The sequence below is a fragment of the Lactuca serriola genome, chromosome 3 (assembly GCF_051521515.1).
Source record: "Lactuca serriola cultivar US96UC23 chromosome 3, Lser_US96UC23_V15, whole genome shotgun sequence".
NCBI classification, from domain to species: domain Eukaryota; kingdom Viridiplantae; phylum Streptophyta; class Magnoliopsida; order Asterales; family Asteraceae; genus Lactuca; species Lactuca serriola.
In genome coordinates, this window is record NC_136410.1 from 88,798,766 (window position 1) to 89,087,123 (window position 288,358).

The 288,358-nt window shown below is 38.4% G+C and overlaps 1 non-coding gene across 1 annotated transcript; it reads right to left on the bottom strand.

Moving 5' to 3' along the window:
* Positions 1-238,173: 238,173 nt before the first annotated feature.
* LOC145096648 (small nucleolar RNA R71) lies at positions 238,174-238,280 on the bottom strand. The gene has a single exon (XR_013704021.1). It is a non-coding gene; the product is annotated as a small nucleolar RNA R71 (small nucleolar RNA).
* Positions 238,281-288,358: the final 50,078 nt, after the last annotated feature.

The following is a 288,358-nucleotide window of genomic DNA, read 5'->3' on the forward strand; positions in this document are numbered from 1 at the left end:
GTGCCTTCACTAAGAAAATAACACTCATGTCCTGACAACTATAGACCATGTCTCGAATGGTGGTCTAGAAAAACCACTCGTATTGGCTTAAGATCTTAACCTTTATGTATATTCCAACATATAATCCCTGACAAGAATCCGGACAGGGTACACACACCTAAGTCTAGGTTGCTACACCATTATCCCACTAGTAAGTGTATTCCCGTTTTAATGAATATATTATTAATTCATTATTCAAATATTACATTACAAGCCTTCCTAAGTGATCATGCTCTATTTGTGTTCTTATTAAATGGGATTTACTTCTAAACTCATCATCATGTAAACATGCATCAATCATAACAAGTCAATCCTTTTACATCATTATATAATCATGTTCATATCATCATTTCATCACTAGAACATATCATATCACTATAATGCAAGTTCCTAACTATCATACACACATATATCTAGAAAATAACAACATACATACATCGCACACACAATAAACACACATCACTCTTTCGATTATGGACCAATCAAACCCGTCACACAAAATTATTAAATCCAAACTCTACCATGAAAACATCCTAAACTTACCATCATAGAAAGGAGTCATCATTTCCAGCAAACATATAATACAATATTTTGGTACATGCATCCAACACAACCTAGGTACCATTCCAACCATTCTAGGACGCATAATTCCATGAAAAGTACTAGAATCACAACAAGGATTGACTCACCTCTTTTCCAAGATGGGCGGAGTTAAGAACTGGGGAGAAAGACCTTCCAACAAGTAATTCAACACCCCAAAAAGATTACAAAAAGACTGGATTAGAAATAGAGCACAAAATGAAAATAGTTATGCTCAAACAAAAAATGTGTTACAGCCTAGGTACCATTCCACCCATAGGTGTGTCACTAACTCATAATCAAGGCTTGTTCAATACGAATTAACCAGCACAACCCATCCCTACTAGGTCGATCACCAAACCAAAAGGCAAGTACCTCAGTTACTACTAACATGACCGACTCGACCCAATGCAGTAAGTGAGGTGCAACTCTCACGCGTAACATTGCCTTCTGACATGCTATGTTCGCTTCTTTGATGTTGCAAGTACATGTACATGTGCTGTTGTTCAATAGGGTACTTATTTGCTATCCCCTATCACTAGGACTTTCCACCTGAACGTCATACTTGATCTAGTGCCTTCACTAAGAAAATAACACTCATGTCCTGACAACTATAGACCATGTCTCGAATGGTGATCTAGAAAAACCTCTCGTATTGGCTTAAGATCTTAACCTTTATGTATATTCCATCATATAATCCCTGACAAGAATCCGGACAGGGTACACACACCTAAGTCTAGGTTGCTACACCATTATCCCACTAGTAAGTGTATTCCCGTTTTAATGAATATATTATTAATTCATTATTCAAATATTACATTACAAGCCTTCCTAAGTGATCATGCTCTATTTGTGTTCTTATTAAATGGGATTTACTTCTAAACTCATCATCATGTAAACATGCATCAATCATAACAAGTCAATCCTTTTACATCATTATATAATCATGTTCATATCATCATTTCATTACTAGAACATATCATATCACTATAATGCATGTTCCTAACTATCATACACACATATATCTAGAAAATAACAACATACATACATTGCACACACAATAAACACACATCACTCTTTCGATTATGGACTAATCAAACCCGTCACACAAAAATATTAAATCCAAACTCTACCATGCAAACATCCTAAACTTACCATCATAGAAAGGAGTCATCATTTCCAGCAAACATATAATACAATATTTTGGTACATGCATCCAACACAACCTAGGTACCATTCCAACCATTCTAGGACGCATAATTCCATGAAAAAGTACTAGAATCACAACAAGGATTGACTCAACTCTTGTCCAAGATGGGCGGAGTTATGAACTGGGGAGAAACACCTTCCAACAAGTAATTCAACACCCCAAAAAGATTACACAAAGACTGGATTAGAAATAGAGCACAAAATGAAAATAGTTCTGCTCAAACAAAAAATGTGTTACAGCCTAGGTACCATTCCACCCATAGGTGTGTCACTAACTCATAATCAAGGCTTGTTCAATACGAATTGACCACCACAACCCATCCCTACTAGGTCGATCACCAAACCAAAAGGCAAGTACCTCAGTTACTACTAACACGACCGACTCGACCCAATGCAGTAAGTGAGGTGCAACTCTCACGCGTAACATTGCCTTCTGACGTGCTATGATCGCTTCTTTGATGTTGCAAGTACATGTACATGTGCTGTTGTTCAATAGGGTACTTATTTGCTATCCCCTATCACTAGGACTTTCCACCTGAACGTCATACTTGATCTAGTGCCTTCACTAAGAAAATAACACTCAAGTGCTGACAACTATAGACCATGTCTCGAATGGTGGTCTAGAAAAACCACTCGTATTGGCTTAAGATCTTAACCTTTATGTATATTCCAACATATAATCCCTGACAAGAATCCGGACAGGGTACACACACCTAAGTCTAGGTTGCTACACCATTATCCCACTAGTAAGATTATTCCCGTTTTACTGAATATATTATTAATTCATCATTCAAATATTACATTACAAGCCTTCCTAAGTGATCATGCTCTATTTGTGTTCTTATTAAATGGGATTTACTTCTAAACTCATCATCATGTAAACATGCATCAACCATAACAAGTCAATCCTTTTACATCATTATATAATCATGTTCATCTCATCATTTCATCACTAGAACATATCATATCGCTATAATGCATTTTCCTAACTATCATACACACATATATCTAGAAAATAACAACATACATACATCGCACACACAATAAACACACATCACTCTTTCGATTATGGACCAATCAAACCCGTCACACAAAAATATTAAATCCAAACTCTACCATGCAAACATCCTAAACTTACCATCATAGAAAGGAGTCATCCTTTCCTGCAAACATATAATACAATATTTTGGTACATGCATCCAACACAACCTAGGTACCATTCCAACCATTCTAGGACGCATAATTCCATGAAAAAGTACTAGAATCACAACAAGGATTGACTTACCTCTTGTCCAAGATGGGCGGAGTTATGAACTGGGGAGAAACACGTTCCAACAAGTAATTCAACACCCCAAAAAGATTACACAAAGACTGGATTAGAAATAGAGCACAAAACGAAAATAGTTCTGCTCAAACAAAAAATGTGTTACAGCCTAGATACCATTCCACCCATAGGTGTGTCACTAACTCATAATCAAGGCTTGTTCAATACGAATTGACCACCACAACCCATCCCTACTAGGTCGATCACCAAACCAAAAGGCAAGTACCTCAGTTACTACTAACACGACCGACTCGACCCAATGCAGTAAGTGAGGTGCAACTCTCACGCGTAACATTGCCTTCTGACGTGCTATGATCGCTTCTTTGATGTTGCAAGTACATGTACATGTGCTGTTGTTCAATAGGGTACTTATTTGCTATCCCCTATCACTAGGACTTTCCACCTGAACGTCATACTTGATCTAGTGCCTTCACTAAGAAAATAACACTCAAGTGCTGACAACTATAGACCATGTCTCGAATGGTGGTCTAGAAAAACCACTCGTATTGGCTTAAGATCTTAACCTTTATGTATATTCCAACATATAATCCCTGACAAGAATCCGGACAGGGTACACACACCTAAGTCTAGGTTGCTACACCATTATCCCACTAGTAAGATTATTCCCGTTTTACTGAATATATTATTAATTCATCATTCAAATATTACATTACAAGCCTTCCTAAGTGATCATGCTCTATTTGTGTTCTTATTAAATGGGATTTACTTCTAAACTCATCATCATGTAAACATGCATCAACCATAACAAGTCAATCCTTTTACATCATTATATAATCATGTTCATCTCATCATTTCATCACTAGAACATATCATATCGCTATAATGCATTTTCCTAACTATCATACACACATATATCTAGAAAATAACAACATACATACATCGCACACACAATAAACACACATCACTCTTTCGATTATGGACCAATCAAACCCGTCACACAAAAATATTAAATCCAAACTCTACCATGCAAACATCCTAAACTTACCATCATAGAAAGGAGTCATCCTTTCCTGCAAACATATAATACAATATTTTGGTACATGCATCCAACACAACCTAGGTACCATTCCAACCATTCTAGGACGCATAATTCCATGAAAAAGTACTAGAATCACAACAAGGATTGACTTACCTCTTGTCCAAGATGGGCGGAGTTATGAACTGGGGAGAAACACGTTCCAACAAGTAATTCAACACCCCAAAAAGATTACACAAAGACTGGATTAGAAATAGAGCACAAAACGAAAATAGTTCTGCTCAAACAAAAAATGTGTTACAGCCTAGGTACCATTCCACCCATAGGTGTGTCACTAACTCATAATCAAGGCTTGTTCAATACGAATTGACCACCACAACCCATCCCTACTAGGTCGATCACCAAACCAAAAGGCAAGTACCTCAGTTACTACTAACATGACCGACTCGACCCAATGCAGTAAGTGAGGTGTAACTCTCACTCGTAACATTGCCTTCTGACGTGCTATGTTCGCTTCTTTGATGTTGCAAGTACAAGTACATGTGTTGTTGTTCAATAGGGTACTTATTTTCTATCCCCTATCACTAGGACTTTCCACCTGAACGTCATACTTGATCTAGTGCCTTCACTAAGAAAATAAAACTCAAGTCCTGACAAGTATAGACCATGTCTCAAATGGTGGTCTAGAAAAACCAGTCGTATTGGCTTAAGATCTTAACCTTTATGTATATTCCAACATATAATCCCTGACAAGAATCCGGACAGGGTACACACACCTAAGTCTAGGTTGCTACACCATTATCCCACTAGTAAGTGTATTCCCGTTTTAATGAATATATTATTAATTCATCATTCAAATATTACATTACAAGCCTTCCTAAGTGATCATGCTCTATTTGTGTTCTTATTAAATGGGATTTACTTCTAAACTCATCATCATGTAAACATGCATCAACCATAACAAGTCAATCCTTTTACATCATTATATAATCATGTTCATCTCATCATTTCATCACTAGAACATATCATATCGCTATAATGCATTTTCCTAACTATCATACACACATATATCTAGAAAATAACAACATACATACATCGCACACACAATAAACACACATCACTCTTTCGATTATGGACCAATCAAACCCGTCACACAAAAATATTAAATCCAAACTCTACCATGCAAACATCCTAAACTTACCATCATAGAAAGGAGTCATCCTTTCCTGCAAACATATAATACAATATTTTGGTACATGCATCCAACACAACCTAGGTACCATTCCAACCATTCTAGGACGCATAATTCCATGAAAAAGTACTAGAATCACAACAAGGATTGACTTACCTCTTGTCCAAGATGGGCGGAGTTATGAACTGGGGAGAAACACGTTCCAACAAGTAATTCAACACCCCAAAAAGATTACACAAAGACTGGATTAGAAATAGAGCACAAAATGAAAATAGTTCTGCTCAAACAAAAAATGTGTTACAGCCTAGGTACCATTCCACCCATAGGTGTGTCACTAACTCATAATCAAGGCTTGTTCAATACGAATTCACCAGCACAACCCATCCCTACTAGGTCGATCACCAAACCAAAAGGCAAGTACCTCAGTTACTACTAACATGACCGACTCGACCCAATGCAGTAAGTGAGGTGTAACTCTCACGCGTAACATTGCCTTCTGACGTGCTATGTTCGCTTCTTTGATGTTGCAAGTACAAGTACATGTGTTGTTGTTCAATAGGGTACTTATTTTCTATCCCCTATCACTAGGACTTTCCACCTGAACGTCATACTTGATCTAGTGCCTTCACTAAGAAAATAAAACTCAAGTCCTGACAAGTATAGACCATGTCTCAAATGGTGGTCTAGAAAAACCAGTCGTATTGGCTTAAGATCTTAACCTTTATGTATATTCCAACATATAATCCCTGACAAGAATCCGGACAGGGTACACACACCTAAGTCTAGGTTGCTACACCATTATCCCACTACTAAGTGTATTCCCGTTTTAATGAATATATTATTAATTCGTCATTCAAATATTACATTACAAGCCTTCCTAAGTGATCATGCTCTATTTGTGTTCTTATTAAATGGGATTTACTTCTAAACTCATCATCATGTAAACATGCATCAATCATAACAAGTCAATCCTTTTACATCATTATATAATCATGTTCATATCATCATTTCATCACTAGAACATATCATATCACTATAATCCATTTTCCTAACTATCATACACACATATATCTAGAAAATAACAACATACATACATCGCACACACAATAAACACACATCACTCTTTCGATTATGGACCAATCAAACCCGTCACACAAAAATATTAAATCCAAACTCTACCATGCAAACATCCTAAACTTACCATCATAGAAAGGAGTCATCATTTCCAGCAAACATATAATACAATATTTTGGTACATGCATCCAACACAACCTAGGTACCATTCCAACCATTCTAGGACGCATAATTCCATGAAAAAGTACTAGAATCACAACAAGGATTGACTCACCTCTTGTCCAAGATGGGCGGAGTTATGAACTGGGGAGAAACACCTTCCAACAAGTAATTCAACACCCCAAAAAGATTACACAAAGACTGGATTAGAAATAGAGCACAAAATGAAAATAGTTCTCCTTAAACAAAAAATGTGTTACAGCGTAGGTACCATTCCACCCATAGGTGTGTCACTAACTCATAATCAAGGCTTGTTCAATATGAATTGACCAGCACAACCCATCCCTACTAGGTCGATCACCAAACCAAAAGGCCAGTACCTCAGTTACTACTAACATGACCAACTCGACCCAATGCAGTAAGTGAGGTGCAACTCTCACGCGTAACATTGCCTTCTGACGTGCTATGTTCACTTCTTTGATGTTTCAAGTACAAGTACATGTGTTGTTGTTCAATAGGGTAATTATTTGTTATCCCCTATCACTAGGACTTTCCACCTGAACGTCATACTTGATCTAGTGCCTTCACTAAGAAAATAACACTCAAGTCCTGACAACTATAGACCATGTCTCGAATGGTGGTCTAGAAAAACCACTCGTATTGGCTTAGGATCTTAACCTTTATGTATATTCCAACATATAATCCCTGACAAGAATCTGGACAGGGTACACACACCTAAGTCTAGGTTGCTACACCATTATCCCACTAGTAAGTGTATTCCCGTTTTAATGAATATATTATTAATTCATCATTCAAATATTACATTACAAGCCTTCCTAAGTGATCATGCTCTATTTGTGTTCTTATTAAATGGGATTTACTTCTAAACTCATCATCATGTAAACATGCATCAATCATAACAAGTCAATCCTTTTACATCATTATATAATCATGTTCATATCATCATTTCGTCACTAGAACATATCATATCACTATAATGCATTTCCCTAACTATCATACACACATATATCTAGAAAATAACAACATACATACATCACACACAATAAACACACATCACTCTTTCGATTATGGACCAATCAAACCCGTCACACAAAAATATTAAATCCAAACTCTACCATGCAAACATCCTAAACTTACCATCATAGAAAGGAGTCATCATTGCCAGCAAACATATAATACAATATTTTGGTACATGCATCCAACACAACCTAGGTACCATTCCAACCATTCTAGGACGCATAATTCCATGAAAAAGTACTAGAATCACAACAAGGATTGACTCACCTCTTGTCCAAGATGGGCGGAGTTATGAACTGGGGAGAAACACCTTCCAACAAGTAATTCAACACCCCAAAAAGATTACACAAAGACTGGATTAGAAATAGAGCACAAAATGAAAATAGTTCTGCTTAAACAAAAAATGTGTTACAGCGTAGGTACCATTCCACCCATAGGTGTGTCACTAACTCATAATCAAGGCTTGTTCAATATGAATTGACCAGCACAACCCATCCCTACTAGGTCGATCACCAAACCAAAAGGCCAGTACCTCAGTTACTACTAACATGACCAACTCGACCCAATGCAGTAAGTGAGGTGCAACTCTCACGCGTAACATTGCCTTCTGACGTGCTATGTTCACTTCTTTGATGTTTCAAGTACAAGTACATGTGTTGTTGTTCAATAGGGTAATTATTTGTTATCCCCTATCACTAGGACTTTCCACCTGAACGTCATACTTGATCTAGTGCCTTCACTAAGAAAATAACACTCAAGTCCTGACAACTATAGACCATGTCTCGAATGGTGGTCTAGAAAAACCACTCGTATTGGCTTAGGATCTTAACCTTTATGTATATTCCAACATATAATCCCTAAAAAGAATCTGGACAGGGTACACACACCTAAGTCTAGGTTGCTACACCATTATCCCACTAGTAAGTGTATTCCCGTTTTAATGAATATATTATTAATTCATCATTCAAATATTACATTACAAGCCTTCCTAAGTGATCATGCTCTATTTGTGTTCTTATTAAATGGGATTTACTTCTAAACTCATCATCATGTAAACATGCATCAATCATAACAAGTCAATCCTTTTACATCATTATATAATCATGTTCATATCATCATTTCGTCACTAGAACATATCATATCACTATAATGCATTTCCCTAACTATCATACACACATATATCTAGAAAATAACAACATACATACATCACACACAATAAACACACATCACTCTTTCGATTATGGACCAATCAAACCCGTCACACAAAAATATTAAATCCAAACTCTACCATGCAAACATCCTAAACTTACCATCATAGAAAGGAGTCATCATTTCCAGCAAACATATAATACAATATTTTGGTACATGCATCCAACACAACCTAGGTACCATTCCAACCATTCTAGGACGCATAATTCCATGAAAAAGTACTAGAATCACAACAAGGATTGACTCACCTCTTGTCCAAGATGGGCGGAGTTATGAACTGGGGAGAAACACCTTCCAACAAGTAATTCAACACCCCAAAAAGATTACACAAAGACTGGATTAGAAATAGAGCACAAAATGAAAATAGTTCTGCTTAAACAAAAAATGTGTTACAGCGTAGGTACCATTCCACCCATAGGTGTGTCACTAACTCATAATCAAGGCTTGTTCAATATGAATTGACCAGCACAACCCATCCCTACTAGGTCGATCACCAAACCAAAAGGCCAGTACCTCAGTTACTACTAACATGACCAACTCGACCCAATGCAGTAAGTGAGGTGCAACTCTCACGCGTAACATTGCCTTCTGACGTGCTATGTTCACTTCTTTGATGTTTCAAGTACAAGTACATGTGTTGTTGTTCAATAGGGTAATTATTTGTTATCCCCTATCACTAGGACTTTCCACCTGAACGTCATACTTGATCTAGTGCCTTCACTAAGAAAATAACACTCAAGTCCTGACAACTATAGACCATGTCTCGAATGGTGGTCTAGAAAAACCACTCGTATTGGCTTAGGATCTTAACCTTTATGTATATTCCAACATATAATCCCTGACAAGAATCTGGATAGGGTACACACACCTAAGTCTAGGTTGCTACACCATTATCCCACTAGTAAGTGTATTCCCGTTTTAATGAATATATTATTAATTCATCATTCAAATATTACATTACAAGCCTTCCTAAGTGATCATGCTCTATTTGTGTTCTTATTAAATGGGATTTACTTCTAAACTCATCATCATGTAAACATGCATCAATCATAACAAGTGAATCCTTTTACATCATTATATAATCATGTTCATATCATCATTTCATCACTAGAACATATCATATCACTATAATGCATTTCCCTAACTATCATACACACATATATCTAGAAAATAACAACATACATACATCACACACAATAAACACACATCACTCTTTCGATTATGGACCAATCAAACCCGTCACACAAAAATATTAAATCCAAACTCTACCATGAAAACATCCTAAACTTACCATTATAGAAAGGAGTCATCATTTCCAGCAAACATATAATACAATATTTTGGTACATGCATCCAACACAACGTAGGTACCATTCCAACCATTCTAGGACGCATAATTCCATGAAAAAGTACTAGAATCACAACAAGGATTGACTCACCTCTTGTCCAAGATGGGCGGAGTTATGAACTGGGGAGAAACACCTTCCAACAAGTAATTCAACACCCCAAAAAGATTACACAAAGACTGGATTAGAAATAGAGCACAAAATGAAAATAGTTCTGCTTAAACAAAAAATGTGTTACAGCGTAGGTACCATTCCACCCATAGGTGTGTCACTAACTCATAATCAAGGCTTGTTCAATATGAATTGACCAGCACAACCCATCCCTACTAGGTCGATCACCAAACCAAAAGGCCAGTACCTCAGTTACTACTAACATGACCAACTCGACCCAATGCAGTAAGTGAGGTGCAACTCTCACGCGTAACATTGCCTTCTGACGTGCTATGTTCACTTCTTTGATGTTTCAAGTACAAGTACATGTGTTGTTGTTCAATAGGGTAATTATTTGTTATCCCCTATCACTAGGACTTTCCACCTGAACGTCATACTTGATCTAGTGCCTTCACTAAGAAAATAACACTCAAGTCCTGACAACTATAGACCATGTCTCGAATGGTGGTCTAGAAAAACCACTCGTATTGGCTTAGGATCTTAACCTTTATGTATATTCCAACATATAATCCCTGACAAGAATCTGGACAGGGTACACACACCTAAGTCTAGGTTGCTACACCATTATCCCACTAGTAAGTGTATTCCCGTTTTAATGAATATATTATTAATTCATCATTCAAATATTACATTACAAGCCTTCCTAAGTGATCATGCTCTATTTGTGTTCTTATTAAATGGGATTTACTTCTAAACTCATCATCATGTAAACATGCATCAATCATAACAAGTCAATCCTTTTACATCATTATATAATCATGTTCATATCATCATTTCATCACTAGAACATATCATATCACTATAATGCATTTCCCTAACTATCATACACACATATATCTAGAAAATAACAACATACATACATCACACACAATAAACACACATCACTCTTTCGATTATGGACCAATCAAACCCGTCACACAAAAATATTAAATCCAAACTCTACCATGAAAACATCCTAAACTTACCATTATAGAAAGGAGTCATCATTTCCAGCAAACATATAATACAATATTTTGGTACATGCATCCAACACAACGTAGGTACCATTCCAACCATTCTAGGACGCATAATTCCATGAAAAAGTACTAGAATCACAACAAGGATTGACTCACCTCTTGTCCAAGATGGGCGGAGTTATGAACTGGGGAGAAACACCTTCCAACAAGTAATTCAACACCCCAAAAAGATTACACAAAGACTGGATTAGAAATAGAGCACAAAATGAAAATAGTTCTGCTTAAACAAAAAATGTGTTACAGCGTAGGTACCATTCCACCCATAGGTGTGTCACTAACTCATAATCAAGGCTTGTTCAATATGAATTGACCAGCACAACCCATCCCTACTAGGTCGATCACCAAACCAAAAGGCCAGTACCTCAGTTACTACTAACATGACCAACTCGACCCAATGCAGTAAGTGAGGTGCAACTCTCACGCGTAACATTGCCTTCTGACGTGCTATGTTCACTTCTTTGATGTTTCAAGTACAAGTACATGTGTTGTTGTTCAATAGGGTAATTATTTGTTATCCCCTATCACTAGGACTTTCCACCTGAACGTCATACTTGATCTAGTGCCTTCACTAAGAAAATAACACTCAAGTCCTGACAACTATAGACCATGTCTCGAATGGTGGTCTAGAAAAACCACTCGTATTGGCTTAGGATCTTAACCTTTATGTATATTCCAACATATAATCCCTGACAAGAATCTGGACAGGGTACACACACCTAAGTCTAGGTTGCTACACCATTATCCCACTAGTAAGTGTATTCCCGTTTTAATGAATATATTATTAATTCATCATTCAAATATTACATTACAAGCCTTCCTAAGTGATCATGCTCTATTTGTGTTCTTATTAAATGGGATTTACTTCTAAACTCATCATCATGTAAACATGCATCAATCATAACAAGTCAATCCTTTTACATCATTATATAATCATGTTCATATCATCATTTCATCACTAGAACATATCATATCACTATAATCCATTTTCCTAACTATCATACACACATATATCTAGAAAATAACAACATACATACATCGCACACACAATAAACACACATCACTCTTTCGATTATGGACCAATCAAACCCGTCACACAAAAATATTAAATCCAAACTCTACCATGCAAACATCCTAAACTTACCATCATAGAAAGGAGTCATCATTTCCAGCAAACATATAATACAATATTTTGGTACATGCATCCAACACAACCTAGGTACCATTCCAACCATTCTAGGACGCATAATTCCATGAAAAAGTACTAGAATCACAACAAGGATTGACTCACCTCTTGTCCAAGATGGGCGGAGTTATGAACTGGGGAGAAACACCTTCCAACAAGTAATTCAACACCCCAAAAAGATTACACAAAGACTGGATTAGAAATAGAGCACAAAATGAAAATAGTTCTGCTTAAACAAAAAATGTGTTACAGCGTAGGTACCATTCCACCCATAGGTGTGTCACTAACTCATAATCAAGGCTTGTTCAATATGAATTGACCAGCACAACCCATCCCTACTAGGTCGATCACCAAACCAAAAGGCCAGTACCTCAGTTACTACTAACATGACCAACTCGACCCAATGCAGTAAGTGAGGTGCAACTCTCACGCGTAACATTGCCTTCTGACGTGCTATGTTCACTTCTTTGATGTTTCAAGTACAAGTACATGTGTTGTTGTTCAATAGGGTAATTATTTGTTATCCCCTATCACTAGGACTTTCCACCTGAACGTCATACTTGATCTAGTGCCTTCACTAAGAAAATAACACTCAAGTCCTGACAACTATAGACCATGTCTCGAATGGTGGTCTAGAAAAACCACTCGTATTGGCTTAGGATCTTAACCTTTATGTATATTCCAACATATAATCCCTGACAAGAATCTGGACAGGGTACACACACCTAAGTCTAGGTTGCTACACCATTATCCCACTAGTAAGTGTATTCCCGTTTTAATGAATATATTATTAATTCATCATTCAAATATTACATTACAAGCCTTCCTAAGTGATCATGCTCTATTTGTGTTCTTATTAAATGGGATTTACTTCTAAACTCATCATCATGTAAACATGCATCAATCATAACAAGTCAATCCTTTTACATCATTATATAATCATGTTCATATCATCATTTCGTCACTAGAACATATCATATCACTATAATGCATTTCCCTAACTATCATACACACATATATCTAGAAAATAACAACATACATACATCACACACAATAAACACACATCACTCTTTCGATTATGGACCAATCAAACCCGTCACACAAAAATATTAAATCCAAACTCTACCATGCAAACATCCTAAACTTACCATCATAGAAAGGAGTCATCATTTCCAGCAAACATATAATACAATATTTTGGTACATGCATCCAACACAACCTAGGTACCATTCCAACCATTCTAGGACGCATAATTCCATGAAAAAGTACTAGAATCACAACAAGGATTGACTCACCTCTTGTCCAAGATGGGCGGAGTTATGAACTGGGGAGAAACACCTTCCAACAAGTAATTCAACACCCCAAAAAGATTACACAAAGACTGGATTAGAAATAGAGCACAAAATGAAAATAGTTCTGCTTAAACAAAAAATGTGTTACAGCGTAGGTACCATTCCACCCATAGGTGTGTCACTAACTCATAATCAAGGCTTGTTCAATATGAATTGACCAGCACAACCCATCCCTACTAGGTCGATCACCAAACCAAAAGGCCAGTACCTCAGTTACTACTAACATGACCAACTCGACCCAATGCAGTAAGTGAGGTGCAACTCTCACGCGTAACATTGCCTTCTGACGTGCTATGTTCACTTCTTTGATGTTTCAAGTACAAGTACATGTGTTGTTGTTCAATAGGGTAATTATTTGTTATCCCCTATCACTAGGACTTTCCACCTGAACGTCATACTTGATCTAGTGCCTTCACTAAGAAAATAACACTCAAGTCCTGACAACTATAGACCATGTCTCGAATGGTGGTCTAGAAAAACCACTCGTATTGGCTTAGGATCTTAACCTTTATGTATATTCCAACATATAATCCCTAAAAAGAATCTGGACAGGGTACACACACCTAAGTCTAGGTTGCTACACCATTATCCCACTAGTAAGTGTATTCCCGTTTTAATGAATATATTATTAATTCATCATTCAAATATTACATTACAAGCCTTCCTAAGTGATCATGCTCTATTTGTGTTCTTATTAAATGGGATTTACTTCTAAACTCATCATCATGTAAACATGCATCAATCATAACAAGTCAATCCTTTTACATCATTATATAATCATGTTCATATCATCATTTCGTCACTAGAACATATCATATCACTATAATGCATTTCCCTAACTATCATACACACATATATCTAGAAAATAACAACATACATACATCACACACAATAAACACACATCACTCTTTCGATTATGGACCAATCAAACCCGTCACACAAAAATATTAAATCCAAACTCTACCATGCAAACATCCTAAACTTACCATCATAGAAAGGAGTCATCATTTCCAGCAAACATATAATACAATATTTTGGTACATGCATCCAACACAACCTAGGTACCATTCCAACCATTCTAGGACGCATAATTCCATGAAAAAGTACTAGAATCACAACAAGGATTGACTCACCTCTTGTCCAAGATGGGCGGAGTTATGAACTGGGGAGAAACACCTTCCAACAAGTAATTCAACACACCAAAAAGATTACACAAAGACTGGATTAGAAATAGAGCACAAAATGAAAATAGTTCTGCTTAAACAAAAAATGTGTTACAGCGTAGGTACCATTCCACCCATAGGTGTGTCACTAACTCATAATCAAGGCTTGTTCAATATGAATTGACCAGCACAACCCATCCCTACTAGGTCGATCACCAAACCAAAAGGCCAGTACCTCAGTTACTACTAACATGACCAACTCGACCCAATGCAGTAAGTGAGGTGCAACTCTCACGCGTAACATTGCCTTCTGACGTGCTATGTTCACTTCTTTGATGTTTCAAGTACAAGTACATGTGTTGTTGTTCAATAGGGTAATTATTTGTTATCCCCTATCACTAGGACTTTCCACCTGAACGTCATACTTGATCTAGTGCCTTCACTAAGAAAATAACACTCAAGTCCTGACAACTATAGACCATGTCTCGAATGGTGGTCTAGAAAAACCACTCGTATTGGCTTAGGATCTTAACCTTTATGTATATTCCAACATATAATCCCTAAAAAGAATCTGGACAGGGTACACACACCTAAGTCTAGGTTGCTACACCATTATCCCACTAGTAAGTGTATTCCCGTTTTAATGAATATATTATTAATTCATCATTCAAATATTACATTACAAGCCTTCCTAAGTGATCATGCTCTATTTGTGTTCTTATTAAATGGGATTTACTTCTAAACTCATCATCATGTAAACATGCATCAATCATAACAAGTCAATCCTTTTACATCATTATATAATCATGTTCATATCATCATTTCGTCACTAGAACATATCATATCACTATAATGCATTTCCCTAACTATCATACACACATATATCTAGAAAATAACAACATACATACATCACACACAATAAACACACATCACTCTTTCGATTATGGACCAATCAAACCCGTCACACAAAAATATTAAATCCAAACTCTACCATGCAAACATCCTAAACTTACCATCATAGAAAGGAGTCATCATTTCCAGCAAACATATAATACAATATTTTGGTACATGCATCCAACACAACCTAGGTACCATTCCAACCATTCTAGGACGCATAATTCCATGAAAAAGTACTAGAATCACAACAAGGATTGACTCACCTCTTGTCCAAGATGGGCGGAGTTATGAACTGGGGAGAAACACCTTCCAACAAGTAATTCAACACCCCAAAAAGATTACACAAAGACTGGATCAGAAATAGAGCACAAAATGAAAATAGTTCTGCTTAAACAAAAAATGCGTTACAGCGTAGGTACCATTCCACCCATAGGTGTGTCACTAACTCATAATCAAGGCTTGTTCAATATGAATTGACCAGCACAACCCATCCCTACTAGGTCGATTACCAAACCAAAAGGCCAGTACCTCAGTTACTACTAACATGACCAACTCGACCCAATGTAGTAAGTGAGGTGCAACTCTCACGCATAACATTGCCTTCTGACGTGCTATGTTCACTTCTTTGATGTTTCAAGTACAAGTACATGTGTTGTTGTTCAATAGGGTAATTATTTGTTATCCCCTATCACTAGGACTTTCCACGTGAACGTCATACTTGATCTAGTGCCTTCACTAAGAAAATAACACTCAAGTCCTGACAACTATAGACCATGTCTCGAATGGTGGTCTAGAAAAACCACTCGTATTGGCTTAGGATCTTAACCTTTATGTATATTCCAACATATAATCCCTGACAAGAATCTGGACAGGGTACACACACCTAAGTCTAGGTTGCTACACCATTATCCCACTAGTAAGTGTATTCCCGTTTTAATGAATATATTATTAATTCATCATTCAAATATTACATTACAAGCCTTCCTAAGTGATCATGCTCTATTTGTGTTCTTATTAAATGGGATTTACTTCTAAACTCATCATCATGTAAACATGCATCAATCATAACAAGTCAATCCTTTTACATCATTATATAATCATGTTCATATCATCATTTCGTCACTAGAACATATCATATCACTATAATGCATTTCCCTAACTATCATACACACATATATCTCGAAAATAACAACATACATACATCACACACAATAAACACACATCACTCTTTCGATTATGGACCAATCAAACCCGTCACACAAAAATATTAAATCCAAACTCTACCATGCAAACATCCTAAACTTACCATCATAGAAAGGAGTCATCATTTCCAACAAACATATAATACAATATTTTGGTACATGCATCCAACACAACCTAGGTACCATTCCAACCATTCTAGGACGCATAATTCCATGAAAAAGTACTAGAATCACAACAAGGATTGACTCACCTCTTGTCCAAGATGGGCGGAGTTATGAACTGGGGAGAAACACCTTCCAACAAGTAATTCAACACCCCAAAAAGATTACACAAAGAATGGATTAGAAATAGAGCACAAAATGAAAATAGTTCTGCTTAAACAAAAAACGTGTTACAGCGTAGGTACCATTCCACCCATAGGTGTGTCACTAACTCATAATCAAGGCTTGTTCAATATGAATTGACCAGCACAACCCATCCCTACTAGGTCGATCACCAAACCAAAAGGCCAGTACCTCAGTTACTACTAACATGACCAACTCGACCCAATGCAGTAAGTGAGGTGCAACTCTCACGCGTAACATTGCCTTCTGACGTGCTATGTTCACTTCTTTGATGTTTCAAGTACAAGTACATGTGTTGTTGTTCAATAGGGTAATTATTTGTTATCCCCTATCACTAGGACTTTCCACCTGAACGTCATACTTGATCTAGTGCCTTCACTAAGAAAATAACACTCAAGTCCTGACAACTATAGACCATGTCTCGAATGGTGGTCTAGAAAAACCACTCGTATTGGCTTAGGATCTTAACCTTTATGTATATTCCAACATATAATCCCTGACAAGAATCTGGACAGGGTACACACACCTAAGTCTAGGTTGCTACACCATTATCCCACTAGTAAGTGTATTCCCGTTTTAATGAATATATTATTAATTCATCATTCAAATATTACATTACAAGCCTTCCTAAGTGATCATGCTCTATTTGTGTTCTTATTAAATGGGATTTACTTCTAAACTCATCATCATGTAAACATGCATCAATCATAACAAGTCAATCCTTTTACATCATTATATAATCATGTTCATATCATCATTTCGTCACTAGAACATATCATATCACTATAATGCATTTCCCTAACTATCATACACACATATATCTAGAAAATAACAACATACATACATCACACACAATAAACACACATCACTCTTTCGATTATGGACCAATCAAACCCGTCACACAAAAATATTAAATCCAAACTCTACCATGCAAACATCCTAAACTTACCATCATAGAAAGGAGTCATCATTTCCAGCAAACATATAATACAATATTTTGGTACATGCATCCAACACAACCTAGGTACCATTCCAACCATTCTAGGACGCATAATTCCATGAAAAAGTACTAGAATCACAACAAGGATTGACTCACCTCTTGTCCAAGATGGGCGGAGTTATGAACTGGGGAGAAACACCTTCCAACAAGTAATTCAACACCCCAAAAAGATTACACAAAGACTGGATTAGAAATAGAGCACAAAATGAAAATAGTTCTGCTTAAACAAAAAATGTGTTACAGCGTAGGTACCATTCCACCCATAGGTGTGTCACTAACTCATAATCAAGGCTTGTTCAATATGAATTGACCAGCACAACCCATCCCTACTAGGTCGATCACCAAACCAAAAGGCCAGTACCTCAGTTACTACTAACATGACCAACTCGACCCAATGCAGTAAGTGAGGTGCAACTCTCACGCGTAACATTGCCTTCTGACGTGCTATGTTCACTTCTTTGATGTTTCAAGTACAAGTACATGTGTTGTTGTTCAATAGGGTAATTATTTGTTATCCCCTATCACTAGGACTTTCCACCTGAACGTCATACTTGATCTAGTGCCTTCACTAAGAAAATAACACTCAAGTCCTGACAACTATAGACCATGTCTCGAATGGTGGTCTAGAAAAACCACTCGTATTGGCTTAGGATCTTAACCTTTATGTATATTCCAACATATAATCCCTAAAAAGAATCTGGACAGGGTACACACACCTAAGTCTAGGTTGCTACACCATTATCCCACTAGTAAGTGTATTCCCGTTTTAATGAATATATTATTAATTCATCATTCAAATATTACATTACAAGCCTTCCTAAGTGATCATGCTCTATTTGTGTTCTTATTAAATGGGATTTACTTCTAAACTCATCATCATGTAAACATGCATCAATCATAACAAGTCAATCCTTTTACATCATTATATAATCATGTTCATATCATCATTTCGTCACTAGAACATATCATATCACTATAATGCATTTCCCTAACTATCATACACACATATATCTAGAAAATAACAACATACATACATCACACACAATAAACACACATCACTCTTTCGATTATGGACCAATCAAACCCGTCACACAAAAATATTAAATCCAAACTCTACCATGCAAACATCCTAAACTTACCATCATAGAAAGGAGTCATCATTTCCAGCAAACATATAATACAATATTTTGGTACATGCATCCAACACAACCTAGGTACCATTCCAACCATTCTAGGATGCATAATTCCATGAAAAAGTACTAGAATCACAACAAGGATTGACTCACCTCTTGTCCAAGATGGGCGGAGTTATGAACTGGGGAGAAACACCTTCCAACAAGTAATTCAACACCCCAAAAAGATTACACAAAGAATGGATTAGAAATAGAGCACAAAATGAAAATAGTTCTGCTTAAACAAAAAACGTGTTACAGCGTAGGTACCATTCCACCCATAGGTGTGTCACTAACTCATAATCAAGGCTTGTTCAATATGAATTGACCAGCATAACCCATCCCTACTAGGTCGATCACCAAACCAAAAGGCCAGTACCTCAGTTACTACTAACATGACCAACTCGACCCAATGCAGTAAGTGAGGTGCAACTCTCACGCGTAACATTGCCTTCTGACGTGCTATGTTCACTTCTTTGATGTTTCAAGTACAAGTACATGTGTTGTTGTTCAATAGGGTAATTATTTGTTATCCCCTATCACTAGGACTTTCCACCTGAACGTCATACTTGATCTAGTGCCTTCACTAAGAAAATAACACTCAAGTCCTGACAACTATAGACCATGTCTCGAATGGTGGTCTAGAAAAACCACTCGTATTGGCTTAGGATCTTAACCTTTATGTATATTCCAACATATAATCCCTGACAAGAATCTGGACAGGGTACACACACCTAAGTCTAGGTTGCTACACCATTATCCCACTAGTAAGTGTATTCCCGTTTTAATGAATATATTATTAATTCATCATTCAAATATTACATTACAAGCCTTCCTAAGTGATCATGCTCTATTTGTGTTCTTATTAAATGGGATTTACTTCTAAACTCATCATCATGTAAACATGCATCAATCATAACAAGTCAATCCTTTTACATCATTATATAATCATGTTCATATCATCATTTTGTCACTAGAACATATCATATCACTATAATGCATTTCCCTAACTATCATACACACATATATCTAGAAAATAACAACATACATACATCACACACAATAAACACACATCACTCTTTCGATTATGGACCAATCAAACCCGTCACACAAAAATATTAAATCCAAACTCTACCATGCAAACATCCTAAACTTACCATCATAGAAAGGAGTCATCATTTCCAGCAAACATATAATACAATATTTTGGTACATGCATCCAACACAACCTAGGTACCATTCCAACCATTCTAGGACGCATAATTCCATGAAAAAGTACTAGAATCACAACAAGGATTGACTCACCTCTTGTCCAAGATGGGCGGAGTTATGAACTGGGGAGAAACACCTTCCAACAAGTAATTCAACACCCCAAAAAGATTACACAAAGACTGGAATAGAAATAGAGCACAAAATGAAAATAGTTCTGCTTAAACAAAAAATGTGTTACAGCGTAGGTACCATTCCACCCATAGGTGTGTCACTAACTCATAATCAAGGCTTGTTCAATATGAATTGACCAGCACAACCCATCCCTACTAGGTCGATCACCAAACCAAAAGCCAGTACCTCAGTTACTACTAACATGACCAACTCGACCCAATGCAGTAAGTGAGGTGCAACTCTCACGCATAACATTGCCTTCTGACGTGCTATGTTCACTTCTTTGATGTTTCAAGTACAAGTACATGTGTTGTTGTTCAATAGGGTAATTATTTGTTATCCCCTATCACTAGGACTTTCCACCTGAACGTCATACTTGATCTAGTGCCTTCACTAAGAAAATAACACTCAAGTCCTGACAACTATAGACCATGTCTCGAATGGTGGTCTAGAAAAACCACTCGTATTGGCTTAGGATCTTAACCTTTATGTATATTCCAACATATAATCCCTGACAAGAATCTGGACAGGGTACACACACCTAAGTCTAGGTTGCTACACCATTATCCCACTAGTAAGTGTATTCCCGTTTTAATGAATATATTATTAATTCATCATTCAAATATTACATTACAAGCCTTCCTAAGTGATCATGCTCTATTTGTGTTCTTATTAAATGGGATTTACTTCTAAACTCATCATCATGTAAACATGCATCAATCATAACAAGTCAATCCTTTTACATCATTATATAATCATGTTCATATCATCATTTCGTCACTAGAACATATCATATCACTATAATGCATTTCCCTAACTATCATACACACATATATCTAGAAAATAACAACATACATACATCACACACAATAAACACACATCACTCTTTCGATTATGGACCAATCAAACCCGTCACACAAAAATATTAAATCCAAACTCTACCATGCAAACATCCTAAACTTACCATCATAGAAAGGAGTCATCATTTCCAACAAACATATAATACAATATTTTGGTACATGCATCCAACACAACCTAGGTACCATTCCAACCATTCTAGGACGCATAATTCCATGAAAAAGTACTAGAATCACAACAAGGATTGACTCACCTCTTGTCCAAGATGGGCGGAGTTATGAACTGGGGAGAAACACCTTCCAACAAGTAATTCAACACCCCAAAAAGATTACACAAAGACTGGATTAGAAATAGAGCACAAAATGAAAATAGGTCTGCTTAAACAAAAAACGTGTTACAGCGTAGGTACCATTCCACCCATAGGTGTGTCACTAACTCATAATCAAGGCTTGTTCAATATGAATTGACCAGCACAACCCATCCCTACTAGGTCGATCACCAAACCAAAAGGCCAGTACCTCAGTTACTACTAACATGACCAACTCGACCCAATGCAGTAAGTGAGGTGCACCTCTCACGCGTAACATTGCCTTCTGACGTGCTATGTTCACTTCTTTGATGTTTCAAGTACAAGTACATGTGTTGTGGTTCAATAGGGTAATTATTTGTTATCCCCTATCACTAGGACTTTCCACCTGAACGTCATACTTGATCTAGTGCCTTCACTAAGAAAATAACACTCAAGTCCTGACAACTATAGACCATGTCTCGAATGGTGGTCTAGAAAAACCACTCGTATTGGCTTAGGATCTTAACCTTTATGTATATTCCAACATATAATCCCTGACAAGAATCTGGACAGGGTACACACACCTAAGTCTAGGTTGCTACACCATTATCCCACTAGTAAGTGTATTCCCGTTTTAATGAATATATTATTAATTCATCATTCAAATATTACATTACAAGCCTTCCTAAGTGATCATGCTCTATTTGTGTTCTTATTAAATGGGATTTACTTCTAAACTCATCATCATGTAAACATGCATCAATCATAACAAGTCAATCCTTTTACATCATTATATAATCATGTTCATATCATCATTTCGTCACTAGAACATATCATATCACTATAATGCATTTCCCTAACTATCATACACACATATATCTCGAAAATAACAACATACATACATCACACACAATAAACACACATCACTCTTTCGATTATGGACCAATCAAACCCGTCACACAAAAATATTAAATCCAAACTCTACCATGCAAACATCCTAAACTTACCATCATAGAAAGGAGTCATCATTTCCAGCAAACATATAATACAATATTTTGGTACATGCATCCAACACAACCTAGGTACCATTCCAACCATTCTAGGACGCATAATTCCATGAAAAAGTACTAGAATCACAACAAGGATTGACTCACCTCTTGTCCAAGATGGGCGGAGTTATGAACTGGGGAGAAACACCTTCCAACAAGTAATTCAACACCCCAAAAAGATTACACAAAGACTGGATTAGAAATAGAGCACAAAATGAAAATAGTTCTGCTTAAACAAAAAACGTGTTACAGCGTAGGTACCATTCCACCCATAGGTGTGTCACTAACTCATAATCAAGGCTTGTTCAATATGAATTGACCAGCACAACCCATCCCTACTAGGTCGATCACCAAACCAAAAGGCCAGTACCTCAGTTACTACTAACATGACCAACTCGACCCAATGCAGTAAGTGAGGTGCAACTCTCACGCGTAACATTGCCTTCTGACGTGCTATGTTCACTTCTTTGATGTTTCAAGTACAAGTACATGTGTTGTTGTTCAATAGGGTAATTATTTGTTATCCCCTATCACTAGGACTTTCCACCTGAACGTCATACTTGATCTAGTGCCTTCACTAAGAAAATAACACTCAAGTCCTGACAACTATAGACCATGTCTCGAATGGTGGTCTAGAAAAACCACTCGTATTGGCTTAGGATCTTAACCTTTATGTATATTCCAACATATAATCCCTGACAAGAATCTGGACAGGGTACACACACCTAAGTCTAGGTTGCTACACCATTATCCCACTAGTAAGTGTATTCCCGTTTTAATGAATATATTATTAATTCATCATTCAAATATTACATTACAAGCCTTCCTAAGTGATCATGCTCTATTTGTGTTCTTATTAAATGGGATTTACTTCTAAACTCATCATCATGTAAACATGCATCAATCATAACAAGTCAATCCTTTTACATCATTATATAATCATGTTCATATCATCATTTCGTCACTAGAACATATCATATCACTATAATGCATTTCCCTAACTATCATACACACATATATCTAGAAAATAACAACATACATACATCACACACAATAAACACACATCACTCTTTCGATTATGGACCAATCAAACCCGTCACACAAAAATATTAAATCCAAACTCTACCATGCAAACATCCCAAACTTACCATCATAGAAAGGAGTCATCATTTCCAGCAAACATATAATACAATATTTTGGTACATGCATCCAACACAACCTAGGTACCATTCCAACCATTCTAGGACGCATAATTCCATGAAAAAGTACTAGAATCACAACAAGGATTGACTCACCTCTTGTCCAAGATGGGCGGAGTTATGAACTGGGGAGAAACACCTTCCAACAAGTAATTCAACACCCCAAAAAGATTACACAAAGACTGGATTAGAAATAGAGCACAAAATGAAAATAGTTCTGCTTAAACAAAAAATGTGTTACAGCGTAGGTACCATTCCACCCATAGGTGTGTCACTAACTCATAATCAAGGCTTGTTCAATATGAATTGACCGGCACAACCCATCCCTACTAGGTCGATCACCAAACCAAAAGGCCAGTACCTCAGTTACTACTAACATGACCAACTCGACCCAATGCAGTAAGTGAGGTGCAACTCTCACGCGTAACATTGCCTTCTGACATGCTATGTTCACTTCTTTGATGTTTCAAGTACAAGTACATGTGTTGTTGTTCAATAGGGTAATTATTTGTTATCCCCTATCACTAGGACTTTCCACCTGAACGTCATACTTGATCTAGTGCCTTCACTAAGAAAATAACACTCAAGTCCTGACAACTATAGACCATGTCTCGAATGGTGGTCTAGAAAAACCACTCGTATTGGCTTAGGATCTTAACCTTTATGTATATTCCAACATATAATCCCTGACAAGAATCTGGACAGGGTACACACACCTAAGTCTAGGTTGCTACACCATTATCCCACTAGTAAGTGTATTCCCGTTTTAATGAATATATTATTAATTCATCATTCAAATATTACATTACAAGCCTTCCTAAGTGATCATGCTCTATTTGTGTTCTTATTAAATGGGATTTACTTCTAAACTCATCATCATGTAAACATGCATCAATCATAACAAGTCAATCCTTTTACATCATTATATAATCATGTTCATATCATCATTTCGTCACTAGAACATATCATATCACTATAATGCATTTCCCTAACTATCATACACACATATATCTAGAAAATAACAACATACATACATCACACACAATAAACACACATCACTCTTTCGATTATGGACCAATCAAACCCGTCACACAAAAATATTAAATCCAAACTCTACCATGCAAACATCCCAAACTTACCATCATAGAAAGGAGTCATCATTTCCAGCAAACATATAATACAATATTTTGGTACATGCATCCAACACAACCTAGGTACCATTCCAACCATTCTAGGACGCATAATTCCATGAAAAAGTACTAGAATCACAACAAGGATTGACTCACCTCTTGTCCAAGATGGGCGGAGTTATGAACTGGGGAGAAACACCTTCCAACAAGTAATTCAACACCCCAAAAAGATTACACAAAGACTGGATTAGAAATAGAGCACAAAATGAAAATAGTTCTGCTTAAACAAAAAATGTGTTACAGCGTAGGTACCATTCCACCCATAGGTGTGTCACTAACTCATAATCAAGGCTTGTTCAATATGAATTGACCGGCACAACCCATCCCTACTAGGTCGATCACCAAACCAAAAGGCCAGTACCTCAGTTACTACTAACATGACCAACTCGACCCAATGCAGTAAGTGAGGTGCAACTCTCACGCGTAACATTGCCTTCTGACGTGCTATGTTCACTTCTTTGATGTTTCAAGTACAAGTACATGTGTTGTTGTTCAATAGGGTAATTATTTGTTATCCCCTATCACTAGGACTTTCCACCTGAACGTCATACTTGATCTAGTGCCTTCACTAAGAAAATAACACTCAAGTCCTGACAACTATAGACCATGTCTCGAATGGTGGTCTAGAAAAACCACTCGTATTGGCTTAGGATCTTAACCTTTATGTATATTCCAACATATAATCCCTGACAAGAATCTGGACAGGGTACACACACCTAAGTCTAGGTTGCTACACCATTATCCCACTAGTAAGTGTATTCCCGTTTTAATGAATATATTATTAATTCATCATTCAAATATTACATTACAAGCCTTCCTAAGTGATCATGCTCTATTTGTGTTCTTATTAAATGGGATTTACTTCTAAACTCATCATCATGTAAACATGCATCAATCATAACAAGTCAATCCTTTTACATCATTATATAATCATGTTCATATCATCATTTCGTCACTAGAACATATCATATCACTATAATGCATTTCCCTAACTATCATACACACATATATCTAGAAAATAACAACATACATACATCACACACAATAAACACACATCACTCTTTCGATTATGGACCAATCAAACCCGTCACACAAAAATATTAAATCCAAACTCTACCATGCAAACATCCCAAACTTACCATCATAGAAAGGAGTCATCATTTCCAGCAAACATATAATACAATATTTTGGTACATGCATCCAACACAACCTAGGTACCATTCCAACCATTCTAGGACGCATAATTCCATGAAAAAGTACTAGAATCACAACAAGGATTGACTCACCTCTTGTCCAAGATGGGCGGAGTTATGAACTGGGGAGAAACACCTTCCAACAAGTAATTCAACACCCCAAAAAGATTACACAAAGACTAGATTAGAAATAGAGCACAAAATGAAAATAGTTCTGCTTAAACAAAAAACGTGTTACAGCGTAGGTACCATTCCACCCATAGGTGTGTCACTAACTCATAATCAAGGCTTGTTCAATATGAATTGACCAGCACAACCCATCCCTACTAGGTCGATCACCAAACCAAAAGGCCAGTACCTCAGTTACTACTAACATGACCAACTCGACCCAATGCAGTAAGTGAGGTGCAACTCTCACGCGTAACATTGCCTTTTGACGTGCTATGTTCACTTCTTTGATGTTTCAAGTACAAGTACATGTGTTGTTGTTCAATAGGGTAATTATTTGTTATCCCCTATCACTAGGACTTTCCACCTGAACGTCATACTTGATCTAGTGCCTTCACTAAGAAAATAACACTCAAGTCCTGACAACTATAGACCATGTCTCGAATGGTGGTCTAGAAAAACCACTCGTATTGGCTTAGGATCTTAACCTTTATGTATATTCCAACATATAATCCCTGACAAGAATCTGGACAGGGTACACACACCTAAGTCTAGGTTGCTACACCATTATCCCACTAGTAAGTGTATTCCCGTTTTAATGAATATATTATTAATTCATCATTCAAATATTACATTACAAGCCTTCCTAAGTGATCATGCTCTATTTGTGTTCTTATTAAATGGGATTTACTTCTAAACTCATCATCATGTAAACATGCATCAATCATAACAAGTCAATCCTTTTACATCATTATATAATCATGTTCATATCATCATTTCGTCACTAGAACATATCATATCACTATAATGCATTTCCCTAACTATCATACACACATATATCTAGAAAATAACAACATACATACATCACACACAATAAACACACATCACTCTTTCGATTATGGACCAATCAAACCCGTCACACAAAAATATTAAATCCAAACTCTACCATGCAAACATCCCAAACTTACCATCATAGAAAGGAGTCATCATTTCCAGCAAACATATAATACAATATTTTGGTACATGCATCCAACACAACCTAGGTACCATTCCAACCATTCTAGGACGCATAATTCCATGAAAAAGTACTAGAATCACAACAAGGATTGACTCACCTCTTGTCCAAGATGGGCGGAGTTATGAACTGGGGAGAAACACCTTCCAACAAGTAATTCAACACCCCAAAAAGATTACACAAAGACTGGATTAGAAATAGAGCACAAAATGAAAATAGTTCTGCTTAAACAAAAAATGTGTTACAGCGTAGGTACCATTCCACCCATAGGTGTGTCACTAACTCATAATCAAGGCTTGTTCAATATGAATTGACCGGCACAACCCATCCCTACTAGGTCGATCACCAAACCAAAAGGCCAGTACCTCAGTTACTACTAACATGACCAACTCGACCCAATGCAGTAAGTGAGGTGCAACTCTCACGCGTAACATTGCCTTCTGACGTGCTATGTTCACTTCTTTGATGTTTCAAGTACAAGTACATGTGTTGTTGTTCAATAGGGTAATTATTTGTTATCCCCTATCACTAGGACTTTCCACCTGAACGTCATACTTGATCTAGTGCCTTCACTAAGAAAATAACACTCAAGTCCTGACAACTATAGACCATGTCTCGAATGGTGGTCTAGAAAAACCACTCGTATTGGCTTAGGATCTTAACCTTTATGTATATTCCAACATATAATCCCTGACAAGAATCTGGACAGGGTACACACACCTAAGTCTAGGTTGCTACACCATTATCCCACTAGTAAGTGTATTCCCGTTTTAATGAATATATTATTAATTCATCATTCAAATATTACATTACAAGCCTTCCTAAGTGATCATGCTCTATTTGTGTTCTTATTAAATGGGATTTACTTCTAAACTCATCATCATGTAAACATGCATCAATCATAACAAGTCAATCCTTTTACATCATTATATAATCATGTTCATATCATCATTTCGTCACTAGAACATATCATATCACTATAATGCATTTCCCTAACTATCATACACACATATATCTAGAAAATAACAACATACATACATCACACACAATAAACACACATCACTCTTTCGATTATGGACCAATCAAACCCGTCACACAAAAATATTAAATCCAAACTCTACCATGCAAACATCCCAAACTTACCATCATAGAAAGGAGTCATCATTTCCAGCAAACATATAATACAATATTTTGGTACATGCATCCAACACAACCTAGGTACCATTCCAACCATTCTAGGACGCATAATTCCATGAAAAAGTACTAGAATCACAACAAGGATTGACTCACCTCTTGTCCAAGATGGGCGGAGTTATGAACTGGGGAGAAACACCTTCCAACAAGTAATTCAACACCCCAAAAAGATTACACAAAGACTAGATTAGAAATAGAGCACAAAATGAAAATAGTTCTGCTTAAACAAAAAACGTGTTACAGCGTAGGTACCATTCCACCCATAGGTGTGTCACTAACTCATAATCAAGGCTTGTTCAATATGAATTGACCAGCACAACCCATCCCTACTAGGTCGATCACCAAACCAAAAGGCCAGTACCTCAGTTACTACTAACATGACCAACTCGACCCAATGCAGTAAGTGAGGTGCAACTCTCACGCGTAACATTGCCTTTTGACGTGCTATGTTCACTTCTTTGATGTTTCAAGTACAAGTACATGTGTTGTTGTTCAATAGGGTAATTATTTGTTATCCCCTATCACTAGGACTTTCCACCTGAACGTCATACTTGATCTAGTGCCTTCACTAAGAAAATAACACTCAAGTCCTGACAACTATAGACCATGTCTCGAATGGTGGTCTAGAAAAACCACTCGTATTGGCTTAGGATCTTAACCTTTATGTATATTCCAACATATAATCCCTGACAAGAATCTGGACAGGGTACACACACCTAAGTCTAGGTTGCTACACCATTATCCCACTAGTAAGTGTATTCCCGTTTTAATGAATATATTATTAATTCATCATTCAAATATTACATTACAAGCCTTCCTAAGTGATCATGCTCTATTTGTGTTCTTATTAAATGGGATTTACTTCTAAACTCATCATCATGTAAACATGCATCAATCATAACAAGTCAATCCTTTTACATCATTATATAATCATGTTCATATCATCATTTCGTCACTAGAACATATCATATCACTATAATGCATTTCCCTAACTATCATACACACATATATCTAGAAAATAAGAACATACATACATCACACACAATAAACACACATCACTCTTTCGATTATGGACCAATCAAACCCGTCACACAAAAATATTAAATCCAAACTCTACCATGCAAACATCCTAAACTTACCATCATAGAAAGGAGTCATCATTTCCAGCAAACATATAATACAATATTTTGGTACATGCATCCAACACAACCTAGGTACCATTCCAACCATTCTAGGACGCATAATTCCATGAAAAAGTACTAGAATCACAACAAGGATTGACTCACCTCTTGTCCAAGATGGGCGGAGTTATGAACTGGGGAGAAACACCTTCCAACAAGTAATTCAACACCCCAAAAAGATTACACAAAGACTGGATTAGAAATAGAGCACAAAATGAAAATAGTTCTGCTTAAACAAAAAATGTGTTACAGCGTAGGTACCATTCCACCCATAGGTGTGTCACTAACTCATAATCAAGGCTTGTTCAATATGAATTGACCGGCACAACCCATCCCTACTAGGTCGATCACCAAACCAAAAGGCCAGTACCTCAGTTACTACTAACATGACCAACTCGACCCAATGCAGTAAGTGAGGTGCAACTCTCACGCGTAACATTGCCTTCTGACGTGCTATGTTCACTTCTTTGATGTTTCAAGTACAAGTACATGTGTTGTTGTTCAATAGGGTAATTATTTGTTATCCCCTATCACTAGGACTTTCCACCTGAACGTCATACTTGATCTAGTGCCTTCACTAAGAAAATAACACTCAAGTCCTGACAACTATAGACCATGTCTCGAATGGTGGTCTAGAAAAACCACTCGTATTGGCTTAGGATCTTAACCTTTATGTATATTCCAACATATAATCCCTGACAAGAATCTGGACAGGGTACACACACCTAAGTCTAGGTTGCTACACCATTATCCCACTAGTAAGTGTATTCCCGTTTTAATGAATATATTATTAATTCATCATTCAAATATTACATTACAAGCCTTCCTAAGTGATCATGCTCTATTTGTGTTCTTATTAAATGGGATTTACTTCTAAACTCATCATCATGTAAACATGCATCAATCATAACAAGTCAATCCTTTTACATCATTATATAATCATGTTCATATCATCATTTCGTCACTAGAACATATCATATCACTATAATGCATTTCCCTAACTATCATACACACATATATCTAGAAAATAACAACATACATACATCACACACAATAAACACACATCACTCTTTCGATTATGGACCAATCAAACCCGTCACACAAAAATATTAAATCCAAACTCTACCATGCAAACATCCTAAACTTACCATCATAGAAAGGAGTCATCATTTCCAGCAAACATATAATATAATATTTTGGTACATGCATCCAACACAACCTAGGTACCATTCCAACCATTCTAGGACGCATAATTCCATGAAAAAGTACTAGAATCACAACAAGGATTGACTCACCTCTTGTCCAAGATGGGCGGAGTTATGAACTGGGGAGAAACACCTTCCAACAAGTAATTCAACACCCCAAAAAGATTACACAAAGACTGGATTAGAAATAGAGCACAAAATGAAAATAGTTCTGCTTAAACAAAAAACGTGTTACAGCGTAGGTACCATTCCACCCATAGGTGTGTCACTAACTCATAATCAAGGCTTGTTCAATATGAATTGACCAGCACAACCCATCCCTACTAGGTCGATCACCAAACCAAAAGGCCAGTACCTCAGTTACTACTAACATGACCAACTCGACCCAATGCAGTAAGTGAGGTGCAACTCTCACGCGTAACATTGCCTTCTGACGTGCTATGTTCACTTCTTTGATGTTTCAAGTACAAGTACATGTGTTGTTGTTCAATAGGGTAATTATTTGTTATCCCCTATCACTAGGACTTTCCACCTGAACGTCATACTTGATCTAGTGCCTTCACTAAGAAAATAACACTCAAGTCCTGACAACTATAGACCATGTCTCGAATGGTGGTCTAGAAAAACCACTCGTATTGGCTTAGGATCTTAACCTTTATGTATATTCCAACATATAATCCCTGACAAGAATCTGGACAGGGTACACACACCTAAGTCTAGGTTGCTACACCATTATCCCACTAGTAAGTGTATTCCCGTTTTAATGAATATATTATTAATTCATCATTCAAATATTACATTACAAGCCTTCCTAAGTGATCATGCTCTATTTGTGTTCTTATTAAATGGGATTTACTTCTAAACTCATCATCATGTAAACATGCATCAATCATAACAAGTCAATCCTTTTACATCATTATATAATCATGTTCATATCATCATTTCGTCACTAGAACATATCATATCACTATAATGCATTTCCCTAACTATCATACACACATATATCTAGAAAATAACAACATACATACATCACACACAATAAACACACATCACTCTTTCGATTATGGACCAATCAAACCCGTCACACAAAAATATTAAATCCAAACTCTACCATGCAAACATCCTAAACTTACCATCATAGAAAGGAGTCATCATTTCCAGCAAACATATAATATAATATTTTGGTACATGCATCCAACACAACCTAGGTACCATTCCAACCATTCTAGGACGCATAATTCCATGAAAAAGTACTAGAATCACAACAAGGATTGACTCACCTCTTGTCCAAGATGGGCGGAGTTATGAACTGGGGAGAAACACCTTCCAACAAGTAATTCAACACCCCAAAAAGATTACACAAAGACTGGATTAGAAATAGAGCACAAAATGAAAATAGTTCTGCTTAAACAAAAAACGTGTTACAGCGTAGGTACCATTCCACCCATAGGTGTGTCACTAACTCATAATCAAGGCTTGTTCAATATGAATTGACCAGCACAACCCATCCCTACTAGGTCGATCACCAAACCAAAAGGCCAGTACCTCAGTTACTACTAACATGACCAACTCGACCCAATGCAGTAAGTGAGGTGCAACTCTCACGCGTAACATTGCCTTCTGACGTGCTATGTTCACTTCTTTGATGTTTCAAGTACAAGTACATGTGTTGTTGTTCAATAGGGTAATTATTTGTTATCCCCTATCACTAGGACTTTCCACCTGAACGTCATACTTGATCTAGTGCCTTCACTAAGAAAATAACACTCAAGTCCTGACAACTATAGACCATGTCTCGAATGGTGGTCTAGAAAAACCACTCGTATTGGCTTAGGATCTTAACCTTTATGTATATTCCAACATATAATCCCTGACAAGAATCTGGACAGGGTACACACACCTAAGTCTAGGTTGCTACACCATTATCCCACTAGTAAGTGTATTCCCGTTTTAATGAATATATTATTAATTCATCATTCAAATATTACATTACAAGCCTTCCTAAGTGATCATGCTCTATTTGTGTTCTTATTAAATGGGATTTACTTCTAAACTCATCATCATGTAAACATGCATCAATCATAACAAGTCAATCCTTTTACATCATTATATAATCATGTTCATATCATCATTTCGTCACTAGAACATATCATATCACTATAATGCATTTCCCTAACTATCATACACACATATATCTAGAAAATAACAACATACATACATCACACACAATAAACACACATCACTCTTTCGATTATGGACCAATCAAACCCGTCACACAAAAATATTAAATCCAAACTCTACCATGCAAACATCCTAAACTTACCATCATAGAAAGGAGTCATCATTTCCAGCAAACATATAATACAATATTTTGGTACATGCATCCAACACAACCTAGGTACCATTCCAACCATTCTAGGACGCATAATTCCATGAAAAAGTACTAGAATCACAACAAGGATTGACTCACCTCTTGTCCAAGATGGGCGGAGTTATGAACTGGGGAGAAACACCTTCCAACAAGTAATTCAACACCCCAAAAAGATTACACAAAGACTGGATTAGAAATAGAGCACAAAATGAAAATAGTTCTGCTTAAACAAAAAATGTGTTACAGCGTAGGTACCATTCCACCCATAGGTGTGTCACTAACTCATAATCAAGGCTTGTTCAATATGAATTGACCAGCACAACCCATCCCTACTAGGTCGATCACCAAACCAAAAGGCCAGTACCTCAGTTACTACTAACATGACCAACTCGACCCAATGCAGTAAGTGAGGTGCAACTCTCACGCGTAACATTGCCTTCTGACGTGCTATGTTCACTTCTTTGATGTTTCAAGTACAAGTACATGTGTTGTTGTTCAATAGGGTAATTATTTGTTATCCCCTATCACTAGGACTTTCCACCTGAACGTCATACTTGATCTAGTGCCTTCACTAAGAAAATAACACTCAAGTCCTGACAACTATAGACCATGTCTCGAATGGTGGTCTAGAAAAACCACTCGTATTGGCTTAGGATCTTAACCTTTATGTATATTCCAACATATAATCCCTGACAAGAATCTGGACAGGGTACACACACCTAAGTCTAGGTTGCTACACCATTATCCCACTAGTAAGTGTATTCCCGTTTTAATGAATATATTATTAATTCATCATTCAAATATTACATTACAAGCATTCCTAAGTGATCATGCTCTATTTGTGTTCTTATTAAATGGGATTTACTTCTAAACTCATCATCATGTAAACATGCATCAATCATAACAAGTCAATCCTTTTACATCATTATATAATCATGTTCATATCATCATTTCGTCACTAGAACATATCATATCACTATAATGCATTTCCCTAACTATCATACACACATATATCTAGAAAATAACAACATACATACATCACACACAATAAACACACATCACTCTTTCGATTATGGACCAATCAAACCCGTCACACAAAAATATTAAATCCAAACTCTACCATGCAAACATCCTAAACTTACCATCATAGAAAGGAGTCATCATTTCCAGCAAACATATAATACAATATTTTGGTACATGCATCCAACACAACCTAGGTACCATTCCAACCATTCTAGGACGCATAATTCCATGAAAAAGTACTAGAATCACAACAAGGATTGACTCACCTCTTGTCCAAGATGGGCGGAGTTATGAACTGGGGAGAAACACCTTCCAACAAGTAATTCAACACCCCAAAAAGATTACACAAAGACTGGATTAGAAATAGAGCACAAAATGAAAATAGTTCTGCTTAAACAAAAAACGTGTTACAGCGTAGGTACCATTCCACCCATAGGTGTGTCACTAACTCATAATCAAGGCTTGTTCAATATGAATTGACCAGCACAACCCATCCCTACTAGGTCGATCACCAAACCAAAAGGCCAGTACCTCAGTTACTACTAACATGACCAACTCGACCCAATGCAGTAAGTGAGGTGCAACTCTCACGCGTAACATTGCCTTCTGACGTGCTATGTTCACTTCTTTGATGTTTCAAGTACAAGTACATGTGTTGTTGTTCAATAGGGTAATTATTTGTTATCCCCTATCACTAGGACTTTCCACCTGAACGTCATACTTGATCTAGTGCCTTCACTAAGAAAATAACACTCAAGTCCTGACAACTATAGACCATGTCTCGAATGGTGGTCTAGAAAAACCACTCGTATTGGCTTAGGATCTTAACCTTTATGTATATTCCAACATATAATCCCTGACAAGAATCTGGACAGGGTACACACACCTAAGTCTAGGTTGCTACACCATTATCCCACTAGTAAGTGTATTCCCGTTTTAATGAATATATTATTAATTCATCATTCAAATATTACATTACAAGCCTTCCTAAGTGATCATGCTCTATTTGTGTTCTTATTAAATGGGATTTACTTCTAAACTCATCATCATGTAAACATGCATCAATCATAACAAGTCAATCCTTTTACATCATTATATAATCATGTTCATATCATCATTTCGTCACTAGAACATATCATATCACTATAATGCATTTCCCTAACTATCATACACACATATATCTAGAAAATAACAACATACATACATCACACACAATAAACACACATCACTCTTTCGATTATGGACCAATCAAACCCATCACACAAAAATATTAAATCCAAACTCTACCATGCAAACATCCTAAACTTACCATCATAGAAAGGAGTCATCATTTCCAGCAAACATATAATACAATATTTTGGTACATGCATCCAACACAACCTAGGTACCATTCCAACCATTCTAGGACGCATAATTCCATGAAAAAGTACTAGAATCACAACAAGGATTGACTCACCTCTTGTCCAAGATGGGCGGAGTTATGAACTGGGGAGAAACACCTTCCAACAAGTAATTCAACACCCCAAAAAGATTACACAAAGACTGGATTAGAAATAGAGCACAAAATGAAAATAGTTCTGCTTAAACAAAAAATGTGTTACAGCGTAGGTACCATTCCACCCATAGGTGTGTCACTAACTCATAATCAAGGCTTGTTCAATATGAATTGACCAGCACAACCCATCCCTACTAGGTCGATCACCAAACCAAAAGGCCAGTACCTCAGTTACTACTAACATGACCAACTCGACCCAATGCAGTAAGTGAGGTGCAACTCTCACGCGTAACATTGCCTTCTGACGTGCTATGTTCACTTCTTTGATGTTTCAAGTACAAGTACATGTGTTGTTGTTCAATAGGGTAATTATTTGTTATCCCCTATCACTAGGACTTTCCACCTGAACGTCATACTTGATCTAGTGCCTTCACTAAGAAAATAACACTCAAGTCCTGACAACTATAGACCATGTCTCGAATGGTGGTCTAGAAAAACCACTCGTATTGGCTTAGGATCTTAACCTTTATGTATATTCCAACATATAATCCCTGACAAGAATCTGGACAGGGTACACACACCTAAGTCTAGGTTGCTACACCATTATCCCACTAGTAAGTGCATTCCCGTTTTAATGAATATATTATTAATTCATCATTCAAATATTACATTACAAGCCTTCCTAAGTGATCATGCTCTATTTGTGTTCTTATTAAATGGGATTTACTTCTAAACTCATCATCATGTAAACATGCATCAATCATAACAAGTCAATCCTTTTACATCATTATATAATCATGTTCATATCATCATTTCGTCACTAGAACATATCATATCACTATAATGCATTTCCCTAACTATCATACACACATATATCTAGAAAATAACAACATACATACATCACACACAATAAACACACATCACTCTTTCGATTATGGACCAATCAAACCCGTCACACAAAAATATTAAATCCAAACTCTACCATGCAAACATCCTAAACTTACCATCATAGAAAGGAGTCATCATTTCCAACAAACATATAATACAATATTTTGGTACATGCATCCAACACAACCTAGGTACCATTCCAACCATTCTAGGACGCATAATTCCATGAAAAAGTACTAGAATCACAACAAGGATTGACTCACCTCTTGTCCAAGATGGGCGGAGTTATGAACTGGGGAGAAACACCTTCCAACAAGTAATTCAACACCCCAAAAAGATTACACAAAGACTGGATTAGAAATAGAGCACAAAATGAAAATAGTTCTGCTTAAACAAAAAATGTGTTACAGCGTAGGTACCATTCCACCCATAGGTGTGTCACTAACTCATAATCAAGGCTTGTTCAATATGAATTGACCAGCACAACCCATCCCTACTAGGTCGATCACCAAACCAAAAGGCCAGTACCTCAGTTACTACTAACATGACCAACTCGACCCAATGCAGTAAGTGAGGTGCAACTCTCACGCGTAACATTGCCTTCTGACGTGCTATGTTCACTTCTTTGATGTTTCAAGTACAAGTACATGTGTTGTTGTTCAATAGGGTAATTATTTGTTATCCCCTATCACTAGGACTTTCCACCTGAACGTCATACTTGATCTAGTGCCTTCACTAAGAAAATAACACTCAAGTCCTGACAACTATAGACCATGTCTCGAATGGTGGTCTAGAAAAACCACTCGTATTGGCTTAGGATCTTAACCTTTATGTATATTCCAACATATAATCCTTGACAAGAATCTGGACAGGGTACACACACCTAAGTCTAGGTTGCTACACCATTATCCCACTAGTAAGTGTATTCCCGTTTTAATGAATATATTATTAATTCATCATTCAAATATTACATTACAAGCCTTCCTAAGTGATCATGCTCTATTTGTGTTCTTATTAAATGGGATTTACTTCTAAACTCATCATCATGTAAACATGCATCAATCATAACAAGTCAATCCTTTTACATCATTATATAATCATGTTCATATCATCATTTCGTCACTAGAACATATCATATCACTATAATGCATTTCCCTAACTATCATACACACATATATCTAGAAAATAACAACATACATACATCACACACAATAAACACACATCACTCTTTCGATTATGGACCAATCAAACCCGTCACACAAAAATATTAAATCCAAACTCTACCATGCAAACATCCTAAACTTACCATCATAGAAAGGAGTCATCATTTCCAGCAAACATATAATACAATATTTTGGTACATGCATCCAACACAACCTAGGTACCATTCCAACCATTCTAGGACGCATAATTCCATGAAAAAGTACTAGAATCACAACAAGGATTGACTCACCTCTTGTCCAAGATGGGCGGAGTTATGAACTGGGGAGAAACACCTTCCAACAAGTAATTCAACACCCCAAAAAGATTACACAAAGACTGGATTAGAAATAGAGCACAAAATGAAAATAGTTCTGCTTAAACAAAAAATGTGTTACAGCGTAGGTACCATTCCACCCATAGGTGTGTCACTAACTCATAATCAAGGCTTGTTCAATATGAATTGACCAGCACAACCCATCCCTACTAGGTCGATCACCAAACCAAAAGGCCAGTACCTCAGTTACTACTAACATGACCAACTCGACCCAATGCAGTAAGTGAGGTGCAACTCTCACGCGTAACATTGCCTTCTGACGTGCTATGTTCACTTCTTTGATGTTTCAAGTACAAGTACATGTGTTGTTGTTCAATAGGGTAATTATTTGTTATCCCCTATCACTAGGACTTTCCACCTGAACGTCATACTTGATCTAGTGCCTTCACTAAGAAAATAACACTCAAGTCCTGACAACTATAGACCATGTCTCGAATGGTGGTCTAGAAAAACCACTCGTATTGGCTTAGGATCTTAACCTTTATGTATATTCCAACATATAATCCCTGACAAGAATCTGGACAGGGTACACACACCTAAGTCTAGGTTGCTACACCATTATCCCACTAGTAAGTGTATTCCCGTTTTAATGAATATATTATTAATTCATCATTCAAATATTACATTACAAGCCTTCCTAAGTGATCATGCTCTATTTGTGTTCTTATTAAATGGGATTTACTTCTAAACTCATCATCATGTAAACATGCATCAATCATAACAAGTCAATCCTTTTACATCATTATATAATCATGTTCATATCATCATTTCGTCACTAGAACATATCATATCACTATAATGCATTTCCCTAACTATCATACACACATATATCTAGAAAATAACAACATACATACATCACACACAATAAACACACATCACTCTTTCGATTATGGACCAATCAAACCCGTCACACAAAAATATTAAATCCAAACTCTACCATGCAAACATCCTAAACTTACCATCATAGAAAGGAGTCATCATTTCCAGCAAACATATAATACAATATTTTGGTACATGCATCCAACACAACCTAGGTACCATTCCAACCATTCTAGGACGCATAATTCCATGAAAAAGTACTAGAATCACAACAAGGATTGACTCACCTCTTGTCCAAGATGGGCGGAGTTATGAACTGGGGAGAAACACCTTCCAACAAGTAATTCAACACCCCAAAAAGATTACACAAAGACTGGATTAGAAATAGAGCACAAAATGAAAATAGTTCTGCTTAAACAAAAAATGTGTTACAGCGTAGGTACCATTCCACCCATAGGTGTGTCACTAACTCATAATCAAGGCTTGTTCAATATGAATTGACCAGCACAACCCATCCCTACTAGGTCGATCACCAAACCAAAAGGCCAGTACCTCAGTTACTACTAACATGACCAACTCGACCCAATGCAGTAAGTGAGGTGCAACTCTCACGCGTAACATTGCCTTCTGACGTGCTATGTTCACTTCTTTGATGTTTCAAGTACAAGTACATGTGTTGTTGTTCAATAGGGTAATTATTTGTTATCCCCTATCACTAGGACTTTCCACCTGAACGTCATACTTGATCTAGTGCCTTCACTAAGAAAATAACACTCAAGTCCTGACAACTATAGACCATGTCTCGAATGGTGGTCTAGAAAAACCACTCGTATTGGCTTAGGATCTTAACCTTTATGTATATTCCAACATATAATCCCTGACAAGAATCTGGACAGGGTACACACACCTAAGTCTAGGTTGCTACACCATTATCCCACTAGTAAGTGCATTCCCGTTTTAATGAATATATTATTAATTCATCATTCAAATATTACATTACAAGCCTTCCTAAGTGATCATGCTCTATTTGTGTTCTTATTAAATGGGATTTACTTCTAAACTCATCATCATGTAAACATGCATCAATCATAACAAGTCAATCCTTTTACATCATTATATAATCATGTTCATATCATAATTTCGTCACTAGAACATATCATATCACTATAATGCATTTCCCTAACTATCATACACACATATATCTAGAAAATAACAACATACATACATCACACACAATAAACACACATCACTCTTTCGATTATGGACCAATCAAACCCGTCACACAAAAATATTAAATCCAAACTCTACCATGCAAACATCCTAAACTTACCATCATAGAAAGGAGTCATCATTTCCAACAAACATATAATACAATATTTTGGTACATGCATCCAACACAACCTAGGTACCATTCCAACCATTCTAGGACGCATAATTCCATGAAAAAGTACTAGAATCACAACAAGGATTGACTCACCTCTTGTCTAAGATTGGCGGAGTTATGAACTGGGGAGAAACACCTTCCAACAAGTAATTCAACACCCCAAAAAGATTACACAAAGACCGGATTAGAAATAGAGCACAAAATGAAAATAGTTCTGCTCAAACAAAAAATGTGTTACAGCCTATGAACTACCACATTACGGCCTTTGTAACAGGTCGTGATTCGGAACCAATCGACTCCCATCACTTCGTCGTGGTGAAGCTGCTAGTTACAATCCAGAAAGCCTATCAACCATTGTAAGGTCACACCTTATGATCTGACGAGTCAAACACATAACATGTTGATCTACCAGGGTCAGCGTCAACGAGTCGACATCGACAACTTAACAAGTTCAATAACGTCAGCAACATAGTTGTTCAATTGTAATCTTTTTTGTATTAGGCAATTATTATAGATAAATATAGAATAGATCAGATCTCGTATCTCTATGATAAGATCAGCTCTTAGTATATATTAGATTAAATCCCGTCAAGCAAGTGATATACATGTATAGATTACTATATATACAAAATTAGGGTAAACTCTAATGTTGTGCTAATATTCGTGGCCTTGTGTCAATTGTCTTGGTGACAAACATGTCTTCTTTGTGAAGACAAAACCTCTTTTCTAGGTGCAATGAAATTTTAGAGAACTTCTATGTTATTTACTTTTTGTTGATTATTTCGTTTAGATTAATTTTGTTTTTCTTGTTTATTCTTGAAGTATATTCTATCAAATACAAACCTTCAATTGGTAGCAATTCCAAATCCTTTGGTCTCAACAAAATTCCTCCCTTCGTTGAACATGACTTCGCCAAGTGGAAAACCAAGGCTGTGGTGGTTCTTGAAACCATTGACTGTGAGATGAAAGTATTGTTGAAAAAGGTCCCCATGTTCCTATGTACCAACCCATGGAAACCAATGCTCCCGTTGGCCCTTTGAAGCAAAAGCCAGCAACAAATTATGACGATGATGAAAAATGACTGCCCAGTCTTGATGTAAAAGCCAGGCCCACTGTTGGAAATTCTCTTTCATACCATGTGTATTATCTCAAACATAAATGTGAATCAGCCCAAGAAATTATGGACACACTGACGGTGGCTTATGAGGCCATTGTGGAAGTCCAGGCTATGACCATCAACAATCTTAATCGAAGATACGAGCATTTCTTTGCTAACCAAGGTAAGTCTCTTACACAAACCTTCAATAGGTTTAATTGTTTGGTTAATGATATGCGCAGGATGGGAATAGTTATGTACTTGTCATAGTTAGTTCTAAAGTTTCTCGATTCTCTTGGGAAGAGCTGGGAACATCATGCTGATGTTCTTAAGAACGGTGAGAAGATCGATTCCATGGATTTGAATTTGTTGTTTGGTAACCTGCGAAATTATGAAAATACCAAAGCTCTTAGTAAGGAAGTCATGAAGGACTTGAGTAAGGAAATGTCTGTGGCCCTGATTTCTCGAAAGGAAACAATAAATCACATAAGCGAATCAGAAAATTCAGATCAGGGTGAACCAAGTGATGAAGATCTCACTGAATCAAGGGAAAGGCTAGTGTTGCACTTATCATCAAGTGTTACGATGAAAGCAGAGAAAATGGGGTGAGAAGTGCTCAATTCAAGGGAAGCAGCTTAGGGAAAGGACCTACTTCAGAGAAGAAAATGTCAGGTAACTACTTTAATTATGGGAGTCCTGATTATTTTGCCAAGGATTGCAAGGAAAAGAAAGAATCCCATAGTCCTAAGGACTATGAAGTCTTGTATAAGAAGTGATGGGTTTTAGCCATAAGAACATCCTATGTGCTCATGCAACCCTAATGCTTGGATCTGCGTTTCTCTATTGTACATGCAATTCATCCAAGACTTTTGTCACACCCCGAAAACCAAAGGCGGAAACATTTCCGGGGTTGACTCCGCGTTGAGTATCAAATCCAGTGTACATAGTAAAGCAGTAATCACAAAACATTACATTACATAATATTGATTACATCTATTTGAAAGTAAAGTTGTACAAGTGTTTTACATATGTAATATGAACATAAGTAAAGACGAGACTTCGGGACACTCCGTCTTCTCCAAAAAGTTGCGGTATACCTGTCTAACACTGACCTGAGAATACAAGCAGTTTGAAAATCAGCATAAAGCTGGTGAGTTCATAAGCGGTTTAGTTTTGAAAAGAACGAGTTTCCTTTACTTTCTGAAATAGTTATTGTTCAAGAAAATCCCATATTTTCTTAAAAAAAATGGTTTAGTTATCTTTTGTTACAATTTCAAAAACGGTTTGTTGTGTTATTCAAGGAAAATCCCATATTTTCCTTATAGTTTTAGTTATTCGTTTGTTACTTTATTCGCTAATGTTTTGTTATGCTATCCAGGAAAATCCCATATTTTCCTATGTGTTGAATTTTCTATTTGATTCTAAGTTCGTTACTAGTTGTTATGTTATCCCAGGAAAATCCCATATTTTCCTATGTGTTGAGTTGTTTGGTTCTTAGGTTTGATTTCAAAGTATTAGTACTTACCATATGTGAAGTATTAGTTAAGTATTCTAAACTCCTAGATATACTACATTCGTATGACTATAACCTACAAACTTAGTTGTATTTTCGTATATTTAGGTTCACTAGAAACGTACATTACAGTATTTTCGATTATTCTGGTGGATTCCAAAAGAGTACATTAGTTGTATTTTCGTATCTCTGTCGACATTCTGAGGCGGATGTAATCGAAACTCAGTAGAGGTCCAGAGGCGTACTTTCGTATTTGGAACTCTGGTGATGTTCAAGGCGTACACTAGCTGTATGTTCGAAGTCTTTCTGTCATCCAAAGGCGTTATTTCGCATTCGTAGTCCTAAGCCTATTCGTATTCGTTCTATCATATTAGTTATATTCGTTATTCGTATTCGTACTTAGTTATATTCGTATTCGCATTCGTTCTATCCTATTAGTTATATTCGTTATTCGTATTCGTACTTAGTTATATTTGTATTCACATTCGTTTTATCCTATTAGTTATATTCGTTATTCGTATTCGTACTTAGTTATAATTAGTATGATTTCTTTTACAAAAGACAATATAATATACAATATTTAAAAGAAATCTGTATTTAATCTGCAGTTCAAAACATCAGTTATCATAATCAAGACATTTAGTAAATAAACCATTAAATTGAAAATCAGTTTAAGTACAAAATATATTTGTACTTTTGCTTGTATCCCCCCCCCCCCTGAAAAACAGTGAAAACAGTGAAAAACACGGAAAAAGGGTAGGGGTATGAACTCACCGGACGTGGAAATGTGTCGATTTCGGATACTAAACGTCGAATCGAGGCCTGATAACACATGAGGTTCCTATGTAATATGAAATGGCATACAAATATATCTAATTAGATTCATAAACTCTAATTAGATATGAAGTCACACTCCAACGAACGAAAACGCCCCAAAACGGGTGTTTGGAGTGACCCGGATGACATCTACGGACGGGAATTGAAGCGAGGGACTTGGAATTTGAGTTTACTCCCCAAGAGTAAACTCCCTAATGAAGTTTACGGCCTAAACACCCATTGCCCATGAGTTTACGGCCGTAAACTCATGGTGGGGTGGTTTATGGTGCTTAAAGGGTCACAAATGGATATTAACACTTGGAAATGCTTGGAATAATTTTACCTAAGGCTTGGAATGAATTAAAATCACCAAATACAACACTTAAGGGAGTTTACGGCCTTGGCATGGGGTCTATGGCCGTAAACTCTCATATCCCCTTGAATAATTGTTTTTAAGGCTCCAAAGTTAATCACATGTGATTCTAAAAATTCCTACAAGCCTAGAAATGAATTTGTGGCACCATTTGACACACTTTTAGGAGTTTACGGCCATGGGGCATGTTCTATGGCCGTAAAATCTCATATGTGAGGTTTTGATGTGTTTAAATCCCTTAAACTATTTTTGGTTGGTTCTATGATTTATTCCAAGGCTTTTGGTGGTGTTGGATGGCTTTCTAATACCTTAGAAGTGAGTTTACACCCTTGTTTAAGGAGTTTACGGCCCAAGCACAAGCCTTGGCCGTAAACTCATACAAACCCTTCAAATTTTATGTTTAAGGTGTTCTAGGTCCATTTCAAATATTCTAAAAGTCATATCTAAGTCTTGTTTGAGCCATGGAAGGGTTTAAGGGCTTAAAAACCCTCTAAATTAGAGTTTACGGCCTAGACACCTTCTAGGGCCGTAAACTCTCAAATAAGGCTCTAAATCATGCTTCAAGGCATTCTAAACTCATTCCATAAAGTCGTTTAGCCATATCTAACATCTAGTTGAGGTTTGGAAGGGTTTTGTTGCTCAAAAACCCCTTAAAAAGGAGTTTACGGCCTAGTATAGTTCTAGGGCCGTAAACACATGATAATGGTCCTAATCCATAGATTATACTCGAATTTGAAGGCTAAAGAGGTTGTATAACATGCTAGGGAAGTTACCTCAAAGATTTGAAGCCTTAAACTTGAGATTTGGACCTTTAATTTTAGTTTGAGGAGAGAGGTTGGGGTGATAGTTGTAGAATGAAGCAAAAGCTTCAAAATGAAGTCTTAGAACACTTTAAATAGTGTTCGGGATTTGGAAACGATGAAATTTTACCCGATACCGGCTTTAGACGGGGCTTTTGGTCGCACCCGGCCAATTTGCCGTTACCCGATATGGTTGATTCTAGAAATGTTCCAATCATTAACATGTGACGTTAGAATGAGTTCTAAGGGTATTAAGACAATTATTAAGTCCTAAAATAAAATATTCAATAATGACTTAATAAAATGCCGAAATCGGAAACGAAATCGGAAACGACGATTGGATGATTGAAACGAGTCGCGAAAAGGGTTACATTTAGGGATATGAATTTCGGGTTGTTACAACTTTAAACCCTAGTTTTAGCATACAATTAATCATATTAACATGTGAAAGGGCTTTTAGATCTTACCTTGATTGTTATGTAGCAATAACAATCTCAAATCCTCCTTGTGATGACTTTAGAAAGCTTAGAGTCACAAGTGTCACTCCTCTAATGGTTCACAAACACCAAGAGCAAGAGGATGAAGAATAAGGAGAGAGGAGGCTGCCCAAGATGTGTGGAAACCCTAGTGGAACTCTTAGCCACGTTTTTGGGGCTTAAGGGTACTATATATACATATAGGCTATTAGGGTTTTCAACTAGGAAACCCTAATCTGACTGCTTAAGCCCTAAGCAGCCCAGGGACCCTTTTAGAATATCCCTTGGACGATTTCTAATGGGTTTCCCCATAGAATTCGTCCAACCTATTATTCCAAGGTGATTCATAGCCCAAATGCAATTATCTTATAATTACAGTTCCAGTCCCTTCAATTTTAATTAATCTCTTTTAGCCACAAAATTAATTATCAATTAATTCTTGACTAATATTAATTAAACAATATGATTTCTCCTTTAATATATTATTCTCATAATATATTAATAAATCATAATTAATCTTCTCTCTCCATAATTCATCCTATCAAGTTGCTTTGGTGAAGGCAACCCTAAAGGACCATGCACCATCGGGTCAACTACATACCAAAATAGTTATGGACTTAGACACTAATCCAACAGTCTCCCACTTGGATAAGTCTAATAACTATTCTGCATATGACTTCAGATCCTGAACTGCAATCGTAGCTTTCAAAAGCCGCTGTCAACTCTGATCTTATCAGATACGCGTCCTTTAGATAAGGGATCATATATTCCTCCATTCTAGATATCGTATAGACTAAAACATGGATTTAAATCATTCTCTCTGTACATGTGTTGTTTCTCGATTTCTGATTTATGACGACTGACAACAGACTACATTTGAACACATCAAATTCGTCTCGACTTGGCCAAGCGCTTAGGGTGTCATAACTAAATCATCGAGGGGCCCACAGATATCGCTTTCATCCTACTTTGGATAAAAGGAACAGAAAAACTTTGATTCAATGCTTGCTTGCACTCACTTACCGAATCACACACAATAATATGTTTTATAACACCATGTTACTGGTGCGTTTACATATTATCAATGTGTAACCAACTCGCAAGATACAACTCGCACATCTCGGTTTCAAGAATATAAGATGTTATCGTCTCACCAATCACTCCTGATAAAATCCATGAAGTGATCCAAGTGAGCGTGGGTTTAATCCAATGCTCAAATCATATTCATAAGCACTCATGAATGTTGCAGCAAAAAATTGCTTATGTCTAATACACTTTAGACAATCCACACACCAATTCACGAAAGTCTTCATTCATACCTACTTCCAACATATGAACGAATGTGGTCCGTTCGAATAATTTGATTGTTCTGAACCAATTTAATTATTTAGGAAGTCAAAACATGCAAAGTGAAGCACAAGAATAATACTAATCCTGTTGGGTCAAAAATATGGTTTATACTTTGCTTTTCTAGGAAAATAAATTTTTATGTAATGTTTTATGTGTTTGCGGTTTGTGTCTATGGCCGTACACGTGTGTACGGCCGCATACCCTGTGTACGGCCGTACACAGGGTGTGCGGCTGTACACATGTGTATGGCTGGAGGTCCATATAAATAGAGGAGTGCATGTGAGTGTACGGTCGGGAAAAAGGTGAGAAGAAGAGAGCATCTTGTAGAGAGAGAAACTAGAGAGAAGAAGTGTGTGTGAGAGAGAATCTATTGTAAGGAGCATCAATCATATTCATTCAATACATCATAGCTTCATCTAAATTCTTCTTCTCCTTCTCTTCTATATTTGATATGACATCATCCAATTGATTGAGATTCCGCACCATCAATTGGATCTGATTGATACACAAGCAATTTTGGGGACTTACAATTGGTATCAGAGCTTGGTTGTATCAATTAATTTTTGTCAGATCTGGAGCTTATTTGATCTTATTTTGAAACGAGAATAGCGTTTTTGGATAGATCTCGCAAAAATAAGGGGGGGGGGGGGTTACTTCTTTGCATTTTTCATAAAAATGAGTTTTTGATCGAGTTTTGGAGCAAAAAAGGGTGAAAAACGTCATTTTTTTCGCGAATCTATTGAAGGTGTGCGGCCCGGTTGAAGGTGTGCTGCTGGTTGAAGGAGTGCGGCTCGGTGTGTGCGGCTCATCAGCCTCGGTGTGCGGCTCAGTGTGTGCGGTTTGGACGTGTGCGGTCTCGTGTACCGTCCAGCTCCATCGCCTCGGTCTCGCATTGTGGCTCGGAGTGTGCGGCTAGGTCTTCGGTTCACGGTCTTGCATCGCGTTCAGCAAGCTTCGCAGCAGCCCTCGTAGCATAGCAGCTTCGCATTAAAAATAATGAAACGGATTGGGGGTGCCGGGGATCGAACATGGGACCTCTAGGTCATTGCCACAGCGCTTTACTAACTCAATTAGCGGACACCTTGGTTCCCTCCTTCGAAATATAATCCATATAGTCCCTCTCGGTTCCAAATTTCGAAAATTGACTCTTTTAACCCAAAAATTCAATTTCTTTTAATTTTAAATTCCTTTTTCAACCAAAAATTTTAATTTTTAATTTTTGACTTTGAATTTTGACTTTTTACTTTAAAATTTGATTTTGACTTTCAAGTTTGACCTTTGACTTTAAACTTTGACTTTCTCGTTTGACTTTTAATTTTTCAAATTTAGCTTTTCGGTTTGACTTTTAAGTTTGACTTTTCAAGTTTGACTTTTGAGTTTGACTTTTTAAATTTGACTTTTAAGGTTGACTTTCTCGGTTTTTAAGTCAAAGGGCAATTAAAAATATAAAATAATAATAATAAAAAAAAAAATAAAAAAAATGAGTTCCACATCAATTCCGGGAAATGAAGTTTTATGTACTCCACCTTGTAAAGCTACGATTAAATTTCTTCGCGGACAAATTGATTTTCTAAAAAGGGAAAATGAAGACCTAAAATATGAAAGATACACCATTAGTAAAGAACAAAAACCGTTAAAAGCTCAATTAGAAACCAAAATCAAGGATTTCCGAAAACTCCAAGAAGATTACAGCAATAAGTGTGAAAATTATGATCACATTAAGAAAAAACTTGCTGCTGTAACTGAAGAACTTGACGCTTTGAAAATTAAGTGTGGAAAAACAGATGTTAGTTTCAAAAATTAGACTGCGTCAAGTAAGACAGTCGAGTCCTTATTTGAAAACCAATTAAAATTCAAAGATAATCAAGACAAGGTTCTAGTGTATGATAGTGTTCCTCCCCCTTTCAATGATAACTACACATCCATCCCTATGACACAAGAAGAAATTGACAATGAGGCACATCTCCAATATGGGAAACATATTGCGGTTGTGCCAGAAAAGGATGAAGTGAACGTTTCTAATGATTATGTTACATGTGCAGGTAAAGTAGCAGAAGATGAGAACAAGGAGAACACCATTGAACAAACCAACATCTCCTTGAACTCTGAATCTGTTGCTTCGAACTCAGTTGCTTCTAATCAACCTGCTGTTGAGAAGTACATGCCACCAAGTCAAGTGAAACAGCCGACCTGTTGCAGCTCTGCGTGTGGGAAAAATAAGAGACAAGGCAAAGATAAGCCACCAGCGGTAGGAAGAAACAACTCCGCAGTGAAGAAAAAGACATGTTTTCACTGTGGAACACCTGGACACATTGCCAGAAATTGTCCTAATCGAGCATACGTTCCCTACTACGCACATGGATGGCAGAATGTGCCAAGAGGGGGACCTTCCAAAAGAAACCCCTCAAGGTCACGTTCAGACCATGATGACCGGAATGCGCAGAAGGCCAAGAATCAAACCCACAAGGCCAAGAATCTGAATCCCAAGGGCAAGAAGGGAATGTCACCCAAGAAGCCAAATCCAAGAGATGCTCCCATGAAGTCAAAATCAAAGTCATCTCAACGGCCGACATCAAGATCAAAAGCTAGTACTGAGCCACCCATCAGAACGAAAAAGAAATGGGTTAAACCCAGCTACAAATGGGTTCCAAAGGCTCACTCTCCCAAATCTACTAACGATTCTAATATTTCTACATCTTCTGTTTGTGATAAGCAGGACATGTCATGGGAGAAAGTAGCATGCATGGATGACAAAGGTCAACCCAGTTTCAAAATGGATTGGGTTCCAAAGACCAAGTGATCCCGCTATGTGTCGGAGCAGCTATGGAGGCATATCATCAGACTTTGGTTTGTTGATAGTGGCTGTTCCTGGCACTTGATAGGGGATATCTCTCAACTGTACAACACTCGGAATTTTGTTTGAGAGTATGTGTCCTTTGCGGGAAGGGAAGAAAGGAAGGGATCACATGACGTTTGTGCTTAATCACATGAAGAATTTTCGGATCTGTTCTGAGATTACGCGTGCTGTTCTTAGACCTTCTGGATGCAAATTCAATCGGTGACTTACGGTTTGAGTTTTCTTCTCTATACTCCTGAGTTTTTCTTAAGCTGATTCGCTTTAAAGACAAATTTTTGTTTTAGGATAGTTTAAATATGCGCATTTACTTTCATTTCTCTCTTATGCACAAATTTAGGGGGAGAAATAAAAACAAAACAAAAATTAGAAAATTTTAAAAATCCAAAAACATTAGAAAATCAGATAATCAAAAAAAAATGTTGGTTATGAAATGTGCTGCTGGTAAATTTTTCCTCGATGTGCGGATTCTGTCCTTAATTCCGGTTGGATGGGGCGACTGGTAAATTCCGATAAATTAGGTCTGTAGAATATCATTTTCTTTCTTTCTGTCTGTTAGTCATATGTTGTCTCCTTTGCGTGACTTCCAATCCGACCTGGTACACAACATATGCAACTCTATTTCTCTGCAGGTTATATATGTGAAAGACTTCTTATCTGTTAGCCATATGATGTCTCCTCTACGCGACTTCTAATCCGACCTGGTACACAGCATATGCAACCTTCTACTTCTCAACCCCTATGAAGTAATAAGTACTAAGTAATAGAATTCTGAATCTATCTTCTCTCTGAATGGTTGTCTGCTCACCCGGTGTAAGGAGTACTCTGGAAGTTCTTGATGGCTGGGGCATATCAGGAAGCAGGAAACACGTTCTAGTACACTTAAAATTGAACACATACAGATTGTCTATATATCTCGCTGCTCAATTTAGGTGGATAACAATATCCCTGGTCGTCGTCAGATGAATGGTCCTTAAGATATAGTATCTAAGAAATTAGGATCATATATAATTTTTAGGAACATAAGTTCACCTGCCTTGTAACAAATAGTATGTCCTAAATTTGTCACAATTTTTCGTGTTTAAGTGGACAACAATACCGACGATCGACCAGACAAAGATGTGAATATGAAAGGTACCGATAAGTGGATAAAGGCTGTCTAAAAACTTTGATCCCAAATCTCTCTTAAAGTTAGATATCATTTTTATTTTTCTTAAATTTGTCATAGTTTCTTCTAATTTAAATATTAGGGGAGAATTAAAAATTAAAAAAAAAATCAAAAAAATTCAAAAATAAAAAAAAATCAAAGAAAAATCAGAAAAATTTAAAAATCCAAAAATAGTGTTATTTCTGTTTTATTTCTTGTTCAGAAAAATCAGAAAATCCAAAAATATTTTTATTTTTGTTTTAATTTTTTTCAGAAAATATCAAAAATCCAAAAATATTTTTTGTGCGCTAATTTTTCTTTTAGTTTTGTTTTGTCTTGAAAAGTGATTTCAAACGTAGATGAGACTTGTGGAGACAGTATCGAGATTTTTGAGCCAAAGCTTCATCCGTGATCATCGAAGAATTTTTATTCGAAGGAGCAAGAAATGAAGATTATTCTTTCAACATTCAATCTGTCAACCCTAGAAGCATGGTGAAGCTGTACTTTAAGATTATGTGACGGATTGCATTGAAGCCTCCTCAATCAATATGCTGCTATCTTGAACCTGCTGAAGTGATCCAGAAGTTTTGTTCTCTCCGTTGTTCTCTCTGAAGATTCTCAAGCTGAAAGCGCTATCTTTCAAGAATCAGTACATCAAGCCTCCTCACCCAATCAATTTGAAGACTAATGCTGAAGCCAAGCTCCCAACGAAGATTAACAAGAAAAGCCAGCTACTTTGTAGGGGGAGTTTGTTGAGCCAATTAGAAAACAAAGTTATAAACCAAAGTTATAAACGAAGATTATACTTTGCTTTTCTAGGAAAATATATTTTTATGTAATGTTGTATGTGTTTGCGGTTTGTGTGTATGGCCGTACACGTGTGTACGGCCGCACACCCTGTGTACGGCCGTACACAAGGTGTGCGGCTATACACATTTGTATGGCTAGAGGTCCATATAAATAGAGGAGTGCATGTGAGTGTACGGTCGGGAAAAAGGTGAGAAGAAGAGAGCATCTTGTAGAGAGAGAAACTAGAGAGAAGAAGTGTGTGTGAGAGAGAATCTATTGTAAGGAGCATCAATCATATTCATTCAATACATCATAGATTCATCTAAATTCTTCTTCTCCTTCTCTTCTATATTTGATCTGACATCATCCAATTGATTGGGATTCCGCACCATCAATTGGATCTGATTGATACACAAGCAATTTTAGGGACTTACAAATCCCATATGGCCCCAAACTCTGGGTATAAATAAAACATTTTATTTAATCACTATATTGATTACTCATTATTTGTTGTTTCGGGTAATCAACTTCTTAGTTGAATTATTACTACACTTGTCCCATGCTCTCAGCATGCACACAATGTTTACCTACGGTCCTTATTTTGTGAAATAGATCAAATGAACACATTTCCAATCATACTCATTTCACAACTCCCAATCCTTATCATAAGTATAAGAATATCACATTCTTGTTACTTATGCTAGATTCTAACATTTTATGCAATGATTCTTTCGTAAAGTCATAACTCAAAATCATCAAGACTTGGCTAATCTCTATCAGAAACAATTCTATAGATATGATGTTTCTCACTCAACGTACATTCCTTTGAACATCCTTCTTGCATAATAGGTTCTAATCTAGATATAGATTCTCAATATCCAACTCCCAATATGGAAACATTTCCATATTTTGCCATACGACAACTTATTCTTAATAGAATCTTATCTATTCATAATAATGTCGATATGGTCCATCCGATACCATACTTCCAACTACTCACAGGCGACCAATCCTCAGCGAACTTTGGATCATCCTTTGATAGTTGTTTAATTATCTTAGTCAAAACCAATTCTTGTCCTTTTTCCCTCTTAATGTGCTTGACATTTGCAAAATTTTGGAATGCTCAAATATTATAGCATTTGCAACTGATCCTATACCCGAAGCGTATGGGACACGATGCATAATGTCTTACATAAATATCTGATACTTTATCAATCTTTTGCCATAATATTTTATGTGTCACGTTTTCATAATTCGAACTATGAAGAGGGATGCCATAATCATAATCAAAATTTTGAGAACACAATATGTATCCTTGACTAAATTTATTAACATTCCACAACCTAAGCCTTTAGATTTTAAATGAAGCATAATATTCTCTCCCTTAAGTATAGCAAAACAACTATTTAATCCTTACGACTTTGCAAAGTATAACTCTTGTTTTCTATAATTAATATTGCTAACTTGCAATACTTGCCTTAATAATCATACAAGCACAATATTTATGCTCCCACTATCATGATGAATATTATCATATAAGCATAACACTTATGCTCCGACTAGCTTTGACATGATAATCCTTTATATAAGCTTCTTAAACTAATACACCTTTGCCTTAGATAGCTCATATGTGTGTCTAAACAATTTAGACTAATTGCCAAATCTCACAATTCGAATTATGGAAAGGGATACCGTAACCATAATCGAATTCGAGAATACAATTTTCACAATCACTCTCTTCTTAAAATCTCTCTTAGCGAAAGCATTTCCTCACAGTCATTCTTATGAAGGAGGGAATCTTATGAAACTTAGATTTTAGTGGTGTATGTGTTCATATCCATGCGAATTTGCCCAAAACCGAAGTTTGCGACAAATCCAAACTCACATGGACCGAACCTTCTCAATCTTGATCTCTTGCCTTATGGTAACATGGCTGCCCACCATGTCTTCCAAGTAGTTAAGCAGCTCACCCTTTCCTATCAATGTACTTTTCATTGATCAAAGTGCTTGCCTTTTATGCGTTCAAATGAGAACTCATAGAACTCACATGCATAATTAACTCAATTGGAACCGCACAGAAACAAGATAGTGTCAACACGATAGGTTGTAAACCTCAACTCGTGTGCTAGTGATGATCGATGAGGTTTATTCTTGATTAGTTCATGAAACCTTTCAAGACTATTAAGACTCCCACTGACTCCTTGACATATAAGAATCTCTTGTCAACAAACATTTCTTGATAAATAAATATTCAAGAGTTAGTGTAGCTTTATCAAAACACTTCACAAAATTGGTCCTAGTTGGTCTTTGTCTTATCCAAGACATCACAACTTTCCACATTTGATGAATTTTATAAACCTTCTTAAGACTTGTCACTCAATGTCACAATCTTAACTCTAAGACTTGGTTTTGGAACGAAGTATGATTGACTTCTTGATTTAACCATTTCTCCAATTCTTAATTCCTCTTCTCAGACATACAATTTCACTAAGACTCACTTAGAGGATCAATTGAGATATGGTTCTTAATCATTAATACCTATCATAAAACATAATTAAAGGTACTCTCCTTCTTTGAATAGAGAAAATTTTATTTTTTTGCCTACTTGATTCTTGTTTATTCGTTCTGCTATTTATTGAAACTCTTTCAATCAACTGAGAATTACACTTAATCTCATAAGTGTAATCATATTTACTTAACCTTAGTAAATCATGACGAATATCTTTGTTACTCTTGTGGTGGACTTGATCAACACACAACCTTGTGTACTCGATCTCCTTGTCCTTCACTAGCCACTTTGTCAACGAATTAGTCTAATTTCCAAATATGAAATTTCTCATTCATCATGCAATCAAGTTGTATGATTCATAGTTTATGTCCAATTGAAACTTGGGCGATGAGAAACTTTCCCTATTTGGTAAATTCTTGACATTTCCAAAAATAACATAATTAAGAAACAAATCCATTATTGCTAATAACAGAAACATTCTAACATCAATTTTTTCATACACGCCACTGCAAGGATAAATATAAAATCAAAATCTATTTTATTGCGGAAAAATTTGTCCTTACAATGCAATTCATTGAAAAACTATGTTAATACATATTTCTTAGCAATCTATTCTAACTCTAAGTAGTAACTCAAGAATCCAATCTTCAAGCAATGTGATCGAAATCCATTTCTTCATGATTAGATTCTGCTCACTTCTTCCCTTAAGTTTCCTTTCTTTTCTTTGATCCTACAAAACATCGAAATGCAATCTTAAGAATCTAGAATAGGAACTTAAAAGAGTTAGTTAATGGAATTTACCTAAAGTAGAGCCATACGTTTTGACTCTCTCATGTCTTAGATCTCTTAGATAATTAGAGCAGCTTCGTCTCCAATGCCCCTTCTCTTGGCAATAAAAGCAAATTTACTCTTTTGGAACAACACATGGAACTACTTCTGACTTTGCCATTCTGTTATGATCAAACTTTTCGATCATGGCATGCCTTTCGTTGCCATTGCCTATATCCATAGAGGTCCGGAAGGCAGATCCACCAATCAACCTTGCTTTTCCAGTGCGCCAAATCATTGCTGATTCAGCAGCAATAAGCATTTAGGTGAGATCGATGAGGGTTACGTCGTGGTTCATCATATAGTACTCTCTTACGAACTCACTATATGAGCCAGGAAGTGACTGAAGAACTCAATCAACAGCCAGCTCCTCACAGACAACAGATCTCAACATTCTTAACCTATCAATGTGTGACTTCATCTCTAGGAAGTGTGCACACACTGACTTTCCTTCTACATGTTTTCTTGCCAAAAGGGCTTGAGTGAGTTTGAACTTTTCAATCTTTTGAACTTTTGGGCTAGGGAGAATAACATGAGGAGGAGGTGGAGGAAGTGAAGCATGATCTCATGTTCCTCAATCGAATCGTGGAATATCGTCTTCATGTGAAAAACTTGTTCCACGGGATTTGGGAAGACCATAGTTGTCATACTTTGACATATATAAAACGGGAGAAAAATTAAATTCAAGTTAGTTGATTGATTGAGTCCTTAATAAATCACCCAAATGAGATATTAAGGCTAGGACCCAACACAATACTCTACAACCTAGAAAAGGGATGCCGTAATCTAGTTTCAGAATAATTGAAGGTAAGTGAATGACGATTCACTAATTTCCACCATGAAAAACGAAAAACAGATTAAGTTCTAAATCTATTGAAAATTCCTAGATCTTTTGAGATTCATTGAACTTTTCAATGGCATGTTTAAATCTCGATATGCCCCTCTAGTTTGTGACTGGGATACCGAGAATCATAAAGCGGGTGTGAATAACCATGCAAACTTACATGGTGCCCCCACATGTTACAATCACCTATTCGACATGCTGGTTAACCACACACACTCCACCGAACTGTGACAAAAATTGAGTCACCCTTTTGCTACATTTGCTTAGAACCATTTAGTGTGCTGGTTAACCACACATGCTCCACTAACGTCTTCACAAGGGCACAAAGTGTAATTTCATGGAATTGCGTCAATTCACTTTTGCCTAAAGTAACTAAGATTGGGAATTTGTGAAACATTTAGTTACTTTTGTACTTCATTATACTTATAATGGAAGGTTTCTGTCCTATCCTACCCGTTCGGCTAACGACCCTTCACTATTCAAGAGTGCGGTGGGTAAGAGTGGATACCCATTCAATCGCCATTGTATAGGCAATTTCCTTAAACACCCTTTATAGACCAGCTTCGTGAATGAGGACTACTAACGGTAAGACTGACTTTCACTCATACATATATATTAGACTTTTAACGTTATATATAGTATAGGGTGTACTTTAAACTTTTAAAATACTAGGTGGTCAAATTTAATAATTATACCATTAATTTAATTAAATTGTAAACCAAAACTTTATGGATTTAATAAATCTCTTTTAATTATACGCTTTAATTAATCAATAAAACCATAAGGGTGTGAATTGAAATTTTTCAAAACAATACTAGGGTTTTAGAATTTAACATTTCTAAATTAAACTTTTAATCAACTTTTAAATTCCAAAACTTGAGGGCAAGTTTTGAAACATTTCAAAACATTAGGGTTTAACTTATTTAAATTTCAAAACAAAAAACTTTTAAGTTCAAATTTAAACTATAAAACCTAAAGGGATTAATTTGAAACTTTTCCAAACTTTATCAAGAATATTCTAGATCACATAATTCAAATAAGGCAATTAACAATTAATTGGTGGTTATCTAATTAGATCTAGTTCAAATTCTTGCAAGATACTGATCAAATAATTCAAATAATTTAACATTTATCAAATAAGGTAACAATTATCTAATTAGATGACCAAAATCTTTTATTTTGACAAAGATAATCATACAGAATCAATAAAATTCAAATTTTATCAATTTTAAACAATTATGGCAATTATCCTAAGTCAAAATAGGTAAAAATCCCGAAAATCCGCTTGTGTGACAGCTAAACTCACCGAGTCCCCTTATGGACTCGCCGAGTTCACCCTACTCGATGAGTCCACATTGGAACTCGACGAGTTTGTCAGGCAGATGGCCAAAAACTCGATCTTGCAACATGAATGAATGTACTAGGCACCAATACAATAGAAACCAATCAAGGCTCTGATACCACTGATGGGTTTTAGCCATAAGAACATCCTATGTGCTCATGCAACCCTAATGCTTGGATCTAGGTTTCTCTATTGTAAATGCAATTCATCCAAGACTTTTAACCCTAGTTCTAGCATACAATTAATCATATGAACATGTAAAAGGGTTTTTAGATCTTACCTTGATTGTTATGTAGCAATAACAATCTCAAATCCTCCTTGTAATGACTTTAGAAAGCTTAGAGTCACAAGTGTCACTCCTCTAATGGTTCACAAACACCAAGAGCAAGAGGATGAAGAATAAGGAGAGAGGTGGCTGCCTAAAACGTGTGGAAACCCTATTGGAACTCTTAGCCACGTTTTTGGGGCTTAAGGGTACTATATATACATGTAGGCTATTAGGGTTTTCAACTAGGAAACCCTAATCTGACTGCTTAAGCCCTAAGCAGCCCATGGACCCTTTTAGAATATCCTTTAGACAATTTCTAATGGGTTTCCCCATAGGATTCGTCCAACCTATTATTCCAAGGTGATCCATAGCCCAAATGCAATTATCTTATAATTACAGTTCCAATCCCTTAAGTTTAAATAATCTCTTTTAGCCACAAAATTAATTATCAACTAATTCTTGACTAACATTAATTAAACAATATGATTTTTCCTTTAATATATTATTCTCATAATATATTAATAAATCATAATTAATCTTCTCTCTCCATAATTCATCCTATCAAGTTGCTTTGGTGAAAGCAACCCAAAAGGACCATACCAAAATAGTTATGGACTTAGACACTAATCGAACAAGAAGTTGGTGGGTCATATAAAGAAAGAAAAAATCTCTCTGCTAAATGCGTTAATCGCAAAATAGGAAAATCATGAAGAATTGGTGGATAAAGATGAGACATTTGAAGATGAGGCACTACAACATTAAGGGTCTCATGGCACTTGTAGATGATTCCCTTGATGGCACATGTGACGCTGATGGTTCTCATGTTGACAATAAATCACATCCTAATCTAGGTCAAACTTTTTAGCTAGACAGTGGAAGCTCTAGACACCTGACCGGTTACAAGTCACTCGTAACAAATTTTACAAAGAAAGATGGTCCAATGGTGACATTTGATGACAATAGTGCAAGATTTGTTTCAGGTGTTGGAACTTTTGATTGTAGAACGATTAAGCTGAAGTATGTTTTCTATGTATAAGGACTCAAAGGCAATTTTATCTCCATCAGTCAACTATTGACGCTAGTTACAAAGTTCTTTTCAACCATCATGAGGGAATAGTGTTTGATGGTGAAAACAAAATCGTGCTTTCTGCTCTTAGGGGGGGAGATATTATATGGTTTGCTTTGTTGATTTTGACGCTGATACTTTATTTTTGTTTTATGGTTTGCAATTTTTAAAACTTTGAACATAAGTTGCTACACTTTTAATTTATATTTTGGTTAGTTTGTATTTAAAAACTATATTTCTTACCAAAGAAGTATACATTGTGAATACAATTTCCTGTTCTATTAACATTTCCTACATGATCTTCTCCTTCAATAATGACCTTCTCTGACTGATCTCTTTAAAAGAATCAACACGTCATCCCTTGAATGCATCACACCCCTTATCGAAGCTAGTTGATGTTGACTCTGCATTTTTTCTTCAGCACCAACAACTCTCACACTATCACTGACGCTCACGCTGATAAGAGCATATAGGTGTAACTGTGCTAAAGGATGTTCTTCTAGACACATATCTATTAAGTATTGAAAAACCAAATTTCAGTTATAATGAGATGATATGAAGTTATGTGACCTAGCGCGACTAATTTCAGTGACACTGTCACTACAACTTCATCCCCTCAAAGATCCAAAGGCACCTTCAAGGAAACATCCATCCCGCTTTCTCTTCCTTCTGGGATTACAATGAAAGGAACCTTCGAGTATTTTCTTAGTGACTCTTATAACTTGAAGGTGACAAAGATTGGATCCCCTCCTTAAATCGTTGGTTACAAATGTAATTTCTCTCTTTGTCTTTTGTGATTTGTGTTATTTGTATGTGATACATTCGATCTTGTTTGTTCTCTTTTATAACTGAAATTTCAAGAGGTGGATATCTTGGAAAATGGAAATACATAAATCGCCATTGCATTCGAAAGATTTGATGGATCAAGTCTTTATCACTTTTTTGAAAAAGTTGCAAATTTTTGTGTTTAAACTATTTCTTGTTTGACTAATTCTTTTGTTTGTACTCTTATATTTATTCTGTACCATTTAAAAAAAGAATCTGATGGTCGCATTTTGAGCATAGTTTGCACATTTTGACACACGATCGTTCCTAGAAGCATGCTACTTTATGTGACTGAACCTCTCTAGGTCTCTCATCAGCGAGTCCATCTACTAAGAATATTGAGTCACCTTTCACGCTGATTGTTTAGCACAGTCTAAGCTCTCAAAATGAGATAGCTTGGTCCAAATAATTTTTTTTATAAAAAAAGGCTTGGGTGTTTATTATCTTTAAGTTAATCATATTTACCTTACTCTGTCCCTGGAAGCATGCTTGTTGTATGCGTCAAGTCTCATGTTCTGCTGAAACATTGAGCATAACCTAATGGATTACCTTGATTACAAAGTCATCAACGTAAGAGATACTTGTTAGGTCCTTAAATGAAAAAGGGTTGTTCATGTCGTTGACCTCCTAGTTCGAGGTAGACATGGTACCGGTATGAATTAACGGTGAATATTTGATTCTAGATTGCAACCTACTTTATGATACAAAAGTTTAAACCACTTCCTATTAGTGAGTTAAACGGTTAATGATTCATGCTGATTTCACCTCAGCGTTACTGAATCAATCCACTCTTTCCCTTATATTCTTCTTTAAAGTTTTACGATTCAGCGTAATGTACCATACACTGGTGAGAGCTTGTCAAATCTGTTTCGATGGGTATATCATTGTCTATGATATATTACACACACCTATCAATTCTTGCTATTTTTCTTATAATAAAAGTGATTTATGATTCAATGTTTGAAACCACACTGATGAGAACTTGAAATACTATGTTAGTGAGTGGTATTTTAAGCACACACTATTATGAGACATCTCAAACTAGTTCTTCTCACTGATTGGTTACATTGATGCTGATGACGTGTCTAAAGTATCTATCTTATCCAAACAGTAACTTTTTAAATGGCGATTAAAGGGTTCATCTTTATCTTGGGATACGAGATTTTTACAATGTATAACTCTTCTCTCATGGTTACATAAGAAACAAGAAATTACTTGGGTATAAATTGGGAATTCACCGCTGTAGAAGGATATGTTGATAGCTCATGGGATCATCGTTCCTATTCCTGTTCTTTCCTCATAAATCATAAATGATGCCCCCATCTATGGATGATCTGTCTATTACTGCAAGGATGAGAAAGTGTATTGAAAGTCCCTATGTGGTTGAATCCTCAGACTCTGAAGAGGATAATTACAATGATGATGCTGGTGATGAAAAAGGTTATAATAATGAGAATTGAGAAGCTGGTAATCAAGAAGGGGTTTATAAAGGAGAATACACAGATAAAGATGACTCAACAGCTGACATAAGAGATTACATCACTCAAAATATGACCTTTCCTTCAAGGATAAACAAACACATACGTTTTTCAATCTCTTCATCATCTTCCTCTACTGATGACACTGAATTTCATGGATCAATCCCTCCTATTGGAGATACTACTGAGCCAATGATCCAAGATGAACCTTCTTCAATACCATCTCCTTCTCCTCAAGCTGATGTTGCTCCTCAAGCTCCAACTTTGAAATTGTTGTGATTTCCCAACTCTCTTTTATTGTACAGTTGACTCAGTCAATGGAAAAAAGATTGACTAAAGTTGAAATGAATCTGGATACACTGAAGAGACTTATGGCCTTGGATGATGAAGAAGATGATGATGATATGGTGGTGGATGATACTCTACCAAACTTTCCGGGTGATAACCCTCCTCCACCGGCTCCTCCACTATCTTATCCTCCTCTAAAAACTCATTCTCCTCCTCCTCACTCTCATCCCCAATCTGATATTGCCAAAAAGGGGGAGAGTTATCAAGAGGCTCCTCAGTGAATACAAATGCAGATGGTTAGTTGTGACACCCCAAAACCGAGAACGGAAAAATACGTTCTGGGGTGGAGGACGTCATGTACAATATCATAACAATGCATAATAGTAAAAACAAGCAACAACATCCATTGCATTAACATAGTAATTGTAATACAAGCGTGTTCTGTACAGTTTGTTAGACACCAAAAAGTATAATCAAAATAAAGAGGAGTCTTGTGTGTGCTCTGTCTTATCAAAAGCTGCATTTGTACCTATCTACTGACGACTTGAGAATACAAGTTATTTTGAAAACGAGTATCAACATAAAGCTGGTGAGTTCATAAGAATTTAGTGTCATTGCTTGTATAAAAGTGTTTTCAATCGTGTAATATGAAAGTTGTTATCAAGTTTGCAAACAGTGTGAATCTCTAGAAAATCCTATATTTTCCAGTAAAAGTAGTCTTCTGCCAAGACTTGGTTACTTGTAGGTTTGATTCTTTGAGTGTGTAAAAGTTTTTCCCAATTAGACTCTCAGTTATAAAAATATAGTTTGGACTTCATTTGTACAAAGTAAATGGGAAGATATTGTATTATTCCAACAGAGTTACTGTCGGCTGAATGGTAAATAAACTGCAGACTCTAGGTAGTGATAAGTATATAATACACCTCGGGGAGTCTACTTTACCTTTAATTCTTAATTTGTTAATTTAGGGATCCGAATATGAATCTATATGTAACCAAGCCGATAGGCGATCGAATGTATAATGACCCTCCAGGTCACACGTAGTGTGGTAACAAGTTATCATCCCTGGGCCTAGTCGGCTCGGACTGTAGCTAGCAATCAGGATGTGAGAGTGTCCGCCCTGTATAGATCTATACACGTAGAGCCCGCTCTCCCTCCAGGAGACTATGGTTACATGGCGAAGGCGTAGTAAAGTGCCGTATAGAAGAATAGTGTATCACATTCTGTTTTAGTATGTTCTCTTGTATTAGTGTATAGTGTACCTCTCGGTATTATGTATTTAGTGTTCTTTTGTATAGTGCATAGTATTCTCCTGTTATAGTACTTAACATGTAGAGACTCATAATAGTGCTAACTATGGTAAGTATCATAGTAATGGTAGTAAAGAGCGGGAAACCTTAAGTATACCTATTATAGTTAAATAGCACGTTGTAGTCTATCTTGGGTACACCAAAGTATTGAACGGAGTGAAGACATTCATATCCAACACAAATACATACAATACACAGATAACAATATACCCTAAGACCCCAATCAAACAAGAATAGGAAATAAGGCGAGCTATCAGTTCTAAGTCCTTCAAGTCTTACTTATATAAATATATTGGTGTAGATATATTTTAGGAACATAAGAAGTTTAAAAGAGTTTGGAAATAGTTTTTATAAAAATTTAATCATGAAAATGAGTTTGAGAAACATTGAAAGCAGTTTTGATGGCAAACACGGTTAAAAGTATAGAAAGCCTTTTTTATTGTAAGTTACAAATCACATGTGATTGATACTATAATTTGTTGGATTCAACTTGTATTTCCCCTCCCTATAAAAGCATTTAAAAACATTTGAAATGTTAATTAAGGGGTATGAACTCATGTGACAACCCAAAAATTTCCACTTCAATAGAAACCAAGTCTGTTGCTGCTAACTTTCAAACTTTTGGGATAAGTTTGAGCAACTCAGGATTTCCACTTAAAGATATATCAGGAGAGAGGTTGCACTTGGGTCTTGTGCAATTCTATTATTCCAAAACTCTATGATATTAGAGTTCTTTCCAGGAATAAAATATTTTCCGGGAATAAAATATTCCGAACCAAATTATTCATTAGTTACAATTCCAACTAGAGAAAAGCCAAATTCTCTCTCAAGGATCTTCGGACTTTTGTTCCGGAAAGTGAGTACTTCTATCTAGTGTTGTTTTAAAGCTTTATATATATGCTTAATACACTAGAAATCATAGGAAAACACCAAGATTTGGGAGTTTACCGCCCAAGAACACCTTGGGGAGTAAACTCCATTTCAAGGGCCAAAGTGTGCCCAATGACCCCTAGATCTTGGAAACCAAACATGGGATAAACCCTGACATGTTTAGGCATCAAAAGCAATTAAAATCAAGGACCAAAAGTGAGTTCATGGCCAAGGAAGTTCTTGGGCCGTGAACTCCATTTTAGTGTGCCAAAATGCCCTAAATGCCTTCCATAGCCCAAGAGACAAGCATAGAACTTTACCTAGATGTGTTTAGGACCCAAAACAACCAAAATATCATCTTCCATAAGTGTTTACAGCCGTAAACACATGAACAAATGGTCTTTGGGCCGTAAACTCAAAATAGATGTGTTTTGATGCCACAAACACTTCCAAGGGCTTATGCATGAATTTAGAATGCTTCTTTATGACCTTTAGGACCCTCATAAGAATATTTGGCCATGAGTTTACGGTTGTAAACTCGTTTGGGCCGTAAACACCCCAAAAGTGACAAAAGATGTGGTCTTTCTCATCCTAGGTTAAAGCTAATGTCCCTAAATCCCCCCCTAGACTTCAAACTTGCACTAACCCATGAGTAACCATGAGTGTACGGCCGTAAACTCCCTTGGGCCGTGAACTCATGGTAGTAAACTCATTTAAGTGCCTTTATACCCTCCTAGGTTGAATCACATGTGATTCCAACACTTGGCTAAGGTGTTTCCTAGTCTCGGAAGGTGTTTCCTAGTCCCAGAAGGTGTTTCCTAGTCCCGGAAGGTGTTTGCTTTCGTATAATTGTTTATAAACACTATATTCATGTCATTATGTGTTGTTAAATATCATTTAGGACTTATTGTGTCTCGGAACTTCATTCGTGGAACTTCTCATCCGTACGCGCATACCCGATTGAATCACCCACATCAGGTGAGTTCATACCCCGTAATGAATCTTTTAACTATTTTAATTGTTTTAAGGGGGGGAATACAAGTTGAACACAATGATAATTGTGTAATTATTTGTTGTTAAACATTCTTTCAAAATGTTACTTATGTTATTTATAAGTTGTTAAAACATTTCCAAACTCTTCTAAAGGTTATGTTACTTTATAGTTATACAAAACTCCATTTTTAAAGTATAAGCATAACTTTGTAGATAAATGAGTCTTTTCAGTATCGGTCCAATTAGAACATTAGTAAAATATTATAGGTATAGTTTAGGAGAATGCTATTCATTACTTCTAGTACAATGAAGCACACCCAGAACAGAACAGAACAGAACATAACAAACAGTAAAGAGAATCAAACAATACCAGAACAGAACATAACAAACAAGTAAATTTGCTATAGCATGACAACACGCAGACAAGATCTAACTTTAATGTGAATTACATGGCTTGCATGGATTTGCTCGGGTCGAGTTTGGTTCCCTCAATCTCCATACATGAGAGCGGGTTAGTAGGGGTTCTAGCTTTCACATTATGACCGTAATAAAACACACATATGTTTTTAGGTTGATAGTACCTCCATATGTCATTATAAACGACATCAGGGTACTTATTTCTCCCATTATTTTCATAAAGTGTCGGTAACACTTGAAGGTTCATCTATTCTCTAATCGAGATAGGTTATAAACTAGGGAGAATGTACTTTATAGTTGACAAAGGAACAGTAGAGTCTTGTTAGAAGACTGCTTTCAAAACAGTAGAGTCTTGGTAGAAGACTGCTTTCAAAATAGTAGAGTCTTGGTAGAAGACTGCTTTCAAAACAGTAGGGTCTTGGTAGAAGACTGCTTTCAAAACAATCGAGTCTTGGTAGAAGGCTACTTTTAAAAGTTAGGACCATGATGCTAACCTTATGATTCCATAATGTATACACTATAGGATACATATATGTTAAGTAGATGCCGACAGCTAATAGGATGTGTGTTCTTCGCTGTACGTCTTGTTCCCGTTGGATGTAGGCTTACACCGAGGTCACCCAATCTATTATCTACCCGAATCTATATATATATATATATATATATATATATTTATGCTTAGTATACATTAAGTCATCATAAGGGTACCAGGTATGGATCAGGTCATAGGACACAGAGTCAACGCATAGTTTTTCTAGTACAAAACTTTCGTTTCAAAGTCAGTACTTTTGGATATACAAAACTAGTGACTTCCCAGTTAAGGGCTTAATCCATTTTATTAAGCCAGTACAATTTTAAAGACTTTAAGTGAGTTAACTCTATAACACCTTAGTTTATACACCATGTTTATATATAAGACTAATATCCGACATCTAATAGGATGTGTGTTCTTCGTTATACGTACTGTTCCCGTTGGATGTGGGTTTACACCGAGGTCACCCAATCTATTATCTACCCGATACCAAATTATATATAGCAGTATAAACAAAGCTATTATAAAAGTAATCACCATAGTCAATATTTTATTATAAGAAATATAGGTTTTCTTAAAAGAAACTCTCCATTAGACATAAAGGAACCATTACAAATAACTCCATGAGTAACAAGTGAATACCCCAAGGTTATATATGACAACGATCTAATAACCAATGGAATATGTGCTATCCGCCTTACTTACTGTACCCCGTAGGGTTGTAGGTTGAGGGCAGATGCGCATAATCGATTGTTTGTTTACTCCAAGTATATATAACTTGTACCCACTTATTACGCATAGAAAGGCTTGTAGTGTCATTTTATTCAAGTCCAATTTTAAGTAGGAAATATATGATTTTTTAGAGGAACAGGCAAACATTACAAAACAACACCTTACAGCTTATAGTACTTTACATATACATTTTAAACCACATTTTTACAGCTTACTCACATCACTAAAATCTTATGAACTCACCAGCTTAATTGCTGATCAACTCTTTCAAATAACTTGTATTCTCAGGAGACTATTAGACAGGTGCTCGTGCTGGGACTTCAGAAGATGGAGCATTATAGCTTCAAGTCCTGTTTTGTTATTTGTTTATGACTTCTATGTTTTGTGAACACATACATTGTAAACACTTTCTTTCTATATGAAATGGTTGTTCATTACTTGCTTACCATATACATATCTCGTGATACTTGACATGACGTCCTCTACCCCCGAACGTTTCCGCCGTTCCGATTTTGGGGTGTGACAACTCACCTGCAGTGAGTAGAGTAGATGGAATGTCGGGTAGGATGCTAGGTGTCAAGTGAGGACTTGAACACGCCCACGAATCCTATGTAACATGTAGTGGCACATGATGGTGTCTAGTTAGTCATTTTATCACCAATTTAGCAAGTAAAGACCCTTTAGTGCATGCAACACTTTGCTACAAATTCAAGGAGTGTTAGGGGTTGCTTCCAAAGAGTGTATGGCCTCACTATGGAGTTCATACTTCAAATGACCATCCTATCATGAGTTTGCGGTTAAGAGACCACTTCCCCCATGAGTTTACGGCCGTAAACTCATGGGAATAGTGAGTTTGTGTATTTAAAGGTCTCTTACATCACTAGGAAGGGTTCTAAGGTCAAAAAAAAGGCTTGAGAAGTGATTAGGGTTCAAAAGGGTAATCCCTTGGAGTTTGCGGTCCTTGGACCACTCCTTGGGAGTTTACGGTTGTAAACACTAGGGTTTACAATCGTAAACCCGTGCCGTAAACTCATGGGAATAGTGAGTTTGTGTATTTAAAGGTCTCTTACATCACTAGGAAGGGTTCTAAGGTCAAAAAAAGGCTTGAGAAGTGATTAGGGTTCAAAAGGGTACTCCCTTGGAGTTTGCGGTCCTTGGACCACTCCTTGGGAGTTTACGGTTGTAAACACTAGGGTTTACAATCGTAAACCCTTGGGCACTTCATTTAATTCTTGTTTTGTGGTCCTAAGCTCAATCATACAAGTTTCTAGTCCATTAAACATGCTAAGGAAGGAGTTAAGGACACCAAAACACCCTTTAAGGTGTCTATGGTTTTGGTGTTTATGGTTTTGGTGTTTATGGTTTTGGGAGGCTTCCCAAACCGTAAACATGTGTTTTTGAGGGTTTTGAGTTTCATTCCATGGATTTAACAAGCACACTAACAAAACCACTAGTTAGAAAGAGTATACTTACTTCTAGGAGGCTTGTAGAGGTGTTTTAGGACCTAAAAACACGAATGTGTTCTTGGTGATTTGAAGATCTAAGTAAATGTCGCAAATTAATGGATGAGAAGATGTAAAAACACTAGATTAAGTGTTTTTATGAAGGAATCTAGGAAGAAAACTTACATTTTGGAGGATTTTGCAAGAAGAATTGATGATACTTGAGAGAAAAGTGTTAGTGTTCTTGAGTGGGCAGTGGTAAAAGTGAGGACAAGGTGTAAACTCATGCTATATGCATGAGTTCATGGGGAGAAGTGTGTTTACGGCCCAAACTCCCGTGTTTGGCTCTAAACACCTAGCTAAGGTGTCGTGTTGTCCGGTTTAGTAGACGTCACTAATTACGTCACTTCTTTTTATTATATCGTTTGACGAAAAATAAAATAAAGCACCGAACGGGTTTAAATCCAACCAAAAATGTATTAAAATATTTTTGACTAATATTTGAAGTGTTTGACTATGGAAATTAGACAAATGAAAATTTCGGGTTGTCACATCATCCCCCCGTTAGAGGGAATTTCGTCCCGAAATTTAGAATTCAAGCAGCTAAGTTATTACAACACAACTAAGCAAAGAGATGAGTATATTTAAGTTTCATTTGATCCTCGCACTCCCAAGTGAACTCTGGTCCTCGCTTGGCATTCCAGCGAACCTTCACAATTGTGATGCAGCTTTGTTTTGTTCGTTTGACCTCTCGGTCCATAATCTCCACAGGTTCTTCCACGAAGTTGAGGCTCTCGTTGATCTCGATCTCATCCAGTGGGATAACGAGAGTCTCTTCGGTTAGGCACTTTTTCAAGTTCGAGACGTGGAAGTTAGGGTGTATGTTACTGAGTTCACGGGGTAGATTGAGTTTGTAAGCTACGGGGCCGATTCTAGCGAGAATCTCGAAAGGCCCTATTCAGCTTCCCACGCTTTCCAAAGCATATCGTGCCTTTCCAGGGTGATACTTTCAAAAGGACTCGGTCTCCCACCTGGAATTCCAAAGGTTTTCTTCGTTTGCCTGCGTAGCTTTTCTATCGATCTCTAGCGGCTTTTAATCGTTTGTGAATCTGTACGATCTACTCGGTCGTTTCTCGGATCATCTCCGGACCTGTGAGAGCACTGTCAGGAACGTGTCCTTTAGCTAACTGAGTGTCACCCACCTCAGCCCAGCACAGAGGGGATCTGCACTTCCGGCCGTAGAGGGCTTCAAATGGAGCTGTCTTGATGCCCGTGTGATAATTGTTGTTGTAAGAAAACTCGACAAGGGTAAGTGGGTATCCCATGCCTTACTGAAGTCTATCACATAGGCTCGTAGCATATCTTCTAGGGTTTGGATAGTCCTCTCACTTTGTTCGTCGGTCTGCGGATGGTAGGCTGTACTCATGTCCAGCCTCGTCCCTAACGCGTTTTGCAGTGATTGCCAAAATCTCGAAGTGAACCTACTATCTCTATCAGAGATAATGGATATAGGGACACCATGCAGTCGTATGATCTCCCTAATGTATGTTCTCGTGAGTTTCTCCATCTTGTCTGTTTTCTTGATAGGCAGGAAGTGTGCGGACCTGGTCAATTTGTCGACGATGACCCATATGGTATCAAGCCCACCTGTTGTCTTGGGTAGCTTCGTTATGAAATCCATAGTGATCCACTCCCACTTCTATTCAGGTATCTCCGGTTGCTATAGTAGACCCGATGGCTTCTGGTATTCGACCTTGACCTTTGCGCAATTAAGGCATTTACTCACGAAGGTAGCGATCTCTGCTTTCATGTTTGGCCACTAGTATGATTTCTTGAGATCCAGATACATCTTATCTGAACCTGGGTGAACGGAATATCGAGTGTTGTGCGCTTTCTTCATGACCAAGTCTCTAAAGCCACCGTGTCGCGGTGTCCAGATTCGGTTCATGAGATATAACGCTTTCTCACCCTTAACTTCTAGGTTGTTATCCATTCAACGCAGGGATTCTCCCGCTACATTTTCAGGTTTTAAGGCTTTGAGCTGAGCCTCCTTAATCTGTGCGGATAGATGCGAATGGATAATCAATGTTAAGGACTTGAACCTTCAACCAGAATATTATTTCCGACTTAAGGTGTCTGCTACTACATTGGCTTTTCCCGAGTGATAACGAATCTCGCAGTCGTAATCATTGAGTAGCTCGACCCACCGTCGTTGTCTCATATTGAGCTCCTTCTGGTTGAGTATGTGTTGGAGGCTTTTGTGCTCAGTGTATATCGTGCTCTTAATACCATATAGGTAGTGTCTCCAGATCTTTAGAGCAAACACAACTGCTCCTAAGTCGAGGTTGTGTGTGGTGTAGTTAATTTCGTGTGTCTTCAGCTGCCTCGAGGCATAGGCGATGACCTTACCTCGTTGCATCAGGACACAACCGAGCCCCTGGTTGGACGCATCGCAGTATACCACAAAATCTTCTGTACCTTCGGGGAGGGATAGTATCGGTGCGGTGCATAAGGCTCGTTTCAGGGTTTGGAATGCCTTCTCCTGTTTCTCTCCCCAGTCAAAGATCATGCCTTTCTGGGTCAATGTGGTAAGGGGTTTCGCGATCCGAGAGAAGTTTTGAATGAATCTGCGATAGTAGCCAGCGAGGCCTAGAAATTGACGAATTTATGTAGGCATGTTCGATGCTGACCAGTTCTCAATAGCTTTAATCTTGGATGGGTCCATGTGGATCCCTTCTTCACTAACCACGTGCCCTAAGAATTCGACCCATCAGATCCAAAATTCGCACATAGTGAACTTCGCGTATAGCCTCACCGATCGTAGGGTTTATAGGACTTGTCGTAGATGATCGCTATGCTACTCCTTACTTCGAGAGTAGACAAGTATGTCATCAATGAAGACGATGACGAACTGATCCAAGTAAGGACGACACACCTATTCATTAAATCCATGAATACTGTGGGCGCATTGGTAAGTCCGAACGGCATTACTACGAATTCATAGTGTTCGTAACGAGTTCAGAAGGCTGTTTTCGGCACATCCTCCTCGAGCACTCGTAACTGGTGATACCCGGACCTAAGATCAATCTTGGAAAAGTAACTCGCCCCTTGCAGTTGGTCAAATAAGTCATCTATACGAGGAAGAGGGTAGCGATTTTTGACCATCAGCTTGTTGAGTTCTCTGTAATCGATGCACATACGGAACGATCCATCCTTCTTCTTTACGAACAAGACCAGTGCTCCGTAATGTGAGATGCTTGGTCTTATGAAGCCCTTGCTGAGCAACTCGTTAAGTTGACCGGACAGTTCCTGCATCTCAACAGGCGCTATACGATAGGGCGATTTGGCTATGGGGGTAGCTCCTGGAATTAAGTCGATTCTAAACTCGACCTGACGTTGCGGAGGTAACCCTGGTAGCACTTCTGGAAAGACGTCGGGGAAGTCACATACTACGGGGAAATCTTTTAGATCTTTCATTTTCTGGCTCCTGTCGACGACGTGCGCAAGGAATGCACGATATTCTTTATGCAAGTACTTCTTGGCTTGTATACTCGAGATGATACAAAGACTCGTACTAAGTTTGTTTCTGTAGAATAACAAGGTTTCGTTATTCGACATATTTAGACGGATTGCTTTGTCGAAACACCGGATATCGGCATGATGGAGACTCAACCAGTCCATGCCCACGATGACATCGAAACTCTTGATCGATACTGGTATAAGGTCGATTGGGAACGAATGATTATCTAGCGTGAGGGTACAACCTATGTAAATTTCATTAGAATTTTCTATCTTTCTGTTAGCCATTTCTACAACAAAGGTTTCTTCTAGTGGTTGCGGGGATTGTTTAAGTAAGTGTTTAAAGTTATTGTTTACGAAACTTCTTTCTACTCCACTATTGAATATGATACAAGCATAAGAGTCATCGAGAAGGAATGTACCTGTGACTACTGTGGGGTCTGCTACTGCTTCATTGTGGCCAATAGCAACTAGTTTCCCTGTTCCTCCCGCATTCCCAGCCTTCGGGCAGTTTTTTTTGAAATGCCCTACTTTGCCACAGCCATAACAGGTCTGGCTTACTCACGACTCGGGGACCTGAGAAATGGGTTTGGGTTGAGATCTGCAAAACCAGGCGGTATGGCCCTTCCGGTCGTAGTTAGTGCATTGCAATTCACGGCAGGGGCCGTTATGATGGAAGGGGCACTTTGGGCACTTGGGCAGGTTTCCAGCATAGGATTTTGCTGGTACAGGGGTAGCAGGAGTAGTGGCAGATTGTTGGTTTTCGGTCCCACCATTTCCTCTTGTTGTCGGATGACTTGATCGGTGCAGTGGCAGCTGCTGTTGTTGTTGAGGGGGTGGAAGGAACTTCATGATCAATCAACCTGTGGGCCAATTCCTTGGCGCTTTCAAAGGTCGTAGGGTGTCATGATAGAACGTTCCCTCGATACGGGGGCACTAAGCCCCAGATGTAACGTTCAATTTTCTTGCTTTCAGAAGGGATCATGTTGGGACATAGGGTTACCAGGTCGCAGAACTTGGCTGTATAAGTCACTATGTCAGTCCCTTTCATCTTGAGGTTCCAGAGCTCCTCCTCGAGTTTCTAAACCTCACCCCTAGGACAGTACTCCCTTCTCAGAAGGTCCTTCAGTGTATCCCAACCCATGGCATTGGCTGTTACCAAAGACATTGAATTGACATAGCCTTTCCACCATGTGAGGGCCCTTTCAGTGAAGCTGACAGCAGCGAACTTGATCTTGCTTTCCTAAGGGCACGAGCACATTTCGAAGACAACTTCAGTTCTTTCGATCCATTGGGACAGAGCAAGGATCCCTCCGGTCCCATTAAAGGATACTGGTTTGTAATTCATGAAATCCTTATAGGTGCACCCCAGCATATGTGCGTGGATTTCACCATGTGTAGAGTTGGTGCCCATTCCGACTCCACTTGCATCGCCAGAATTCATTTGGGCCATCGCAGCAGTCACAGCTACGTTTACATCCGTCTGAAACAGCACCGAATCGAACTGCGGTGGAGGAGGTGGTGGAGGTGGAGTTTGAGTCGCAGGTCTTCTTCTGTTCGGGCGCTTGCGGGGAGGCATCTTTTACTAAATGTTTATAGAGGTGATGACAGTAGTAAGAATCAATTGCATATATGATGAGAGTATTTCATGGACTAAATCGACATAGTCCAACTATCAGATAGAGTCATAGAAACAGAGTAGGTAACTGCCAATTTTACTGGTATTAATGATGTAATATGAGTTCGGGAAAAGTGACCTACCAGTAGGTCTTACATCAAACCATAAGGGAAAATGTTGGCAGTCTAGGAGTCTAGATAAGGTACTTTTGGAGTTAAAAATGTTTAGAGACAAGTGCTCTACCGAGCATAGAAAAGAAAAGGCTATTCCTTAAACAAAAGAGGGAGATAAGTTGACATCTCCTACTGGCAATGGGTATCCCTTGGGCGAACCCTAAGATCAGCCAGTTGGCGCACAACTACTTGAAGATGTTTTTCCTATGCTCTCTGACGCACTCGGAGTTCACTGACATCGGCTCGAGAAGTAGCTAGCTGTTTCTGCAGAGCCTCGTTGGTCCTCCTAGTCCTGTCCATGGCTTCTTCCAGCTGGCGGATACGGACAGTGTTAAGGTTGGAGTTGGCATCAATTTCCACAACTCTGCTGATAGCTGCATGACCTTGCTCGACGTTCCTAGCAATCCTTCGGACCATGACGGGTAGGGCTCGATCAGCCGAACCACCCTCGCTTATGTTGTAAAAGCTTCGGTCTCCGTTGAAAGGTAAGGGCTGACCCTGCTCATCACTCCATCGATCCAAGGTTGTTGCCCACATGGGAGTGGGACCTTGGAATGCTGGAAAAGCCTTCTGTACGGTGATCGTCCAAAAGATGGGCAAGTCAACTCAATCCTCTTATGTATGGTGATCGTCCAAAAGATGGACCTTGTAATGCTGGAAAAGCCTACATAGGATTAGGTGATCATCTTCTGACTCTTCCTCGAGCCATCCTCCAATGCCTTGGTTTGGATAGTACGGATCCTCGGGATGGTGGAAGCCAACCATGCTATCTACGCGAGAATGGGGGAAAGAAGAGTTAATAGACGTACTAATCTAGGATACTTATAAGATGATCGTTGTTAATCGACCTAATACTTGCATAGTGCATACCAATTACACGTAACCGAGACAGGATAGGCCTTTGAATAAGTGATCCTAACTCTAAATCACAACCAAACAAGGAACAAGAAGTAAAGAAAAGATCACAGATTCTAAGTCTATAACTTCTTAATCACATGTAACCGTAGGGTATCCACTTAGCTACTATTTCCCTACTAGTAACGATCCTTTTAGTTTTCACATATGTAAATCACAGAATTGCAGAATACTCCTATAGTATTCTTGTTCTAATGTTCTCGTGGTAGTGTTGGTAAGTTTTTAGACTTGTTGCAACATCACAATCACTCTTAGGCACATGTTAGTCACTCCTAGGAAAATGTAGTTGATCAGGCTACATCCACCCAGATGTGACTATATGTCTCTAAGCCCAATTGTGCTGTTCAACAATCTTAATACTTTTGTTCTATTCTAGTATGATACTGACTCTTTGTATTTATGGATGTGTATATATATACTTAGTTAAATATTTTAGTATTTAAAAAGTATATATTCTTGGTCAGAGTGTTTTAATCCCGAAGTCTTTATAGTTCGTATATCTTTTATGGGTTGATATACTTGATTCACTATAAACAATGTTCTGATACCAATGTGTCACACCCCAAAACCGAGAATGGCGGAATACGTTCTGGGGTGGAGGACGTCATGTACTGTATCATAACAATGCATAATAGTAAAAACAAGCAACAACATCCATTGCATTAATATAGTAATTATATTACAAGCGTGTTTTGTACAGTTTGTTAGACACCAAAAAGTATAATCAAAATAAAGAGGAGTCTTGTGTGTGCTCTGTCTTCTCAAAAGTTGCATCTGTACCTGTCCACTGACGACCTAAGAATACAAGTTATTTTGAAAACGAGTATTAGCATAAAGCTGGCGAGTTCATAAGAATTTAGTGTCATTGCTTGTATAAAACTGTTTTCAATCGTGTAATATGAAAGTTGTTATCAAGTTTGCAAATAGTGTGAATCTCTAGAAAAGCCTATATTTTCCAGTAAAAGTAGTCTTCTGCCAAAACTTGGTTACTTGTGGGTTTGATCCTTTTAGTGTGTAAAAGTTTTTCCCAATTAGACTCTTAATTATAAAAATATAGTTTGGACTTCATTTGTACAAGTAAATGGGAAGATAATGTATTATTCCAGCAGAGTTACTACCGGCTGAATGGTAAATAAACTGCAGACTCTAGGTAGTGATAAGTATATATAATACACCTCGGGGAGTCTACTTTACCTTTAATTCTTAATTTGTTAATTTAGGGATCCGAATGTGAATCTATATGTAACCATGTGGATAGGCGATCGAAAGTATAATGACCCTGCAGGTCACACGTAGTGTGGTAACATGTTATCATCTCTGGGCCTAGTCGGCTCGGACTATAGCTAGCAGTCGGGATGTGAGAGTGTCCGCCCTGTATAGATCTATAGATGTAGAGCCCGCTCTCCCTCCAGGAGACTATGCTTACATTGCGAAGGCGCAATATAGTGCCGTATAGAAGAATGGTGTATCACATTCTGTTTTAGTATTTTCTCTTGTATTAGTGTATATTGTACCTCTCGGTATTATGTATTTAGTGTTCTTTTGTATTGTGCATAGTATTCTCCTGGTGTAGTACTTAACATGTAGAGACTCATAATAGTGCTAACTATGGTAAGTATCATAGTACTGGTAGTAAGGAGCGGGAAACCTTAACTATACCTATTATAGTTAAATAACACGTTGTAGTCTATGTTGGATACACCAAAGTATTGAACGGAGTGAAGACATTCATATCCAACACAAATACATACAATATATAACTAAGAATTCAACGACAGTCGGACAGATAACAATATGCCCTAAGACGCCAATCAAACAAGAACAGGAAATAAGGCGAGCTATCAGTCCTAAGTCCTTCGAGTCTTACTTATATAAATATATTGGTGTAGATATATTTTAGGAACATAAGAAGTTTAAAAGAGTTTGGAAATAGTTTTTATAACAATTTAATCATGAAAATGAGTTTGAAAAACATTGAAAGCGGTTTTGATGGCAAACACGGTTAAAAGTATTGAAATCCTTTTTGATTGTAAGTTACAAATCACATGTGAAAGGTTAAATAAGGGGTATGAACTCACCTGCTGTGAGTGGAGTAGAGGGAATGTCAGGTAGGATGCTACGTGTCAAGTGAGGACTTGAACACGCCCACGAATCCTATGTAACATGTAGTGGCACATGATGGTGTCTAATTAGTCATTTTATCACCAATTTAGCAAGTAAAGGCCCTTTAGTGTATGAAACACTTTGCTACAAGTGCAAGGAGTGTCAGGGTTACTTCTAAAGAGTGTATGGCCTCACTATGGAGTTCACACTTCAAATGACAATCCTATCATGAGTTTGCAGTTGAGAGACCACTTCCCCTATGTGTTTACGGCCGTAAACTCATGGGAATAGTGAGTTTGTGTGTTTAAAGGTCTCTTCCATCACTAGGAAGGGTTCTAAGGTCGAAACAAAGGATTGAGAAGTGATTAGGGTTCAAAAGGGTACTCCCTTGGAGTTTGCGGTCCTCGGACTACTCCTTGGGAGTTTACGGTTGTAAACACTAGGGTTTACGGACGTAAACCCTTGGGCACTTCATTTCATTCGTGTTTTGTGGTCCTAAGCTCAATCATACAAGTTTGTAGTCCATTAAACATGCTAAGGAAGGAGTTAGGGACACCAAAACACCCTTTAAGGAGTTTACGGTTTTGGGAGGCTTCCCAAACCGTAAACATGTGTTTTTGAGGGTTTTGAGTTTCATTCCATGGATTTAACAAGCACACTAACAAAACCACTAGTTAGAAAGAGTATACTTACTTCTAGGAGGCTTGTAGAGGTGTTTTAGGAGATAAAAACAAAAATGTGTTCTTGGAGATTTGAAGATCCTTTGAAGATCTAAGTAAAAATCAGAAATTCATGGATGAGAAGATGTAGAAACACAAGATTAAGTGTTTTTATGAAGGAATCTAGGAAGAAAACTTACATTTTTGGCGGATTTTGCAAGAAGAAGTGATGATACTTGAGAGAAAAGAGTTAGTGTTCTTGAGTAGGGAGTGGTAAAAGTGAGGAGAAGGTGTAAACTCATGCTATATGCATGAGTTCATGGGGAGAAGGGTGTTTACGGCCCAAACTCCCTTGTTTGGCCGTAAACACCTAGCTAAGGTGTCGGGTTGTCTGGTTCAGTACACGTCACTAATTACGTCACTTCTTTTTATTATATCGTTTGACGAAAAATAAATAAAGCACCGAACGGGTTTAAATCCGGCCAAAAATGTGTTAAAATATTTTTGACTAATATTTGAAGTGTTTGATATACAAATGAAAATTTTGAGTTGTCACATTATTGAATCTCAGCCTGAGATGACTGAAAGGAGTGAAGCTAACGCTGGTCCTCTAAAGTTGATTGTTGTTGCTCATATTCCTGATGCTGATACTACAAATGATCAACCCATTCCAGACGTTGGTGACCAATCAGAAACCCATGAAAATGAAGGGTTTCTAGATCTTTGTTTCATGAAACAAGTTGTTGTTTCTGTTGTTCCATTAAACGTTATCTATCCTTGTTCTTTCTTTGAGGGGGAGTTTGCTCAAGAGCTTCATCAAGCAAAAAATAGTGACATTGATTTGGATGATAGTGTCCAGCTTAATCCATGAAAAAGAAAGGCTTCCTTCTCAGGGGAGCTGTTAACTCTGAAGTTCGAAGTTTCTCTGCAGCCGGTGATACATTAGCACCTCCCCAAAAGAAAAGCAAATTCGTTTTTGATCTGAATGAGTTAGCAAAAACATCGAGCTTACGTATCGATGAAGTTAAACAAATAATGGAGGAATACAATGTTGCTATTCGACAGAAGAAAGAAGTCAGAAAGCAAGAACGCTTGTTTGCCAAACTTGTTCAAGAACTTGTTTCTGCTGATAAATACGTTGATGTTCAAAAAACTGATGATCAGGTTAAGAATATTTTCAAAAACAATGTAGAAAGACAACATATTATTTCAAATCTATATGAACGGATTGATAGAAAGAAGTTTGGAGATGTTCTGAATCGAAGAACAAAGCCTAATCCCATCATCAAAGTAAGATGCACCAAGCCATAAAATGAGTCACTAGAAAGAAAACTAAGTATGAATACATTGAAGTTGTGTTTGCTCGTGAGCTAGTCAAATTCAGCTATAAAAAGTGGATGCAAGTTGTTGAAATCATCAACAAGCATAAAATTGTTCATGCTCAAGAAGTGAAGTTGGCAATCCAGCAACTTCTCAACAAAGTGAAGAAACTGAACCTAGTACGATCCGTTAGCCCATGAGCGAGTTCATCTAGATCAGCCTCATCAGGAAGAACAGGTGCTCCCCGACAGTCCAAGAATACTAATTTTCGTCTTCCTTATGGTACCAGATACATCAATACTGAATTACCAAGTCGTGTTGAACCTGTTCGGTACATGTTTATATTGGATTAGTGTCTAAGTCCATAACTATAATTGGTATATACTTGACCCGACCCGTCATGGTCCATTTGGGTTACATGGCATCATGCATTTGGATAGACTAAAATTAGAGAAATAACACTTAAGGTTTATTAATATATTACAAGTTCTAATATATTAATAAGATTATTTAATTAGTATTGATCAAGAATTAATCTTGAAATAATTAAGTGATCAAAAGAAGACTAATTAAATATATGGGTTGATTATGTAAATCATCTATACTTATATAGTGGGCTAATGCTCCATGGATTATCAAGTTGGGCTAAAACCCATAGATGCTCCATGGTGTATTTGAACCCATGGATCCAAGGAAATGGAAAGCCATGACAATTAGGGTTTACCCTAATTGTGACTAATTATATAATGATCTAATTATTGTCAAAATCGGCCACTAAGTCTATGTGTGGAGGGCAAGCCGATTTCATGAAGTGGTGATTTCTCTCTAAGTTATTCCAAGTGCATTTGATGTTGTGTGAACCATTTGAGATGTCACACTTGGGGCACTAGGCTCTCAAGCTACATGGAATCAAGCACCAACAAAGAGGTATGTCATTCTACTAGAATTTATATTATTTGTACTTCATAATATGCTAGTTAGGATAAATACCTTGGAAATTGATATTTGCATGTATAATAGAGACAACATAGATCCAAGGTATTTAGGGTTGCATGTACACCATAGGAGTGTTAGAATGCTTGAAACCCATCAGTGGTATCAGATCCTAGGCTTGCTTTCACTTATACCTAATGCACATTGGCTGAAAATCGAATTTTGGCGCTCTCTGCATAGTAGACTCGCCAAGTCCATGAAGGGACTCGATGAGTCCAAGTGTAAACTCATCCAACTCGCTGAGTTGGTTCGTGCACTGGACGATTTGGTTCGTGCACTCGACGAGATGGAACCCCAAATAGCATATCTTTTAGTTTTGATGTTGGAATTGGTCTAGAATCATTACCTTTGACTGTTTTGGACTTATAAAACCTATTTTTTAAGTGGTAATGATTATGCTAAACCAATTTCAATGCTATAATCAAAGTTTCAAGTTTTATATGTGTTTATGTAATTCTTGAAAAATATTGATTATTAATGTTCATTCTTATTAGTTTTGGTAGATCATAGGAATTATGTGCAAATTGTTTGTTAGTATAAGTCTTGATCTCAATGAAATTGTATGGAGTCCATAACTTGTCCTCAAATTATGGATTACCAAGAGTTTTATGTTTCCTTGATTTATGAGTTAGTTTAGATTAACGAAAAAAAATTGTGTTTTAGTTGTTTTCAATCCAAATTAATCTAGAGTTAGTTCATAAAATATGTTTTTGTAACTTGTATTCAAGTTATATGCAAAGTCATATTTATGAATCTTAAAACTCATAAAAGTGTCATAGGTTACATAAAAAATGAAGAGTCTTTTTCATTAAATAGTATTATGACTCCATAACTTGTCATCAAGTTATGGATATTAAAGAGTCACTTCTTTAAAAGAGGTCATTAAAGAATAAGGAGTTACATAAAATGAAGAGTCTTCACTTTAATGTACATTAAACTCATAAGTTATGAATATGAAATGTTTTGAATAGTTTCAAAACTTGTCCTCAAGTTTTGGAATTTGTAAAGTCACCCCATGTACACTTTAATTCCAAATCCTAGAATTTTAAAAGGTTAAAATTCAAACTTTATGGACTTCATTAAATTAATTAAAGTGTTTAATTAAAAGAGTTAATAATTCCATAAAGACATGGTTTAAGTTTAATTCAATTAATAGTATAGTTTAATTAATAGATTAAACCACCAAGTATTTTAAGTGTTTAAAATACACCCTTATGCTATTATTATAATTTTAATAATATAGATATGCATAAGATAAAGTCAATATTACCATTAGTAGGCCTCATTCACGAAGCCGTTCTATAAGGGAGGTATAAGGTTACTGCCTATAAAATGGTGGTTTAATGGGTGTCCACTCTCACCCACTGCTTCCTTGACTGGTGGAGGGTCGTTAGACGAACGGGTAAGAAAGGACTAAGTAACTAAATACTTATAAATTCCCAATCTTAGTTACCTAGGAAAATCTGAAATAGGTGCTAACCCATGAAATTACACTTTGTACCTTACCAAGTCGTTAGTGGAGCGTGTGTGGTTAACCGACATACTGACAAGGACTAGTAAGAGTGGCAAAGGGTCACTTGGCTTTATTACAGATCGGTGGAGCTGTGTCGTTAACCGGAACATCGATTAGGTGAAAAAGTTAAGGGTACCAAGTCAATTTGCATGGGTTATTCACACCTTGTTTGTGATCCTCGGCATCCCAGTCACAAACTTGAGAGGGCACAATCGAGATTCAAACATGCCATTGAAAGTTCAATGTATCTCAAAGGATCTAGGAGTTTCAAAACCAATTAAAACTTAATTATATTTCATTTTTCATGGTGGAAATTGGTAAATAGTCATTTACCTACCTTCAATTATTTTATAACTTGGATTACGACATCCCTCTTCCAATTATAAATAGGTTGTTGGGTCCTAGCCTTAATATTTCATATTGGGTGTTATATTAAGGACTTTAAATCAACTAACTTGAATTTCTCCCTTATAGATGTCTAGTTTAGACAACTATGGTCTTCCCAAATCTTTAGGAACAGGCTTCCTAATGAAGATGATATCCCAAAAGGCAATCAAGGTGAAAGACTAATCCCTTTATTGAGCACTAATGGGACTGGAAATCATACTTCATTTCCTCCACCTCCTTCAATAATTCTCTCTATCCCAGAAGTTTCAAGACTTGAATAGTTCTAAGTCACTCAATCCCTATTGGCAATAAAAGTCTATATGTGCTTACATCTTAGAGGTTAAGCCACATATTGACAAGCCAGGAGAGTTGGGTGTCAAAGTGTTGAGGAAAGTTGGCTATTGACTAGGTTCTTTAGTCACTTCCTGATAACAGACTATGACATGACCCTTAATGATCTTACATATTTTCTTGATGATGCTGAATCAACAATGATTTGGAGCATTGGTAAAGCAAATTAGATTAGAAGATCTACTTCCAAAACCTATTTGGACATTGATAGTGGTAACATTGAAAGTCCATAAAAACTTTCTCTACCCAATTGAAAGGGATCGGCCATGGTCAATTCGTTTGACCTAATGGTAAAGAGAAAGGCTAAGTCTGTGATAGTCCCATGTACCATTTCCAAAGAGTCCATATGTTTCCTTTTTCCAATGGGAGGGGTATTGGTTGCGAAGCTGCCAAATTTACCTGAAACCTCATAAGGATGGTAAAGTAAAAAGTTTGACTCTACTTTAGTTAAAGTCCGTTATCTACCTCTATTGAGTCTCTTTTGGAGATTTTTAATACATGATGTAATGTAATTACATTTTGGTGTTTTTGAAGAATCAAAGGAAGCTTAAAGAAAAGGTGTGATGATTCTGATCGCATGGTTCGATGATCAGAATTTTGAGCCACTGCATAAGAATTATGAGATATTGCTTAGGAATAGATAACAACAAAGTTTTCATATGAATTTGCATTGTAAGGATAAGTTTTTCTGCAAGTTTTAAAACAAAAGAAAAGTTTTTATTTTATTTATTTTAAGTATCCTTACAAAGGCATTTCTGAAAAATTGTTGTTTATATGTTTCCATTGATAAGCAATATTGGAAAATGAATTTGATTCTTTCGTTTGTGATAGTGTCATAATTTATCAAATGAGGAAAGATTCTCATCACCCAAGTTTCAATTGGATAGAAACTTGGAATCATGCAAGTTGTATTGTGTGATAAATGGGAATTTTCATCTTTGGTAAATTAAGACTAATTCCTTGTTCACATTCGCATGTGAGTCAAGCGAAGGACTAAAGGATCAGGTACATTAGGTTGTGCAATAGTCAGGTCAACCACAAAGGTTGATAAGATTATTCATTATAATTTACTAAAGTTTATTAAATAAGATTATGCTTACAAGTTTAAGTGTAATTCTGAAACATTGGAAAAGTTTCAATGTATGGCAGAATGAATAAGAAGAATCAAAGAAGGCAGAAAGATAAAAGTTTCTCCAATCTGAAGAGATGGGAGAGTACTTGTGTATCTTGTTTTATGATTACCTTAGAGATTATGGAACCATATGACAATTGATCCTCTAAGGACACCTACGTGCATTTGTTTGCCTAAGGAGAAGAATCGTGAATTATTGAATGTGACATCCCCAAAATCTCGGCCAGAAAAGACTGATTTTCATTTATGCTTTTAAAATAATTTTAGAGCAAATCCTTTTGATATGAAAGAGTTGCAGAATTTGTTCCCAAAAACAAAACGTGATAAAATAATATTTACCAAAGCATTTCATAAAGAAATGTATTTTCATTGTATAATCAAAACTCGGGATGTCATGTTCCGATATAGACCATAAAGCATAAACGACAACATTACAAGTCATTAAACAAATATATACATATACAGACTTGTAAAGAAAATAACTTAATGGTTCATCCATCCTATGCCCTTGCGCCACTACCTGTAATACAAATAAATTGAGTGGGTCAGGCTTGGGAGCCTGGTGAGCATATAGGGTTTTCAACCCACAATAAATAATTATATTTAATTCCACCAACCAACAATAACCCAATTACCCATTCCCGTTATTCTCACTTTATGTCCCTAAAACAACTAACACAAGGGACCTAGTCTAAGAATCTTTCATCGGGCCGACAACACATGCTTCGGGGGTTCCTTAGCAATATAAGTCAAATAAGGCAACCATGAGGGGGATGGAGTACAGGGAATGAACACCCAAGTTCATTAACACCAATAGGTTATGAGCCTGCTAGCGTTCCACTAGACTGTCTAGAAAAGTCCGTGGCCGTCATCTAAATTCCGCTAGATGACTGGATCAAAACAACGTCGAGGCCTCTTATCTGTTTATTACACACCAACTATCTACCCATGTTCTACCTGACATATTAGTAGATAAAAATACATATTCTTATACATAGTTTAAAACCTGTATAGCATTTTCATTCAATACATATTCCACATAACAGATGAGACACACCCACATAACACGTATTTCATGGAGAATAGATCAGATCTATGAGATAGAAGAAAGTGAATATACATTCACACATAAAACAACAAAATATACACATAACACGTATTTTATATAAAATACTTCATAATTATGCATTAGAAGAAAGTAACCACACACTCACTTGATCAGAAGATGATCGGACAGCACTACGGCTTGAAAAAGTAGTATTCTTCGGCAGATCTGGAAGATCTTCACAAAAACCGGACTCCTCGTGGGCAGAGCTTTGGCTCGGGAATCTTACTTCTCGAGATCTTCGAGACCTCGGGACTTGCTTCGGGGCTCGGGAATGATACCAGGGCTTCGGGATAATTCTTGCACAAAAAACGATGCAAAAATGCGAGAAAAATGGAAGAAATGAGCAATGAACTCGGTTGCCCTCGAGCTCCTTTTATAGGGGCTGGAACATCGATGTACGCTGGGCGTAATGATGATAAGGTCGTTGACTCCCCAAGGATAATATCGGTTAATATATATTTAAATTAAATATCGAAAATATTTAATAAACTTCAAAAATACATATCTTCCTCATACGAACTCCGTTTTTGACGTTCTTTATATCCCCGCGTAGGTGAGACTACGCTCTACAACTTTCATTTAGACTCTGTTGGCTAATTTTGACTTTATTTTTATTATTTATTTTTAGTAGGCCGGGACAGGAAAACTCCGTTATAAAATCATAACTTCTTCATCCGACGTCCGTTGTCGCCTATCTTTTTATCGTTTTACTACAATTAGTGAGATCTTTGATTCACATTTAGATTGTTTCGGTTAAAAACCGCTCGGTCTCAAATCGAGTATTCGGGCTGCATACCGCTAAGTCGAAACTTCGAAAAATCATAACTTCCTCATACGAAGTAAGATTTGGGCGTTCTTTTTATGCACGCTCTCGGTTTAACGAACTCTACGAATTTTGTTTAGATCACTAAGGCTAAATATCGTTGTAACGTAAATTTCACTTTTTACGTCATTCAGCGTTGCCGGTTTTGTCGCGAAACTTCGACAGGTCATAACTTCTTCGTTATAACTCGGATTTCGGCATTCTTTATATCTTCGGAATCGTTGTTTCAACCTCTAAATCTTTATTCAAAGATATCGGGCTTATCTCATACTTTAATTTTGACGCTTATTTTATTCTTAATTCATTAAATTATAACAATTAAGAAAATAAACACATAATTCACATAATTCACATAATACTCAAATAATGCGCTCTTATTATTTCAAAATGGGTTACAAAGGTTAACCTAAACTATTACATCAACGAAAATGCCTAGCCTGGAAACGCGGGCGTTATAATTCTCTCCCTTTTAGGATGATTCTGTCCCCAGAATCACACATCAACAAACAAATGCGGATAGCGACTCAACATGTCACACTCCGTTTCCCATGTGAGATTTGGCCCATTCGAATGTTTCCAACGAACAACCACTAATTCGACCATCTTGCGTCGAAGCTTCTTAGTCTTTCGGTAAACAATTTCCTCGGGTTGTTCAATTAACCTCTTGTTTTCATCAATTCTCAATTCAGAAATTGGAATTATATCGGGAACTTCTCCCGTGAACTTCCTCAAATAACACACATGAAAAGTGTTATGAATTCCATTCAGTTCTTCGGGTAATTCGAGCTTGTAAGCTTGGTTCCCAACCCTCTGAAGAACTTTAAACGGTCCAATAAACCTTGGACTTAACTTTCCCCTTTTACCAAATCTTATAAGTCCCTTCCACGGCGAGACTTTAAGCAAAACCGAATCTCCAACCTCAAAAGTCATCGGTCTTCGCTTCTTGTCAGCATAGCTCTTTTGATGATCTTGAGCTGCTAACACTCTTTCTCTAATTATTTTCAACTTTTCAGCAGTTTGATGGACCATCTCGGGACCCATAAACTGTTTTTCGCCAGCCTCAAGCCAACAAGACAGCGTACGACACTTCTGTCCGTACAAAGCTTGATAAAGTGCCATCTTTATGCTCGAGTGGAAACTATTATTGTAGGAAAATTCTACCAAAGGTAAATGTTCATCCCAATTACCTAGGAATTCCAGGGTACATGCTCTCAGCATATGTTCAAGTGTTTGTATTGTTCTTTCACTCTGGCCATCAGTCTGCGGATGGTAAGCTGTATGTAAACACAACTTGGTACCCATTTCCTCTTGTAGACTTTTCCAAAACCTTGAGGTGAAACGGCTGTCACGATCCGACACAATCGTTAACGGGACACCGTAAAGCCTCACAATTTCTTTCACATAAGAATTCGCTAGCTTATCCCTAGACCATTTCTCCTTAGCTGCTATGAAATGCGCACTCTTAGTGAATCGATCAACGACCACCCAAATCATGTCGTGACCATTCTTTGTTCGGGGTAGTTTAGTGACAAAATCCATAGCAATGTCTTCCCATTTACCCATAGGCACATGTAAAGGCTCTAAACTTCCAAATGGTTTCTGATGTTGTGTCTTGACTCTCACACAAGTCACATACTCGGCCACATACTTTGCAACATCAAGTTTCATCGTCGGCCACCAGTAGTAGGGTTTCAGGTCCCTATACATTTTAGTGCTACCCGGATGAATCGAGTACATGGTCTTGTGAGCTTCTTCCATCAGAAGATCTCTAATTCCTCCGGACTTAGGTACCCAAATTTGATCTTGGAACACCTTTAGTCTGTGACTGTTTATACCGAACACTAACGTTTTACCCAAACGTTCCGCCTTTCGATCATTCATCTCTAAAGCTTCTTCTTGAGCTTTCTTTATACTCTCCACAATTGTTGAGACAACTTCTATTCTCAACGCTCTTGGCCTCTTCCTTTCAAGATTGACTTTCCGACTGAGAGCATCAGCAACAACATTAGCTTTACCAGGATGGTAAAGTATCTCACAGTCGTAGTCCTTGAGTAACTCTAGCCAACGTCGTTGCCTCATATTTAACTCTTTCTGATTAAAGAGATATTGGTGACTCTTATGATCAGTGAAAAGTTTACACTTCGTGCCATAGAGGTAATGCCTCCATATTTTTAGAGCGAAAACTACCGCTGCCAACTCCAAATCATGAGTCGGGTAATTCTTTTCATGCTTCTTCAGTTGTCGAGACGCATATGCTATCACCTTTTCTCTTTGGGTCAAAACACAAACCAATCAACCCAGATGCATCGCTATATGTCACACCCCAAAACCGGAACGGCGGAAACGTTCTGGGGTGGATGACGTCATGTCAAGTATCACAACACATGCATTATAGTAATCAAAGTACAACAAAACATTGCATTAATAGTAATAGTTTTACATGGTTACATTACAATACATCGAAGAATACAAGTAAATATAAGTAAGTACAGCATGGCACTAAGCTATCTTCATCAACTTCTCCGGGGATGTACCTGTCTAATGCTAACCTGAGAATACAAGTTATTTGAAAAGCGAGTATCAGCATTTTTACAAATGATGGTGAGTTCATAAGTATTTAGTGACATTTATTTAAATAACTTTATAAAGTAGTAGTTTAAGTGTTTACTGTGTATTAGAGTTCTTTCCAGAAAATCCTATATTTTCTTTAATTAAGCAGCCTTCTACCAAGGCTAGTCAGTGTTATGTGGTAGAAAGTAGTTTTCCATAAATTGCTATCATTATCAAAATACTGAATTTGATTATTGAGGAAAGCAACCGACATCAGGGAATAACATATGCCTCAGCAGTGAGGACTGTTGACTAAGGCAAGGAATCATAGACTGCAGGAGAATATCGAACGAACGACACGCCTGGCTCAGTCTAACAGAAAGAGACACAGACCCTAGGCGGTACCAAATGAAAGGTACAACTAGTAAGGTCTAATACAGTGAACACAGACCCCAGGCAGTACCAACTGAATGGTACGTCTAGCAATGTCTAAAACAGAGAATACAGACCGCAGACCGTATCAAATGAAAGATACGTCTTACAAGGTCAAAACAGTGTGACTCTGAAAAATGGGTTACCAGCATACAGTGTAAATTGCTGGCGAAATACCGTTACCCTACGGCCATGAATTATAAGGTAACCTGGGATACTCGTAATCATACTGACTAGAGTACCAGACGCCCTACAAGCGTCTAAAATATGACATTTGTCACCTGTTGGCTTGGTAGGTCGGGACTGTAGCTAGCAGTCTGGGTGCGGGGTTGTCAATCCCATATAGATCTATACACACAATGTCCACTCTCCCTACAGGAGACTCTGGTTACCAACTAGACGACGGAGAAGGCCGTGTCCTGAAGATGCATCCCAAATAGTGGGTAGAGACTTCCAAATAGTGGATAGTGTGTTTCTAATGTAAGTGTAGACTAGAGGTAGAGACTCTTAACTGAACTGACTAGAGCATTCCTGTACGCCCATACTCATATACATAGTATATAACTAATGAACCAAACGACCTTCGGACGGCCATCCGATCCCACCAGACCACATCTCAACGAAGAAAAGGAAATAGGGCGGACGAACCCTCCTAAGTATTTCAATCATTATTTATATGTACCTATACAAGCACATACATACATCTAACTACGACTGAGTGTGTATCAAGTAGAAGTGATTCTTGTGAAGTAGGAGTGTCTAACAAGTGAAGTAGGAGTGGTCGCAAGTGAAGTAAGAGTGTTGAACAAGTATAATCGTATCACGAAGTAGAGTCGACAATAATTGAAGTAAGAGAGTCTATCAGGTATAAGCGACTACAAGTATAAGTGAAATAGAGACAATAACAGGTATAAACGCATCACGAAGTGAAAGCGTTATCGAGTAGGAGTTTAAAATACATGAAAGCGAAGCAACGGTAACTAACAAGTAAAAATATACAACGTGAAATGGAACTTTGATGAAAACCTTGGAAAAACCTTTATACTCAGGAAAACTCGCATTCGGTATTCTTTGGTAAAATAAGTGTGAAAACCTTTAGAATTCTTTGGAACCTTTATAAATCAGTTTAAAATGAATTTAGATAAAACAGTATAAGTAAGAGTTTTGAGACAATTGAAAACCTCTTTGAAAACCATTATAGTGTCCTATTCGGTAAAACAGTGTACAGTGTGGTAAAATCTGGTGCATGCGGGTTATCAATCACATGTGATTGATATGATAACTGGCATGTTTAACTTGTATTCCCCCCTATAAAACATGTAAAAACATTTAAAAGGTTCATTCAGGGGTATGAACTCACCTGGTGTAAGTAGGTCCGACGAGGGTGCCGGTTGGGTGTTCGGTGTCACGTAACGAATCGAACACACTCAATGACCTATTTAACATATGATAACATATGTTCACATACAATTAGTGTATTTAATACTAATTAAACAAATATACGCACTCAAAGGAGCGGAAAACACTTTGGATAAGTGTTTGGGTGTCCCGGGTAGCATCTAAAGGTGTGGATGGCATAGGAATGGAGTTTACTCTTCGAGAGTAAACTCCCAAAGCTTAGTTTACGGCCCAGGGACATCTCACCATGAGTTTACGGCCGTAAAATCATGGTGAAGGGTTCTAGTGTGGTAAAGTGTCTCATATCAATTGTAGATTTATGCTAGGCTCAAATATCAAAATGTTGAATGGGTTTTAAGCATTAAATGGCCCCTTTGAGGAGTTTACGGCCCTAAGCAAGGGAGCTTACGGCCATAAGCTCCTATACACACTTTCTTTTGGTGTTTTAAAGGCTTAAGTGGTAGAGGGTAAATTACTAAGCATTTTGGTAATAGTCTAAGGCCATTTGGGGGACAAAATCAATGTTTTGGGCATTTTTAAGGGTGTTTACGGCCCTGGTACATGCCTGGCCATAAACTCCTTTTGACCCTTCATTTTGTTGTGTTTAATTGATCCAAACCCCGAACATCAAGTCCCTAAATTTTGTATTAAGCCTAAGGGTGGTTTGGGAGTGTTTTTAGGACATTTAGAAAAGGTTTAGAGGTGTTTACGGCCTTGGCATATGCCTGGGCCATAAACTCCCTTTTATATCCCATTTTGTTTGTCTTAAATGGTCAAACACTCCTAGATAAACCCTTTAATTTATTTCCAAGCCTTTAGGGACATTTTGGGGTCATTTTGGCCTCATTTAAGGTGTTTACGGCCTAAGAAGGAGCTTAGGCCGTAAACTCCTCTTCCTTAGCTTCTAGGTCCGATTTTTAAGCTATAAACATGAATCAATATGTTTAGAACAAGATAGGATAAGCGGACTTACGATTTGGAAGCGTTTGGTTGCGGATTTGGGGGGAAAACGGTCTAGAGAGAGAGAGTATAGAGAGAGAGTGTTTAGGGAGTGTAAAAAGTCTCCAATGGACTCCACTCACCTTTATATAGGGGTTTGAGTCGGGGCTCAGTGGAATTCTACCCGATACTGCCGTCAAACGGGGCTTTTGGTCGCACCCGATTTAGTGGTCGTAATAATAAAACTTAACATTTTCCAAATAAATGGAAATGTGTGTTATGTGTTTTTATTTCCTTTTATCATGACTTAACGGCATATTAAATGAAATAAATAAAACATTTATTTATTTGATGACCTCCTATTAACGGAACTTTTATACAGTGGAATATTCCGTTAACGGTAATGGGGAAATGTAACGGAACAATTTGGGTTGTCACACTATAGACAACGAAGTCTTCAACTCCATCAGGTAGAGAAAGTATCGGTGCCTCGCATAGCTTCTTCTTTAGCTTCTCGAATGCTTCTTTATGCTTATCACTCCAAGCATAACTAGCTCCTTTGTGGGTCAAAGCTGTTAATGGACTAGCGATCGACAAAAAGCCATGGATAAACCTTCGGTAATATCTGGCTAATCCTAAAAAGCTTCGAATCTCTATGGGACTTTTTGGTTGTTCCCACTTCATCACAGCTTCAATCTTTGCTGGGTCAACCATTATCCCTTCTTGGTTGACCACGTGACCCAAGAATTGGACTTCATGAATCCAAAAATCACATTTGGAGAACTTTGCATACAGCTTCTCTTTTTTCAAGACTCCTAACACTTCTCGCAAGTGTCTGCCGTGCTCCTCTTGGCTTTTCGAATAAATCAGAATGTCATCTATGAACACTATCACAGATTTATCAAGGAACGGATTACAAACCCTATTCATTAAATCCATGAATGTTGTCGGAGCATTGGTTAGTCCAAACGACATAACCAAGAACTCGTAGTGTCCATATCTAGTTCTGAATGCAGTCTTCTCGATATCTTGCTCTCTTACTTTTAGCTGATGATATCCTGACCTTAGATCGATCTTCGAGAAATAGCTCGAACCTTGCAATTGATCAAACATGTCATCAATCCTTGGCAACAGATATCTATTCTTTCTTCTTGCCTTGTTCAGCTCTCTGTAATCAATGCACATTCTCATACTTCCATATTTCTTCTTCACGAATAACACCGGAGCTCCCCAGGGTGATGAACTAGGTCTAATAAAACCTTTGTCCAATAACTCCTGAAGTTGCATCATTAGCTCCATCATCTCCGTCGGTGCTAATCGGTAAGGTGCTTTTGCTATTGGCATGGTCCCTGGTAACAAGTCTATTCTGAACTCCACTTGTCTATCAGGTGGTAATCCAGGAAGATCTTCGGGAAATACTTCCGGATAATCACACACCACTGGAATACTCTGCATCACCTTCTTTTCCTTCTTAGCATCGATCACGAATTCTAAATATGATGTACATCCCTTGGTCAAACACTTTCTGGCTTTTATTAGAGAAATGATTCCAGAATTTACTCGCCGTTTGTCCCCGTACACCATAAATGAATCTTTCCCAGGCGGGTTTACTTTAACTATCTTCTTCTTGCATAAAATTTCGGCATCATTGGCGCTAAGCCAATCCATTCCCAAAACGATGTCGAAACCATTAAGTTCGATAGGTAATAATTCCTCGTGAAACTTATTCCCATTAAGGTCGATTAAGATGTTTTTCATACGATGGCTAACAGGTACAAAATTGCCACTAGCAACTTCGACTAATAAAGCATCATCTAGTCTATCAATAGGCAAAGCTAGTTTTCTACCAAACTCATGCGAAATAAAGGAGTAGTTGGCTCCAGAATCAAACAAAATTTGAGCAGGTAATTCGTTTAAGAGAAAGGTACCCGAAGCGACATCAGCTTCATCTTTCGCAGCCTCAAGTTTCATCTGGAAGGCTCTCGCCTTCGGCTTTGGTGGAATGTTGGCCTTTGCTGCCTTTATCTTCTTCGGACAGTCTTTCAAAATATGCCCCTCTTCATTACAACCAAAACACATCCTTTTGTTGTTCGGACACTCATTGGCAAAATGCCCAATTTTTCCGCACTTGTAGCAGGTTACATCCTCGCTACATTTCCCAAAGTGCTTTTTCTTACACTTATCACACCACTTCGCTTCGCCTCCTTTTCCTCCACCAAACTTTTTCGAATCAGATTTCGAAAATTTGCTTTTCTTACCGGAACCAGATGTTCCCTCAAACTTTCTCTTCTCACCAGCCTCTAGAGTATTTGCCTGACGTACTGGCACCTCGTACTCCCATGGGAGTCCCTTCGCATACCAGTCCACCTTCGTCAGCTCGTCTGGGACGATACGCAAGGCAAACTCCATCTTATCGGTGAAGTTATTGGTGTATTTATCAACTGACATGCTGCCTTTCGTCAATGCCAAAAACTTGTTTTCTAATTCCAACAGATTTTGGGCCGAGCAGAACTTGCGCTTGAACTGCGCCAAGAACTCCGCCCATGTCAATTGTAGTGGCTCATTAGGGATTAACGTCTTCCCTAGAGTGTTCCACCAACGAACGGCTCCACCTCAGAATTGACGCACTGCATAGATAGTCTGCAACTTGCCTCTGCAGCCACCAATCATGAAGGCTAACTCCATTTCGGAGATCCAATCCATAACTCCAATCGGATCCTCCTTTCCATTGTAGGTCGATGGTTTGCAAGTTAGAAAGTCCTTGTACTTGCATCCCATTCCATCATTCCTTCCATCATGGTTGTTGTGCCTAACTATTGGTGGGTTGGCTTGACCAATACACCCACTGAAGTTTCCACCTTCCGAGTGCCCTTCATTTAATTCGGGCTCCTCCACACGAATTGACAGTTCTTCATGATTCTGTTGAAGCAACCGCCTAGTTTCATCCATTTGACAATCCAACATTGTTTGAATCATCATTTGCACACAAACCATGGTTATTGGCTCAGGTGTTGCTACTACGACATGTATTTGTTCAATCACTGGTGGTTGATTCCTGTTTTCATCAGCATTTCCAACTCCACTTCTTGTTCTCACCATTTTTGATCTACACACCGAATAAGGTGAAATTAGATCCTCATTCACGATAGATATTAAAATCATCCTTATCACTCCGAAATGTTTACATGCTAGTTCTAATATCGTAGACGTACGCTTAGAATCCTACACACATAAGGTTTCCAAATCCGGTCGTCAACAGACCATAGATCCGAACAAATAATATCATATATGGCAAAATATAACATTTAGCACATAAAAGCATGTTAGGAAACCCTCCTAAAATAAACTAGTGCTCGTGTCTAAAATATCACAAACACACATCTCAAAATTTCACGTAGCATTCTATGTTTAAATCTATAAAATCCTACAAATTCCTAGTTCGCCTAAACTAATGCTCTGATACCAACTGTGACATCCCCAAAATCTCGGCCAGAAAAGACCGATTTTCATTTATGCTTTTAAAATAATTTCAGAGTAAATCCTTTTGATTTGAAAGAGTTGCGGAATTTGTTCCCAAAAACAAAACATGATAAATAATATTTACCAAAGCATTTCATAAAGAAATGTATTTTCATTATATAATCAAAACTCGGGATGTCATGTTCCGATATAGACCATAAAGCATAAACGACAACATTACAAGTCATTAAACAAATATATACATATACAGACTTGTAAACAAAATAACTTGATGGTTCATCCATCCTATGCCCTTGCGCCACTACCTGTAATACAAATAAACTGAGTGGGTCAGGCTTGGGAGCCTGGTGAGCATATAGGGTTTTCAACCCACAATAAATAATTATATTTAATTTCCACCAACCAAAAATAACCCAATTACCCATTCCCGTTATTCTCACTTTACGTCCCTAAGACAACTAACATAAGGGACCTAGTCTAAGAATATTTCATCGGGGCGACAACACATGCTTCGGGGGTTCCTCAACAATATAAGTCAAATAAGGCAACCATAAGGGGGATGCAATACAGTGAATGAACACCCAAGTTCATTAACACCTACAGGTTATGAGCCTGCTAGCGTTCCACTGGACTGTCTAGAAAAGTCTGTGGTCGTCATCTAAATTCTGCTAGATGACTGGATCAAAACAACGTCGAGGCCTCTCATCTGTTTATTAGACACCAACTATCTACCCATGTTCTACCCGACATATTATTAGATAAAAATACATATTTTTATACATAGTTTAAAACTTGTATAGCATTTTCATTCAATACATATTCCACATAACAGATGAGGCACACCCACATAACACGTATTTCATGCAGAATAGATCAGATCTATGAGATAGAAGAAAGTGAATATACATTCACACATATAACAACAAAATATACACATAACACGTATTTTATATAAAATACTTCATAATTATGCGTTAGAAGAAAGTAACCACACACTCACTTGATCAAAAGATGATCGGACAACACTAGGGCTTGTAAAAGTAGTATTCTTCGGCAGATCTGGAAGATCTTCACATAAACTGGACTCCTCGCGGGCAGAGCTTCGGCTCGGGAATCTTACTTCTCGGGATCTTCGGGACCTCGGGACTTGCTTCAGGGCTCGGGAATGATATCGGGGCTACGGGATGATTCTTGCATGAAAAACGATGCAAAAACGCGAGAAAAAGGAAAGAAATGAGCAATGAACTCGGTTGCCCTCGACCTCCTTTTATAGGGGATGGAACATCGATTTACAATGGGCGTAATATGAAATTACGCTGGGTGTAATGACGATAAGGTCGCTGACTCCCCCAAGGATAATATCGGTTAATATATATTTAAATTAAATATCGAAAATATTTAATAAATTTCAGAAAATTCATATCTTCCTGATACGAACTCCGTTTTCGACGTTACTTATATCCCCGTGTAGGTGAGACTACGATCAACAACTTTCGTGTAGACTTCGTCGGCTAATTTTGACTTTATTTTTATTATTTATTTTTAGTAGGCCGGGACAGGAAAACTCTGTTATAAAATCATAACTTCTTCATCCGACGTCCGTTTTTGCCTATCTTTTTATCGTTTTACTACAATTAATGAGATCTTCGATTCTCATTTAGATTGTTTCGGCTAAAAACCGTTCGGTCTCAAATCGAGTATTCGGGCTGTATACCATTAAGTCGAAACTTCGAAAAATCATAACTTCCTCATACGAAGTAAGATTTGGGCGTTCTTTTTATGCACGCTCTCGGTTTAACGAACTCTACGAATTTCGTTTAGATCACTAAGGCTAAAGATCGTTGTAACGTAAATTTCACTTTTTACGTCATTCAGCGTTGCCGGTTCTGTCGCGAAACTTCAACAGTTCATAACTTCTTCGTTATAACTCGGATTTCGGCATTCTTTATATCTTCGGAATCCTTGTTTCAACCTCTAAATCTTTATTCGAAGATATCGGGCTTATCTCATACTTTAATTTTGACGCTTATTTTATTCTTAATTCATTAAATTATAATAATTAAGAAAATAAACACATAATTCACATAATACTCAAATAATACGCTCTTATTATTTCAAAACGGGTTATAAAGGTTAACATAGACTATTACATCAACCAAAATGCCTAGCCTGGAAACGAGGGCGTTATATTGAAATGGTTAAATCAAAAGATAAATCATACTTCGTTCCAAAAACAAATCCCAGAGTTATACTCCAAGATTGTAACTTGAGTGACATAGTCTTTAGAAAGTTTTTAATACTTGTCAAATGTAGAGTAAGATGTTTCCTATTCTTGTACATTTGAGATTGGTAACTTGTGATATTTTGGATAAGACAAAGACCAACTAAGACCAATTGTGAGAAGTGTTTAACTTGATAGGAATCCGCACTAACTCTTGAATATTTGTTTTATCAAGGAATGGTTCTTGAAGAAGAGAATCCTATATGCCAAGAGGTTAGTGGGAGTCTTAAAGATCTTGAGATAGTTTCAAGAACTAATCAAGAGGATTGTTAATCACTAGCCCACGACTTGAGGCTTGTAACCTATCGTGTTGATATATTCTTATTTTTGTGTCTATTCCAGTTAAAAGTTGACTATGCTTATTAGTTCTGTGAGTTCTCAATTGTTTGCATAACAACCTAGAAGCAATGGTAGGCCCTTGTGCGGCCGGGTGGCAAGAAATTAAGATTGAGCAAGTTCAGTCCATATGTGTTTGGATTTGCCACTAACCTTGTCTTGTGATTATGGTTATGACAAATTCACATTGATAGGAACACTTACACCATAAAATCTAAGTGTCATAAGGTTTCTCTTCGATTCATGAAAATGATGGTGAGGAAACTCTTTCACTAAGTAGATTTTAAGTAGATAGAAATTGTGAGAATGAGAAAAGGTCTAAACATTATGATTATGACATCGCTCTTCATAATTTTTTAGACACACAAGTGACCTATTTAAGGAAAGGTGTATGATTTTGATAAAGTCTTATCAAAGCAACCGCGTATCAGAAATCTGAACTTTGGTAAGAAATTCAATAAAGTATTGATTTCTAGAAGTCCAGTTGATTTCTGAGTACATGTCAAAGCTAGTTGATTTCTGAGTACATGTCAAAGCTAGTATCAAAGCAAGTTAGCAATGTTAATTATAGATAACAAATGTTTCAATTCACTTTGAGAAGTTGTTTTCATATAATTAAGGGAGAGGATTTTATACTTCATTCCAATTCTACAAGCCTAGGTTGAGATTTTAATCAACTTTAGTCAAGGATATATATGAATGTTATGTTGGAATGGTTCAACATAAGGAAATTCTATATATGTTGCATTCTCAAAATACAATTATGATTACGGCATACGTCTTCATAGTTCGAATTATGAGAACATGGCAAATAAAAAAAAATTATAGCATGAATCGTGTCCCATATGCTTCGGATATAGGTTCGATTACATGTGCTATAATCCATTCTAAATTTTCCAAATGCCTAGGGAATTAAAATGGAAAAAGGAATCTAACTGGAAATGACTAAAATGATTAAGCAAATTGTCGAGGACAATCTGAGGTTTACCAAAGATTGGTTGCTCGTGGACAATTGGAAGTATAGTGTTAAACTTTGGAAAGGATCATATTGACATATTCTGAAAAGAGGCAACTCTTGTTTACAAGTGAGAGTCACAATGGTAATATGGAATTGTTTCCATAGGTGGAAGTTATTCTCTGAATCTGTGTAAGATTAGAAAACTTTATGCAAAGAAGGATGTTCAAAGGAATGTACTTTGAATATGATACTTCGCTTCCATGGAATTTATCTCCATTGGAATACTTTGTAATTTATGTTGCCAAGTCTTTATGACTTTTGTGCATAGTCATTACAAGAGAATCATTGCATATAAGTTTAGAATCTAACAGATTACAGTAAATGGCAAGAGTTTGGTATTCTTACATTTACAAAAGGGATTGGGATTGTGAAATGATCATCATTGGAGTCTTGTTCAATTGATATATTTCACAAAGAAAGGACCATTGGTAAACAAAGTATGCATGCTTCGAGCATGGCATGACTATTGTTTCAATTCAAGTATTAAGTTGATTAATCGAAACATGAATAATGAGTAGTCAATATGGTGCTTAGATAACAGGGTTTTTATTTACACTCAAAGTGTTGAGTCCATACAAGATTAGTATTATTTATGTGTTTCACTTTGCATGTTTTGACTTCCAGAATAATTAGATCATTCTTCCCGAATGATTAAGTTATTCAAACCATCCACAGTCAGTCATATGTTAGAAGTAGATATGAATCAAGACTATCATGAATTTGGCTTGTATGATTTGTCTAATGTGCATTAGACATAGCAAGAGTTGCTACAACATTCGTGAGTGATCATAAGTTCTGAGTATTGGATTCAACCCACGCTTATTTTGAATCACTTCATGGATTTTATCACGAGTGAATCATGAGACGATAATATCTTATATTCTTCAAACCTAGATATATGAGTTGTTGACTATGAGTTGGTTATACATTGATTGCACGAAAACGTATTGGTAACTCGATGTTATAAAACGTGCCTTTGTGTATGATTCAAAAAGTAGTCAGTACAAGCATATGAGTCGAAGTTTATCCATTCATTCTGTGGGCCCCTCAATAATTTAGTGATGACAAAATTTAAGTGCTCGGCCGGGCCTGGACTGATTTGATTTGCTCAATTATCCAGTCGTCATAAATCGGAAATTGTGAAACAACGAATGGACAGAGAGAATGATTATAATCCATTTCTCAGTCCATATGATATCTAGAATAGATGAGTATATGATCACTTATCTAATGGATGCGTCATTGATTTGTTCAGAGTTCGACAACGGCTTTTGAGAGCTACAATTGCTATTCGGGTTATGAAGTCGTACTTGCAATAATAGTTTTAGACTTATCCAAGTAGGAGACTGTTGGATAAGTGTCTAAGTCCATAACTATAATTGGTATATAATTGACCCGACCTGGCATGGACCATTTGGGTTGCATGGCATCATGCATTTGGATAGACTAAAATGAAAGAAAGAACACCTAAGGTTTATTAATATATTACAAGTTCTAATATATTAATAAGATTATTTAATTAGTATTGATCAAGAATTAATCTAGAATTAATTAAGTGATCAAAAGAAGACTAATTAAATATATGGGTTGAATGTGTAAATCATCCATACTTATATAGTGGGCTAATGCTCCATGGATTATCAAGTTGGGCTAAAACCCATAGGATGCTCCATGGATGCTCCATGGTGTATTTGAACCCATGGATCCAAGGAAATGGAAAGCCATGAAAATTTAGGGTTTACCCTAATTGTGACTAATTATATAATGAGCTTATTATTGTCAAAATCGGCCACTAAGTCTATGTGAGGAGGGCAAGCCGATTTCATGAAGTGATGATTTCTCTTTAAGTTATTCCAAGTGCATTTGATGTTGTGTGAACCATTTGAGGTGTCACACTTGGGGCACTGGGCTCTCAAGCTACATGGAATCAAACACCAACAAAGAGGTATGTCATTCTAGTAGATTTTATATTATTTGTACTTCCTAATACGTTAGTTAGGATAAATACCTTGGAAATTGATATTTGCATGTATAATAGAGAAAACATAGATCCAAGGTGTGACAACCCGATATATCCACTCTATGTAATGACCTAAAAAGTCAAGTATTGTAACCACTTTTGATATAATGAAATTAACTTCAAAAATAAAATGTCCAAAAAGTCTCTAATTAATTACCTACTATGTTAGATGTCATTAAAAACCGTGATCGTACGTAAAAATGGCGCCCAAATCTGACTACGTATAATGAAGTTATGATTTTTCCAAGTTCGGCTTAGCGACAGACAGCTAAAAACTCGAATCGGAGATCGAGCGACTTTTGGCCGGAATGGCCTAAACGAGAATCGAAGGTCCAAATCTGACTTCGTATGAGGAAGTTATGATTTATTGAAGTTTCGACTTAACGGTATGCAGCCTGAAATACTCGATTTGAGATCGAGCGGTTTTTAGCTGAAACAATCTAAACGAGAATCGAAGATCTCGTTGTTGGTATCGAAGCGATAAAAAGTTAGGCGAGAACGGACGTCAAACGAAGAAGTTATGAATTTATAACGAAGTTTTTCTGTCCCGACCTATTAAAATTAAATAATAAAAATAAAGTTAAAATTAGCCGACGGAGTCTAAACGAAAGTTGTAGAGCGTAGTCTCACCTATGCGTGAATATAAAGAACGTCAAAAACGGAGTTCGTATAAAGAAGATATGAATTTCCGAAGTTTATTAAATAATTTGTATTTAAATTTAATTAGAAAAGTCGGCATTATTGGAAGAGGAGTCACCAAAGGTTTCATTAGAATGTCATCTATGAACACTATCACAGATTTATCAAGGAACGGATTACAAACCCTATTCATTAAATCCATGAATGTTGTCGGAGCATTGGTTAGTCCAAACGACATAACCAATAACTCGTAGTGTCCATATCTAGTTCTGAATGCAGTCTTCTCGATATCTTGCTCTCTTACTTTTAGCTGATGATATCCTGACCTTAGATCGATCTTCGAGAAATAGCTCGAACCTTGCAATTGATCAAACATATCATCAATCCTTGGCAACGGATATATATTCTTTATTGTTGCCTTTTTCAGCTCTCTGTAATCAATGCACATTCTCATACTTCCATCTTTCTTCTTCACCAATAACACCGGAGCTCCCCAGGGTGATGAACTAGGTCTAATGAAACCTTTGTCCAATAACTCCTGAAGTTGCATCATTAGCTCCTTCATCTTCGTCGGTGCTAATCGGTAAGATGCTTTTGCTATTGGCGTGGTCCCTGGTAACAAGTCTATTCTGAACTCCACTTGTCTATCAGGTGGTAATCCAGGAAGATCTTCGGGAAATACTTCCGGATAATCACACATCACTGGAATACTCTGCATCACCTTCTTTTCCTTCTTAGCATCGATCACGAATTCTAAATATGATGTACATCCCTAGGTCAAACACTTTCTGGCTTTCATTAGAGAAATGATTCCAGAATTTACTCGCCGTTTGTCCCCGTACACCATAAATGAATCTTTCCCAGGCGGGTTTACTTTAACTATCTTCTTCTTGCATAAAATTTCGGCATCATTGGCGCTAAGCCAATCCATTCCCAAAACGATGTCGAAACCATTAAGTTCGATAGGTAATAATTCCTCGTGAAACTTATTCTCATTAAGGTCGATTAAGATGTTTTTCATACGATGGCTAACAGGTACAAACTTGCCACTAGCAACTTCGACTAATAAAGCATCATCTAGTCTATCAATAGGCAAAGCTAGTTTTCTACCAAACTCATGCGAAATAAAGGAGTAGTTGGCTCCAGAATCAAACAAAATTTGAGCAGGTAATTCGTTTAAGAGAAAGGTACCTGAAGCGACATCAACTTCATCTTTCGCAGCCTCAAGTTTCATCTGGAAGGCTCTCGCCTTCGGATTTGGTGGAATGTTGGGCTTTGCTGCCTTCTTCTTCTTCGGACAGTCTTTCAAAATATGCCCCTCTTCATTACAACCAAAACACATCCTTTTGTTGTTCGGACACTCATTGGCAAAATGCCCAATTTTTCCGCACTTGTAGCAGGTTACATCCTCGCTACATTTCCCAAAGTGTTTTTTCTTACACTTATCACACCACTTCGCTTCGCCTCCTTTTCCTCCACCAAACTTTTTCGAATCAGATTTCGAAAATTTGCTTTTCTTACCGGAACCAGATGTTCCCTCAAACTTTCTCTTCTCACTAGCCTCTAGAGTATTTGCCTGACGTACTTGCACCTCGTACTCCCATGGGAGTCCCTTCGCATACCGGTCCACCTTCGTTAGCTCGTCTGGGACGATACGGAAGGCAAACTCCATCTTATCGGTGAAGTTATTGGTGTATTTATCAACTGACATGCTGCCTTTCGTCAATGCCAAAAACTTGTTTTCTAATTCCAACAGATTTTGGGCCGAGCAGAACTTGCGCTTGAAATGCGCCAAGAACTCCGCCCATGTCAATTGTAGTGGCTCATTAGGGATTAACGTCTTCCCTAGAGTGTTCCACCAACGAACAGCTCCACCTCGGAATTGACGCACTGCATAGATAGTCTGCAACTTGCCTCTGCAGCCACCAATCATGAAGGCTAACTCCATTTCGGAGATTCAATCCATAACTCCAATCGGATCCTCCTTTCCATTGAAGGTCGATGGTTTGCAAGTTTCCACTGAAGTTTTGCCTAACTATCGGTCCCGACCTATTAAAATTAAATAATAAAAATAAAGTTAAAATTAGCCGACGGAGTCTAAACGAAAGTTGTAGAGCGTAGTCTCACCTATGCGTGGATATAAAGAACGTCAAAAACGGAGTTCGTATAAAGAAGATATGAATTTCCGAAGTTTATTAAATAATTTGTATTTAAATTTAATTAGAAAAGCCAGCATTATCCGAAGAGGAGTCACCAATCTGATCCAAGGTACGCCCTGCGTACTCGCGTACGCCCAGCGTACCCCGATGCATGCACCGCCTCGCACTCAAGTGACTTCGGATGACGAACGCCATGACGTCCGAGGCAGTACGCCCCGCATAAGGCCGTACGTCCCGCGTACTCCGAGGCTCCAGCCTCCTATAAATATGATGCGAGGGCAGCCGACTCAATTGCTCTTTTTCTCTCTTCTCTCTCTCCCGTTTTGCATCGTTTTGCATGCCAGAAGTACCCCGAAGCCCCGGTAATATTCTCGTGCCCCGAAGCAAGTCCCGAGGTCCCGAAGATCCTGAGAAGTAAGATTCCCGAGCCGAAGCTCTGCCCGCGAGGAGTCCGGTTTTTGTAGAGATCTTCCAGATCTGCTGAGGATTACTACTTCTGCAAGCCGTAGTGCTGTCCGATCATCTTCTGATCAAGTGAGTGTGTAGTTACTTTCTTCTAACGCATAATTATGAAGTATTTTATATAGAATACGTATTATGTGTATAATTTTGTGGTTATGTGTGTGAATGTGTATGCACTTTCTCCTATCTCGTGGATAAGATTTACTCTCTATGAAATACGTGTTATGTGTGTGTGTGCGCCTCATTTGTTATGTGGAATGTGTATTGATTAAAGCATGCTATACAGGTTTTTAAACTATGTATAAAAATGTATATTTTTATCTACTAATATGTTGGGTAGAACATGGGTAGATAGCTGGTGTGTAATAAACAGATGAGAGGCCTTGTTGTTGTTTGATTTTGTCATCTAGCGGAGTTTAGATGACGACCACGGATTTTTCTAGATAGTCTTGTGGAAACATTAGCAGGTTCGCTACCTGTAGGTGTTAATGAACTTGGGTGTTCATTCGCTGTACTCCATCCCCCTCATGGTTGCCTTATTTGACTTATATTGCTGAGGAACCCCCGAAGCATGTTTTGTCGCCCCGATGAAATATTCTTAGACTAGGTCCCTTGTGTTAGTTATTTTAGGGACATAAAGTGAGAATAACGGGAATGGGTAATTAGGTTATTGTTGGTTGGTGGATTTAAATATAATTATTTATTGTGGGTTGAAAACCCTATATGCTCACCAGACTCCCAAGCCTGACCCACTCAGTTTCTTTGTATTACAGGAAGTGGCGTGAGGGCATAAGATGGATAATCATCAAGTTGTTTTTGTTTACAAGTATGTATATGTATATATTTGTTGAATGACTCGTAATGTTATCGTTTATGCTTGATGGTCTGTATCGGAACATGACACCCCGAGTTTTGATTATATAATGAAAATACATTTCTTTTATGAAATGCTTTGGTAAACATTGTTTTATCACGTTTTGTTTTTGGGAACAAATTCCGCAACTCTTTCAAATCAAAAGGATTTACTCTGAAACTATTTTAAAAACATAAATGAAAATCAGTCTTTTCTGGCCGTGAAAAGGGGATGTCACATGCTCCCACTAGGCACTTGTTTCATCTTTACTTGGAAGGACTAGGTCACTATAAGCTGGAAACAAGATAGCGCGTGTTGATATCACTAGAGCTGAATAAAAGACTGGATAAACTGAATATTGATCAATTCAGATGGCTAAAGCCGAAAATACTGAAAGAAGTTGACAAGTTATACAATGGCTCTTTTGATGACTCTGAAGAAGAATTTTAGTTTTGACATCATCAAATAGGGGAGATTGTAAGGTCACACCTTATGATCTACTGAGTCAAACACATAACATGTTGATCTATCAGTGTTAGCATCTACGAGTCAACATCACCAACATAACAAGTTCAACAACGTCATCTTATAACATAGTTGTTTAATTGTAATCTTTTGTATATTAGGCACTTATTATAGATAAATATTGTATAGATCAAATCTCGTATCTTTATGATAAGATTGGTTCTTCGTATAAATTATATTCAATCTCGTCAATCAAGGGATATACATGTATAGATTAGTATATATACAACATTAGGGTAAACCCTAATGTTGTGCTAGTATTCATGGCTTTGTGTCAATTGTCTTGGTGAAAAACCCGTCTTCATTGTGAAGACAAAACATCTTTTCTTGTTGAAAGGAACATTTGGAGAACTTCTGTGTTATTTACTTTCTATTGATTATTTTTTTAGATTAGTTTAGTTTTTCTTGTTTATTCTTGAAGTATATTCGATCAAATACAAACCTTTAACCGCCTTCTCCATTCTAGTTTGGGTCTGACGAAAACCTCCCTTGGGATGATCTTAACCCTTTAAACCATACCTAAGTAATCATAGTGTCTAGAACAACAATAAGACCATTCAACACTCTTAAGCCATGGATTTTTCATCATCCAAGGTTCCTTGTTGAGTGTGGTTAAAAGGACAACAAACCACTGAATCTCCACCCCAATATATGCTTCAAAGTCTCCACAAAGCTTCACCGTTTTCCTTTATATTATCTCCAAAGCCGAAACGGTTTAGCATACACTCTCAGGCAATATCTAGAAGTTGGTGGCTACAAATGGAATGATTTTCCCGGATTTTAGGATTAGCTAACAATATATACTCCATAAATTGAAAATTAGACCCTCTCATCATGAGAAAATGACCTCATGACCTCTATAAATAATCATGGATTGTTTTCTTATAATTTTTGGTCCCTATAACTTGATTCTAACAAGATAAAATGTAACTTAACAGAACTAACCAATGATGACAAGATTGGGAAAGTTAGGTCATTACAATTTGTCCTACTTGTCATTTAAGCATCGAAAAAAAATGTATTAAAATTCTACTCTATTATAAAGATTATGTCCTTAGAATCACTTTAAGAATTGCGATATTCTTCTATAAGCTCCAATATGAGGTATAATATTTAAACTATAATTTTATTACGATCAAAAATAAATATATTTACCTTTTTACATGTATTCTCAACATCGTGATTAACACAACAACTCTTCACTAAGATTCAATCTCTAAAACATCTTAAATAACACAATGTATACACCTTATACAATTAATTACAACAATGGATTAGAACCATAAATCATCACATTCCACTTTTTTTCTTTTCATCCGCTTCTAGAGCAAAGTATTTTAATCACATTATTTCACGGTTAACATAATGATTCTACTATACTTTATCACTCTGTCAACATAAACTTACACTATACATCCTGAATTAAGGATGTTGTTTTCGCTTATATATCATTTCTAACTATTACAACAAATTCTCTACATGTTCGCTTCTAACATATTCATAAGCATCCACGATAATACTATTCTCTAAGTATTAGTATTAAGCAACATCCCGATATGGTAAATCAACAATAAAAGGGATTATTAACTAGAACTTCCTATCTTTTCTTCGATCTTTATTCAAACATTCTTAATTCCTTTATTTATTTCGAATACTACTTACTATTCGACTTATGGATCTTCCTAAGTAGACACTCATGATCGTTGTATTGGATATTGTCACTAATGAGTCACTCAATAATTATTAGTTATCACCAATGTCAGTGTTTGATTATATAGTCTCTCAATTATACTTCTTTCAATTCAGCTATACATACACTAAAACTCTTTTAGTTTGTCAATTTTCATAATCAATATTTTTGATATACTAAACTAGAAATTCGTCTTATTCTTGTGTATATGGTCCTCTTTTTAATCTTGTTATATCATATTATGAAATTCTACAAACTCTTTTCTTCTAAATCGAGATCACCATCCCGATTTGCTCTAAAGGAGTTCATTTCTCCACAAACTCATATATACCATTTTTTATTGTACATTTTTCTCTATTTCCAATTATCCTCGTTATTTAGCGAAGGGACTTAATAACCATGCAGACTTAAATAACTACTACGTCCTTTACCAATTCAATATTCCATTAACTAATGAAATTACGTTTCAACTTACTATCATCCAAATTAAATGTATCCTTTCCAACTAACAACATTTTGCCTAGTATTATTCACCATAATAACAGAATTTTCATTGGTTGTCATCCACTACTGTCAATCATAACTTTTGACTACTGTGACAACCCAAAAAAATTTGTCTTATAAGTCCAGCCAATCAATCGAGAATCAATCGAGAGTCAGACTTGTTTCTGCTATCTGTTAGCATTGTTAAGGATCATTTTATGAGTTCTAAGCCTAGTATATTTAAGGATTGGGTGTAGGGATATGTTATCTTCAGTTCATCAAGTTGTATTAAAGCCATACACTCCTTCAAGAGGAGTGTACGACCGTACACTCAATGTGGTCGTACACCACCCCTATATATAAGCCATCCCTTCATTTTTATCCGTTTCTTCAACTTCTCAGTCAATGACTCGAGTTCTCTCTCAACTATCATCAAGCTTTTTCATCTGGATCTTCATTTAAGTAAGTATTCCTTCCATACATTGTTATATCTAACAAGAATCTATGATTTCATCCATGAAACGTCATCAAAACTCAAGAACATCAAGAGTGTACGACCATACACTTTATCTATGGTCGTACACCCTTATTAAGTCCATAACCTAAGGCCTTAAACACTTACTAGTCACTTGTTACCCCTTAGAACTCCTAAACCCTTGAACCCCTTTGGATCCAGACCCAAAAATACATCCATCTTGGAGTGTGTATGGCCGTGCACACTTAGTGTGGCCGTACACACCTCAAAACCTTCCAAAATGATAGCTTTGCTCATCCTCTTGTTATGTAATGGTCACCCTAGCTTCCCCATTGATCAAAGACCCTTCCTTTTGCATGTTCTCCACGAGTGAACAGTCGTACACTCCATGGTCGTACACCGCTTGGCCGTACACTCCATGTTGTAGCCTTAAACCCCCTTTGATCAATCACATGTGATTGTAACACTTAGTCCAAGTGTTTCCTAGTCCTGAAGGGTGTTTCCTTGCATGTTAGTTGTTTAAAACAATAATTTCATACCTATATATGCCATTATAGGTCATTTAGGACTCGTTTGTGTCTTCAGAATTCATTCGTGGAACTACTCATCCTTACACAAATATGCAATCGAATCACCCACATAAGGTGAGTTCATACCCCTATAATCAATCTTCTAAATGTTTTAAATTCTTTTAAGGGGGGGGGGGGGGGGGGGAATACGAGTTTAACACAATGATAATTGTGTAAATGTTTTGTGATAAACATCATTTCAAAGGATTGCTTATGTTTATAGAGTAATCAAATCATTTCAAAAGATCCTTTCAAGTTATGTTACTTTATCGTTTATAAAACTCCATCTTTAAAGTACAATCATAACTGAGTGAATAAATGAGTCTTTTCATCAAGTTAGTAACAGTTCAAGTAAACATACTAGTAAACTATAATTGGTATATTTTAGAAGTTCAAACATACTATAATGAGAAACAGGGAGGAACATACTATACACTATATAAAGAGAACATACAATACACTAGAACAAGAATAATATAACATTAATGTGAGCCACTACTTCATGACTTAGCAATATACTTTCTAGGTTGTGTTTTGTAACCAGAGTCTCCTGGAGGGAAATCCCAATCAATCAGATACAATTGATGGTGCGAAATCCCAATCAATTGGATGATGTCAGATCAAAATAGAAGAGAAGGAGAAGAAGAAGAAGATGAAGATGAATCTATGATGTATTAATGAAATGATTGATGCTCCATACACATAGTTCACACACACTCTTCTCTCTTGTTTCTTTCACACCTTAGAATACACACACTTAAGCTCCTTGGCTATTTCCCTCACATGCATTCCTCACCCTATATATATATATATATATATATATATATATATATATATATATATATATATATATATATATATATATATATATATATATATATATATATATATGGACCTAAGGCCAAGCCCAAAATCCAAAATACAAATAATCCAATGCAAGACCGAAAACACATGGGTTTTCGGTCTAAGCTACAACTAATCCTATATAGTTTTTGGCATAAATAATTAAAACATCAAATGCTTATAAAAGAAAAGTATAAACCACGTTTTTGACCCAATAATCTCCCCCTTTGTTTATAGCTTTCTTTTCTAAATGACCCAACAAGCTCCCCTAAAATATACCTGTCACTTCTTGTCAATCTTCATTGGGAGCTTGCCTTCAGCTATTTTCTTCAAATTATTCACGACGTCAAGATGATCTTGATGAATCTTCAATGAATGACTTCATCTGGAGTAGTTGGTCTTTTTTTCAAGATTTGACATTGAACGCACACTGGGTGAGGAAGCTTCATGTACTGATCCTTGAAAAATAACGCTTTCAGCTTGAGAATCTTCATAGAGAACTAACAGAGAGAAATACTATTCTGGATCACTTCAGCAGGTACAAAGATAGCAGCAGACTGATTAAGGAGGTTTCAATGGAATCTGTCACATAATCTTTAATTATAGCTTCACCATGCTTCTGGGGATGAAAGATTGAATGTCGAAAGAATAATCTTCATTTCTTGCTCCATCGAATGAGAATTCTTCGATGATCACGGATAAAGCCTTGGCTCAGAAAATCTTTGATACAGGCTCCATGAGTCTCATCTACATTTGAATTCATTTTTTCAAGATGAAACAAAACTAAAAGAAAACTTAGCACACAATATTTTTGGATTTTTTATATTTTTTGGAAAAATAAAAACAGAAACAAAAATATTTTTGGATTTTTGATTTCTCTGAAGAAGAAATAAAATGGAACATAACACTATTTTTGGATTTTTAATTTTCTGATTTTTGTTTATTTTTGAATATTTTTAATACTCCCCCTAAATTTGTGCATAGAGGAAAACTATGAACAAATTTAAGAAAAACAAAAATATTTGGGATCAAAGTTTTTAGACAGTTTTAATCCCTTTGTTAGTACCTTCCCCTTTATGAATAGATCTGGTCGATCGCCGGTATTGTGGTCCACTTAAGCACGAAAAATTGTGACAAATTTTATATATGCTATCAGTGACTGGACAGATTGATCCTAAGTTACTAGATAAAATTCCTAAGGACCATTTATCTAACGACGACCAAAGATATTGTTATCCACCTAAATTGAGCAGCGAGATCTACAAACAATCTATAATTGTTCAATTTTAGTTGTACTAAAAGGTGTTTCCCGCTTCCTCATATACCCCAATAATCAAGGACTTCCGAGATACTCCTTACTTTAGGTGAGCAGACAATTATTAGGAGAGAGAATTGATTTAGAGTGCATATGTTGTACACCCAGGTTGGATCTCTTCCAATCATGTAGAGGGTGAAACATATGACTAAATAGAGTTTAGAGGGATTGAGAAGTAGAAGGTTGCATATGTTGTGTACTAGGTCGGATTATTAATCACGCAAAGGAGACAACATATGGCTAACAGGTAGAAAGAATAACATATATAGAAGATGTAGAGAGAGAAATTTGCATATGTTGCAGTCCAGGTCGGATCTTTTGATCACACAGAGGAGGCAACATATGACTAACAGTAGGAGAGAAAGAAAATAACTTTCTACAGACCTAATTTATCGAAATTCCCCAGTCGCCCCGTCAATATCGGAATGAAGGACAAAATCTGTACATTAAGGAAAGTTAGACCATTGTTCTAGATATAGGTTTCTTTAATGTGACTGGTGGATTCTCATGTATATATCCCAGCTCAACCTATCCAAGCGTTGTATTGTCAGGCTAAATGGAACTATCTAGTTTAGAATTTTATCAAATCTCTAGATTCCTTAAGTTCATCTGCACCTAGTCAAGACCATTAAATTTTTCGTGCCTACCAACGCATCGAACACAGAGCCTAGACAATTCAGCTTTGGTACCTTACACAGATTCAGATTGCCTGTTATCACTTGTTGATATCACTTCCCAATAATACCTACTAACGAAAAAATATAAGAAAATAAAAGATTAACTTCAAAATCAATAAGTGTAAAATAAACTCAGGCGTATGGAGAAGAAAACTCAAGTCGTAATTCACCGATTGAATTTGCATCCAGAAGGTCTGAGAACAACGTGCATAATCTCAGAACAGATTCGAAAATTCTTCATGTCATTAAGCACTAACCCCATGTGTGATCCCTTCCTTTCTTCCTTTCCCACAAAGGACGCATACTCTCAAACAAAGTTCTGAATGTTGTACAGTTGAGAGATGCCTCCTATCAAGTGCCTCGAACAACCACTATCAACAAACCAAAGTCTGATGATATGCCTCCATAGTTGTTCCAACACCGAGCGGGATCAGTTGGTCTTTGGAACCCAGTCCATTTTGAAACTGGGTTGACCTTTTTCATCTTTGCAAGGAACTCTCTCCCATGACATATCCTGTATATCACAAATAGAAGGTGACGAAAAATTAGAATCGTTAGAAATTTTGGGAGATTGAACTTTTGGTACCCATCTATAGTTGGGTTTGACCCATTTCTTGTTCGAGTGGATGGGTGCCTCGGCACTTGATTTTGAACTTGAAGTCGTCCTTTGAGATGACTTTGACCTAGCCGGTCTTGGCTTCACATGAACATCTTTTGGATTAGGCTTCTTGCCCGACATTTCCTTCTTGAGCTTGATATTTTGATTCTTGGCCTTGGGAGTTGAATTCTTTCTCGTCTGCGCATTCCAATTGCCATTATCTGAACGGGAATTTGAGGGGTTTCTTTTGGAAGGTCTCCCTATTGGGACATTCTGCCATCCTTGTGCATAGTAGGTAACGTATGCGCGGTTTGGACAGTTTCGGGCAATGTGACCAGGTGTTCCACAGTGAAAACATGTCTTTTTATTCACTGGGAAGTTGTTTCTTCCTGCCCCTGGTGGCGTGTCCATGCCTTGTCTCAGGTTGTTCCCACATGTACACTTGCAACAAGCCATCGGTTTCGCTTGTTTTGGTGGCCTGTATTTCTCAAAAGCAGGTTGATCATAAGCATTTGAGTTCGAAGCAACATATTAAGAGTTCAAGGATTCATTGGATTGTTCAATTGTTTTCTCCTTGTTCTCATCTTCTGCTACTGTAGCTACACATGTAACAGAATCGTTAGAAACGTTCACTTCAACCTTTTATGGCACAACCACAACATGTTTCCAATATTGAAGATCTACCTCCCTATCAATTTCTTCCTATGTCATAGGGATAGATATATAGTTATGATTGAAAGGAGGAGGAACACTATCATACCCTAAACCCTTATTTTGATTATCTTTGAATTTTAATTGGTTTTCAAATAAGGACTCGACTGTCTTACTTGACACAGTATAATTTTTGAAACTTACATCTGTTTTTCCACACTTAATTTTCAAAGCGTCAAGTTCTTCAGTTATAGCAACAAGTTTTTTCTTAATGTGATCGTAATTTTCACACTTGTTGCTGTAATCTTCTTGTAATTTTCTAAAGTCCTTAGTCTTGGTCTCTAATTGAGCTTTCAGAGGTTTCTGACCTTTCCTAAGAGTATAGCCTTCGTATTTGAGTTCCTCATTTTCTCTTTTTAATAAATCGATTTGATCTCGGAGAAATTTAATAGTAGTTTCACAAGATGGAGTACATGAAACTTCATTTACCGGAATTGATGCGGAAATCATTTTTTATAATAATTCTTTTTTTTAATTGCCCTTTGACTTAAAAACCGAGAAAGTCAACCTTCAAATTCAAATTTAAAAACTCAAAGTTAAAAGTCAAACCGAAAGGCTAGATATGAAATTTAAAACGTAAACAAAAAAGTCAAAGTTTGAAGCCAAAGGTTAAACTTGAAGGTCAAAGTCAAAATTTTAAAGTCAAAAGTCTAAAAATAAAAGTCAAAAATTAAAAACTAAAATTTTTGGGTTGAAAATAGAATTTAAAAATAAAAGAAATTGAATTTTGGGCTAAAAGTATTAAATTTTCGAAAGTAAAACAATGAAAATAAGATATTTGAATTAAAAACAGAAGGAATTTAACATCTAGCAAGCAAGATCAGTTCGAGGAGGTGCTGGTTGATGAATGGGAGGGTATGAGTTCGATTCCTGGCCACTCCAAATTCCCCCACCCCCTTTTTTTTAAGTGAAGGCTGCTGCTTCCGAAGTGTATATACTTTAAGCAAGCGAGATGTTTAAAAAAATTCCTTGGTAGATCAACTGGTAAGGGGCTCATGTGTCAAGGGGCAGGAGACCCGGGTTCGATCCCCGACACCTCCAAAATCCCTTTCCTATTTTTTATATGAGGGCGCGTGCGAGGTTGCTGCTTGCGAGGACCAGGTTCGAATGTGAGACCGATGTAATGCCCGCGTTTCCAGGCTAGGGATTATTGTTGATGTAATACTCTAGGTTAACCCTTGTAACTCTTTTGAAGTATTAATGATGAAATATTTGAGTATTATGTGAGTGATGTGAATTAGGTGTTTATTTACATAATTATTATACTTTAATGAATTATGAATAAATTAAGCGTCAAAATTAAAGTATGAGATAAGCCCGATATCTTTGCATAAGGTTGTAATGGCCGAAACAAGGTTTCCGAATATATATATAGAACGCCCAAATCTGACTTCGTATGAGGAAGTTATGAATTTCTGAAGTTTCGGGTTAGCGGGATGCAGCCCGAAATACTCGATTTGAGATCGAGCAGTTTTTAGCCGAAACAAACTAAACGAGAATCGAAGATCTCGTTGTTAGTATCGAAACGATGAAAAGTTAGGTGAGAGTGGACGTCAAACGAAGAAGTTATGAGTTTATAACGACGTTTTTCTGTCCCGACCTACTAAAAATAAATAATAAAAATAAATTCAAAATTAGCAAACAGAGTCTAAACGAAAATTGTAGAGCGTAGTCTCACCTACGCGTGGATATAAAGAACGTCGAAAAAGGAGTTCGTATGAAGAAGATATGAATTTTTGAAGTTTATTAATTAATTAAAATATATAAATTTAATCTTTAATTCGGATGTATATCCGAAGGAGTCACCGATCTGATCCGAAGTACGTCCGGCGTACTAGCGTATGGCCAGCGTACAGTGAAGCATGACGCGCCTCGCACTCGAGTTCTTCGGATGACGCACGCAGTGACGATCTCGGAGGAGTACGCACAGCGTACTGCGAGGCCTCAGCCTCCTATAAATAGGATGTGAGGGTTTCAGGCGTATTTGCTCAATTCTTCTCTTTTTCGTGCCGAAGCTCTGTGTGTAAACCCCCTGAAGCCATCCCGACACCCCAGATCTCATATCCAAGATAAGAAGGAAGTTTTACACTCCCGAGATCCCGAGAAGTGCGATTCCCAAGCCAAAGCTCTGCCCGCGAGGAGTTCGATTTTTGTGGAGATCTTCCAGATCAGCCGAAGAATACTACTTCTGTAAGCTGTAGTGCTATCCGATCATCTTCTGATCGAGTGTGTGGTTACTTTCTTCTAACGCATAATTATGAAGTATTTTATACGAAATACGTGTTATGTGTATAATTTTGTTGTTATGTGTGTGGATGTATATTCACTCTCTTCTATCTCATAGATCTGATTTATTTTCTATGAAATACGTGTTATGTGTGGGTGCCTCATCTGTTGTTTTGGAATATGCATTGAATGAGAATGATATACAGGTTTTAAACTATGTATAAAAATATATATTTTTATCTACTAATATGTCGGGTAGAACATGGGTAGATAGTTGTGTGATAAACAGATGAGAGGCCTCGATGTTGTTTTGATTTAGTCATCCAGCGGAGTTTAGATGACGACCACAGAGTTTTCTAGACAGTCCTGTGGAATGCTAGCAGGTTCGCCACCTGTAGGTGTTAATCAACTTGGGTGTTCATTCCCTGTACTCCATCCCCCTCATGGTTGCCTTATTTGACTTATATTGCTGAGGAACCCCCGAAGCATGTGTTTTCGCCCCGATGAAAGATTCTTAGACTAGGTCCCTTGTGTTAGTTGTTTTAGGGACATATAGTGAGAATAATGGGAATGGGTAATTGGGTTATTGTTGGTTGGTGGAATTAAATATAATTATTTATTGTGGGTTGAAAACCCTATATGCTCACCAGGCTCCCGAGCCTGACCCACTCAGTTTTATTTGTATTATAGGAAGTGGCACAAGGGCATAAGATGGATGAACCATCAAGTTGTTTTGTTTACAAGTCTGTATATGTATATATTTGTTGAATGACTTGTAATGTTATCGTTTATGCTTTATGGTCTGCATCGGAACATGACATCTCGAGTTTTGATTATATAATGAAAATAGATTTCTTTATGAAATGCTTTGGTAAATATTATTTTATCATACTTTGTCTTTGGGAATAAATTCCGCAACTCTTTCAAATCAAAAGGATTTACTCTGAAATTATTTTAAAAGCATAAACGAAAATCGGTCTTTTCTATCCGAGATTTTGGGGATGTCACAGTTGGTATCAGAGCATTAGTCTAAGCGAATTAGGAATTTGTAGGATTTCTAAACTTAAACTTAAAATGCTAAGTGAAATTTTGAGATGTGTGTCTGTTATGTCATAGACACGAGCACTAATTTATTTTAGGAAAGTTTCCTAAAATGCTTTTATGTGCTAAATGTTATATGTTGCCATATATGATATTATTTGTTCGGATCTATGGTCTGTTGCCGACCGGCTCTAGAAACCTTATGTGAGTAGGATTCTAAGCGTACGTCTACGATATTAGAACTAGCATGTAAACGTTTCGGAGTGATAAGGATGATTTGAATATCTATTGTGAATGAGGATCTAATTTCACCTTATTCGGTTTGTAGATCAAAATGGTGAGAAGAAGAAGTGGAGTTGGAAATGCTAATGAAAACATGAATCAACCACCAGTGATTGAACAAATACCTGTTGTAGCAGTAGCACCTGAGCCAATAACCATGGCTGGCGTGCAAATGATGATTTAAACAATGTTAGATCGTCAAATGGAGGAGACTAGGCGGTTGCTTCAACGAAATCGTGAAGAACTGTCAATTCGTGTGGAAGAGCCCAAATTAAATGAAGGGCACTCGGACGGTGGAAACTTCAGTGGGTCTGTTGGTCAAGCCAACCCACCGATAGTTAGGCAAAACAACAATGATGGAAGGAATGATGGAATAGGATGCAAGTACAAGGACTTTCTAACTTGCAAACCATCAACCTTCAATGGAAAGGAGGATCCGATTGGAGTTATGGATTGGATCTCCGAAATGGAGTTAGCCTTCATGACTTGTGGCTGCAGAGGCAAGTTGCAGACTACCTATGCAGTGCGTCAGTTCCGAGGTGGAGCCGTTCGATGGTGGAACACTGTAGGGAAGACTTTAAGCCCTAATGAGCCACTGCAATTTTCATGGGCAGAGTTCTTGGCGCAGTTCAAGCGCAAGTTCTGCTCGGCTCAAAATCTGTTGGAGTTGGAGAATAAGTTTCTGACATTGACGAAAGGCAGCATGTCAGTTGATGAATACACAAACGCTTTCACCGATAACATGGAGTTTGCTTTGCGCATCGTGCCAAATGAGCTAACAAAGATTGACCGATACGCAAAAGGACTTCCATGGGAGTACGAGGTGCCGGTACGTCAGGCACATACTCTAGAGGCAGCTATCTGGGCTGCCAAGTCTGTTGAGAACATGATTAAGGGGAGAACCGTCGACAAGGTTGAGGTTGGTGAAAAGAGAAAGTTTGAGGGAACATCTGGTTCCGGTAAGTAAAGCAAATTTTCGAAATCAGATTCTAAAAAGTTTGGTGGAGGAAAAGGAGGTGAAGTGAAGTGGTAGGATAAGTGTAAGAAAAAGCACTTCGGGAAATGTAGCGAGGATGTAACCTGCTACAAGTTTGGAAAAATTGGGCATTTTGCCAATGAGTGTCCGAACAACAAAAGGATGTGTTTTGGTTGTAATGAAGAGGGGCATATTTTGAAAGACTGTCTGAAGAAGATAAAGGCAGCAAAGGCCAACATTCCACCAAAGCCGAAGGCGAGAGCCTTCCAGATGAAACTTGAGGCTGCGAAAGATGAAGCTGATGTCGCTTCGGGTACCTTTCTCTTAAACGAATTACCTGCTCAAATTTTGTTTGATTCTGGAGCCAACTACTCCTTTATTTCGCATGAGTTTGGTAGAAAACTAGCTTTTCCTATTGATAGACTAGATGATGCTTTATTAGTCGAAGTTGCTAGTGGCAAGTTTGTACCTGTTAGCCATCGTATGAAAAACATCTTAATCGACCTGAATGGGAATAAGTTTCACGAGGAATTATTGCCTATCGAACTTAATGGTTTCGACATCGTTTTGGGAATGGATTTGCTTAGCGCCAATGATGCCGAAATTTTATGCAAGAAGAAGATAGTTAAAGTAAACCCGCCTGGGAAAGATTCGTTTATGGTGTATGGGGATAAACGCAGAGTGAATTCTGGAATCATTTCTCTAATGAAAGCCAGAAAGTGTTTGACTAAGGGATGTACATCATATTTAGCATTCGTGATTGGTGCTAAGAAGGTAAAGAAGGTGATGCAGAGTATTCCAGTGGTGTGTGATTATCCGGAAGTATTTCCCGAACATCTTCCTTGATTACCACCTGATCAACAAGTGGAATTCCGTATTGACTTGTTACCAGGAACCACGCTAATTGCAAAAGCACCTTACCGATTAGCACCGACGGAGATGAAGGAGCTGATGGTGCAACTTCAGGAGTTATTGGACAAAGGTTTCATTAGACCTAGTTCATCACCCTGGGGAGCTCCGGTGTTATTCGTAAAGAAGAAAGATGGAAGTATGAGAATGTGAATTGATTACAGAGAGTTGAACAAGGCAACAATAAAGAATAGATATCCGTTGCCAACGATTGATGACCTGTTCGATCAACTTCAAGGTTCAAGTTATTTCTCGAAAATCGATCTAAGGTCAGGATATCATCAGCTAAAAGTAAGAGAGCAAGATATCGAGAAGACTACATTCAGAACTAGATATGGACACTACGAGTTCTTGGTTATGTCGTTTGGACTAACCAATGCTCCAGCAGCATTCATGGATTTAATGAATAGGGTTTGTAATCCGTTCCTTGATAAATCCGTGATAGTATTCATAGACGACATTCTGATTTACTCGAAAAGCCAAGAGGAGCATGGCAGACACTTGCGAGAAGTGTTAGAAGTCTTGAAGAAGGAGAAGTTGTATGCAAAGTTCTCTAAGTGTGATTTTTGGATTCGTGAAGTCCAATTCTTGGGTCACGTGATCAACCAAGAAGGGATAATGGTTTATCCAGCAAAGATTGAAGCTGTAATGAAGTGGGAACAACCGAAAAGTCCCACGGAGATCCGAAGCTTTTTAGGATTAGCCGGATATTACTGAAGGTTTATCCAAGGCTTTTCTTCAATTGCTACTCCATTAACAGCTTTGACCCACTAAGGAGCTACTTATGCTTGGAGTGATAAGCATAAAGAAGCATTCGAGAAGCTAAAGAAGAAGCTATGTGAGGCACCGATACTTTCTCTACCTAATGGAGTAGAAGACTTCGCTGTCTATAGCGATGCGTCTGGGTTGGATTGGGTTCAGTTTTGACCCAAAGAGAAAAGGTGATAGCATATGCGTCTCGACAACTGAAGGAGCATGAAAAGAATTACCCGAATCATGATTTGGAGTTGGCAGCGGTAGTTTTCGCTCTGAAAATATGGAGGCATTACCTCTATGGCACGAAGTGTATACTTTTCACTGATCATAAGAGTCTCCAATATCTCTTTAATCAGAAAAAGTTAAATATGAGGCAACGACATTGGCTAGAGTTACTCAAGGACTACGACTGTGAGATACTTTACCATCCCGGTAAAGCTAATTTTGTTGTTGATGCTCTCAGTCGGAAAGTCAATCTGGAAAGGAAAAGGCCAAGAGCGTTGAGAATAAAAGTTGTCTCGACAGTTGTGGAGAGTATAAAGAAAGCTCAAGAGGAAGCTTCTGAGAAAAATGACCAAAAGGAGGAACGTTTGGGCAAAACGTTGGTGTTTGGTACAAACGGTCATGGACTGAAGGTATTCCAAGATCGTATTTGGGTACCTAAGTTAGGAGAATAAGAGATCTTTTGATGAAAGAAGCTCACAAAACCATGTACTCAATTCATCATGGCAGCACTAAAATGTATAGGGACCTGAAACCCTACTACTAGTGGCCAACGATGAAGCTTGATGTTGCAAAGTATGTGGCCGAGTGTGTGACTTGTGCGAGAGTCAAGACACAACATCAGAAACAATATGGGAGTTTAGAACCTTTACCTATGCTTATGGGTAAATAGGAAGTCATTGCAATGGATTTTGTCACTAAACTACCCAGAACAAAAAGTGGTCACGACATGATTTGGGTGGTCGTTGATCAATTCACTAGGAGTGCGCATTTCATAGCAACCAATGAGAAATGGTCTATGGATAAGCTCGCAAATTCTTATGTGAAGGAAATTGTGAGGCTTCACGGTGTTCCGTTAACATTTGTATCGGATCGTGATAGTCGTTTCACCTCAAGGTTTTGGAAAAGTCTACAAGAGGAAATGGGTACCAAGTTGTTTTTAAGTACAGCTTACCATCCGCAGACTGATGGTCAGAGTGAAAGAACAATACAAACACTTGAAGATATGCTGAGAGCATGTACCCTGGAATTCCTAGTTAACTGGGATGAACATTTACCTTTGGTAGAATTTTCCTACAATAATAGTTTCCACTCGAGCATAAAGATGGCACATTATCAAGCTTTGTACGGACAAAAGTGTCGTACGTCGTCTTGTTGGCTTGAGGCTGGAGAAAAGCAGTTTATGGGACCCGAGATGGTCCATCAGACTGCTGAGAAGTTGAAAGTGGTCAGGGAAAGAATGTTAGCAGCTCAGGATCGTCAAAAGGGCTATGCAGACAAGAAGCAAAGACCAATGACTTTTGAGGTTGGAGATTCGGTTTTGCTTAAAGTCTCGCCGTGGAAAGGACTCATAAGATTTGGTAAAAGAGGAAAGTTGAGTCCAAGGTTTATTGGACCATTTAAAGTTCTTCAAAGGGTTGGGAACCAAGCTTACAAGCTCGAATTACCCGAAGAACTGAATGGAATTCACAACACTTTTCATGTGTGTTATTTGAAGAAGTTCACGGGAGAAGTTCCCGATATAATTCCAATTTTGTAATTAAGAATCGATGAAAACAAGAGGTTAATTGAAGAACCAGAGGCAATTGTTGACCGAAAGACTAAGAAGCTTCGACGCAAGATGGTCGAATTAGTTCTTGTTTGTTGGAAACATTCGAATGGGCCAAATCTCACCTGGGAAACGGAGAGTGACATGTTGAGTCGCTATCCGCATTTGTTTGTTGATGTGTGATTCCAGGGACGGAATCATTCTAAGGTGCAGAGAATTATAACGCCTGCGTTTCCAGGCTAGGCATTATTGTTGATTTAATAGTCTAGGTTAACCCTAGTAACTCTTTTGAAGTATTAATGATGAAATATTTGACTATTATGTGAGTGATGTGAATTATGTGTTTATTACTTAATTATTATAATTTAATGAATTATGAATAAATTAAGCGTCAAAATTAAAGTCTGAGATAAGCCCGATATCTTTGCATAAGGTTGTAGTGGCCGAAACGAGGTTTTTGAATATATATAGAACGCCAAAATCTGACTTCGTATGAGGCAGTTATGAATTTCTGAAGTTTCGACTTAGCGGGATGCAGCCCGAAATACTTGATTTGAGATCGAGCAGTTTTTAGCCGAAACAAACTAAGCGAGAATCGAAGATCTCATTGTTAGTATCGAAACGATGAAAAGTTAGGTGAGAGTGGACGTCAAACGAAGAAGTTATGAGTTTATAACGACGTTTTTCTGTCCCGGCCTACTAAAAATAAACAATAAAAATAAATTCAAAATTAGCCGACAGAGTCTAAACGAAAGTTGTAGAGCGTAGTCTCACCTACGCGTGGATATAAAGAACGTCGAAAACGGAGTTCGTATGAAGAAGATATGAATTTTTGAAGTTTATTAATTAATTAAAATATATAAATTTAATCTTTAATTCGGATGTATATCCGAAGGAGTCACCGATCTGATCCGAAGTACGCCCGGCGTACTGGCGTACGCCCAGTGTACAGCAAAGCATGACGCGCCTTGCACTCGAGTTCTTCGGATGACACACGCAGTGACGATTTCGAAGGAGTAGCCCAGCGTACGGCGAGACCTCAGCCTCCTATAAATAGGATGTGAGGGTTCCGGTCATATTTGCTCAATTCTTCTCTTTTTCGTGCCGACGCTCTGCGTGTAAACCCCCCGAAGCCATCCCGACACCCCAGATCTCATATCCAAGATAAGAAAGAAGTTTTACGCTCCCTAGATCCCGAGAAGTGCGATTCCCAAGCCGAAGCTCTGCCCACGAGGAGTTCGATTTTTATGGAGATCTTCCAGATCTGCCGAAGAATACTACTTCTGTAAGCCGTAGTGTTGTCCGATCATCTTCTGATCAAGTGAGTGTGTGGCTACTTTATTCTAACGCATAATTATGAAGTATTTTATACGAAATACGTGTTATGTGTATAATTTTGTTGTTATGTGTGTGGATGTATAGTCACTCTCTTCTATCTCATAGATCTGATTTATTTTCTATGAAATACGTGTTATGTGTGTGTCTCATCTGTTATTTTGGAATATGTATTGAATGAGAATGCTATACAGGTTTTAAACTATGTATAAAAATATATATTTTTATCTTCTAATATGTCGGGTAGAATATGGGTAGATAGTTGTGTGATAAACAGATGAGAGGCCTCGATGTTGTTTTGATTTAGTCATCTAGCAGAGTTTAGATGACGACCACAGACTTTTCTAGGCAGTCCTGTGGAATGCTAGCAGGTTCGCCACCTGTAGGTGTTAATGAACTTGGGTGTTCATTCCCTGTACTCCATCCCCCTCATGGTTGCCTTATTTGACTTATATTGCTAAGGAACCCCCGAAGCATGTGTTGTCGGCCCGATGAAAGATTCTTAGACTAGGTCCCTTGTGTTAGTTGTTTTAGGGACATAAAGTGAGAATAACGGGAATGAGTAATTGGGTTATTGTTGGTTGGTGGAATTAAATATAATTATTTATTGTGGGTTGAATACCCTATATGCTCACCAGGCTCCCAAGCCTGACCCACTCAGTTTTATTTGTATTACAGGAAGTGGCGCAAGGGCATAAGATGGATGAACCATCAAGTTGTTTGTTTACAAGTCTGTATATGTATATATATTTGTTGAATGACTTGTAATGTTATCGTTTATGCTTTATGGTCTGTATCGGAACATGACATCCCGAGTTTTGATTATATAATGAAAATACATTTCTTTATGAAATGCTTTGGTAAATATTATTTTATCATACTTTGTCTTTGGGAATAAATTCCGCAACTCTTTCAAATCAAAAGGATTTACTCTGAAATTATTTTCAAAGCATAAATGAAAATCGGTCTTTTCTGGCCGAGATTTGGGGATGTCACAACCGAGGCTGCTGAACAAAGACTCGTTGGGTGCACACCACGGACCGTGAACGCCGACCAAACACGTGCGAATCCGGCCGTATACACTGCCTGTAAACCGGACCGAAAACTCAGGCCGAAAACCCGGACCGAAAACTCGGACAGAAAACCCTTCAAAGACCGAAAACTCTTCAAAGACCGAAAACTCCTCGTAGATTATGTGAAAAACAACGTTTTCACCTCTTTTTACAAACCCCCCTTATTTTGCCAAGATCTATCTAAAATCGCAAAATCTCTTCAAAATAAGATCAAATAAGCTCCAGATCAGAAAAATTTGATTGATACAATCCAAGCTCTGATACCACATGTAAGTCCCCAAATCTGCTTGTGTATCAATCAGATCCAATTGATGGTGCGGAATCCCAATCAATTGGATGATGTTAGATCAAAATAGAAGAGACGGAGAAGAAGAAGATGATGAATCTATGATGTATTAATGAAATGATTGATGCTCCATACACATAGTTCACGCACACTCTTCTCTCTTGTTTGTCTCACACCTTAGAATACACGCACTTAAGCTCCTTGGCTGTGTCCCTCACATGCACTCCTCACCCTATATATATATATATATATATATATATATATATATATATATATATATATATATATATATGGACCTAAGGCCAAGCCCAAAATACAAATAATCCAATGCTAGACCGAAAACACATGGGTTTTCAGTCTAAGCTACAATTAATCCAATACTATTTTTGGCCCAAATAATTAAAACAATAAATGCTTAGAAAAGCAAAGTGTAAACCATATTTTTGACCCAACAAGATCTATACGGGATTGACACCCCACACCTTGTTCCTAGCTATAGTGGGACTTGAAAGTCTATGGGTGCCAAATATCACATCAGTTTCGGCACCATTAGGTCGTCGTGGTAAAGCACGTGTCATATCAGTATGCTTATAATCAAATCACATTTTAACCTTAATCAACGAACCGTTTTTAAGTTTGTTAGTGCTTCAATAGTCACTTTTTACAAACATTACTGAATACTTTCGTTATTACAAAAGACAAACAATACAGTCGAGTCTTAGTACATTCATTTGGAAGGGGCCCATAATGCTAACCTTAGGATTCCCTAGTGCATACATCATGGATATATATTAATCGGGTCCGATAGAAAATAAAGTGTATGTTTTTTGCTTCATTTCATGTTCCTTGTTTGTTTGTGGGCTTAGAGCAGATGCACCCAGTCTACTATATATCCGATCTTAGTTACATATATATATATATATATATATATATATATATATATATATATATATATATATATATATTCTGTATACACTATGTAATCATAAGGAGTACCAGGTATGGGTTTGGTCATAGTATACAAATTCAATACATCGTTTTCTAGTACAAAGATATACTTTTCAGTTTGAACACTTAGTAGGCTAAACTAGAAACTTAACAGTAAAAGGGTTTAATCCATTTTATTAAACCAATATAACTTAAAGGACCTTAACTGGTTAATTCTATAATACCTTAGTTTATACATCAGGGTTATATATAATTAATATCCGATAGGTAGTTGGATGTCTGATTTCCGCCTTACTTCCTGTTCCTTTTTTGGTTGTAGGCTTAGGGCTGATTCACTCAATTAACTATTCGTTCGATATTAGATTATATATATAACTAGTATAAACTAAGTGATTATAGAAAGAACTATCGTGGTTGCTATTTTTACTAAAGGAAATAAGTGTTTTTCTTAAAAAATGTTTTCATCAAATATAAAGGAACTATTACAGTTAACTCTGTGAGTACCAAGTGGATACACTAGGGTTATATAAAACGAAGACCTAACAAACAATAGGATGTGTGACTTCCGCCTCATTTCGTGTTCCTTGTTTGGTTGTGGGCTCAGAGAAGATTCACACAACCGATTGTTTATTTACTCTGGGTTTTATATAACTTGTGTCCATTTAGTACTCAGAGAAAGGATTGTAGAGCCATTTTACTTAACTTTCATCATATCAGAAGATATAGGATCTTCTGGAGGAACATGCGAACTTTTCTAAAAGAGCTTTCAACTTACTTTACATCACTAAAATCTTATGAACTCACCATCTTAAATGTTGATCTACTCTTTCAAAATAACTTGTATTCTCAGGAAACTAGTAGACAGGTACGCACGCTGGGATTCAGAAGATGAAGTATAGTAGCATCATGTGTTATTTTAATATTTACTAGTAGATTCAAGCTTTTGTGAATCACTACTTGTGAACACTTTAATATTAATACAGTATTTGTTTGTTACTATAATTGCTATGATATATGTGTTGTGATACTAAACATGACGTCCTTCGCCCCCGAACGTTTCTGCCGTTCCGATTTGGGGGTGCGACAGATTGGTATCAGAGCATTGTTTATAGTGAACTAAGTATATCAACCAATAAAAGATATATAACTATAAATACCATGGGGCCTAAGTGCTCTGAATAATAATATATTTTAATAATATAACAATACTTTATAAAAGTATACATACAAGCTTATACATATATATATATATATATATATATATATATATATATATATATAATCATTAACCTTTAATATTATAATAGTATAAGGGTTGAATCTTAAACTATTAATATTCTAGGGTTTTATTTGGAATAAAAGTATACATGGGGAGCTAAATTTGAAAATTCTAAAACTTGAGGGCAAGTTTTGAAACTTTTCAAAACTCTTACATTTTCATAACTTATGAGTTTAATTAAGGTTTTAAAAATCTTTAATGAAGAGACTTTTGAACATTGATAACTTGAAGGCATGTTATGGAGTTCATAAAATTTTTTATGACAAATAGACTATTCATTTTGTAACCTATGGCAATTTTATGAGTTTTAAGAGTCATTAACGTGACTTTTCATATAATCTTGAGGACAAGTTACAAAAACACATTTTATGAACTACTTTTAGATCAATTTAGATTGAAAACAACTAACACACAATTTTTTTCATTGATCTAAATTTACTCATAAAACTAGGTAACATGAAAACTTTTGGTGTTCCATAACTTGAGGACAAGTTATGGAGTCCATCCAATGTCATTGAGATCAAAAATTACACTAACAAACAATTTGCACATAATTCCTATGATCTACCAAAACTCATAAGCATTAACAATCCATATCAACAATTTTCAAGAATCATATAAACATATATAAAACCTGAAAATTTGATAATAACTTTGAAATTGGTTTACCATAATCATTACCACATTTAAAACAGGTTTTATAAGTCCAAAACAGTTTAAGGTAATGATTCTAGACCAATTCCAGCCTTAAAACTCGAAGATATGTTGTATGGGGGTCCAACTCGACGAGTTGGATGATTTTACACATGGACTCATCGAGTCCACCAGTGGACTCGGTGAGTCCCCAGCCCAGAATAGCAAAACTTCGTTTTTCAGCAAATATAAGCCTATGCTCTGATACCACTGGAGGGTTTTGACCATTCTAACATTCCTAAGGTGTTCATGCAACCCTAAATACCTTGGATCTATGTTTTCACTAATTATACATGCAATGGTGTTTCCAAGGTATTAAACCTATAACTAGCATACAATTTTCATATACCACACAAGAATCTAGTTAGGATTGTAGGGTCCGAAAGGTGTTGCGTCTTGGGCTCGCTCTTTAGTCCATTTTGTTTCCGGATTGGGCCTGTCCATCCGTGAGTTATTTCTAGGTTTTAGTATTTATAGATGCTTGCATGCATATTAGTACGTAAGATTTGGAAGTCGATTATTTCAAAGATATTATCTTTATCGTTTGTAACCCTAATAGCCTCTACAGCGGAAGTTCTTTATCGAGCTCTGCTGAGGCTTGAATCTATTGAATCATTCGACATATTTTGATTCATTCTTGTGCTTTATATTACTGTTTAACGTTTCTGTGGTTAACCTGTTCAAAGATCTAAACGATCAAAGAGTTCCTTAACTCTTCAATTGGTATCAGAGCAGGAGACTGTGTAGTTTATACACATCTCTTCTTTGAAAGAAGTGACTAGGGTTTATTCCGCATTTAATGATATTTATTGAGCCGTCACTCCATAATTGACGTATCTCATTATTTATTCATCTTGCCCTAATATTACGTATTACAAAGTCTGATCTTATAACAGGTTATACGATCAAGCATGGACAACTCTCAATCTAATCCCATTAACATCTCAAACAGTATAGGATCTACAACCAAGATTCCAATTCTCTACACTCAAGATTACGAGGTTTGGACGCAACACTTTGAAGACTAAGTCATTGGATCTAAAGATAATGGGTATCTGATATGGGAAGCTATTATATCTGGCCCATTTGCTCATTCAGGAACATCCAGAATCATTAAAACTCAAAAGGAGTATAATGATTTGTTGAAAGATGTGAAAGATGTTTCTCAGGACGAAAAGGAGAAGTTTCAGTGCAACATTAAGGCATTGTGACTAATTCGATTCGCTCTTCAATCTGACACGTTTAGATTGGTGAGTTCTTGCAGTACAACAAAGGAAATATGGGATCGGCTGCGAGAGCTGTATTCCACAGATGAAGATCTGGAGCACTCAATTCAGACCTTACTTTTATCTGAATTCGGAGAGTTCAAGCAGAATCCCGATGAGTCTGTTACGCAGATATTTGATCGCTTCAATCATCTTCTCAGCAAGATGATCAAACATGATATTGAAAGGAAGCTCATCGAACAGAAGGTCACTTTTCTGAATGGTCTAAGATCCGAATGGAGAGCTATTGTGTCTACGGTTAAAGCACACGAGCAGTTCAAATCGTACTCGCTGGCGAAACTGGTGGGGATTCTGAAATCCCAAGAAAAGATAGTGCTGCAAGAGAAAAGCGTGGTTTCAAATCTGGGGTCTCTGGCGCTTCTGTCCAAGGGTAAAAGTGTAGAAGAAGGCGAAGAGGATCTAAATCTGGGAGATCACGATCTGACAGCCGAAGACTATGCTATGATGGTGTCAAATCCTAGAAGGTTCATCAAGAAAAAGTTCCCTTCCAACAAAAATCGTAATTGGCAGGGGAGCTATAGTTCTGAAAAAGTGAAAGATGAACCGAAGGTTGAGGAATCGAAAAAGGAAGCGAAGGGTGAAGCTGACTCTGGTGTCAGTTGCTTCTATTGTGGTGGGAAGAATCACTACGCAAGAGATTGCGTGCTGAAGAAGATGGCAGAGAAAGATGAAGAAGCAAGTCTGATGAAAAGACTAGAAGAGATAAAAAGGAAGAAAGCTGCTACTAATTCCTCTATAAATTCTCTTATTGTGCAGGGTTCGGTAGATGATGATGAGTTCGGTGGCGTGCAGGTGTGGTCGACTGACTCAGAAGACGATGAAGTGAGAAAGCCTTCTCATGGAAAGGCTTATGTTGCAAAAGGTGGTGGAACTGATGGAAGATGTCTTACGGTGACTGATGTATCTCAGATGAGGGGATACAACACTGATGGTGGAAATGAAGAGGCCAAGGAGCGAGAGGACTTATGCTTTACAGCAAAACCTCTCAGTGTGCAGATCAGTGAACTTGATGAACTGATCAAGAAGGTACAATCTATTTTTGTTTCATTTAAAATTCCACAAAAATCATATGAAAAGGAACTAAATAACTTGAATTCAAGAATTTCAAATCTAGATAGTTGTTTAACGCAAACACGGGTCACGAATTCTAATCTAACTGACCAAATAAGCAGGGTGTCATCCAAGAGTGAGGAGCGAAGGATGTGGATAGAGCAGAAAGAGTTGGAGCTAATTAAGTCTAGGGATGAAAACATTTGTTTTTAAAGAGACAATCTCAAATTGTTAAAACAAAGGAATGTTTTTTGTTTGATTGCCAAAAGGCTTTATGCTAACATTACTCAACTGCATCTAAATTGTGAAATAGGACAGAAGATACATCGCATGATTCTTCCCTTCCTTGAGTTTAAGGAGGATGAAATTGATGTCGAAGCATACAACTGTGAAACTGTTGTATCTTCCAATGATGTTAATCCTACTTACATGTATGGTCTAGACAAAATAGAATCTTTTATAAAGTCCAAAGACCATAAGGACATGTTTAAAAATCTCTTGGATGAAAATGATAAGTTAAAACTCAGGACCGAAACCATACAAAAATTCGACTCATTGAGTACCAATTTGAGTTCAGAAAACAAAATTGATGTTGAGAATGCATATGAACTTAATGAGGATGATGATATGAGTGAAATTTCTGTAGAGGATGAAGTCCACTGTTCCGAGTTCGTCAGGAGCGAACCCGAAAACCACAAAAACCTGATTTCTAAAAATTCTGTGGAATTCGCTCGTTTGTCCAAAACTAAGTCCCCAGTCCTTAAAGAAGTTCAGAAGGTTAGAAGAACTCCCAATCAGGTGTATAAGGTCACAAGAGTAACCGAACATCAGACAGCCGAACTCACTGCCATAGGGAACGAAGATAATGCAGATGGCTGTGATGAGTTTTTCTGGTCAGCACCGATAGACAACATAGACAAAACAGTTGGTCTGTCGGAGCGAACATCCTGGAAGGCCAAAGGTAGATATGTGCCCGAACCTTTGAATAAGCCTACCAACTTTGACGTACCATGTACCAGTGGCACAAAAGAGATTCCAGTGGAAGAAGTCACCTCCATAAGCGAAACCTCATCCATGAATAGTGAACCAGTTACTAAGAAGCTAAAAAAAAGGCAAACATCCACAGACAACCGAAACAGATGAGAAATCAAAAACAGCAGAGAAAACTGAGATACAAGAAAAATCTCTCAGAGCGAAAGAAGTTTTGGCGCTCTCAAAATCCTCACTACACTTACCTTGATAAATATTCTAAGTCAAAAAGAGAAGAAAACAAAAGTCAAAGGAACTTCGAATCTCCGATTAAAAAGAGCCAGAGAAAGTCTTTCGGGCCACACGAAGACCAAAACTGAAAGGATAGGTTCGGTCTCGAAAGCAATAGCAACCGAAAAGCTAGTTTTGGTGCACCAAATAACAACAGGCTAAGACCTGATTTCAGTCCATCAAGCTTTTACAATAAAAGACCCAGTTTCGTACCACCAACCAACAACACCCAAAAATCCAACTTCGGTTCATCATCAAACGGCTACCGAAGGTCCAGGTTCGGTCCCCCAAATGACCACAACCGAAAGGGTCTTTCCGAACCTCAAGTCAGGAAAGATTCTCATTCTAATTTCTTTTCCTCTAATTCTTCTCGTTCACAATCTTTTTCTAAGCCCAATTCTGTTCCTACACAAAATTCAAGATCGTCAAGGGATTTGAAAGGAAAAAGGAAGATTTCCTCAGCTAAGGAAGACCGAAAGCAGACTAAAGTCCAAACACCAGAATCTGAATCCAAAACGCCTGCAACTAATTCTAATAAAATCAAAGTGTTTACTATTAAAAGAAAAGATGAAACAACCTTAATAAAACGAACATATCTCGTTGATGTTTCTCTTACCATTCCTGTTTCTGTGAAAGGCTCACGTGGACCCAAGAAACTTTGGGTTCCTAAATCGGCTTAATTTTTGCAGGTTATTAGTGACGAGCAGTTTGACGAAGAATGGTACATTGACAGTGGCTGCTCACGTCACATGACAGGAAGGAAGGAAGAGCTAAGGGAGTTTCGATCACTTCAAAATGGTGGCAATGTCAATTTCGGTAACAACTCCTATGGAACAATAAAGGGTTATAGGATGATAACCAATGCAGATTTCACAATAAGGAAGGTGGCGTATGTAGAAGGGTTACAACATAATCTCATCAGTCTATCTCAACTGGTGAGAGGTACCAGTCTCAAAGTTTCATTCGACGATGAAGGTTCAGAAATTATAGAGAAGAAATCCATCAAGGTCATTCTCAAATCAGATCGAAAAGGCGAAATGTTTCCTCTGAATCTCAGACCAATCAAAGGGAATCCAGTCATATGTCTTTTGTCCAAAGCTCAATTAGACGAAAGTTGGTTGTGGCACCGAAGGCTTTCACATCTCAACTTCAAAGACATCAACAAGCTTGTCACCGGCGGTCATGTTCGGGGTCTTCCATTGCTCAAGTTTGATCGTGAACACTTGTGCGCTGCATGCGAAATGGGGAAACAGAGTCGTCAAAGTCACCCATCAATTATAAACACAAAATTTGTTGAACCACTTGAGTTGCTTCACATCGACTTATGTGGTCCATCATCAATCGAGAGCATTGGCGGTAACAAGTATATTCTTGTTATTGTTGATGATTTCTCACGCTTTACTTGGGTATTCTTTCTAAAGCACAAATCTGAGGCAACTCCTAAGCTGAACATTTTTATCAAGCAGGTCGATGTACAACTAAGGAAAGTCGTTCGAAACATTAGGAGCGACAATGGATTAGAATTCAAGAACAAAGAATCCGAAGACTTCTTGGCAGAAAAAGGGACCAGTCACAACTTCTCAGCCCCTTATACACCTCAACAGAATGGAATTGTCGAAAGGCGCAACCAATCGTTGTGTGAGGCGGCCCGACCCATGCTAAGCTTTGCTTTTCTTCCCTTATATTTCTAGGCTAATGCTATTGCTGCACCATGTTTTACACATAATAGGTCTTATCTTAATAAGCATTTCTCTCTCACTCCTTATGAGATCATCAACAACAGGAAGCCGAATGTCAAATTCTTCCATGTGTTCGGTTCAAGGTGCTTCATCTTCAACTCCAAAGAACATCGCAACAAGTTTGATGTTAAAGCTGATGAAGGAATCTTTCTGGGATATTCTCTTACTTCAAAGACATACAGGGTTCTAAATAAACGTTCTAAAAGAATTGAAGAAACCTATTATGTGACGTTCGATGACAATTACGTCAAGAAACTAAAGACTACCGAAGAAGCAATTGGAGAGATTTTCTCTCAATCAGTTCAAGTCACAGCCACAATTGCTAATTTATTTGATCAGTTCATAGACTTATTTGATGAACCTAAGAAAGCCACTCTCTCGGAAGCCAAGGCAGCAAACAACAAAATCGATCGTCTGAAGCAGATTGCCAAAGATGCAGCCAAACAAATGGGAGAAGAAGAACCAGTTCGAAACGAACCTCCTCAGCACGGCACTTCAGTTGAGGGGGAGAATCAATTCTCTTCAAATCAACAGGACTCACATAATCAGGGGGAGAATCCAATCTTTGTAGCACCCGAAAGCCCGGCTACACCCGAAAGTCCTGTAGCACCCGAAAGTCCTATAGCACCTGAAAGCCCGACTACACCCGAAAGTCCTATAGCACCTGAAAGCCCAACTACACCCGAAAGTTCTGTAGCACCTGATGGTTCAAATGATTCATCATCTGTCGAGGGGGAGAATTCTGATATGTTCTATGATGATGATATTCAATCAGAGTTGGAAGAAAAGGTCAATGCTGAATTGGATGCATCCTATGATCCAAACTTTCCTCCACTCACCAAATGGACCAGAGATCATCCTGTTTCTCAGATAGTGGGTAATGTATCTGAAAAGGTCCTAACCCGATCTCAAGTGAAGGCAAAGCAAACTTCCCTATTCTCCAAAGTAGAGTTCTGCATGTTTCATTCTTTCGTGTCCAAAGTTGAGCCAAAGACCGTCAATATTGCTCTTGATCATTCTGATTGGGTCTAGGAAATGCAAGATGAACTCAATGAGTTTGAAAGAAATAAGGTTTAGCGTCTCATTCCAACACCGAAAGATGCCTTAGTCGTTGGTCTCAAATGGGTATTCAGAAACAAAATGGATAAGGAGGGTAACGTGATTCGAAATAAAGCTCGTCTTGTGGTAACGATACTGCCAGGAAGAAGGGATTGATTACAAAGAAACATTTGCTCCGGTAGCAAGGCTGGAATCTGTTAGAATATTTCTTGCCTATGTTGCACACAAGAACTCCGAGGTCTACCAAATGGATGTGAAGTGCGCTTTTCTGAATGGGGAACTTGAAGAAACGATTTACATGGAGCAACCTCCTGGTTTCGTGAATGAAAAACATCCAAATCACTGCTACATTCTAGATAAGGCAGTTTATGGTTTGAAACAAGCACCTAGGGCATGGTATGAAACACTAACTAAGTTCATAAAGATGTCTAAATTCAAACAAGGTTCGGTTGACCCAACCTTCTTTCGTAAAAACGAAGGTAACCACCTTATGATAGTTCAGATCTATGTCGATGATATCATCTTTGGCTCAATGAATCCTAGCTTAACAGCTGAATTCAGAAAGCTGATGGAGACAAAATTTGAAATGAGCTCAATGGGTCCGATTCGCTTTTTCCTTGGTTTAAACATTAGACAGGGACCCGAAGGCATCTTTATCAACCAGGAAGCATATACCAAGACTCTTCTTGCTAAATTCGGCATGATGGGAGATTCAAAGGTCAAAGTCCCTATGGTGTTCGGCACCAAGCTCACACCATCCTTGGAAAACCGCCAGACGACATAACGCTATACCGCCAAATGATTGGTTCCCTGATGTACCTCGCGGCTAGCAGGCCTGATATAACGTTTTTTGTGTGCTATTGTGCTAGGTTTCAAGCGAATCCTCATGAACCACACATGCTAACAGTGAAAAACATACTCCGATATCTGAAGCGAACCACCTCTCTCGGTCTCTAGTATCCCTCAAACTCAGGTTTCTTTGTTCAATCCTACTCAGATGCAGACCTTGGAAGATGTGGTTTAGATAGGAAAAGCACTACAGGAGGCTGTCAATTCCTCGAAGGGAAGTTGGTGAGCTGGCAATCTAAGAAATAAACATGTGTTTCTCTATCTACAGCTGAAGCAAAATACATTGCAGCCGCTTCTTGCACATATCAAGTAATTTGGATCCAAAGCCAACCCCGGGATTATGGACTCAATATGAAAAAGATCCCTCTATATTGTGACTCAGAAAGTGCAATTAGGATCTGTCATAATCCCGTGCAACATTCCAAAACCAAACACATTGCATTGAGGTACCACTTCATTAAAGATCACGTGGAAGACGGAAACGTAGAGATTCATTTTGTTCGAACTACTGATCAACTGGCTGACATCTTCACCAAAGCTCTTCCTGAAGCAAGTTTTAATAAAATTCTACAAGGACTAGGAATGATGGAATCGGATTCAGTACCAAAAACTCCTTCTCAAAACTAAAAGTTGGAAGCGGAATGAACAGAACGTTCGGTCTATTTCGGGTTCGGTTCGCATAGGTACCGAAATGAACCGAGCGCTCGGGTTCAGTCCTATTGCACTTGTCTTCGCTTATCACTAAAAGGTAGTTTCTTTGGTTGTAAACTTATTTGTACACTTATTTTCCAATTATTTTTCTTTTTCAAACAATTTTTTTTGAAACCAAAATGAACCGAGCGTTCGGTCTATTTCGGGTTCGGTTCCAAAAAAAATTTTTTTGTTGTTTGTTTTATTTTTATTTTTCTCTTTGAATCAAAATTTCATAAACTCCAAAAATATTTTTTTTACTTCTGTTCGTTTTTACCATTTGTGGATGATCAATGGGGCAGGTATCGTTCTCACACCTTTTTAATAGCTAAGTGTTCCTAGAAGAATGTTGCTGCATGTTGTCCAAAGCCTCAACTGATTCTGAATAAAGCCTTACTGACTTGGTACATACAAACCTTGTTTTCCCAATTAGGCTATTATATTTATTCTAATCATGAGCTAGCTTACTCTCTTCTCATATGAGATAAGAGTTTTCTGCTTCGTCCTTATTTTAATAGCAGAGGTACTTTGGTTTCTTTACACCATCTCCAATATTTTTCTCCATCCTATTCGCTTCATACACGTAACCCTTGAGACTCTCAGAAATTACCGTTGAGGTTTATGGTTACACAATTTTTGTGTTTATGATCTTAGCATCATGCCACTACATGCTAAGTGAAACCCATAATTCAATACCTACTATGCATTGACGGTGAACAATTAAATTTGCTCTAGTTTTCACTCATGAATTAACGAATTCACCCAAGTGGTTGTACCATGAAATCTGTAATTTTTCTTTTTGTGTGATTCTTATGAAATTGTTAAATACCATAACATTTCTTCCCTTAGAATCCAGTTTTTTTTTTTTTTTGAGATTTCACCTAAAAGTATTTTCAACATGTCACTTAAATTCTCTTCACACCTACTTTTTCAACAGACCACATTGGTCCCACAAGTACTTCAGTCGATTTTTGTCTTATGTCAAGATCAGGAATTCTGAACTGAAGTGAAAGCCTCCCAAATTAGCCTTATTAAAAGATGCCTTTCAACACTTCTTAATTAGTGTCTGATCGTAATTCAACGGGAAACCACACAAACACTTTAAGGTCTCTCTTGAATTTGAAGGAAGAGATTCGTGCCCGGGATCCACTGTTTCGTGTCTTTATTGACATCACAATTTCCCACATATGTGTTGATTTATTTCTTTTTCTTTGACACTCTACGCACGAAAATCTTTTTGATTTTCCATAAATCGGGTTTCGTTAATTATAAGCTATTTTTAGCTATGGGATTTAATGTTATAAACGAGATGTGGTTAGTAATGTTACACGTGCTTCTCTTCATCTATGACAATAGCTCATACTAAAAGGATAAATTGTTGACTCAGTCGAAAGTCTAATCGCTTTAACATTTCAAACGGCGCTTGATGGGAAGGCGTGTGAAGCGAAATCGTTTTTGGTATTTCAAACGGCGCTTGATGGGAAGGCGTGTCAAACGGAACAGTCTTTCTCTCTCCTGCGTAATCATAGGGGTTCTAAACTGTCACCCGTCAATCACCTAAGGAAACGCTTCGTTTTTTTTGAAGATTTGGGAACAGATTCTTCTCTCTCTTCTAACCACGGTATAAAAGGTAAATTCTACAGTCCTTTACCTCTTTACTGCACCAAATATTTAGAGAGCAAGAAACGATCACCTTCTCCTACTGTTCAACATCTTCCCCAAAAACTTCTCTTCAATGGCGGACTCCTCTTCAGTTCATGCTACCTCCCACATTCTGCCCATCCGTCCTCAACAAAGTCTGATCATTGATCTCACCCCACAAGTCTACGATGCTTTTATGTTCCCAATCGTGGAGTGCCTCAAGTACTCCCCACTGGTTCCAACACTAACCAAGGTCGAACTCGTTCCAATGGAGTTTTTGTCACAAATTTTCTCAACAGCCCACTATGACAAGTCTGTCGATCGAATCTTCTTCGACATTCTTGATAACAAGTCCTCCATCTCCAAACAGTGATTATGTTCGCTTTTAGGGTTTGAACCTGGTGAGTCTAGGGTTAACCCTGAATCTATTCCCGTGGGACAGCTGTTCTCCATGTTTTACAACATGGGTTACACTGAAATTCTGACTACCGTTACAAAGTTCAAGAAATCATGCTTACCTCCTCAGTGGAATGGCTTCTTCATTGTGTTGTTCAAAGGGCTATCGGAACGAAGTGCAGGTTCAGATGGGGCGAGCCGACTATTTATGACAATTCTCTATGGGTTGTACCACGACATCAATCTCGATTATGGATCGGTTTTATGGTAGGAGCTGATTCAGAGCCATGCGTCCACTTCTCTCCATTCTGAAATCTCTTATGCCAGATTCTGGACACTGGTCACAAAGTGGGTAATGGACAAGTATCATGTCCCTGTTGTTGCTGATTCTCCACTCTCCTTGATAGGAACTTTCCACACTACGAAGATCATAGTGTCTGATTCCTCCAAATTTCAGTTCGTTGGCTAAATCCCTGAGTCAATGTATGTGTGTGTTCCAAAGGACAGTCGCATCATTAGAAATTACAAGGAGTTTCGTCGCTCAGGTCCCAGAGAGCTCACTCCTGAAATGATTCAATCAATCCATGACGCTGACAGGCCTGCTCCCAGGGGAAAGAAACAAGACAAGGGAAAAGACAAGAAAGTTGTCAAAGGAACAAAAGGTCCTTCTCCAAAGAAGTGCAAACCTTCCAAGGCAGATCAATCCCCTCCACCAAAGAAGAGGAAGACTCAACCCAGGCGTAAACTTATTCTTGCCTCCTCTTCCGGTGAATCTGAGGAAGAGAGTTCAGACTCAGAAGAGTCACTTCGAGGTAATACTCCTCCACGTTCGCCTTCCCCTGAGGTACCTATTTCCTCTAAACCTGTCTCTCCTCCACCAATCTCCATCTCTATTTCCATTCCCCCATAACCTCCACTACTCAAATACCACCCACCTCCTATTTTCACCAAAGCTACCACAACAACCACCGCTGGCGTTCGAACCAACGTATCTGATACGGGGGCTCCTACTTCAGCACCCGAACCTACTCCCACTACCGAACATACATCCACACCCGAACCAACTACCACAACTGGGCCTCTACCCTCGCCTTCATCTCCAGATCACTTAGCAGAAGATGATGAACCTTTTCTTGGAGGAGATGACATGACGTTTGACTCGGTCTACTACAGTCCGTATCAAGTGCAAAGTGATGATGACGATGATGCTCCAGTCACCAAGAAGCATCTCAAGGAGCATGAGAAAATCGATAATCTCATTGCTTTCTCCTCCTCTTCCTCTCGGTCCACTATCTCAGAGGCTGCTATTTAGGGGCTTGTTGATACGTTCACCAAGGCTCATGAAGCCTCTATCAACTCTGTCACTGTCGCTATCGACGCCTCTACCAAGGCGTGTGCTGCTGCGACCGAAAAAAGTCGAAAAACTATTTGTTGATGCTAATTCTCTTTTGCAGTCTTTACAGGGAGCCGCTGACTCCAATGCAGAGAAGCTTGACTTTCTTGTCAACAAGCTGGCCACTTTAGTTGCCTCCGAACTGCAGTCCTTTGCCAGTCTTCGTCAGACTCTCAAAGATGACAACAAATCATTCCAAGCGACTGTTGAGAAGTGACTGACAAAGCTGCAAGCAGATCTCACTTCAGAGAACTCAGTGATGGATGCTCTTTCTCGCAAGACCACTGCTCTCAAGGTCAAGAGTCTTCATCTTTTCCAATTTGAAAAGGAAGTTGCATCTCTTCGATCTGAGCGTGCAGTTATTTCATCGTGTGTTTCGGATGTCCACGCTGCCCTCTCCAACATCATTGAAGCACATGATCCTATACTAAACTACTCAGCGAGACGCACTCTAGCAGAGAAGCTTGCTCCTGCCCTTGCCCTACTAAGCAAACTTGAAGGGGTTCTTGAGTTAGTGGCCCATCCGAAACAAGGGGGAGAAGATGTGTCTCAACCGCCTCCCACTTCCACATCAACTAAAGCAACCGAACCTCCTCCAGCATGTCAAGCCTCAGGTTCGGGTGTCAAAGACAAAGGAAAGAAGATTGTTGAAGACAGTGATGTTGATGATAAAGAGACCATCGCTGATCTCTTGAAGAAACAAGGCCGGGAAAAAGATGCTGACATGAGCACTTGCATTGCTAGAGATTTCGAGGCGAACGAACGAAAAATGAAGGAGGCTCATGATCCTCTTGAGAGTAGAAAAACTCTTTTTCCTACGTGGACTCTCGAGAAGCTTATAAAAGAAGCAATTGAAACTCCCAGCATCTTGTGGCTCGAACCAGTGATTTCCTTGGATCGGATCAATTCTGTCGACTCTCAGTTCGATATGCCACTAACCCGAAAGGCCTTCATATTCCATGTTTTTGATAATGTTGTTGATGTCCCTCATCCTCACCCAAAGGTTGATAGGGAGCTTGTTGAATTCTATCTGAGTTCTGCTCAACCTCAGTATCAGACATGGAGTGCTCAGAAGATCATCAACGTTCGGGTCCTCAAACAGTTTCGTGAGGGGAACTTCACGAACGTTCGGTTCAAAGTGCTGAAGGGTTCTGCTAAAACTGAACACGCTATATCACTTGCTGATCTTCCCAACCTGAAGCCACATGATTGGATTATTTTGCATAACATCCTCCTCACCAACGAAGCTGAGTATGGGCCAATCATCGATCACTTCAAAAGAATTCTTGTATGCTACATTATGGAGGTTGCCAAGATGGATCAGGAGATCTTAAGTATCTTCAAGAAAAAGCCTACTATCTCTCCTGTTGGCTCTGCTAGTGATTCGAACATGATGTAGATGGGAAGAATCGACCTGAAGCGGAATTTTGTCATGTTCACAAGGAACGAAGGCCAAAAATGTATGTTTGCCTTGTAAGATAAGCACCTTTACACCACTGCGTGCTTGGAACATGTTCTGGGAATCAATCATCGATGCAAGCAGAATTCAGCAGATGACAAGAAGTATTTTGATGACATCATTCAATGGTACATTCGCTTCAAACAGACCATCCTTGCCCTCATTCCACATTTGTTTGAAACCACAAAGAAAGTTCCTGCAGCTGGACCCAGCAAGCCGAAGTAATAGTCTCGCTCCAATTGACGCAAAGAGGGATATTGTAGGGTCCGAAAGGTGTTGCGTCTTGGGCTCGCTCTTTAGTCCATTTTGTTTCCGGATTGGGCATTTCCATCCGTGAGTTATTTCTAGGGTTTAGTATTTATAGATGCGTGCATGCATCTTAGTACGTAAGATTTGGAAGTCGATTATTTCAAAGATATTATCTTTATCGTTTGTAACCCTAATAGCCTCTACATCGGAAGTTCTTTATCAAGCTCTGCTGAGGCTTGAATCTATTGAATCATTCGACATATTTTGATTCATTCTTGTGCTTTATATTATTGTTTAACGTTTCTATGGTTAACCTGTTCAAAGATCTAAACGATCAAAGAGTTCCTTAACTCTTCATGGATAACATACCTTTTGGTGGAGACTGAAGTCTTGATGTATCTAGCCTTAAGAGCTTAGCCCCAATAGTGTGGAAGCATCAAGTTGAATCACAACACATCATGGACAAAGGAGGAACTTGAGAGAGAATCTCCATTCACCCAAAACCACCATGAACTCCTAGAATACACCAGTCATGATTTTGGGCAATGAAGTATGTATTTATTTGTGGGATTTCTAGGGTCATGGATATAACCCAAATTCATACACATGGTTCTTATGATGGCATGGTTCACGTGGCCCAAGTCTTTATCTATCCGTACATAAACTTGGTCCAACATTGATCATAAGCTCAACACACATGAATATAACTAATTAACATAATTAGTCCCTTTAGATTTAATTAGTCTCTTTTTGATCACTAAATCAATTCTAAATTAATTCTTGATCAATACTAATTAAAACCATATGATTTCATATTAATATATTAGTACTTATAATATATTTATAAATCATATATAACCTTCTCTCAAGAGTCCATCCTAACAAATTATCCTGGTGATATGTAACCCAAATGGACCATGCTACTCTCGGGTCAAGTACATACCAATAATAGTTATGGGCTTAGATATCTAATCCAACAAACTTAGGGTAATGGAAGCCATAACCATCACTTCATTTAAATAGGCCTAAGCCCAAAAACATAGGGTTTTTCCGAAACCTAGGTACCATGTCGTGAACACTATAGTGTCACGTCATGGCGTCTTAAATGTGATACCCATCTCATGCATCCATGCCATGTCGTGATCATCCCTAAACTCATAAATTTACTTTAAAATTCATACTATTAATACCATCTTTTGATCCTATTAATCCCTTAGCTGATCTACTAAGGAAATCGGGTGTTACAGCTCTACCCGACTTAAAATTAGTTTTTCTTCTCGAAATATGTCCTTACATGTCACTCTTAAAACACCATCTACTTCTTGCGCATGCTAGTTCCACTCTGAATGCCCAAAACTTCAAAAATAATCACAAGTATTTCCAAAAACCAAGTGTATATGCCAAGTCCGAGCAGGAAATCTTGAACGCTGAATCGCATCCAATGTAGCACTGAGATGACACCTAAGACCGATGACCACCTTCCAATACTGATGTCGAACAATCTATATCAAGAAATACACAAATTAACGAACGTCAAACATGAAGACGTCCCTCATTAACCAACAACGAAAAGAACTAACTTATGTGCCTAATCCTTGAGGATTCGAAAGTCATGCATGTTTCCCATGCAAAAAGAGCTACCCTCTATGTCACCCATGCCAACCAAAAGCTCACAGATGTGGTCCTACCAAGACCTTTAGGTCCTCTCACTATCTTACTAATAACTAGATAACAGACTACATGATCAACAGCCGATGTCGATGACCTCACACTCAAATACAAAGGAGAATCCAAACATGAGCCCTAATAATTGAACACTATACTAAGCCATGTATCAATCTTGCTGTTCGAAAATTCACAATTCGGATATGACAACGATCTTCCTTGGTCCCACACCGTCCTGGTAATAAACTGAAATACATAATTCATGGCTGACTATTAAAGTTGATAACCTCATACATGGTCCCACAATGAAACTCAAACCAAAACATAGAAAAACAAAGGCAATCCTAGTATATACATCAACAGGCTCTAACAACAATCAACTCCTAGCAAGGGATGACTAACAAACCAACAAACAAACAACAACACATATGATTCATCCCAAGTGAATACTACGAGCCAAATCATAATCTTACATCACCCCCGGCCCAATTATGCCAATCGTCTATTTCCACTATATGAATGTCGTGGCCCTCCCATAGTCTTATAAACACCCTTATCATGGAATATCACATCTAAGTGAATAGTATGGGCCAAATCACAGTCTTACAACACTCTTGTAATTGCCATGGGATCTCCCCATGGTCTTGCCAAAAAATCTACAAGAATACCAAGAAAAACCAACACAAGTCAGTCCCAAGCCTACTAGACCATATCATAAATTCTGGTTGTGCCTTGAACGCCAAATGCTTAATCAGGAAAGAAAAGGGAGAGAGGTCCTCCACAACCCTCAACCTGAACCTAGACACTAAACCAAAATGTTTCGCTATTGATGGTTTACGTCTTCGGACGAGATAATCTTGACTCCTCAACTTCTGCTTTCCTAATTACAACTGAATGTTGAACATTATTCCTCGTATAAGCTTAAATTTGCAAAACAACCAGAACCACCTATCCTCTTGTACATGAAAATGAAACTTTTGTGAATGACCTGCACTTGTGATTATTTTCATCAATTCCATGCGATTCTCCCCCACTTGGAATCAGCTAAATTCCAACAACTTCATAATTGTTCCAATTTTCAAGCCGACCCAATAACTTCACCACCTGGTTCTTAACATCCACACATGATATTACTGGCATAAGAGAATCCAAATTCTTCAAATAACACTCAATATTTCCACTTTATGAATGCAACCCATACTGACAAGACCCCAAGAGTTCCGACTTGTGATCACAATGCCACATCAAAACGCAGTCCAACCATAACATCTTCAAACTCAAAGAAATAACCAATTCTTGAACAACTCTTACGAACACACAACTTATCTAATAGTGTTGCTAGAACCGCAATCCGATAAACTTCATTACAAACCCTGCTGAAATGATAGGCGGAAATTAGATTATGTATAGATCTGAGGTCTTACCTGAAGATTGAACATGCCACTCAGACATCATAACTTCCTGCACCGTACATTCCTCTGACACAGCAAGTTGAAACCAAAAAATCGATCGAGCTAATGATCCTCTAAGTAGTACACCTAGTTCTTCCACACTTAGGGTTCGAACTACCATCAACTAATGTTGCAAACAACCAAGTCTGAACGAATCTCAACTAAATACACACTAACCTACACATGATGGAGAATGACCCCTCAGATAAAAATCCATTAACTCAAGGAAACTCTAAAACTCAGATGAAAACTTTAAAACTTTCAACATTACCTTTCTCATACATAATCACATAATCATAATCATAAATATTGAATGAAATAAGGGAATAAATATGATAGGCACCAGCGACAACATCCGGTGAAACTTGGGCCTCCTCGGCTGTCAACTAAAATACTCGGCTCCTCACCCCCCAGAGCTTCTGCCTTGCCCTTATGGGCATCAGTAATCCTCAGTGTACCTGGAGCAGGTGAACTCATCAGTCTTGGGTAGTCGGCCTTCTTGTGGCCCGTCTGATTGCAGTGAAAGCAAATTGAACTTGATCCCTAGGTGAAATGTTGATGATATAACCATTTCGTTTGCATTTGTTGCAGCCCAAACCACCTACTCGACATGCTCCAACGTGTGGTTTTCCGCACTTTCTGCAATCCCTGTTGATATGACCATTCCGTTTGCACTTCTTTTTTGGTCCCTCTAATGGCTAAACTATATTTGGCATCCACTTCGTCTGATGATCTAACTCAATCTCCCGCTCTCGGTATCTAGTAATCATATCCTTGAAGGTCTTGGAGCTCGACATGCTCACAAACTGGAAAATATCATCCCTTAACATATCAATGTACCTCGTCTTCTTCATCTCCGCATCCGCAACAAACTACGTAACCAGCAAAGTAGTGACTTCCGCTACAGCTTGTGTACTCTAACGAAGGTCCTGAAACTCCCTTTCTAGCTGTTTCACCTCAATAGATTTCACAAACTATGCCATAAATTTGGTAACAAAGTCATCACAAGTCATCACCTGAATGGCCTCTACTACCAAGTCATGGCCTACCTCAGGCCACCAATCAGAAGCTATGTATTTTAGTAGAAATGATGCAAACCAGCCCTTTGACCCCTCAGGGAATATGCTCCTCTGAAATGCATTCTCCATATCCACAATCCACCTGTCTGCTAACAATGGGGTCCATCCTCCCGAAGACCACAGGAACCCTACATGCACAAAAGTCTCAAAAAGTAAGAGTGTGTGCTCCAAAAGTAGCAAAAATCTCATTACATAAAGTACTTAAATACTCATCAAGAATCTCCATGATTCCCTCATTGATCGTACCAAAGATCGCTGGTGTCTGACCCAAAATATGTCAGTAATCTATGGTGAGATAAATTCCTGCATCCTCTTATCAATCAGTCCAACACTTGAGCCTGCACCGGAACTAGTACCATCACAAGAATTGCCACCATGTCGGGTAATCATCATTATACTTAAAGGTAATTACAAAATATTAGAGCATACCCGAAAAGTCCTCATTCTACAATCATCTTAGAATCATCGTGACTTTCCTTTATTCGAGAAGGGATCATGTACTTTTACTAATTCGAACCTAATACTACCTTCCACTCTTATTCGTACTTTCCTCAAGAGTTATCATAAATCCTCTAACTCACCTCTTTAAATTAATGACCCACAAAACTTGGTAAACAGTGCACCCATCATACGAAAATACTTCCCAATCTCTCTTAGGGTTCCCATCTCACTGTGCCATCAGTTGTTTTAGGACTCCTACTAATGTTAGCTAACCACCTCATGAGTACAATCATATACAACAAAACCTAAATAATTTTTCAACAAAAAGATCCTGCATATCAACGGTTGGACTTAAACAAGAGTTGCTTAATATAGTCAAATCAATTATGCTAAAACTATTTAACCTTTGTTGCATGTAACTTCACATATTCATTTAATAGTTAAGTAAAATAAATTTAGGCTCTACAAAACACAAAGCTAGCAACATTCGAGCATTAGAACTTGGAGGTTTGTATCGATCAAATACTTTTCAAGTATAAAGAACAAAAGCAAACTAATCTAAAAAATAAAGAACGGAAAGTAAAGAACACAAGATATTCTCCAAATTGTCTTTCTCCAAGAAAGAGTTTGTTTTCACCAAGAAAACAAGCTTGTCATAAGGACGGTCACAAAGACGATTAACGACATCAAGCTGTTCAAGATACATTAGGGTTTCACCCTAATGTTGACTATATACTAGTTTATACAAGTATATCCCTTGATTAAACGAATTGTATCTTATGTATACTAAGAATCGTTCATGATAAAAAAGATATCGGATCTACTATATATTCTATACTTGTCTGTATCATTACCTAATATACAAAATATTACATAGAATAAACTATCTTCATGTTGACACTAATAGACTTTATACATTGGCGTTGATGGTGATGTATATTCTGACGCTGACAGATAGTTTGTAAAGTGTTTGACTCATCAGATTAGAAGGTGTGACCCTACAATATCACTATCTAATGGTATCAAAAGTAAACTTGAATGAATCCATCAGCTCGTGCTCCCCGTGAGAATAAGATTAACATTTTAAGTTCTTCAACTTTAACAAAATGCTCCCCCTGAACGGTGAATGACTTCCCATTTTTGATTATCTAGTAGTTTAGTCAGCAAGTCGATATTCATGAATCGTAGCGAACAGAGAATGTTGACGTCAGTTTGACACCCCCTTAGAATTCGCTTTTCTTTAGATCAAGGGCATTTTTTACTTTCTTCAGATTTATTAAGATTCTCCCCCTTTTTTACATCAACACTAAAAATGAGCCTCAGACTTGTAGCCTACAGTCTAGTAAGATTGTGATGTCTTCTGATAATATGGGTCTAAACAACCATTCACTAACATAGTATTGCGAGATCTCATCAGTGTGTGGTTTCATACGCTGCATCATTAATCACTTTTATTAGAAGAAAAGGGCAAATTGGGTAGGTACATGTAATATATCACAGACAACGATATACCCATCGGCCTAGATTTTTCAAATTCTCATCAGCATCTGGTATCATACGTTGAATCATTAAATTCTAAAGAAGAATGTATGGAGAGAAAGGATTGACGTGTGTGATAAGTTGTGCTGTTTTAGCTTAACCATTAGCATGGATTTTCAAGCACTCCTTAACATATGTTACATTACTTTGAATCATAAATCTTTAAAGAAGAATGTGCGGGCAAGAATGGATTGTTTCAGTCATGCTGAGTTTGAATTGGCTAAATCATTAACAAGTATAACTCATCAACAAGAAATGTCATTGATCCTTGCATCACAAAGTTTAGTTGTAGTCTAGAATTAAAGATTCACCAGCAATTCATATGGGTACCATGTCATATCTTAGTCTAGGAGGTTAGTGACATGAAGAAGCCTTTGTCCTTACGGAGTAGAAAAATATATCTTACGTTGATGATTGTGCTATTAAGGTAAGCCATTGGGTTATGCTCAATGTTTCAACAGAACATGAGACTTGATGCATACGACAAGCATGATTCCAGGGATAGAGTCAAGTATAATAGTTAACGAACAATAAACACTCAAGCCTTTCTATCAATTTTTTTATATTTGGACTAGGCACTCTCACTTAGAAAAATTATACAGTGCTAAACAATCAGCGTGAGAGGGTGACTCAATGTTCTCAACAAATGGTCTTGCTGATAAGAAACTTAGAGATTTTGTCATATACAGCAACATGCTTCTTGGGACAACGATTTGTCAAAAGTTACATACTTGGCTTTGAATTGCCAATGTCAAATCTTTAAAAAAATGGTACTAAATAATAATATACAAATAAAAGAGTTAGTCAAAGGAAATATTCAAAAAGCGATATTTTTGCAATTTTTCAAAAGCATGATAAAGACTTGATCCACTAAATCTTTTGAATTGAATGGCCATAAATGCACTTCCATTTCCCAAGATATTTGCCCTTAAATTCTGGCTATAATAGAAAGAACAATCAAGGATAAACACATATACAAACCATTACAAACTATGAATGATGAAGCTATTTATCATTAAGATATTACAAATAGACTCCATGCTTCATGTTAATCATGATCAAAAGAGGAGTAGAAGACAGTCTTTGTAACAAACGAGTTAACTGGCTTAAATCCATGAAACATCATGTTGTCTAGATCAACACGAGGGCATTCAAGGTTTTTTCGGATTATGAGTCAGTGGATGAAAACAAGACATGTTGCATTGATCGTTGCTCCTTGCATCCATAACAGTGAGTAGAGGAGAAAGATGGTATTTACAAGAATAATAGGACATGATGCCACTCTATTTCTCAACACCAAGAGCATTCAAAACATTTTGGATGACTACACCTCTTTCTAACTCTGAAAAGAAGAGGTCTAAATAAATTGAAGATAATCCTAAAAGATAGATGATAGAGAGAAAATTCTTGTAAACATTCGAATAAAAAAATTAGAAAATTATGTAAAGTTCTATAGACATAATTAAATCAGCATTTCTTTTTGTGTTTTTGGAAAACAAATAGAAACAAAGTTAAATCAGACAGGTCTGAAATTAAGTCATTGAAAGCACACCAGGATCTGTAATTAATTTGTTTAGAGTCTTCTCATCGAATTCCTTTGTGAAAATGTCAGCCAGCTGATTAGTGGAAGGAATGTAGAACAACTCCACTTTTCCTTTTTGAACAATGACCCTAATGAAGTGATGAAGAATATCAATATGCTTGGTTTTTGAATGTTATACTGGATTTTCTATCATCTAAATGGCTCTGGTATTGTCATAGTAGATGGGATTCGTTGGAGATGTTTAGGCCATAATCTAAGAGGTGATTATGAATCCATAGACTCTGAGCACAACACCTTCCAACAGTTACGTATTCAGCTTCAGCGGTAGAACAAGCTACTATTGTTTGCTTCTTGTTGGGCCAGCTTACCAGTCTATCTCTAATCATTTGTGCACCTCCTGAAATACTGTTATGATCAATTCCACATCCACCATGATCAGAGTTAGTGTATCCCACCAGCTTGAACTCATAATCATGAGTTTACCATAATCCAAGACTGGGTGTATGCTTTAAGTAGCGAAAAATACTTTTTACATTGAGAATATGAGATTCCTAAGGATAAGCATGACGAAGAGCATACAATATAGTAGTAAACAAAATATCAAGGTGACTGGTAGTAAGATAGAACAGAGATCCAATAATTCCTCAATAGAGAGTTAGATTCATATCAATGCCATCTGGATCAGTGCCAATAGACGCTGATGAGGACATTGGAGTCTTGGCCGGCTTGCAATCAAAGAATCCAAATGTTTAACTTGCAGACCTAAAACGAAAGTTAGTTCACCCATCATTCTCATCTTAAACTTCTTAGCCATGATTTCATTTAACGACCCAATTTTTCAAAATAAAATTTTCATTTTTGACTTACCAAAATACATTTCCATAAACCATAAAATCCAAATACATTTGTTTTCATAGCCCACATCAATTATGATATTATTTCAAAAGATCAGAGTGTCCCATAAAATGTCTGAGAGAGTGCACGCCACGCCATCAATCCTTGCCCTTTCCCTTGGGCTTATAAGTACTTGAAACAAATCAACAAACTGTTGGCTAATGCTTAGTGAGTTCCCCAGAGCATACCGTGCATACAATCCACATAACACATATCATATTTGCCTTAAAAGCTACACATATCACATAAGCCATGTATACAACATATATGGATGCCATGGAAACCGTCCAGGGTCTTACACCTAGTGCCACTTGAACCCCCACATGGTCTTACTATCTGCCATGGGAACGCCCTCATGGTCTTCTTGCCATGGGAATCCCTACATTGTCTTTTTGCCATTGGAACCCCTACATGGTCTTTCTACCAAGCAAATATCACATAACTAATCATGCAAATATACTAGGATGTCATGGAAACCTTCCAAGTTCTTATAACAAATGCCACGTGAACCCCCACATGGTCTTAGCATACAATACCATACTAACATAGCACATAATCAACCAAAAATACACATATCATAAAATGGGTAGGCCTTGGTGCCTTAGACCTATTGGTATGGTGGGAAGACTCACCTCTCACGAATTTTGTGTTGACAGATAAGATCCAATAAGTCCCAGCACACAGCTCCAACTCAACTATCTATAAGCATCATAAGATTAACTTGTCATAATCCCATAATTACACTCAAAGTCAAACCTATTCAACCCTAGTCAAAGAGTATGGTGGGAAGACTCACCTCTCAAAGACAATCTTCATGCTACTCGCCGAGTCTGTTCTTCAGACTCGGCAAGTCCATGCCATGCATCAACTCAAACTTGCTTCAGAGGTCAGATCCGCTCCAACAATTCATAGATCTGGCCCTCCTAAGCTTATTCATCACGTAAAGTTCATGTCTTGGTGCTCATAACACATTCCATGGCTCATAAATGGTGTTTTGACCTTAAGCATAAAGATCCCAATCCAAAACCCCCATGGATCTATAAAAACTTGGGACAAAGGGACACTCTGGACCTCCAAGGGTCCAGATCCAGAACCTAAGTCACTAATGGGACCAAGGAAGCACTAGATCTAGCCACAAAAGGCTCAATAAGCCTTAAATCAATATAAACATCAACATAACAGAGAATAGCTCGAAGGTAGTACCTCAAATCTGATGTTCTGGACCTCAATTCTTCAGGAAGTGGCTCCTCTTGATTTCCCTTAGCTATTGCTTCCTTTTCCTTGCAATGTAACACCTCCAATGTCAATAATGGCTCCTTGCTTTGCTCCAAATGCTCAAACTCGCTAGGGTTTCACTCAGGGGGCTGGTGGGTACAAATGACGGCCTTAAGGCCCTTTAAATAGGTCCCAAACCCGAGAAATTTGGGTTTCATTAAACAGCGCGGACTCGTCGAGTCCATACCCTGGACTCACCGAGTCCAGGCGCGAACCCGCGTCCAGAACCGTGATCCTACTCGGCGAGTCTGAGCTCCAATTCGCCGAGTCCCCTCACAAAACACCAAAAACATAAGCATAAAAGATACCTGGAAATCCGGGCTATTACAACTCTCCCCCACTAGAACTAGACTTCGTCCTCGAAGTCTCGCTCTGAAAATAGCTCCGGATGCTGCTCACGCATCTCACGCTCCGGCTCCCAGGTCATCTCTGATCCCTTCTGGTGTTGCCACTGAACCAACACCAGGGGTACCTCCTTGTTCCTCAGAACCTTGATTTTCCGATCTCTGATGGCCACTAGTCTCTCGGCATAATTCAGGCTCACATCCACCTAAATATCCTCTAATGGAACCACTGTCGACTCATCGGCTATACACTTCCTCAGCTGCGACACATGAAAAGTGTTGTGAATCTGCCCCAACTCTGCTGGCAAATCCAAACGATAGGCTACCTAGCCTACCCTCGCGATCACACGGAATGGAACAATATACCGGGGCCCCAACTTGCCTCTCTTCCTTAATCGAATCACTCCTTTCCAAGGAGAGACCTTTAGGAGAACAAAGTCGCCGACCTTAAACTCAAGCTCGGACCGGCGTCTGTCTGCATAACTCTTCTGTCGGCTCTGAGTGGTCAACAACCTCTGCCTAACCTGCTGAATCTGCTCTGCCGTCTGAAGCACGATCTCTGTACTGCCCATCACTCTCTGCCCAACCTCTCCCCAACAAATGGGGGTCCGACATCTCCTCCCGTACAACAGCTCAAAGGGTGGCATACCAATGCTCGAATGATGGCTGTTGTTGTAGGAAAACTCTGCCAAGGGTAAATACGCATCCCAGCTACCCCCGAAATCCAACACACATGCTCGAAGCATGTCCTCAAGCGTCTGAATCGGCCGCTCACTCTGACCATCTGTCTAGGATGATATGCGGTACTAAAATGCAGTCTAGTACCCAACTCCTCATGAAATTTCTTCCAGAATCTGGAAGTGTAACGCACATCACGGTCTGAAACAATCGAGATCGGCACCCCATGCCGAGATACCACTTCCCTCACATACACCTCCGCCAATTTCTCTGCTGAAGAACTCTCACTGATGGCAAGGAAGTGAGCGCTCTTCGTCAACCTGTCCACAATCACCCAAATTGCATCAACTCCTCTGGCAGTCCTTGGCAATTTGGTGATGAAATCCATGGTGATCTGTTCCCACTTCCACTCGGGAACCTCCAATGGCTGCAACTTGCCATGCGGCCTCTGGTGCTCGGCCTTAACCCTACGGCAGGTCAAGCACCTCTCAACAAACCACGCCACGTCCCTCTTCATACAGGGCCACCAATATTCCTTTCTCAAATCCAAATACATCTTTGTGGCCCCCGGATGGATCAAAAATTTCGACCGATGAGCCTCCTCCATCAATGTGGTACGCGTTCCTCCCACAAACGGCACCCAGATACGCCCCTGAAATGTCATAAGCCCTCGACCATCCGTAACGAATCCTGATACCAAACCAACAACCCGTTCCCTCTTCTGCATCTCAGGTTGCACAGCCTCGGCCTGTGCCCCATGAATAGCATCTAAAATCGGGGTCATCACCGTCAACCTCATACAAATATCTCGGATCGGGGCGCTTTCCGCCCTACGGCTCAACGCGTCGGCCACCACATTAGCCTTACCCGGGTGGTACAGGATCTCACAATCGTAATCCTTTACCACATCCAACCATCTCCTCTGCCGCATATTCAGGTTTGGCTGATCCATCAAGTACTTCAGACTCTTGTGGTCCGTGTAGATGGTACACCGAACCCCATAAAGATAATGCCGCCAGATCTTGAGGGCAAACGCCACAGCCCCCAATTCTAGGTCATGGGTGGGATATCTCGACTCATGAGGCTTCAACTGCCTCGAAGCATACGCTATCACATACCCCCTCTGCATAAGCACCACCCCTAATCCTGATATAGAGGCATCACAGTACACCACAAAATCCTCCATCCCTTCCGGGAGTGCAAGCACCGGAGCCTCGCACAATTTCTGACGAAGGGTCTCGAATGAGGACTGTTGCTCCGGTCCCCACGAATATGCAACACCCTTCCGGGTCATCCTAGTAAGTGGCATGGCGATCTTGGAGAAATCCTTGATAAACCTGCGATAATATCCAGCCAAACCCAGAAAGCTCCTGATCTCGGTGGGCGATCTCGGCACTTCCCATCTCATCACCGCCTCTATCTTGGCCGGATCGACCAAAATCCCTTTCTGGTTAACGAGGTGCCCTAGGAACTGGACCTCTCGTAACCAGAAATCACACTTGGAGAATATTGCATACAGCCTCTCTGATCTCAGAACTCCAAGAATCTCCCTCAAATGTTCCTCGTGCTGCTCCCTAGACCTCGTATATACCAGAATATCATCAATGAATACGATCATCGACTGATCCAGCATTGGCCTGCACACCCTGTTCATGAGATACATGAACACATCTGGGGCATTGGTGAGCCCAAAAGGCATCACCACAAACTCATAATGTCCATAACGAGTTCTGAAAGCAGTCTTCTGAATATCTTCATCCCGAACCCTCATCTGATGATAACCCGACCTCAAGTCTATCTTGGAGAACCAAGATGCCCCCTGCAACTGATCGAACAGATCGTCGATCCTAGGTAACGGACACCGGTTCTTAACTGTCAACTTGTTCAACTCCCGGTAATCGATACACATCCGGTGTGAACCATCCTTTTTCTTGACGAACAAAATCGGCGCTCCCCAAGGTGAGTTACTCGGTCGGATAAACCCCTTCCCCAACAGCTCCTGAAGCTGCGAGGATAACTCCTGCATTTCCGGTGGAGCGAGACGATAAGGCGCCTTGGCGATGGGCGCCGCTCCCGGAACTAAATCGATACGGAACTCCACTTGCCTTTCCGGTGGCACACCTGGTAACTCTTCGGGGAACACATCCGAAAACTCGCGTACAACAGGAACGTCATCAACTGAATTGGGCCTCCCCGCGGCCACTCGAGTATCCGTCACGTAGGCTATGAATCCTTTGCAGCCCTGCTGCAAACTCTGCCTCGCCCTGGCAGCCGAACAAAACGCCGACCCACACCGGGTCCTCTCGCCATGCACCGTAAGCACTCCCCCACTAGGGTCTCGAATCGTCACCCGCTGACCCTCACAGTCAATAACTGCCCCAAACTTACTCAACCAGTCCATGCCCACGATAACGCAGACATCCCCCATTGCTATAGGAACCAAATCTATAGGGAATTCGACACCGAAAATCTCGAGCACACATCCTCGAATCACGTCTGCAGCATATATCACTTTCTCATCTGTTATGGAAACCCTCAAAGGTCGACTCATCACTTCCCGATCAATACCGAGATGCTGACTAAAAGCCAGAGATATGAAAGACCGACTCGCACCCGAGTCAAATAATACTAAAGCATGTACAGAATTCACAAGAAAAGTACCTACGCATAACATGACATAAGCACAACATCTCATAAAAGAATAATAAATACATGAAAGAATACATACCAGCCACAACATCAGGCGCCGCGCGGACCTCCTCCGCAGTCAACTGGAACGCTCTCCCGCAAGCCCTCGGGGCCTCGGCCTTCACTGGTCGAGTCTCAGCAGCCCTAGCAGCAGGTGCGGATCCCTAGAGAAGCTGAGGGCACTCGGCCTTCCGATGGCCGGTCTGGTTGCAATGAAGGCAAACCATAAACCCCTTGGGGCAATCCCTAGAAATGTGCCCCTCCTTGCCACACTTGTAGCAAGCACCTGATCGACATATCCCCTCGTGTCCCTTGCCACACTTTCCGCAAGTGCGGCCCTTCTGACCTCCCGACCTCGAATCGGCGGAATTAGTCCGCTTGGTTGTCGGCTGAGACTGAGCCGGCCGCCGATCCACCCATTGAGACTCGGCCTCCTCCTTGGCCTGGGTCTCCAACTCGATCTCGCGCTTCCTGCCATTCGCCTGAAGCTCAGCAAAAGTCTGATATGTCGAGTTCGATACGAACTCCCGGATATCCCTCCTCAACACACCCAAATACCGGCTCATCCGAGCCTGCTCCGTGGACACCTGCTCGGGGCAGAACATCGCCCTCTCATGAAACTTCCGCGTGATCACCGTGACAGAATCATTACCCTGCTTGAGGGTCAAGAACTCCTGAACCAACCGTTCCCTCTCCACCGGGGGAACGTACTCGTCTCTGAACATAGTGGTAAACCTCTCCCATGTCACAGCTGAAACCTCTGCCAGAGTGAAGTTTGCCGTCACGAACTTCCACCAATCCTTTGCTCCCAGGCGGAGCTGGTTCAAGGCGAACTGTACCCTCAGATCCTCCGGACATGAACAAGTGTAGAAGCATCCCTCGATATCAACAATCCATCTCATCGCAGCGATCGGATCCTGCGTCCCGTCAAACTCAGGTGGTTTCGTGTTGCTGAACTCCCGAAATAGCAACGAGTCACCTCCCTATGGTCTGGCAGCGGCCACAGCTGCGGTAGCTGCAGTGGCTGCAGCCTCAGTCAACGCGGCGTACCGCTCATCAAATGTCTCCATCAGAGTGGTCTTAATAGACCCAAACATCTCCGAAATCTCAGCCCGGATCGCTGCAGCCACCTCCTCATGAATCATCTGACGAATCTCCTCGTCACTCACACTGCTCGTACTAGGTCTGTGGCACGGTCCAACCATGATGCCTCTGAAATACAACATAGAAATATCAGAGACTCTATCGAGCATAATCGTACTCGATAACTCAACCCTACTCAGTCTCCGATACCCAGGGATTCTTACTTGGGTTGCCCACTGACCCGGTGTCTTCGGTAGTACGGGCCCAATACTACCGACTTCACCGCATCAGCATTCACCCCAAGTCCTCCTCCCCAAACCCCGGATCATGAGTACTCTATTCTTGCCATGCACTAACTATCCGCTCGCTCTTGTAGCATCTCATAGCAACAGATTTCCCTAGACTAAGGCATCACAAATCAGGCCACTCTAGTCCTAAATACATAGTCTTCTAGCATGCATTCCGTATCATATCATATCTCATAACACATATTGTAAGGGTATTTTGGGGATTTTACCGTTCGGGTGCTGGCTGATCGTACACACTGCTTCATCCTTGGTTACCACAAAATCCTTTATAAAAATTTCATGATTTTGTTTTTGAAAGATTTTCTCAAATCCTCGGTTTGAGTTCAGTTACGCCCGAAGGTGTAACCGAATCCCTCAAACCAAGGCTCTGATACCAACTTGTAACAACGGAAAATTTAAAACAAAATTTTCATTTCTTAAAATATATTTCCATCACATAAGTCATCAAAATCCAATGTATCATGTCATAATACAATCATATAAATCCCAAGATCATAAATCTTCCATCAGTGTGTACAGATCACGCCGGCGCCTTCCCACGGTCCTCGCTAGTACCTGAAACACATATCACAAAATCTGTAAGCATAAATGCTTAGTGAGTTCCCCAAAATACAACCTATGCACATACGCCTTTCCAGGCCCTGACCTTCCGGTCCATGTGTCTCAGGGGACTTCCGTCCCGACTAGGTAGACCTTCCAGTCCTACCCACGCCAACCTTACGCTCCACATTACAACGCCTTCCGGCCCATATCAAGCATATCATACATGGCACATATAACAATTAACTTTACACATATAACACATATATCTCATATCATATCCGACCTTCCGGTCACACAATCAACCCTTCCGGGTATAGTATAGTGAGAAGACTCACCTCGAGTATCTCGATAACTCGCGAATCCTGGAAATCACTCGTGCTCGATCCTCCGAGCTATAATCCTCCTATAACATCATATGTCTCATAATTAACACTTTTACCACTAAGGTTGACTAACCCTATCAAGTCAACACTGGTCAACTAAGGTCAACGGTCACCTTTGACCGGACTCGGCGAGTGCACTAGGACGACTCGGCGAGTCTATACGTATCCACCAACTCTCTTAGGATTTTCTTTTGACACGTCGAGTACTCCCCTGACTCGACGGGTTCCACCTGGCATGAATCGTGGGGCCACCACGACTCAACTCGCCGAGTCTCAAGAACAACTCGGCGAGTCCCAGCTCGACTCAGTCCACCTGTCAACCCTCTCTAACTCTCCCTGACTCACTGAGTCAACTCGTAACCCGGCTGGACCACTCACTGAGTGGTCAGGGACAATCTTCATGCTACTCGCCGAGTCTGTTCTTCAGACTCGGCGAGTCCATGCCATGCATCAACTCAAACTTGCTTCTAAGGTCAGATCCGCTCCAACAATTCATAGATATGGCTCTCCTAAGCTTATTCATCACGTAAAGTTCATGTCTTGGTGCTCATAACACATTTCATGGCTCATAAATGGTGTTTTGACCTTAAGCATAAAGATCCCAATCCAAAACCCCCATGGATTTATAAAAACTTGGGACAAAGGGACACTCTGGACCTCCAAGGGTCCAGATCCAGAACCTAAGTCATTAATGGGACCAAGGAAGCACTAGATCTAGCCACAAAAGGCTCAATAAGCCTTAAATCAATATAAACATCAACATAACAGACAATAGCTCGAAGGTAGTACCTCAAATCTGATGTTCTAGACCTCAATTCTTCAGGAAGTGGCTCCTCTTGATTTCCCTTAGCTATTGCTTCCTTTTCCTTGCAATGTAACACCTCCAATGTCAATAATGGCTCCTTGCTTTGCTCCAAACGCTCAAACTCGCTAGGGTTTCACTCAGAGGGCTGGTGGGTACAAATGACAGCCTTAAGGCCCTTTAAATAGGTCCCAAACCCGAGAAATTAGGGTTTCATTAAACAGCGCGGACTCGCCGAGTCCATACCCTGGACTCGCCGAGTCCAGGCGCGAACCCGCGTCCAGAACCACGATCCTACTCGACGAGTCTGAGCTCCAACTCACCGAGTCCCCTCACAAAACACCAAAAACATAAGCATAAAAGATACCTGGAAATCCGGGCTGTTACAGTCGAGTAGCTAGGGAAACTCGTCGAGTCCTTCTCCCTATTTGCTTACTATGATGATTCATCGAATGCAAGGACTCTAGGGCTTAGATTTGAAACCCTAAGGTGTCCAGAAGGATAAAGTTTCCCACTTTACTCTCTATACCACTCTAAATGCTCTAAGGTCCTTATCCAAGGTTGGAAAGCACAAAACTCTTGCCATGCATTCCCATAACCTTAGGGATCTGGAATCCCTCCATTCCGGAGGAGTTTCTAGTCCTCAAAATGTTCCAAAGATGGAAGCTTTATGGACATGCATGTCTCTAGGTCAAAATGGCCAAAAGGGGAAAATATGCTCTAAAACTCTTGAATGGCATCCTTGCTTGATCAAAAGCTAGATCTAGCCCACCTTGGGACTATTTTGCCCTGGAGATCAATAAAGTTGCAAACTTTATGAACCACATGCATGCAATCAATAGGAATGAAAGAAATGAAGAGTAAACTCAATATCTAGCCATATTCTAAGAAAAAAGTCAAATCTTGGAGACTTACCTCAGACCACAAGATGGTCAAGTTCAAGAATGAGGGCTTGGTTTGTTGGATCTTCTTCTTCTTTTCTCTATCTCCTTCTTTTTAAGCATCACAAGACTTTCTACCCCAAAAAATGAAAGAGAATGGGGATTAGGGTTTAGCACAAACGTTCTTAGGGTTTGGAGGCTGATGGAAGGTCAGCCTCAAGGCTCTGAAGGAGATTATATAGGGTGCAAATGCTAAAATTAAAGTTTTCCCTTACAGCGCCTACTCGTCGAGTTGGCCTACTAACTCATTGAGTAGGGTGTAGATCTCGCATCCTTGAAAAGTCCTCTACTCGACGAGTCGGTGATACAAATCGTCGAGTCCTATCATGAAATCCCTAAAACTTGGAAAAATCAAATAATACCTGGGACAGGTGTTACAAATCTCCCCAATTGAACTATACTTAATCCTCGAAGTCTGCCGCCCCAAATAAGTCCGGGTAGTGGTCTCGCATCTCATCTTCCGTCTCCCATGTCCATTCAGAGTCCCTTTGGTGCTGCCATTGTACCTTTACCAGCTTCACTTCCTTGTTCCAAAGAACTTTGGTCTTCCCATCCAAAATCACGATAGGTCTCTCAATATAATTTAGCTCTCGTCCACTTAAATGTCGTTCAGAGAGACGACTGCGGACTTGTCAATGACACACCTCTGAAGCTACCACACATGGAAGGTGTTGTGAATCTGGCTAATCTCATTCGAAAAATCCAAGCTATATGCCACCTTGCCCACCCGGGTCGAAATGCTGAACGGGCCTATATATCGGGGTCCTAGCTTGCCCTTCTTTCGAAAGCTAATGACCCCCTTCCAGGGCGACCCCTTTAGTAACACAAAGTCCCCTACCTGAAACTCAAGATCCGATCGTTGCCGGTTAACATAACTTTTATGTCGGCTCTGCGCGACCCGAAGCTAATCGCGCACCTGCTGAATCGTCCTGGTAGTCTTGAGCACTACCTCGGTGCTCCCCATGACCCGATGTCCAACCTCACCTCAACAAACCAGAGTCCTACATCTCCAACCATACAAAATCTCGAATGGTGGTCAGTTGATACTGGCATGGTAGTTGTTATTATACGAAAACTCTACCAGTGGGAGGTACGTATCCCAACTCCCTCCAAAATCAACCACACATTCTCGCAGCATATTCTCAACTGACTGGATCGTCCTCTCAGTCTGGCCTTCCGTCTGAGGGTGGTATGTCGTGCTAAAATGCAGCTAAGTGCCCAGTTCCTCATGGAACTTCTTATAGAACCTAGATGTAAACTGAACATCTCGGTCGGAGACTACCGACACTGGCACCCCGTGTCTAGCCACTACCTCCCGCACATAAATATCTGACAACTTCTTGGCGGATATAGTCTCAGAAATTGGAATAAAGTGCGCACTCTTCGTTAATCTGTCCATGATCACCCATATGGCGTCCACACCCCTCGCCGTCCTCAGTAACTTCATGATGAAGTCCATAATGATCTCTTCCCATTTCCACATAGGAATGGGTAGCGGCTGAACCTTGCCATGAGGCCACTGATGCTCGGCCTTGACATTCCTGCACGTCAAGCACCACTCCACAAACCAGGCAATCTCCCGCTTCATTTGGGGCCACCAATAACTCAGTCTCAAGTCTCTGTACATTTTCGTATCCCCTAGATGTATAAAGAACTTGGACTTGTGTGCCTCCTCTAAGATATTCTATGTTACTCCTCTACTCACCGGTACCCACACTCGGCCATACTGTGTCAAAATATAACGATGATCCTTAACAAACAAAGTATATTGTCCCCAAATCTGCTCTATCTTCCAATTCTCTTTCTTCACTCCCTCGACCTGTGCCTCCTGAATCATATCCAACAATGGAGAGATCACCGTCATTCTCATACAAATGTTCCCAATTGGGAACCCTGCCGACTTATGGCTCAAAGCATCGGCGACTACGTTGGCCTTCCCAGGATGGTATAGGATCTTACAATCATAATCCTTCAGCATGTCTAACCACCTCCTCTGTGGCATGTTTAGGTTCAGCGGATCAATCAAATACTTCAAACTCTTGTGATCAGTATAGATGATGTATCGCACTCCATACAAGTAGTGCCTCCAGATCTTAAGGGAAAACACCATTGCCCCCAATTCCACGTTCTGAGAGGGGTAATTCGCCTCATGACGCTTCAACTGCCTCGAGGGGTACGCTATCGCATGCCCCTCTGCATCAGTACCACACCTAACCTTGAAATCGACGTGTCACAGTACACCACCAGAGTATCTAACCCCTTGGCTAGTACTAGAATCGGATCCTCGCATAACCTTCGTCTTAGGGTCTCAAAAGCCAACTGCTGATCCGTACCCCATTGAAATGTCACATTCTTCTTCGTCAATCGGGTCAAGGGCACAACAATCTTGGAGAAGTCCTGGATGAATCTCCGATACTAACCCGCTAGACCCAAGAAGCTACGGATCTCGGAAGCATTCTCCGGTACTTCCCACTACATCACTACCTCAACCTTGTCTGGATCAACCGAAATACCCTACTGGTTGATGATGTGCCCCAAAACTATACCTATCGTAGCTAAAAATCACACTTGGAGAACTTGGCATATAGCCTCTCCACCCTCAGAGTCTCCAATACAACCCTCAGGTGATGCTCATGTTGCTCCTTGGTCATAGAATAGAACAAGATATCATCAATAAAAACGATCACCGACCGATCCAACATCGGTCTATACACTCTGTTCATGAGATCCTTGAACGCTGCGGGGTCATTGGTGAGCCCAAATGGAATCACCACAAACTCATAGTGCCCATACCGAGTCCTGAAAGATGTCTTCGGTATATCCTTATCCAAATCCTCATATGATGATATCCTAAACTAAGACCAATCTTGGAAAACCAAGACGCACCCTGCAGCTGGTCGAACAAATTATTGATCCTTAGTAACGGATAACGGTTCTTCGCCGTTAATTTATCCAGCTCTTGATAATCCATGCACATCCTATGTGATCCATCCTTCTTTTTAATGAAAATGATCTATGCTCCATGCGGGGAACTTCTCGGACAGATGAACCCTCAGTCTAGCAACTCCTGAAGCTGCGTAGATAACTCCTGCATCTCGGGTGGTGCCAACCGGTATGGTGCCTTCGCTATCGGAGCGGCGCCCGGCACCAAATCAATGCGAAACTCCACCTGCCTCTCCGAAGGCACTCCTGGTAACTCTTCGGGAAAGACATTTTGAAATTCCTGTAAAATCGGAACACTGCCCACATCCGTCATGGTGTCAACTCTCGTATCTGAGATATAGGACAGAAATCCCATACAACCCTGCTGCAAAAATCTCCTAGACCTCGCAGCCGAACAGAGAGTTGGCCCCTGCGAAGCCCTCTCACCATGTATACCCAGTTCTCCCCCACTTGGGGTTTGAACCCTCACCAATTAGCGCTCGCAATCAAACATGGCCCCATTGGCCCCCAACCAGTCCATCCCCACAATCACCTTCAACCCTCACAACGGTATAGGGACTAGATGAACATGAAACCTTTTGCCAAGCACATTAAGGACATAGTCCTCATACACCCTCGCACCACTCACATTACAGCCATCTGCAATCTCTACCTCGAGCGGGGAATCCAAAGTTCCCGGTGCATCCCTGATCTTCTTGCTAAGCACAAGAAACACGAATGATCGGGTAGCTCCCGAATCGAACAAAACATGTGCCGATATACCATTGACCAAAAAGGTCCCTATACAAACATCATGTACACATAAGTCATAAAATAAATATAGAGCAGAGAAGAATAAACACGTACCAACCACAACATCTGGCGCTACCTGAGCCTCTTCGGTAGTCAGCTAAAATGCATGGCTCTTCACCGCTGGAACATTCGCCTTATCAGGGCGGCCATCAGTAATCGTCATTGTGGTGGGCGCGGGCACCACTACTGCCCCTCCCCCTCCCTGAAACCTCAGACCATCGGCCTTTTTATGGCCAGTGTGATTGCAGTGGAAACATATCAGGCCCTTCTTGGGGAAGCCCCTGCTCACGTGGCCTGGCTGACCACACGTATAACATACCAGGCTTGTCCCCAGGAAAACTCCCTCATGAGACCTCCCACACTTGGCACACCCGCCGCGGCCCTGCTAGCCCTAATAGATGAATCTGAAGTCTTAGGCTTTTTAGCCTGACCTACTTCTGCTTGTGCCTACTCCAGCTTCCGCTTGGTGCGGAAGTCCAACTCCATCTCCCGTTCACCGGCCTTCTCTACCATCTCATTGAGGGTTTTGCACCCTGTGAACCTCACAAACTCCTGGATATCATCCCTCAGCATGGAATGATACCTCGTCCTCCTCATGTCCTCATTGGTCACATACTGAGGAATCAACAATGCTCATTCCCAAAAATTAGATGTGATCTCCGCTACAGTCTCGGTAGTCTGTTGCAGGTCATGAAACTCCCTCACTAGTCGTTACACTTCGACCGTTGGTGCAAACTCCAAATCAAAAATCCAAACAAACTCAACCCATGTCATCTCAGCCACACCGGCTACTCCCACCTGACTAGTCACCTCTCCCCACCAGTCTTGGGCTCTATCTCTCGGCATACACGAAGAAAAACCCATATTTGCCGCCTCAGGGCAAGAACTCGTGCATTGGGCGTTCTCAATATCTGCCACCCACCATCAGATAACAATGAAGTCCCTAACCACGAAGAACTCTGGCGCCCCACACGTCTTGAACTCCCGGAACGAGGGATTTTCGGGCCCCGACCTGGCCCGAAGCAATGTCGTCTCTGAATGCCCTGAACCTCTCCTCCATGATCTCCATCATATGCTCCTTGACCATACCAAATATAACTGGGGTAGCGTCAAGGATGCCCCTCATAACCTCAGTTGCGATGAGCTCACGCAATCTCTCTTTAATGGACTCAGTAGTGTCGCCTGACCCAAACCCATATCGTGACCCCGATCCTAATCCTCCTCCTCCAAATCATGTGACCACCATATTGAACTGCAATATCATAAAATAAAATGATCAGGATATCAATAGAGAGGATCCTCCCAAACCGGTTCTCCTTAGAGTTTCCAGGTCAAACATTAATTCGGTTACAGGTTATGTGCTTTCGGTAGTACAGGCCCAATACTACCTTCCACACCTACCTGTACCTTTCCCAAAGCTATACATGATAACTCTAATTTGTCCTAAACAAATTGTATCTCATAGGCTAATGCATAGATCAAATCCTAGGTTGTCCAAAGATTTTCTCTACCCATATCAATCATAACAAGTCGCCTTATGCATGCAAATTGTACACAGAAAAGGATCAAATAGACTTCGGAATAATATATTCTACCCTAGGACCACAACCAGACGAGGAACAGAAAATAAGACCAAATCAATCATTCTAAGGCTATAAGCTCCTAACCGTATACAATTTAGAAAGCATACACGTAGCAAGCTTACTCTAATTATCATAACTCACATATCAGTATACATGGCTAACATATTGGGGAAAACACTTACTTGGCTCGGCTGATCACGCGTGTTGCACTTTCCTCTTTTCCATATTTACAAAGTTCCAATTTTTTATTTATATTTTGAAAACAATTTTACCATTCCCTCATGTTGAGTCATGACACACCCGAGGGTCTTCCCGAATCCCTCAAACCATGGCTCTGATACCAACTTGTAACGACCAAATTTTTCAAAAAAAAATTTCATTTTTGACTAACCAAAATACATTTCCATAAACCATAAAATCAAAATACAATTGTTTTCAAATCCCACATCAATTACAATTTTATTTCAAAACATCAGAGTGTCCCATAAAATGTCTGAGAGAGTGCACACCATGCCATCAATCCTTGCCCTTGCCCTTGGGCTCATAAGTACCTGAAACAAATCCACAAACTGTAAGTTAATGCTTAGTGAGTTCCCCAGAGCATACCGCACATGCGATCCACATAACACATATCATATTAGCATTAAAAGCTACATATATCACATAAGCCATGTATACAACATATATGGAAGCCATGGAAACCCTCCAGGGTCTTAGACCTAGCGCCATTAGAACCTCCACGTGGTCGTACTATCTGCCATGGGAACCCCCACATGATCTTCCTGCCATGGGAACCCCTATATGGTCTTTCTGTTATAGGAACCCGCACATGGTATTTCTACAAAGCAAATATCATATAACTAATCATGCAAATATACTAGGATACCATGGAAACCCTCGAATGTCTTATACCAAATGCCACGGGAACCCCCACATGGTCTTAGCCTACAATACCTTACCAACATAGCGCATAATCAACCGACAATCCACATATCATAAAATGGATTGGACTTGGTGCCTTAGACCCATTGGTATGGTGAGAAAACTTACCTCTTACGAATGTTGTGCTGACAGATAAGATCCAATAAGTCCCAATGCGTAGGTCCAACTCAACTTTCTATAAGCATCAGAAGATTAACTTGTCATAATCCCATAATTACCCTCAAAGTCAAACCTGGTCAATCCTAGTCAAAGTCAAGGTCAACAGTCCATGTTGACCCCCAACTCGTCGAGTTCCTACCGAGTCTAGAAAACTTGAACAAACCCTAACCGACTCATTGAGTTGTTTCATCAACTCGACAAGTTCACTAGATATATAGTAGACGGGGAAACCCAATCCGACTCGTCGATTTTTTAGGGGAACTCATCGAGTCCCCCTCCCTGTTTGCTTACTATGATGATTCACCGAATGCAGGGACTCTAGGGCTTAGATCTGAAACCATAAGGTGTCCAGAAGGATAAAGTTTCCCACTTTACTCTCTATAACCACTCCAAATGATCTAAGGTCCTTATCCAAGGTTGGAAAGCTCAAAAGTCTTGCCATGCATTCCGAAAACCTTATGGATCTGGAATCCCTCCATTCCAGAGGATTTTGTAGTCCTCAAAATGTTCCAAAGATGGATGCTTTATGGACATGCATGTCCAATGCATGTCTCTAGGTCAAAATGGCCAAAAAGGGGAAAATATGCTCTAAAACTCTTGCATGGTATCCTTGCTTGATTAAAAGCTAGATCTAGCCCACCTTGGGACTATTTTGCCCTGGAGATCGATAAAGTTGCAAACTTTATGAACCCAATGCAAGCAATCAATAGGAATGAAAGAAAATGAAGAGTAAACTCAAGATCTAGCCATATTCTAAGATAAAAATTGAATCTTGGAGACTTACAATAGTCCACAAGATGGTCAGGTTCAAGAATGAGGGCTTGGTTTGCTGGATTTTCTTCTTCTTCTCACTATCTCCTTCTTTTTATGCTTCACAAGACACTTTAGCCCACAAAATGAAAGAGAATGGGGATTAGGGTTTATCATAGACGTTCTTAGGGTTTGGAGGTTGAGGGAAGGTCGGCCTCAAGGCTCTTAAGAAGATTATATAAGGTGTAAACCCTAAAATTAGGGTTTTTCCCTTAGAGCGCTACTCGTCGAGTTGGCCTTCCAACTCGTCGGGTAGGGTGTAGATCCCACGTCCATGAAAAGTCCTCCACTCGACGATTCGGTGATACAACTCATCGAGTCCCATCATCAACACCCTAAAACTTGGAAAAATCAAATAATACCTGGGACAGGCGTTACATTTCAGTGAATTCTAAACTTAGTTTCTCATCAGTGAATCCGAAGATGATGTCATCAACATACACTTGAGCAAGAAGGATATGATATTCTGAGTATTTGAGGAACAAAGTGTTGTCAATATTTCCTCTTTTGTATCCACTTTCAAGAAGATAGCTCGCCAATGTGTCATACCATGCTCTTGGTGTCTGTTTTAAACCATAGACAACTTTATCAAGACGATATACATGATTTAGAAACTCCATATTGCCTTAGAAAAACTTATTCTTGAAGTTCTCCATGTAAGAAGGCAGTCATGACATCCATTTGATATACTTTCAAGTTCCTTAATGAAGAAAAGGCAAGAAACAGACGAATTGCTTCAAGTCTAGCAACATGAGCGAATGTTTCAACATAATCTGACCCATCCAATTGAAAAAAACCTTGAGCCACAAGTAGGGAGGGGGACTCCACGGTCATATGGTCTTTCTGCCTTGGGAAATCCCTGTTTTCATCATAATCTGACCCTTCTAGTTGACGCCCTGAAAGAAGCTGATTGGGTCAAGGTTATGCAGGATGAAGTGAATGAATTTGAATGTCGATGTGGCCCACAAAGGCCCACAGCAGCTTAGTCCAATAAATGGCCCAATAAGGACCCAAACCCAATTAGGGTTCTTCACATAAAATGGTGATCAAGGTTAAGTGTTCCAACTTAACCCATTAATGACTTAATCCATTAATTCCAAATATACAATGAAATCAAGCTTCAATCACAACTTCACTCCAATGGTCCAAAATGCGGGTCCTGATAAGTCCAAACCACTAATCCCAAAATTAGGGTTTTCTAATCCCTAATTCGGGTTTTCAACCCAATAATAGCCCAATAGGCCCAAAACTAAGTCCTTAGATCAATTAGGGCTTCATTAGGCCCACTAGGGTCTCATAAGGCCCATTAGGGTTTCATAAGGTGGGCACCACCCACTACCACCTCGAGTAGTGGTGGTCAACGGCGGATCACGGTGGCGGCTACCACCTCATGGTGGTGGTTACGAGTTTCTTTTTTTATTATTCCAGGACCATTTACAATTTACAACTCAATAACACACACACACACACACACACTAATATAAACATACACACACAGCCACCCTAGTGGTGGCCTGCGATGGCACATGGTGGCTGTTCTTGAGAGTTCAAGCCAAATAAACCTAAGTACAACACACACACGCCTTTGACTTGCGAAATAGACCTAGCCACCCACCCGGTGGCGTTTGGCGATGACAGCAGTCACACAAGTGGCGCAACGGTAGCGGTTAGCGGCGGCAGTGGTTCCGGCTGAAACGGCGCCATCCCACGTCGGTCTCCATCTTCAACAACCATGGGACGGTAGCAACAGCAACACTCGACATAGCAACGGTTCTTCCAACTCCAAAAGTTATGGCAACGCTGGTGGTGAAGGGTGGTGTCAGGGTGGAGCGGCGCTGGGAGTGAAGAGGTGAAGATGGCGGCGCGTCCTTAACCAAGAAAGACGGTCAAGCTCCGCTGTGAAAATAGTCGGTGAGCGGCAGCACTCGCGAGCTTGGTCGCCCTATCATCCCCAACAACGACATCGGGTTCGTGGCTTCTCGTCTTCTACAAAAGTGGTCATAGTGGCCGTGGTAGTGGAACTCGACTAGACAGCGGTGGTAGCAGGTTGAAGGTGGAGAGGGTGGCGGTCGATAAATCCCTCCTAGGGTTAGGGTTTCTAATGCACTAAATATATATGGGGTTGCATGAGGGGGAGTGACGGGCATCACCCTTGCTTCACCAATCTTCTACGCATTTTTACAATATCGGGTCCTCCGCACTAGATCTTTGCAAATTCGAACCCAAATTTTACCTTTTAGCCCTTGCCTTCATAAAATACTCTCAACTTTAATCTAATACTTACCATTTATCCCTTAGCTTCCAACATCTCTTAAAATTAAGTCCAAATAATACCAAACACCCCCTTGACCTCTAAAACCCTTTGCAAAACAAGTCTTGAAATTTCACTTTAACCCCCAAATAATCCAAATTATAACATTCGGCTCCCTAAAACCAACATTCCACTAAATATTATGGATTTAGGGCGACTATTCGTTCATTAATTTTATCTATTTATTTACTTAATAAACATGATGTAACATCTCTCCCCCACTTAAATTAGATTTTGTCCGCAAAATCGTTCCTTACCATCCCCTACACGCCCGACAACTTGGACGACATGATCCAAAACCACAAGCATACCCCAGCCTTCCCAGGAAACAAAAACCATCCCCCGCGGGGTTCTAAACTCAAAGATGAACGAATTTCTTGCAAGATGCTCGCACTTACTCCATCTGAAACCTGAAGCCTCGAGATGGTCTTTCGCCGACATTGAATCATTGTCGAGTTCACTAGATTTATCTCCCAACTGGCTATTCCACCTCTGACATTATTTATTCCAACCATAACCAACTTAGTATATGTCCCGAATGACAAGCAACTCCACATGCGATCCCAAGTTACTGAACCCACTTCGATTCTTCTTGCTACCACTTACTGCTTTTCCTAAAGCAGCCGAGACCTCTCTGATCTCACCTTATCTATCAACTACTCGAGACGTCAGACACATAACCGATTACTAGGCCAAAAACACACGTAGCAGTCCTATGTCACCTCTGAAGGATACATCGTCTAACGATAACTGAACTAACTATACAGTCACTCATGGCTCCTTCAATCCATTCGGTCCATCCGATCATGATAGGCTGACCATTTGTTGCCACAGAATCCGACGCAAAAAGGTGAATGCTACAAGAATAAATGAAGTCTTACATCACAACCAGTCTCCTTCGACCTACCGTTCCCTGATTCCAATTATATTGTCACCTACTCACAACCTTACGAACTGGCCCACACTGGCCTAAGTCATCTGAATGAATCTGTGAATGCCACAACTACCCTGCATCCTGTCTATATCTCCCACACTATCCGGCCGTTGTGAAGGCTATGGCTCCCCCGTAGTCTCACAACACTTTCCATACTACTGACCATGAGTGAATGCTACCGCTCCCTCGTAGTTTTACAACACTTTCATCATAGTTAACCATTAGTGAATGTTACGGCTCCCATGTAGTCTTACAACACCCTCATCCTAACAAAAACATAGCCCAATACCTTACCCCTAATTAATTGATTCGAAACGCATGCAGGATCAATCACACGCTCGACCAAACTCCTGAACTGAACTCAATTCATAACTGGAGTTCCGACCTGCTTCCCCAAATTCTATTATCAAGCCCCCAAGAAGGGGTGATCCCCATGACAGAAAGTTTTACCAAACTCCAAACTCACACAACCTACAACCAAATAGCCACTTTGGGCCACCATTTTCCTCGATGAGGACAAGAAACCCATCCCGGTCTCATACATGTCCCTGTCCTGAGTACTTGTGCAATTATCCCCCACTTAGATTTAACTAAGTCTTCACAATACATGAGATTTGAAGGATTCCGATCCTTCTTACTCTTTAATAACCAACTCCTGACAACTTGTTTCTTGTTCGTGCGAGTGTTCTATTATTGGCCCAAATCCCCAAAGACAATTCTACTCCTAAAGATCAGACAAACACTTCCCGAATCCCAACAAGACTAATAATCTCAGATGCCTTGAAATGATGCCCCATCTATATCTTGAAGTCTAAATAACCGATGTCCAGACCAAATTCTCAACAGTGAACCACTTTCCCGGGCACTTCCAAAAGCCGACCCAAGCATAACGACCGAGTCACCAATCCTGTCCGAAGACCTTTCGGCTCATGTCCCTGAACCGATCTCAACCATAGACTAAGATAACATTGAACGCTCCAAACCAGCAAAGAGGAAAACGGCCTTCGCTAATCACTCTGTAACTCACGATATGCAAATGGTATATGACAATGTTGGAAGGAATAATCCAATCACAAGCAAGGAAACAAACCCAAAGATACACTTACTAAAACCCTTGAAATGAAAAACTCCCTCATGTAGTTTCCCGCAAGCTGACTCGAACTCTTGGGCCTCTTAAAAGCTTACTCCAACTCTTGGGTACCTATCTAGGACCCTCCAATGTATGTACCTGATCTGATCCCCTCTTCCCAGCGTGACCCAACTCAATCCCTACTTTTGAGCTCTAGAGATCATATCACTCAGGGTCTTGCACCCTGGCACACTCACCAGCTCAATCGTCCACGGTTGAACTGATGTAGCTGAAGCAACCTCTTCCCTAAACCAGCTACAAAATACCCCTAAGACATAGTCTCTAATCCTGAAAGTGCAATAGATCGCACAATAAATCCTTGTCACCTGTTACAAGAGATCTAAGGCAGACTCGAAATCATGGCAGTCCTTCCTCTAACTGGCTCTCCACCGGAGTCGCGACCAAACCCTAGTCCTTCCCCTTGTGTGCTCATCCGCATTTTGCATAGCAGCTATCCCCACGGTCCAATCATAACCAAGAATTCTCCATCCAATACTTCTTAGATTCTCCAAGACTTTCCCCGATTCAAGTATGGATCATGTGCTTTCAGTAGGATGAGTCCAATACTACCTTCCACACCTATCCATACTTTCCTCCGGAATCATCCTGAATCCTCTAAGTCACCTACTCGCATGATGTACTAATTTATGCTAAACAGCAACACAATATCCCCCGAAGCACCTCCTATGCTCTCCTAGGTTCCCAACCCACCCAGTCCTCAGCTGATGAAAGATTTCTATTAATGTCAACCAGCTACCTTATGAATATAGCCACATACAACAGACATCAGATAATCCTTCGAGTAACAGACTTAATCCTAGAACAGTTAGACTCAAACGAGAGTTGTGCAATAGGGCCAAATCCATCACTCTGAGATTATCCGGCATGTGCCACATGTGACCTAGCATATTCACTTACTAGCTATCTAACATTGCTAAAAGTCCCACAAAGAACAAAGCAAGCAGCATTCGGACAATGAAAAACTAACCAACATACTCCAATCAAATAATTCTATCTATATGTCCAATTCACAATCAGGTGACTCATGTCACTAATCACATCATGGGGTTATCTTAGGGTAATCTCCGACCCACAAACTATCATAGAACATTCGGCCAATATATACCATGACCCTTGATGTCCACATTCACCCACGCTGTCGGCTGCCTTATGCATGCAAATTGTACACAGAATAGGAACTAATAGGCTGTCAAGTAATAGATTCTACCCGAGGACCACAACCAGATGACGAACAAGAAATGAGTCTAAATCAATTATTCTAAGGCTATAAGATCCTAACCGTATATAATTTTAAAATCGTATCTCCAAGGCTACAAATATAGGCATCTCTGCTAGCCCTAACTAGCATGCGATTCACAGATTCATAAATCAAGTCATAATAGATAACATATATGGGTATTATGGGGAAACTTATTTGAGCTCGGCTGATTGCATTCACCACAAACTTTTCTTATTTTAGAAAGTTCTTTCCTTGAGAGCATTTTTCTTTTTGAACACTTTACAGATCCTTAGTTTGAGTTCAGACTCACCCTAAAGTATGTCTAAATCCCTCAAACCAAGGCTCTGATACCAACTTGTAACGACCCAAAAATCAAGGGTAAAAATTTCATTTTTAATATAACTAAAACATTGATACCATTTAATTCAAACATTTCAAATCATAGTCAAGTAAATCATTTATCAGAGTTTATCCCAAAATCATTCGTTATGGAAATCATAGGTGTATACTATGCTCAATCCAAGCACTTCTTTTCCAAACCGATGATACCTGAAACCAAAACTATAAACCGTAAGCACAAATCTTAGTGAGTCCCCCAGATCATACCCCATATACAATCCACAATCCACATATCATATTAGCTATAAAAGTTATCTCTACCACATACGACATATCATATTAGCTATAAAAGCTATTTCTGACGCATACCACATATCATGTTAGCTATAAAACCTATCACTACCACATAACATATATCACATGAGCTGTAAAAGCTATCTCTACCACATAACATATATCCTATTAGCTATAAAAGTTGTCTCTACCATTAGCCTTAATGGATATCTCTACCGTTAGCTATAAAAGTTATCTCTACCATTATCCATAAAGGTTATCTCTACCATTAGCCTTAAAGGCTATCTCTACCCTTAGCCATAAAGGCTATCTCTACCATTAGTTGTAAAAGCTATCTCTACCACGTATCACTGCATAAATATGCCACACACCTCTACACGGCAAGTATACCAACTATCATAAAATGGGTCGGCCTTGGTTCCTTAGACCCATGGGTATGGTGAGAAGACTCACCTGCCACTGCTAAAGTCCCACAAATGAAACTCCGGCTGCTGGTTGACAGATTCCCGAACTGCCAACATCAAACAATACCCAATTAATAATTGGGTTACAAGCCCATGGTCTAACTTACACTCCAAAGGCCCAATGGTCAAGTAAAACTTGGTTATAACTGCACGGTTACGAACCAACGTTTAACCATATCTAAGCACAATACAAAGATAGTACCTTGTAATCAAGTATCATTCACGATCACGATCCACGAAATGATCTTGATGCGGGTCACTTCAATACCAGTTCTCTTACAAGTACCTATGAAACTTGGTTACAAACCATTACCTACCTTCATCCAGTGAAAGTCAACCAATCCAATTCATCTTAGTCTTATTTCATAATTTCTCCCAGAATTATAACCGACTATGAACATTTAGAATACTATGATTATTCGTGGATTAAATATGTTAATACAGAACATAACATGTTGTGATGTTATAATCATATCCCAATATATCAAAACATTATATTATAGTTGTTGTCAAAATGTTCCAATATCTAAATACTAAATCCAATTTAAAATCCCATTTCTAGAATAATAAAGTCTTACAACTGAAGTTTGACCACCCATACTTAGCTCAAAAGAAGCACTATATTAATGGGTTTGATTAGACTTAATTTGTGTGAATTTTGTGAATAGTTTCATCTCCATATTTGACTTTACTCTAGGTATAGCTAAATATCTTGGAGTATATGATTTGTGTTCTTTCGTGATATAGAGTCTCTTAGCTCAATTAAGTATACTCTCGAAGTCACAAAGATTTCTATGTGATCCTTGAATGGCAGTAATCAACATAGTTTTTCAATGAACTTATTCATTCAATCATATTAGATTTCAACTTATAAAGTAGTGTACACTTATTTTGTAGTATATTCTATCATTTTGTTTTGGTTGGACCTCATTCCAACAAAACTTACTCTTCATCCCACAACAAAGTCATAATCTAATCATAATTCATAATTATATACATTTGTTTAGAATCAGAATCTTATGTAGCTCTTTACGTGAATATTGTTTTCTAAACTATATGTCTCATATACATTCTCTTGGTTCTTCCAAAGTACTTTTAGAATGTTTCTATAGTCATCTGGTGACTTAACCATGTATTCAATTAGTATATTAAGATATGCTCATAGGATGATCATACACCAGGTATTATTACATAATATGACATATATGATGGATTCATTTTCCAAGCAAATCGAATATAAATCATTTCAGCTACTTCAAACCTAAGAGTTAGGTCCTTTTAAAGATGTCTTAAACTTAGTGCCATGTGACAATGCTAAGGTTCTTCCAGATGAATCTTCTATCTTGATCTCTTTCAAGACATTGTCAATATATGCAAAAATGATATAAAACTTTTAACATTCATTTTTTCTATCTCTATAAATTTTACATTCCAAGAATGTATCTTGTTCTTCCTAAGTCTATCATGTTAGAAACACATTTCGAATCAAGGTGAAAAATTCTGGCATGGTCATAATGTAATTTCTTATGATTAAGTATGTCTCATTCATACAAGATTAGGAATGTCACTATGCTCCCACTAGTTCTTAGTAAACACACATGTTCTATTCATTTTTATATAAAATTACACCTTGTGCTTTCATATTAAAATGATGATTACAACAATGAGATGTTTGCTTTATATCCACAAGTGGATCTTAAGATTTGCAAATTTTGTTAGGATAACATGGATTAAGAAAACCTCCAGGCTAATCTATATAGATATCTTCTAGTAGATGTCTATTAAGAAAAATCAGTCTTTATTGAAATCTATCTGTTGTATTTCATATTAAGAATATGAATTTATAGTAAACAATATCCTTATTGATCTAATCATAGCTACTTGTGAAAAAGGTTTGATCATAATCAGTATTATGAGTATGATAAGGACCATAGTCAATAACATGAGTATGATAAAACACATTTATAACAAGTCTTCCTTTCAATGTGTATGGTTATCCATGTAATGTATTCATTCTAGAAGAAGCCTTGCTAGATAGAGAAATTTCAACCAAGAGCATACTTGATTATCATACATGGATTGCGTCTCATGTTCATGACCCTTAGTCATTAATCAAAATTGAGATTTGACATAGCATATTGGTATTTGATGGATTTACTAGAAACCATCAAGAAAAGCTCATCAATGAGAGATTCCACATTTCTCAACTCATAATTGATTTCTACCACTAAAGCAAACAATTTGTGTTTATGAATAGCTATTATTCAAGTATAAAATCCCTTGTTAAAACTAATGCCTATTATTACTAAATCAGGTAATGGTTCTTAAGTTGCTTCAAGTTCCATGTACCTCCCACTTGCTTTGTCATTAGAAGCTTCTTTCTACTACCTCAACTATCATATGAATAAGAAAAACCTATTCTTGGTGCGTTTTCTTATAATAATCTAAGCCACATTTAGAGTATTATATACAAAAATGTATTTAGTAGATTTTGGGTTTATAAGCTTTACTCTAACATAGAGGCTTTAAATCCATAAAACATTTAAGTAAGATATAAATGGAGTCTTTCCATATAAATCTTATGAATAAAATGTCATATCTACTAGTTAGTTGGTGTTTGTACTCAAGGTACAAATGACAGTGTTCTAGGGTTTATTCCAAGGAAATAAAAGGAGGACATTTCTATCGATTAGAAAGTAAATCTTTCTGAGGAGGATTTAATTCATTCTTTATTATCATTAAGGCCTTAAATGGTTCTTATCGGTTTGTATCTCAACTTTATATTTAAAAACTTATTATGTTTTAACATGTAAAATATAACTTAGAACTACTATAGTTGTTAATAAAGTTGATTTGCTATCTTGTGCTAAATCTTAGACATTCATTAGAAAGAAAGTCATACACCATAGTGTATAGTTCCTTAATAATTATTCTCTCTACTACTTAGTGAAAATATAATTAGGAACCTTTTATGTATAAACAAGATTTACATATGTCAAATAAACTACATTATTTGCCTTCAAAGATCCATTTCTTGAAGTTGGAATATGTGAATCCATTTTCATAATAAAGATAACAATGTCAAAGATGAGTTTCATTTAAAACAAGTTTAAGTCAAAAACATGTTGCATATAGAACTTGTTATTTGTAACACATTTATATTTACTTTATAATTCCTTTTATGATATCTACTCTCATAAAAGAATTTTAATATGGTGATCATTATGAAAAACGATTTATGTAAATAGTCAATTATTCATAAATTAAACTGAGAAATATATTTAGGCAAGCTAAATTAAAACATACATTGTTCCAAAACAAACATTGTTTCATAATACAAGTGAATTATGTTCCTAGCATAATTAATAAACTAAACTCCGAGAGTGTAGTTCCAACTTGATTCTGCTTAGCTGGTTACTCTTTTGTAAATATCTACAAACCGTTTACAAATATTAGATTAACATTTAAGTACCAAATACTTGAGTGTTATTTGATAAGTATGAGTTTTATCTAGTAAATACCTGAAATACTAGTCTCTTCGAGGCTTTCTTTCCATATAAGAGAAGCATATCCTCTTCTAGTGCCCAATTTCTTCATGAAAAAACAAGATCCATCTATGTGGGCCTTATTGGATTTCTTGGGATTAAAGGTGTTCAATCCATAAAACATGGGCCTCTTAGATCACACAAGGTGACTCTTTTGGGCCTTGAACTATTCCTAGTTTGATGTTAGAACAAATTTTAGCATCACAGTGATGCCTTTACCAGGTATCATGTTCAGGCTTATTGATCAAAGAAAATAGTTTAGGACTTGGACCTTTAATTGTACACAATTTCATATGTCGTGTGAGATTGTCTCTTAAGATATGAACCCATTAATTGAAATTTGTATCTAGTGAATGTTATTGTTTCATTAAGTCATTAAAGAAAATGACAATTTCATGGTAATAAGAATGGATTATTTAACTACAAAATTTTAACAAAATTCATTTAGTATTTTCAATATTCAACTCTTTAATAATTAATAACCTTTTAGTTTCCAAAAGCATTAATTATCAAAGTCTAGGATCCAAGTCGCAAAACAAATAAATTATTAGGTATCATTTGTCTCATCTATTTGAATTCATCCCGGTAGATATCGATTATCAATTATATAATACTATATAATTCCTAGATTTATGGGATCACTAATAAAAAATTTAATAGACATGTTTGATCCCATCTATGCCTCGAAACAATCGCTTGCTTAGGCATTCTTTATCACAAAAGATTTCCAATCAAATCATCCAATTTGAAAAGCTTGTGTAATCGGCCTATAACTTGGTTATAGAAATCGCGAATACACCCCAACCATCAAAAGATAACACTAAGCGGCTAGGTATCATTTATCTCACTAGTACATAGAAGAGATGTGCGAGTGCTCTTCAAAAAGGATTGCATAGATTTGAGGTTTGTAAAAGGGTTTTTTTATGTTTTATAATTCTCGTTTTAAAAACATATATATGATATCATGATTATTACATGAATATAATAAAACATGTTATCACTTTTCAAAAAAAATCACTTTTAAAGGTTCTATATAAAAATCTAGTGTTTTTATATAATTTAAAGAGATTCAGTTTTTAATAACTTGTATTAAGTTTGATTGCATTTGAACCTTTTATATCTTTAATAAAACGTCATTTTATTACTTATATATTTGGAGTTTGTATAAGTTATAAAAAAAATCAACATTTGAAAACTTATATTTGAGTATTTCAAAATTTGACGTTAATACGTTTTTTATAAAACCCTACTTTATTTTTAAGACTATAACTTGTTACATCTTATGTCCACATTATAAATTTTGAAAACCAAACTCCTTGTGATGTTTGTTTTGTCCAAAATTATTTTAGCATGTGAAAGACTAATTTATCAATCACTCATAATAATTGCATAAAATAAACAACAGAAGCATGCATAAAATTATATGTGCATAAACATAACCAACTAATGATATTTTTGTGAGCCAACATAAAAATGCCAAGTCCTTTCCTAAAGGGACATTTTAAGGTGCCAAAAAATCTTCTTGTAATGTTGTTGTAGAAGCAGCCATTTGAGAAAACACTATTTTCTTGCAAAAGATTGGAAATGCTTATTGAAAGCAATATTTCAGCAACTGTCACTAAAGGTCCAACAACCCTTTGTAAACAACATTAGTGACACTTTTCAGAAACTATCACTAACTTTCAACATGCTGTTAAACTTGAAAATTGCTCTTTGGTCTTCAAAAAATGGCTCCAGCTTCATTTCTTGGTACATTTTTTTACAAATAAATTATTTCTAACAACCAATCTATTGTTTACAAAAATAAACCAAGAAAACTACCTATTTAATTTATTACATATCATATGAATAAAAAAATTACTGCAACCATTTTAATAATAAAAACAACCAACACAACAACACAACAAATGCAGTGGCCATTGGCTAGTTTATGTACATTATACATATCAACATATACATAAAACAACCTGTGTTTTTCTACGACATCTTTAAATGACAATAGATGTGTGAAACTTTTGTCACATAAAATAACAATTAAAAAACAGTTCTCAGAAAATATGTATGAACTTGCTTTTATACAAAACCAAGTTATCTATATTTTGTAAAAACTAAGATTTTCAAAAATCAAAAAATCTAACCAAACCTGCAAGATGGCTCTGATACCAATAGTTGGGTTTTTTATTCATATACTAGTTTCAAAACATAATATTTAGCAACGGAAGACTTGATGATTTGAATAACATAAAACAAGTTTATAACCCATCAAGGATCTTCTTGCAAAGTTTGGAAAGAAAACAACACCAACCAAAGAAGAGATGGAGAAAAATTACAACCTTTGTAGTTCTTTGGATCCTCTTGGGAGGCTTTGAAGTTGATGAAGAATGTAGAACTTTAGAGACACGAACAATGAATCAACTTGATATAGAATGCTAGTTTTTTTTGTGTAAAACTCTCAAGACTATTAAGCTTTATGTTCTTCTCAAAATAAGAACATAAAGAGAGCATAAGCAAGAGTGTGATCTTCAAGTCTTCAACTAAAACTAGAGATAAACACACATACATACATAGTTATGGTTTTTGCATGGGTAGTGAAAGAGTATGAAAGCCTCACTTTATATAGAAAATATTTGGTGCATAAGTTATTAACACTTTAAGAACCCATGCCCCTAAAGCCTGTGTGTTCCTCATGCTTCAAGCCATGCCTTTCTTTTGAATAAATTAATCAAAAGACCATCAATCCTTATTTTAATCATATTGTCCATGGTTGTCCTTTTAGAGGAGTGTTATTTTCATTAAACAAATGAAAAACCTATACTCTATTTTGTCTAGCCATATTTTAAAATATGAAAGCAAAAGAATACAAAAGCCTTTTATATTTTATAAACCAGGTTTATAAAATATAAACTTCAACTTTTTGGTAAAAGTCAAAAGAATTTATCTAGTCCAAAATGTTGTGCATCACTTATTCATTCATATCATATGAATTATATATGATGCTACTCGCTAATGAAAATTATTATTTCCTAGAATTAAATAATTTTCAATTTAATTATAAGACTTTGCAAAATATTTATTAAAATCAGTTTCTAATAAATAATCAATTATATCAAGTTGTTGTTAGTGTGAGCCTTTAGTATCATATGTTAATTAGCAATATCACTTTAATGTGATTCTTGATCATAGTAGATCTTTCAACTATTAGAGTACAAGTATGGTAGTTAACTAGGATAACTCCTTGTTACGCCTGTGTTGGGAAGGGCACTTGGTGTCTTGGTATGCTAGACTGGTAGGGTCTTGCTTTTTTATTGTATATTACTGTTGGTTGAGCAGTATATGAAATTTAATTATTTCATGGTATGCTAGACTGGAAGAGTCTTTATTATGGACAATATGCTATTATAGGTGTCATGGTTGGTTAGGGCAATGCTTGTAATGGTAGTAGGTGGTTAAGTTGGATAGCCTAACAAATTTAGCTCTATAGCCTGATTGCATGGTTCTTGTCTGATTTATTGCATTTTAGTGGACCACCTATTCGACTATCTATCTTCTAGTTGGCCACATACAATTATATGAATTGCATGGAAGACCAAGATTTGGCCCCTGACATTAACCTATTGTGTTATGTGGGTGAGGCATGTTATGTATGTGGGTGGGGCCCGTTGTGTATGAGGGTAAGGCCCGTTTGTTTATGTAGGTGGGGTCCATTATGTTCATTTGGGTGGGGTTCGTTATGTATGTTTGGGTTGGGTCCTTATATGTGATATATGGTTGTAGTAGGAAGAGCGGGTAGGCTGACTTTAGAGCCGAGGACTTCTTGTGTATACATTGTATATATAGTGGAATATATGGTATACTGGGGATCTCACTAAGTTTTCTACTTACAATTATGGATTAAATGTTTTACATGTTGTCCGTGAAAAGAACTTGGCGGGACTATACACACATCAAAGATTATAATATCTACTTTCTTATAACACTTTGATAACACTATGGTTTCAAACAAATGAATATCATTTATGGTTTTTAAGTTAAAGGTTTTGATCGGTTAATCTATTTTCAAAGAAAAAATTTCTTTGTAATTTTTGGGACGTTATATTATTGTAATCAAATGTTTATCTTGAATGTAATAAAAGTATTGTTGATTGTATCTATATGATTTTTTTAATAAATTATTGATTATTCTCTTTGGCATGCGTGATTTGGATATGTTCTCTTTTGAATTCTCGATGGAGCTTTGTTGTTATTATGATGCTTACTTGATGACGATCTTATTAATCATCGCTAAATGATGAGATATTGCTTCTTTCTTGGTTTGTCCTTTATCTCATGGAATAGTATGAAATAATATCCTATGGTTCCTTCTTCTACTAAAGTTGAATATTCTGCTCTAGAAAACAAATACTCGACAACTCATATGGATTTGATGGCTTCTCTTGATATAGATGTCGTGCAATCATCTCCTATGATTCTTTGGTGTCAAAACCAAAATGCCTTTCAAATAGCTTATAATGGTGTCTTTCATGTATGAACCAAAGATATAGAGATTGATTGTCATTTTGCAAGGCAACATGCTCTTGGTAAAATGGTTCGTTTTATTTTCAATTTTGTCTTCTAATCAACAAGTTGATATCTTCACCAAAGCCGTTATACTTAGTCGTTTCAATCTCTTTCTCTCCAAAATCAATTTTCTCTTATAGACCTCCTTGAGTTTGATGACGGAGAAATGGTGGGTGGTTTGTTTAGAAATAATGTAGAAATCTTCCATGTTAATTCGTCATTTTGTAATGTAGGATTGAATTTGTCAGTGTACTCTATTTTTGGTAAAGATTCTAGACAAAATTGTAAGAATGGTCCGTGTGGTATGTCAAAACTAGCATGTTTGGGCCAAAACGGATTGGGCTAGCATTAATGGTCCAAAAGTTTCATTTGCTTGCAAGTTTGGTCCAATTTGGTTTGAATTTTTTTGTAAAGACGATTTTGCCCCATATTATTTTATTTTCTGTTTTTCTTTTATTACAATAAATAACAATAATTAAAAATAAAACAAAATTAAAATGCCTCTCTCTCTGTCTCCCTCCCTCCCTCCCTCCTCTCTTTCTTTCTCTCTCCCTCTCTCTCTCTCTCTAATTTTGTCTTTTATAAACACCAAAGAACATCTTCATAAACTCAAGAACATCTTCATGAACTCAAGAACATCTTCTGCTACCACCACCGTTCCACCACCATACGCCACCACCATTATCTGTCACCTTCATCTCCATCTACAGATCTAGAATTGTAATAGATAAGAAACCAACAAATATCACCACTCATCTCTAAAAAAATGAAAGTAAAAAAAAATAAAAAATCATCCTAATTCCATCTTCTTCTTCTTCAACGAACTCACACCTCTATCTCCATATTTGCTTCTCAACAAACATCCTTTAAAAAATGATTTGTAAAACCTAATCTTAATCTGAATCAATTTCTAATGTGAACCATAAACCTAAAATCGATATTGGTAGATGTAGGGTTGATCTTCAACTAAAAGGATCTATCCAACATATCCAATGTGTATTTTTGTGATGTTAAAAATTGATTTGTGTTCATCACCAAACTCGAGATCTGAAAATCGATCCCCATAAATGGGTTTCTTGTTAGTCTTGAAACAAAAACCATGAGGATAAAGGGTTTGTTCTTGCCTCCAGAAAAAAATACACACACATTTCTAGAAATCGTTTTTTCTGTTCTTTCTTCCCTAGATCGAAAGTTGTAGAAATCATTTTCTTGTTCGAAAAAAATGATGGTTGAGGGAGAAGAAGACACGAGCAGATCCGTAGGAAACCAAAATCCACCACCGCCACTGGCGTCTTCGCTTGTGCAAACCCTACCTTGACAAACACAACAAGCCTTTGTTCATCCCAAAGATCAATTTGTATGTTGGTCTTCATCTTTGATTTACCTCCCCTCTTACTGCCTTCTGAAATCAGCCATCAATAGCCCTCTATACTTTTTTGTCACAGATCCACAACCTCCGCCTGCAGATCTCACATATCCTCCATCCCCCCTTCATCTCTAACAATCAAGGACGAGTTTGGAAGCTATTTCAAAGTAGAAAACCCAGGCGAGATCGAACTCTTGTTAACTATGGTTATGTTTACATGTTGAAGAACAAAGAGAGAGAGAGAGAGAGAGAGAGAGAGAGAGAGAGAGAGAGAGAGAGAGAGAGAGTTTATTTTTGTTTATTTTAATTGTTTTTAAATTACTAGCTCAAAACCGTTTTGGCCCAAACATGCTAGTTTTGACATACCTCATGGACCATTCTTGCAATTTTGTGAAGATTCTAATGAAAAAATCGTAAGAATTTATACTGGAAATGAAGTTATATATACGGGTCAATATCTTGAGACGGTTTGTATGGTACCGTATCCTATACATCGGTTTTGTCTCCGTTTCTTGAAATGCCCCCGGATAATCGTTTTCGAATTCTTAAAATGCTTATCACTATTATAAGATTACAACTTTCTTTGTTATTTTTTAATTTTGTTTAATTGTATTTTGTAATATGAGAATGTTACAAAGCGAGTGGAAGGGAGGATACCGAAAGAAAGAAGGGACAAAGTGCAAACACACGCGTAAGGGATAGAGATATAATGATGATTGGGTAACCGCCCCAATTCATGGGGCTTATCTATCAAGACCAAAATATTTTATAAAATCTTTCATTCTGGGCCCCCAAAAGATTCTAATATTTACCAATCTCTTTGTCTGCCTTTATTGTCTCTTACATCTAACCCACATCATGCTCACTCTTACGATTCCACTTCCACCACCCTCTATTAATTTTCTTTTCGTTACATGGATAACGTAGGTGCCAACTTTTTGTTTAGCCATAAAGGGGTGTCTTACTAGGAATAGTAATTTTTATACTATATTGATGCATGATAACGTCTAACTTACTCCAGACGGTGCATGCATTTCTGACTTTATTTCTCACCATCATTCATTGTTATATGTTAAAATATAATAAATAGCAAGAAATTATTTTACATTTAATGCGGCCATTGATTTACAAAATATTATTACTAAACACGATTGCACTTTCAAGATTGGTTATTTTACGAAATCCAGAATAACATACACGCGCATATATATATATATATATATATATATATATATATATATATATATATATATATATATATATATATATATATATATATATATATATATATATATATATATATATATAGGGTTAGGATTAAATGTAAATGATATATATTGTGAGAGTGTATGACAAATTTTGGATCATTACATTTAGATGTGTATATGGCTAAGATTATATGGTATACCATAATTATAATGGAACACAACACACATAAACATTTCTTTTTAATAAGAAATTAAAAATAATTATTATAAAGACATAATTTATATTTTAATTAACTCTCAATGAGGAATGTATTAAATGAATTTATGTAACCGATTGCAACCACATTTAATTTTTGTAAAAAGAGAAGTTTAATATTATCCGTGCATTCTTTAAAAATACGATATAATATATTATGCATATTTAAATTCTTTAAGAATAATTTCATCGTTTAGCATGATTAATTTTTTTAATACCATCAATTGGAGTATATTCTTTTATAATGAGTGCTACCTTCGTTCTTGTATTTCAGTTTTGTTTATTATTGTTTGTATATTCTTAAAGAATATGGTACAGTACAACATATATTATCGAAAATAATAGTTTGAATAAAAAAGTCTGTAACATGATTAATTTGTTATAATTGAAGAATTCTTTGAGATTTCAATAATTCTTGAAGAATAAAATGTCTAAAATTCTTTATGTTTCAACTTTTTTGGATAAATATCCATTAACAGTGAATACAACTAATATTCTTTAATAATAATATTAACATTCTAGAAAAAAAAATTAACTGCAAACGGTTTGAAGAATAATTTAACATGGTCTATACAATAAAAAACAGCAGTTAATAAATAACAAAAAAGTAATTAGTATTCTTGCATTCTTGTAACCGAAACCATGATTTAAGGAAAATATACGACTTCATTTTTTGGTTAGTAAATAATTATATTTAAACTTCCAAAATTACTTTTTACTTATTTAATTACTCATTTATTGTTTTTCTAAATTCTCATTGGTTCACACATTCACACAATCATTAAGGTTTATATATGATCCTAACTTTATATATATATATATATATATATATATATATATATATATATATATATATATATATATACAGGTTCAAGTTCATTTGAGACCATTCTAATTTTGTGAGACCGTAAGACCAAATCTAAAAATAATTTTAAAATGCAAAATAAATGGAAAAATCCAAATATTCTTTTTTTTTTTAAATATTATTTTCGAAACTTGAATTAAATAAAAAAAATAAAAAAATAAAAAAAATTTCGTTTCTTTTTTGAAAAATACGTGAAATATTCTAATATAATATTACACTGACATATTCTAAAAAATAATTTTAAAATGCAGAATAAATAGAAAAATCTAAAAATTCTTTTTTTAAATATTATTTTCGGAACTTGAATTAACTAAAAAAAATAAAAAAATATATAAATCAATTCCATTTTTTTTGAAAAATACGTGAAATATTCTAATAGAATATTACACTGACATATTCTAAAAAATAATTTTAAAATGCAGAATAAATAGAAAAATCTAAATTTTTTTTAAATATTATTTTCAGAACTTGAATTAACTAAAAAAATTAAAAAATAAAAATAAATTCCATTTTCTTTTGAAAAATACGTGAAATATTCTAATAGAATATTACACTGTACATATTCTAAAAAATATTCTTAAAATGCAAAATAAATGGAAAAATCCAAAAATTCTTTTTTCAAATATTATTTTCGGAACTTGAATTAACTAAAAAAAATAAAAAAAATAAAAAAATAAAAAAAATGCGTTTCACGGTCTCACAAAATTAGGCCGTCTCACATGAACCTAACCCTATATATATATATATATATATATATATATATATATATATATATATATATATATATATAACATACTACATCCTTTTGTATAAACTTAGATACTCATACTCACCATAGTACATCCTTTTGTATCATATACACATTGTAATTGTCCAATGTTCTTATAATTCAACTTCTAACATGATTTACTTCGAAGATTTTTATAAATTCACATTTATTTTCCTCTTTCATTTTGAACTATAATATACATAGCCTACTAGGCGTTCGACAAACAGATGTGATTTAAGAACAAAATAATAGTGAAATTTCGAAAATCTTGAAAGTAAATCAAGTTACGGATGAAGTTTAATAACATTAAAATGAATATATCAAACAAAACGACATATTATAGTGAGTTTGGGTACCTAAACTTATATACCCTTAAGAGTATATTCACTTTTCTCACACACACACACACACACACACATATATATATATATATATATATATATATATATATGTATATATATATATATATATATATATATATATATATATATATATATATATATATAGGAAGGTTCAATTGAGTAAAAAAAAGGTTGAGAATGAGGGACTCATTCTCAGCCACACATATTTTTGCAACAAAACACTTAGGCGTACCGGCGGAATAGGTAACAGATACACTTGTGTTTTCCCAACTAAACGTGTTTCCTTAAATTATGTTAATCATTACCTTAAAATAAACATATATATATATATATATATATATATATATATATATATATATATATATATATATATAACTAAAGTGTTTTAAAAATTTGAACTACTTATTCATATAGGAATAAAAAATGGACGGTAACAAAATTATGTTAAATGTGTTCTTTGTATACAAATATAACTTGTGAAAAAAATCAATACATGTTTGATTCATATGTTAATATAACATGTGATGAGAGTTGATGTAAGTTGTAAAAAGTTTATTATATGTTATATTTATATATGAATGATACTTAATATATATAAAAAATTAATCATATTTTTTATTAATAAGTGAATAAGGAATGTGTTGTACTAAAAATCTGATGCATTTTTATTCACTTATGAATAACCATAGCTGAAAATATAAAAAAAAAATATTTTATGTTAAAACTATATCAATATGGATGTTTATTTGTAGAGAATAAACAAAATCATGAATTTTGGTATATTTAAAATCATTTTTCAAAAAAATAGCTTCTTAAAAATAAAAAAACGAAAAAAAACTTCGTTTTTGTATATATTAAGGTAATGATTACCATAGTTAAGGAAATATGTTTTGTTGGAAATCACATGTCTATTCCTTTCACATTTCTACTGGTACGATGGAGACTTTTGTGGCAAAAATAAATGAGTGGCTAAGAATGATTCCTTTATTCTCAATATTTTTTATTTTCTCAATTGAACTTACATATATATATATATATATATATATATATATATATATATATATATATATATATATATATATATATATATATATATGTTGAATCATAGAAGTGACCCTCTAAAACTTCGTCTACTGCAGCTCTCAAGATCTGAAGTCATCTTTGATCAGCTACCGCATCCGCAGTCACTATCTTACTTTATTTGATTAGTCTTTTATTTGTTTGTCTTAGTATACATTCCTTTGTCCAGTATGCCTTGCATGGCTACTCATATCAGATAGGACTAATGTAATCTGTGAGTCTCTATAAATAGAGCTTAATCTTTCTCACTTTATACAATCTTGAGACTCTTTTTTTATCTCTTTCAATTACGCATCGTAAATCTCTTCTTACTCTCAAAGTTTACCAGAATATAACTGATTATTATTTCTCTTCGGAGCAAGTCATTGTTGGCTTAATCACTAAGTTTGATCTCGCTTACTAACTTGGTCTGAATGCATTCTATGTTATGAATCAACTTATGTGTATACTTGATATATAACCTTGTGTCATTTATATTTCCTTACATTTTCGCACCTAACTTTCTAACTATCTAACTATCTAACTTATTATTATTGTTGAGCTTTCTTGATCCTTTGAGATTAACTATTCTGCAACTATACTTGTTCTAACGTTTTTTCAAGTGTGTCTCAAGTTTTTCTCTCAACAATTGGTATTAGAGCCATAGTGGTTTCTCTTTGAAAAACAAAACTCTGATTTTAAAAGGGTTTTCTATACCACTTAAGCTCATTTTTTTTAAAAACAAAAACATAAAAAAACAAGGAAAATGGCACAAGCATTATCTCTGAATGTTTCCTACAGTGTTGGTGGTTCAAATCGAGCTGCAATATTGGTGGCAAATGAATATCGTCACTGGTCTCAGAGAATGGAAAGATACTTAAGGAGACTTGGTAGAGATGTTTGGCGGTCCGTAGAAGAAGGACCACATGTCCCTATTCTTACACCAGTTCAAACTGATGGTGCCACAGCCAGACTAGGAAGAGGACAACCAGTCATGAACCGTCTCACCAAAGATGATCTCGATAAATGGAGAATGATGTTGTTGCTTTTTATGAAATCTGTTTTGGAGTTGTCCCTGACAACTTCCACATTATCATAAACTGTAAATCAGCAAAAGAGATCTGGGAAGTTCTCAAGAATTTGTACAAAGTCTCAGAGAAAGCTCAAGATAAGAAGCTCACAACTGCACTCAATGAATTCAACAATTTCAAAGCTCATACTGGCGAATGTTTAGAAGACTCCTTCAAAATGTTCAATCTAATAGACACCAAGTTATCGAATGATGGCACCGCCCGCAGTAACCATGAAACAAACCTTTAATTTCTTAACGATTTGGGAAGACATTGGACTATTGCTAAAATTATAGTTCAATGAGATAGAAAGATTCATTCCTTGTCACTCTACAAGCTCTACGGGGAACTGCAAGCACAAGAATCCACCGTACTCAAAGATTGTGCTGATTTCGGAGGACCACTCGCTCTTATAGCACAAGCTCCACATAATCAATCCTACTATTCCTTGTATGAAACTCCACTGCAGTCATACGAAGCCGACTTAGAGTATGATGATGAAGAAGAATTTTAGAAGGCTATTACTCTTGTTAGTCAACAGTTCAAACGACTACCACCTTCTTTTCGTAAAAATCAACAATTCAACCAACCTCCATTCAACCGTAACTTCAACCCATAGAATAATCATTCTCGTTATTCCAAAAGTACTCATTCACCACCACAATCTCAAAATACTCAACCAAAAGAGGCACCGCATTCCATTCAAACCACTGACTCCGGTTCTCCCTCTGAAAACAAAAGTGATGTTGTGATATGTCACAAGTGCAACAAAGAGAATCATTTTGCTAAAGATTGCAAAGAAAATGTGGTGAAAGACAAAGCATTCTACCTTATAATGGCTCAAGAATTGGAGGAAAAAGAAAAAGCTAGGGCATATGTAGCTCATGTAAAAAGAGACCATCAAGTTTGGCCATCCGGAGATGAAGAAGAAGCCATAAGCAATATCAAAGGAAAAGGAAAAATCTGCATGCTAGCAACTGCTAATGATGATGGGTCTACAAAGCTGGAAAATAACTACTGCTACATGGCAAAAGATGGAACACGAAGCATCGTTGAACAGGTCAAACTTATGGTTCAAACTCTAAACTACAACATGCATGACTGTCAACCCTTCATAGACAATCTTAATGACACATGTGATGTCGTCCTTACAGACTACAACAAAGCCTTAGATGAGAAGAACATAGCATCCCAAGATATGTTTCATGTAAGAGGATGACTAGAGAACAAAAGACTCAAAATGTCCATGTTAGAAAAGGATTTAGAGTTAGAAAAAGATGCAAGGATGTTGAGTGAAACACAACTAGAGATAGCTTTGAACTAAAGAGATTTAGCTCAGAGTGAGATTGTATGTCTAAATCTATTAATAGAAAAATTGTTCAATGAAAGTGAAGCTATTGAAAATTTGGTAAATAATGGAACTGTGGACAATACATACAATTAGGGTTGGTCCAATAGATATCCTACCGCAAAGGATTCCTCACCTCGGTTTAACAAAGATCGATTGTATGTCCCTCTAGACCGAGAATTACTTTTCCCAGTCAATGACAAGACTTTTCCTGAAGATATCAGAACGCACTTCGATAGACTTCATAATCTAAGTAATAATTGTGTAATTGAGGAAACTATGCCTGAGGTTTCGGGTCACACAAGTGATCAAACTCTTATCTGTGGCACAATCCATTCAAATTCTTAGACCTCATTAGTTGATGATGAAGAAATTGTCATAGAAAGTCCCAAAGTCTTACACAACTTTCCCTCTTTGTCCTCAGACCACTATGTCTCTCACTACATCATGACTCTCAAAAAAGTCCCAATGAAGTCATAACTCGGACTTACGATGCGATGGCTAAATCATCCTTACCACAGTCCACAATAAAAGGCTTTGTGACTCTTCAGTCAATTCACCATGAACTACCCATAGAAAACTTTGAAGTAGGTCAATGCTCTTAAAACCTTGAATCTTCAAGTTTGGATGAGTCAAGCACTCGTTTTCAAAAATTTCCAAAGGTTTCAAGGAAACTGCAGTTGAACACTAATGACTGCAGTTCTCCAAAAAAAATTAGCAAAAAAGCCTTTCAAAGAGGAAATTCGATCCCGAGGCACAAATCGAAAAACCTTTTCTAAAAATAAAAGACATATCAGATTTCCAAAATCTAAGAGTCCAAAAAAGTTTGTTTTTACTCACTATTTTTCAAAAAACTCTCCCATCAAGAAAACATGCAAATAGGAATGTACAGTTTCAACGTTTATTCCTAACTCATCTGACACAACCCAAAAGAGAGAAAGGTCTTTTCGAAGCAATGGTTTTTAGATCTATTCCTCAGATGATCTAAAATGGAAGGGTATCTTACCCATTCCAACACTTTTAAAATCACATCAAAATTTCAACAAGTGGAAGGGCATTTTACCAAATCCTAGAAAAAGGTCCAAAGAATCTACACGTGCTAAATCTTTTTCGAAATGAACTTTTTCAAATTCCAACAGCACCAATGTCAGATATTACCAACCTCGGACTGATCACAAGAATACTTCATCTTTCAAACCGCTGACCAAACAAAGTTTCAAAACAAAAGACAAATTTTCAGCATGTCAATGTCAATGCAGTTGTCAAAGAGGTTTATCTCATGTCAAATCTGATCCTTTTCAGAAACCTCACAATTTTTCAAAAAAAAATGCAACAATCGAAAAACACACAAACACCCAAGACTAGGATTAAAAGTTGACACAAAGCAGTCCCTGCAACCTCGATTCATGCATCAATTAGAAACTCATCCTTTGCCCCCATGCTCCAAACTAGTTTGGATGCCTAAACTAACTGTGTAATTCTCAGGCCTTGTGCAAGGAGGAACAAGAAGAAGAATGGTTAATCGACAGTGCCTGCTCCTTGCACATGGCAGGAAGGTTAGAATACCTTCGAGATTTCAGGCCAATTTGCAACAGTGGAAATGTCACATTTGGCAACAATGCGAATGGGATAATTCGATGTTATGGTGTTCTTACTACAGGAAACTTCTGTATTCAAAAGGTTCCTTATGTAGAAGGCCTTAAACACAATCTCATCAGTGTTGGTCAACTATGTAAGGCATGCCATCGTGTTGAATTTGATGACCAATTTTGCTATATAATGACAAGTTATAGGAGCACATGTCTGATCAAGTCCCGGTCCGAAGCTACTATGTATCCTTTGGATGTATCTCTGATCATAGGCAAACCACAGTTATGCTTCCTATCCAAAGTAGTATCCGAAGTCAGCTGGCTATGGCACCACAAGCTAGCTCACCTCAACTTTAGATACATCAACAATTTGGTCACAGGAGAACTAGTCATAGGTCTTCCAATCCTCAAGTTCAGCAATGATACTCTCTGTCCTGCATGTGAATGTGGAAAGCAATTCAAAGCAAGTCACCCCATGGTGATTGACTCCTCAATTTCTAAACCATTGGAACTCTTGCACATTGATCTCTGCTGTCCATCTATCGTAGCTAGTCTTCATCACAAGAAATACATACAGGTTATAGTGGATGACTTCACACGTTTCACATGGGTCTTCTTTCTTCAACTCAAATCAAAAAAATCCGCAGATATTGATCAATTTCATCAAGGAAATTGAACTTCAGATCAAGTTACCAGTATGACGTATCTGAAGTGATAATGGAACCGAGTTTACTAACCATCTCCTAAATAGTTTCTTGGTTTCCAAAGGCATTACTCACAACTTCTCAGCTCCCTACACACCACAACAAAATTGAGTACTAGAGTGAAGGAACCGCACTCTAGTAGAAGCTGCCAGATCTATGCTCAATTTCGCTCACCTTCCTCTCTACTTATGAGCCGAAGCAGTGGCCACAACATGCTTCGTGCAGAACCGAAGCATAGTGTGTAAACAACTCAGCAAAACACCGTATGAAGGCCTTAACAACCGCAAGCCAAATGTTCATTTCTTCCATATATTTGGTTGTAGATGTTTCGTAATCAACAACAGAGACCACCTCAACAAATTCGCACCAAGTATGATGAAGGCATCTTCCTTGGCTACTCCACTAACAAGGTTGCTTATCGAGTTCTCATTAGACGCACAAGGCTGATAATTGAGAGCTTCGATGTGAAATTTGATGACTATCACATCCGAAACACCACTCTATCAACCGAAACCACAACAATTCTAGAAAGTGATATTCTTGCCTCTTCGGTTCCACTAAATCTAATTGAAGTAAAATATGAAAATCTCTTCGACCCGGTAGAAACAGCCAAGTTATCTGAAGTTCTTGTGTCCCTGTGGAAGCTCAGCAGTAGCATGCTGATGTATTTGGTCCTACACTGTCCGATGAGGTATCACTAAATACTTCCACCTCACCGGTTGAGGGGGAAAACTCAACTCCGGACCATACAACAATCATCGAGGTTCTAGTACTAGAAGATGCAGCTCCAATCGTTATCCGTAGATATTCTCAACCGTCAAACATTTCTTCAGATTCGGATGATGAAAACATAGAAAAAATTGACACAAGAACAGATTCGAGGATTATCACACTCCCGTCAGCAATCCAGGGGGAACCTCTGCAGGTTCAAGGGGAAATCCCGTCTGCACTCCAGGGGGAATCTTCATCATCTGCCCAAATAAACTATGATCCCACCTTCCCAGTTCAAGACAATTCAACAGGATGTTCTCAAGTCCAGGGGGAACTGCCATCTGCAACCACAGAGTGTTCTGATATTGAAGATATTCCCTCTACCACAACTGCTGATCATCTACAACCTCGTCAACATGTATTGACGAAAGACCACCCACCAGGTCAAATCATCGGCAACCCATCCGCAGGTATCTAGACTTGATCATCCAAGGACTTATCCGATCACTGTCACTACGCAACATTTATGTCCTCGGTCGAGCCCATAACGATCAAAGAAGCATTACTAGAACCAGATTGGATATCCGCAATGCAAGAAGAGCTAGAAGAATTCAAAAGAAACAAAGTATGGCAGCTCGTTCCCAAGCCGCAAGACCACACCATTGTTGGTACTAGATGGGTGTACAAGAATAAGTTGGATGAATCCGATGTGGTCGTCAAAAACAAGGCAAGGCTAGTTGCCAAAGGATATAGTCAACTTGAAGGTATTGACTATGATGAAACGTATGCTCCGGTAGCATGAATGGAAGCTATCTGAATCTTCTTAGCATATGCAGCTCACAAGAACATCAAGGTCCATCAAATGGATGTGAAAAGTGCTTTTCTCAATGGTGAGTTAAAAGAGGAAGTTTATCTTCAGCAACCTCTGGGTTTTGAAAGTCTTGAATTCCCAGATCACTGCTACAAACTTGAAAAAGCAGTCTACGGTCTAAAAGAAGCTCCAAGAGCATGGTACGAGACTCTGTCCAAATTTCTTGTCTCATCTGGATACAAAAGAGGAGTGATTGATCCCACTCTATTTAGAAAAGAAAATGGTGATCATCTTATGCTTGTACAAATATATGTGGATGATATCATCTTTGGCTCAACTGATCAAAAACTGGTAAATGAATTCGCTAAGCTCATGACCAACAAGTTCAAAATGAGCATGAATAGAAAGATTAACTTCTTTCTAGGACTTCAAGTGAAACAAGTCCTTCATGGGATATTCATTCATAAGGAAAAATACACCTCTGAACTGTTAAAGAAATATTCAATGGACAACTGTTCTTCGGCTAAGGTCCCCATGGCCTTCGGATATAAGATATTTGCTGATCCCTCAGGCGAATTAGTTGATCACAAGATTTATAGACGTATTATTGGCTCATTGATGTACCTCACCACAAGCCGACCATATATCATCTTTGCAACAGGTGTATGCGCAAGGTACCAGACTGACCCAAAAGTGTCACACATGATCGCAGCCAAACAGATTCTAAGGTACTTAAAGGGCAGCAAGACTCTTGGACTATGGTACCCCGCAGGGAACGACTTCAACCTACAAGCATTCACAGATGCGGATCATGCCGGATGTAGACTAGATCGAAAAACCACCTCTAATGGATGTCAATTTCTGGGTGGAAGACTCGTCAGCTGGTCATCAAGAAAACAAAATTGTGTATCACTGTCTACCGCAGAAGCTGAATATGTGGTCCCAGCCAGCTGTTGTTCACAAGTCTTATGGATGAAAGCACAACTATTAGACTACGGATACAGAATGTTGCGGATACCAATTTATTGTGACTCTGAAAGTGCTATAGCTATTTCTCACAATCCAATTCAGCACTCCAAGACAAAGCATATTGAACTACGGTATCACTTCATCAAAGACCACATCCTGAAAGGTAACATTGAACTAATTTGTGTCCATACTCATGAAGAGATTGCTGATGTATTTACCAATGCACTTGACTCTACAAAACTCAACAGTTTCTTACAAATGTTAGGAATGATGAATCCGGACCCACAATTCTTTTTGAATTGATAGGTACCGCAGACCATCCTTGGTCTCTGTTGCGGTCCTAACTGATGTTATCTATGATAGAAGGTTTTGATATATCTTGTGTACCGCAACCATATATCATATTTATCCTTCAATGGTCCTTATTGTTTGTTATTACTAATCCTTGTTCAAGTGTTCTTCTCAGTTCTTCTACTGCAGTCATCCAACCGCCCATCCATAATGTCAAATGATCCATCCGCAATGAAGTCACAATCTGCAATCAAATTGGTTGATTTCTCAACTGTTTCATTAATTTTTGAATCATGGTGTGCTATTTATTGATCTTTCATTAAATAAGAAAAACATTCTCAAAAAAATTTCAACATTCCTTTTGCAGCTCATCACCACTTCATTTTTTTTAAATAAACCCGTCTCAAATCTATTTTGGGTATGATGACAAAAAGAACAGTCATCCAACCGCCCATCCACAATGTCAAATGATCCATCCGCAATGAAGTCACAATCCGCAATCAAATTGGTTGATTTCTCAACTGTTTCATTAATTTTTGAATCATGGTGTGCTATTTATTGATCTTTCATTAAATAAGAAAAACATTCTCAAAAAAATTTCAACATTCCTTTTGCAGCACATCACTGCTTCATTCTTTTAAATAAACCCGTCTCAAACCTATTTTGGGTATGATGACAAAAAGAACAGTTTTCTGTAAAAGAAATCTTTTAAGAAATCTTTTTTCCTTAAACTGCCCTTTCTCCTAACCCCAAAACGTCTAATCCGTTTCATCTTCTACTTTATACAACAGATCGACCCCCTCACCACACGTTCTTCATACGTAGAGCAACAGGGTCTGACACATCAGTAATGCTCCGTTCTTTCTCAAAAAAAAAAACAACGAGTGGTTGGGGTAGATTTCCTTTATCAAAATAAAACCAAACGTTTTTACCCTTATTCTTTAATTAGGGTAAATCCAATAAACTTTCAAATACGTCATGACAAAACCTTTTTTTTCCCAAGAAAGCTTTACGCTTTCTGAACCCTCTAAGATGATCTTCTTCTTCCTTACCTTCTTGCACTCTGGTTTTCCACAAGTTCTTCAAACTTTTGAAAATGTCGAAATCAAACTTCTCAAAGTAACCCTCCAAGGAATCTGCCTCTGCTCAACCGACGGGTTCTGACTCCGCTTCAAGGAATGCAATGTCATCAATTTCCTCAAGTAATTTTAGGGCAGTTTTGATGTGCAATCTTTCTTCAATGATCCAATCTGCTCAACCAACGGGTTCTGACTCCGCTTCACTGATGTTGTTCCACTTTCGACACTATACAAATGCGCATTCTCTGCCTTTCGACCTCTTAACAATCTCCATGAGGTGCATCTGAAACTTGTGAACAATTTTTTGGTCATTCTAACCAAGGAAAAATTCCTCACTTCCATCAATCTATTAGTTCATCCTTGAACCAAGTTCTTCACTCCAAGTGTCACAGACGTCGTCTCTGCTCTCTATCAAATGGGTTACCAGAAGAAATTGAAAGGGATCGGTGAATTCAAGAAAAATCAGTTGCCTGCAGTATGGCAATTTATTTTCCATTTCGTGATCCGTAGCCTATCAGGCAGAATCGGAGGCACTGACACTATGGGTGTCAAGCTTCTAGAGATGGTATGGAGCATTTTCATTGGCCACGATGTCAACTATGGTCAGATATTATGGGATGACTTCTTGCAATATATTCCCAAAGAGAGTCCAAGAGAAAATCTTACCGAACTCACTTTTTTAAGGTTCTGGTCCCTTTGCATCTCGGATCTTCATGCGGATGCAAAACTCAGCATGGGCAATGATATCAACCTCTTCATCACCAAAGATCTCAAAAGGTATACTCCTTCTAAAGATCCATATGTTTTTGGCCCTATTAGACGTTTACCTGTCCACATTTTGACTATGGTCGGACTTGAAACTGCGGACATCACTGATCATATAGAGGCTACGGAAGGTATTGATCCAGACCTTCCTACCCCACCTCTTTCCACCCAACAAATTGTAACTTCCACCAAACCCACCCAACCTGAAAGCACCGTAACTCCATCTACCACTACATCACATCTGCCATTAGCCAAAAGGCTTAAACAATTGGTTAAAGCCAACAACAGAGCCCGCAACATTTCAAAGAAACATACCACTCTCACAAAGAAGAAATCTTCTCCCAAGAACGCAGAAGCATCGAGGAAAAGAAAACTGGTACAAAGTGATGATGATGAACAACCCATTTCTATCCTCAAGAAACAGAAGACCCAATCCACAAACCAAATGCGTGACCGGACTCATACCGCAGCCTCTCAAAAGGCTTCGGTAGTCCTTGGGGTGGCCGCACACCCATTTGAATCAACCATCCAATACCACTCAGTTTCACCTCAACATGGACACTCACCCCAACATGGACACTCACCCCCAGTTCACTCCCAAGGGTATGAAACTTGTTCCCGCCCTAAGGTCTCCAGGGCTTCCCGTTTACACTTCTTTTCCCCTGAGGAGTTGAAATCCATCCTTTTGTTTGTAACCCAAACACTTCAAACACCATCCCAGATGCAGAGCACTTCTTTTGCTCATGCTAGAACTGAGCCGAGGTTAGACTTGACCACGGGTCAAGGAGACCAAGGAAGCTTACGAAATCCTACTCTGCTTACATCTTTTATAGGTGGTTTAGGCACGGTGAGCACGAATGTGCAAGGATCTGTGAACCCGAGGGACACCTCGGTGCATTTTGAAGGAATTGACGGTATAAATCTCAACAACTCATGGAGTAAGTATCAACCAACCAATGAATCTGAAGTAAAGTAATATGTCGCTTTCCGTAGGGCATTTCAAGCAAGAAAGGCTCATCAAACAAAGTAGCTTCAACAAAAACAACATGTGATTCAATCCGTAGCAAAGTATTGGGCAGACGCCATCAACAATGCAAACCCAATTTCTACTATCTGCAAAGTTCAAAATCTGTTGGACGAAATGGCCAACACAATCCGCAAGGCTCAAGCTGTGACTGTTGATCAAGGTCCCTCAAAGCCCACTCCAACCTCCAAAATTCAAGACTCACAAGAAGAAGGAACAGCCATCGAAGTCAGCTCCGGACCAACCTTTGGATATGATGACTATGACATCGATGAGGTAAATAAATCTACTCCTTCAGATGATCTGATAATGTTTGATGAAGAAGAATCAAGTGGCTCTCAACACTCTACCTCGAAGCCTAAAGAGAAAAAGAAGAAAAAGAAGATAGTTGTGTCCAAAAAAGAATTTCGGAGTCTACAAGACAAAGTAGATCAAATTCTAGCTACGGTGAAGCCTACCCAACCTCAACCTGAAGAACTCCCAGGACCGCAGTCCTTAATTGAATGGATTGAAAGATTGGAAACTCGGGAACGATTAGTTGCTGAGAGGATTTCTCTCAAAGTGGAAATGAGGATTCAGTCCCTAGACAACACTCGACAGGCTGATCATAAGCAATTCATGGTTACTGCGGAGCGCCTCATCTCTGAGGTATCCGCAATCAAAGCAGATTTACAAACAGCCATTGCAGCACAGCCAACCCACTCACGGAAGCTGAGAGCTGAGACTAACACTGCCTACGAGTCCACTATCTCAGTCCTTCAATCTATCATCAACAGACTTCAACGATCTTTATCCTCCAATTTTCATGGCACCGAGATTCTTCAACTGACAAAGGAGATTCATCGACTACTCTTCAACTCTACCATCCCAGACAATCAGCAACTGGCTGATGCATTTAAGGCCCAATTCAACGAAGTCTGTTCGAAAGTTGATGGTCTTAAGTCATGGCTTGAGGAAGCTCCGGGTTTGAATTCCACAAGAGGGGAAAGTGATGAAGACCATCATTCAAACAGCGTCTCTCATCACAGGAGCCCCCCATCATAACTGAAAAAATTCCCTCACCACAACCATCTACTCTTCAGTCACCGCAACTGTCACCACAACCATCTCCTCATAGGAGTCCAAGCCATCTGTCTCCACTGCAATAGAAAATCGTTCCTTCTCCTGAACGACCTGAGACTCCTCTTGACTTCAAGAATCTAGCTCCCGACATGTCATCTGCAAGCTCCAATGACTCTCCCGCTACAAAACAGAAAAAAGCTGACTGGAAAGCAGCTAAATTTGCTGAACTAGTCTGGAGAGAGTTCTGTTTCGACACCATCATGGATGATGTAACGCCTGTGTTTCCGGGCTTGCCATTTTTAGCAATGTAATAGTCTAGGTTAACCTCTGTAACCCGTTTTGAAATAATAAAGATTGTATTATTTAAGTATTGTGTGTTTTGTGCTTAATTGCTTAATTATGTGGTTTGATTAATTAAGAATAAAAATAAGCGTCAAAATTTAAGTGTAAAATAAACTTAATATCTTTGAATAATGTTGTAGTAGTTGAAACGAGGTTTCCGAATATATATAGAATGCCCAAATCTGACTTCGTATGAGGAAGTGATGATTTATCGAAGTTTCGGCTTAACGTTGTGCAGCCCGAAATACTCGATTTGAGATGGAGCGGTTTTTAGCCGAAGTAATCTAAACGAGGATCGAAGGTCTCGTTGTCGGTATCGAAGCGATAAAAAGTTAGGCGAGAACGGACGTCAAACGAAGAAGTTATGAATTTATAACGAAGTTTTTCTGTCGCGGCCTATTAAAAATAAATAATAAAAATAAAATCAAAATTAGCCAACGGAGTCTAAACAGAAGTTGTAGAGCGTAGTATCATCTTCGCGTGGATATAAAGAACGTCCAAAACGGAGTTCGTATGAAGAAGATATGAATTTCCGAAGTTTATTAAATATTTTGTATTTAAATTAAATCTTTAAGTCGGAGGCATTATCCGAAGAGGAGTCAGCAATCCTATCCGAAGTACGCCCCGCGTACACCGAAGATGTCGACACTCGCAGCAAGTGGCTTCGGATATGTAAGCAATGACGTTTCGGGCAGTACACCCCGCGTAACGTAGTACACCCCGCGTACTCCGAGGCTCCAGCCTCCTATATATAGGATCCGAAGGCAGCCGATTCTTTTGTTCATTTTCTCTCTTCTCTCTCCCGTTTTGCATCGTTTTGCGTGCCAGAAATACCCCGAAGCCCCGGTATCATAATCGAGCCCCGAGGCAAGTCCCGAGATCCCGAAGATCCCGAGAAGTGCGGTTCCCGAGCCGAAGCTCTGTCCGCGAGAAGTTCGATTTTTGTGAAGATCTTCCAGATCTGCTGAGGATTACTACTTCTGCAAGTCGTAGTGCTGTCTGATCATCTTCTGATCAGGTGAGTGTGTAGTTACCTTCTTCCAACACATTATTATAAAGTATTTTATATAAAATACTTGCTATGTGTATATATTTTGTTGTTATATGTGTGAATGTATATTCACTCTCTTCTATCTCATAGATCTGAGTTATTCTCTATGAAATATGTGTTATGTGTGTGTGTGTGCCTCATCTGTTATGTGAAATATGTGTTGATCAAAGCATGCTATACAGGTTTTTATCTATGTATAAAAATGTGTATTTTTATCTACTAATATGTTGGGTAGAACATGGGTAGATAGTTGGTGTGTAATAAACAGATGAGAGGCCTCGTTGTTGTTTGATTTAGTCATCTAGCGGAGTTTAGATGACGACCACGGGCTATTCTAGACAGTCTTGTGGAAACATTAGCAGGTTCGCCACCTGTAGGTGTTAATGAACTTGGGTGTTCATTCGCTGTACTCCATCCCCCTCATGGTTGCCTTATTTGACTTATATTGCTGAGGTACCCCCGAAGCATGTGTTGTCGCCCCGATGAAATATTCTTAGACTAGGTCCCTTATGTTAGTTGTCTTAGGGACATAAAGTGAGAATAACGGGAATGGGTAATTGGGTTATTGTTGGTTGGTGAAAATTAAATATGATTATTTATTGTGGGTTGAAAACCCTATATGCTCACCAGGCTCCCAAGCCTGACCCACTCAGTTTTATTTGTATTACAGGAAGTGGCGCGAGGGCATAAGATGGATGAACCATCAGTTGTTTTGTTTACAAGTCTGTATATGTATATATTTGTTGAATGACTTGTAATGTTATCGTTTATGCTTATTGGTCTGTATCGGAACATGATACCCCGAGTTTTGATTATATAATGAAAAATATATTTCTTTTATGAAATGCTTTGGTAAACATTGTTTTATCATGTTTTGTTTTTGGGAACAAATTCCGCAACTCTTTCAAATCAAAAGGATTTACTCTGAAATTATTTTAAAAGCATAAATGAAATCGGTCTTTTCTGTCCGAGATTTTGGGGATGTCACAGTTGGTATCAGAGCATTAGTTTAAGTGAACTAGGAATTTGTAGGATTTCTAGACTTAAACTTAGAATGCTAAGTGAAGTTTTGAGATGTGTGTCTGTTATGTTATAGAGACGAGCACTGGTTTATTTTAGGAAAGTTGCCTAAAATGCTTTTATGTGCTAAATGTTATATGTTGCCATATATGATATTATTTGTTCGGATCTATGGTCTGTTGCTGACCGGATCTACAAACCTTATGTGTGTAGGATTCTAAGCGTACGTCTACGATATTAGAACTAGCATGTAAACGTTTCGGAATGGTAAGGAAGATTTGAATATCTATCATGATTGAGGATCTAATTTCACCTTATTCGATGTGTAGATCAAAATGGTGAGAACCAAAAGTGGAGTTGGAAATGCTGATGAAAACAGGAATCAACCACCAGTGATTGAGCAAGTACCTGTCGTAGCAGCAACACCTGAGCCAATAACCATGGCTGGTGTGCAAATGATGATTCAGACGATGTTGGATCGTCAGATGGATGAAAATAGAAAGTTGCTTCAACAGAATCGTGAAGAACTGTCAATTCGTGTGGAGGAGCCTGAATTAAATGAAGGGCACTCGGAAGGTGGAAATTTTAGTGGGTCTATTGGTCAAGCCAACCCACCGATAGTTAGGCAAGATAACCATGATGGAAGGAATGATAGAATGGGATGCAAGTACAAGGACTTTCTAACTTGCAAACCATCGACCTTCAATGGAAAGGAGGATCCGATTGGGGTTATGGATTGGATCTCCGAAATGGAATTGGCCTTTATGACTTGTGGCTGCAGAGGTAAGTTGCAGACTATCTATGCCGTGCGTCAGTTCCGAGGTGGAGCCGTTCGTTGGTGGAACACTCTAGGGAAGACCTTAAGCCCTAATGAGCCACTGCAATTGTCATGGGCAGAATTCTTGGCGCAGTTCAAGCGCAAGTTCTGTTCGGCTCAAAATTTGTTGGAGTTGGAGAACAAGTTCCTGACATTGACGAAAGGCAGCATGTTAGTTGATGAATACACCAATCACTTCACCGATAAGATGGAGTTTGCCTTGCGTATCGTTCCAGATGAGCTGACAAAGGTGGACCGGTATGCGAAGGGACTCCCATGGGAGTACGAGGTGCCAGTACGTCAGGTACTTACTCTAGAGGCAGCTATCTGGGCTGCCAAGTCTGTTGAGAACATGATAAAGGGAAGAACCACCGACAAGGTTGAGGTTGGTGAGAAAAGAAAGTTTGAGGGAACATCTGGTTCCGGTAAGAAAAGCAAATTTTCGAAATCTGATTCGAAAAAGTTTGGAGGAAAAGGAGGCGAAGCGAAGTGGTGTGATAAGTGTAAGAAAAAACACTTTGGGAAATGTAGCGAGGATGTAACCTGCTATGAGTGTGGAAAGGTTGGAAATTTTTCCAATGAATGTCCAAAAAACAAAAGGATGTGTTTTGGTTGTAATGAAGAGGGGCATATTTTGAAAGACTGTCCGAAGAAGAAGGAGGCAGCTAGGCCCAACATTCCACCAAAGCCGAAGGCGAGAGCCTTCCAGATGACACTCGAAGCTGCGAAAGATGAAGCTGATGTCGCTTCAGGTACCTTTCTTGTTAACGAATTACTTGCTCAAATTTTGTTTGATTATGGAGCCAACTACTCCTTTATTTCGCATGAGTTTGGTAGAAAGCTAGCTTTGCCTATTGATAGAATAGATGATGCTTTATTAGTTGAAGTAGCTAGTGGCAAGTTTGTACCTGTTAGCCATCGTATGAAAAGCATCTTAATTGATCTGAATGGGAATAAGTTTCACGAGGAATTATTGCCTATCGAACTAAATGGTTTCGATATCGTGTTAGGAATGGATTGGCTTAGCGCCAATGATGCCGAAATTTTGTGCAAGAAGAAGATAGTTAAAGTAAACCCACCTGGGAAGGATTCATTTATGGTGTATGGGGACAAACACAGAGTAAATTCTGGAATCATTTCTCTAATGAAATCCAGAAAGTGTTTGACCAAGGGATGTACATCATATTTAGCATTCATGATCGATGCTAAGAAGGAAAAGAAGGTGATGCAGAGTATTCCAGTGGTGTGTGATTATCCGGAAGTATTTCCCGAAGATCTTCCTGGATTACCACCTGATAGACAAGTGGAGTTCAGAATAGACGTGCTACCAGCAACCACGCCAATAGCAAAAGCACCTTATCGATTAGCACCAACGGAGATGAAGGAGCTGATGATGCAACTTCAGGAGTTATTGGACAAAGGTTTCATTAGACCTAGTTTATCGCCTTGGGGAGCTCCGGTGTTATTTGTGAAGAAGAAAGATGGAAGTATGAGAATGTGCATCGATTACAGAGAGCTGAACAAGGCAACAATAAAGAATAGATATCCGTTGCCGAGGATTGATGACCTGTTCGATCAACTTCAAGGTTCGAGCTATTTCTCGAAGATCGATCTTAGGTCAGGATATCATCAGCTAAAAGTAAGAGAGCAAGATATAGAGAAGACTGCATTCAGAACGCGATATGGACACTACGAGTTCTTGGTTATGTCGTTTGGAGTAACCAATGCTCCGGCAGCATTTATGGATTTAATGAATAGGGTTTGTAATCCGTTCCTTGATAAATCCGTGATAGTGTTCATAGACGACATTCTGATTTACTCGAAAAGCCAGGAGGAACATGGCAGACACTTGCGAGAAGTGTTAGAAGTTTTGAAGAAGGAGAAACTGTATGCAAAGTTCTCCAAATGTGATTTTTGGATTCGTGAGGTCCAATTCTTGGGTCACGTGGTCAACCAAGAAGGGATAATGGTTGATCCAGCGAAGATCGAAGCTGTGATGAAGTGGGAACAACCGAAAAGTCCCACGGAGATTCGAAGCTTTTTTGGATTAGCCGGATATTACCGCAGGTTTATCCAAGACTTTTCTTCTATTGCTACTCCATTGACAGCTTTGACCCACAAAGGAGCTACTTATGCTTGGAGTGATAAGCATAAAGAAGCATTCGAGAAGCTAAAGAAGAAGCTATGCGAGGCACCGATACTTTCTCTACCCGATGGAGTTGAAGACTTCGCTGTTTATAGCGATGCGTCTGGGGTTGGATTGGGTTGTGTTTTGACCCAAAGAGAAAAGATGATAGCATATGCGTCTCGACAGCTGAAAGAGCATGAAAAGAATTACCCGACTCATGATTTGGAGTTGGCAGCGGTAGTTTTCGCTCTGAAATTATGGAGGCATTACCTCTATGGCACGAAGTGCGAACTTTTTACTGATCATAAGAGTCTCCAATATCTATTTAATAAGAAGGAATTGAATATGAGGCAACGACGCTGGCTAGAATTACTTAAAGACTACGATTGCGAGATACTTTACCACCCCGGTAAAGCTAATGTTGTTGCTGATGCTCTCAGTCGGAAAGTCAATCTTGAAAGGAGAAGGCCAAGAGCATTGAGAATTGAAGTTGTCTCGACCATTGTGGAAAGTATAAAGAAAGCTCAAGAGGAAGCTTCTGAGAAAAATGACCGAAAGGAGGAACATTTGGGTAAAACGTTGGTGTTTGGTACAAACGGTCATGGAGTGAAGGTATTCCAAGTTCGTATTTAGGTACCTAAGTCAGGAGGAATTAGGGATCTTCTGATGGAAGAAGCTCACAAAACCATGTACTCAATTCATCCTGGTAGCACTAAAATGTATAGGGACCTGAAACCCTACTACTGGTGGCCGACGATGAAGCTTGATGTTGCAAAGTATGTGGCTGAGTGTGTGACTTGTGCGAGAGTCAAGACACAACATTAGAAACCTTATGGGAGTTTAGAACCATTGCATATGCCTATGGGTAAGTGGGAAGACATTGCTATGGACTTTGTCACTAAACTACCCAGAACAAAGAATGGTCACGACATGATTTGGGTGGTCGTTGATCGATTCACTAAGAGTGCACATTTCATAGCAGCCAAGGAGAAATGGTCTATGGAAAAGCTTGCGAATTCTTAGGTGAAGGAAATTGTGAGGCTTCACGGTGTTCCGTTAACGATTGTATCGGATCGTGATAGCCGTTTCACCTCAAGGTTTTGGAAAAGTCTACAAGAGGAAATGGGTACCAAGTTATGTTTAAGTACAGCTTACCATCCGCAGACTGATGGTTAAAGTGAAAGAACGATACAAACACTTGAAGATATGCTGAGAGCATGTACCTTGGAATTCCTAGGTAATTGGGATGAACATTTACCTTTGGTAGAATTTTCCTATAATAATAGTTTCCACTCGAGCATTAAGATGGCACCTTATCAAGCTTTGTATGGACAGAAGTGTCGTACGCCGTCTGGTTGGCTTGAGGCTGGGGAAAAGCAGTTTATGGGACCGGAGATGGTTCATCAAACTGCTGAAAAGTTGAAAATAATTAGGGAAAGAATGTTAGCAGCTCATGATCGTCAAAAGAGCTATGCTGACAAAAAGCGAAGACCGATGACTTTTGAAATTGGAGATTCAGTTTTGCTTAAAGTCTCGCCGTGGAAGGGACTTATAAGATTTGGTAAAAGGGGAAAGTTGAGTCCAAGGTTTATTGCACCGTTTAAAGTTCTTCAGAGGATTGGGAACCAAGCTTACAAGCTCGAATTACCCGAAGAACTGAATGGAATTCACAACATTTTTCATGTGTGTTATTTGAGGAAGTTCACTAGAGAAGTTCCCGATATAATTCCAATTTCTGAATTGAGAATTGATGAGAACTAAAGGTTGATTGAAGAACCAGAGGCAATTGTTGACCGAAAGACTAAGAAGTTGCGACGCAAAATGGTTGGGTTAGTACTTGTCCGATGGAAACACACGAATGGGCCGAATCTCACCTGGGAGACGTAGAGTGACATGTTGAGTCGCTATCCGCATTTGTTTGTTGATGTGTGATTCTGGGGATGGAATCATTCTAAGGTGGAGAGAATTGTAACGCCTGTGTTTCCAGGCTTGCCATTTTTAGCAATGTAATAGTCTAGGTTAACCTCTGTAACCCGTTTTGAAATAATAAAGATTGTATTATTTAAGTATTGTGTGTTTTGTGCTTAATTGCTTAATTATGTGGTTTGATTAATTAAGAATAAAATAAGCGTCAAAATTTAAGTGTAAAATAAACTTAATATCTTTGAATAATGTTGTAGTAGTTGAAACGAGGTTTCCGAATATATATAGAACGCCCAAATCTGACTTCGTATGAGGAAGTTATGATTTATCGAAGTTTCGGCTTCGCGGTGTGCAGCCCGAAATACTCGATTTGAGATGGAGCGGTTTTTAGCCAAAGTAATCTAAACGAGGATCGAAGGTCTCATTGTTGGTATCGAAGCGATAAAAATTTAGGCGAGAACGGACATCAAACGAAGAAGTTATGAATTTATAACGAAGTTTTTCTGTCGCGGCCTATTAAAAATAAATAATAAAAATAAAATCAAAATTAGCCGACGGAGTCTAAACGAAAGTTGTAGAGCGTAGTCTCATCTTCGCGTGGATATAAAGAACGTCCAAAACGGAGTTCGTATGAAGAAGATATGAATTTCCGAAGTTTATTAAATATTTTGTATTTAAATTAAATCTTTAATTCGGAGGCATTATCCGAAGAGGAGTCAGCAATCCTATCCGAAGTACGCCCCGCATACACCGAAGATGTCGACACTCACAGCAAGTGGCTTCGGATATGTAAGCAATGACGTTTCGGGCAGTACACCCCGCGTAACGCAGTACGCCCCGCGTACTCCGAGGCTCCAGCCTTCTATAAATAGGATCTGAAGGCAGCCGATTCTTTTGTTCATTTTCTCTCTTCGCTCTCCCGTTTTGCATCGTTTTGCGTGCCAGAAATACCCTGAAGCCCCGGTATCATAATCGAGCCCCGAGGCAAGTCCCGAGATCCCGAAGATCCCGATAAGTGCGGTTCCCGAGCCGAAGCTCTGTCCGCGAGAAGTTCGATTTTTGTGAAGATCTTCCAGATCTGCTGAGGATTACTACTTCTGCAAGTCGTAGTGCTGTCCGATCATCTTCTGATCAGGTGAGTGTGTAGTTATCTTCTTCCAACACATTATTATAAAGTATTTTATATAAAATACTTGCTATGTGTATATATTTTGTTGTTATATGTGTGAATGTATATTCACTCTCTTCTATCTCATAGATCTGAGTTATTCTCTATGAAATATGTGTTATGTGTGTGTGTGTGCCTCATCTGTTATGTGAAATATGTGTTGATCAAAGCATGCTATACAGGTTTTTATCTATGTATAAAAATGTGTATTTTTATCTACTAATATGTTGGGTAGAACATGGGTAGATAGTTGGTGTGTAATAAACAGATGAGAGGCCTCGTTGTTGTTTGATTTAGTCATCTAGCGGAGTTTAGATGACGACCACGGGCTATTCTAGACAGTCTTGTGGAAACATTAGCAGGTTCGCCACCTGTAGGTGTTAATGAACTTGGGTGTTCATTCGCTGTACTCCATCCCCCTCATGGTTGCCTTATTTGACTTATATTGCTGAGGTACCCCCGAAGCATGTGTTGTCGCCCCGATGAAATATTCTTAGACTAGGTCCCTTATGTTAGTTGTCTTAGGGACATAAAGTGAGAATAACGGGAATGGGTAATTGGGTTATTGTTGGTTGGTGAAAATTAAATATGATTATTTATTGTGGGTTGAAAACCCTATATGCTCACCAGGCTCCCAAGCCTGACCCACTCAGTTTTATTTGTATTACAGGAAGTGGCGCGAGGGCATAAGATGGATGAACCATCAGTTGTTTTGTTTACAAGTCTGTATATGTATATATTTGTTGAATGACTTGTAATGTTATCGTTTATGCTTATTGGTCTGTATCGGAACATGACACCCCGAGTTTTGATTATATAATGAAAAATATATTTCTTTTATGAAATGCTTTGGTAAACATTGTTTTATCATGTTTTGTTTTTGGGAACAAATTCCGCAACTCTTTCAAATCAAAAGGATTTACTCTGAAATTATTTTAAAAGCATAAATGAAATCGGTCTTTTCTGGCCGAGATTTTGGGGATGCCACGGATGAATCCTTGATCAATTCTTGGATTAACCCCCACCGCAGACTGCTGGATGATGACTACAAATCCTACCTCACGTATGCTGAACCTCTTTCTGATGGATAGTGGATTGTTCCAATCTCTCTAAATGCCAAATACTTCATTGTATTTGAGCCCTTTGACCGCAGACTACCTGATCAAAAAAGACTGCCCATGGAATTTGAAAGACTCAATCGTTTCCATGCCAAACATGCTTCTTCCATAGAGAAAATCTGGTTTAATGATAGACCATCCGCAGTCAAGAACTTCAAGCCCCGAAAATTCATGAATGCTGACTTCATCCAATATACTCTTACAACAAGGAATCAGGACTATGTCCGTACCCAAGCTGACTTCCCATGCATGAATCCAGAAGAAGTCTTCCTAATAGCTAAGGTGTTCCAGAACAAAGCTGAAAAATATCCAAAGATGAAGATAACACTGGGAAGGGCGAATACTTTTCTCAAGGAAACTCTGCGACTTTGCCAATATTGATGCAAAACTTCACTCGACCCTCGCAAAGAAGTTTGATCTACCACCACTTGATCCTACCCCAATGCTTAGCGAAGGATTTCAAGAAAGATCTCTTGGCGCAACCAACTATCCTGACCTTGGAATTATTTTCAAACGTAGGGACAATGAAATCAAGTATTTCATCCCTATGACCACAATGCATCGACTCACAAGGAAACAACTCGAAGTTTCCAGAACCGCAATGAAAAAATCCAAACACACCGCTGCTGAAGTCAAGTTTGAAATTCTAAGGAGGATCACATGGTTGGAAAGTGTTAGAAAATTTTGGTGGATTCTCATCAAGTTCCTTAAACTTGATAAATAAAGGAAAGTTGAAGAGGTCACTTAGGGGAAATTGTTGAATCATGGAAGTGACCCTCTTAAACTTCGTCTACCGCAACTCTCAAGATCCGAAGTCATCTTTGATCAGCTATCGCATCCGCCGTCGTCATCATCCTCAGTCACTATCTTACTTTATTAGATTAGTCTTTTATATGTTCGTCTTAGTATAAATTCCTTTATCTAGTGTGCCTTGCATGGCTACTCATATCAGATAAGACTAATGTAATATGTGAGTCTCTATAAATAGAGCTCAATCTTTCTCACTTAATACAATCTTGAGACTATCTATTATCTCTTTCAATTACTCATCTTAAATCTCTTTTTACTCGAAAAGTTCACCAGAATATAACTGATTATTATTTCTCTTCGAAGCAAGTCATTCTTGACTTAATCACTAAGTTTGATCTCGCTTACTAACTTGGTATGAATGCATTCCATGTTATGAATCAACTTATGTGTATACTTGATATATCACCTGCTGTCATTTAGATTTCCTTACATTTCCTCACCTAACTTTCTAACTATCTAACTTTAACTTATTATTATTGCTGAGCTTTCTTGATCCTTTGAGATTAACTATTCTGCAACTATACTCTAATAAATGAAGGTTTTTTTGCTACATGTCACATTCTCATTCAATTTACCCAATGTCATTTTGTGGTTATTTTGAATTAATTTATTTTCCACATATCATTTTATAAGTTTTTCTATTTTAATAAATTTCACATAATACATTATTGTAATAACTACAATAAATGTAATAATAAATGAATATCAATTTCATTAATGGTCTTAATTTCTTATTTCAAAATTTCCAAATTAAAGCTTATTAAATTATTTAAATTTAAAATACAAAAAAAAATCAGTTTTAGTAATTCATATTTTTCTTATTTTCTTATAAATCCAAAGTTCTTAAATATTTTGAACTTTATAATTAAGTTTTTTTTAATTAACCCATATAACACATGAGTCTTACCTATTTTATATATATATATATATATATATATATATATATATATATATATATATATATATATATATATATATATATATAGGCTTAAGAAGTATATCTCTGTTATGTACCTAAGATATATTTAGAACCCTCCATACTATGTACTTTTGATCAATTATATCTAAACTAATCGTGATATCTTGCTTACTATCTTTAATCATGTGACTTGCTAAAGCGATCGAATTTGTATTCTTTTTCTTCATTGTGTCTAAGAACTTAAAGTATTAAAAGTTATGACCATTTACTCAACCTTACTAAATTTTAATATATATATATATATATATATATATATATATATATATATATATATAATAATAATAATAATAATAATAATAATAATAATAATAATAATAATAATAAAAGATAAAAGAAGAACATTAAACCACTCAATCAAGATTTTCACAAATAATTGGATATATTTTTTCAATGGAAGGAAAAAACGTTAGAGTTATATTCGTCAAAAATATATTTGTTTTTTTTACTGTCCCTATAAACCTCAGTGATTTTTTTTTGCAATGAAAATATATATAATTTATCTTTTTCATTTCATAATTTAAGTAAATTCAATGGTAATATATTAAAACAAAATTAAGAGTAAAATGAAATTGGATTTGTTTTGTTTAAAACTATGTTGTTTAAGAAGTTCTATACCTAAGCTTAGGTACATAACAGCCACATATTCATTCATTTATATATATATATATATATATATATATATATATATATATATATATATATATATATATATATATATATATATATATATATATATATATAATCTGGTTACAATGAGTACTCAAAAAATGGTGAAAACTACAATGGCAATTCTCCAACATCCATTTCATAAAGGAAATAAACGTCAAACCCAAATACTTTGTCTTGGTGAGTTAGCATGCGACTCATGTCTCTGATAATTAATACAACCTCAAGGATTTAATCACATGCTGCGAACGTCTATCGAACGCCATTTAAGTGAGTTTTATTATTTATTTTCGTTTATTGCTGTTTATTTTCATTTTTTTTTAATTTTTTTAATTTTTTGCTAAAAGGAGTTCAAATTTTTTAGTAGATATATACTCGATTTTGACGTTTTTTTGTTATTATTATTTTTATAGTTTTTTTTTATATATTTTTTGTTTTGTTTGAAGAGTTATTTTTTTTTCTTTTTTTTTTTCGTTTTTTAGTATCTGTACTATATATTTGAAGGTAGTAATATTTTTCTTTAATTTTTTTTTTATTTTTTAAACTAAGTATTAGTTTGAATTTTTTATGTCTAACAATTATATTTTTAGAAGAATATTATGGATCATAATCCTTTCCGTTCATACTTTTTTTTAATCATATTAGTTTTTTTCATAAATTTTTAATCAAATTATTTTAGATCGTATTATTTTGAATCAGATAATTTTTGAATCATATGAAATTGGATACATGTTCAATTAAATATAGCTTTTGTTCAAATAAAATTATGGATCATTATATATTTTGAATTATCTAATTTATAATCATAAAAGATATACTGAAGGATTATACAATATTTGAATCTAAATATTTTTAGATAATAAGAAATTATGGATCATAAAAAAGTTGAATTATAAGTTTTTTGAGTCATAAATAGTTTGAATCATCATATTTTGGATAATATTATGTTCAATATTTAAAAAAAAAACTAATATTTTTTAAAACTAAAATTAAATACTTCAAAACATTATTTTTGAAAAATTCTTTTTACACAATCACTAGTATATTGAGTAGAAGTATCCCTTAATTTTTTATGATTTTTGGAGAATTGTTATTGGGTTTTTTTTATTATAAAAAACAATATATATATATATATATATATATATATATATATATATATATATATATATACACACATATATATTAAATTTCCATGTTTGTTCTCAACCTTACAAAAATATTAATTACACATTTTCACCAATTAAATCATCTAAAAGGGAATTATAGACTATTTTTATGATTATCATTATGTCAAAATGTGTTCTTGATAATCGCATTATGTAAGAATGAGAATGTGTAAAAAAACTATGTTTGAGAACCAAAATGAATAAGAATTAGTAAGAATGCATGATAATGACAATTTTTATGTGAGGTTGAACGTATTCACATTACCAAACAAACTATTCTCTTAGTCATTCTCATATAATAACACTATCAACACACGTCCGTACAATAGATTTCATCCACATCAGGCATCGTCTCCATCGAATAACCTATAATCATCCACCACCGTAAAAAACTCACACCATCCAATGCTGTAAAAAAACCCACATACATCCACCACAAGATGTAATCCTCAAGAATATGCCATGCATTTCATTACCTTCTTCATTACTACCGGTGGTTTTTTATTTTAAGATGAGGGTTTGATTTTACATCATCGTCTTCATCTCTATGCATTATCAGATGTAATCATGAAGAATATGCCCTAGGTCAATCGATTTGCTTCTGTAATGATGAGGGTTATGATTTCACATCGTCAAGCATAAAACCCAAGCCCTCGATTTTGTTGCCTTCATCACCACTGACGACTTCACCTGAAGAGTCAAAGTCCAAGCCCTAAATTGCCTCCGCCATCATCTAATGAGTCAATATCGGACAATCTCGTCGTTGTGCATCCAGGTATCACCATATTTAATCTTTTGTTAAATTTAAGTTGTAGGTTAGCATTTGATTTCGTTTCCGGTTTCATTTTTTTAGTTCCAGGTTAGGATTTCATATATGTATTTGACTACATAAGCCTCTTGCATAGTTCTCACCATACCTGAAAATGGCTTTTATAATTGCCCGGTTAAGGAACAACATTTGAACATTATCAAAGCATAGTACTCCCTACACTTAAGTCCCACTATGTATCTCAGGTGTTAAGGATACAAAGATAGTACCTTTTAATCAAGTATCGTTCATGATAGCGATCCATGAGATAATCTTGATGCAGGTCAGTTCAATACTAGTTCTCTAACAAGTACTTATGAAACTTGGTTACAACCAGTTGCCTACTTTCATCTAGTGAGAGTCAACCAATCCAATTCATATTAGTCTTACTTCATAGTTGTTCCCACAATTATAACCGACTATGAACCTTTAGAATAATTACACTATTCATGGATCAAACATGTTAATATAGAGCACAACAAGTATTAATGTGATGACTATATCCCAATATATCACAACATTATCTAATAGTTTTTGTTATAATGCACCAATATCCAAATACTAAATCCAAATCAAAAATCGAATATTAGAATAATAAAGTCTTATAGCTTAAGTGTGACCATTTATACTTAGCTCAAAAGAATGACTTTATTAATGGGTTTGTAAAAATTTAATTTGTGCGAATTCTATGAATACTATCATCTCCATACTTATCTTTAAGGTATAGTTAAATATCTTGGAGAATATAATTGGTGTTCTTTCGTGACATAGAGTCTTTTAGCTTGATTAAGTATACTCTCGAAGTCACAAAGATTTCTATATGATCCTCGAATGGTGGAAATGAACATAGTTTTTCAATGATTCCATTCATCCAATAATATTTGAATTCAACTTCTAAAGTAGTGTATTCTTGTTTTGTAGTAGATTGTGTCATTATGTTTTGCTTGGACCTCATTCCAACAAAACTTACCCTTCATTCCATAATGAAGTCAAAATCCAATTATAATTCATAATTATTTATATATGTTTAGAAATTAATGTCTTGTGTAGCTCTTTCCATAAAGATCATTTCTAAACTGATTTTCGCATATACATTCCTTTAGTTATTCTAAAGTACTCTTAGAATGCCCTCTTAGTCATCCAATGACTTAACCATGTATTCTATTAGTATCGTATGACATGCTTACAACATGATCAAATACCATGTCCTATCCATAATTTGGCGTGAATGATGAATTCATTTGCCAAACAAATAGAAGATAAATCGTTTCATCTAGTTCAAGCCTATGAGCTATGTACTTTTGAGGCTAGCTCAAATTGGTGCCATATGACAATGCCAAGAATTCTCCAAAAGAATCTTGTGTCTTGATCCCTTTCAAGATATTGCCAATATATGTATAAGGACATGAAAATTATATTATTCATTTTATATATCCCTTACAGATTTTACATTCCCAGAATGTATCTTCTTCCTCCTAACTCTTTCATTTCATAAACACTTTCTAAGTCAAGGTGAAAACAAGCTTTCTTATTCAGAATGTGATTTCAAATGATTAAGTATGTCTCATTCATACAAGATTAGGAATTTCACTATTCTCCCACTAGTTTTTAGTAAACACATATGTTCTATTCATTTTGATATAAGAACATACCATGTGGTTTTACATAAAATGATGATTGTAACATTGAGATGTTTTCTTTATATCCAAAAGTGGATCTCAAACTCTACACATTTTGTTTGGATAACATGGATCAAGAAAACCTCCAGGCTAATCTATGTAGATATCTTCTAGTAGATGTCTATTAAGAAAAGCGGTCTTTCTTGAAATCTATTTACTATATCTCATATTAATAATTTGAATTTATAGCAAATAATATCCTTGTTGATCTAATCATAGCTACATGTGAAAAAGGTTTGATCATAGTCAATGGTATGAGTATGATGAGGAGCATGGTCTATGACATGAGTATGAGAAAATCCTTTTACTACAAGTCTTTCTTTATATGTGTATAGTTATGCATGTAATTTATTCTTTCTAGAAGAATTATTTACTCCTTCTAGCCTTGCTATAGAGATAAATTTTAATCAAGCCCGTACTTGATTCTTATACATAGATTATATCTCATGTTCATGACTCTAAGTCATTTATCAGATTCAAGATCTGACATAGCATCTTGGTATTTAATGGATTTTCTAGAAACCATCAATAAAATCTCATCAATGAGTGATTCCACATTTCTCAAGTCATACATGATTTCTACCACTAATGCAAACAACTTGTGTTTGTGAATAACTATTTCTCAGTTTTAACAATCCTTGTAAATACTAGTGCCAACTATTACTACATAAGGTTATGGTTCTTGAGTTGCTTCAAGTTCCATGTACCTCCTACTTGATTTGTCATTAGAAGCTTGCTTTATACTAACTTAGCTTTCACAAGAATAAGAGAACCTATTCTTGGTGGGTTTGCATATTACAATCTAAGCCACATTTAAAGTATTATACAAATATGTATTTAGTAGATTTTGGGTTTAGAAGATTTAGTCCAATATAGGCTTTAATTCCATAAAACATTAAGTAAGATGAGGATGGAGCCTTTCCATACTTAATCTTATAAAATGTTGTTGAGTCCATAAGTGTTGCATCTTTCGGTTTGGTCCTTAGCCCAATTTTGTTATCCGGTTTGTGCCCGTCCAACCGTGTTTATTTTATCAGTGTTTAGTATTTAAGGTGCATGCATGCATGCTTTGTTTTATCGCATTTATTATTCTTGGTATTGTACTACAAACCCTAGCTCACCTCTACAGTGGAAGTTCTTAGTCGAGCACTGTTGAGGCGTGACTACATTTGAATCATTAAGCATTACTTGATTTTGTATTGTGTTTATTGTGTTTGTTTGTTTTATTGATTAAAACTGTTGAAGATCTAATCGATCTAATAGTTTTTCAACTCATCAATTGGTATCAGAGCATGAGACTGTGTAATCCAGACACATCTTTTATGTTGAAGAAGATCTTAGGGTTTTTCCACTTTGATCGATATTGTTAGAGCCGTCATCTGCTATTGACGTTGTTCTTTAACAGTTGATCTTACCCTAACGTTATTCAAGTCTGATCTTAAGCAGGTTTTTGAACAAACATCATCATGTCCATGGATGATTCCCAGTCAAACCCAATCAATATTACCAATAGTATCGGATCGACGACAAGAATTTCCATATTGTACACTCAAGATTATGAGGTCTGGACGCATCACTTCGAAGACTACGTGATTGGTTCAGAAGACAATGGATAATTGATCTGGGAGGCGATTACTGTAGGACCATTCGCTCACTCAAGCACTTCAAGAATTGTTAAAACTCAAAAGGAATACAATTAACTCATTAATGATGTGAAAGACATACCGCAAGACGAGAAAGAAAAGTTTCAGTGCAACATCAAAGCTTTAAGGATGATTAGGTTTGCTTTACAATCAGACACGTTTCGGTTAGTAAGTTTATGCACAACAGCGAAGGAAATATGGGACAAGTTGAAGGAACTGTATTCTACTGATGAAGATCTTGAGCATTCGATTCAAACTTTAATGCTCTCAGAATTTGGTGACTTCATACAAAAGCCTGAAGAGAAGCTTAATCAAGCCTTCGATCGCTTTAATCATCTCCTTCGTAAGATGATAAAGCATGGGATAGAAAGGAAAGTCATTGAACAAAAGGTTACAATCATGAATGGCCTTAGACCCGAATGGATGGTTGTGGTGTCCACTGTGAAGGCACACGAACAATTCAAGGTCTATTCTCTGGAAAAACTGGTGGGGATATTAAAGTCACATGAGAGTGCAGTGACTAAAGAAACGAATGTAGTTTCTAGCATGGGGTCCTTGGCTCTAATCTCCAAAGGAAAGAATGCTGCCGAAGTGGAAGAAGATTTAGATCTTTCTGAATATGATCTAACAAGTGAAGATTTTGCTTTAATGGTGTCAAATCCCAAGAAGTTCATCAAAAGAAGGTTCCCAGCTAATAAGAACCGAAACTAGTAGGGAAGGTACAATGCTGAGAAAGTAAAGGAGGAATCGAAGAGTTTTTCTCAAACCGAAGAACGAAAGAAGGAGGCAAAACTTAGTGGTGACTCAGGTTTTAATTTTCACTACTGTGGAGGCAAATATCACTTTGCCAAAGATAGTTTGCTGAGAAAGAAGTCAGAAAATAATGATGATGATGACAAGGAAGTGAACCTCATACGCCGATTGGAGGAAATCAAGAAAAAGAAAGCTGGATCTAATAATGCTATGAATGCTCTTATTGTGCAGGGAAATACAGTTGACGAGGAGTTCGGAGGAGTTGAATTTTGGTCTACAAATTCAGAAGATGAAGAAGTGAGGAAGCCCACCCATGGCAGGGCTTTGTTGGTGAAAGAAGAGAACATTGCAGGAAAGTGTCTGATGGTGACCTCTGAGGTGTCACAAAACAGAGGCTATACCACTGATGGGGGACTAGACGAAGCGAAAGAGCGAGAAGACAAGTGTTTTGCAGCGAAACCTGTCAGTGAGTAGATCAATGAATGTGATGAGTTGATCAAGAAGTTACAATCTATTCTTGTTTCTTTGCATATCCCCATCACAAACTACGAAAAAGAACTTAATGGATTAAAATCTAAATTTTCTAGTATAAGTGGTAGTCTAACTCAAACTCACGTCACAAATTCTAACCTAACTGATCAAATCAGCAGGATATCGTCGAAGAGTGAGGAGAGGCGTATATGGATTGAGCAGAAGGAAAAGGAGTTAATTAGGTCTAGGGATGAAACAATTTATTTGCAATGAGATAATTTAAAGCTTTTAAAACAACGAAAAGTTTTTTGTTTGATTGCTAAACGATTATACTCCAACATTACTCAGTTGCATCTTGATTGTGATATAGGGAAGAAGATACATCGTATGATTTTACCCTTGCTTGAGTTAAAGGAGGATGAAATCGATGCTGATGCTTACAACTGTGAAAACGTTGTTTCTTCTGATGATATCTCTCATTCTTACAAAATTGGTCTTGACAAAATTGAGTCCTTTATAAAGTCAAAAGACCATAAGGACATGCTCAAAATTTTGTTAGATGAAAATGACAAATTAAAAATCAAAACCGAAACTGTACAGAAATTTGACTCTTTGAATGCCAAGTTGAATTCAAAAAATAAAATTGATATTGAAAACAATTCTGAATTCAATGAGGATGATGATATGAGTGTAATATACGTAGAAGATAAGGTGGACCGTTCTTAATTTGTCAAAAGCAAACCCGAAACCAATAAAAATCTTATTTCAGAAAATTCTGTTGAGTTCGCTCGTTTATCCAAAAAAGAGACTAAAGTCCTCAAGGAAAAGGAATTTTTATATCAAAAGGTCCAAACAACTCCAAATCAAGTTTATATAGTTAAAGGAGTAACTCAGCAACAGACAACCGCACTGACAACCTTAGTAGAAGAAGATAATGATGATGGCTGTGATGAGTTTTTCTGGTCAGCACCGATTGATAACGCCAATGAAACAGAAGGTCTATCTAAGAAAAAATCATGGAGAGTAAAAGGTAGGTATGTGGGAGGACCACTTAATGAACCTACACGCTTTGATGTGCCAAACACAAGTGGTACCAAAACTCCTTCAGGCGAACCGGTCATAGTATCAAGCGAAACCTCTTCACTAAAGAGCGAAACTCATGCTCAAAGACCGAAGAAAAAGGCCAACATCCAAAAAAATCCAAAACAAGTGTTGGAAAGAAAGCATCAACAGAATTTAAGATACAAGAAGAATCTCACTGAAAGGAAATAGTTTTGGCGATCTCAAAACCCTAATTTCGTTCGCTATGAAAATTCCTTTAAGTCAAAGGAAGAAGCAAAAACAATCTTAGCTTCTCGCGCTCAACATAATGAAAACAACCGAAAGAAGAGTTTCAGTCCCTAGAATCAAGACAACCGAAAACATAATTTCGGTCCACAAAGGCATAGCAACCAAAAGAGAGGTTCCGATCATCAGACGAACGACAACCGGAAAAGAAGTTTCGGTCCTCGAGTTGTGAGAAACCGAAAGGATGCTTTCGGTCCTAGATCAACCAATGAGAGGAACCGAAAGGAAAGTAGTTTTGTTTCTCAACCAAGTAAGAGTAATGACCAAAAGCTTAACTCTGCTCTCAAGTCTCATCCTTCTCATTCTCACTCTCACTCACAGAATGATCGAAAGGGAAAAGGAAAGCTGTTTCCAGAAAACGAAAAGAAGACATCGTTTGAACCCAAACTGAAGAACCGAAAGACTGCTAACGTCAATTCAAAAACTGAAACTGAAGTGCTTAAATCTAATAAAATCAATGTTTTCACAATAAAAAGTGAAGATGAAACAACCTTAATAAGAAGAACCTTTTTAGTTGATGTTTCTATTACAATTCCCTGTTTGCTCACAAGGACCCAAGAGACTTTGGGTTCCTAAATCTGCTTTATTTTTGCAGGTTATACGTGACTAGCAGTTCGATGATGAATTGTACATAGACAGTGGCTACTCACGTCACATGACAGGGAGAAAGGAAGAGCTGAGGGAATTTCGGTCCCTTTAAGATGGTTGAAATTTCAAGTATGGTAATAATTCTTTAGGCACGATCAAAGGTTATAGTATTGTCACCAATGGTGATTTCTAGATACGAAAAATGGCATACGTTGAAGGTTTATGACACAACCTTATCAGTGGTTCTCAACTGATGGTTGGTACCAGGTTAAAAGTTCCGTTCGATGACGATGGATCAGAGATTATTGAAAAGAAGGAGAACAATATCTTGCTGAAATCGAAGCGAAAAGGAGAGATGTACCCTCTTAATCTCAATCCCATTCGAGGGAAACCAGCAGTTTCCTTGCTAACGAAGGCTCATTCAGAAGAAAGTTGGCTTTGCACTGAAGACTCTCCCATCTCAATTTCAAAGACATCAACAAGCTAGTGCTTGGGGATCATGTTCGAGGCCTTCCTATTCTAAAGTTCGATAAAGAACACTTGTGTGCTACATGTAAAATGGGAAAACAAAGTCGACAAAGTCACCCTTCTCGAGTCAATAGAAAAATTATTGAACCACTAGAATTACATCACGTTGATCTTTGTGGTCCATCTTCAATCGAGAGCATTGGTGTTTACAGGTATATACTTGTTATAGTGGATGATTTCTCTCGGTTTACCTGGCTGTTCTTTTTGAGACAGAAATCAAAGGCCACTCCCAAGCTTAGACTCTTTATCAAGCAGGTAGAAGTTTAACTACGAAAGGTGGATCAAAATATCAGAAGCGACAACGGGTTGGAGTTTAAGAACAAAAACATTGAAGATTTTCTTGCAGAAAAGGGGACAACTCACAACTTCTCAACTCCTTATACTCCACAACATAATGAAATTGTCGAAACACGAAACCTATCTCTATGTGAAGCAGCCCAAACCATGCTTAGCTTCGCTTCTCTACCACTATATTTCTGGGCAGATGCCATTGCTGCTGCTTGCTACACACAGAACAGATCGTATATCAACAAACGTTTTTCCATCACTTCATTTGAGATCATGAACAACCGAAAGCCTAATGTAATGTTTTTTCATGTGTTCGGTTCCAGATGCTTCATCTTTAATTCAAAAGAGCACCAAAACAAGTTTGACGTCAAAGCAGATGAAGGAATCTTTCTGGGTTACTCGTTAAACTCCAAAGCATACCGAGTCTTGAACAAGCGTTCAAAGAAAATCGAAGAGACTTACTATGTCACCTTCGATGATAACTACGTTAAGAAACTGAGGACGACCAAAGGTTCTGTGGAGGAAATATTTCCTAAATATGGTCAAGCTACGGTACCAATCTCAAACCTCTTTGAGCAATACATGCAGCTGTTCGGTGAACCAGAAAAGGCTATTCACTCTGAATCCAAAGCTGCAGATAACAAGGTAGAAAACCTAAAGAAGATAATCGATGATGCTACAAGGAAAATGGCAGATAAACAACCATCAGCAACCGAACAACCTGAATCAAGCGAACCTCCAAGAGATAGTTCTTATGTTCAGGGGGAGGGTTCATCATCTTCAAATAATCAAGATTCATCATTCTAGGGGGAGAGTCCATCATCATTAATACAAACCAAAAGTCAAGTCTATGGGGAGAATTCTGAGCCTGAAGCTGAGGTAGTATCATCATTCGAGGGGGAGAATGCGAATTCAAACGACGATGATATTCAGTTAGAATTCGCAGAAGAAGTGAATGCTGAACTGGATTTCACATATGATCCTAATTACCCTCTAGTCACCAAATGGACCAAAGATCATCCTCAAACACAAATTATTGGCAAACCAACATAAAAAGTTCTCACACGATCACAACTGAAAGCGAAACAAACTGTACTATTCTCTAAAGTGGAATTTTGCATGTTTAATTCGTTCGTCTCCAAGGTTGAACCGAAGACGATCAACAATGCACTCGATCATTCTGATTGGGTACAGGCGATGCAGGACGAACTCAATGAGTTCAAGCGAAAAAAGTGTGGAGACTGATTCCAACACCAAAGGATGCTTCTGTGGTAAGACTAAAATGGGTTATTAGGAACAAGATTGATAAGGAAGGAAATGTGATTCGCAACAAGGCAAGATTGGTTGTGAAAGGTTATTGTCAAGAAGAAGGTATAGATTACGAAGAAACCTTCGCTCCAGTAGCAAAGCTAGAATCAGTTGGTATTTTTCTCGCCTATGTTGCACATAAGAACTTTGAAGTATACCAAATGGATGTGAAGTGCGCTTTCTTAAATGGAGAACTGGAAGAGACGGTGTATGTAGAGCAACCACCGGGTTTCGTGAACGAGAAGTATCCAGATCACTGCTACATTCTAGACAAGGCAGTCTATGGTCTCAAGAAAGCACCAAAGGCATGACAGGGACCCGAATGCATTATCATTAATCAAGAGGCTTACACAAAAACCTTGCTTGCCAAGTTTGGAATGTTGGGAGATTCAAAAGTAAAGGTTCCTATGGCGTTTGGCACAAAGTTAACACCTTCTATGGACAAACAGGTTGCTGACATGACCCTCTATCGTCAAATGATAGGGTCACTAATGTATCTAACAACAAGTCGACCAGACATAATGTTCTTTGTTTGCTATTGTGCTAGGTTTCAAGCTAATCCATGCGAACCTCACCTGCTAGCTGTGAAGAATATCTTCCGATACCTAAAGCGAACCTCTTCGCTTGGTCTATGGTACCTAGACATGTCAGGGTTCTTTGTCCAAGCATTCTCAGATGCTGATCTTGGAGGATGTGGAATGGACCGAAAAAGTACCACTGGAGGATGCCAATTTTTGGATAGCAAACTTGTTAGTTGGAAGTCAAAGAAACAAACTTGCGTCTCACTATCCACTGCCGAAGCACAATACAAAGCTACAACATCATGCACATCTCAGGTCATTTGGAGACAGAGTCAATTTCGATACTACGGCCTGAACATGAAGAAAATCCCACTATATTGTGAATCAGAGAGCGCGATTAGGGTTTGTCACAAGCCAGTGTAACACTCAAAGATGAAACACATAGAACTAAGGTATCACTTTATCAAAGATCATGTGGAAGATGGTAATGTAGAAATTCATTTTGTAAGAATCACTAATCAATTGGCTGACATCTTTACTAAGGCCTTTCCTGAAACAAGTTTTAATAAAATCCTACAAGTCTTAGGAATGATGGAAGCTGAGTCTGTACCCAAATACTCTCTCGCCTCAATATAAGTAGGAACCGAAATAGAAATAATGCTCGGTCCATTTCGGGTTCGGTTCTTTTGGGAAACGAAATGAACCGAATGCTCGGTCCATTTCGGGTTCGGTCTTTCTGAACTCGGTTCGCTTCTTATATTCAAGTGATGATTTCGATTGTATAGTATGTTCGTTCTTTTACTCGTCATTTAATTTATATGTTTCTTTTTATTTTTCATAAAATCCAAAAATATTTTATTTCTGTTTTTATTTCTTTTCAGAAAACTCAAATCATAATTCAAAAACATTTATTTTATTTTATTACAATTTGATTATGTCTTAACCAATTAGTGTATAAGGTCTATTCACTATAATGGTGCTAGGGCAGGTATAATTCTTTTTCTATGTACTAGCTTAGAGTCCCTAGAAGCATGCTGCTGCATGTTGACCCAAGCCTCCAAAGATTCTGAGTGAAGCCTTAATGACTTGATAAATACCAATCATGTCTTCCCAATTAGGCTGTCAAATTCACTCTAATCATGAGCTACCCTACTCTTCTCTAAATTGAGCCAAGAGTTTTCTGCTTGGTCCAATTTTATAGCAGATGTACATTCGTTCTTTAACTACCTCAATCTTATTCTCCATTGATCATTCGTTTCATAATTTTAACCCTTGAGACTCTCATCATTACCACTGAGGTTTATGGTTACCCAAGTTATGTGTTAATGATCTTAGTTTCGTGTTACTACGCGCTAAGTGAAACCCAAAATTCAATACCTATAAAGCATTGACGGTGACCATCTTACTATTCTAGTTTTCACTTTCAATTGGCGAAACCACTTTTGTGGATGTACCTTGTAATCTCTTGTTATTTTAAGAGATCCATATGAAAATGTCTATCACCGAGACTTTTCTTCCCAAAAGGATTCAGTTTCAATTTTTCGTTGAGATTTCTAATTATCTATTATCAACAAGTCACTAAATATGTACCAAACCTACTTGTTTAACAGGCCACATCGGTCTCACAAGTACTACGTTCATTTCGGTCTTATGTCATGTACCGAAACTTGAATTGAAGCGAAAGCCACCCTTAATAGCCTTATATATAAAATGTGCCTTTCAATGCTTCTTAACAAGTATTTGATCGTAATTCAACAGGAATCCAAACAAGCACTTTGAAGTCTATCTTGACTTTGAAGGAAGAGATTTGTACCCGGGATCCATTGCTTTATGTCTTAAATGAAATCACAAAATCCCACAAATAATTTGATTTATTTATGTATCTTTGACACCATCTTGCACGAAAATCTTGGATTTTCCAAAAATCTAGTTCGGTTACTAACAAGCTATTCATAAATGTATTGCTTCGGTTCCTTATGGTGTAATGCATATATTTACAAGCGAAGGGATGCATGGGCACAAAGCCTTGCTTTATTATGGTGATAACAATTCTATTAAAAGATTCAAGAGATGAGTCGGAAGGATGCTTAATCGATTGGTGATTTGAAATGAGGATAAGTATGGAAACGCGCGTGAATTTGAACCGTTACCTAATCATGTGTCATTAGCTGCTTTATGGGGGCTGCTAGTTGTCAAATCACGCCTTTTTAGGCGTCGTTTCCCAAATTAGTGGAATCATTACTCTTGATTTCTCTCTCTCTCCACGAAATCATATATAAGGGTTTTAAGCACTGTGATCTTACTCTTCATCACACTTCTACTCTCTCAAGCAAAAAGACGACTTCAAACGATTTACTGCTCACTGTTAATCTTCCCCTTCACTAGGCTTCAACAATGGCAAAGTCTTCTTCCGTTCAAGAAACCTCTACACGCTTCATTCTTCTTGCAATCAAGCCAAACCACAACTTGCTCATCGACCTCACACCCTTCCTCTACGATACTTACATGTATCACATGGTTGAATGTCTTAAGTATTTGCCACTCATCAAAGCTTTATCAACGGTGGAAGTCGTACGAATGGCTTGTCTCTCACAACTCTATTCCACTACTACTTACGACAAAGGTGTGGACAAGATTTTCTTTGATATTCTTAACCAGAAGGCCTCAATCTCCAAGAACAGATTTTGCTCGCTACTAGGGCTCACTTACGACGAATCCATGGTGAATCCTGATTCCATATCTACAATTTAGCTTTTCTCGATATTTTACAGCATGGGGTAGACTGAAACCCTAAATTCTGTGACAAAGTTCAATAAATCATGCCTTCCTCCTCAATGGAATTTGACTGTTCACCCTTCTTTTCACAGAGCTTTCGGAACGGAGTGCAGGATCCGATGGTGCTAGCAAGTCTTTTATGACTCTGCTTTATGGGTTGTACCATGTATCAACCTTGATTATGGTTTGGTTTTATGGTTCCAATTAGTCCAGAGTCTATCATCTGCTTCTCGTCATATAGAAATTTCCTGTGCTCGCTTTTGGACCATTATCACTCAATCGATAATGGAGCGTTTTCATGTTCCCATTATGGAAGATTCTCTACTCTCCTCCATTGCTACATTTCATACCACAAACATCATAGTCACTCATTCCTCGAAATTTCACTTCGTTGGCTCAATCCCAGAATCAATATATGTTTGTGTGTCTCCTGCAAGCAAGCTTCTTCCGGAGTACAAGAAGCTCCCTTCTTCTGGTCCAAGGCTAAGAGGGGCAAGAAGCAAGAAGCTAAAAAGGGAGAAAAAGGAGGTAGAGTATCAAAGGTTCAATCTCCAAAGAAGCGAAAGTCAAAGAAGGCAACACCTTCACAACCCAAGTAGAAGAAGGTTAAGAAACCTGCTCTAAAGCTAATTCTTGTATCATTAAGCGCCTCTGACTCAGAATACGTGCCTACTGGTCATCAACCCTCATTCCAAGCGAATCTGAGAACGAAAGCTCAGAAGATGATGGTTTGGTTCATGGTGGCACACCACCTCGTTCGCCTACACCAGAGGTATTTGTTCATTCCCAAACTCCTTCTCCTCCACCTATTTCCATTCCTATTTCCCTTCCTCCCATTTCCCCTATCATTACATCTCAACCTTCATCCACCATTCCTATACCTACACCTATATTTTCTGAAGCTACCACTACAACCACCATTGGAGTTCAAACCAACGTATCTGATACGGGGGTTCATACTTCAGCACCTGAAACCCCTCCTACTACCAAACCTCGATCGCCTACCCAATCGATAGAGACCAATACATTTCTTGGCGGTGCAGATGTCGAGTTTGACACCTTTTACTATAGTCCCTATAGGGTGCAAAGTCACGATGATGAAGATGCCCCTGTCACCAAACGCCATCTCAAGGAGCTGAATGAGAAGCTAGATAAGCTTATGACCTCTTCCTTTACTCAGGATTCCTCTTCTGTGTTTGTCCTAAAAGACTTGATGGCAAACCAAGTTATAGAACACGAAGCATCAATCTCCAAATCCACTTCAGCTATTGATGCTTCAACAAAAGTTTGCACAAAAGCGACCAAAAAAGTTGATAAACTAATTTCTAATGCAAATATTTTTCTTGAGTCTTTACAGGGTACTGCAGCACAAAACGTCAACAAGGTCAATGCCTCTGTTCAAACCCTTACTCAATCTTGTCACCAGGAAAAAAAGAGCTCTTTGAGGTGTTTCTCAAGAACCTCACTTCTAATCATGTTAAACATCAGGCATCTGTCTCTGAACGTTTGGATAAACTTCAAGCAGATCTTGCCTTAGAAAGCAGAGTGATGGATGAGCTTGATTTGAAGACCACACAACTCAAAACCCAGACTCTGAAGCTCAATCAAGCGAACAAGGAACTTGAAGCACTACGTTCGGAGCGCTCTTTGGTAAAAAGCTATGTTGGTTATGTTCACTCCATTCTTCTCCATCTTCTTGAAGCCTATGATTTGGTTCTTACCATCTCAGTTAGACGTCATTTAGTTGAGAAGTTACGACCTGCTCTTGACATTCTAAGCTGGATAGAGGGTGTTTCGGAGTCCGTTGTCCCTCTGAAACAAGGGGGAGAATAAACAAAGACTTCATCCCTACCACCGAAACCTCAACACCCGAAACCACAACAACCGAAAGTGGTTTCCGAACCGAAAGGAAAAGAATATTCGGGTTCAGGTATGCAGATTAAGGGAAAAGGAATTGCTGATGATGATGAGGATAATGTTGATGATATTGAAGAAACGGTTCCTAAACCAAATCCTGTCAAAGCAAAGCCCACTGCTCAGGAGATTAATCAAAAAGTTACTGAGGCAATTAATAAAGAGAATGAGGAGAGGGAAGCGAATCTGATTAATTAGAGGAAATTAAAGTTTCCTTTGTCGATGTTGGAAAGGCTTCGAAGGGAGGTTATTGAAGCTCCATGTTCACATTGGCTGGAACCTGTTCTTTCCTTCAATGTCGAGAATTCTAAAGATTCTCAATTTGATATGCCAATCACTCGTAAGGCTTTCATCTTTCACTGCTTTGAGCCTGCATCGACGATTCCTTCTCCTGACCCGAAGATTGATCAAGACTTGCTTAAATAATATCATGAATTCTCTCAACCTCAGTACCTAACCTGGAGTAACAAAAAGATCACAAAGATCAAGGTTTTGAAGCCTACTGCAGTAGGGAAGTTCATCAATATCAAGTTCAAAGTGACCCGAGGATCAGATGGTTCGGTCCATACGATCTCGATTGCCGATTTGTCAAATTCGAATCCATACGATTGGATTCTCTTGAACAACATTCTACTCTCCAATCAGAAGGAATATGAGCCAATCATTGATCACATCAAGCGTATGCTTGTGTGTTACATTCATGAAGTGCCAAAGATGGATCAGGAGACTGCCGCTGCTATACATAAGAGGCCTTTAATCAAACCAATAGGGAAGGCAGGCGACACAAAGTTGATGGTGAAAGGAAAAATTGATCCACGGTCTCACACAGTCATGTTTCTTAGAGGAGAAGGTCAAAGGTGCCTATTTGCTTTGGCTGACAAACATCTATTCTGCAATTTCTGCTTGGACCACATTCTTGAACTTATTCATGGGTGTGATCAAAATAGTGAGGAAGACAAGAAGCTATTATCAGATATGCTTCGGTGGTATATGGATTTCAGATAGACTCTTCTTGCCATTATTCCAAGACTGTTCATGGTTGTGAATCAAACTCCCCAACCTCCACCGAAGTGAAGTCTCGCCCTTATTTACGGAAAGGGGGAGATTGTTGAGTCCAGAAGTGTTGCGTCTTTAGGCTCGGTCCTTAGCCCAGTTTTGTTATCCGGTTTGGGCCTGTCCAACCATGTTTATTTTATTAAGGTTTAGTATTTAAGGTGCATGCATGCATCCTTTGTTTTATCGCTTTTATTATTCTTGGTATTGAACTACAAACCCTAGCTCGCCTCTATAGTTGTAGTTCTTAGTCAAGCTCTTCTGAGGCGTGACTACATTTGAATCATTAAGCATTACTTGATTCTATATCGTGTTTATTGTGTTTGTTTGTTTTATTGATTAATCCTGTTGAAGATCTAATCGATCTAAGAGTTTTTCAACTCATCAAATGTTTAATCTACTTATTAGTTGGTATTTGTATCAAGATACAATTAATAGTGATTGAAGTATTATCCCAAAAATATTAGAGGAGGATATTTCTAACTATTAGAAAGTAAATCATACCAAGTAAGATTTAATTCATCCTTTATTATCATTAAGACCTTAGATGGTTAGTACTGGTTTGTATCTCAACTTTTGAAACCTTCAACCAAGATTTCATTATTATGTTTTACCAGGTAAAATATAATTGAAACTACTATAGTTGTTAACAAAGTTGATTTGACATCTTACACTTAATCTCAAACATTCATTACAAAGGAAGTCATACATCAAAGTGTATAGTTCCTTAATCATTTTCTCTTCAACCTAGTGAAAATGTCATTAGGAATCCTTTACATATGAAAAAGGTTCACATATGTCAAATAAACTACATTATTTGCCTTCAAATATCCCTTTCTTGAAGTTTGAATATGTGAATGCCATTTATATAATAGGGATAAGAATGTCAAAGATGAGTTTGACTTAAAACAAGTTTAAGTCAAAGTGCTTGCATATAGAACTTAATTTTTTATGAAATGTTGATATTTACTTCACAACCCTATTAAGAGATCTAGTCTCATAAATAGAAGTTAATCATTTCAGAATATGAATATTATCGTTATGAAAAACGATTAAGTAAATGATCAAACATTTGAATAAACTAACTGAGACATAAATTTAGACATGCTAAATTAAAACACACTTTGTTCCAAAACAAATATTGTTTTACATTTAAATTTTGACTTTTTATATTCCAACTGGATTGTGCTCAGCTTGGTTACTCTTCAATAAATATTTGCAAGATATTTACAAATATTATATTAACATTTAAGTACCAAGTACTTAACTGTTATATGAAAAGTTTGAGTTTTATCTAGTAGATACTAGAAGTACTAGTCTCTTCCAGACTTTCTTTCTAAATAAGAGGAGTAAATCTTCTTCCAATGTCCAGTTTCTTCACAAAAGAAACAAGATCCATCTATGTGGGCTTTAGTATATTTATTGGGCTTAAAGGTGTTCAGTCCATAAAACGTGGGCCTTCTGGATCACACTAGGTGACTCTTTTAGCCTTGCAATATTCCAATGTTTAAACCAGCTTTAAATAAAATATCACTGTATTTATTGGAATATTGCTTGACCTATTATATCATCAGGTATATATGTTTAAATTATCCAAGACTTCCTAGAATTCATGAATAACCTAGGTAGTTATAGCGGTCTAAAATCAAATATCGGTCAAGGGGCGATATTTGGGATATAGGTTATCGCGGTGGGATATTGGTATTTTATATCACGCATAATTAATATATATATATATATATATATATATATATATATATATATATATATATATAAACATAAAACATATATAAAAGTAATATAAAAAGTCAAAATTCAAAACTATCAATGTTTGAAACATAATCTTACGTAAGCCATGTGATTTTCCTCCAAGTCCACATCAACCAAGGCATCTAATTATTATATCTAAATCATCCACATCAACTCTAATATCGTCATCATCATTTAAGAATTATTTACATAACACATCAACATGATCAAACCTATAGAAACTAGCAAGTTAACACTTAAGTATGTAACAATTAACATAACAATAAGATCGGTTAATACTTAAAACATGAGTCTATGACCTAAAACTAACAATTAAGTACTTAACATAATAGCAGGTTCATTTAAGTTAAGTCTATAAGATTTAAGGCCTCGACTTAACACTAAAAAAAGCAAGTAAAATTACTTAACCGATATCCCACCTGGAAATCGCCTGGAAATATCGGTAAATATCACTGATATATGCGGTCCGATATTTTGGACCGATATTTGACACCGCTATTTTGAAAAGTACCGATAACCGATATCCCACCTGGAAATCACCTGGAAATCGCCGATATTAACTGCTTAGTGAATAACTATTCCTAGCATGATGTTAGAAACATCTTAAGCATCACAGTGATGCCTTTACTAGTTATCATGTTTAGGTTTAACTGCTCAAAGAAAATAATTTAGGACTAGGACCTTTAAGTGTATACAATTTCATATCTCTTACGAGATTGTCTCTTAAGACATGAACTCATTCACTGAAATTGTATCTATTGAATGTTATTATTTCATTAGGTCATTAGAAAATGACAATACATTATAATGAGAATGGATTACTTAACTACAAATTTTCTTAACAAAATTTATTTAGTATTTTCAATATTTAATCTTTAATAATTAATAACCTTTTAGTTTCCAAACACATTATTTATCAAAGACTAGGATCCAAGTTGAAAAACAAATAAATGGTTAGGTATCCTTTATCCCATCCATTGGAATTCAACCCGGTAGATTTCGATTATCAATTATATTTTGCTATATAATTCCTAGATTTATGGAACTGTTAATACAAATTTAATTAGACATGTTTGATTTCATTTATGCCTCAAAACTCTCTTGCTTAGGTATCCTTTATCACAAAATATTTCCGATCAAATCGTCCAGTTTGAAAAAACTTGTGTAATTGTCCAATAACTTGGTTATAGAAATCCTGAATATACCCTGACCATCAAAAGATAACACTAAGCGATTAGGTATCCTTTATCCCACTAGTGCATACAAGAGATCTGTGAGTGTTCTTCAAAAGGATTGCATAGATTTGAGGTTTGTAAAAAGAGATGTACGGTTATGTATCCTTTATCCCACTAGTCAGATCGGGCAGCCTTAGACATGATCTCAATCTTGACTCTTCATTTCTTGAGTAATATAGTTCTTCATTAGATATCTTCATAGTCTTTAGTAACTTTACACTATGAAACTAATAAGCCCATAAAAATTAGTGTGTCTAAGTGATATTATATACACTTACTTAGATGACACTAACTATTTACAGTGACCAAAATAACTAACTATACTATCAGAATAAATAACTAACTAACTATACTATTGACTAATACCTCTAACCAGTAAGGGTTGAAGTTTAATTTCCCTTGCTTTAGCATACATTTTTCAGATTTTTATTTTTGAGTGAAAAAATAAGGTTTTAAAAATAAGAAAAAAATAGAAAAAGAAGAAAAAAAAGTTGCAAAACTTTGAGTGAATAAGAGTCTACAAAGTTATGCAAATCATGAAATAATATGAAGAAAAGCCCAAAAAGTGAAGACCAAAGAATAAGGCAATTTGCCAAGTTAATTTTATTGTAATTTTTCTTTCTAGGTTATTTTTCCATATGTATGCACGGGAGCTTAAGAAAAAATACGTTGAGGTTAGTATAGTTTTTTGGGGATGGCTTTAGAGGATGCATAAAATGAATGTCTTTCAATAGAAGTGGGGAAGTGTTTATGAAGATTGTGAGTATTTAGGATTAGGGAGGATTTTAGGAAAATTAGAAACAAATACATGCAATGCGATCTTGATGTAATGGAGAGGCTCAAACGGATTTTCTTTTGTGATGTTGGTAGCTAGGGTTTCGATGTGATGGTATGATAATGATAAAAATCAGTTTTGCTTGAGGGCAAGAAAAAAAACAAGTGTGGGGTATTTTGACATGGGCATATTTAGTCGCATATTTCGTGCACATTTCTAAAACTTTTAGCTACTATTATGCTTATTTTGGGACATAAGGTACTGATTATGGTTGAAATCTGTTTCGTAGTAGCAAAAACATGCTCGAGATAAAATGGAAGCAAACAAGGAGCTTGAAGACAGACGACCACGATGTGGTGATCATCTATTACGACATAGCGAATGGAAGATTCACGATCATTAATGTTGACTTGGAAAATACAGGATATATACGAAGACCATGACATCGTGCCTATTCACCACGACAGGGTGGTCAAATATATGTCAACTATATATATTCGAACATTAGGTCGAATTGTACGACTTCTAACCGATTTTCAAAGGAGGATTGTGACTAAAACCTTCTGGAAAACCCTTAAAGGTCAAAATTTTATTAGAGCTCAAGAATTGAAGAGATGTAGAAGAAATATGCATAGATCTATTCGGCTTTCTAAATATTACTCATGTCTAATCTTATTTGCATGGCTTTTGTGTGTTTTTCTGTTAGTATGAGGGGCTAAAAACCTTATACTTCTGTTTGATGAAGATGAACCTGATCATATTGTGTTGATTTCGACTTTTACATGTTATATGATTATTTTATTTGTTTTTAATAATTTAAATCCTAGCATGTTGAAGTTCTAAGTTTATATTGCCTATTAATCAAGTTCTGTGTGGTAGATGATCAATCTAGTTGCATGAATTTATTACCTAATTGTTTATGATCAGTAAATAATTAGAGCTAGGATTAATCACATTTTAGACTGGTTAATTAAAGCTAGTAACTTTATTTGTGTTAGAGAACATAATTAATCTTAATTTATGCTTGGCTGCTTAACTTGATCATAGGAAAGTAGCTATCATATTTATCATTCATAGTCCAATTTTTTCTTATATCAATTTTGTGTTTAACTATGCTCGGCCATTGCATGGTAATTCATAAATTGATACATCTACGTATTTAATCATAATAACCAGTGAATGAATTGGTAATTAATATAGCTCATCTACTAGAAATCAATCATAGTAGAAGGGGAAATCAGATCTGAATAAAAGTACTTATTAAATCTTGAAGCAAATTAGTTTTATTTTCTTTTTTCTTTGTTAATTTGGTAGTAATTTGAATTAAGTTCTTATGATCTTGCTAAATCAGTAAAAACCACCCACTTTAAGCTTGTTTCTTTAGTTTAGTTAGAAGTAGTTATTTTATAAATTGAATTTTGTTCCCTAACTCCGACAGCCAAGTTACCCAAGCGATTTTCTAATCCGACTAAGTACACTATCTATAGGTGCATAAATTAGTTAAGTTACTTAGGTTATAAATTTAAAACTAGTAGGTACTCCTGTGCACACCATAAAACTAACCAGTGAGAAGTACAATGCTGAACTATGTTCCCTCTTAAGTTAACAAACTTCTAGAAGTGTGTATGCTTTTGGTGCCATTACCAGGGAAACAACTTATTTGAATTTTAGTTTAATTAATTTTAGTTAGTCGATCCATTTTGTGGGGTAAAAACCGTAAAAAGTTATTTTTTTGCATTTTTATTTTATTTTCCCTTCTGAACATCAACCACACCGAGGGCATCTTGGCCACGTGACGGTTACATTTCAGTCAGTTGTTTAGTTTTGTCATTTTTATTTGTTTTACGCGTTATGTTTTTGTTTTTGTTTTATTTCAGTAATTTATGACTCGAGGATCCAAGATTCCAATTATTCCACCACTCAAAAATCTAGAATCAAGTTTCCACAAGAAGAAAGACAAGAAGGTCGACAAGTCAAGTAACACTTTCCAATTTGACAAATTTGAACTTTTTGAAAAGGCTCAAATTAAGATGGAAGTAGGATACAAGGCGGAAACATCTACTGAGGAAGATTCAGGAGACGAGAAAAAAATCGAAGTTGAAGAGACATTGGATATCACGACCATGACGATGGGGAAATACAAGAATGGGTTGCATAACGACAATGGTATAGGTATTGTGCCACATGAGATTCCAACTGAGAGTGGTTTTGAGCTCAAGGGGCACATTCAATCAATGATCAAGGACATACCTTTTTCCAGGAAATATTATGAAGATGCCTTCAATCATATCTATAACGTCCCGATTCTCAGGTATTAATTACATAAGAATTATTGGATGAAGCCCTACTCGACGAGTCGGTCGACCTACTCATCAAGAAGCAGCGGGGTGGGACCGCGTGTTAAGTGACCTACTCGATAAGTCCACTTTGGGACTCGGCGAGTAGGATCTGGCAGATGAAACCCTAAATCCAGGGGTTTGCACCCCTATTTAAAGGAGCCTCAGCCTCCTTTGGCCTCCCTGCAGTCTGTTAGAGCCCTTAAAACCCTAATGTGTGTGTGTGCCATTATGTGATTGAAGCTTGAAAAGAGGATTTTGGAGAGAGAAGGCTTAGAGAAGAAAGATAGTGGAGCAAGTGGAGTGTGGAAATCAACTCTTATCTCAGTCATCATCTTTGGAGGTGGTGGAACCTGTGTGAAGTGATCCGAGAGTTGGAGTTTACCTTTCATGTCGACATCTGCAAGGTGAGTTATCCTCACTATATCGATAGGGTCTACGGCAGCAAGGCCGACCCTTTAGTTGTTATTGTAAGGTATGTTGCATGTGGTTACGATTTGTTAGTTCGGAATCGAGGTGGATAGTATGTTATGCTTTTATGATCCGTAGGGATTGGTGTGTTAGTGACCTGAGAGGTTGATACTCTAGTTACAGGATAATTCTATGATTATGATCAGTGAGATAGATATGCTTGATGTTCGTATATGCAAGTATATAATAGCTATGCGCACATGGTTATTTGCTTGTTGGTTGGGTTGAGGCGGTCCTGCTTTGTGATGAAGGCCAACATACCCTATGAGCAGTCCGGGGAGACTGTAGGCCCACGTGGCGGACCAGTCATGTCGAAGGCTCGGGATAGATTCAGATAGACTATAGGCCCGGTAGGGCGGTCCAGTCAGGTCGATGGTGCAGTATGCATGATGATTGATTGATTATTACTGATATGGTATTGTCAATGTGGTATCGGTATTTTGGGGGTAGCTCACTAAGCCCTCGGGCTTACAGTTTTCAGTTTATTGTTTCAGGTACTTTAGGAGTCCGTGGAAAGGCAAAGGCGTGACCGTACCGCTCCTCATCCTTATGTTAGGATTTTTGGGACACTCTGATGGAAAATGATTTGAAAACATTTTGTAAATGTTGCTTTACGGTTTTTATTTATGATTGAAAAAGTTTAAATTTGGCATAAAATTTATGGATGTTACAAGTTGGTATCAGAGCCCTGGTTTGAGTGAATTGGAGGAACACTCGTGTGAATCCAGTCTCAAATCAAGGAGATTTTCGGAACAAAAGTTTTAAAATGGTTTTCAAAATAAGGATGGAGGATGCAGAGGGTACGATCTGCCTGGGCCTGTAAGTGAACCCCGAAATACCATACAGTTATTTGATATTCTTATATGTTAGAACAACATGCTAGTGCTTGGCCAGGGATCTTTAGGAATCACATGATTAGGGGTGTAAGCGATCCGAGTCGAGCCAAATACTACCAAGCTCGAAGCTCGGCTCGACTAAAATACTCGAGCTCGAAACTCGGCTCGAACTTGACTCGAGCCTTGATTTTAAGCTCGAGCTCGGGCTCGTGAAATACTCGACAGTCTCGAGCTCGGCTCGGCTCGGCTTGACTAACATTTTAAAAAAAATCAAAATCACTAAATTGAATAAGAAATATTAAACATTCCACATGTAAATTTCCAAACTACCAAAAAAAACACTATTAACCACCTAATATCAATATAAAACCAACCATATATGTCATAAATGAATAATTATAAAGAAATGACATATATCACATAAATGAACAATTATAAACAAAATGGCATATATGTAAATTAAACTAAGCTCGCGAGCCTTACGAGCAGAGTATTTTTGTACTCGAGCTCGGCTCGATAAGGTACTCGAGTAGCTTGAGCTCGAGCTAGGCTCGATTAAGGTCGAGTCGATTTCGAGTATTTTCCGAGTCGGTCTCGAGTTTCTCGCGAGTTGGATTGTTTCACTTACACCCCAACGCATGATAGCCTTGCCTGATTATATGATGCCTATTAGCCTAGGGTTTCTTGTGTATGGAATTGACATCAAAACTGTAGATGTTTGGTGTATGCATCACGGTTGTGTATAATCAAGATCTTATAGCTTGAGAATGTCTGATTCGACCTTAGTGTAGGATTAGATATTCGATAGTCTATGGGGTCCAGCATTACGTGCAGCTAGCGTGCACCATCGCTGCAGGGGATGATGGAAGTTTCATGGATGTGAGAGTTGTGATAAGTGGTGAGGCTAGATGCGAGATATTTGGTATTCCCCTAGAAGTGAGGGTTGGGCGCATTCCTATGTTGATGACATTGTTAGGGAGTTGTGATGATACTTGAGATAAATATGGGTAGGTGTGGAAGGTATTATGGGCCCGTACTACTGAAAGCACAGGACCCATACGCGTAGCAAGAAAATCACAACCCCTGGGGTTTTGGGGTTTCGTCTCCTGACATTATGTTATTCACCTGATGACTTGTATGTATATATTCCAGTATGGTGGTGCCAAGACATGTTGCTTTGGGATCCGGATCAGGATCAACATCAGGATCAGGGTCGGGAGATGGAGGGTTGGAGGTGCCGGTAGCACCTGAGCTCGTGGTTCAAATAGGGACCGAGGAGTTGGATGCCAGGATCAGGGAGATCATGAACGACGAGATTGCTGCCGCGTTCCGAGTGTAGCTGCCAGAGATGTTTGGGTCGATTAAGACCGCGATGGTTGAGTATTTTGATGAGCGATATGCAGCTCTAGCAGAGACAGCTGCCGCTGCAGCCACTTCGGCTGTAACCGCGACAGGGGTTGGAGGAGGAGTTGACAGGGCTTTCCAGTATCGGGACTTCGATAATATGAAGCCCCTGACGTTTGACGGTACACAGGATGCGATTAGGGCTATGAGGTGGTTATCTGATGTGGAGGGTTGTTTCTTCACGTGCTCATGTCCTGCTGACCAAAAGGTCAGGTGTGCCGTGAACCTGTTGAGGCTTGGGGCAAAGGACTGGTGGATTGACGATTGGGTCATATACTGATGATCAGTAGGCTGCTGTTTCTTGGGAGCAGTTTAGAGATATGTTTCGCACCCGCTAAGTTCCACGCGTTGAGCGGGAGCGGCTTGCGCATGAGTTTTTGACATTGAGATAGGATGGGGAGTCTGTGATGGAGATTACCCGTATGTTCACGGAGAGGGATATGTTTTGCCCGGAGTTTGCTTCAGAGTAGTCTCAGATGACTCGTTATCTGAGTATGCTCAAGACTGATATTTGACAGTTTGTGTCTACTCAGCGAAGTGATACCCTCTTAGACCTTTAGGAAGCCGCGCGGCGGCGTGAGTTAGAGATAGAGCTACAGCTGAAGGAGCAACGTCAAGCACCGACACAGTCTCAGCCGGCGCCTAAGTGGTCTAAAACCGCTGATACACGGTCCGGGGATCATCAGAGCCGCACTTGTGGAAAGTGTGGCAAGTCTCATTCGGGGGTTTGTCGAGCAGGAGGTGGGTGCCACAAATGTGGCAAGGAGGGGCATTATGCCAGGGAGTGCCGTCAGTCTGCCCCTCCAGTAGATATGAAGATTTGTTACCATTGTCATCAAGTTGGTCATGTGAATGAAGACCAACTGTCCGCAGCTCGCCGCCAAGCCGGCGCAGGGTTCCGCCCCAGCTGCTGGGAGGATTTGAGATGGGATGCCAGTCAAGGTGGAGCCTCCGAAGGCTCAGGGTCACGCCTTCCAGCTCATGGCCGAGGAGGCCAAGTCAGCACCGGATGTGGTTGCTGGTACGTTTTCTATTCTTTGTCTCAGTTATTGTGTTTGTGTTATGCTTATTGATTGTACCTGTGATTAGGTACGTTTTAGTGAATTCTTTGCTCACTTTGGTATTATTTTGACTCGGGGGCGAGTCGATCATTTGTCCCTCTGACCTTCTCTAGAGGTTTCAGTGTGCCGATAGATGATCTTGAGTGTCCGTTGTGAGTTTCGATCGCCAACGAGCACGGGTCTCTGCTTCTTCGGTATTCCGGGGATGCGAGTTGGAGATTTTCGGGGTGCGCTTCCCGATAGATTTGATTCCTATTCCCATGAGGGATGTAGGCGTGATTATAGGGATGGATTGGCTTAGCCGTTTTGGTGCCATGATCGACTGTGAGGGGCAGCGGGTGGCGGTTCGAGCCCCAAGTGGGGGACAACCTGTAGTATATGGTGAGGGCACCAAGTTGGGATCAGGGTTTTGTTCCGCAGCCAGGACTCGGTAGTATATTCAGCATGGGTGTGCCAGTTATTTAGTGTATGTCGTAGATATGCAGGTTAGAGAGCAGCTCTCAATTTCTGAGGTTCCGGTGGTGAGGGAGTTTACTGATGTGTTTCCAAAGGAGTTACCCGGAGTGCTTTTGGAGAGACAGGTTGAGTTCAGGATTGACCTAGTGCCAGGTGTGGCCCCTATCGCTAAGGCGCCGTACCGACTGGCACCGCCAGAGATGCAGGAGTTGTCATCTCAATTTCAGGAACTGCTGTGTAAGCAGTTTATTCGTCCGAGTAGTTCACCCTGGGGAGCACCGATCCTTTTTGTTAGGAAGAAGGACGACTCGTACAGGATGTGCATAGACTATAGGGAGCTGAACAACTTAACGGTGAAGAACCGTTATCCACTTCCGAGGATAGATGACCATTTCGATCAGCTGTAGGGTGCATCTTGGTTTTCCAAGATTGATTTGAGATCAGGATATCACCAGGTCAGGGTGAGGGAGGAAGACATGGAGAAGACCGTGTTTCGGACTCGTAATGGTCATTACGAGTTCGTGGTGATGCCGTTTGGACTCACCAACGCGCCAGCAGTGTTCATGGACCTGATGAACCGAGTATGCAGACCGATGCTTAATCGGTCAGTCCTTGTGTTTATAGATGATATCTTGGTGTACTCCAAGACTCAAGAGTAGCATGAGGAGCATCTCAGGGAGCTGCTGGAAGTTCTGAGGGGAGAACAGTTGTATGCCAAGTTCTTGAAATGTGAGTTTTGGTTACGGGAGGTCCAGTTCCTCGAACACCTCGTTAACTAGGAGGGGATTCTGGTCGATCCGGCCAAGGTGGAGGCGGTTATGATGTGGGAGATCCCGAAATCTCCCTCTGGTATCAGGAGTTTCTTGGGTTTAGTAGGGTATTATCGGAGATCCATTCGTGATTTCTCCAAGATTGACGTACCCGTTACTTGTCTGACGTGGAAGGGGGTTGATTTCCGGTGGGGCCCTGAGCAGCAGAGGGCATTTAAGACCCTCCGACAGTCTTTATGCGAGGCACCAGTGTTGACACTCCCTGAGGGAGTGGATGATTTTGTGGTATTTTGTCATGCAGAGAGGACGGGTGGTAGCCTACGCATCGCGGCAGTAGAAGTCGCATGAGACAAGGTACCCCACACACGATCTTGAGTTGGGAGCAATGGTTTTTGCTCTGAAGATTCGGAGGCACTATATGTATGTGGTTCGTTGCACTATATACACGGATCACAAGAGTTTGAGACACATCATGGTTCAGCCAAAATTGAACATGAGGCAGCCCAGGTGGCTGGATGTGGTCAAGGACTATGATTGAGAGATCCTTTACCATCCTGGTAAAGCGAATGTGGTTGCGGATGCTCTGAGCCGCAAGTCAGCTGGGTCCTCGACCCCAACCAGCTGTATGAGGATAGCGGTGGATTCCCCACTGGTGGGTTTGATCAGGGATGCTCAGATTGAGAGCATGAGATCAGAGAACTGGAAGTTGGAGAGGATTAAGGGCGAAAGCGCCCGGTTAGGTCAGGATAGCCGCGGATTGTTGACCCGTTACGATCGGGTTTGGGTTCTAATGTCCGGAGGGGTCCGGCAGATAGTGATGGAGGAGGCTCATAAGTCTCGTTTTTCGATTCACCCGGGAGCCACGAAGATGTACCTGTAGGATGGTCAAAGCCGAGCATCAGAGGCCGCATGGTAAGTTGCAGCCTCTGGAGATTCCCATGTGGAAATGGGAGCGGATCGCGATGGATCGATTGACCAAGAGTTCCCATTTCCTAGCCATACAGGAGAGTTCGTCGGCAGAGAAGTTGGCCGACCTGTATGTCAGGGAGATTGTCTCTCGCCATGGGGTTCCAGTTTCTATCGTTTCTGATCGAGATGTCAGGTTTACTTCCTGTTTTTGGCAGAAGTTCCATGAGGAACTGTGTACACGACTGCATTTTAGTACGACGTTCCATCCGCAGACTGATGGGCAGAGTGAGCAGATCATTCAGACCCTCGAGGATATGTTGAAGGCGTGCGTTATTAATTTTGGTGGGAGTTGGGATTCCCACCTACCGCTTGTAGAGTTCGCCTACAATAACAGCTACCATTCCAGTATTGGCACGCCGCCTATCGAGCTGTTGTATGGGCGGAAGTGTAGGATCCCAGTCTGTTGGGGCGAAGTTGGGCACAGAGTGATGGGTCGGACAGAGGTAGTTCTGCAAACTACTGAAATGATACTACAAATTAGACAGCGACTGCAGACCGCTCAGAGCCGGCAAAAAAGCTATGCCGACCGACGCCGATCTGAGCTGGAATTTCAGGTGGGTGATCTGCTTTAGGAAGAGGGGAAAATTGGGTCCCCGTTACATTGGGCCGTTCAGGATTATCGCCAGGGTTGGCAGGGTGGCTTATAGGCTAGAGCTTTCGGAGGAGCTTAGCCGGATCCACAACACATTTCATGTTTCGCAATTGCGAAAATGCATTATGGACCAGGAGGCAGTGGTATCATTGGATGGCATTCAGGTCGATGAGCGCCTGAACTATGTGGAAAGGCCTGTGGCGATTTTGGAATGGAAGAAGTAGATTTTGCGGAACAAGGAAATACCTTTGGTAAAGGTACAATGGGAACATCGGTATGGATCCGAGTGGACATGGTAGCCGGAGGCGGGGATGCGCGAGCAATACCCGACATTCTTTATTCCAGCAGACTTCGAGGGCGAAGTCTAGTTCAAGTGGGGGAGAGTTGTAACGCCCTGATTCTCATGTATTAATTACATAAGAATTATTGGATGAAGCCCTACTCGACGAGTCGGCCGACCTACTCGTCGAGTAGCAGCGGTGTGGGACCGCGTGTTAAGTGACCTACTCGACGAGTCCACTTTGGGACTTGGTAAGTAGGAGCTGGCAGATGAAACCCTAAATCATGGGGTTTGCACCCTTATTTAAAGGAGCCTCAGCCTCCTTTGGCCTCCTTGCAGTCGGTGAGAGCCCTTAAAACCCTAATACATGTGTGTGTGTGTGTGTGCCGTTGTGTGATTGTAGCTTTAAAAGAGGATTTTGGAGAGAGAAGGCTTAGAGGAGAAGGGTAGTGGAGCAAGTGGAGTATGGAAATCAGCTCTTATCTCAGTCATCATCTTTTGGAGGTGGTGGAACCTGTGTGAAGTGATCTGAGAGTTGGAGTTTACCTTTCGTGTCGACATCTGCAAGGTGAGTTATCCTCACTATATCGATAGGGTCTATGGAACCAAGGCCGACCCTTTATTTGTTATAGTTATGGTATGTTGCATGTGGTTATGATTTGTTAGTTCGGAATCGAGGTAGACAGTATGTTATGCTTTTATGATCTGTAGGGATTGGTGTGTTAGTGACCTGATAGGTCGGTACTCTAGTTACAGGAGAATTCTATGATTATGCTCAGTGAGATAGATATGCTTGATGTTTGTATATGCCAGTATATGATAGCTATGCGCACATGGTTATTTGCTTGTTGGTTGGGTTGAGGCGGTCCTGCTTTGTGCTGAAGGCCAACATACCCTATGAGCGGTCCGGGGAGACTGTAGGCCCATGTGGTGGACCAGTCATGTCGAAGGCTCGTGATAGATTCAGACAGACTGTAGGCCCGGTAGGCCAGTCCAGTCAGGCCGATGGCCCAGTACCCATGATGATTAATTGATTATTACTGATATGGTATTTTCAGTGTGGTATCGGTGTTTTGGGGGTAGCTCACTAAGCCGTCGGGCTTACAGTTTTCAGTTTATTGTTTCAGGTACTTCAGGAGTCCATGGAAAGGTGAAGGCGTTACCGTACTGCTCCTCATCCTTATGTTATGATTTTTGGGACACTCTGATGGAAAATGATTTGAAAACATTTTGTAAACGATGCTTTACGATTTTTATTTATGATTGAAAAAGTTAAAATTTGGTGTAAAATTTATGGATGTTACAATATCGATGAAGTTTTGGAAATTGTTAGTTATTTCCATGTTCCAAATATTTCAAGAGATGTATTACTAAGAATGCTTCCCATGACATTTACTGGATGTGCAAAGATATTGTTGAAGTCGTTAGCTCCTAGAACAATAAGGACTTGGGATAGTCAAGTCCTTTTAAGAAATTGTCCTCAACATGACTTGAACGTTTAACAAGAAATCTCTATTTTCTATGATGGGGTGAATGTTACAACAAGTCAAGTCCTCCCTCCAAGATATCTAAACTCAAGAAGAAGATAGCCAAATTTCAACAAGAAATGGGAGAGTCATTATACGAAGCTTGGGAGAGGTACAAGGCCCTTATAAGAAATTGTCCTCAACATGACTTGAACGTTTAACAAGAAATCTCTATTTTCTATGATGGGGTGAATGTTACAACAAGTCAAGTCCTTGATTCTCAAGAATCAATGAAAAAGAGAGAATCGACCACCATTAAAGAGCTAATTAAAGGATTCTCAAAACACTCACAAGAATACCATAATCTGCGTGAAGATGATAGAAGAGGTAAATGAAATGGAGGGAACGAGAACATGGCTACAACCATGGCTAAACGAGAGAATATGGATAGGCGAATGAAGAAATCTGATCAATTTATACGCGCCATTAGAGTTGGATGTCACAATTGCAATGGTACGCATAACGATGGATTGTGATCTAGATGAGAATGACAACCGAAAATCACATGTTTGTTACTTGAGTGGTGATTGGTTTGATGAGTATTAAAGGAATCCCAAGAAAGAGTGCTTGCCTCATTATGAATACTTGAAGCAAAAAGACAAAAAGTTTAGTCAAACCGGTCGAGGCTTTTACCAAAATGAGAAACCGCAATTCGATTTTGAGTCAAAGCTTGCACGTTTTGCAAGTACTTCTGAGAAGAGACATGACGCTACTGATGTTACCATGAGAAATCACAATCTTCCATTAAGAACATTGAAACTCAACATGAGAAATTAACAACAATTGTTAACGAGAGGTTACCTCCTAGAAATCCAAAATCATAAACTCATGTAATGTCAATTTACACTAAAAAAGAAATTCATTTCGAGACATTAATGATCCATGATACAACTACTATTCAACCCAGTCAAAATCTGAAAGGAGAGAAGATCAAAGCAAAGTCTGAGTCGAGTTCTGATGACTCCCCACAATGCGGTGAGTTTGCCGCGCCATGGTTACTGGAAAACATAAATTCTTCTCCTTTAAATTCGTTCCACCCTCGTTTTCCATTCCCAACTCGAGCTCTTAAGCATAATAAGGAGCCAAAACTATGAGAACTGGAAAATTTTGAGTCAAGCAAAGTCTAAAGGGTTTTGTGTATAAGTGTAACCATAACGTAAAATGTTACCACAAAAATTTTGAAAGCCAAAAAGGAATTATTTGTATAAATGAATATACCTTCAAAACTATATTCCTAATAAACCTTTATAAGTCTAGGTAAGGCAAATAGTTGGGACATAAACCAGGAATTAAAACTTTGCATTATAATTTTTAGCCTAGTACCCCACCACCTTAGTCATTTTGATTTGGCTAGGACCAAAATCACCCCTTAATAAGTAGTACGAAACCGAATACAACTTTTGTGGAGGAAGTAGGACCAGAATCCCAAGCCTAGAACATAGCTAGGCAGAAAACACCAAGATCAAAATCACTAGGACCGAAATCACAAGCTAGGAAGGATCTAGGACCCAAATCACATGGACTTTGGTGGTATACAAGGTGACTTTGGTCATGCATGGCCGAAATCACCAATTTGATTTCCCTCCCAAAGTGATTTTGGATGGAAAAGTAGAATATGATGGTTGACTTGGTGATTTGATGTTTCCATATTTTCGTATGTAAACTAATATCCAGCATGTATCCGTGCTATTACCCAACAAATATCCATGTAAACGTCACCTCATCTTCTCCTTTATATACACGACAAGAAACACCCAAATCCCCACCATTTCCATTTCTCCATTATACTCTAAATTCTCTTAATGATTAAGCACAAAGCCTCCGAGGATTTATTTCTCAAAGCTTGATCTTAATAATTTGGTAAGTTTATCTCACTAATCTAGTGTTTTTACACAATTTGACACTAGTTTCATTATATTTACACACATTATTATGTGTTAAAAACTCCTAGGGTAATATCATCTTCAAAGAGTTCATCAACCCCATTCAAGAGTTTAGGCTTGGAAATCTTCACACCGTCTCTTCAAACAACCCCCAAATCCATTCAAGGTGAGTTCATACCTCCACATTTTCAATTTTTTCATGTTTTAGGGGGGGGGGGGATACAAGTAATGTTAAGTTTTTATACAAAAACTTGCATATTTCTTCTCTATGGTAAATATAAAACATTATTTGTATCATATATGGTTATTACTAGATTTTATACAACTATTTGTGACATATTAGTTATGAAGTGAAAAACTCAAAAAAAATAAAACATAATCTCTGTTATAAAATCACAAGAAAAATTATGATTTGCAAAACTACATGATTTTTGGAAGCTTTTTACCAAAATATTGTATTGCTAACAAAAATGAGTACATCCTAGTTATTTCACTATTTTGTGGGTTACCACCCAAAAACATGATATTTGATCTTACATTTTGAAACTAGACAAGATAACAACTTCATATTTATATAAAAGATTATATAAATAGGCTCAACGAACAAACAAGATAAACTATAATTGGTATAGTTTGGAAGTCACAAACATTTTTACTATCATTTAAGAAGAAACAAATAATTATTTAAAGGTATAATTGTTTCAAGTACAAGAAAACGAATTTTCAGTACGATAGACGTAAACCGGTTGATACTGGTTGTGAGCCATTCGACTTCACCATACCTACTAGAGTACACAACTAAGACCTGCATTATAACTAGAGTCTCTTGGACTGATAGCGTGAAACTTGAGTATAGATCTATGCGGGATTGACAACCCCACACCTCAGATGTTCGATACAGTTAGACCGACCAATCTAGGGTGACAAATGTCGTAACCGTTCTGACGCCTGAAGAACGTCCTTCATGCCAACTAGTCGTATTAATATGGTTATAATAACTCACATAGGGTATTATCAAATCATTTGGCTTATGGTCTAGCGTACACTCAAATATTTTTTCATGAAAAGTTAACTCTTACTAAAACAATTTTCCAGTACAACATTACTTTCATTTAATCTTGGGTTAAGACTTACAATGAGATTAACATACATTCAAGTAGTTTTATATAAAGCTAAAAGTCACTAAACTATTTTCAGTACAGTTTTACTTGTATTTTTAGTCTTTGGATTAAGGCTTACCATTCAATTCAAAGAAAATGTTGGATTTTCTGGAGGTATCGACCATCTTTTTACACGAAACAGTTACAAAATCCTTTGCATACAAAAATGCTTTTGAACTTACCAACTTAGTTGTTGATACCTTCCAAAATCACTTGTATTCTCAGGAATCCAGTAAACAGGTAACCACAAGAGTTTTTGGTGGATGGGACGTCGTTGCATCACGTTACTCATATTTTCTCTTATGCATTTGATATCATGTAAACAATGTTTTTTTGAATACAATGTAAACACATTATTCATCAGTGTAATGGTTGTAATGATTTGATCTCTATTATTCAATTATTATAATATTGTACATGAAGTCATCCGCCCCTAGACGTTTCTACCGTTCTGGTTTGGGGTGTGACAGGTTAGTATCAAAGCATTGTTTATAGTGAACTAAGTATATCAAACCATGAAAGATATACAACTATAAATACAATGGGGGCTAAAACACTCTGACTAAAAGTATACTGTTAAAATATAAGTAGTTTATAAGAGTATATATACATGCATATATACTAGGACAGTGTCGTAATAAGAAACATATAAAAGTATTTAGATAAGTTATTCCCTGAGATTAAGCTCGGGCAGTTACGTAATCATATCTAGGATAAATATAGCCTGATCAACTATATTTATACGAGATATGACCAACATGTTTTTAGGAATGGTCGCGGTGGGTAACGAACCTAAAACTTACAGACGCTATATACCAAGAACCTCTAGAATCAAACATAACGATTAAAACACTATAGGAGTACTTTAGGACACTATAGGATCATACATTTAAACCCTTCACATATTTCTCATACCTCTATTCTTGCACAGACGATATGGCCAGATTCTGCCACAAACACCCCTACTACCCTGCTAAGGCAGTCAAAGAATGGATCGAGGGGGAGCCGGAAGTGATTCATGAAGAGGAGTTTGAGGAGTACCAAGAGCAGGATTACGAAGAGGAGAATTCTAATGAAGGATCAGACAAGAAGGAAGGCGCTAGGGAGATCGTTAACAAACCGTACCCTACCAGGAGCAGGCACGAGCCCCTTCCACCTCCCTTCTTCCATGATGCACCCGCACAATGGATAACCCAACTGCATGCATGGGCCGCAGAAGATGGCCGATAATCTACCTACGACATGCACCCACTATACCATGCTACGGGCCCCAGAACCATCAAAGATCAAACACTACCTCTGGATGTACCACAACTGGTCCATCTGGACACTCAGGTTCAGTCGCCCCACCACAAAGTAATGGAGATCGGTGGCAAAGCCCGGAATGCGACGGTGCAAATTTGACACGCCCACGAGGAACAAGAACACCGTACGGATGCCATGCTAAACCTACAAGCGAACTAGGAAAACAATATGGAACGCCTACACTCCATAGAGGGGGAGATGGCCACCCTCAGACAAAAACTCCTCGCAGCTGAAGCTAGGGCAGTGCTAGCACAACAGAGGGCGGAAGAGGTCACAAGCGAGATGTGTGAGATGGCGGGGCACCATGCGCGTCACTTTGGTATATGATAAACTAGTACAATGTAGTGAGTTAGATATTACACTACTCACACGGTATGTTAGGCATTATTGCATCTTTCATCACAACTAGTAGTAGTAGTAGTAGTAAATCAAGCGAGGTACGCCCTCCAAAACCAATGCATCCCGAATCAACTTAACATTTTTACATCTATGTGCTGTTTTGGTAACTTAACATTAGTACAATACCTAATACTACTTACTATCATAAGTACATTACGATGATGTTGGTCGAAACATTGGGAATCGTACAGCAAAACATGTACTTTATATGCATATAAACATAAATGTAGACATGATACATCCAAAAATGACTATAGTTACTTACGAATTCGTTTCTACACAACAGAATCATGTCGCCACGCGAAAGTAGGCAGCGTACTGGCACAACACCAGTTCTAAGCATGGACCCAGCTACATTCCAAGCCGCCGTGATAGCCGTTATAACACAACTTAGCACTAACAACCCAAACGAAGACGGGAACAGTGTCAACGAGTCCAATCATGGTGGCAACCACGGATGCCAACCGGTGTGCTCCTGCAAGGACACCTCAAATTTCAACCCTAAGAACTCCCACAACAATGGAAGAGTACTACCTAAGAAACAAAAAATTTGGAACAAGAAAAAGGGGCGTCTGACTTAAGGACCTGCTAAAAGACAACAGGCTGTGGCATCCCATATCACCGCTGCTGCGCCTACTGCCTCAGTACCCATGGAACCATACGTTGGGAACCTTGCTAAGTGCAGTAGGTGTAACTTCCATCATTTTGGGATCTTCCAAGAGATGCACTACAAGAATTGCAATAGAAAAGGGCACACCACCCGCTTCTGTAGGGTGCCAATTCAACAGACCACCCAATCCACTAATGCTGGACTAGGTATGGCCTATTATCGATGTGGAGAAATGGGGAATTTCAAGAGGGAGTGCCGAAAAGCCAATAACAACAATGCTGGAGGCATGGGAAGAGCTTCAACATCGGGACCTAAGGAAGCGACGAGGGACCCCACTGTGATTACTGGTACATTTCTCCTCAAATAGCTCACATGCATGCATGCGTTACAATAGGAGTGGGGGGAGGAAACTCGTGAGTCACAAAGTATAATTGCATAATAAATCAAAACCCTTAAAACATTTACGAAAATATTCCAGGTAGAGATGGCTAGGGGAAGAACCAAAACCACCAACAACACATACCTAGGATGCACTCTAACTCTAAGCAAATATTCCTTCTAAACCGACCTAATACGAGCGAAAATCGGATACTTTGACGAAACCATTTTCATGTTTGATTATGTCCTCACTATACCAGTACCATATGTCACAAAAGGCCATTCAACTTAACTTACCAAATAACAAAACCCTTGTTATCTATGATGACAAATATGACACAAAGCTTTGAATCATTGTTTGCATAAAGGCTCAGAAGTGCCCAGGGAAGTAGTACCACACTCTTCTTTAGGCATGAAACGAGTAACGAATCAGGAAGTGAAGGATGTCAAGGAACATTACAAGAATTTATAACTTTCTGATGTACTCCCAGAAGATCTCCCAGAAATACCACCAGTACGCCTAGATGAGTTCATAATTGACTTGATCTCCTGAAGTCACTATCATAGCCAAATCCACATATCGATCAACGCCAATGGAAATGCAGGAATCGTCTAGTCAACGGAACAAGCTAATGAGTAAAGGAATTAATAGACTGAGCCACTCACCGCAGGAGCACCAGTCTGACTCGTAAAGAGGAAGGGTAGAATGCCCCATATGGACATTGACTGTCAAGAGTCAAACAAACTAACCATTAAGGAACAATACCCCTTACCTCGAACCGACGACCTGTTCAGACGACTTCAACGAAGGAGCTATTTCACATAATGTTGGTCCAAGGTCGGGACACCATCCGCTCAGACTTTCATAGAAAGAGGTTCCTAAGATAACTCAAGACTCAGAGGTCAACTACACCAAGCACAACCTCGAACTAGGAGCCATGGTGTTTTTCCTGAAGATTTGGGGACACTGCCTTTACGGCACAAAATGTACCATGTTCACAAACTATAAGATCCCTCAACACAGTCCCAAATCAAAAGGAGCTCAAAATGAGACAACAACGATGGGTTAACTCTTAAATGAGTACGAATGCGGATTTCGTTATCATGCGGGCAAGGCCAACGTAGTAGCGGACGCTCTAAATCAGAAGGAATACTCAGGCCATCGATTAAAATCGTTGAACATGACCATCCATTCACACCTGTTTGCACAGATCATGGAGGCACAGTGTAACACCTGTTCCAGGTATTACGTAAATGATTTAATTTTAAGGTTTTGTGCTCGGTGAGTTGGGAGTCCAACTTGTCAAGTAGAGATATTTTAGGGACGCGGGATCGAGACCTACTCTACGAGTCGGAAGGCCCCGACTCGACGAGTAGGAGCTGTAAAGAGAAATCATAACTTTTAGGGTTTGTACCCTATTTAAAGAACATAACCTGCCTCTTGTGGCCTCCTTAGCACCTTTCTACCCAGAGAAGATAGTTTTCGGTCGTGAACCCCTCTTGATCGAGAGAAATAGCCTTTGTGAGCAATTTTGGAGTATTTGTGAAGAATTTCGGAGCATGAAGAAGAAGGAGACAACATAGGAATAGTAGATCCAACATCTACTTCATATTGGTCGTCATCCTATGGTATAAAGTGTCATACCCCCAAACCTAAATGGCGGAAACATTCGGGGGTGGAGGGTGTCATGTACAGTATCACAACACTTGTATAATAGTAATCAAAGCAACAACAACCATTGTATTGACAATATATTATTTAAATTGAGTTGAAAACATTGCCTGAGTTACATTAGACCTATAACAAAAGTTAAGACGTAATACTACTATGCTCCAACTTCGAAACACGTGAGAGGGTACCTGTCTACTAACTTTCCTGAGAATACAAGTGGTTTGAAAAAGTGTCAACATTAAAGTTGGTGAGTTCATAAGTGCTTTTTTTATAAAAAGTATATTCTTCATTCTTTGGAAAAGTTTGTGTGTTTCTCGAGAAAATCCTATATTTTCTTATTAACTAATGACCATACAAGCTCTTTCTACGATTACCTAGCGTATAAAAGTTATATATAATTTAGATCGGATGGACAATCGAATAGGTGGATCTGCCCTAAGCCCACAACCAAACAAGGAACAAGAAATGAGGCGGAAGTCACACATTCCACTGTCTATCGAATCCTTATTATATATAGCCCTAACATATCCGCTAGGTAATTGTAAATTTAACAATAAAGGTCGTTTTAAACATGATGAGTGTAGTCCTTTAGAAAATCCTATATTTTCTTAGTAAAATGGAATGTAGTCTTAGGTCTTAATACCAAAATATATATGTTTCTTATACTTAAAGAATGATATATAACACTTTAATTTAATATAAGTAAAGTGACCTATACTAGTTCCTGCGATGATTACTTAGTGCATGCAAGTTATATAAAATCAAAGATCGAACAGACAGTTGAATGTGTGGATCTGCCCTAACCCACAACCAAAGAAGGAACATGAAGTAAGGCGGAAATGACACATTCCACTACCTATCGGATCTTCATTTCATATAACCTAAATGTATCCATTAAGTATTCACATTGACATGTAATCAATCGTATTTTTTTTTTCCATAAAATCCTATATTTTCTATAAAGATGAGTTATAGTCTTTACTGTACCAAGACTGAAAAACACAAGTATAATTACCATACTTAGTTTAATGATACCTAGTTTTATTTATAAATAAAACTAGCTGAAGAGGTGTTTTGCCTTGTAAACTAGATATGAAGTTAATACCCTCCTATGGTTACTTAGTACATACAAATTATATAAAATCGAGATTGAATAGACAATCGACTGGGTGAATCTGCCCTAAGCCCACAACCAAACAAGGAACAAGAAGTAAAGCAGAAATCACACACTCCACTGTCTACCGGACATTAATTTCACATAATCTTGAGGTAAGTGCTAAGTAATCATAGAGTTATTTCCCCTTAAGACCGTGTAAAAGTATATATTTATGTAAATAATTAGTTAATACTTACTGTGAATATTCATTATAACCATACTAATATGACTAGTGGCCTACACGACATTCTTCATGCGTCGTAAAATTAATGACAATTGTCACCCCTGAACTTCAGTACCAACTATAGCTAACAGTCAAGGTGCAGGATTGTCAGTCATGTATAGATCTATACACAAACTCACGCTCTCCCTCCAGGAGACTCTGGTTATAATTAGGATTTTAATGGGTATCATATTTGGTACATCAAGAGGTTTACAATCCTGCATTAACTAGTTTACATAAAGTAAAAAAAACCTTTTAGTAAATAACATGTAACTTTGTAAAATAATTCATTTGTTCCATAAACTATACCTATAATAGTTTATGAGCTTATTTCCATGTTTTAACCAGGACATTGTAAAATAGTTCATACGTTCCATAAACTATACTTATTATAGTTTTATAAGTTTATTTCCATGTTTTGATAAATTTCACATTTAAATACATATTAACAGTAAGAAAACATAATAAGTAAATTATATTTTTAAACAAAAGATTTCTTGTGTTTTACTTGTATTCCCCTCCCCCCATAAAAACATTGAAAAAGACTGGAAAAAATATGGGGGTATGAACTCACTTGATAAGTGGTGAATTGTGCAACGCTTCGTTTCTAGAAATGATTTTTCTTGACGAAACCATGAGTTTTTGATGAAAACTGGGCTTTAGGCGAGCAGACTTTCGACTGAAAGGATTATTTTCTCGCTAACTTCGATTGCTCCGGGCTTTCTTCGGGTGTTAGGGGTGTTGCCAAAACTTCGGGGGGTTTTAGCGGGGCTTAAAAGGGTGTAGGAGTCAACAGGTTGTGTGAATTCTAACCAAAACCCAGAGGCCTCGCATCCTATTTATAGTGGCTGGAATCTTGATTTACGCTGGGAGTAATTACTGTTATGCTTAGCATACTGTGGTATGCTCAGGTACGTTGGGCGTACTCTCGTATGCTGGGCGTACCATGGCTCTAATCGGTATCCGAGCTTCGGACGTGTCGAAGGTGCGAGATACGTGGCTTCCGTGCGAAAGAAGGGCGACATGGACAATCTGAGGCCTAGCTTTCGAGTATGCTGGGCGTACTCCTATTTTTCCAACGTCAAAAATTCGTAATTTTCTCATACGAGCCCGTTTTTGACGTTCTTTATATGCATGCGTATGTGAGAACGTACTCTACAACTTTCATTTAGATTCCGTCTGATAATTTTGACTTTATTATTAATATTATATTTTTAACAGGCCGGGACAGGAAAAAGCCATTAAAATTCATAACTTCTTCATTCTACATCCGTTTTCGTCTGTCTTTTTACCGTTGAACTACTATTGACAAGATCTTCAATTCTTGTTTAGGTTGTGTCGGCTACAAATCACTCAATCTATATTTCGAATTTCGGGTTGTACACTGATGTGTTGAATCTTAGAAAAATGCAGAGATATGTTGACTGCGTGCTGAAATTAGATGTTAACTTCGATGAAGAGCTGGTGATTGATATCATTCTTCACTCACTGCCACCCTCCTTCAACCAGTTCCGCATGACCTACCACATAAACAAAGAGGAGGTCTGCTTGAGCAAGCTTCAAGGCTTGTTGAGGACTACTTAGATCAAACTCAAGGATAAATCCGTTGCGTCAACTCCTACTACATCTGCCCCATCTTAGCTATTGGGATGGGGAAGGGTAAGAAGAGGAAGGCTCCTTCAAAGAGCCAGCATAAGGGAAAGTCCCATGACGGCACCTCTTCAGGTATAACCAAGGCTGGTCCAGCTGCACCCACCTCCAACCCAAAGGATGCAGAGTGCTACTACTGCCATGAGAAGGGGCATTGGAAACGAAGCTCCCTAAAATATCTGCAAGATATCAAGGATGGAAAGATCAAACCGTCCTTCGCAGGGCCTACGAAGAAATATGGATGTGGAGCATGGGAAGTTAAACTTGATCATTGGGAATAGAAGATCGTTGCATGTCACCAAGATTATAGTTTACTCTTTAGTGCTTAGTAGTGGGTTAGGATTAGAGTTGAATAATTGTTTCTATTCACCAGAAATGGCAAGAAACATCATTTCTTTTCATGGTTTGTATATACAATGATTTATATTTTCGTTTGATAATGAAAAAGGTTCTATTAATGCTTTTTCTTAATGGTGCTTTCTATTTTGAAACATTGCCTTGTAATGGATTATATGAAATTGTGACAGTTGTAGACAACTTAGGAAATGATGTGTTGCATATTGACTCTTCCAATAGTTTGGAAAAAGCATGCTTGTGGCATTGACGTCTTGTACATGTCAAAAAGAAGCGCATAGCCCAACTCCAAATGGATGGAGTGTTGGAGTCATTCGACCTTAGGGACGATGACGTGTGCGAGTCTTGTTTACTTGGAAAGATGACCAAGTCACCCTTCACTGGTACTTGTCAAAGGGGTGACGGTTTCTTGGATCTTATACACACCGATGTGTGTGTGCCCTTTAGATCCACCACAAGGGATGCAAGTCGCTTTTATGTGACTTTCACTGATGATTATAGCAGATAAGAATATATCTACTTAATGAAGCACAAGTTGGAAACCTTTTAAAAGTTCGAAGATTTTAAGCAGGAAGTGGAGAATCAGTTGGTCTGGAAAATCAAGATGCTTCGATCCGATTGAGGTGGAGAGTACCTTAGTCTTGAATTCCACGAATACCTCAAGGAATGTAGAATCGTTTCGCAATTGACGCTACCTAGGACACCACACTTGAATGGTGTAGCTAAGAGGCATAATCGAACCTTGCGATATATGGTTTGATCCATGACGAGTCGTGCTTTGCCACCTATCTCATTCTGTGGGTATGCCTTAGAGACTGCCGCCCATATCCTTAACCTAGTCCCTATACAGAAGGTTGCCAAAACACTTCACGAGATGTGGATAGGGAAAGCTCCCTCCTTGGCACATATCAAGGTTTTGGGTTGTGAGGCTTTCGTAAGACGAGAGAATCATGACAAGCTTGAACCTTGTAGTGAGCGGTGTATTTTCATCAGCTATCCGCAAAAGTCCTTTGGATATCTCTTGTATAGACTGAGTGAAAATGTTTTCTTCGTTGCGAGGAGAGGGGTTTTCCAAGAGGGAGAACTCATAAGCCAAGGGTAAAGCGGAAGAGCTTGAAGAATCGAACGGTGAAGGAACCTCAAACACTGGCGCTTAACCTGAGGAGGAAACTCTTGTTGAACTAATTGACGAGTCCTTACCTCTTAGACATTCCAGTAGAGTTAGTGTTCCGCCTACGTTGTATGGTTTTCATATATCAAGTGAAGGTGATATGTTTATTAGTGATAGTATATTAATTAATTTGGATGAACCTAACAACTAAAAGGAAGCCATGGCAGGCTCGGAGTCTGCAAAATGGAAGGAGGCCATGGACAACAAGATTCAGTCCATATATGACAACAAAGTTTGGAATTTAGTTAACAATGTGCCAGGTCGTAAGACGGTCGGGTGCAAGTGGATCTTCAATATGAAGACCGACATGGATGGGAAGTTACACACTTATAAGGCGCGATTAGTTGTGAAGGGCTTTACTTAAACTCCTGGAGTTGACTATGTCAAGACTTTCTCACCAATTGCAAAGATAAACTATATTACGATGATGCTAGTCAATGCTGCATTTCATGACTATGAAATATGGCAGATGGATGTCAAAACCGCTTTCCTGAATGGGAAGTTCGCCGAGGATGTTTACATGAGTCAGCTAGAGGGTTTTGTTGATGCGAATCATCCTAATAGAGTGTGTAAGATTGAGAAGTCTATTCATGGATTAAAACAAGTATCTTATAGATGGAATCTTTGTTTTGACGAGAAAGTCAAAGAGTTTGGATTCCTGCGAAGCGAGGAGGAGTCATGTGTATATGTCAAAGCCAATGGGAGTATAGTTAGCTTCCTCGTATTGTATGTCGATGACGTACTACTCATAGGAAACGACATCCCGACCCTATAGGACGTTAAGTCCTGTTTGGGAAGTGTTTCACTATGAAGGACCTTAGAGAGGTTGCCTATATTTTGGGAATAAGGATAGTGATAAACAGAAGTAAAATACTAATATGACATAGTTAGAATACTTATTTGGACAAGGTACTAAAGCGTTTTAGTACGGAGAATTCCAAGAAAAGGGAGTTACTGATCCAAAGCAATTCCATGTTGAGTTAGACTCAAAGCCCAAGTACCGAAATCGAGATAGAAGAGATGAGCCGAGTACCTTACGCTTCCACAGTTGGATCGATCATGTATGCTATGGCTTGTACTTGCCCTCATGAGGCCATCGCTTTGAGCATGGTCAGCAAATATCAAGGGAACACTGACATAGCACATTAGACCGCAGTCACAAATATTCTTAAGTACTTTTGGAGGACCAAGGAATGGTTTCTAGTCCTTGGTGGGAGTCTTGACTTAAGGGTGTGAGGGTTAGTGACGCTAGTTTTTAGACTGACCGGGACAACTATCGTTCTCAGTCGGGCTGGGTCTTTACCCCAAATAGGGGAGAAGTGACTTGGAAAAGTTCCAAGTAAGAGACCAGAGCTGATTTAACGTGCGAATCAGAGTACATAGCGGAAAGCGAAGCGTCAAAGGGGGCGATATTGTTGGAGAACTTTATCAGAGACCTTGGAGTTGTGGAAGCCATAAAGGAGCCTATGGACATTTTCTGCGATAATGAAGGAACGGTTACCGTGACCAAGGAACCGATGGATCATGACAGATCCCGACATATCGACATAAAATATCACTTTATTAGACATCGGGTAGAAGAGGGACTCCTCGTAGTGAAGAGGGTATTGTCAGAGGATAACCCAGTGGATCCCCTTACAAAGGGACTGAGTAGGGTTAAGCACTTGCAGCACGCTAGGAGCATTGGGCTGAAGGACGATATTAGTTTAGATTAGATAGTTTCTAAACGTGTAATAGATAAATGTAATTAACATTTGATGATTAAATAAATGTGTATTATTTATGAGTAAAGTTACTGTCTTGTGTTAATTATTTACCTATTGTTTCACTTTGCATGTTTTGACTTCCTGAATAATAAGATTATTCGAACAGTCCACAGTCGCTCATGCTTTGGAAGTAGGTATGAAAGAAGACTGTCATGAATTGGTTTGTAGACTGTCAAAATTTTATTAGTCATATAAAGAATGTTTGTTGCAACGTTCATGAGTGCTTATGAAATAAGATTTGAGCATTGGATTAAACCCACGCTTGTTGGCATCAGTTCATGGAATTTATCACGAGTGATCGCAAGACAATAATATAACATATTCTTTAAACATTTATATATGGTTTATTGTTTGCGAGTTGGTTATGCATTGATAATGCGTAAACGCATCAGTAGCTTGATGTTATAAAATGCACCGTTGTGCATGATTTGATGAGTGAATGGTAAATGCATATAATTCGAATTTTATCTGTTCCTTTTGTGCTAAGAGGATAAAAGCGATATCTGGGACCCTCGATGATTTGGTTTGACTTATGTGTCGGGCCCGGTCAGGACTGAATTGATGTGTTCAATTAAGTTCTATGTTAGACGAATCAGAGATCGAGAAACAAACTGATGGACAATAAGTATGACTATGTTCCATGTAATTGTCCGCACGGTATCTAGAACGGAGGACTATACGATCCCTTATCGAAACGACAGGTTAATGATATGATCAAAGTTCGATAGTGTCTTTGAGAGCTACGATTGCTAATCGGATCCTGAAGTCGTACTTGAATTTATAGTTATTAGACTTATTCAAGTGGGAAACTTTTGGATTAGCATCTAAGTCCATAACTATATTTGGTATGTACTTGACCCGGTTGTTGCATGGTCCTTTTGGGTTACCTTCACCAAAGCAACTTGACATGATGATTTATGGAGAGAGAAGATATTATGGCTTATTAATATATTATATGAATAATATATTAAAAGAGAGATCATATTGTTTAATTAATATTGGTCAAGAATTAATTAAGAATTAATTTTGTGGCTAAAAGAGATTAAATACATAAATGGGACTAGAATTGCCAATTATAAGATAATTGAATTTGGGCTGTGGATCTTATGGATTAAGGGAGTGGACGATTTTGTAACAACCAAAGTCAGGAAGGCCAAGAAAGGGAAGGAAAGCCTAATTTTAAGGGACGACTCGGCGAGTCGAAGGAGGAACTCGGCGAGTCCGAGCCGGATCCGGGTCGAGGAGTAAGTGACCGACTCCGCGAGTCGGCCAAGGAGACTCGGAGAGTCTGGTCTGTGCGAGGAAAACCCTAAATTTGGGACTTGGAGCCTATTTAAACGTCTCATTCTCTCCCCTAGGGTTCCTTTACTGCCTCTTTCACCCATAACATCGAACCCTAAGCCCCATTGTTGCTCATTCAAGCTTCCAAGCCATTTTTGAGTGACTTGAAGGAAGAAGAAGAAAGGGAAATCATTGAAGCTTCAAGGATTGGCCTTAGATCTAAAGATTGGGGAAACCTTCTGAGTTATTGAAGGTATTAAGTCGTTTCCCTCCTTTAGATCTATTATGGTTGTGAGTTTTGGGGGCTTTTTAGCCATGATTAGCTATCCATTTGAGTTAGAGGCCAGATCTGAAGTTGCTACTTCGGATCTAAGCATATTATGGTCTTGAGAAGCATAAAGTATTTGTCCTTGAGTTGATTATGGAGCCTCTTCGCGTTAAAGCCTAGTTTATGGTGTATTTTTCCTAGATCTCCTTCTCTACACGTAAAGTTTGCAACATTACGTGAGGAATAGGCTTGGGAAGGGTAGATCTACAGTTTGGAGTCCATGCATGACTCAAAAGTCCTCTGCATGTATGAAGATCTGAATGGACTCGGTGAGTCCTTTGTGTGAACTCGGCGACTAGCATGAAGATTTGGAGGAACTCGACGAGTGGGATGAACAGCTCGTCGAGTGAGATGAAGTTGGGCATGAACTCGGCGAGTTGGAAGAACAACTCGGCGAGTCTGTTGAAGGTTGTCTTGGACTCGGCGATTCAGTTCGCGAAACCCCAATCCCTTCGAGTTGAGACTCGAATCAGTGAGTCGAGTGGAGACTCGGTGAGTTTGACAGGTCAGGACTCGGAAATCGATAGACTCGGCGAGTCATGGACTGACTCGGCGAGTCGAGTCGCGAATGGGAGGACTCTGAACATATGAACTCGGCAAGTTAGTAGGGTGACTCGGCGAGTAGGGTTGACTTGGAAGGTTGACTTTGACCAGGACTTTGACTTTGACCAGAGTTGACATGGTTGTCTTTCGGGGGTCAGTTACACTCAGTGTTGCATTGATATTGGTAGCTTGGGGAGCGAATGGAGCAGGAGTTCCGAGAGTTGTCGGGCAGCGGCTAGTGGGATCATCAGCAAGTTCAGCCAGTGCAGGTGAGTTTCCCTTTGTGTGAATGGGTCTAAGGCCACCATGTCGGCCCATGTAGTTATGAGTAGAAGACCCGGGGGTTTGCCCTTTGTGTGAATGGGTCTAAGGCCACAATGGTTTATGTGATAGTTTATACTTGTTGTCTGTATGATACTTGTATGTGCCTGGTAGGGAGGTGACTGTGGGCGAGGTCCCATAACTCACCAATAGCAGAGTGTGGATGGTGTTCCACATCTCATTAGCAGTAGATCAGGGGCGAGGCCCGAGTTAGGAAAAGAGTGAGTGTAGGTTGGGCCCGTATCTCACAATCAATAGGAGCATAGACGAGGTTCCATGACTCATCAGTAGCAGGGCAGGGGCGAGGCCTAGGATAGGCGAGGCCTTAGGACAGGATCAGTTCGTATGTGTATAGCTTACGTGTTGTAATATGTTTATGTGTTATTATTTGTTGGCGGGCGAGACCCTATGACAGGCGAGGCCTAAGTGAAACAGATCTGTATCCGAGCGGGGCTCGAAGCCAGGCGGGGCCTAGAGCAGTGGGGCCGTTGTAGTGGGCGAGGCCTGAGGTAGCAACCGAGGCCCAGGGTAGGGGCGAGGCCCAGGATAGCGGGCGTGGCCCAGTATGTGCAGTACGTGGTTATGCATGGTATGTGGTAGGGTGGGGAACTCACTAAGCTTCGTGCTTACGGTTTTCAGTTTTGGTTTCAGGTACTTCCGGTAGCGGAGGGAAGAGCTCGGGGTGATCGCATGGCACACACCATAGATTAGACAGCCTGGGAATGTTTACTCTAACAACGACCATGTGTTTTGGAAATTAATACTATGTTTATGTTTTGGAATGATGACCTTTCTTAAAGTAATGTTTCGTTAAAAGAAATTTTTAGTCTTCAATTTTGGGACGTTACAAGTTGGTATCAGAGCCTTGGTTTGAGGGATTTAGGCATACTCTCGGGTGTGCCTGAACTCAAACTGAGGGGTCGGATAAAAAGTTTTCAAAAATGAGAAAACAGTTTTGTAAAAAGGAAGTTTTTAGAAAGAAACAATTTTAGAAAAGCAAAAGAATTCAGAAAGAAAAGAACTTTGAAAAGAGAGAAGGGGTGTGGTGCATGCAATCAGCCGAGCTCAAGTAAGTACCCCAAAATACCCATACAAGTTTATGTTATGGTTATCAGTTAATAGAACAGCATGCTAGATTAGGACTAAGGATCTAGGGATGATGCCTTATGTGCCTATTATATATGCTTTTGAGCTACATGATAGTGTTGATTAGACAATAGTAGGATAGCCTGTTTAAGTTATGCCTAAGTTTATGATTTTGTGTGAGTCTATCAGTTTTTGTTGCATGCTAGTTCAGATTCTTTCTATGTGGACATGATTGCTTGAGTATGTTATGGTTAGATTTTCCCTTGTCTGAATGCTGCTTGCTCTGTGCATTGTGGGATTCTGAGTAATGGGAGTTAGCCATTAGGTGGATACGACACGTCACATGTGATCAAGGTTGAAAAATCTCAGAGTGCTGGATTTGGTCCTATTGCGCAGCTCTTGTTTGAGTCCAACCGTTGTAGGGAAGAATCTTTTACTTGAAGGATTATCTGAGCCTCGTCATATGTGATGGTATCCAGGTGATGGCTAATTGGCATCACAAGGAGACCTTCAGCAGCTGAGGACTGGTTTGATTTGAGTTAGCGGTTTCCCTAGGGTAAGCCTAGGATGAGATAGTACTGGGAGCAGTAGTAGTGGATAAAGGACGAAGTGGAGTCGAAGCAATTCCTGAGGAAAGTACAGATATATGTGGAAGGTAGTATGGGCCCGTACTACTGAAAACAGAGGATCCGTACTCAATTCGGGAAAGGCCGAGACAAGACCGGGAACCTAGTAGGGTGTGTGTTTGGTCTCGCATCAGTGATCAGTATTCTGATAGTGGTTTTGGTATATTTTCAGCATGGTGACGTTGCGAGAGAGACTAGCGTGCGGATCAGGTGCCGGAGAGGGATCAGGCTCGGGTTCAAGGGCTGAGCAGCTCGAGGAGCGAATGAGGGAGTTGATATCCGCCGAGGTTACGCACAATATTCTAGATCAGACTCCTGTGATCTTTGGCACGGTCAAGGAGGGCATATTGGAGATTTTGGATGAGAGGCTGGGAGCCTTCCATACTAAGATGATGGCTTTTATGGGAGCGTGTACCTTGACATTTCGAGAGTTCAGGGCTTGCGGGGCACCGGATTATCATGGGGCTAGGGACCCCATCGCTAGCAGCAGATGGTTGGCTGATGTTACCAACGCGTTCGGTTCGAGCCGGTGTCCTGAGGAGGACAAGGTCATACTCGCTTCCTGTCTTCTGAAGGATAGAGCGAGGGATTGGTGAGAGGAGATTGGTCATGTGTCACACCCCAAAACCAGAAACGGCAGAAACGTTCAGGGGTGGAGGACGTCATGTACAGTATCACAACAGTGTAATATAATAAACAAGCAACAACATCATCCATTGCATTATAAGTAAAGTTTAATACATGTGTGTTCTTTCATTGTAATAAGACACCAAAAATATACAATGAAAATAAAAGACGAGACTTGTCTGCTCCATCTTCTCAAAACCTGGCCTCCGTACCTGTCTACTGATGACCTGAGAATACAAGTTATTTTGAAAGCGAGTATCAGCTTTAAAGCTGGTGAGTTCATAAGTATATAAGTGTCATTGCCTTGTTTGTGAAAATCTGTTATGAATACCATGTAAACCTTTAAGTAAAAATGTTGGTGTAAGTATGAAAACCCTAGAAAAAAACCCTTATTTTCTATAAGTATGAAGTGTAGTCTTCTACCAAGTCACGAATGTTTTGTTATGACTATGTAGTCTTCTACCAAGACCCGAATGTTCTATCAGTATGAAGTGTAGTCTTCTACCAAGACACGAATGTTTTGTAAGTATGAAGTGTAGTCTTCTACCAAGACACGAATGTTTTGTAAGTAATATGATAGCTTTTCCTTTCTATTGACTAGTACTTGATTACTTAACCTAACTCCTCGTTTATGTGAAAGTATCACAAAATAAAGTAAACAGGAAAATATAATCATGTAAGTGTTATTGTCTTGGGTTACCAAGACAAACATGACATCGCTGAAGCGAAAGATAGACCCTATGGAACATCCGAAGAGTGTCCCCTCATCCTCTATAGCGGCAGCAGGGTGGAGGGACGGTTAGTCCCCGTATTGATCTCTTAATGCAGATCGTCAACCTAATGATCCTCTGAAGATTCACATCTGATCCACTGTTGCAACAGTGGACAGTGGGATGGTTAGTCCCGTCACTGACTACTAAATAAGTGACACCCTTAAACATATGTAGACGTTCATCGACCACTGGTGCTAATCAGCGGGATTCGGAATGGTAAGTCCCGCCGAAACATCCCATTGAACCGGGATAGGAAACACGATTTACACAGTAAATACTAATAAATCATCCTCTTAGTTCTAAGTACAAGTATCCAAGGTAAGTAAATACAGGATAATGCACCTATGAAGGACTGTTCCTGTATGGTATTCATGTAAGTGTGTTCATGTAACAGGTAAGTATATGCAAACATATTCATGTATCATATAATCCTAAGTACGTGTACTCATGTATCATGTAAGCCATTAGTATAGACTCATGAATGAACTGACTCTTGTGTGATTCCTTGTAATAGAAGTAATGTTTGATATCTTCTAACTATCCCTGTGATAGCTAACTGGAAAGTATGTGGTTGTTCAAGTAGATTTATGCACCCTCGATACACCAGGGTGCGGGAAACTGAACGAAGGATGAAAACTATAATCCCTATCATATAAATGAACATATATGCATAAGTATAGTTTGATTCAAGAAGGTAAAATAATGGTTTTGCAAGATATCTAGGAGTTTTGAACAATAATTTAGAGTGACTTGAAGTCATTAAACATTTCAAAACTAATACTTCTGTTATCCAAGTATTTTAAGATAGAAAACCATTTCATGTGACACCTTTTGAAATATGTGAAATCTACTGAGTGAAAACACAGTTATAAAATACATAAGATTGATTTAATAACATATTGTTTTCTACTTGTATTCCCCCCCCCCCCATTAAAGCATTTAAAATCCTTTAAAACGTTGATTTAGGGGTATGAACTCACCTGTAGTTGGTGATTGGAATGAACTGAACGGTATAGGACGGCTAGGTGTCAAGCGAGGACTTGTGCACACACTACGATCCTAATGAACATATAATCACACATATATGCACTCAATTAGACTCAAATGACTAATTGATAATGTTTAAGACATCCTATACATAAATAACACTTTATATAAGTGTTTTAAGCCAAAAGGATTTCATCTAAGCTATTGTGGGACAGGGTATTTGTGTTTAGGGTTTCCAAAGGACCCTACAAGTGAGTTTACTCTCCATTAACCATCACACATGGAGTTTACGATTGTTAACTCTTGATTTTACGGCCGTAAACTCCCAAACATGTGTGTTTGGTGTGTTTTGAAGTCCCAAATGCTTTCTAGAATTATCCTAACTTAGTGGCTAAGTCCTTGGAAGGGTTTAAGGTCTAGAAGTACTCCAAATTGGAGTTTACGGCCTCAAGGCCATTCCCCTTGGAGTTTACGGCCGTAAACTCCCTTGGGGTGTTGCTTTTTTTGTTTTCAAGCCTCTTGCTTTTGAAGGACATGTTCTGGATAATTGTTTAAGGCAAATGAGGACCCTAGGCACACTTTGGTGTCATTCCTTTGAGTTTACGGCCCAAGAGCATTCTCTTGGCCGTAAACTCACTTTGATAAGTGATTTTGGTGAGTTTTGGTCCTTCATTTTATGTGGAACAATTTCTTGTAAAGGTCTAGGGCTTTAGGTGCAATGAAAACACCCTTTATGTCCATTTATATGGAGTTTACGGCCTAAGCTTCACTTGGGCCGTAAACTCACTTTTGTTTGTGTCTTTTGATGTGTTTAAGACCTTATACTACTTGGGAAATTAGCCTAGATACAAGCCTTAAAGTGCTAGAGTCCATAAAACACCATTTAGTGTTTGAAAATGGAGTTTACGACCTATGAGAGTTCTGGGCCGTAAACTCCCAATCTTGGGTGGATTTTGGCTTGTTTTCTTGTCCCTAACATGCATACATAAACATCTAAGGCCTTATCATAACACAAGTGTCGGTTTTGGCTTCGTTTCGGGAGTTTACCGCCCAAGAACACCTTGGGGTGTAAACTCCTAGATCTAATGATTTAGTCATCTAAATCATGTTATAAGCATCTAATAAGTATTCTAATACTACTAGAAAAGGGTACACACAATCTGGGATAAAAACCCGAAGATCCGTCAGAGAGAAAATGGCTTTTCTCTAGTTGGAATTGTGAATAATGAATTAATTTAATTAAGGAAACTATTTATAGTCCTGAAATATTTTGACAGAAAATATTTCTATTCTCGAACTTGGACTGTAACATTATGAAACTTGAAATGTTCAAATTTCACAAACCCAGGAGCATCCACTCTCCTGATATTTCCTGAAGTGTAAACCCTAATGTACACAAACTTGTTCGGAAAAGTCTGAAAATCACTGAAACTGGACTGGCTTCTATTGAATAGATATTGTTCGTACAAATGAAAATTTCGGGTTGTCACATCATCCCCCCTTTAGAAGGAATTTCGTCCCGAAATTAGAATTTAAGCAAGTAAGAAATTACACACAATTAAGCGAAAAGATGAGGGTATTTCAGTTTCATCTGATCCTCTCGTTCCCAAGTGAATTCCGGGTCCACGCTTTGCGTTCCAGCGCACCTTCACTACGGGATACGGCTCTGCTTTGTTTGCTTGACCTCTCGGTCCATGATCTCTACTGGTTCCTCCATGAAGTTGAGGCTCTCGTTGATCTCGATCTCGTTGAGTGGAACAACAAGAGTCTCGTCAGATAGGCACTTTTTCAAGTTTGAGACGTGGAAGGTAGGATGTACGTTATTGAGTTCTTTCGGTAGATTGAGCTTGTAAGCCACAGGGCCGATTCTCGCGAGAATCTCGAAAGGCCCTATGTATCTTGGATTGAGCTTCCCACGCTTTCCAAAGCGTATCAAGCCCTTCCAGGGTGAGACTTTCAGTAGGACTCGGTCGCCCACCTGGAACTCCAATGGTTTCCTACGCTCATCGGCGTAGCTTTTCTGTCGGTCTCTAGAGGCTTTTAATCGTTCACGAATTTGAACGATCTTCTCTGTCGTTTCCCGAATGATCTCCGGACCCGTGAGAGTGCTTTCGAGAACTCGTCCCTTAGCTAACTGGGTATCACCCACTTCAGCCCATCACAGAGGGGATCTGCACTTTCGGCCATAGAGGGCCTCGAATGGAGCTGCCTTTATGCTCGTGTGATAACTGTTGTTGTAGGAAAATCCAACAAGGGGTAAATGAGTATCCAAGATTTTCCAAAGTCAATCACACAGGCATGCAACATATCTTCTAAGGTTTGGATAGTTCTCTCACTTTGCCCGTCGGTTTATGGATGGTAGGCTGTACTCATGTCCAGCCTAGTTCCTAGGGAACTTTGTAATGACTGCCAGAACCTCGAAGTGAATCTACTATCTCGGTCTGAGATGATAGATAAAGGAACCCCATGCAGTCTTACAATCTCCCTAATGTAAGTTCTGGTAAGTTTCTCCATCTTGTCTGTCTCCTTGATCGGTAGGAAGTGTGCAGACTTGGTCAGTCTATCGACGATGACCCATATGGAATCAAGTCCACCCGTCGTCTTGGGCAACTTGGTTATGAAGTCCATAGTGATCCGCTCCCACTTCCATTCTGGTATCTCCGGTTGTTGTAAAAGATCAGAGGGTTTCTGGTATTCGACCTTGACCTTTGCGCAAGTAAGGCATTTACTCACGAAGGTAGCAATATCTGCTTTCATGTTAGGCCACCAGTATAACTTTTTAAGATCCAGATACATCTTATCTGAACCCGGGTGGACGGAATAACGAGTGTTGTGAGCTTCGGTCATGACCAAGTCTCTGAAGCCACCGTGTTTCAGTGTCCAGATCCGATCCATGAGGTATAAGGCTCTGCCACCCTTGACTTCCAAGTTCTTATCCATCCCTCTGAGAGATTCACCCGCCACGTTTTCAGGTTTCAAAGCGTCGATCTGAGCCTCCTTGATTTGCGTGGACAAGTGTGAATGGATAGTTAGAGTCAAAGATTTGACTCTACGACCAGTATATTCTTTCCGACTTAGGGCGTCGGCTACTACATTGGCTTTACCCGGATGATAACGAATTTCACATTCGTAATCACTAAGTAGCTCGACCCACCGTCGTTGTCTCATGTTGAGCTCTTTCTGGTCGAAAATGTGCTATAGACTATTATGGTCTGTAAAGATCGTGCTTTTTGTACCGTATAGGTAATGTCGCCAGATCTTCAGAGCAAACACAACTGCTCCTAGCTCGAGATCGTGGGTTGTGTAGTTAACCTCATGTGTCTTCAGCTGTCTTGAGGCATAGGCTATGACTTTTCCTCGCTGCATCAGAACACATCCGAGTCCTTGATTGGATGCATCGCAATAGACAATGAAGTCTTCTATTCCTTCGGGAAGGGATAGTATCGGGGCGGTGCACAAGGCTCGTTTGAGCGTTTGGAACGTGCTTTCCTGTTTCTCTTCCCAGTCGAAGGCCACGCCTTTCTGGGTCAGGGTTGTAAGAGGTTTCGCTATGCTGGAGAAGTTCTGAATGAACCTGCGATAATAGCCAGCTAGACCTAGAAATTGACGAATTTCAGTGGGAGTCTTTGGTGCTGACCAGTTCTCGATGACCTTAATTTTGGAAGGGTCAACGTGTATACCTTCTTCGCTAACCACATGGCCCAAAAATTCGACTCGCCGAATCCAAAATTCGCACTTGGAGAACTTCGCGTAGAGCTTCTCCGCTCGCAATGTTTCTAAGATTTTACGGAGATGTTGACCATGCTCTTCCTTACTTCGAGAGTAGATGAGTATGTTATCAATGAAGACGATGACGAACTTATCTAAGTAAGGACGACACACCCTATTCATCAGATCCATGAATACTTCGGGCGCGTTAGTTAATCCGAATGGCATCACTACAAACTCGTAGTGTCCATAACGAGTTCGGAAGGCTGTCTTGGGAACATCCTCCTCTAACACTCGTAGCTGGTGGTATCCGGATCGCAGATCTATCTTCGAGAAGTAGTTGGCTCCTTGAAGTCGATCAAATAAATCGTCAATGTGGGGCAAGGGGTAACGATTTTTAATGGTAAGTTTGTTGAGTTCTCTATAGTCGATGCACATGTGAAACAATCCATCTTTCTTCTTGACGAACAAGACCGGTGCTCCCCATGGCGAGAAGCTTGGTCGAATGAATCCCTTCTTGAGAAGTTCGTTAAGTTGACTGGAAAGTTCCTGCATTTCAGCCGGTGCCAGACGATAAGGAGATTTGGCTACGGGGGTAGCCCCTGGCACTAAGTCGGTTCTGAACTCGACTTGGCGTTGTGGTGGTAAACCGGGAAGTTCTTCTGGGAATATGTCGGGAAAGTCGCGTACTTCTGGGATTTTCTGAATGTCTTTTAGTTCTTGACTGGTATCAACGACGTGTGCGAGAAATGCAAGGTACTCCTTCCGCAAGCACTTCTGGGCTTGAATGCACGAAATGATGCGAAGGCTCGTATTAGGTTTGTCGGCGTAGATAATTAAAGTTTCGTTGTTAGGAAGGTTAAGACGAACTGCTTTTTCGAAGAACATAATGTCGGCACGAAGAAGACTCAACCAATCCATACCGATGATGACGTCGAAACATTTAATTGTGACTGGCGTGAGATCTATCCTGAAAGTATGGCTATCTAAAGTTAAGGTACAACCTACATATATGCAGTTTGTACTCTCTGTTTTCCCGTTAGCCATTTCTACTGTGAATGAATTATCTAATGCACATGGTTTTTGTTTAAGCAGGTGTGCAAATTTGTGACTTACAAAACTTTTTTCGGCTCCACTATCGAAATGTATGCAAGCATATGAGTTATCGAGGAGGAATGTACCAGTAACTATCGTTGGATCAGCTACTGCTTCCTCGTGGCCTAAAGCCATAACTCTTCCCACTCCTCCAGCCATCCCTGCTTTAGGGCAGTTCCTCTTGTAGTGGCCCACTTCGCCACATCCGTAACAAGCTTGGCCCATACCGACGTTAGGAACCTGAGCAGCTTGAGCTATTGGAGTCTTGCAGAAACGGACTGTGTGTCCCTTCCTGTTGCAGTTAGAGCACTGCATCTCTTTGCAAGGTCCGTGGTGGTGGAAGTTGCACTTGGTGCACTTCGGGAGAGTTCCAGCATATGTTCTTGCTGGTAAGAGGTTTGCAGGTACAGTAGGAGTAACTGTGGCAGCATTGATCGCCACAAGTTGTTGTTTCTTGGAGGACCCTTGCGAAGCCCCTCTTTTCCTCTTATTCCACCCCTTCCTGTTGTGGTCGGGGTTGGACTTTTGTGGTACAGGTGTAGGGATTGTTGCGTTCTGAGGTTTCTGGTGATCGATAAGAGATTGTGCAAGTTCCTTGGCACTATCAAAGGTAATAGGCCTGGAAGCCATCACACTTGACTGGATCTGGGGCGACAGTCCCCAGATATACCTCTCGATCTTTTTGCTCTGGAGAGCAACCATGTCGGGGCATAAGTTGGCCAAGTCACGAAACCTATTTGTGTAGGTAGTGATGTCGAATCCAACCATTTGTAGACCCCAGAATTCCTGCTCGAGTTTTTGTACCTCGCCTCGAGGACATTATTCTTTCATGAGCATGTCTTTCAATTTTTCCCAACTGATGGAATACGCCACCACCAGAGTTAGATAGTTAACATGGCTGTTCCACCATGTTAGTGCTCGGTCAGAGAAGGTACAAGCTGCGAACTTGACCTTGCTGCCCTCCTGGCAAGCACAGATTTCAAAGACAGATTCCATCTTTTCAATCCATTGTCTCAACACCATTACACCCCCAGTTCCGTTGAAGCTGCGGGGTTTGGCGTTAGTGAAGTCCTTGTAAGTGCATTCCCGAGGGTGTCCATGGCTTTCGCCGTGGTTCGAGGGTGGTGCACCTGTTCCTGATCCACTAGGGGCAGGAGCGTTGATTGTTGACACAGCAGCTGCAACTGCTGCTGTGAAAGCTTCCTGGAACATGTTGGCATCAAAAGGATTTGGTGGTTGAAGAGGTACAGGTGGTGGTGGAGGTGGTGGTATTGGTGCTTCATTGTTTGGGTTCCTCCTTGGATTCCTGCGTGGCGGCATCTTTAACTATACGCTTAAAAGATGACGAAATGGATAAGAATAAATGATTAATGAATGTGTCTCATGGACTAAATCCCCATAGTCCAACAACATAAAGAATAGTATGACTGAATGAAGAAGATAGCATTTGGATAATAATTTCCATAAGATTTGATATCCGTCAATAATACTGGAATTACAGATGTAACAAGTTCGGGAAAAATGGCCTAGAAGTAGGCCTTATATCAACTTAGATGGAAAATTATGACAGAATTAAGACTAGATCAAGACCTAACAGGTCTATGATTTATACAGATGGGAAATTAGACCAAAGTTTTACATAAACTAGGTTATATCCAAAAGATGAGTCGACGAGATTCTATCGGCGACGAGAACTGCTAGCATGAGTCCTCGATCCCGAAAGTAGACGTTTAATGTCCCTTATATGCCTGTCCGACCTTGCTTGCTGAGCTCGAAGTTCTCTAACTTCAGCCCGGGTTTCAGCAAGTTCGCTTTGCAGATTTGCATTGCGGACCAGAGTCCTTTCATGAGCAGACTCTAGTTGGCGAATTTGGACAGTGTTAACACCAGAGTTGGCATCAACTTCCAAGACTTGATTGATAGTCGCCTGAGCTATTATCGAGTTCCGAGAAATCCTACGCACCATGATTGGTGGGACTCTATCAGCAGAACCTCCTTCAGTGAGGTTGTAGAAACTTCGGTCACCATTGTAAGGAATGGGCTGACCCTGTTCATGACTCCATGTTATCAATTTAGTGTCCCACAGAGGTGTGGGTCCTTGAAACACAGGGCGAGGGTTCAAGTTTGGGTTTTGAGCAATTGGGGGTAGGTTGTTGACTTCTGGCTCTAAGTCAGAACTATCAAAAAAACCTTCAGCATGGTGATCATCCAAGGGAATTGGGTGATCATCTTCTGGTTCAGCCTCTAGCCAACCAGCATTGCCTTGGTTCGGGAAGTACGGATCGCCATGGTGAAATCCAGCCATTTTAATCTACGCGAGAAAAGGGATATAAGAAATAGCTAAAATAGACGAACTACTAAGATAATTACAGTAAGATCAAATACCCATATGGTATTTCTTTATGGTCGTGTTGGTAAGTTTTTAGACTTGTTGCAATATCACAACCATTCTTGGGCATATTCTAATCACTCCTCGGACCAGCATAGTTGATCAGGCTATGCCATTCCCAAGACTGGCCATATATCCCCAAGCTTACTTGTGATATTCAACAATCGTAATACTTTTGTTCTTGTCGTTGTGACACTGATTTTAGTATGAATGCAGGCACGTATACTTTGTTAAATATTTTATTATTTAAAAGTATAACTCTGAGACAGAGTGTTTTAATCCCATGTATTTATAGTTAGTATATCTTTTATGGGTTGATATACTTAATTCACTATAAACAATGCTCTGATACCAATCTGTCACACCCCAAAACCACGAACGGCGGAAACGTTCAGGGGTGGAGGACGTCATGTACAGTATCACAACAGTGTAATATAACAAACAAGCGACAACATCATCCATTGCATTATAAGTAAAGTTTAATACATGTGTGTTCTTTCATTGTAATAAGACACCAAAAATATACAATCAAAATAAAAGACGAGACTTGTCTGCTCCGTCTTCTCAAAACCTGGCCTCCGTACCTGTCTACTGATGACCTGAGAATACAAGTTATTTTGAAAGCGAGTATCAGCTTTAAAGCTGGTGAGTTCATAAGTATATAAGTGTCATTGCCTTGTTTGTGAAAATCTGTTATGAATACCATGTAAACCTTTAAGTAAAAATGTTGATGTAAGTATGAAAACCCTAGAAAAAAACCCTTATTTTCTAAAAGTATGAAGTGTAGTCTTCTACCAAGACACGAATGTTTTGTTATGACTATGTAGTCTTCTACCAAGACCCGAATGTTCTATCAGTATGAAGTGTAGTCTTCTACCAAGACACGAATGTTTTGTAAGTAAGAAGTGTAGTTTTCTACCAAGAGACGAATGTTTTGTAAGTATGAAGTGTAGTCTTCTACCAAGACACGAATGTTTTGTAAGTTATATGATAGCTTTTCCTTTCTATTGACTAGTACTTGAGTACATAGCCTAACTCCTCATTTATGTGAAAGTATCACAAAATAAAGTAAACAGGAAAATATAATCATGTAAGTGTTATTGTCTTGGGTTACCAAGACAAACATGACATCGCTGAAGCGAAAGATAGACCCTATGGAACATCCGAAGAGTGTCCCCTCATCCTCTATAGCGGCAGCAGGGTGGAGGGACGGTTAGTCCCCGTATTGATCTCTTAATGCAGATCGTCAACCTAATGATCCTCTGAAGATTCACATCTGATCCACTGTTGCAACAGTGGACAGTGGGATGGTTAGTCCCGTCACTGACTACTAAATAAGTGACACCCTTAAACATATGTAGACGTTCATCGACCACTGGTGCTAATCAGCGGGATTCGGAATGGTAAGTCCCGCCGAAACATCCCATTGAACCGGGATAGGAAACACGATTTACACAGTAAATACTAATAAATCATCCTCTTAGTTCTAAGTACAAGTATCCAAGGTAAGTAAATACAGGATAATGCACCTATGAAGGACTGTTCCTGTATGGTATTCATGTAAGTGTGTTCATGTAACAGGTAAGTATATGCAAACATATTCATGTATCATATAATCCTAAGTACGTGTACTCATGTATCATGTAAGCCATTAGTATAGACTCATGAATGAACTGACTCTTGTGTGATTCCTTGTAATAGAAGTAATGTTTGATATCTTCTAACTATCCCTGTGATAGCTAACTGGAAAGTATGTGGTTGTTCAAGTAGATTTATGCACCCTCGATACACCAGGGTGCGGGAAACTGAACGAAGGATGAAAACTATAATCCCTATCATATAAATGAACATATATGCATAAGTATAGTTTGATTCAAGAAGGTAAAATAATGGTTTTGCAAGATATCTAGGAGTTTTGAACAATAATTTAGAGTGACTTGAAGTCATTAAACATTTCAAAACTAATACTTCTGTTATCCAAGTATTTTAAGATAGAAAACCATTTCATGTGACACCTTTTGAAATATGTGAAATCTACTGAGTGAAAACACAGTTATAAAATACATCAGATTGATTTAATAAAATATTGTTTTCTACTTGTATTCCCCCCCCCCATTAAAGCATTTAAAATCCTTTAAAACATTGATTTAGGGGTATGAACTCACCTCTAGTTGGTGATTGGAATGAACTGAACAGTATAGGACGGCTAGGTGTCAAGCGAGGACTTGTGCACACACTACGATCCTAATGAACATATAATCACACATATATGCACTCAATTAGACTCAAATGACTAATTGATAATGTTTAAGACATCCTATACATAAATAACACATTATATAAGTGTTTTAAGCCAAAAGGATTTCATCTAAGCTATTGTGGGACAGGGTATTTGTGTTTAGGGTTTCCAAAGGACCCTACAAGTGAGTTTACTCTCCATTAACCATCACACATGGAGTTTATGGTTGTAAACTCTTGAGTTTACGGCCATAAACTCCCAAACATGTGTGTTTGGTGTGTTTTGAAGTCCCAAATGCTTTCTAGAATTATCCTAACTTAGTGGCTAAGTCCTTGGAAGGGTTTAAGGTCTACAAGTACTCCAAATTGGAGTTTACGGCCTCAAGGCCATTCCCCTTGGAGTTTACGGCCGTAAACTCCCTTGGGGTGTTGTTTTTGTTGTTTTCAAGTCTCTTGCTTTTGAAGGACATGTTCTGGATAATTGTTTAAGGCAAATGAGGACCCTAGGCACACTTTGGTGTCATTCCTTTGAGTTTACGGCCCAAGAGCATTCTCTTGGCCGTAAACTCACTTTGATAAGTGATTTTGGTGAGTTTTGGTCCTTCATTTTAAGTGGAACAATTTCTTGTAAAGGTCTAGGGCTTTAGGTGCAATGAAAACACCCTTTATGTCCATTTATATGGAGTTTACGGCCTAAGCTTCACTTGGGCCGTAAACTCACTTTTTTTTGTGTCTTTTGATGTGTTTAAGACCTTATACTACTTGGGAAATTATCCTAGATACAAGCCTTAAAGTCCTAGAGTCCATAAAACACCATTTAGTGTTTGAAAATGGAGTTTACGGCCTATGAGAGTTCTGGGCCGTAAACTCCCAATCTTGGGTGGATTTTGGCTTGTTTTTTTGTCCCTAACATGCATACATAAACATCTAAGGCCTTATCATAACACAAGTGTTGGTTTTGGCTTCGTTTCGGGAGTTTACCGCCCAAGAACACCTTGGGGTGTAAACTCCTAGATCTAATGATTTAGTCATCTAAATCATGTTATAAGCATCTAATAAGTATTCTAATACTACTAGAAAAGGGTACTCACAATCTGGGATAAAAACCCGAAGATCCGTCAGAGAGAAAATGGCTTTTCTCTAGTTGGAATTGTGAATAATGAATTAATTTAAAACAGGAAATTATTTATAGTCCTGAAATATTTTGACAAAAAATATTTCTATTCTCGAACTTGGACTGTAACATTATGAAACTTGAAATGTTCAGATTTCACAAACCCAGGAGCATCCACTCTCCTGATATTTCCTGAAGTGTAAACCCTAATGTACACAAACTTTTTCGGAAAAGTCTGAAAATCACTGAAACTAGACTGGCTTCTATTGAATAGATATTGTTCGTACAAATGGAAATTCCGGGTTGTCACATCATGCTCTGGGGGATGATGCCGCGTTGGACGCGATGACTTGGAGCGATTTCTAGGCTAGGTTCATGGTGGAGTTTTCGCCAATTATCGAGGTGCAGCAGTTGGCACGGGAGTTTCAGGATTTGACGCATACCACCGAGACTGTGGTGGAGATCACCGCCAAGTTCAGGGAGATGGCTCTTGTTGTACCGCAGTATGTCGCGGATGAGGAGATGAAGAAGGCCCGTTATCATGAGATGTTGAAGGCTGACATCAGGGAGTTCGTGAGCAGGTCCGGCTGTAAGACGCTGGAAGATATGATTTCTCGGGCTAGGGAGAGGGAAATTGATTTGGAGTAGATCCGAAAGAGGAAGTCGGATGAGGTTCAGGTAGCCGCGAGTTCGGGCAAAAGGCCTAAGGGATCGGATTCGATATAGAGGGATTATCAAGACCGCAGCGGATGTAGGAAGTGTGGCAGGGCGCACGGGGGCGCGTGCAGGAGTGGTAGCGGCGGTGAGTCTGGCTGTTTCAAGTGCGGTAGGACTGTTCATTTTAGCAGGGATTGTACTGCTACCACGACACAGGGATCAGACTTGATATGTTTTCACTGCAATCAGTGGGGCCACAAGAAGGCCCAGTGCCCCAGTTTGTTTTCAGCAGGACGAGTGATGGCACCTGCCCCTGCAACTTTGAGGATCACAGACAGCCGTCAGGGCCGTGCAGTGGCGCCTGCGGTAGGGGGCAAGGTTTTTCAGATGACTACCTTGGAGGTGCGAGCAGCATCGGACGTTGCAGGTATGCGATTTCCGTTTTCAGTTCTTTTATTTGTACATGATTATATTGTTATGGTTCTGCATCATTATCGGTATGAGTATTTTATTTTTGTGCGACTTGCTTGTGAACGAGTTATATGCCATCTGCATACCTTGGATATTTGAATGGTAGTTAAGGGATGTGCTCTATTGGGGAAGGTGGCTTAGGATGCAGTAACTGTAGCATGCCTGGGAGGGACTTGGTATGTCTCGCTAATTCGGAGCCGTATGATTTTAGAAATGGATTGGTTAGATCCCTAGCTATGGTAATCTTGGGGATTCCTTGGCAGGTTGTTTATGGAATGGTAGTGAGGATGGGGATTTCTTTTTGAGTATTGAGTAGCAAGGGTTAAGCAGGATCGAAGTGCGGGAGAATCCTCCGAGCGGGCAAAGGTAAGAGCACGCAGATCCAGAATGAGTGCGCGACCTCCGACAAGGAAAAAGGAAGTGGTACAACATTGATGGATTGAGAAGTCCAGGGTTGGGAGCTTGAGAAACTCCCCCCCCCCCTTAGCCAGTGCGTGTACTGGTGATGATTAGTATGTGGTTGGGAATTCAGGATGGGGGATTGCCTGTACGGCTCGAGTGAGTCAGAAGGAAGATCTTGAGAACTAATAGCATGGGGTGCTTTCGTATTAGCAGTCAGTGGTGGAAAGTGTTGTAAGACTACGGGGCAGTCGTAGCATTCACCAGCAGTCAGTAGTGGGAAGTGTTGTCACACTAGGGGGCAGCTGTAGCATTCACTAGCAGACGGTGATAGAAGGTGATGTAAGACTGCGGGCAAGCCGTAGCATTCCATGGTAGCTTCGTTGGTGGAGTTGGGGTGAGGCCCTTATCTCCTAGTGATCAGATAGGGATCAAGAATGGGTAGTGGATAAGAATCATAGGGAGTTGCCTGTATAACCCTAGAGAGGTGAGACCTTGGGAGAGGCCGCTCCAATATATAGTTGGGTAAGACCCGTGGGCGAGGCCCGTATGAGAATAGTAGTATAGATGAGACCTGAGAGAAGGGTTGCTTAGTAGTATGGTCGGGTGACACCTGTGGGCGAGGCCCGAGCGATAATGGCTAGGCAAGTAGGACTAGAAGGATAGAGGCAGGTGAGACCCGTGAGTTTTAGCAGCACAGGTGGGACCTGGTAGGGACCTTAGTCTCAAGATAGGGGATCGGGGATCCCAGGAATTGTAGTGCCTGTATGGAATAATAGATTGAGCAGTTATAGGTGGTCGAAGTTTCTTCGAAGTCGCTGGGAACGACTAGGAGTTGTGTTGGGTCTAGTTATCGGTGGGAGCCGGTAATCAAGATATTGTTAGGTTGGTAGGGAACAGGGTCGTCTCAGTTCATCCGGAAGTTAGATGAGGAATAGCATAATTTCCAGTCAGTAACAATGCGGGTATGCAGCGTGTGGTGGAATTCAGTTAGTTGATCGTGGGGTGCTCGACACCAAATTATAGTAGAAAGAAATGCCTAGTGGATACTGGAGATAATGACCCGAACTATAGGTAGCGGGAGTAATGGATTGGTGAAGATAGGATCTTCACAGTGATAGAGGAAATAGTTGGTTATGGAGCATTGCCTTGGGGAGGCAAGGAAATCGCTCAAGGAAAGAAGGGGTGAACCCCTATGGGTTCAGTGCAGTGCTCGGAGAGTACTAGAAGGATTGTCGGTTGAGTAAGTTGTGTTTCCAGAATGTTCAGGGTCAGGGTTGACCCGAGATTATTATCCACAAGGATTAATGTTAGTCGGAATGACCGGGCGAAAGACCAGCGGAGGTAGGAAGCTGGTGATGGATCATTTAGTGGAATATTTGAAGCAGATCGCAGGCGGTGGGCCATAGCAAACTCCGAGGACGAAGTTTAGTTTAAGTGGGGGAGAGTTGTAACACCCAAAATCAGGAAGGCCAAGAAAGGAAAGGGAAACCCTAATTTTAAGGGACGACTCGGCGAGTCGAAGGAGGAACTCGGCGAGCCCGAGCGGGATCCGGGTCGAGGAGTAAGTGACTGACTCGGCGAGTTAGCCAAGGAGACAAGGCGAGTCTGGTCTGTGTGAGAAAACCCTAAATTCGGGACTTGGAGCCTATTTAAACGTCTCATTCTCTCCCCTAGGGTTCCTTTATTGCCTCTTTCACCCAGAACATCGAACCCTAAGACCCATTGTTGCTCATTCAAGCTTCCAAGCCATTTTTGAGTGATTTAAAGGAAGAAGAAGACAGGGAAATCATTGAAGATTCAAGGATTGGCCTTAGATCTGAAGATTGGGGAAACCTTCTGAGTTATTGAAGGTATTAAGTCGTTTCCCTCCTTTAGATCTATGATGGTTGTGAGTTTTGGCGGCTTTTTAGCCATGATTAGTTATCCATTTGAGTTAGAGGCTAGATCTGAAGTTGCTACTTCGGATCTAAGCATATTATGGTCTTGAGAAGAATAAAGTATCTGTCCTTGAGTTGATTATGGAGCCTCTTTGCCTTAAACCCTAGTTTATGGTGTATTTTGCCTAGATCTCCTTCTCTACACGTAAAGTTTGCAACTTTACGTGAGGAATAGGCTTGGGAAGGGTAGATCTACAGTTTGGAGTCCAAGCATGACTCAAAAGTCCTCTGCATGTATGAAGATCTGAATGGACTCGGCGAGTCCTTTGAGTGGACTCGGCAAGTAGCATGAAGATTTGGAGGAACTCGACGAGTGGGATGAACAACTCGTCGAGTCGGATGAAGTTGGGCATGAACTCGGCGAGTTGGAAGAACAACTCGTCGAGTCTGTTGAAGGTTGTCTTGGACTCGGCGAGTCTGTTCTTGGACTCCGCGAGTCAAGTCGCGAAGCCCCAAACCCTTCGAGTTGAGACTCGAATCAGCGAGTCGAGTGGAGACTCGTTGAGTTGGACAAGTCAGGACTCGGAAATCTGTAGACTCGGCGACTCATGGACTGACTCGGCGAGTTGAGTCGCGAATGGAAGGACTCTGAACATATGATCTCGACAAGTCAGTAGGGTGACCCGGCGAGTAGGGTTGACCTGGAAGGTTGACTTTGACCAGGACATTGACTTTGACCAGAGTTGACTTGGTTGTCTTTCGGGGTCAGTTAGACTCAGTGTTGCATTGATATTGGTAGCTCGGGGAGCGAATGGAGAAGGATTTCAGAGAGTTGCCGGGCAGTGGCTAGTGGGATCATCAGCAAGTTCAGCCGGTGCAGGTGAGTTTCCCTTTGTGTGAATGGGTCTAAGGCCATAATGTCGGTCCATGTAGTTATGAGTAGAAGACCCGGGGGTTAGCCCTAGGCACAGAATGCTAGTATGATATTCAGGAAGAGGTCCAGTGGTAGCGGGCGGGTGCCCAAGGAAAGGTTTATGTGATAGTTTATACTTGTTGTATGTGTGATACTTCTATGTGCCTGGTAGGGAGGTGAGTGTGGGCGAGGTCCCGTAACTCACCAATAGCAGAGTGTGGATGGTGTTCCACATCTCATTAGCAGCAGATCAGGGGCGAGGCCCGAGTTAGGAAAAGAGTGAGTGTGGGCTAGGCCCGTGTCTCACAATCAATAGGAGCATGGATGGGGTTCCATGACTCATCAGTAGCAGGGCAGGGGCGAGGCCTAGGATAGGCGAGGCCTTAGGACATGATCAGTTCGTATGTGTATAGCTTACGTGTTGTAATATGTTTATGTGTTATTATTTGTTGGCGGGCGAGGCCCTGTGACAGGCGAGGCCTAAGTGAAACAGATATGTAACCGAGCGGGGCTCCAAGCCAGGCGGGGCCTAGAGCGGCGGGGCCGTTGTAGCGGGTGAGGCCCGAGGTAGGGGCGAGGCCCAGTATGTGCAGTTTGTGGTTATGCGTGGTATGTGGTAGGGTGCGGAACTCACTAAGCTTCGTGCTTACGGTTTTCAGTTTTGGTTTCAGGTACTTCTGATAGCCGAGGGAAGAGCTCGGGGTGATTGTATGGCACACACCATAGATTAGACAGCCTGGGAATGTTTACTCTGACAACGAACATGTGTTTTGGAAATTAATACTCTATTTATGTTTTGGAATGATGACCTTGCTTAAAGTAATTTTTCGTTAAAAGAAATTTTTAGTCTTAAATTTTGGGATGTTACAGATTTCAAGGTGGAAGCCCCCTTGGAAATCTTGCAAGGGCCCTATTCCAGAAGGTTCTTGGAGCTGCTTAAGGCCTAAGCTATCCAATTAGGGTTTTCACTAAAACCTTAGCAACTCAGCTATTTAAGGACCCATAGGGCTACAAATATCGGCTACCAGAAGAAACCCTAGAGTTCCTATCTCCAAAATTGTGCCTCCTCTCCCTCTCTTCTAGATCATCTTCTTGCCTTGGTGTTTGTGAGCCATTGGAGGTATTACAATTGTGATACTAAGCTCTTAAGGATTAAGGATTCTTGCTACTATCAAAAGATAATCAACTAAACTTGTATTAGTTGTAGATTTCGATTTTTATAGTATGCTAGACTAGGGCTTGTAAGCTTTGGATGAATTTGCATGTATAATAGAGAAACTTAGATCCAAAGCTTTAAGGTGTTGAATGTGCACATATAAATGTTCTTTTGCTCAAAACCGATCAGATATGACATGAGTTGAGTTTGTTCGGCGATTCGATGCGGAGTTTGCATCACCTGTCGAGGTGTAACAGCTTGTGGATCACCGCTAAGTTTCGGGAACCAACAGCTAAAGAAAAGAAGCTACATGAGGTTAAGAGAGAATGATCCACAAGGTCTTAACAAGTGTGATTGCAAAAACTACTTGTGTTATGAAACGATCGAAAGTTCAACTTTTGTCAATGTAGATGATTTTAATAAAAGGCTAAAGAAAAGTTACGCTACTCAGATTTTAATCAGCTAGACTTTCCAATCAATCATTCGATGTTCATCTTTCCTCAGTTCAAGACTACTAAGAATTATATGGATCCTGATAAGTTCAAGAAGTTGAAAATTCGTATTCATGTTATGCTTGGGAAGAATGAAGAAGATGTGTGGTCCTTCGTGAAGATCATCAAAATTGTATGGAGTACTACTAATGCTCTGTTTGAAGTAGTTTTGTAAAGTTATCGATACAGTTTTGTCCACAGAAACAACGTATTATTTGATTTCGCTATTGCTGATTTTTTATTGATGAATCCTAATGATCTTATTACGATTACAAAGATCTTGGGTGATTTGTGCAAATCTCAAATTCACGACTAAGATTTGTACATTATTGGGTATGCATAGATAAAAAGCTATTTAGACTGTTATTATGCTTACATGCCCATTGTTGTAAACAAGAAGTCAAATGTTCTTAAGGCATTTTTGATAGGAAATATCAATATTGACAATTATGAAGATGGAGAAATAATTCATCAACCTTTGGGTGTTGTTTTCAAGGCAATAATTCAAAAGGAGGGAAAACAAGTTTTTATTTCGTACATATGATTTTGAAAGATATATGAACCATCATCTTTCAAGTATCCTTCTTCGCATTAACAAGTGTCTGAAGAATTTGAATGAACATAGAGCAGATATAAGGAAGATCATCTTTTGGTACACGGAGATTCGGAAAGTTTTCCTGCAAAGGATAAAGAGACTACCCTCAGTTTGAAGATTCAACATTGATCACAAAGGGGGAGAACGTAGAATCTAATTGTTTTGTGATATTTCAAACCTTTGGTAGTGGTTTAGTAACAAATATTTTTAAAAAACTAAGTTCTACAAGAGTTCGTTATGTATGTATTTTACTAGGAACTTCTAGTGGTTCGCTATTCAATGACGAAGTCCTGGTATATTTTTTTGTATTCGTAAGTATCCTATAAATAAGGTAGGTATATAAGTATGTTGTAACTTTTTCATTGTTACGCATTGGGCTTTCTTTCTCTCTGTATGAATTTCAGATTAGTATTCATATTTAGATCTCGGTGTTCATACTTACTTTGATTTACATTACGATTGATTGAAACTTAATTCAAAGAACCTTTCTCAAAATGTTATGATTCAAAATTTTTTGATCTAATAAAACTTTTATTAGAGGTGTAATAAAAAACACATTTGAAATACATAGGTGTTGGGATGAATTCCAAAATAAAATATAATATGAGTTCAAAAGCAATAGAAAGAATCTAACAGTGAAAGAAAATTGTTTTTCTTAATCAAATGGACATATTTTCACTTATGAACATATTTTTTATATATGAAACTATCAATATATATATATATATATATATATATATATATATATATATATATATATATATATATATATATATATGAACATATGTTCAAAAATGAACATAAGTTGATATTTACAATAAGCTCATGGAAAATTAGAGAAGGATATTCATTTATGAATTTATAGAAACCCCATGAAAAATAATACTTATTGCCAATAATATCATATTCTTAGAAGGATCAATTTTACATTAAAATAAAGTATGACTATAAATGAACATATATAGTTGAATCGATTATTTATGAAAGAGGTGATGACATGGATGACATAATAATGAAACTAAAGAAGCTCGAGTTTAATATGAACGTGTGTTCTTTTATGTCATATTTTCACATATGAACATATTTGTTCTATGTTTATTATATAATAGGGTCCCAAAGCTTCTGAACTTTTAAAGAGAATAAAACTTAGATCGTTTAGATCTTTCATGGGTATAAAGATGAAGAACAGACAATTCAAACACAATATGATGATTAACACAGTATGGAATCAATGTAATGCTTATGATTCAAATATAGTCATGCCTCAGCAAAGCTCGATGAAGAACTTCCACTGTAGAGGCGAGCTAGGGTTTACAAAACTTGATAAGAAAGATAATCAAAAAGATTTTTTTACAAAGGATGCATGCATGCACCTTAAATACTAAAACCCTAGAAAAAAAGAATGCATGGTTGGACTGGCCCAAACCGGCAACCAAAACTGGGCTAAGGACCGAGCCCATGACGCAATACAATAAGCCCAACAATCTCCACCTATGCGGCAAATGAGGCGAGAGATTATTTCTTTTGAGTAGGCCTCACTGTCTTCACAACCTTGAACAACCAAGGGATGATAGCAAGAAGTGTCTGCCGAAATTGAATGTACCGTCTCAGCATGTCAGTAAACAAATTCTTGTCGGCTGTTGAGTTTTGATTACACCTCTAAATAATCTCTAAAATATGCTCCAAGCTAGCAGTTGAGAAGAGGTGCTTGTCAACAAGAGCGAACAGGCATTTTTGACCTTCGCCCCTGATAAACATCACAATGTGATATTTTCAGTCGATTTTTCCGTTGATCATTGAATTCACATCGCCTGCTCTACCCATCTCTTTGACCTTGGTTCGCTTGTGAAATGCGGAGGTGATTTCTTGATCCATCTTTGCTACTTCGTGAATGTCGCAAACAAGCATTCGCTTGATGGGGTCTATAATTGGTTGATACTCCTGAGGATTCGACAGCAAAATGTTGCTGAGGATTATCCAGTCATGAGGATTGAGGTTCGGCAGATCAGCTAGAGAGAAGTTATGAACCGAGCCTTCAAAGCCTCGAATCACTTTGAATTTTACATTTACAAACTTCCCGGCTGAATAGGGCTTCAGTACTTTGACAGTAGTAATCTTATGTGAGCACCAGGTCAAGTATTGTGGCTGAGCAAACTCCATATAAAATTCCAACAGATCCCGATCCACCTTCGGGTCCGGAGAAAGGATAGCAGCAGTTGAGTTGAAGCAATGAAAGATAAATGCCTTTCTGGTGATTGGCATGTCAAACTGTGCATCCTTGGAGTTTTCAAGGCCAAACGACATGACTGGTTCAAGCCATAGAATACTTGGTTCATCAATAGCACTTCTTTGAAGCGAAACAAGGGTCCACTCTGGAAAAATAGACTTTTTTTTCTCCAACAGCTCCTTTTCTTTTTGCTTCTTCTCCACCTTAGCCGTTTGCTTCTTGATCTTTTCAGCAAACTCTTTCTCGGAAAGTTTTGTTTTCTGATGAGGTTTATCGGGAATTTCTCCCAGAGTATCTTCATAATCACCTTCATGATCTGTATCATCTTCACCAATCTTCTTTTTCCTTTTTCTGACTGAAGCTTCATTAACCTTCGGTTCAACTGTTGGCTTAGGTTTGGGAGGAGGTTGAGTTTTCGCCTGTTCTCCCCCTTGTTTCGGCCGGACACTAGTCACCGAAACACCATCAATACAACTAAGGATGTCCAATGCAGGTCTGAGTTTATCAGCCAAATGACGTCTGATGGTGATAGTCAGAATAGGATCATGGGCATCAAGAAGATGAAGTAAAATGGAATGAACGTCACCTACAGAGCTTCGAATTACCTCCCTTTCTGATTTCAAATCATTAACCTCGTTTGTTTCAGTGCGAAGCTTTAGGTTTTGCATTTTTAGCTGAGAGGTTTGTTTGTCAAGCTCATCCATGGTGCGCTTTTCGACAGCCAACTCTACTTCCAGTTAAGTTAGATGATCATTAACGTTATCGTGTAGAGTTGCATTGGTAGCTTCGATGGCCTGACGAGTAGCTTCAAGATTAGACCTTTCAGCTTGAAGAGAACGCTAAAGGTTATCAACTGAAGTGTTCACCACCTGAGAGTTCTTCTGAGCAGCCGCCTTGTCACACCCCAAAACCAAGAACGGCGGAAACGTTCTGGGGCGGAGGACGTCATGTAAGGTAATCACAACACAGTAAATGTAAATAGGCAAACAACATCATCCATTGCATTAAATATATAAATTTAATACATGTGTGTTCTGTAAAATTTTAGACACCAAAAATATAACGTAAATCAAAATAACAAAATGATGAGTCTTGAGTACGCTCCATCATCTCAAAAGCTGGCATCGGTACCTGTCTACTGATGACCTGAGAATACAAGTTATTTTGAAAGAGTTTATCAGCATTAAGCTGGTGAGTTCATAAGTATTTTAGTGTCAATGTTCATTGTCAAAAACGTTTGAACTTGTCCCAATGTATAAGTTTGTAAAAATGTAAATAAATGTTTAAAAGTATTTGCAAAAGTTTGAATCTCTCAGAAAATCCTATATTTTCTATAATAGTAACCTTCTACCAAGGCTTAACTGTTTTGTAAACTCGTCTGTTGTAAAAGTGTGTGATTACCCAAGTATAACTATCATTTGATAAAATATAGTTTGTACATTAATGCTTAAGTGAGATTATCACCAAAATATGTAATGGGTAAATCATTGTAGTACTGTAGTTTTGTATAATAAGAACTACTGTTGTACTGATTACTACTACCTTAAACCGGATTTATATTAAGGTATAATGTGATAATTGCACCATACTATCGACTGATAACAACGACATAAAGAACGGTCGTAATAACGGAATGACGTTTGGCACCCGCAGACCTGCAGGTCCGGCTGTAGCTAGCAGCAAGGTGTAGGATAGTCAATCCAGTATAGATCTATACGCAAACTCAACGCTCTCCCTCCAAGAGAATTCTGGCTACAACTCGGGCCATGACATTTAAGGCATGCTCCGATACAGTGGATCACATTTGTTATCGTATTCTTGCATGTGTGATGAAATGTTTCTTGTTCTAGTATAGTTGTATATGTTCTCGTAGTATAGTTGTATATATTCTCTTCCTAGTATAGACTCATGAATGAACTGACTCATTGATCTAGCAGTTGTAATAGTATGATTCTGTGTTACCCCGATGGTAACTTGTTAACAGTGCGTTTAGTACATATGATTATGGAAGTACTTTCATGTCTATATATGTATATTTGATATATAATTAATATGGAAACGACCTTCGGATGGTCACCCAAAATCCTATCAGACCACATCCAAATCGAGGAAAAGGAAACAAGGTGGATAGCCTTCCTAAGTCCTTTAAACATTATTTATACGTCTATACATATATGGGCATGCAATTTGTAATATAAAAGCATAAATAAGTATTTATAAGGCATTTGAAACATAAGTATTATTTTTAAAGAAAGATTGACTTGATGTCAATCTATAAAACCATTTGAAGGTGTAGATTTGATTAAAACAGTTTAAGTATAAGGAACATTTGCTTAAATCACAGTTGTAGTGTAAATTCGAAAAGTAAATGGGTTTGGAAAACATTTAGAAGTAAAACAGTTTGATAGATAGTTTGAATAGTGATAAAACCACTGATTTCCCTAGTTATTAATCACATGTGATTAGTACAATCACATGTGATTGAAACAATAACTATAAGTATTTAACTTGTATTCCCCCCTTTTGAAAGCATATAAAAGCATTTAGAATATTTAACAGGTTGATTTAGGGGTATGAAACTCACTTGATTGATTGAAGAAAGCGAGATGGAAAACCGGGCAGAGTTTCGTCTCGGAAAACGGATTTTTCTCGGGATTCTCGGGAATCTCGGGAGTAAAATCGACCCTCGGGACTTGAGCAAAAAGACCAGAGCTTCGGGTTATAACGGGCACGGAAAACGAGACAAAGTTGTGAGAGAGAGGAGAGAAATGAGCAACATTTTCGGAAAGCCTCGCATCCTATTTATAGGAAGGCTGAACCGCCTCCGAACGCGGGGCGTACGCTCGTACGCAGCGCGTACGCGTACGTCATGCATGACCGAAGCCTCGACTGCCTCGGTTCGGATGGGACGGGTTGCTGGGTACGCGGGTCGGATGGGACGGCGGGTCGGACGGGACAGCGGGTCGGACGGGTCGGAGCTTCAGACGGGTCGGACGGGTTAGAACTCTTCGGATAGTGCGACGTGGACGATCCGAGACCCTCGATCTCAGTACGCGGGGCGTACGAAGGTACGCGGGGCGTACTTCGGTCCAATCCGATGACTCCCCTTCGGATATTACCGGGAATTTATAATTAAATTTATATTTATTATAAATAAACTTCAAAAATTCATATCTCCCTCATACGAACTCCGTTTTTGACGTTCTTTATATCCTCGCGAAGGTGAGACCATGATCTACGACTTTCGTTTAGATTCCGTTGGCTAATTCCGAAATTATTTTTATTATTTATTTATTAAAATGACGTGATTAAGGAATTTCTTCAAAATTTCATAACTTCCTCATCCGGAGTCAGATTTGGACGTTCTTTTTATGTATGCAACCTTGATATGATTCCTATTACTTTATTTAATCCGAATAAGATTTTAGGAAGGTTACATTTTGACCTAAATTTGATCGGTTTTACATTACATTGACCCGAAATATCGGGTTGTCACACGCCTGCAAAGAATCTAAAAAAAGACGAGCCTCAGAAATTAGTTTATCGACTTTTGCGGTCGCTTCTTTGCATTCCTTAATGGAGGCCTCAACAGCAAGAGAGGCCTTTTGGCACTGGGAAGTAGAGGCATCATAGGCCTTTGCTGCAGCTGAGAGTGAAGCAGCATGTTCGTTGACAACCGAAGAGAACAAGGCTTTGAGAGCAGCATCAGAATAAGCACCAGTGGAAGAGGAGGAAAGCAGCTGATCAAGCTTGTCAGTAACTGCATTGAGATGGCGCTTGGTTACCAGAGCATCTTCATCATCATGACTTTGAACATGGTAAGGAATGAAGTAAGTGGAATCGAACTCCAAGTCCTCACTGCCAAGAACGGTGTTGGTTTCAGTAGATTGGGTAGGAGATAAGGGTTTTGTAGTGACAGGAGGTTCGGTAGTTACTGGTGGTTCGGTTGTAAATGGAGGTTCGGTTGTGACAGGAGGTAGGGGTGCTGAAGTACGAGCCCCCATATCAGATACGTTGATTCGAACTCCAGTATTTGTGGTTGTTGTTACATCAGTAAAGATTGGATCAGGGATGGGAATAGTAGTTGAGGGTTGTGATGAAGTGATGGGAAAAATCCTAGGGATAGAGACAGGTAGGAAAACGGGTGGAGGAGAAGGAGGTTGGGATCGAACCGGTACCTCTGGGGTAGGCGAGCAAGGCGGGGTATCACCACGACCCGAAGCCTCCTCGTCAAAGCTTTCGCTCTCTGAGTCTGAGTGAGTAGAAGGTTTGGTAATAGGAGGAACATACTCAGAGTCCGAATCGCTTGAGGATTGAAGAATGAGTCTCCGAGTTGGCTTCTTCTGCTTCTTCTTCTTAGGCTAAGAAGGAGCAGCCTTGTCTGACTTTTTATTCTTAGGTGTTTGACCCTTGGTTGGTTTAGTAACTTTTAGCATCCTCTGTGGAGCGAATCATGGATGAAATGAGTTCTCTTGGGCCAAAAGAAGGATGCTTCCTGTATTCTTGAAGAATATTGTTGGCGTCAGACACGCAGGCATACATGGCTTCTGGGATCGATCCAATGAAGGAATATTTTGTAGGATCTGTGACGATGATCTTTGTGGTGTGAAAGGTTGCGATAGAGGAAAGAAGAGAATCCGCCATGATTGGAACGTGGAGACGATGCATTGCCCACTTTTTAATAATGGACCAGTACCTTCCACATGACTGTCCTATAGTCCAAAGTAATCCCATGATACAACCCATAAAACACAATCATGAATGAATTGCTTGCTCTGTCTGAGTCGGCGCTACGTTCTGACAGACCTTTAAAAAGAAGAGTAAAAAGGTCGTTCCATTGAGGAGGAAGGCAAGACTTCTTGAATTTGGTAACTATGGTAAGGATTTCTGTGTACTTCATTTGATAGAACATGGAGAACAGCTGACAAGTAGTAATCGAGTCGGGGTTTACCAAAGATGGTTCTTGAGAAAGACCAATTAGGGCACAGAAGCGAGTCTTGGAGATGGAGGTCTTCTCGTTGTGAATATCAAAGTGAATCCTTTCAGCAACCTTGTCATAGTAAGCGGTTGAATAGATGTGTGAGATGTAGGCCATGGGAACAACTTTGACCTTTGAAAGAGCGTCGACAAGAGGTGAGTATTTGAGACATTCGACGATGTAGAGCATGTAGGGTTCATAGATGAAGGGTGTTAGATCAATGATGAGGTTTTGTTAAGGTTTGATGGAGAGAAGGATGGATTGAGCAGAGGTATCGTGAACAGGTGCCTGATGTGACGGCGTGAACAGTTGTCATTCCCGATGATGACGTAGGAAAGTGAAAGGACGTTTCCTTTTTACACGTCATTCCATAAAAAGTGCCTTTTTAACTTTATCGAGCGGTGGAATACATGTTGAAACGAAGCTATAACAAGTAGGTCATCATTAATAGAACCAGATTTTGGAAAATCAAAGATTTTCATGCATAGAGTGTGAAAGATAAAGAAATAAAACAAAATTTTTATGGGTTTTTGTGATGTCTTGTTGAGACATAAAGCAACTGATTCTGGGCATGAATTGTTGGATTAGTGTCTAAGTCCGTAACTATTTTGGTATGTACTTGACCCGATGGTGCATGGTCCTTTTGGGTTGCCTTCACCAAAACAACTTGATTGGAGAAATAACTAGAGAGAGAGGTTATTATGATTTATTAATATGTTATAAGAATATTATATTAAAGGAGAAATCATATATGTTTAATTAATATTGGTCAATAATTAATTAAGAATTAATTTTGTGATGAAGTGTAATTAATTAAACTAAAGGGGCTGAATTGTAATTATGTGATAGTTACAAAATAAGGTAAGGATTATCTTATTAATAGGTTGGACGAATTTAAGGTGATAAGGCCTTAGAATTCGACTAGGATAAGGGTTTTCAAGGCTTATCTTATGGTTACTTGATGGGTAAGCAACTAGATAAGGATAAAGACTAAAACCCTAATCTCTGCACCTATATAAAGACCCCAAGGCTCATGAATTCGTCCATGCCTTCCCAAGAGGTCCTAGAGACGAATTCTTATACCTCTCTTCTCTCCTTATACCTTCTCCATTTGCTCTTGGTGTTTGTAAGCCATTAGAGGAGTGACACTTGTGACTCTAAGCCTTCCAAAGTCAATTCAAGGAGGAATTGGGATTGTTATTGCTACATAACAATCAAGGTAATATCTTAAACCTAATTTTATATTAATATCGATTTCCATATGCTAGAATTAGGGTTTATAGTCTTGGATTCAAAGCATGTACAATAGAGAAACCTAGATCCAAGCATTAGGGTTTGTATGAGCACATAGGATGTCTTATGACCAAAACCCATCAGTGGTATCAGAGCCTAGACTGGTTTCTATTGTATTGATGCTTGATATGTATGAAAAATTCAATTGTATGAACTTGACATATTAGGGTTTATTGCCAATAAACCCTAGGAGGCTAAGTTTTTTTCGAGATTAGGGTTTGCAAACCCTAATTTGCAAGAGTTTGAATAAGATCTTCAAATCCTTTACTTAAACCCTTAAATTTCGAAATCTAAGGTTTGTTTTAATCCCTTGATTTTCGAAATTAGCCTCCTCCCCAAGATAAGATCCTAAATTTTAGGGATTTGGATTATCCCATATCTTGTAATTATCCTATAATTGTTAAATATGGTAATTATAGATTTTGCATTATCCTATCCTTATTTTCGAAATCTATAGAGATATTTAAGGGATTAGGATATGTTAAATGTATAAATGGTAATTATCCTCATGATTTAGATAATCCCTTATGATTTAATAATTAAATTAATAGTCTAATTCAAGATAATTATTAAATCAAGAGTTTTAATATTTAATTTTTTTTAATTTAAATGTCATAAATTCGAAATTTTTTAAGAAAGATTAAAACTAAATGTTTTGAAATGGTTCAAAGCTTGCCCTCAAGTTTTGGAATTTAAAAGTTGATTAAAAGTTTAATTAGGAATGTTAAATTCTAAAACCTTATTATAGTTTTGAAAAAGTTCAAATCACACCCTTATGGTTTTATTAATTAATTAAGGTGTATAATTAAAAGAGGTTTAATAAATCCATAAAGTTTTTGGTTTAAAATTTAATTGAATTAAAAGTATAATTGTTAAATTTGACCACCTAATATTTTAAAAGTGTAAAATACACCCTATACTATATATAACATTAAAAGTCTAACACTATATATATATATATATATATATATATATATATATATATATATATATATGTATATATATATATATATATATATATATATATATGTATGAGTAAAAGTCAGTCTTACCGTTAGTAGGCCTCATTCACGAAGCTAGTCTATAAGGGGTGTTTAAGGAAATTGCCTATAAAATGGCGATTGAATGGGTATCCACTCTTACCCACTACACTCTTGACTAGTGGAGGGTCGTTAGCCGAAAGGGTAGGATGGGACAAAACCTTCCATTATAAGTATAATGAATTACTAAAGTAACTAAATGTTTTCATAAAATTCCCAATCTTAGTTACTTAGGCAAAAGTGAATTGATGCAATTCTATGAAATTACACTTTGTGCCCTTGCGAAGACGTTAGTGGAGCGTGTGTGGTTTACCAGCACACTAAATGGTTCTAAGCAAAGGTAGCAAAGGGTGACTCAATGTTTTTCATAGTTCGGTGGAGCGTGTGTGGTTTACCGGCACATCGAATAGGTGACTGTAACATGTGAGGGCACCATGTAAGTTTGCATGGTTATTCACACCCGCTTTGTGATCCTCGACATCCCAGTCACAAACAAGAGGGGCATATCGAGATTTAAACATGCCATTGAAAGTTCAATGAATCTCAAAGGATCTAGGAGTTTTCATAGATTTAAAACTTAAATTCTTTTTCGTGGTGGAAATTAGTGAATCGTCATTCACTTACCTTCAAATATTCTGCAATTAGGGTTACGACATCCCTCTCCCGAGTTGTAGAATATTGTGTTGGGTCCTAGCCTTAGTATTTCATTTGGGTGATTTACTAAGGACTCAATCTATCAACTAACTTGAATTCGTTTTCTCCCATTTTTGTAGATGTCAGAGTTCGACAACTATGGTTTTCCCAAATCCCGTGGAACAAGCCTTCCACATGAAGATGATATTCCACGATTCGATCAAAGAACAAGAAATCATGCTTCACTTCCTCCACCTCCTCCAATTATTCTCCCTAACCCACAAGTTCAAAGGCTTGAAAAGTTCAAGATCGCTCAAGCCCTTTTGGCAAGTAAACATAAAGAAGGAAAGTCGGTGTGTGCACACGTCCTAGGGATGAAGTCACACATTGATAGGTTAAGAATGTTGGGATCCGTTGTCTGTGAGGAAATGGCTGTTGATTGGGTTCTTCGGTCACTTCCTAACTCATATAGTAAGTTTGTAAGAGAGTACTATATGATGAACCGCGACATGACCCTTATAGATCTCACATATATGCTTATTGCTGCTGAATCAGCAATGGTTTGGCGCAATAGAAAAGCAAAATTGATTGGTGAATCTGCCTTCAAGACCTATATGGATATAGACAATGACAACGAAAGACATGCTATGATCGAAAAGTTTGATCATAAGAGAAAGGCAATGTCTGAAGTAGTTCCATGTCATGTTCCAAAAGATTCAATTTGCTTTTATTGCCAAGAGAAAGGGCATTGGAGACGAAGCTGCCCCATTTACCTAAGAGATCTAAGAGATAGGAGAGTCGAAACGTATGGCTCTAATATAGGTAAAATCCATTAACTAACTCTTTTAAGCTTCTATTCTAGATTCTTAATACATAATGTGATAGGATTACTATTGATGTTTTGTAGGATCGAAGAAAAGAAAAGAAGCTTAAGGGAAGAAGTGAGCAGAATCTAACCATGAAGGAATGGATTTCGACCGCATTTCTCGAATATTAGATTCTTGAGCTACTACTTAGAGTTAGAATTAGATTGCTAAGAAAGATGTGTTAGCATAGTTTTTCAATGAATTGCATTGTAAGGACAAAATTTTTCCGCAATAAAATAAATTTTGATTTTATATTATTTATTTATCCTTGCAATGGCGTATATGAAAAATTGATGTTTGAATGTTTCTATAATGGATTTGGTTCTTATTTATGGAAAGTCGAGAATTTACCAAATAGGGAGAGTTTCTCATCGCCCAAGTTTCAATTGCACAGAAATTTGGAATCACGCAACTTGGTTGCATGATGAATGAGAAATTTCATATTTGGAAATTAGACTAATTCGTTGACAAAGTGTCAAGTGAAGGACTAGGAGATCGAGCACACAAAGTTGCGTGTTGATCAAGTCCACCATAAGAGTAACAAAGATATTCGTCATGATTTACTAAAGGTTTAGTAAATGTGATTATACTTACAAGATTAAGTGTAATTCTAGATTGATTGAAAAAAGGTTTAAATCAATAGTAGAATGAATAAGAAGAATCAAGTAGGCAGAAAGATAAAAGTTTCTCCATTCTAAGAAGAAGGGAGAGTACCTTTTATGCTTTATGATGGGTCTTAATGATTAAGAACCATATCTCAATTGATCCTCTAAGTAAATCTTAGCACAATTGTATGTTTAAAAAGAGGAATCAAGGATTGAAGAAATGGTTAAATTAAGAAGTCTATCATACTTCGTTCCAATGACAAGTCTTAAAGTTAAGATTGTGACAATGAGTGAAAAGTATTAAAGGTTTATAAGATTCATCAAATGTGGAAAGTTGTGATGTCTTGGATAAGACAAAGACCAACTAGAACCAATTTATGAAGAGTCTTGATAAAAGCTACACTAACTCTTGAATATATTTGTTTGTCAAGAAATGTTTATTGACAAAAGGATCCTATATGTCAAGGAGTCAGTGGGAGTCTTAATGGTCTTGAAATGTTTCAAGAACAAATCAAATAGACCTTATCAATCATCACTAGCACACGAGTTGAGGTTTACGACCTATCGTGTTGACATCATTTTGTTTCTATGTCGTTCCAATTGAGTTAATTATGCATATGAGTTCTATAAGTTCTCATTTGAATGCATAAAAGACAAGGACCTTGATCAATGAAAAGTACATTGATAAGAAAAAGTGAGCTGCTTAACTACTTGGAAGACATGGTGGGCAGCTGTGCTACCATAAAGGCAAGAAATTGAGATCAAGAAAGTTCGATCCATATGAGTTTGAATTTGTCATAAACTTTGGTTTTGAAAAATTCACATGGATAGGAACAAATACACCGTTAAATCTAAGTGTCATAAGATTTCCTCCTTCATGAAAATCATTGTAAGGAAATGATTTCACTAAGAAAGATTTTAAGAAGATAGTGATTATAAAATTGCATTCTCGAATTCAATTATGGTTACGGTATCCCTTTCCATGATTTGAATTGTGAGGTTTGGCAATTAGTCTTAATTGTTTAGACACACATATGAGCTATCTAAGGCAAAGGTGTATAAGTTTAAAAGGCCTTGATAAAATATTATCAAAGCATTAAGTATTAGAAACATGAATTTAAGAAATTCAATAAGTATTGTTTTTCTGAAAGTTTAGCTGTTTCTAAATACATGTCAAAGCTA